General features: G+C 39.8%; 1 protein-coding gene across 1 annotated transcript; it reads right to left on the bottom strand.

Annotated features, from left to right (window-relative positions):
* Positions 1-81,087: 81,087 nt before the first annotated feature.
* On the bottom strand, positions 81,088-208,785 carry SMARCA2 (SWI/SNF related BAF chromatin remodeling complex subunit ATPase 2). Its single transcript, XM_071581487.1, has 34 exons — positions 208,616-208,785; positions 191,985-192,245; positions 185,149-185,272; positions 173,468-173,797; positions 172,488-172,592; positions 170,089-170,338; positions 162,892-163,018; positions 161,445-161,618; positions 161,057-161,230; positions 159,404-159,574; positions 155,595-155,648; positions 153,984-154,114; positions 153,745-153,805; positions 152,273-152,373; positions 151,840-151,987; positions 150,086-150,249; positions 148,570-148,636; positions 147,942-148,052; positions 146,239-146,481; positions 145,835-145,948; positions 143,692-143,799; positions 141,154-141,240; positions 140,228-140,274; positions 138,686-138,852; positions 134,863-135,026; positions 133,880-134,107; positions 130,423-130,500; positions 127,324-127,542; positions 104,050-104,267; positions 92,465-92,570; positions 91,195-91,296; positions 87,741-87,873; positions 86,482-86,624; positions 81,088-85,831 (listed from the first exon to the last, which is right to left on the bottom strand). Exons 2-34 carry the CDS (start codon positions 192,207-192,209, stop codon positions 85,796-85,798), a joined length of 4,710 nt encoding a protein of 1,569 aa, XP_071437588.1. The 5' UTR covers positions 192,210-192,245; positions 208,616-208,785; the 3' UTR covers positions 81,088-85,795.
* Between the last annotated feature and the right edge of the window lie 72,958 nt (positions 208,786-281,743).

The following is a 281,743-nucleotide window of genomic DNA, read 5'->3' as shown; positions in this document are numbered from 1 at the left end:
ATACTTTGTTGCTCTCGAAATTTCATTCCCCCTTTGAACATCTGTGTCGTTGAGGCAAACAGACCTAAGCTCATCTGCTGGGGTCCCACACTCTTTGGCACTGAGGTCCTGCAGTCTGGGACCAGGAGTGAGGTGTCTACACTCCCTGTCCCTGCAAGGGATTGTTCATGAGTAGTGATGCATACTCAGCTTGGAGCTGCACAGAGACAGCAAATATGACCTACTATGCATGGGTATTTGAAATCCTGTCCACCTCTGTTGGACACAGCTTTACTGGATGGCTTATCAGCTTGCACAGCAAAAGAAGGACCAATGCATTTGTCCGAGAATCTTCCAAATGTCATAATTTTCTTTTGTGTAACACACAAGTAGTACAGTTACAACAGGAAATGCCAAGTGGAACTTCACTGTCACTCTACCTCATGTTGATACTAGACAAAACCTGTTGGCGCTCTCTCCTGGCAGCTGGAAGGTGTGGCCATCAGCTAGTATTAAGAACTGTGGTTTTACACCTGTGGAAATGCTGCGGTAAGAGTCAATACCTCTCCAAATTGATTAATATCTTTTTTTCATTCTCTATGGCAGCACACCTGTTCATTCTTAAGCCACCACAGTCACCATCAAGGAGTTACTCTGAAAGATTTTGAGCTACTTCTTTTTCAACATGCATTGTTTAAAACAAGATCTTCTTTGTTTTAGTTTCTGTCTTTTCTTTTGTTGTTCTCTATTTTGTTCCCTGTCACTGAATTGATAGATGTGAAGAATCTTAATATCACAGAGTCACAGAATCAACTAGATTGGAAAAGACCTCTGAGATTGAGTCCAAGTTTTGACCTAGCATCAGCTGTGCATGTTTCTTTTTCAGTCCATGAGCAAATGTTAGACCAGGTTCTGGGTCTCAAGTGCCTCTGATACATCTGTATTTGTAGGTTCTAGTGGAACAAATACACCTACATAGGTAATTATCTTGGGTTTTATTTCTTTTTTCAATTTGCAATCCACTCCACAGTCATCATCAACATCATGGCTAGACTTCGCAAACAAAGATTTGGGAAGGGCTCTACCCACGCTTACTGCAAGCGTGCTGGTGGCTAAAAAGACCGATACGGGATAGGCAAATCTGGTCACAAAAGGCACAGCAGAAAGTCTCCTTAGGCAATATCGGCAAGGAACGGTTCTTTCTGCATTGTCTTTTCTCCTCAAGACTGACTCTCCGTGCATTCTCAAAGGAAGCAGCAGCGTCGTGAATGGTGTGTCTCCATGAATCCTGATTGGAGGCCAGAGTGGACCAGTGGTGGCAGTCAATATGGCCAAGGCTGAGGTGTTGTTTCAGGGAGTCCTTGTATCTTCTCTTGGACTGCACAGGAGTCACTTCCAAACCTGTGTCTGTGTAGAGCATTTTGTAATTTCTGACACAAAAAGAATCAAAATCAAAATGAGAGCCATTATGGCCAATAGAAGTCTGCCCTAGAAGGCAGATAGTGTGCAGGGTAGCAATTAGTTTGACTTTAATGACACTAGGTGTTTTGATAGACTAACACTTTCACACTTGACTTTGCAAGTTCACCTTGCAGAAACCGATAAGGCATTGGAATCCAAATCAGGGGAGTGAATGGGCCATTTGCTGATTTTATAAATCAGAAATCGGGATCTCAGAAATGTCTACACTGCTTTTTGCAGACACCTGCAGAAGTACACTGTGCTTCACATAGAAAAGAAAATTCTAACTAGGGACTGAGAGTCAGCAAAGTTTCTTGAAGTTCAAATAAGTGTTTACGTTCAATTTATTACACTTTGTGTAGTATGGGCTGATGTTTGACTAGTACACTGATCTTAAGTGTGATTTATTGGTTTTTGAAGTAATGGAACACCAACCAAAAAAAATTTGAAAATACAGGTTTAGTGGGATTATTACTTTTCCAGTTTTAATAGTGTCTAACACACTTGTTGCACACAGTTGCTTGCAAATCTATTGACTGAAACCTGTTCTTGTGTCTCTCTACAAATTTAACTAAAGATCCATCCTGGATCCTCATAACAAAGCTTATGAAACAGTCTGAATGTCCCCTGTATCTGGTTCCATACTTTCTAATACATCCCCCTTAGGAATAAGGCCATTTGTGATTGGGTGTGTGACTTTGTGTATGTGAGTGTGTGCGTGTGCATGTGTGTGTGTGTGTGTGTGTGTGTCTGCTTGCGCTACATGCACACCCTCAGAGTATGTTATAGAAGGGCAAAAGGAACCCAAGAGTGATCAGTGTAAATCATGGAATCATAGAATCATAGAATCGATTGGGTTGGAAAAGACCTCCGAGATCATCGAGTCCAACCCTTGATCCAACTCCAGTCCATTTACCAGATCATGGCACTCAGTGCCACGTCCAATCTGCGTTTAAAAATCTCCAGGAATGGTGAATCCACCACCTCGCTGGGCAGCCCATTCCAACGCCTGATTACTCTCTCTGGAAAGAATTTTTTTCTGATATCCAACTTCAATTTCCCCTGGCAGAGCTTAAGCCCATGCCCCCTTGTCCTATTGCTGAGTGCCTGGGAGAAGAGACCAGTCCCCACCTGGCTATAACTTCCTTTCAGGTAGTTCTAGACAGTGATGAGGTCACCTCTGAGCCTCCTCCTCTCCAGGATAAATAACCCCAGCTCCCTCAGCCTCTCCCCATAGGGCTTGTGCTCCAGTCCCTTCACCAGCCTTGTTGCTCTTCTCTGGGCTCTCTCCAGCACCTCAATATCCTTTCTGAACTGAGGGGCCCAGAACTGAACACAGTACTCAAGGTGTGGCCTCACCAACACAGAGTACAGGGGAAGGGTCACTGCCCTGGTCCTGCTGGCCACGCTGTTTTTGATACAGGCCAGGATCCCATTGGCCTTCTTGGCCACCTGGGCACACTGTTGGATCATGTTGAGCTTCCTGTCAATTAGTGCCCCAAGGTCCCTTTCTGCCTGGCTGCTCTCCAGCCACTCTGTGCCCAACCTGTAGTGCTGCAGGGGGTTGTTGTGGCCAAAGTGCAGGACCCAGCACTTGGCCTTATTGAACTTCATCCCATTGGAATCAGCCCATCTCTCAAGTCTATCCAGGTCCCTCTGCAGAGCCCTCCAGCCTTCCAGCAAGTCGACACTCCCTCCCAACTTGGTGTCATCAGCAAATTTGCTGATGATGGACTCAATCCCCTCATCTAAATCATCAATAAAGATGTTAAACAGGACTGGACCCAACACAGACCCCTGGGGAACATCACTGGTGACTGGCTGCCAGCTGGATGCAGCTCCGTTCACCAGCACTCTCTGGGCCCGACCCTCCAGCCAGCTCCTAATCCAGGAGGGGGTACACTTGTCCAAGCCATGGGCTACCAGCTTTTCCAGGAGTATATTATGAGAGACAGTGTCAAAGGCCTTGCTGAAGTCCAGAGAGACCACATCCACAGCCTTCCCCTCATCCACCAGGTGAGTCACCTGATCATAAAAAGAGATCAGGTTGTTGAGACAGGACCTGCCCCTCCATAACCCATGCTGGCTGGGTCTAATCCCTTGTCTATCCTGAAGGTGCTGTGTGATTGCACTCAGGATGAACTGCTCCATAACCCTGCCAGGCACGGAGGTCAGGCTGACAGGCCTGTAGTTGCCAGGGTCCTGCTTGCAGCCCTTTTTGTGGATTGGAGTGACATTGGCCAACCTCCAATCATCTGGGACCTCCCCAGAGAGCCAGGACTGTTGGAAGATGATGGAGAGCGGTTTGGCAAGCTCTTCTGCCAGCTCCCTCATCACCCTGGGATGGATCCTGTCTGGTCCCATAGACTTGTTAGGATCCAGCTGGCTCAGTAAGTCAGTAACTATTTCCTCCTGGAATACAGGAGGGCTATTCAGCTCCCTCTCCCTGTCTACCAGCTCCACAGGCCAGAGTGGGTGAGTGGGATCCTTGGTCCAAGCATTAAATGCTGTCATGATGGACTAGCAGAAAGATGGAGTGAAACAAGCTGATGTGCTTATGGAAGGAGAGACTGGAGCTTGTGTAGAGAGAATAACATGCAAGTTAGAGAGATAAGAAAAGGAAAGGAGATTGTGCACAGATGAATGTCTGTAGGGGTAAGGTTGGTTGCAGGAAACTGAACAGGAAGGAAGAAAGTAAGGTAGGAGGAGCAAGAAAGCTCAGAGAAAATGGAATTCTAATATTTGGAGGAGGTAGTTTTGGAAGAGTGAATGCATTTTGTCATGGTGAAGAATAGAGGAATGTATGTGTTGATATATTTGCCCTGTCAAATGACAAGAGTCCTTCAAGTCTGGGAACACAAGCCAAAACCTGTTACTGGGGAGTTACATGGAAATACTCTTCTGCCAAGAAGTGCTGTTAGTTCCTCACTACATCGTGCTGCTGTGATAAAGATGTGTGATTTTTGCACATAATCATTCAGTAGGTATGCCTCCTATGGTAACAACCCCATTTTGGTGATCCCAAAATAGTTTGCTGGAGGGAGATAGACTTGCTAGGAAAATGTTGTGAACTTCATGGGAGAGGGAAGAGAGAAGGGAAATTATCAAAGTAACTTTCAGACCATGATTTTGGTGCTTACCATAGTCCCCTCTGCAGCGAGAGACTCCCCAAGACCAGTGCTCTTCTCAAGTCACTTTGAAGATGTAAGTGGCCTGTGAACCTTGTACTGGATCTTTGCACACAGGTATAATTTAGCCTTAAGACATTGCTTGTGTTGGAGTGAAGCATGACTATTAAAGTTGGGTTTTGACACAAGAGTGGGGTCTGTTTTCTGACCTAAGCCATCAAGGTAGTCAGGAAGCTAGAGTTGCCAGTGAATATTTGTGTGAAGTTTATCCCTTTGGCCAGGTCTTTGCTTACTTAATGAGATCATTCCTATAGCAAGACAAGGATGTTTCACTTCTCACGAACAACTTCCAAATTTAGAGTGATGCAGGTTAAATATCAAGACAATGCATGTCACTTGCATTCCTGCAAAAGAATAGAAATTATTAAATCATCTTCAGGAAGTCAAAATATAATGAGAAGGCCCAGTTTCTTTTGTACACTGTAACATTGCCATAAAGTGGATTATACAAATCAGTGCCAAAAATATTGGATAATAAGAAGGTAATAGATTTTTCTTTCTGATGTCCTTTATTATCTGTGCTTAAACATGCTCTAAGGCATTCCAGAGGAGATTGCCCCAAAACAGAAAACTGGATCTGATAAGCGAACTTTTGGCCATAAAATATATTAGGATTCATCACTTTCAATAATAGTCCTTTAGAAAAAGTTGGCTACATTAATGGTAACAAAAGTATTAGCAAGAGAAAAACAGGACCTTGAGATTGACCCGGGGTGAAAACTTAAGCTAAAGAAGGAACAGTTCATGTGTGTTGTGCTTACACTTCATGATGTGGCTTTTCTCTTTACACCTGAGGTAAGGTGTAAGCACAGTCCTTCATCAAAACACAGTGAAACTACTGTATTCAAATACATAGGCAGGGGAAGTTGGGCAGCCTAGCACTGAACAGCATAGGATGTGATTTTCATAGTTTGAAACCACTCTGGGAGGTATTTTGCTACTCAAGATATGTTACGTGTGAGCAGCTTGTCAACGATGATTAACATTGTTTGAACTACTTATCATTCAATTTCTCTGTATTCTGAACTGTAAAAATGGTATTACAGGAGATAGATAAATTTCTGACATAATTTAGAAAGTTAAACCAGGATTAGCAAAAACACATTGTGGTCCTTGTGTGCATATTTAGTAAGAGAGATCAACTAAGCCAAATAGCCCACTGATTTTTTTAAGGAAAATTGAGATAAATACTGTGCAGAAAGACCTGCTCTGCTTCAGCTACACTGGTTGATCACTTCACTAGAGAAAACTCTGAACATACTAAAGTGGTAATTCTGTACTGGTACAGCTGGAAAAAATAAAGTATGTCTGGATCTAATTCCTGATGTCTTTGCAGGGTTCTTCAATTTTTCCAGTCAGTGTAAGGGCACCTTAGCATTCATGGGCATCAATCCTGGAATACTTGAGAACACACTGAGTGTTTTCTCATAGAAACAATTTTATTAAGTATTGCTTTTATATATCTTAAATAAATGGACCAATGACAGGTCTATAGACCATTTTAAGTTGATAAAATAAATAGTTTTTGCAAGCTAAAATCAGAAAATCTTACCTGGCCCGGACGAATTTTCTGTAAGATAATGTTGATTATATAATGAGATATGGACAAAATGAAACAACTTTCTATGGCACAATGGTATAGGAAACTGCTCTGAATACAGAATTGCATGACTGAGTTTTCTTCCTAAACTGTGATTTTGCACATTCTTACATGCTAATATTGTCAACACATAAATATTATGATTACAATTACATAAACAGAGAGGATTTGGGGTATCTCTGTACATGACGTTGTATGTGAAGTCCTATGAAAATATCTTTTGATAACTTTGAAAACAAATTTAATTCTCATGTTAAGAAAAAAGCATGCACCTTGACAAGTCTGCAAAAAAATTGTGTTGTTTAGAATAAGCTATACAGAATCTCCATACCTTATATTGAATTTTTTATGTGTGCATAAGGGCAGCAATAGCTTTTGTTCAGATCTTCCAATAGTTGTTATAGCCTCAAGTTGGATATGCTCCCAGATATTGAAAAAAGGATAAGAAACCCATGCCAATGCTTTTGTGCAATATTCATCAGTGTTCCTTCACATTTGCTTTTTTTTATCTACTTACTCATGCAAATACAAGCTAGTTCCTTCCCAGAAGGTTTAATGAGGGCATTGCAAGCTATAGAACTTCAACAGAGCTACAGAGAATCTCCTACATGCACATGCTAATTGAAGTCTGAACTTTTGTGAATTCTAAGTAGAACAAAACAAGAGAAAGATTCTCAGCATTTAATTCTGGCTGTCTCAAAGCAGTGTTCTTGTGTTGGTGCATTGTAGTAAATAACCTAATATGAAGCTATAAATAGAATTCAAATGAAGATAGAGACATCTAACAGCTTGATGGGTCAGCAAATACTCAATTCCCCTTTCAAGTTCCTGGTTATCCTCTGCACCTTAAGCACTGTGATTCTGACACCGCTCAGTTTTTCTCTGGTGATATTTTAATAGCACAAACCAATATAATTTTGTGATATTGAGCTTGTCTATTGAGAGGTTCTCTGGGATACTTATCCTGGAATAACAATATGAGTCAATGTTACAAGTCAGGAGCCCAGAACATCATTTGCAGCCCAAGACAATCTGCGTTTCCAAGCATTTACAGTTAGTAGAGATAGATGATACAGTAGTCATCATCATTGTTTACACAGCAGGGAATCAAGGCAGAGGTTTCAATCAAGTTTAAAAATTTTGGAGTGCCAAAACCAGGCTCTCAAAATTCTTAAGCAAGTAAAAAGTCTTTTTCTTCTCTCCCAGGCACTTTAAGGTTGGTAGCACTACTGAGACAAATCTGTGTGAATATTGTGATAGGAATGTTAAAACTGATGTGAATGGGCATGTGTGGTTCTGGGGGTAGCAGGAGGAACAAGAAGTTGGAGAAAGGCTATACTATTACCATATAGTTGTCCCATGGCACTTAGATTAGCATGTCACTGTGACCCCAGCACCAGTATGTACAGCTTCTCACGGAACACAAAGTAGATGGGCAGCCTTAAAGAAGGAAGACCCTTCATTTAGGTTAGAAGAGAGACACAAGCTATTTAAAGATCATGACAAATGGCAGAAAACATAACAGGAACTATAAGACAACCAAAAAAATACAAATTCCACAGAGGTGGAATGACTGGAGAGATGGACTCTCAGCTTGTAGCGCAAAAGATCAGACCAAAGACTGGCAAATTGTTTCCAAACCAAAGGAATCCAGGGCACAGGAGAAGGACTCAATAGAGAATTTAATACTTTCTCCCTCATATTTCTTGTTATTTTAAGGAGTTCTTGGCAAACACTGAGATCTAAGCACTTCGGTGCCTGACTGCTGGGGAGGCCACTCTGCTATGAATGTCTTGCTGATTGTAAGTAAATGGACGCAAGAGAGTAGAATCAATTCTGTTTCAGTTTTGTTTAAAAAAACCCCTCACCACTGTCCTCGTTAAGGTCTTACCTTGAGATTTATTACTTAGTTGCTGCAGTGTTGTAATACCATTTGTGGTGTAGAAGACCTTGATTTTGACTGTTTGGTAAGTTTGCATGCAATTTTACTAAAAGTCTGATTTTGCCAGAGGTCAGCAGTGAAAACTGGTCTTTCTGGCCATGGACCAATTAGATGTTGGCAAGATTTAGATTCCTGTGTTTTCCAGCAACTCTAGAAAGCCACATGGTTTTTCTAAGTGTTAAGCATTTGAAATTCTGTTGAACCTGGCCAGAAACTTTTGGAGACAATCTGGGAGATGATCATTACTACAAAAGCACCATGTCTAATCTGTCAGGTTTCTTCCACAGCAATCAACTATGAATTTTAAAAAGTTTCATTACCAAAAGGGCTGGAATATATCCCTCTCTTCATCTCCCTGAATAGTACTTTAAAGACAAAATAATTTTTATTGGGATATTTAGCTCCCTAGATTCCAGGCAGCTGTTTGTTCAAGATGGCTTCTTTTAAATTCCTGTGGGGAAATATGGTGCAAGGAAATATGTGGGGAAATGTTGTGACAACTAGTCAACGCTTCAAAGGCATAACTGGGCTTTTAGGGTTTGGAAGTGTTCTGGCTGCTTTCTCCTACAGACAAATGAAATGCTGCATTATTTGCAGGGGAAGGAATAATGTTCCTCTGCAGTTGGGCTAGAAGCAATTTTTGCTGTAATAACCTTTTCCAAGATAATAATAATAATGTATGGAACATAACATCTACAAAAATTACTCCAGTGCTCTTCTTGGGAGTCTACTATGGTAGGTAAACCATAGCACAAAAAGTGTCATTCCAAGAAATAGCATCTTGTCTGTAAAAGAATATCTAGGTAAATGTCTTTTGTTCTCAACTTTACCATCCCCTCCCCACACATCCACTTAGCATTTATATTACGTCTTTTTATGTTCAGCCTAGTTATTTCGGCTCTGACAAAGGCCCTTGGGTGGGCAAGGAATGGTATGACCATGCTCAGATGACCTGTAGTTTCACTCACCCACATTATTTATGCAGTAAAGCAGAACATCTGTGCAAAAACGTAGCCACATGCTTTTCCCATGTTCAGGATACTGTTGAGAGCATGAAAGTATGTAGCTTCAACTCCACCTTTGAAAGTTTGTGGCTGATTTTGGTCCTCCTCAACAATTGATATATTTTCTTTTTGAAAGCATTAGTGAGGTCTTTACCTCAGTTGAAATGCTGCACTATGCACAAGGCTCTTCTGCTCAATCTGGTCCTTTGGAAGCCTCTGTGCACTTACCCATCAGTCCATACTGTGCACTTCTGTGAAGGTCCAATTTGTCTAACCTTGTTGGGAAAAAGTCTGTGATGCTTATAGGGTCCTGACCTGAGAAGACTGATGCCAGGAGAGAAGCAGATACCCTCTCTTGCCTGTCTTAATAATCATAAGGTCAATGCTGTACACAAGGGTAATTTCTAGGATTGCACACACTCTGCTTGCTCTGCTTTATAGGTTGGTTTAGATGATGTAACTCTTGCTTGTTGTTGGTTTTTTGTTTGTTTCATTGGTTGGTTGTTTTGTTTTTGTTTTTGTGGGTTTTTTTTCATTTGTTCGGGTTTTTTGGGTTTGGGGGGTTTTTTGTTTGTTTGGATTGGTTTGCTTTGCTTTGTTTGGGTTTTTTTTTGGTAAAAGATAGTCTTTCATACTTTTTTTCTGGTGCCCAGAACAAAACCCTTTAGTCCAAACAGGATTCATTTGTACATCTATCCACCACTGTCTTTCAGAACAAGCCAGTATTGTTAATGTGTTCCCTTTCCTCAGAAACCACACTAAAATTCACTGGAATTCATTGGTGTCACATTAAGAGCATTCCCCGCACCCCCTTCCCATTATAACTTGTCATACTAAATCTGTTCAGCCTAAGTTTTTCTGACCTGTAAGACTGTAAGTCCCCCATAAGACAGAAGCTTGCATGCTTTCCTGCACAAGAGTTTGGGTGAGGTGGTTTTTTTTAAGATAAGAGAAAGGTACTATGTCCCATACAAATGCTTTGTTTGTCCTGCGGCACTTCTGTTACTTTTAAAATAGCATCTTGGGATCTGAATTCCAAAATCCCCTGCCCTAGGCAAAACCTAGGATTCCTCTTAGAGAGCTGTCTTCTGGTCAGCCTCTTATGGCAAGAGTCAATAGTTCACAGTCATTAGATTGACAGCGAAAACCCAAATACAAGCAAAAGTGTGCAGATATTATAAGAACTCTTATTTTGGATTGGATTCAATATGTATGTAATGAAAGGAGGTAACCTTAAAATCTTCCACTCGCAACTCTGCTGTGGTGACAAAGATATCATGACATTCTGCATTCTTCTTGACATATGTTTTGTCAGATGTATATACCAATACAAAATACAGTAATATACAGGCCTGGAAGGAGAAAGGTGGCTGGAAGGAGAAAGGTTTTCTGGACATGTTGAACATCATGGGAAATGTACATAGTATCTGCCAGCAGAGTAGACCTTAGTGTTTTTACAAATATCTGTGTTCGTAAAAATTAATCTTGTGTTATACACTTTTCTACTCATTATGTAGGTCAGTAGCCCATAATCTTTGTGTGTCTCTGAGGGGGGGACATGCTGAACAATTCAGCGGCTTATCCCTTTCTCCTTAAACACTTAACCTGCCCTTCTACTGCCACTAAAAAAATTGTATCTGTCCTCCATGGTCTAAACCCATCTGTGCTGCTTGATAGCTCATGCAGCATCAAATGTACAGATGATTGATAGTGTCAAGTTTTAACATGTTCTACTTTTTATATCCAGAGCAGAGATCACTCTCAGGGTGATAGGCTGAAGGATAGGCATACCACAAAATCTTGAATTAACAAAGTATAGGATATGGCAAGAGTCTGAGTTTGATTCAATCACCACTTTGAAATATACCATTCCCGTGCAGTGATTTGCAACTAGGAATTACAAGAAGTTATCTCTGATAGACTTTGATAACAATTTTTTTTATTTTTAGTAACACTCAGCAAGACTCTTTTCTCTTTGTCTGCCCTACTGCAAGCAACTGGTTTATTAGATGACTGCCTTATGTCTCCATGAAGTTTTCTATGGATTGGAAAGGAGGAGGATGACCATTCTTTTAGCCTGTGCTTGCTCATTACCCTCCCCTACAGAATGACCTTCACTACAAGAGCACTGGGCAGATGAGCAGTGTCATGTTCACTGCACTGTCCAAATAATAGCTCTAGAAGAGGTTACTTTCAAAAGGGCTTTAAGCATTTAAATAAAAGCAATAAGCAAAATTAATATTTCAAGTCAAGCAGACAAATTGCCTTTCTAGTTCTGTGGTTGTAGTTGGATTATCTCTGAGGCACATAACATGTAAGTGCACAGATCATGTTTTGCTGAAGATTTCCCTACTACACACCCTGATACAAAGGAAGGCATTTTCCTAGTGGCTCTTCCTTGCTTTGAAAGAAGTAATCTAATGTGGCTATGTACTGGGCTAGGACTTCCTGAGCGGAGTGTCAGCTTTGACATTGATTTTGAGTTTTAACAAACCACCATGTGGCCTTGCACACCAAAAGCGGGACGTACTTGTTACTCCTCCTTTTTGTGTTAACCTGCCTGATGGGAATGTTCTGAAACAACAGGAACAGTGGGCTCACTGCTGCATACAGCTTCTAGCCCTGCTGTTGTTTTTTTAGAGAACAGAGCCCAGTATTACACTTCAAATCTAAACCTGGTAATCTTTCTGGTCTTGAAGAGGAATGTGGGCAGTGAAGCTCTTGTCTTGCACTCCTAAAACATCGCAAGGACATGCTGCTGTTTTGTATAAATATAGTAAGGTCCAGTCATGACATTGATGTTGATATTCATGCCACAGATTGCAGGTTTAGTTTTGAAACCTTCTGTTTTAAACCTATGCTGTTGAATGATGTTTTAAAGTGGAACAAATCTGACTTTTGAGGAGTAAAAACCTAACTGCTTTCTTAAATCTTTGGAAATATTTTGATGAAGTCAGATTGAAAAGAAAATACATGACACAGATCGTGAACACTGCTGAGAAGCTGAGAACAAAACTAAATCAGTGCTCTGCTGCTCTTTGCTTCAGGTTTGCATAAATCACTTTCTTAGTGTATTAAACCCAGACAGATGCACTCTGCAAATGCAATGCAAAGCAAAACTCATATTTGGGTCAGTAGCTGCTTTGAAGAGAATGGTCTGAAGGGAAAGAGGTAACCAGACCTGAGACAGTGAAGAAAACAGAGGATACTAGGATTTAATTTCATAGGGAACTTTGAACTGTAACTGACTTCAGAAATGCTGCTAATAGTCGTGACGTTTTCTAAACAGTGTGACTCTTCCTTATCAGAACTTGTTTACGAGGTCTTGTTTACCAGGACATTATTCCCCATAAGGTATGAATTCTTATATTAAAAGACTCATGCTTTGTAACATACAAAATATAAACCACCATAAACAAGTCTATACTTTCTACCCATCTGAGCTTCATTTTACTGTGGCATACACAACTGGCCTGGCTTCAGAGCAAGGTAAAACAAGTAGTGTTTGCATCTAAGGTTGTGGCATGACACCTGAAAACAGAGCAAGAGAAGCAACAGAGTTTCTGCTGTCAAATCTTTGACCTGTTTAAGTTGTTTTCTCTTTCATATCTCAGTCTCTGATGAAGATTTTCTTAGACAAACTACAGGTCAGCTAACCTGAAATAAGAGGGTGATAACGAGGCAGAAGAAACTCAGGTCAGCAGAATGCATCTGCTTTCTGCACATTTGCCTTAGTCTCCTGGGAAATAATATTATTGCATAGCTCAAACCTTGAGGATTTCTTCTTTAAATATTAAATGTCCACATATTAGGACCATAGCAGTTTTCATTCTACAGGCCTCACTCAGTTTTTGCTCTTATAGGTGTCTAGGTATTTTCTAAGTATGTGATTTAATTATCAGTATGTTTTCTTGTTCCCAAACTGGATCCTTTCATTATTTTCTCATGTCAAGATATTCAGTAGCCATAGATTTACTACATTTGATAACAGGATAACTTTTCATAGTAGAATGCCATCTCCTGAGAGATTGCCATCTTAAGAAGTTCTGTATTTTGTTCTCCTGGAGAACCATTCATCCAAGAACAAGCTAAGCTTTGTTTTTGACAATAATTGAGATCAGTGCCTTATGGGTGTGCTAACACAGACATCAAATAATAGAAATTGCATATTAGATGCTTAAAGCAGCATGTGGATGTTGTTTAGCATTTTAATGCAATGTGGTTTCCTAGCAATCAAGCTGCATTTACTAACAGTTTTCAAGTAGCTGAGCATGCTATTTCTAAAAAAAGGTGTCACAAACTAAGAATTGCAGACATATTATATATGAAGAATAACAGGTTTGTTATTGAGATCAAGGGAGCTCGTACCAGGAAGGAGTGAAAAAGCTAGGGAATGAGCTGAAACTTTGAACTGCCTGGGAACATCTGACTGTGAAACTTGTGCCTAGCAATAAGGTTGTAGGGAATTTCTGTATACTAAAGCATAGGATTTGATACACCATCAATCATGCAGTCTCAGTATAACCCCATTTACATCTATGGCATTTGCATTGTTGAACAGTGAGCCAAGAACTTTTTTGTGTGAAGGTTCAGAGTTTTATGACAGAATGAAACAAATCAGTTGTTTCATGTGGATAACATCCCATGCTTCTCGCTATGGCTTGGTTGAGAGATAGGTACCCTAGAACTTTCTTATGTTTAAACTTTAAGAGAAACAGACTTTACACTGAAAAGTGAAATTAGGCTGAACAACTCTGGCATGTAAATCTGACTTGAGTGCTTGGGGATAAGTCTCCTGTATGCTAGTGTCAGTGTCTGTCTTTGCACATTTTACTGGCACTTTGGGAAAAAGGTGCAGATGGACTAATGCCAGATATCACAGAGTAGTTCCTAGAAAAAGCCACATGTCAGTATTCCTGATTTTAAGTTGTGTTAACGCCCAACCTGCTACAGAAATTAGGACTCTGTGTGAGGCAGCTTTGGTGCAAAATATTCCCTGTTGAATGCTCTTGTCTGTCACACTGAGCCATGCATTTGGCATAGGTGTTCTGTCCGAGTTTTTCAGTGATTTCAGTCACACAATTACTTGACACTGTTAGTGTTCTGAAAGAGAGCGTGACATTTGAATTAGTGAATTGAACCTTTGGCAGATGTATACACCAGATTTTGAAATAGTTCTGTACTTGGAAATTATGTAAACTGCTAAATTGTTTACAACTTTTGGTTTATGAAAAGGTGTGCAGTGCAGTTCTAGTGTGGAGGAAAAAGGTACCCACCAGTTACTGGTCAAAGAGGTTTCCCAGGTAGTACCTAAACCTACTCACAACAGTCAGAGTGGAAGTCCTGCCCTCAGCTTAAAGGGAAGCAGAGAACAACTTACAGGAGAATGACTTCAGAAGGTCGCTCATTTTGCTCTTTGTAATATGGAGCTGGAAGGGCTCTTGGTCTTGCTGGTTGGTGGATACTAACTGAATTCTGTAATGAGCAGAAGGTGATGGGTGATTGTTCCCCTTCCTTCAGATGAACTCCTTGAAGTCTATGAATGAAAGATGGGATTTGGCGTTAAATTGTCCTGGACTAAAATCCTACAATCATATGCTCATTTTATAGTCAGCTGGGGTACTTTGGTTCCTCCACTAAGCACAGAAGGTTTTCTGCCTGTACATCAACTCTGACATTTGGAATAACAATTTTATATTATCTTTTGTCCAATAGTTACCAGTCTGGCAAAGATGACACAAAGAAGTTGGCACAACTTTCTGTTGACATAGTCTAGGAGCAACCTGCTAGCACTGTGGATGAGTCCCACTTGGAGGATTGATGTTTGATTTTACAACAATACAGTTTATTTTAATAGAAGTATCTGTTGCTAGTAGGTAAGAAAATACTTCCCAGAACACTGATAATTTAAAATATTGCTTGACCTAGTCTCTCCGCATTTGTTTGGAGGTCTAAATGAGCCTGGGTTTTCAGGAGGGTTTGGGGCAGGGTAGGGGACTATTGCTTTTCCTCTAAGATATTTAATAGTTGCTAATAGAAATTGTCCATCTGACTCCCTCAAGAATTGCAATAAACATGTTGAGTTTGCTACATCATTCCTGAGTGGCTTGTTCCCTTACAACACTATCCTGTACATGAGCAATGTAGAGAAACAAGTTCATTTGAAGACTAATTCAAAGATGAGGTCAAGAGCTTTCCCCTCTTTCTTGTTAAACTTCTGCTTGAAATAGCAGAATTTCTATCATACTTGGAATTTCTGTCATACTTGGAATAGTTGAGTATCAGTACCTTGAACGTGTACTGAAATCTATTGCTACACTTGGAACTACCCCAACTGACTTGTTACTGAGCTTTGCTGTGCAAGAAGAAAAGAGAGAAGTGATTTTAACATAAAGTATCATGGGAAGAAAAAGGTACTCATGGACATTAGTAGTACTCCTGATGTACTTTGAAGCACAATTTCTGAGTCTGAGACAAACCAGAGAGTGAAAGGAATATGAAAGGAGCAAGGCACAGTCATGTCCTGGTAGAAGAACTTGCTCTCATTAATGGATATGACATGTATGCCTTGTAGGTACTACTGTTTCTAAGTTAGACCAAATTAGGCACAAATATTTATGGGGTCATCCTCTTTTCCCCACCATTCATTAGAGTTACAGAATAATGTGAAGTCAGACAATCCCAGAGGACAGATATTTCTCCAAATATTTCAGGCTGTCAAGAACTGGTCTGTTAGATCTTTGAACTGGAAATGATTCTGTAGTGCTCAACTGCTCACCCCAAAGGTGTGTATGGAGGACAAAGCTGCTGCTCCACTCCTATCCAAATGTTTTGCCTAATGGCAACTGAGCTATCTTATGAAAGCTACATGAATTCAAGAAGATCATGATTAGCTCCACAGGAAGAATTACTACAGTACAGCTATGCTTCTATATGTATTAGATTCCAGATGTAATGAACATATTGCCATATTCAGCCTAGTGGAAAATTCATCTTTTAAACAGAGCTGACTGCTTCAAAGATAACAGTATAGGGAAATAACTTCACTGGCTACAAATATGCTTTTTTTGTAGCATTGTAGCCTCAAGGCTGATGTTTTCGATGTCAGATTTTGTTTCCACATCCATCAGAAGTACACTTAATTAGAAATAAATTTTATATACACTATGCCTTGTTCAAGACGGACTATCTTAGAGGTAAGCTCATGTAAAAGTAGTGGACACAGAGAAAAAGAATTTAATGTTTTCCCAGTGTTGGTTTAACTTTGCTTTTTGACTTTCCTAGGAAATTTGTTTTACTTTCATACCAGCTTTCCCTTGTTATAGCTTTGTATTTTATATTTTAATAGATGGAGTTATAGATTAATAAAGTAACTTAGGTTGGAAAAGACCCTTGAGATCATTGAGTTCAGCTATTAACTGTAGGAATCTGAAATCCAGCTTACAGCAAAAAGAGCTAGAAATCTTAAACAGCAAGCCTTAGTCAACAAGGCTGAGAGAAATTCCATCACCAAGAACAGAGGAGGCTTGGTAATGCTCAACTTGAAGATAAGCTGTCTCCTACTTTAACATAAGAAAAGAGTCTAGAATGAATGTTATCAGACTGTGTTGTAATCCTCTGCTGTCTTCCCTCCATAAATTCCTGAAATTACCATAACCCTTCCTACCTATTAGCATGGGTCTCCCTGAAACCTTAAAAAGTGGTCAAGTGTTCAATAAAGTATTCCAGTTTTCTTCCCCATAGCTGGGATCGTGTAGTTTTTTGACCTTCACAAACGGCTGTCCAACATGGGCCAAGAGCCCAGACTTCTAATATTTAGAAGTCCGCAGAGGGAAAAAAAAGAAGTTTTCAGAAGAATGCCGTTGGTGTTTGATAGGAATTGCGCGCTTCCTATCCCGGTGAAGGTGCATGACAGAACTGGGAAGAAAGGACCCCATGCACGGGACGAGTCATGCTCTTGGCCGGACCAGAGGTGAGCTGTCCTGAACGAGGAATAATTATTTAGAAAATAGACTTTGAAACTTAACAAGTGGGAAGCGATGGGGACACAAAAATCTTCTAATCAAAACTATGCTTATTCAATCTTCAAATACCTGCACGGCTCAGTAATAGAAGACCTGCCGTTGCAAAACTTAGTTTTATGGACCCAGCAAAACCACCCCGGGGACTTTTCTTTGCTAAACTTACTCCTGTGGGAAGCTGCTTTCCCTGCGCTGCCGCTACACGCAGCGACACTGTCCGAGGGGGGAGGATGCCCGAACGGCAGCAGCCCCTCTGCGCTGCTGTGACCACAAAGCCCCGGGGCTCCTGCCAGCCGAGACCCCAGGAGGAGTTTGTGGGACCCAGGGGGCAGAGAGTCCGTGAGGCTGAAGTAACTGGAGTAGCCCTAGCGTGCCAAGTGAGAGCGGGACGAGAGCTCCAAAGAGCACTGCCTGCCAGAAGTGCCTCCCCCACCCCGCAGGGAAACACCTGAGCCGAGTGGGGCCGGGACGGCATCTCTGAAAACGGCCAGCGCTGGGTCTGCTTCGGGAGAGATCAGGTCTCCAGCTGTAGCGGAGCCCTGAACAATCAGCGTAACATCCAGGCAGCAGAAGCATCCAGCAGGAGCAATCCCCGCCCGCTGTTCGCACAGCGAGCCTGTAAAGCACCGTGTGCAGACTGCTCCTTCCACGCGGGACAGCCCGACCCCACAACAGCCCTAAAGCCAGCCCCGAGCGAAAGAACGCCTGCCGTCTCCAGCCAAAGACACTCAAAGTAGCCAGAAAAACGCAAAAGTAGAAGGAAAAACTTCCAAAAACACCTGAGCGCCCTCCCCGCAGAGTTTCCGATGAGTCCTAAGACCCTGAAAGTGCCGCAGCTCCTGCATGAGCCGGAAATCAACACCCAATCCCCGCCCGACAGCCGCAGCGCCGACATGGTACACGCTGCTCTCCGGAACACAAAAAACTGACCAAAAAAAGAGAAAAAATAACTTTCTGTCTTACTAACTAAAAAGTTTTTAGTGTTTATCAGTTTAAAACACTGTTTATGCTTTTTTCTCCTGTTTGTTTTATTTTAATAAGTACCTCAAACCTAATACCTAAGCTTAAAAATCACTGATGCAAATAATAACCAGGTTTTATCTCCTTAGCAATAAATATAGGAAAAAAACCGAGACAAAACTGCAAACCTTCTTTTCTAATTCCCAAAAATTAATTCTTTTTCTAAGTGCAATGTTGTTTGTTTTTCTTTCTTAATTTAATGTTCATTGCATTACCAAAGTAGTATTAAGTTTGTTTAAATTGTGTTTTAAAATGTATAAATGCAAACTCTATCATCTATCTCTATTAAGTATATTTGTGCCATTTTCATGTAGTTTTCCTAAGTTTTAACTCATAAAATCTTGTTTCCTTTGTCTTCCCTAACAGCCACATGGTAAGGGAGAAGGGAAGTTTCCAAAATTCCTTTTTAGCCTCAAAGAGACAGTGATAAAATCAACACCTTAATCTGTCTCTTCTGTGTTTAAAGAAGCCACAAGCTTCTGCCACTCTGTTTCTCTTGTAATCTTGCACACTAATTCAGCAAGGCTCAAGTTAATTTTTACTAAAAGTATCACAGTTGCTTTGTTTCACAAATCCTTTTTAATTTCTGCATAACTGAAAAATGTTTTGTCTTTTCTACTTGTTAAAACAAAAATTTTTTCTCAGTAAGTCTTTATACTAATTATCCTTTAACATCTAGTAATGTCTCCAGTTGTTTAACAGCAAGCTTTTACATGAAGCAAAAACTTTCGTCTCAGCTTTGCATTCTTTACTACAACCTCTTATAACAGCATTTGTTAAGAAAAAATGCATTTTTAAAACTAGCAACACAAAGTAGTTTCCTTCAATTCCCAAATGTCTCTTTTTGTTTTGTTTTGTTCCTTTTTTCTAAATCTAATGTCCATTTTTTCCTTTTTCAATTTTACTTTAGTTTTTTGTGCCTATATTAACAAAGACAACTTCCCAAGTTAAAAAACATTTTAAAAAGCATTTGAATTTTGTGAATTTTAGAAATTTTAAATTGCTTTTCATTAATAAGTATATATCTAAAATACTGCCTTTTTAAAATTGCCTCAAGCTTTCCTTTTCTGTTGTTTATTATTCTATAAACTACTTCAATACATGTTAATATGTCTGTAATAATTTCTATTAAGTTGCAATAACCATGCCAAGCTGTTTTTATGTCTAAAATCAGCAAATATCAAATGATGTCTGTCCCATTTGCCAAAAAAAAAAAAAAAAGGAAAAAAAGGGGGATCGAGAGTTACCTCAAATCTATAAAAATGTTTATGAAAAAGTTATGTATTTTTTGAATCTTGAACATGAGAAAAAAGATGTACTTATGTTTTATAAAATTTCTGTTAAAGTTGTTTTCCCATCAAAACAGCAATCCAGAGACCAAAGAAAAGTGGAGCTACACTGAAAATAATAAGAAACAAAAGTGCAAATACTCAAACACAGCAAACTAACATTCCAAAAATCTGTGTGTGTGTGTACAAAAGTATGTATGTGGGCCGGCCCTGAATGTATGAAAATATGTGTGAAAAATATGAGTGTGTGAACTTGTTAAACTGTAACACACCTTACATAATACATAACCAATACTTCATTTACCCCCAGGAAAAAGTCAAAACACACATAGCCCTGAACTAAGAAAAACCATTCATTTGCAGAAATATGTAGCTTCAACTAAACTTATCAAAAAAATGCTAAATATGAACCTTTGCTTTAAAAAAATTGCTTATAGTAATATCATTCAAAATTTTGTCCCTTGCTGTTTTGTTCCTTGTGTTCCTTGTCTGTTTTTCTGTGTCCAGCAAATAATTAACTAGTGTTTCTTGAGTTTTGCTTTGCAACAATAAAATAAAAAAGCCGAAATTGTAGGAATCTGAAATCCAGCTTACAGCAAAAAGAGCTAGAAATCTTAAACAGCAAGCCTTAGTCAACAAGGCTGAGAGAAATCCATCACCAAGAACAGAGGAGGCTTGGTAATGCTCAACTTGAAGATAAGCTGTCTCCTACCTTAACATAAGAAAAGAGTCTAGAAGGAACGTTATCAGATTGTGTTGTAATCCCCTGCTGTCTTCCCTCCATAAATTCCTGAAATTACCATAACCCTTCCTACCTATTAGCATGGGTCTCCCTGAAACCTTAAAAAGTGGTCAAGTGTTCAATAAAGTATTCCAGTTTTCTTCCCCATAGCTGGGATCGTGTAGTTTTTTGACCTTCACAATTAACCCTGCACCACTTAACTATGTCCATATATGTAACATGTCCACATCTTTTAAGTCCCTCCAGGAGTGAAGAATTCCCTGAAGAACCTGTTGCAGTACTTGGCAAATCTTTCAGTGAAGAAATTTTTCCTAATATCCAACCTAAACCTCCTGTGCAACAACTTGAGGATGTTTCCTCTTGTCCTAGTGCTTGCTCCTTGGGAGAAGAGACTGACACTCATGTTGCTACCACCTCCTTTGAAAGAGCAGTGGGGTCCCACCTCAGCCTCCTTTTCTCCAGTCTAAACACCCCCAGCTCCCTCAGCTGCTCCTCATATGAATTGTGCTCCAGACCCTTCACCAGCTCCATTGCCTCTGGACTCACTCCAGCATCATAATGTCTTTCCAGAACTGAACATAGGATTTGAGGTGCAGCCTCACCAGTGCTGAGTACAGAGGGACAATCACTGCCCTGGTCCCACTGGCTACTCTGTTGCTGATACAGGTCAGGGTGCCTTTGGCCTTCTTGGCCACCTGGGCACACTGCTGGCTCATGTTCATGCCACCTGGGCACACTGCTGGCACCTGTTTAACCAGCACCTCCAGGTCCTTTTCTACCAGGCAGCTTTCCAGCAACTCCTCTCCAGCCTGTACTTCTATGTGAGGTTGTTGTGCACAAAGTCCAGGACTTGTCACTTGGTTTTGTTGAACCTCACTCATGCTATTGGCCTTGGCCCATCAATCCAGCCTGTCCAGCCTCTGTAGAGCCTTTCTATCCTGCAGCAGATCAACACCTCTGCGGAGCTTAGTGCTACCTGCAAATGTACAGAGGGTGCCCTCATTCTCCTTGTCCAGATCATTGATAACGATATTAAACAAGCCTGACTCCATTACTAAACACTGGGGAACATCATTGGTGGCCAGCTGCCAGCTGGATGGAACTCCATTCACCACCGCTTTCTGGGCCAAGCCATCCTGACAGTTTTCAACCCAGTGAACAGTGCACCCATGGAAGCCATGAGCAGCCAGTTTCTCCAGGAGAATGCTGTGGGAAACAGTGTCAAATGCTTTACTAAAGTCCAAGCAGAAACATTCATAGTCTTTCTGGGTCACTCTGTCACAGAAAGAGATCCCACCGGTCTCAAGCAGGACCTGCCTTTCACAAACTCCTGCTGGCTGGGCCTGATTCCTTGGTTTTTCCTGTATGTGCTGCATGATGGCCTTTGGGATGATCTCCTCTGTGACCTCCCCTGGCACGGAATTGAGGCTAACAGGCCTCTGTAGTTCACCAGGCACAGAATCATGAAATGGCTTGGGTTGGAAAGGACCTTCAAGATCATCTAGTCCAATCCCCCAGACATGGGCAACAACATCTTCTGCTAGGCCAGGTTGCTCAAAGTCACATTCAACCTGGCCTTGAACACTCACAGGGATGGGGCACCCCTAACTTCACTAGACAACCTGTTGCACTGTCCCACCACCATCACAATAAAGATTTTCTACTAATCTAAATTTACCCTCTTTCAGGTGAAAGCCACTCCCTCATGTCCTATCACTATATGATCTTGTAGGGCCCCTTTAGGCTGAAAGACTGCAGAAAGGTTGCCCTGTTGCCTTCTCCAGGCTGAACAACCCCAACTCTCTCAGCGTTCCTCACAATATAAGTATTCCAGCCCTCTGATTATCCTTGTAGCTCCAGATTCTCCTTCCAGCCCTTCTTGTAGATGAGTGTCACATTTGCCAACCTTCAGTGAACTGGGACCTCTCCAGTTAACCAGAACTATGATGGAAAGGGGCTCAGTGAGCATTTCTGCCAGTTCCCTCAGTAACCTTGGGTAGAGGATGGGGTAACTGGGGTTCTTTCCTTCCCTTATGTGTCACTGTTGGGACTGTTGGTCAGAGTTGGAGTAATAGCTCTGAGCATAGCAGCTGTACCTCATCATACAACACCCCTATAGCAATTAACGAGAACAATTCCATAAAAATAAATTTTGTCAGACTTGGTATTAGCAGCAGCTCAGCAGAGAGCATGATGCTGAATAATTTGTATTTGTGAACCAGGGACCTACTTACCTACAGCTTTTTTCACTTTGTTAGCTGTGTGGCAGGGAACAGTAGTCACTACGTGTCTTACAGCCTGCCAAGTTACCGTTCTGCTACAAGACACTACTTTGCTTCCAAAAGTTTTTCAACGAGTCAAGCAGCAGGCTTTATCTTGTGACTCATGTTGTCAGGTTTGTGCTTGCTTGATCATGAGATTTGCAGACTAACAACAGAGCTATATGTCAGTTGTTCAACATAAAACTGTCCAAGTGACACGAACAAGATGGAGGATTTTGCAATTGCCAGTCTCACTAAAAGTTAAATAACTCATTCCTTCCTCTTCCTTTTTTTGTTTGTTTGATTGGAGTTTTTTGTTGTTTTTGTTTGGTTGGATATTTTAGCAACTGAAAAGAATGTCAAAGAAAGGATATTTCACTTCAGTATAGAACTACTCTGCTATATGACCAGTGTTGCCTCTGTAAAATATTTCTCATTATTAAAATTGAAAGTCTGTAAAAATTAATGTCTAATACTTTAGTTCATTGATGAAAGAAAAATGCAGCAATAATCAGCATTTTTGTTCAAACAAGGTTCATTACAAGTTGAAACACAGTGTTATCTCTTCCTCCAGTAAGAACAAGGACACTAGTTAATGGGTAGTTAAAGCCAATGAAACATCCACCATCCTCAAAGGACAATCACTGATAAATTTTGTGGAGGATTTGTAGTTGTTGTCATATGTCTTTTAATGCAGAGGGATGTCTGTCTGATTCTGCAGGCAGAACTATGTGCAAATGTGGGGCTACATTGAACTTCAACAGGTGCAAGAGATGGCAGGCACTGAAGTCCCAAGGACTTTGTCCGTTAAAGCTAAGAAAACAATAAAATGTTTTGTAAACCTCTTTATATGCATAAGGAACACCATAGAGAAGCAACCTAAAAATCAGAGGATGATTAGCACTTTGAAGAATTAGGCTTGTAATGAAAAAATTCTGTGAATGTTTCCTTATTTCAAGGAGTGTTGTAGGGAAGAAGAGGGAAGAGCAGGAAATTTGAAGAGAATGCAATGCATGTTCTTTTGTCTTGATATTTTAGAAAGCACCGTTTTTCAGATGTTAATACAGATTTTGTTGCTTGTAAAATGCTCTTTCATACGGTTTATGATTTTTGTGATACTGCTTATAAATAACTGATGAAGTAGTTCAAGGAAAAGCACAAATATTACTTAAAAGGATGCTGTCAAAATGTATGTTACCTTTAAGGTTTTTCCTAGCCTTGAATATTTAATGACATACTTTCCCATGTTTCTTCCTTGAAAAATAGCTCTGCCATGCAGCTGAAGAGTTGATTTTTCTAAAAGCAGAGCACGCTAGAATCTCACTTATTGTAGTATATATGTATTTCTGAGGGTTTATGAAACAGTGTGTAAAACATATGCTTGTTGTTTTATTAGATACTGTAAAACAAAGTCCCCATGCTTTGTAAACTGTTCAAATCAGTTTTGAAAATGGTCCGTAGATGATTTGAGTGAGACTTCTACATTCTGAAAGTGTGTCAGTGCTACGCACAGATCTGGAAAATGGGAAGACGTGGAGCCTATTTTTGTAGGATTCAGAAGGACACAGATTTCCCTTTTTCCATACCATTTTTGAATTGCGCCCAAAGCTCAGAACTGCCCCTCCCAGGCAGAGGAGGAATCAATATGAGGGACATTTGGTTCCATGTTTACTTAAGTGAAAACTATATGTCATTCACAATTTTGGAGCACCAGTCTTGAAAGGCACATTAATTACATTTGCTTGCTTCCAGCCATATGTCTTTCAGTCAGCATTCAGTTCAAAACTTCACTTGGCTTTTCATCAGTCTACACAGAGATCTCCTTCTTGCCTCCTTTCTGACCTTTCCATTGCTTTGGATGTATGATCCAACACAAGCTCTTGGTTTTGTATTTATTTGCTATTGCTATTTAGTTCCTAAGGAAACCCTTTAGAACACGTGATTCATTTTGCTTTCAAGCATTGTTATGTGCCAATAACTTATATTCTAAAAGACCTTGATATTTTAAAAGAAATAATTATAACTATTCTAAAATTACATCCAAGCTGCTAATAGTTAAGATAGAAAACTGCAGTAATACTTTCTGCTTTATGAGGTGGTGGCAAGAAAGATGTTCACTGGGTTATGAGACAGTGTGTAGTATTTACATGATGTAGTTTATAACTGAGTTCTTCCAGATCTGTCTCTTTCCTTCAATTTGCTTTGGTCCTGGAATAAATGCACCTTCCTAAATAGTATTTGACATGCTCTGATGTGCTCTGGTTACAGCCATGTAGAGTGAATGGATCTTCTCACTGTAAAAAGCAAAGCTGAAGTGGTAAGATAAGGGAAATGTTGTGCTGTAGAGGCACTGAATACATATTCCTTCAGAGATATTAAGGCCTCTTGCTTTCCAGTAAAGGTCTAGCCTTTTCCAGGGAGATTTGTAGCTAAATATTTTTTTCAAAAAGGTATTTTTACAAGTTGATTTATAAAATAATAAGCCTTGTACAACAGAGCAATTAGGAAAAGTAGATGCAAACTAAGATTTATAGAAGAGAAAAGTATAATTACAAGGTTGGAAAAAGAGGGATACACAAGTTCTTGGTTTAGGTCTATAGATGAGTTTATTTGCCATCATGATTCTTTATGCTGGTGAGACAGCAAATCCTTTACAATGGTTGAGGATGGATTATTATAAATTTCTCATATAGACCTCTTTCCCCAAAAAATTCTTGCACTGTCAGTTTATCAGCAGCTTTACGGAATATATCATAGTGATTGAGTTTTGAGATGTGCTCAGCCTGGCTTGTGACTGGAAGACAATTGAAAGTTTTAAGAGACTTATAAAGATGGAAATCAAATAGCTTTCTCACATGATGTGCCAGTCTTTACAGCAACATTTCAGGGAGAATGTGAGCAGTCTGGAGCTAGAAATGTCTTAGGATCTTCACTGTTATATCATCATAGAACAGCACAAATCTCTGGAAAAGTGTACAGCTTTGGGTGCTTCAGACCAGAATGAGTTGCATTGAAACAATTCAGGCTGGGATCCAAAATCCATGGATGTCAATGGAGAGGTTCTCAATTGTTTTCAATAGCTTTTGAATCAGAGCCTTAAAGCTGGTGTCTTGCTGTCAGACATTAGTTAGGGAGACCATGAAACATAAGGATGTATTTCTCAGAGGATCTAGAGAACACTGGAACTGGTCTATTCCCTGCAGCTATATTGAAGATTATGCCTGATTGGCAAAGCTTTCCAGAAGGTTTAATATTCAGATTAATTTAGTGGTCTGTAGGGAACAAACTGGACTACAAAATATGGAAAGAACGGTGCTGGCACACAGCTTGGATCTGACCAGCCACAAAATATGAAAGACTTTGGTTGTGGGAGTTTGAATGTTAGGTGTTTTACTTGTACAGGTTTGAGTTCAAAAGCTTTTATTGTTATCCTCCCCTGCATGGTTGCCACCCTCCCCGTGTGTTCCCCCCGAGGGTTTGTTCCCAATGAATCCTGCACCAATTAGGTGCAGGGATTGCCTCCTGGGCTGGGACTGCCCTGCCTGGGGGGTGTCCCCCTCCTGGCATTGCCAATGCAGCTCCTGTGGTGGCCGCAGCCACTGTCTAGTGGCAGCAGTTGGCACCAGCCAGGGCAATCCTGCCAGTCTGGGCCAGGATGACCCTGGCTTCAGAATCGTCTCTGCCTTGAGGTGACGATGTAGATTGTGGCACTGCACCCACTGCTCCTGTCAGTTTCCACCTCTGCCCTCACCCCATTGGTTATCTCACCCATCTATCCCCAGTCCCTGAGTTCCTATTGGATTTGATCCTTCTGTTTCCCCTATTGACTATCCGAGTGCTTAGGTCACTTCCCCTTCCAGAGCCCTTACCCAATCCTGTCCAAGTTCCAGCACCTTCTTCTCAGGAGCCTTTAAAACCCTCATGGTTGCGCAATAAATAGTTTTTCACCGTGCAACCCTCTAAGTGAACAGATGCTTCTCTCTCTCACTCCCTGGCTCGGAGAGACCTGCAGGAATCAATTCCTACCCCCCAAGTGGTCCTGCTCAGCACAGGGTAAACACAGAAGCAAACTGTTGTGCAGTATTTATTCATGTTTTTAAATGGATGGCTGTCAATAGTATTTTCTTTTTCTTTGTTTACCTTTCTGATAAATCATTCTAGTGAACAAGTTTGCTAGCTGGAAGGGAGTGCTGATGCAGCAAATCTTAATTTGGTTGCAGTCTTCAGTCTATTAATGGTGAAGTCCTTACAAACTGCGGTTAAAGGTGCAGCTGCAATTGGCACGGTTTTGCACAGCCTGGTTTTGTACTGTCAGCTGTGCTGAGGGATCTATTTGTCCTGCAAGTCACAACACACAGTGTAGCCATTGCATATTGAGCTGTCTCTGTATCCTACTAAATGTAAGGTGGGTGTTGCTTTCTGTAGTGGAGTGGTGACTGTCTGTTATCACTCCCACTTTTGGCAGGCAGCATATGGGAAAAATGTATCACTTTGACATCTACAGGTTGCAGAAAATTTGTATCTGACAGAGAAAATGCACAACAGAAAGTTTTTAATGCAGCACCCAGTAAAGATAGGGAAATAATGAAGATAGATTGGGTACCTAATTTGTTAATGCTTTACTGAGCCTTAGTTTCTTTCAAAGTCGAAACCCTGTAACATGTTGTTTTGAGAGGGTTTTTTTCTCCAAACAATAATGCCAAACAACAATGATCCAGAGGATTGCACTGGTTGTCTGTTGTGAGAGGAAACAAATGCTAAATCTGATCTGTGTTCTGGATTAAGGCTTTGGAGGTCTGGATTCTTTAGTTTTTCATTACTTTTCACAGTGACTTCTAAGAACCTGTTCAGTCTCCACTGCAGTCCTCTGCTGTGAAACAGGAAGAATCTCTGATATTAGGGAGGAATATGAAGATGAATTTGTTACTATCTGCCATGAAAGCGTTTGTATAGGAAACAAACAGATCAAAATAAAGTCATTAAAAAGTTTGCTAGAAAGGGGTTTATTTATACTGCAAGGCCGTTGTTTGCTTAGCAATTGCTGAGAACACAGAAGAGACAGTAACTGTACCCAGGTTCACAGACATTTCTGAAAGTCTAGTTGTAGGAGCCTAAAAGATAAGGGGTTAATGTGTATGTCTCAGACACCAATAGTCAGATATCTGTGGAGGCAACCAAGGATTGTTGGAAATAACAGCCAGGGATTGTTGATAATAACACACTGTGAGAAAGAACAGGATGTGGATGGAGGAGAAGGCCATAGGACAGCACATTTCTGGGGCAAACATATTTGTTCTGGTTCCTGGAGATAAGCACAACACAGTCCAGAAATGAGACTAAGAAGCAGACATAGACTGTAGGGGGTAATCAAGACCACTTAAGACCCCCAAAGCCCTCCCACCCATTTCCAGAAAGGTATAGAAGAACAGACTATGCATGATAACTAATTTGCATAGAGAGTGAGAAACTCATCTGCAGGGTGGGGAAAACCTATATAATAAAAATGTATCCACACAAAGCCAAAGTGCACATGTGCCCCAGGACTCTGGACAGCTGGATCAGTGCTGTAGCCATGACCAGTGATCTCTTTTTCCCCCTTTTTTCCTTTTTTTTCCTCTCTCCTTCTTTAATTCATATCTCCCTTTCTCTTTTTTTTTCATGCTATCCCTTTATCCTAAACCCACTGCCATATGCTTATACTAGGACATCAGGGACTAACATACTCATTTCCCTGTCAAGCTGCATAATTCACTAATAAAACTTTATCAGCTTTTGCACACCCTCTGACTTCTGTCATTCCTTTTGACCACAAGCATCTATGAATCTTGTGTGCTCCCTTTCCCCTAAGGGTGGGATGGCACACCAGGGAAAGAGCTTTTACTCTCAGTAGATAGCTAACAGGTGGCTACAGACTTTGTGGAAACTTGTGATAGTTGAGACTGGTAGTCTGCAATCTTTTGCATTCAGGAAAAGCTGTTCTGAAAGGTCAGTCCTTCTAGTACACCATCTAGACAAACAGGAGAATAAAATAGGTTTATTATACTACGCACAAAATTTCAGTTTTAAAACGTCATCCACTGTGAAGGATGTGATTCTGCATCATCCTCAGGGGTAGCAAGACATGCCAGCAAACAGGATAGAACTGAAGGTATTAACTTTCTACAAGTGTTTGCCCAGGATGGTTCATCCTGCATACTCAACCTAGAAAATTGCAAACTGTATACAAGTGTTAGGTATATATAAATATTTAGTAGAGTAGTCTCCAAGACAAGGCACTATACTTACAAAAGCTGTAAATCAGACAAACTTGAAGAGAGCACAGGTTAGTGCTACTTCTTCTCCAAGCAATAGCAGGATGTCCCCAGCAAGGTACATACATGCTCACCTGGCTGTCTCTTCATGGTATTTCTGGGCACATAAGTGCCTGTGGCAATTTTAGCTGTATTCTTGAATGCCACCTTTCCATTTAGAGCACAAGGTGAAGTAGGATACTGTGACTGAAACTGCAGACAGCAGCTTTCAAATTTTTTTAACAAATGTCTTCTATTGGGAGTGAGGGGCAAAGAGAGGGGGAACTTTGAAGCCAAGCGAATCTCCAAGCCTGAGATCAGGTATTATGTATTACATATCTAGCAATTTGTATTATCAAAATGTGCAGAAAAGATTCTAAAAACTTTCAAATGTCCCATTGGAGTCCTGGGAAGGTTTCATTTTTCTCTTTCCTTTTTTTCCCCCCAATTTCCTGTTAGCTGTTGCAGGTTCTTTCTGAACATATCAGCAGGGAATGAAGGAAAAAGTGGGAAATGTTCCTTTACTCATAGGCAAGAATTGTACAGTTTTATTTCTTTTATTAGAAAAAAAAATCTGAGATGCTTCTCTCATTTTAAATTATCTAGCATAGCTGAATACATTTATGTTCTGATGATGCAATGTATCTGCATTATACATTTTACATTCATATAAACTTTTTTCAGTCCTCTTTGGGGAGTTATAGAAACTCCCCAAAATCACTGCTAACACTAGAAGACAAAGGACCACTGTTTGTCCAGATGAAATACTCACAAGGTATGTCCTGATTTGCATCTTTAGGGCTTTACAACTGCTTTACTTTCTCTTGTGAATTTATTTAAAAAGAAAACTTGAAAGGCTAAAAACAAATACTCCTTATGCTTCCAATAAAACCCACTGTTGTCTTTATAATTGCCAAACACTCAGGATGCATTCTGCATTCTGTTCCATGTGCTCTTTACAGCTTTGTACACACACAGTTGGTGATGCTGAATTAATTCTTCCCTGAACAAAATTTTTTTCTGGATGTGATAGCCTGATGAAGTTCAGTAAAAGGACAATTGCATCTTGCTCTGAAACCATGAACTCCTAGAAAGTGTCCCTGTCTCAGAGGAGATCAGTATGTTCCCAGAAGTTTCTTATGACAAAAAATGTCTCCTGCAATAAGATGTCTGTCTGAATGCTGTAGTTAGTGTTTCATGAAAGGGCTGGAGGTGGGAAAGGCAATTCCACTCTGTGATCTCTGCAAAAATTTGTTTTCTAATCATTTATGGAAGGCCTCATTGATACTGAGCCGTGTTGTCCACATCCTTCCCATGTGCCACAGACCAGAAACCAGGCTCCTACAGCAGCTGAACCCTCTCATTTTGCTGACCACCTCCCTGCACTTCCAGCTGTAAGGAGCACCTTGGTCACCAACATCCCAGTGTAAGACCAGCTCCCCTGCTGGGACTCTGTTTTTCAGAAATCTAGGGCAGCCTTGCCACTTGCTTCAGCTTGACTTCTGTCATACATCCTTAGTTGCTTTGAATTTGCCACTGATAGGCTGCTCACTGTGGCTTTGTTTTTTTGCTGTGTTTAGCTTCTTACTGGTGTCCGTGTCATCACCTCCACAAGGGACACCTGGGCAGCCCCACATTACCCCCACACTGGTAGCACTGGGGAAGCAACACCACAGTGGAGCAGAACAGACCACCCCTGTTTTTCAGAAGAGTTAATGAAGCCCTCTCTACTTGGTTGCAATCCCACACATCTTCCCAGCTCAGGTGGGCTGGTGGCTCTGTGTAAGATTTTCCAGGATATTGGGCTTAACCCTGCTTCCCAGCAAAGCCAGCAGTAAAACATGACTTCAGTACCTGCAGAGCTGAAGCTGCTGTAAAGGGGGTGCAACATGTGAAGCAAGTTCAAAGTGCACAGCAAACTGCCATAAAGAAGCATCCTTCTTTCGTAAACTTAGGATAGATAATAACTTCTACATGAATGGAAGGATATGGGTCAGAAACCTGTGGGAAGTAACCAGTTATCATATGGTAGAAATGCTTTGTAAATATTTTATTTCCTTAATAAGATTAAATCTAATCTGAATTTCCAGGAGAAGAAAAATTTCTTTTTGGCCTTTCTCACCTACCCTATATGGTTTTAAGGGTATCTGTGCCAATATATGCTTATTATAGGCTTTCTCTGTGAAGAGAAGGGCACTAATAAGCCTCCCCACACTCCTTTTCTCACTCAGTTTGTATTGGAATGTTTTGAGTAGCATTGAGCAAAACCAGGTGAAATTTAGCACACCAGCTACTGTCCCCATTCCTAGACCAGCAGAAATAGAAATTGCTCAGCTACATAAATGCAAGCAATGCTCTTACTGTTATACAAACACTAACCTCTCCCATCTTTGTTTCTGAATAAAGAGGACTGGACTCATTGGATAATCCAGCAGATAATGTTTCATGTGTATCAGATGTCTCTGTGAGGTCACTGAGAGAGAGGCAGAGAAAAAACTCTTTCCTTTCATCACTTCTCTGGCATGTTAAACCAACCTTGTCTGGGATTAATTTGAGTTCTAGCTCTGTCTGTGTCTTGTATTAACATCCCCATCAGACCAAGAAACACTTTAATTCAAAAAAGGTTTAGGCTAGTGGTTCTGCATGCTTTAATTGAAACAACTTTAACCAAACACTGATGGGGCATGGGGTGGGCCTCTAACTTTCCAATATGCTAATTATTGCAGAACCCATTTATTACCCTCAGAACTGGCTGCACATCAACAGCATACTCTGCACCATGCAGTAACTACAATACATAGAATTAAACATCGTGGTCTTCTAGCTACTGTCAGTCAGTTGCTGATAAAGTGTATTTTTAAACACTAACTCTTTGCTGCAACTCCTTAACAACAAAAAGGTGTAAAAAATATCCTTCTTTCCTTTTATTCTGAAAGGTGTGTAAAATACAGATTATTATGGCTACAGCAGACTCTTAAACTCTTTGAAGCCACTTTTTTTTGAAAGCCACTTAGTAGCATGGAGTAATAATCATTATCCAGAGAAGTTTTTTTCACCAGTGTCTTGGTGGACCTGGAAATTCCTCCCTACCACAAGGTTTCATTATGCTTTGATAATATCTGTGATCTTGTTTGGGTGTAAGTGCAAAGGTGACAGTGCTTCTGACTTTGACAGTGACTGAACAGTAGAAATTGCTTGTGGGGGAAAAAAAAGACTTTTGTGAATTTGGCTCCACCATTTCTATCCTGGACTAACTTAGAGGTAAATCTTAAGAAGCTTTGAGACTTCCAGTATTAAAAAAAAGAAAATTTGTGGATTAAGCTCTAAAATATTACAGATAAACTAAAGGATATCTGTTTTCAGGTTATTTCTGCTGTAGAGCTACAGTACCATGAGTAAGTGCTGGTGACACACTTGTCTAGAAAAACCTGAAAGAGTACTGGCCTGAAACCTTATCACTGGTGCTGTTGCAAGGTGGCAGTCAGAACTAAACCAGCTGTTAGCCTCTGGCTTGTGCCACAGCTTCAGTGCACCCTGACTGGGAGAAGGGGAAGGCCCAGAGCCAGTAAGATGTAATCCAAGTGAAGCATAAAATGTCAGTGACATGAGTTAATGACACCTAGAAATATGACTGAAAATGAAAACATCAATTTCCTCTTTACACCCAGCATGTTAATTGCCAATGTACACTAGCTTCAAAGACACATTTGAAGGATGACATGACAATGTGTTAAAAATCAATGACATTAGGAGGGAGAGTGCTGGTAGCTGACATAGTAGGGACAACTCCTCCATGTCCCCTCATCCTTCAAAAGCACAAAAAATTCAAGTGACTTTCTAAGTCTTCTGCTACGCAGATTTTCCCAAGGCAATTCAATTCCTATTAATGGCTGTCAGTCCACACCCCAGATGGACAGAGAAACAAAGTAGTGCAGTGGGATGAATTACATGGGTTTTGTAGCTATGAATCTTCTCTTATCTCACCTGACCAGCTTCCTATGCATGTGACAACCCAGCTTGTGGCAAGAAGCTGGGTAGATATGCACTTATTTGAGGCCTTTCAGAGGACTTGATATTAGCTCAGTAAAAGGGACAAGTCCAGGAGAGTGAAGATTCTTGCAACAAGCATTTGACCCATTCGCTTCCACAAAGTGATGCAGTGGATCACAGGTGAGGAAGTTGCCTTCACTTTATGTGGTATTGTAACCCTGGGGCAACTATTTGTAGGTGAGAATGTCGTGGTGTGTGGCTTGGAAATGTCTATGCAAAGCAAGGGCAAGAAGAAACAGTCAAAATACAGCAAGCAAAGGAACTAGAGCTTTGCTGCGTTTGATTGCAGAGAACAGTAGCATAGGCACCAAAAGTACTGCTGTAACAGAATGTGTTTGTTCAGGGTCTCATCATGTGTTGATAGATGTTTAGGAGATAGTTTAGTTTCACAATCACTCAAAAGTCCTCATTGTGTGGGTCATAAAATACTCTAACCCTGCCATCTTGATACCTCTTATCACATATCCTCTGGGAGGTATTAAAATAGAAGACCCCGTCCAGGATTGCATGGCTGCTTTAGTCACATAAACCAAACATTAAATATTCAGATAATATCAGTATTTTTTTCTATTCCTCGCTTAAATCTCATATTTATTTTCTAAGATTATCCAGCCATGGTACAAAAATTCAGGCTAACTGCACTTTTCTTTATACAGAACCATAGAGATGAGCTTGAATTTGTCTGCAGCAGGATTTCATTTAAGATTTAGGTATTAAAAGCTGAAATGTTTGCCCTCCACAAAGTTCAAAACGCAGATGTCATCTTGCCAAACATAGAGAACACATAAGGAAAAATTCACCAACTTTGTAGCCTACATTGTGCTCATCTGTGAGTTTGTTCTATAAAAAATGACTTTTCCAGCTCTTACACAGTGTTGCATCCTGCCTATGTGAGTGACCAATGGGTATGTGTATAGCTATGCCCAGGCACAACTAAAAAGCTGCCTGAGTGTTTATGAAATAGAGAGCAGACCAATGTGGGTGATACTGCAGTGGGTGTCTACTGCAAAGTTCACCTGCTCAGGGGGAAGAAATAGATAGGGGACATGAGGAACACCTTAAAACAAATAGAAGAAGCCTCACATTCAGAGGCCCTGAGACACTAAACTACCCTTATACTTGCTGGTGGGGCAACACAGCAGACCACAAGAAGTCTGAAAGTTTCTGAAGTGTGTCAATAAGAAATTCTTGACACAGGTGATTGAGAAGCCAAGCAGCGAAAATGCTCTATGGAGGCTCATATTTACAAACAAGGAATAACTGGTCAGAGATGGGAGGATTGGGACAGCCTTGCCTGAAGTAACTGTGGTCAGGATCTTGAGAGACAGTAGCAGAGGAAATAGCAGAATTACATTGTGGGAGATGAAGACTGTAAGAAACATTACAAGAAATGGATATATGAAGACAATGACAGAATGGAGATGACCAGGACTTTGAAAGACATTCCTATGAACATTATAGAAGTTTAAATATTGCGTTTTTATTATACAGTTTTCAGTTATATAGGTTTTAATATTGTGATGTTACCACCCTCCACTTTTAAAAATGGCATCCTTGTTGTTGTTTTCCCTTAGTCATTCCCTCCATGTTGTCTTCTTCCCTTGAGATCTTTCCCGTCTTTGCCCAGGTTGTTTGACGGTTGTTCTCTTATTGGTCATTTGTCTCCCTAGTTACACATCCCACCCCTGCTTCTGCCCAATCATACCCATGTTACCTCACAGTTTCCAGCATCTCCCTCACCCAACCCTATAAAAGTCTGTGTTTCCCCTTAATAAATTTGCTTCTTTGCCTCACCTTCAACCTGTGTGGAGTGTGTGTCATTCCTTTTGGTCAGCTACCATCATTACATCCCTGCACTTCTGGAGGGCAGACTGTAACCCCTTTAGATAACTGCTTGGAAAAATTCCTTGAAAGGCAGCCCTGGAGAAAGGAGAGTCCAGAAGGGTTAGTGAATATTTGAGAGTCTTCTCCTCCAAGGTCAAGAATGATCCATGACAACAAGCTGAAACCAAGCAAAGAGGGTAGGAGGCTGCATGCTTGAGCAAGGATCCTTCAGTGAGACACAGACATAAAAAGAAGGTGTACAGGAGGTGGAAGGAGGGGCAGGTGACCCAGGAGGACTATGGAGATGTGGTCTGACTGTGGAAGGATGGATTCAGGAAAGTTAAACCTTATCTGATATTGAATATAGCACAGGATACGAAGGTAAAAAAAGAAAGAATTTTACAGGGGAGTAAAGGGCATCCCAGGCCAAATGTGACTATATGGACTAGGGATCTGATGGCAAAGAATAAAAAAAAAAGGCGAAATTGCTCTGTGCCTTCTTTCTCTCAGTCTTCAGGACTCCAAGTTTCCTGAGATCAAGGGGACAGCCCAGGGCACTGCCCCCCTTGATGGAGGACAGTCAAGTTGGGAAGCACTAAAGAAGCTGGACTTACACAAATCTGTGGGTCCTGATGGGATGTAGAATGCTGAGAGAGAAGCCTGATTTTGTTGTCTGTGGAGTCTCCATCAATGAAGGAATGCAAAGCTTTGCTGAATACAGTTCTGAGCAACCTGCTTGACCTTACTCTGCTTTATGCAGGGAGGGTGGGCTAGATGTCCTCTCTAATATTATTCTCCAGCCTTTCCAGTTCTCATCTTTTTGTCTCTTTGGCCAGGGATGGAATTGTGAACTTTTGGGTGTCCCACAGCACATGGTTTGCCTGACCTGGCTCCTCAGATGTCACCTCATGTAACTGCCATGACAGCCAATGTCCTGGCTGTTTGGGGTAAAGGGAGAGGGAAACATGTGTTTCTTTCCATTCAGGTAGTAGACCTCAAGTAATATAAAGCCAGCAATGACAGAGTTAACCAAGATTGTGAAAGTGGGTTTTTCTGAGCCTGGACTAGTTTTCATCTTGAAAACATACTGTAGTTCTGGGGAGAGTTTTTCATTATTGGACAGGATCCAGCATCTCATCATCTATGCTACAGTTTGCTCAAATGCAGGCACCTTATGAAGAAATAGCAGCCACATCTGTGTCAGCTACACTTATCCCATCTGCGTTTTATTTACCAACTTGGAAAGTAAATCCTAGTCATCACACAAAACTGTTTAATAAGGATTAGTGCAAATAGTTTGGCATTGACAAAACATACATGCAAAAGCTTTTCCTTCTCAATGAGCCACTGAAAAATTACATTTCCAGTGGATTAATTACAGTTAAAAGCTTTCATCATTTATTCCAAGCTATTAAAGTACCTGCAAGCTTCATTCAAGTAGTTCTGTGCCTCTCTTGCCCAAGTAATGTTTACAGCAGGCTGTTAAAAAAACACTACGATATGGTGGCCTGAAACAGCATGGGTCTGGATGCCCCCACTTTGCCGTTGATCAGATCAGTGTTGATACTGACAACAGATGAAGGTATGAGGCTGGTGTGGATGTGTGAAGTGAGAAGGAATAGCAAACAGGAGATGCAGGGGTACAGAAAATACAGATCCATGACAAATTTCTATTATAATGGAGACCTGTACCAGGCACCACCAGAAAAAACATCATGCAATACTGCTTATAAAGCTACCAGGCTCTGTGATCTTGTTACGCTGTTAGCCTAAGCACACATAACCTCAATTGTTTTGGAGAAACCTTTCATTTCTGTTTTAGTTCTGTGAGTACTACCCATTTGTTCCCATGCCAACATTGGTTAGACGATTTCTTCTCCCCCTTTCTTTTTGTTCAGATCTCCTCCTTCTTTCTTAAGAAAACAAAGGTTTTACTGTACTAAGCAAGTCAAAGTAACTCATATCCCTTCTTCCTAATAATTTTGCCAATCCTGTCCTATACCTTTTTCAGTTAAGGTAAATCTTTCTGTGTACAGTGTTCTGGGTAAATTTATCCAGTGCCTTGTATAATGACAATTCTATGTTCTTATCTCTACTGAAATTGATTAGTATGTCAGAGTTTTTGATCTTCCCCAATACAGAGAAGTGTCTTTGGCACTAATGCACAGCATGTTCAGTTCTTACTCACTGGGTCCTACATGGAGTACATCTGGAAGCTCTTTTAAAAGGATTCTAGTATTGCTGTCTCTGTTCTACAAAGACAATTCAGATGATGAAATAACTTGCCCAAGCCCACACAGCAGACTGATAGACAAAATTAAGTGAAGACTATATGTGTGCCTTGACCAACAGTTGCTTTGTTCTCTAGACCACAGATTGCAAAGAGAGATCAGATGGACCTTTTTCATCTAATGGATAGAAAAAATAAAGTTAAATATTACAATTTAGGAGAGTGGAAAACCTTCCTGCTGATAAGAAAGTGATCACTATATGAAATTCTGTTGACAGTATATTCTTAACACTTTTGAAAAAACCCCAGGAAACATGCCAAAGAACAGCATTGCTTTGTACTTCCATGGGGTTTTTCATCTTTGGCAGGTCAGAAATAATTTCCAGCTAGCAAGTAGCTGTATTATGGGCTCAAGTAATATTTCCTAGCTCTGGTTCTGCAAGAGTAAAATTTTTTACTTTATCTAATGTAACTAGCAATAGCTGTTTACATGGCTTTTTGTTAAGTATTCAAATGAGTATTTGGAAAATTTTAGTCAAAGTCACTGGAAACTGGAAGCCTCTTACTTTGGGACCTCTGTCTCAGACAACTGTCCTCCACTAGATTTCCTAAAATGTTGCCATTGTCACCTTTCTCTGAGACAAAGAGAGAGCCTCTGGAGAAGTAGATATCACAGACGTTTTATTGCTTGAAGCAAGATCTGGAAAAATAACCTTCACTGAGTTTAGATCTTACAACAAGTTTCTAAACATGCCATCTTGAATAAAGAAACACAATGCTGTTGAGTTTGGGAGGTATTCCTGAAAATTTCCCAGTTCAGTGCCCTGTTCAAGGCAGGTCAGACACAGCAGCTTACTGAGAACCAAGTAAGGTTTGAATATCTCCAAGGGTGATGACTCCACAACCTCTCTGGGGAACATGTTCCATTGTTTGATGACACACCCATTCAACTTGTGCAATATCTTGACAACTTAAAACAGGTTGGCAAAAAAATTTGTTTTACTAATAAATGATTGGTTAATAAATTAAATACCTAGAAATAATATCTTTACTTGTGGATGTAGTATTCAGTGGATGTAGTATTCAGTGGATGTAGGCTTCAGCAAAGCCTTTGACACTGTCTCCTACAGCATCCTCCTGTAGAAATACTGGCTGTTTGTGAATTGGGTAGGTGGACTCTTCAATGGGTAAAAAACTGTCTGTATGGCCAGGCCTAGAAAGTTGTGGTGAACAGAGCTAAACGTGTTGGTAGTTGATGACCAGTGGTGTTCTGCAGGGCTCAGTTTTGAGGCTGGTCCTCCTTAACATCTGTATTGATGATCTGGGCGTGACAATCAAGTGCATCCTCAGTAAATTTGCAGACAACACCAAGCTGCATGGGAGCATTGCTCAGCTCATGTGCAGGCAGGCTCTGCAGAGAGACCTGGATTGACTGGATCAGTGGGTGAAGGCCAGTGGTATGAGATTCAACCAGGCCAAGTGCCAGGTCCTGCACTTGGGTCAAAACAACCCCAGGCAGTGCCACAGGCTGGGGGAGGAGTGCTTATCAGAAAGGGACTTGGGGGTGCTGGTTGACAGCTGGCTCAATATGAGCCAGCAGTGTGCCCAGGTGGCCAAGAAGGCCAATGGCATCCTGGCCAGTATCCGCAGTTGTGTGGCCAGCAGCAACCAGGGCAGCAATTGGCCCCCCGTACTCAGCACTGGTGAGGCCACATCTCAAGAATTGTGTCCAGTTTTGGGCCCTGCACCTTAAAAAGACACCAAGATCCTACAGTGTGTCCAGCGAAGGGCAACAAGGCTTGTGAAAGGTCTAGAAAACACATCTTATGAGGGACAGCTCAGGGTAGACATCATGTCTCTCTACAACTATGAGAAAGGAGGTTGTAGTGAGCTGGGGGACAGTCTCTTCTACTGTGCCTGCAGTGAGAGGTTGAAAGGAAATGGCCCTAAGATGACAGGGAAGATTCAGCTTAAATATTAGAAAATTTTTTTCAGTGTTGGTGCAGTCAGGTATTGGAATAGTTTGCCCAGGAAGGTGGTGGAGTCACCATTCCTGGAAGTGTTAAGAGGCATCTGGATCTGGCACTGGATGATGGTTTAGTGGTGTAGGGTTGAGTGCTGGGTGGAGAGTTGGACTGGATTATCTTGGAGGTTTCTTCCAACCTTGAAAATTCTATGACTTGATGTTTAACTGTTCTAGTGCAGAAGAAACTAAATGGCAGGCAGTGAACAAAGAACAGATGAAAGGTAAAGGTGACCTCTGTTAAGTCTTTACTATTCAAGGCTGGTATGGAAATAAAAGAAAATGGTGCTTCCTGTAAAACCTTGCAATGGAAAGGAGTGGCTTGTTTATCTGCCTTAACTAGTTCCCTGTTTAGGTGTTCAGGCTGAAGCTGGGAAATGCTTCAGAATTTCGTTTTACATGTAATATCTCATGAGAATATAACTCAACTGAAACTATGCTAAAGTGTGTCCATTCTCTCCCTATTTATTGTGCTTTCAGACAACTCATGGCATGCATTACACAATTTATATGGAATTGGGAAATGCGTGGAAATCAAAACATGGAACCGTTTTTCAGGATTTCTGAAAATTAGAACTAGCTACAGTCTACAATATATACAGTCAAGAAAATGGTATTTCTTGACACTGTCTAGGTTCTGCATGTGTGAAGCTTCAAATCTGTGCTGTCTTTGTCTCCGGGACAGTTATCCTATTACAAAGCTCTTAAGAGTCCTTCATGACTTGGTTTCTCTGACCCAGAAATTTATCAGTGGTGTCAGAGCTGAGAAAAACGTGCATTTCATACACGCTGTTAACACATTATTCAAGTTCTGTAAGATTCATCCAGGCTTAGCATCCAGGCTCTGACATAATAACTTCCATAGCCAAGAATGCAACTGAAAACAGCCAGGCAGCTGCAATCACTAACCTGAATTTTCCCTATAGCCTGACAGGAGCTCTGTGCTCCAGCCCTCCTAGCTCATAGCTTCTACACAGCAATGAGACTTACTGTTGTGAAGCATTGACAGTTTTCAATAAAACACTTTCCACCTCTTTCTGTGGGAGAGGGATAACTTAAATGCTTCAGTGCAAGTACACCCGTCTATTGACATTTAATATGACCTTAGTTATGTACATGTTTCAGCAAGAAGAGTTTAAAGGTCAGGGATATCAGCAAGCATGATTCAGTAAGCATATGGGAACATCCTTACATTTTATAACACAGGAAATCCAGAATTTTCCCTTCTGGAATAAGGACATGTGTGTCAGTTTCTTGAAGAAATTTTGAGACAGAAGTGAAGTTTAATAGCTAAGAGGTTTTAGAACCAAGAAGTTCCAATACAGTTTTGATACAAACTCTGCATCTGGAGAAGTATCTTACTTCTCTATGAAAATCAAACAGAAATATTTCATAAATTTTAGTACTTATTCACACTGCATCCAATTTAAATGGCAGAATTGTACAGGAACAGATAGAGCCTTAACAGATAAAGTCTATTTAATGCCAAATAACACTGGTTGCTGGAAACTGGAGTTGAATTCGATGCAGTTGGACTCCAGGTGGACTCCAGGATCCCTATGGATCTCTTCCAACTCAAGATATTCTATGATTCTAAATGCAAAACTAAGGGAAGGAAATTTCGTTGTAGAACAATTACATTCAGGAAATGAAACACAACACAGAGATGGTTTTGCAAAGCTACTTTCCTTGGTTTGTACTTTAAACAGCTCTGCCCTTGTTTCTAGGTGATTTGGATCCAAGCCTTTGGAAAAAGTTTTCCTAGAACATGGAATTTCCTCTTCAAGTTCATTGGAGCTGAAATCCAGCACACAAGAATTAGCATTTTGGCTTTGTTTTCTCCAGTTTTGATTTCAAACTAGATGACTAAGCTGAAAAGGAATGAAAATTTTCAGAACTCTTAACGTTAACTTCACATGCAGATAATATGTGGAATGTTTGAGACTGTCCAGTTCACTTTTGCAAAGTCAGGTGTTTTCATGTAGGGATACATCAACTTGAGCAGATGATCTTGTTTTTGTCTTGACTAAACCATTTTTGTGAATAACAGATGCTTTTGTGAAATGTAATCAAGTAAAATGCTTTGTGAATTAAAATCTTCTGACACACTTGTCTGGCCACATTGCACATCTTGTGCTGTTCTCCGTGATTGCAGAGGATCTTTGCACTTTTAGCCAAAGTCAGCTAGTTGGGCTGTGCAAGTCAACTTTGAGTGAGCTTTTCTGCTAGTTAGTATTTAATTATAACCTCCATCATGTCAGTCTTTCAAAGAAGTATGGTTATCCCATCTTTACAGAGAGATGGAGTTCTATAAACTAAAATTATGTTTCAGGTTTTTTCCATCAAAGCTTTCATCAATAGATAATAAAAAAGAAAAAAAAAATACAGGCATAGTGTGTGCAGCTCTAGTGCTCAAGGTGTTCTTGATCCCAGTAATCCTGCTTGCACTATTTGACAGTTGTATTTGTGCTCCCAATAAAGCATAAGATCCTTTAATCCTTTTGGTACTTGTCTTTTCAGACACAGTAATAAAAAGTTGATGAAATATTTTCAATATACAAGAAATATAGAATATATTAAGACACTTCTATAACACTGCTTGTCTGAGCATAAGTACATTCTACATAACTTTATGTTACAAGATGGTTTTAGCAACTTACTCAGATTTTAATGGAACTTACCCAGACTTTGTTATATCAATCATTATTTTTCCAACTGATTTTCAATGTCTTGCAGTCCAATTTAGTCTTCTTGTTTTTCTGTATTCCATACAGCTTAGGTAGAGCAGCGCCTGTAATATTTCAAGTTGGATATCCACACCAAACTGGGACATGCTAATTTTCCCTACTTTTTCTAGGTTGGAAGAATTTCAGGACAAAAATACTGGTTTATTTTAGGTGTAACTGAACTATTAGAGGTAAGGCAGCAGTTACACTTCAGTCATGATTAAACATATCTGTGAGGTAAACAATGAAATGAAATAGTGATGTTTGTGCTAGTAAAGTACTGTTGCAGTTGTCACTTGTCTCATGACTCCTGGATGCCAGTCCAATAGGCTGTGCAAAAATTCTGCAAATGATGCTTTTGCTCTCCTTCACACTTGGATTTTTCCAGGACTCAGCCAAATCCACATCCAACCTACCTGGTGCTTCACCAGGGTTAGACTGAGTGACTTCCAGACATAATTCTGAGTATTAGCTCATAGAGGAAAACTATCAGAACACACTGTCTGTGGATGAAGATTTTCTGTTTGTTAGTTACTACTCCTCAGAATGGATAGCACTGATTATTTAGGTTAGCTATTGCATGGAGTATGAAAAGGTTGTCTACTCTGGCTTTGTGCTTTGAAACTGCTCCCTTGAGCAAAATGAGCACATAGCAGCAGTATGTTGGAGACGTGTTTAAGCATGGTCTGCCTCAAAACATGAGGCAAGTTATGTTCACTGTGATCATAAAGACATAGACAAAAAATTTATAGGCTATTCAGGAAGTGCCTGAGCACACCACTGTAACAGGAATCTAACAAAGATGATAAAGAAGGATTAAAGTAACGCATTCTGTATTATTGTCTGTTCACTGGGCGTTGCTTGCAACTCAGCACTACACGGATATTCTGAACTACTGGAGAGAAAAAAACAAAACCAAACCACCTGTGCAGAAGAAGGTGTGTTCTTCCAAATGTTCAGACAATCATTAAAAAGGAATGATTCAGACTGCAGAGAAAGAAGAAGTATGGGCTAATTGTATAACATGTGAAGACATGGAGGAGAATGCCTTTCAGACAAGTACTAATGCAAACAAAGATCATGCAGAGTAAGTCTACAGATCAGAGAGCCTCAACTTACACATTGTAATACTGGGACTCGGAAGAAGTGAGTAATAAGTTCTATCAACTACACTTTAAAAGAAAAATTATCAACAGTAGGAAAAGGGTGAGGTTTTCTTTAGAGCAACTAAGATGCATTAATAAAGTGTGGAGAGTAAGCTGCAAGTTAGTTCTAAATCAACCTTTTTTTGCAGAGTCTGTAAAGCCAAATTTTTGTTGCTTAGTGATGGTGTGTCACCTTGGTAAAGATAGAAGATAGTTTACAATGTCCTATTCACTGTAGCCTTACTTTCAGTGGCCACACATATTATTTACTTGATAGATACCTTGTGGCTGCCACAGATTAGCAATGAAATGTCTCGCATAATGTCTTAATGAGGCCTCTGCATCAATAAAGACTATGTGATGCAACTTCTCCTAAAGTTATCAGATAGAGGTTAATTATAATTTATAGCTTAACATATCCTGGAATATTTTCCTTTCCTATTGTATCTTCATGCTTCTGCATTTGTTTGTTGTACATTAACCTTCCTGAAGGCAGTGACAAAGTTACTACACATTCTGTCTATGTTTATCCTAGCTTGCAAAATGAAAGAGTGATGGAAGTGTAGTAGAAAACTCATTCAAGACTGTATTCTTTTCCACATCTTTGAGATCTTGCCATCTGCAATTGGAAAGAGCTGGACAGCTATGGAAGACTTTTCATATGGATAAATCCAGGCCAAATTTTTCAGTAGACCAATACCTGAAATAACTTTGTCAATGTAATAAAAGGATTATCTACCCCAAATTATTTTGATTTTTTGTGCAGAAATCAGGGACCTTGACTATTTTTCTAGGCCCCCCCTAACTACTTTGAAATAAGACATTAACTTGCAGAGTTATTTAATAGTTTAAATATTCTTAACCCCAGTGTAATTTGATATTAATCCATCATTACACTTTTGATTTTTTCAGTTTTGTTCCACAGAAAACTCACCTTGACATTTTGAACACAGTTGTAGTGATATTCCCAATACTTTTCTGCTCTGTGAAAAAATCCTGAGAAGAAAGCACTAGACTAGCATGGGAAAAACATGTTCTAATGAAATTCTTCAGAAAAAGCAGCACGTCCACCTCTAAAAAACTATTTTTGTGGTTCTTAGCACTGTCAGTTACACATATCCATTAGTATGGGTCTAACTCCTGTTTTCAAGATGTCTCTACTCTCCAGAGGGAATTTATAACCTCTAAATATGGCAATAGATCTAGGCCTTATTACTGAAAGACAGGTATGCTCAGGAGGAATTCAGAAGATCTGAATAAATGCTTGGAGTGGTAAACCACGGAATCAGTCAAAGGCTAACAACATGCACAGGAACTGCTGTAGATTTTAGACAATTAACACCTGCTGAATTTGATGAAGGTTATATGACTTGATGCATTTGATATTAGAGAGTGGCAGCAGAAAATTTATTACTATGCCATCTCTAAGAAGCATCAGACCAGTGGCTTTATAAGAGGTTAAAATATATTTCCTCTAAGTAATATTGAGAAGCAAAGACACAGAAAACAGAAGAATCACCCAAAGGGCTTGGGAGACCTTTCTCATGATGGCTCCTTCTCCAAAGGTACTGTGGCTGTTTGCACAGGTCCTGACAGGTTCAGCCCCTACAGCAGTTCTGTTGTGTGCTGACCTTTTAACTGCACTTGCCTTTAATATCTCCACTGCTTAAGTGAACAGGAATAGGATATTAGACATAGCTTTATGTGAAATGCTTGTGCTTATTTCACTGACTAAGTTATTGATTAGTATGGACTGAATGCTTTCTGTCAGAAAAAGAGAGAATATGATACGTTGATCCTCTGTGTGCATGAAATCTAAATATTTGACTGGTAGCATGTGTGAGACTTATGTTGCATGTTACTCCCTTCTAAATATAGAGGCATTCCATTATTGTCACAGTTCTCAGCTAGAGATCAAGTTTAGTCATTTTGCTATAATTTCATTAGCTTCCATAAACATTTCGTTCATATTTTCTAATATTTCCCGTACAACACTTTGGTCTGAGCATCCATTTAAGTCAGATGTACAATGTATGTCCTTCATTGTCTAGTTAATAACTAGGGTCATAGGTAGAGTACTGTCTTATTTTATCATTACTTTTGGTAATTGAAAGAAAAAGTGAAAAATCTGACTATGATCAGTGAGTTCCTCTGTGAGAAGAAAAAATTGTCTTACATGTTAATAGTCATCATTTTAAAAAATAATCTACTCCTGCTGAGAGGTAACTGAATAAACCAGCAGAATAAAATAGCGTCAAAAGAAGAACAGTTCCTTCTAGTTTGATTTTACCAGATTTTGCTTCACTCAAGAGGCACAATTTTGTTGCCCTGAATGTTTTGCATTGTATTTCCAGCCAGAGATTCATGAAGTGAAAAAAGAAAAAAAGTTTAGCATCTCCTGCCTGTATACATTATCATGTGTATTCATGTAGTTAAGCAAGAATATGCAGTTGGAATTTATAACCCACTAACAAGTAAATATTCGAATTATAACAAAGAACTAATCTTACAAAGGGGGCAAAGGGAAGAGAGGACATACGGGAGGACTACTGGGTAGGATGAGATTCAAAAAGCTTGATTCATCAGTTTCTATACTCTGTTGTAAAGCAAGTCTGCTGCCAAGTTTTGGTCAACAGTCATTAAAACAACCTCCCAGAGTGTTCTGTTGCTAATGTTTAAGTATGTTTAAGTCAATACTCTCAGATTCATGTAGGTTATCCATGAGATACAGACAGTAGAAAGGAAGGACTTCATTGTGCAGCCATGGGACTGGGATGCAAGAGTGCTGAATCCCCTTCCCTGATCTTACCCAGGTGCACTGAAAGTCCCCTGCAGAACAGATGGGATTAGACTGCAGCTCAGCTATGTGCTTAGTTTAACTCTTGACTGCTGAAGGTTCTGTGTATGGTTTTTAATAGTCAGTAAGAAAAGAAAAAAACAAGGAATAAACAGACATTTGGTCCCAGTGAGCCAATTTAGAAAAAGGTAAGGGATTAATATGTATGTCTAACATGATAGCCACATAGCTGTGGAGACAATCAAACATTGTTGGTAACAGACTGTGAGAGAAAACAGGATGTGGCTGGAGAAGGAGCCATGTGGAGGTAGGACAGCACTTTGCTGGTGCAAATGTCCTTGTTCTGGTTCCTGGAGATAAGCACGAAGTTGTACAGTGCAGATGCAGCAATGAGGCCAAGAAGTGGGGATGGACTGTAGGGAACGATCAAGACTACTCAAGACCCTCAAAGCCCTCCCACGCATTTCCAGAAAGCTCCAGAAGAATGGACTATGTGTGATAACTAATTGGCATTAGAGTGTAAGAAACTTATCAGCAACTTAAACACAAAAAGGGATCCCACAAAGCCTACGCAGTATCCCCAGGGGCCTGGACATCCCATCAGCTGGATCAATATTGGAACTGGGATTGCTGATCTCTTCTTTCCTTCTTTCTGTAATAAAAATTACACCTTTGAAAGTCACCTGCATAGTGCTGCCTCCTATGATGCTGCCTTGAATTCAGGTAGCTGTGGGTCCTGCCTCAAACATAGAGCCTAATTAGGAGGTTTTACCCTAAGGCAACAAGTATAAATGTTTTGGCAAGAACAGACTGGACTTTTATTTATTAATATAGAGTTATGAAGCAATATTTAAAAGCCACATGATAAAAACAAGAAGCTTGGGACATTTGAATTTGTCAGGGGTTCTCAATAAAGGTGTTTTTCACTAAATGCTGTCAGAACTGGCCAAGACCATAGACTAGTCTATGTGTGCTTCACTTCTTTAGGTAGACTAGGACAACTTTCTCTATTTCATAATGCAGTTTGTAGCTAGATTTTTTGAATCAAATTTAGTGAGTTGCTTTAGGGTAACACTTCTGATTCAGTCATTATTTCCATCCAGTTAAACAAATTCTCAAATTGAATCTGTTTAATTCGAACTCTTCCTTGTTTCTGGGAAAAAAAAAACCCACACATGCAAAACCAAACATACAAACAACAAATCAAAAACCAAACTCAACACTGCCTCAGTCAAACACCTCTCTTAGAAGAGAGCAATTTGCTTGGCAAACTTCACTTGTTGCATTTCTACCAACATAGTTTCCAAATGACTAACGTTGCAGCTTTAGGAAATAGACTGGAAGGGCGAGGGCATCTCAAAGCCAATCAGCTGTACTAAGCACTGTTGCTGAATTGATTTTCATCCTGACATACATTAAAGCCATGTAGTGCAGAGCAAATTCTTCCCTGGTGTCAAGGTTCATCCCTTCAGATGCTCCCTTGAAGTTTTCAGTAGACTTGCATGGAAGAGAATAAAGACTTGGGCATTGCCTCTGTCCTTGTGGTGCGGTTCTGATGGGTGCATATTTTTCTGCCTCCCTTATATCCCCTCTTCCACATGAATATAATGGCCTGATCCTAAGCAGGCCAAAAAATAATTTTAAACTCTTGCAAGATTTCAGTAGAACAGTGACACAACAGCAAGTGGTTAAGAATACCAATTCCTTCAACATTTCATTTATAATAGGGAAGAGAAAACAAGCAGGAGGAGAGATCAGCATAACAATGGAAGATTTTGGCTTCCAGCAAGTATGTCATGTTCAATTTCCAAGCATCTATCAACAATATTGAGAAAAACGAATTGCTCCTTTTTTTTCCTGCTTTCCATCATCCATCCTTTGTTACTGCTTTTTCAAACATAAATTCAATGGATTGTTAGCATGAATTAGTGTGTTAGTGTTTATTGTTCAACAAAACATCCTTGTCATCCAAGATCTACATAGCTTCCTGGGAATTGAAGAGCTTGTTAAGATACAAGATGTTTATCTGCATCATCATTAGAAGATGCTATTCAACATGGGGCCCATCTAACAAAGGACAAAACAAAAGGAAAAAATCCCTATATCTAGAACAAGCAACGTTCAAGTTGCTGCTGGCATCAATGAGTCAGAGAAGTTTTGTTCTCTGAGCATGCTGCAATTAATTTTGCTTTGCAAACTAGAGATTAGCACAGGTGCCACGTACTTTATCCTCATGCATAGTCCTCAAAGCTATGAAGTGAATATAACAGACTAAATTGAGAATAAGTCCCAAGACTGGCTGAATTCTAGTGTATTTGTCCACAGGCATTTTTCCAAAACCCTTAATAATTTAGGTGACTGTAGTACTTCCTCTGTCCAAAGCATGGCAGAACACATCATGACAAGCAGGACTGATCTGCCTTTTCCCTTCATTGCATTACACCCTGAACATGCAGGCTTCACTGCTTATTGCAGATACAGACAGTATATTCTAAGGAAAACACTGACTTCATCCAAAATAGTCTTTGACAAGTAGATTTTAGTGTTCTCAAATATTAAGCAAAACACAAGGTTACTGATGGTGTTTAAAAGGATTTGTGCCAATTTAAATGAACCAGAAAATCAGTGTGAAGCAGACTTCACCTCTCCCTCCCAAGGCATGAAGACTAGTCAACTGCAATAGGAATTGTTCTTGGAGGAGAGCTAATTGCTTGGTGTTGAAAGGATTTCTCTACCTTTTTTATTTCCAGGAGAATCCATTCCAATCTGTGAGTTCCAGCCCAAGAAATGGAATGGTTGTCCTTTAGTGCTTGCTGAAAGCAAAGAAATGCTAAGCTTATCCATACTTTATCAGCTTGTGCCAAGAGCTGGAAATTTCTTGACTGTATAATTCATCTGCACAAAGGCAAATCAGACTCCTACACAACACAGCTGCATCAAATTGGCAGGCTGTGTTTTTCCCTCCTCCTTTACTCATAATGCTGATAACAGTGTTCTCAGGGTCTAGCAAACTTGTACCAAACCCACGCACACTCACTAATATCAAGTCAGCTTCCACGACTTCAACAGCCAGGAAGGTTGGGGAACCTCTGTTTGGAACTGGACACAACTATACACAAAGCCAGCAGCACCCTGAAACCATGTAGTGATGTGCTTATGTCAGTGATCAATTTAATGCTGATGTCTGAGTAGATGTTTCTAAGCACTTAACTCAGAAATTACCCTTTAGTTTTTATTATAAAAAATGGGACAGAAAAGCACATATTTTGCATGCAAAGTAAATACACACCTGACCTTTGTTGAAGTAATGGTTAAACTGTAATTTATATATCACAACCCCTCTTCCTGCTAACTGCAAGAGATGCAAGAACAGAGTATCAGGCTCATTAAAACATAGTTGTGTTTTCATCTTATGGGGTTTTTTAAGTAATTCTAGTGCTTAGACTTATCAGACAGACTAAACATGAGGGCTCACTGAGATTAATCCCTGAAAAAAAAATAGTCATTTTCTCTTTCCAAGGACAACTACTCAGTGGTTCTGGAGCAAAGGTGGTTTGGCGTGGGAAACTGAGCTATACTTCATCTGAGTGCTGAGTTGGTGTCCTAGAGGCAATAGAAACCCTCTAGCATGCTGCTAAGTTGCACTTGTAGGTGAAACATTTCACACAAGCCAGTATCAATTTACAGGGCACTGCAATAGGGCCCTTTTGAATGACAGCCTCTCCCGTCCACCTTAGCAGGCTGTAAGAAAGCTCTTGTTTTGTGAACTCTTAATGGGAACCAGACGTTCATTTCAGCCACTGGTACCGTGTCCCCATTCTCCAGTCATGTCTTGTTCCAGACTGCTGAAACAGTCATATTTCACTAATAGCAATAAAGCAGAATGGAATGAAGGCTTCTGAAAGAGATTAGGCCATAGGAAAAAATGTGAAATTAAACAGACCTAATACTTAGAGGGAAACTGATAAATATTCACTCAGTTCTGTCTGTGCAATAATGCAGTGCAATGGATTTATTGCACGGCAGGCTTGCTATTTGTTTTCCCTCTCTTCCCAGCATGGGGGATTTTAAGTTAAACAGTTTTATACATACCCAAATTCACTTGTGTATCCCAAACTGGCTGTTTGCCAACTTCATTGGTATTTCAGGTTCACAACATCTTAATCTAGAGTCATTACAGTAACTCAGAGGGAGTCTGAATGTAGGAACAGACCCTTTCCTGAAGAGTTGTCTATGAGGTTTTAATATAAAAGACACCCATGTTAATTGGAAAATTTACCTGAAGTGGCAATATGGATGCAAGAGCTAACCTTGTTTACATGAGCCATTAAAAATGCAGAGAAGTGTTCCGCATTTTCACTCAGTCTCAGAGCAATGCGCAACCCAGCATGAATCAGTTTCAGGATTATTTGCCAAGGATGTTCATGATATTATACATTTTGTTTTCCTGAAAATTTAGCTCATTTTCTACACAGTGGTAAAACTGAGATTTTCAGACAAAGCATTTGACTGTACATGGGTTAAAATCTCACAAGAAGTTCTGCCAAGCCAGAGTGGAAGGAATCATCTGTTTGATAGTGTAAGAAAAGTCCAAGAACAAAGGCTCTCGTTTCCCCAGTCTTTCCTGAGTCCAGTTTCTTAAAGTGGAGATTATGTATTTTTTGTCCTGGAAACGTATTTGTATGCATTTTTATTTAACATCTTGTTTCATAGAAATTTATTATGGAATAGGAAAACCTCATGAGTTAATCCATGACCTCAATGTACTTGTTCCAATAGATATGATGGAGCTGTTAATGTTTATACAGAGTGACGTGATTTTCCATATTCAGCCCTGTCTCTCCAGGCTGACATGGATATACACGCCAACACTAACTATTCAACTCCTTTTGCTTTTGGTTTCAAGCCAAGATGAAACATCTTGAGGAATCCTATACCTTCTTAATAAAAACTCTCATCATTTCAAACCTTAGTTGTCTGAGGGGAGCTGGATTATGAACAGTCATTCAGTGCAGAATAAACCAGAATAGTGAGAACAGTAGTAGGCTGTGGACAGAAAGCAGAGGAGGTATGCACATCAGGAAGGTTAATGTGAGATTGAAGTGATATCAATCTACTCTGTTTTCTGGCTGAAACAGGAAGTGTGATATACAGTTGAAGCAAGGGGTGCATATCCAGCATTAATGGCATAACATTGTTTCCTCCAGTTACAGGCAACTGTCTCATGAAGTAAATATAGCAGAAAAGCAGAAAAGTTGCAGGAGGCAAATTTATTATTTGCAGTAACCACAAAGACAACCAGAATCCATGTTTGACTTTGTTTCTTCAGGCTTCTACTTTCTTCATTTGCATCAGATCTTTGTGTCCTTCCAGTCTGGCATTTCAAGCTAAGGCTTTGTTCTGGAAGACAGTGGGTCAGATAGAGAAAAATCTCAAGCTGTATAAAATCAAGTACAGTGTCTCTGTTTCTGATGAAGCATTAACCAAATAATGCTTTCAAGGGAGCACTGAAGGCCAAATATCTTCTAGCTTCTAGATCAGTCAAGTACTAAAGAAAGAGCAACAGAAAGAACAGGATTGCTGTAGAGATGGAAACAATAAGGTGGTTATTGGCCTTTCAGAAATACAGGCATGAAAGACAGAGGAAAGACACAAGGGAGTTGCATACAGCGCAATTAATGTTTTATAAATGGCCTTTCTCCCTGTCCCCACTGCCTGACCTCCAGCTGTATACACCACAGATTTCTTCACTACCACTGAACAAAATGCTGGATAGAGGCCAAGGTGGACACATTTCTTGTTTTGTTACAGGGGGTAAGTGCCAGCTTAAGTGCTTTGCAAGCCAAGAGGAGAACAGCTGCCTGTAGAAGGATAAGACAAGAGGAGATTGTCTGGGCCATGAGCTCTGCTTTGTACCCATAGGCAACACGGCACAGGGCCATGAAAAATGGCAATGGGGTGGGATTCCCATGGGGCACCCAGAGGGCAGCGCTGCTGTTAGCAGCCTTTCTTTGCATGTTCAGCATAAAGGGCATGCCTGGAATAAAGGAAACTAGACAGCAGATCTCTTCACCTGGCTTCTGCAGAGACCTTGGTGCCCACAGCTGCTCATGTCAGGGGAGCAGCTCACAGCCCAGGTGCTCTTGGGAGGCACACTGCTGCTCTCAATGCCAACACTGGGGAGATGAGCAGCACTGGTTAATACCTTCTTCTCTTCTAGCTCTAGGTGATTAAAGCTCTGATGAGCCTGTGATCCAAAAGGTGCTCTCAAACAGCTCCTGTGCAGCCTCCTGACCCTTTCTTTCTCCCATCACTAATGGCAGGGCATCCACCACCCACAAGAGAGCCAAATCCTTCTGCTTGGGAAAACCTGGGGACTCCGTAGACTCTGTAGATCTGCACCACCAGCAGAAGGTTTCACATAGACCTAGGCCTACATGTTTAAAACACTGTCTTTTCCTTGACCTTGCTTATCTTTCAGAGGTTCATCTGAATTGATTTTTGGTATCAGAAATGGGAGAATTTTTCCTTTGTTATGAGATGACAAAAAGCAGATAGACTTGCTTCTTTCCTTCTTCCTTGTTTTTAGATATAATTTGATTTGGTCCACATGATGAGTCTTTCTGAGGTAGGAAGCAGGAACTGAAAACACATTTCCCAAATTATTACATCAGAATATATTTATTAGTACAGGGCTCTTTCATATTATTTTGTCAGCCTTCTCTTACATTAATAGATGAATGATCAGCACAATAGTATTGCAGACCCAGCTGGTTTCTCATGTCCTTAGATTTTACTCTCAGATGCAACATAGATAAATTCACAAAAGCATCTAACTTGCAGACACATTGTGTACATGCATGTGCAAACTTCTTTGCAAATCCACCACCAGGGGAGAAAAGTGGGGTCAGAGAAGGCATGAATTATGTTGGCTTCTAAATTAGTAAAATCTCATAGCCTAAAGGATGCAAATGACAGCATCGGTAAAAACCCACCCAAAGGTAAGCTTAAAATATTTGCATCTGGAGAGTTCTCTTAAATTGCATCATGGCAAACAAGAATAAATTAGTTGGATGAAGAATAACACATTTGGTTTTGTACTGCATGCTGAGACAGTGGTTAGAAGGAGGGAATCTCATTTCCTGCCTATGTCCTGTGTTGGGAGGTATAGTCTGTTACTTTTACTGTAAAACTGTGGGAGGCATTTTCTTTTTAATCAGTTAACTGCCATATTGATGGTTGTTTACTTGATAGTAGAGCAATTTTGACAAACAGCTGTAATTTGCACAAGAAAACTAGTGTGTATAGATGTTAGGCAAATGAGGATTGGTCAGAAGATGAACAATATTAGAAGTATGTATATACTTACATATCTCTGCAAAATATGATTATTTGTTTCTATACATGCATATATTTTTGGTGCTATATACACACTTAAACCTTTACCTGAAGTGGGTTTCATTTTTGCTTTGAAAAGCTTTTATTTTTTTCCTCCTCATCAGAGAAAAATCAGTTATACACTCAAATGGGATATCAGGTGACTACTGGACTTGGAGTATCATCAATTAATTAAGTTAGACAAAGTGAATCACTTACATACTTTTTTCAATGAACTGAAAATATCTCTTTATCAATTCAGTAATTGATGATGCAAAACTGACCAACATGTTAGGCATTGCAATGGCTCTGCAGACTCTTTAAGGAAATAAAACTTGTTCCTTTTAAAATTTGGAAAGGAAAGTTTCACTGAAATAGTATTTTCTGATAGATAGATCACAATAGTTTGTTGATTTATTATAGAGACAGCCTCAGACTGTGATCTTCTTTGTTTTGTAGGATTTTTAAATTAATGCTCTGGTGATGATGAACAATGTGACCTAGTCTTTAATATTGTTTGCTTTTATACAGAGGGTCAGATTTTTAAGTATTTCACATTCACAGACAGAGGTAATATAATTAAAACCAAAAACATATCATCAGCATATTTTGAATATATTTATGGTTATATGGTTTCACAGTTTCACTTTTTAATGTTTATTTTCTTTTCCTTTTTATTTTTAAATAATATGTTTAGTACAGATGTTATGAATACATACAGTCTGTTGAAGTACCGATACCTGTATAAAGTAGATTTCCTCAACAAATTCGTTTCAGGGGAGATGACAGGTCAAAACCCATATACCTGTCTCACTCAACAATTTTGACCAGAGGCTGAAAACATAGAGATATTTTTGTGAGGAAATAAAGAGGAGTCAGCATCTGAACTCCCATAGAAGAGTTCCTCCTGGCTTTCACAAAAGGGTCACAGAGAAATAATTGTTAGCATTTTCCAACCTGATAGCTTCAGTGGGGGAACATATCACTGTTATTTCAAAGCTGAGAAAATCAGAACACAGAAAAGTCAACATGATTCTTCCAAGGACAGATAATGAGTCAGAGGTAGACCAACAGAGTGTTATTGTTCAGATTTCTGAGCCAGGGTCACAAATACTGGGTGCATTGACTCCCTTGCCAGTACCAGATGAGGAACATTTCTAACTATTTACCAGTTGTGGAATTTTTATTTGCACTTCTGATAAAAGCCTGAAGACTGGGAGTCAGACTCAGACATCTCAATACCCAAGGGGACTTAAATGTGAGTGAATTAAAGCACTGTTTACGCTGAGACAAGAGTACAAAAATGCAGAAATTCAGCTCTGTGCATTTAGTCAGATTTGTAACAAAACCGTGGTGCCATGGAAGTAACAGGCTTCCTATAGAGGTGGCAGTTTTACTGAGGTGTTATGAAGATAGTTGGGAATTTAGATGCTGCAAACAGAACTTAAGCAGAGCTTGAGTCCTTAAATCCTTTGTGAAATTCAGCCCCTGAATCTCCATCTGTACTTCTCTTTCTCTGTAATTAACTTATGCATTCATCTCTTCTGATTTGAATAGCAACCTAACAGCAAAAGGTCTAGTTCCACTCATAAAATTCTTGTCTATCTGGCTCCAGTAATCTCATCTAAAAAAGGAGTTGGTTGGAGTGGCAGCCTATACACTCTCCAGTGCTCTAATAACAAAGATTTTTCCCTCTGCACAAGATGTTGAGTTGCTGAGATGGTGGCTTGGCAAGTTGACTTGCACTTGTGCACAGTGCAGCCAATAATCTACTACAGAACGTTATTTCTGTCACTTAGATGTACCTGTTTTGTTTGTCACTTCCAATCTTTGATACACCTTTCCCTCCCGCTTTGATACACCTCACCCCCTACCCCCACCCCGGTTTTAAATTGACTGAAAAAGAAATTACCAAATACTCAAGCATTATTTATTTTATGGTGCTGGTAACTTAGGCACCATATACACCCCCTTGTGAAAGAATTAAGCTTGCTACACTAATAAGGCTTTGAATGTATCTTGGATGGTTGCATTTACTTTTCACATCAGCCAAGCTTAGTAAACTGTAGATTGTTATGGAGTAATGCGCATGCAAAGTGCTCATGTGCTTGGCTCTGTGAATTCATGCCAGAATGAAAATTGGTCATTTCAAACAAAACACTGAATAGTATTATATATTAATTAATTGGCTCTGGCAGTTCCAGTGCAAGGAGAAACTTCATCCAACCACTGTGTTGACACTTCAGTTTTACAGCATTATAAAGACTGCAGTTCAATGCCTGCCTTACACCCAGTCTTGTCAGATCTCAGAAGCCAAGCAGGGTCAGTCCCAGTTTGTACTTGGATGGGAGACCTCCTGGCAATGCCGAGGGCTGTAGGTTCTAGTCCTGAGGACTTCCCTGTCACTGTCCAAGCTCGCTCGGCTGTGGCAGGTGAACCTCAGGAGGTAAAGGGTGGGGTCAGTTCTGCGCATGCTGTGCCTCACCTAAAAAATCCACTGTGCAGGCTGGAAGGGCACACCCACGTGGGGAGAGGCCTGCCCAAATCTGTGTTCGCAAAGCCCAGCTATGACGATTATGAAAGTGTGCTGGCATTTTGGTGGGGTGCTGAAGGGTCATGTAGCTGGATTTTGCATATGTGTTTTAAGCTGTCTTTTTTATTGTCATACTGTTACCAGCATATAAGGTCAGTACTGAGACATTTAGGAGCAATTATAATGCCATAAATCTCATTCATTGAAAGAAACTTTTTTTTTTTGTCCTTCAGACATAGAGAAGTAACTCATGAAATGTAGCTTTTGACAATTTTTCTAGCATAACTGTAAATGCATGGTTTCATCTCTGGCATTTTTTTCCATTTACTTGTCCATGTGTCTGCCTGTCCATGTGGGGCTACTCTGGTATTTCCTGTAAGTGAAAGTTTTGCAGTTGTACTTGCAATTCTCTGGTCAAGCAAACACAGCAAGTGGGTCAGGTTTTTCAGGAGATGCACAGAGGAGCCAGAAAGCAGGCAACTGTGAAGTACCACAAGCTTGTAATTCCAGGGTTGAACTTGTTTGTTTCCAGACATATTGCAGGTTTTCCACATCACGTTCTTATCAGCTTTATTGTGGCTTAAGTAGGAAGCTGCATATCAATGCAGATGGAAGGAATGTATCTACAGACAAGAGAGGGTTACTTAGCGAGGTAAGGGAGTATCCTTGCTGCTGACTGTTGTGAAGTGTTTTCAGTGAATGACCTTGGATTTTCTCCCTCTTGGAAACCATGGCAACCAGCATTTGTTCTTGTAAAATAATTTCTTGTCTCACAGTGAGTGATTATATGCCTTCTCCAAACTCTGAGGTAAAATCTCTCCATGAAGAATAAAAAAAAATTACTAAAGAGCAAGCCTGAGTTGATTGTGCTGAGTCCTTATATCCTAAAAAATGCACTACAGCATGGTTATCTATTGCCAGATGAACAAGCCAATAAGTAGCTGCTGGATTATTGTCCATTTCTGTTACTAGGTTAACATAATTAAGTCTGAAATAAATACAGACATCTTTGGTGAATGCCCATTTGTTTCCCTAATTAGTGACTGACAATCATCAAGTAAAAACGTTCTAAGATTATACTGAGGCTTTTGTCCAGAAATTTGGCAATCATTCAGACAGTCATTTCCCTGTTCTTGGACATATTTTAGAGTAATAAAGGCCATTTCCAAGTTAGCTGTTTTCCAGATAATCAGTCCCTGCAATTCTGACTGTAGCTCCTTATGTATGTTGTGATTCATTTGTGCAAAACCTCCCATTTCCTGGGCATATGAGGGAAGAGAAATGTCTCTCATACATTCATACAACTTGAAAACGTCTGTCAAAAACCCCATAAACAAACACAAAGTAAAAAAAAAACTCCAAACAACCAAAATCTACTTAAAAAGAAAAAGCTGTGGTAGCAGCTGAGCTTGTCTTTGCACCACGCCATGCATCACTTGTGGCTCCTCATTGGAGAAAAAACATGCAAAAAAAGGCAAAAACCTCCACACCTGCTTTGGGCTCCTCTCTGAGGTATCTGGCATTTCATTTCAGATGCAGGCAAGTTGCTAAGGCATTCAACTGTGCACTACCCATCACAGCTTTGTAGCTGATTCCTTTCATCTAGAAATGAAATGCAGATGCTGAAAACTGCGTATTTTAAGACTGGGTCCTAAGAAAACAAAGCCTAAGGAGGAACCAACTGTTTCTGCCTGTGAATAATCCCTCTTCTGCAGTAACTTTTGGCCTTCTGGCAAAATTCAAACACATCTGAGGGAGAACAGAGAAATCTCAAGGACACTGATGCTGTTACAAGCATGTTGAGCACTGGAAGCTGTGTGGGAAACAGACACAAGTTTTTCCTGTTTCCCCTGCTGCTTGAGCTCCATCCAATGGCTGTGTGTATCCCAGGAAGTCAAAGGTGACAACCCCCAGTTTGCTCCTGAGGACCCTGCAACTGTCTCCCCTGGCCCCACAGGGAAGGCCACAAGTGCAAGTCTAGGATCTTCTGCCCACTGCAAGAGATGAGAGAAGACCCTGGGGACATGGATCCAGACGCTGTTGCAGTGGCCCTTGGGAACATTTCATTTCAACTGCCTCTCCTTGAAGCCTGTGAGTTTCACTAAGAAACCTTACCCAGAAACAGGTTTACATGCTCATTCACTACCTGCAGTTCCACCATCTCAGCAGCCCCCACAGCACCTACTCTAAGGGCTGCCCTGGGATCTGGAATGGCACAACCACTGAAGAGGCAAGCAGGCAAGACCATCCCCCTGTCAGCACAAGGGAGGACCCTTCCCAGCCATTTGACTCCATCACATCTTTTTTGGCTCTTGCCCTGGGGCTTGGGCACCCTCTCTTGGAGCTCCAGTCTCTGCTTACATCCCTCATTACCTGCACACCAGCCAGAGGTGTGCAAATGCTGAGAGCAAGATTAACACACACTGTAATATACCCACAGCTAATGTGGGTACCATGGTATACCAAATGGCTAATATAATTTGTTGCTTTCCTTTATCAGAGAATAACCTCTCTACAATAGACATAATTATAATTAATGACATTATTAGCTACAACTAACTGCCAGACTTCAAAACAGGCAACACAACTCCTATTTCATCCCATTGCTCTCCTCCTGCTGCTCTGCTTTTCACAGTGACTTTGCCTTGCAGCTTTAAATCACTGTGCAAGGTTATGCAGCTATGCAAGGACTCCCCATCAGCCCACTAACATCCTCCAAGGAAAATGCAGCAAAAGCTCATTTTAGGAGGAGCTCTGACAGGCACTGTGATTGGAAGAGGGCAAGTTACAGTGAAACCTACATGTGAGTTAAAGGCACTGCTGTCAAAACCGTGACAGCAGTGAGGCCACAAGCTGAAGGAGTGTATGGGCTGCTTGAGGAGGTTTACTGCAGCCTGTGCTGGAGAAGCAGCCCAGTGCAGAGCTCTGTGGTGGGAGAAAATGTTGCTCTCTGAGGACTCAGATTGATGTATGTGCTTTGGACCCCAACGGGGACCATCACAGTCCCTCCTTTAACAGCATCTATTTTTTTCCAGGGAACATGATTGCACTGATAGATGCACATAGACTTGGAGTGCATACCATCCCAGCCTGAAAGCCTTGGAGCTCAGAGGTGGGGGCTTTCCCCAGGCCCAGCCAATGCACTTTGCAGAGGGTTGCAGTGATACTGCAGCCAGACCTGCAGGAGCCCCTCTTAGATCCCCAGCCTTCCTGGGCCACAATGCGGAGTGCCTAGGTGACTGTGCTGAAAAGAAATCATTAGCAGACCTGTGTATTGGCTCACAGATTAACTCTGCATCCTTTTCCAGCCAGTGACTATGAAGTGAGGGCTGAGATCTGAAAGCATTGCACACCGTTAGACATACATCTGTCATTAAAATCAATCCTTTGCACTCCATTTGCAATTATCTGCCACTGGGACAAAAAGAAAGAAAAGAGAGGATGAGAGGAAGGGGAGAATGAATCCAAAAACTTTCCAGATTCATATTGTGACTCCATGTCATTTATTAATTATGTCCTAGGAGGACATTCAGATTATTTTAGTTCGGTTTCAGTTCAAAATGCCTAAACAAGAAAAGGGAGGATTTACTAATCAGGGAGGAAAAATCAATGTTCTTGTTTTCTATAATACTGCTGGACTCAGGTACAAAACTCAAGTCAGGTTCTAGACAAGCACATTTTTCATTAGATTAAAAAAACCACCAATCAAACAGATAACTATATTCTGTTATTTTAAACTTAGGTATTCTGTTTTATTTTGAGCCTTAGCCTGGCTGAGGAACTCAGTACTTTTCCTGCAGCATGAACTGTTAAGTGCCAGAAAATTAATAGTTGCATAAATAAACAAATCAACACCTGAAATTCTCCTGCGATTGCTCCATTCTTGGTATTGCCACTTTCAGAATCCAAAAGCTCAAAGACAAGCTGGCACCTGTGATATGTGGGAGAGTTGTCACAAATGTATGTTGGGAGAGAAAGAAGTTTTAAAACAAAACCAGTACATTGTGAAAAAAGGGTTAAATTCATGAAGCAGATAGTTAAATGGTCCTGTGGGTGTTCCCATTTTTATTCCTGTTTAGCGTGTCAGTCACATAAAAGGTTGAGCAACTGTTGGTGTTAGAAAATTACACCAAATGAAAAAATCCTATCACAAAGCAATTACTGACCACAGAGGAATCACAAAAAAAATCACAAACCAAAGAGGTGGTTCCTATTTTTGATCCTGCTCCTCAGTGGTTTCTTATGGAGGTACAAGAGAGTGAACAGGATGAATAACTTGCCCTATATCTTCATTTACTCCCAGAGCTCATCTACAAGGGGATACAGCAATATACATTTCTGAGGGACAGAAAAAAAGATATTTGAAAATGCACTGAGATAAATAGCATAGCAAACTGAGATGAGGTCCAGACAGGGAGAGAGGAGGGGTATGTTGTAAAATGGCAGCTGATGGTAGCACATTTCCACAGGCTAGGACAACAAGGATGATGAATGGGGAGATGTGGCCACTGGAGGCTGGATGACAACCCTGTAGTGGAGTTCAGGAGAGGAGGAAGTCTGAGTAGTTGGATTTGCTGGATGAGTACTGCAATTGCTTATCCTTAGTGTGGTAACCAGTCCCACCATTTCATTCTTCACTTGATCACTTATTCTTAGCAATTAAATGTAAACCTGAATATTTTTCTTTTGTACCAAGTAAGCTTTGCATTCCAAATAATCCAAAGCGTTTGATTTTGCAGCCCATATAACTAAAGCAGAGGAAACAGCACTAAGCTCAAGGGTGAGCAGAACAGCAGAGAGGCAAGGTCTTACTTCTTTCCAACCAGTGAGACCAGTTTCTTGTTTCGAGGCAGGGGTTTTGCAGGGACAGTAAAACTGTTCTCCCCTGCAAGTCCTCTCACCTTGTGTGGCACCTTTAGTTATGTATCAAGCAGCAGCATGTGAGTGGTTAGGACACTAGTCATAGAAATAGAGCATGAAGGTTTGTGTTCCAGCTCCACTAATACCTCAGTGATGTTACCACAGAATTTCTGTAGCAGTCTCCTGTATCAAGGGAAGATGCTGAGCCTCAGTCTTACATTCCCTAGGCAAGTGCAGAATTTGAAATGGAAAGGTGTTTCATTGGTGATTTGACTGTTGCCAACCATCCTCTCCCCTTATGCAAACAGTATTGCAATGTGCAAAAATACATTATTCAATGAAATAAACTTTTTCTCAAATCCAATGCCTCAGGGGAATAGCTTTCACAACACAGTTATTTCAACAGCTATAGCAGCAGACAGTGGAGAAAGCTGTGAAACTAAAATGGAGGGGAATATACTCTGTTTCTAAGCAGTCTAAGAGAAGCCATGCAATAGGAAAGAACCAAAAATACAGAAGGACAATGAGTATGACAGCCACATCTGTATCGGGCTGCATTCTGGGGAAGAGGGTGAGAGAATGGAGATGCCATGGCAAAAGCTGTCTGTGAAAACAGTAAAGCAAGTAGGGAGCCAGCTTCATTTACACGCTATGTTACTAACTGCTTGTGACCAGCAGAGCTTCGCGATGCACAAATGCCTGGAATAATTAGGTCAGTCATGTCTAGATGCAGAGACAGCTAGATCAGACTTGGCTGTGATGTAGCTTTCCCCAGGAAACCATGGCTGTCACAAAACCAGAGTTCAGGAGGTGAGTTTAAAAATCTGCATCTAAGGGGGTATCAAAACTACCCTTTGTCAAAAACTGAATGTGCTACAGAAGCTGCCTGAACCTAAGTAACTCCTGCTGCTCCCTGCAGATTGCTTGCATAAGCAGGTCTTTGACTTCAGAGGCTAGTGAGAGTAAACAGGGGAGATCATGCATATTCCATACCCATCCTGTTTAAACATAAACTGAATTGTCTGTGAAGCAGGACATGTAAGGTCCATGCAACATAGTATGTGTTCAAACTGAAGCTCACACTCACGTATTTATCTGGGTAGCTAAGGACTGTGGGATGGCAGCCTGAATGCTAAGTAGCTTCACCATCTCCACAGTGTCAAAACATCAGCTTATGTTCCAAGAGGATTCTTTGATTAAGGTAATTAACACTATTCTGCTTTATTTATGAGGCAATAGGTATGCCAGGCCTGAATTCTCACTGGTTCCTGCAGACATGAAAAAGGGAAAGGGCTCTCCTGGCAGCTGAGCTACTCCAGCAGGAAGGCAGCTGGTGCAGGTGGACAGGCTTCCTGCCTCACTGCCTGGGGGTCTGCTGTCACATGAGAATCACTGCAGGAGCTCAGCCTTGCAGAGGTCAGTTCTTCAGCATCAATGAGAATCCTGCTGCTAGTGGAAGGGGATGGAGTGTTTTTGTAGAGATTTCAAAACCTAACAGTGGCAATTTGCATTACAGTCTCATCACTAGGTCTCAGACAGTCCCATCAGTATCCTCACACCAGAAAAAAAGACTAGCAGTAACACATTTTGGTTTTGCTGTTCACTTTTTTTTTTTTAACAAAGCAACCTTGCTAACAAAAACTGGGGAAATTGATTTGATTTCACTTGGTTTTGTTTTGATTAGGAGTTTTGCAGGTTCCCATGACAACTGATGCCGTGAATGACCCTTCCCCCCAAAAACAGGACTTCGAGCCACCTTAGTGTAGGGTAAGATAAAAAGTAAAGGTCCTTTAATAACACAGGGCCTACAGCCCACAGGAATACAGGATGACATGCATGTGTCTTAGTTCTTGTTTCCATGGCTTTTATAATAAGATTCCTCCAATCATTGCTTTACACATTTCTCAGTCCAACCCCAGTCCCACCCCTGGTCCAACCCCCTGGAATTGGGTCTGGGGTCGTCAGGACCCTCTGTCTTCATCAGCTCTTCTTCCTCAGGCACACAAAGGTCTCTTGGAGTTCATCTAATTCTGGCTTTTGGGTCACTCTGACCTATGTTTATGTTTCATTCTGTAGGCCTTCTGATATCCTTCAGCTCTTTACCTTGGAAAGGAGTCTAAACAAGATTAATTAACTAAAGGAATTTGAGCTCCCTGTTCTGGGACAGGGGTAGTGATAGAAAGGCATTAAACTTAGACTGTTAGAAATATTAACCCTCTAAAAATCTACAACTACCGTGTTCCTAAAATCTACAAAATGTGAAAATCAGAACAAAAACCCTTTCGGCATCACAGCTAACAAAAAGTTTCCCTAGGTGTAAGCCATGGTCCCAGGAGAAGTAAGTTCTTGAAGTAGGCTCCATTCTTTTTTTTTTTGAACTGTATATCCACTGAAGCAACTCTTCTTCCTTCTTCCAAGAGTGTTAGAGGCCATACCATTTATTTTTCATCTGATTTAAATTGAAATACAAAGAGACCAGCCAGTTGCAGTAGTGCAACACTACAGTACAGGTGAAATTTAAATTAAATTTGGCAGAAAAAATAAAATTTTTCCATACAGGCATTTAGAGTTTTTTATACCTACAGATAGTATTGCCTCTAGTCTTTGATAGGAATTATTCTGAAGATATCTTAGTGGTACAGAATTGTGCTGATATCTAAAATTTTTAGATTTTACCTTCAATTGCTGGTCTTCAGCATTTTAAACATTCTCTACAGATTGCTGTAATTTCTTTCTTGACTTTCACAATAATATCAGCAAAGAACTTAGACCCAAATACAGGGGCTGGTACAACACATGGAAATAGATCAGTAAAAAGGCATAGAAAATAACTCACAAAACAACAGTTATTGAAAAAAATATTAGTTGATTACATAAGGTACTCAGCAACTTCCTGCATTCAATCAGTAATTTAGAAAGAAAACGAATTAAATTTTTTAAACCATTTAACTATTTTAATGTAGATTATGCTTATTATAGACTCCATGGGATCTGTAATGTCATAAGACCTTCTAGCAGTTATCAGTCATGGTAGCTAAGACTGTTACCATGCCAAGGGCATTACATTATAAAGTGACCCTGGTCAGCCAGCAAAAATAGTACCTTATGAGAGAGTTGTGATAAAGATTAAACTTCTGTGTCATAACTCACAACATAATTCCACCACCTCAAGGAACAAAACATGACAGAAGTTGACAGAAATATACCATATTTATGGACAATAACTGAAGCAGAGTATCAGATGACATTCTGCCAGGGACCATATGACAAACTGGGCTGAAAAAACTGGGCTGACAAATGACAAACCCTGTTAGTTAGAAGCAATGGTTCCAGAATCCATCGATCTTATCTTAAAGGCAGTACATACCATATGCCTATGTGTCCCCCATCCCATTCTTCCTTCAGGAAAAGCCTCCCTTTCTTTCCTCTTATCATAGTTAGATGTTTCCTGGGATAAATCCTGTGACTTGCAAAAGCTCCTTACAAAGCTTGCCGTCTGATGTTGAAGAAAGACAGCCTACCTGCAGGCTTTAGCAATTCAGGGTTTGTTTTGTTTTTTTCTTTTTAAGTCCTTGTTCCTGCATTTTGGACATCCTCATCTGTAACAGTTATCTTTTCTACTGAAATGCCATTTGTGTTATGGGCCAGGATCAGCAGGTCTCAGAGTCACCCAAATGCGATATTTTTTGGGACTGAGAGCCACTAAGTCCTTGGGGACACCAGAGTGAACACTAGACAGACAGATGGACAGAAGACCAGGAGAGAGAGTGCAAGAGGAGGCTGGACTGAAGTGCAGGATCAGTGGAACAGCTTCTTGGCTCGAGAAAGAAGGGTTTATCTGCCTATTTTAGCTTCACTTTACATTAGCTGATTGCACATTGAAGTTTTGGGAACAGTTCTCAGCCCATCTATACTAGCTAGCGATTAGACCACAGAACTGGTTGCCCTGAAGAACTGAATTACCTGGGCTTTGTTTGCAGGCTGTACCCAACTCAACCTAGGGATTCTCTCGTTGTCTTTCCCCTTTCATGCAGTCCCACCCTGTATTTAAATGTCTCCAACTAATTAGCTGAGTACCTGTTCCTGGAAAGGGGAACTCTGAGAGCTCTAACAGCAACTGGAGAGGTTGTTTGCCAAGGTGGGGGCGTTGCCAAGCTTGCATCACTTTAACATTTTCAGGCAATCTAGCCTAATAGGACTGACAGAATATAAAGACCACTTGCCCTTGATTTGCTCTGCTGTCAGAACATGAGTGTACAAGGCATCTGTTTGTGACATTATCTTAGAAGTAGGATGGAGTTACACACACCAGCTTTAGGTGTTTAGGAGAACTGCTCTAAAGTCCCCATGCCATTTTCAGTGTTTTTTCTTCTGGAGACTCCCTTGGGAAGAGCAGTGTCTCTAAGCCCGCTCATAGACAGGCATCCCAGAAGCAGTATCTTGACTTCAAAGAAAAACTTCATTTATATTTCGGAAGGTAGAACAGGATCCTCAAATAGTGCAACTCTCTTTGTCATAATAGCAATTAGCACATAAATCACGGCTTTGCTCATATATGACTCTTTAACTTCTTAGAATTGCTGTGAGAAAATCATGGGATGGATCAGTTTGCTTATTTTGGACTTACAGTAAGAGAAGCAAAATTGAGAGTTAATTCTTTGTGAAAGATGGCAGTATCTCAGAATCTGTCTGTGAAAGACATCTTGTAAATATTTTTGCTTAGATTGCAGTATTGAAACATCTGCATGTGAGATGTTTGAAGTTAGAACTCACAGTATTTTCAATGTTTTTCTCATTTAATTATTCATTCTGTATCAGTAGGTATTAGCACTGTCTTGCCAGGAAATATAAATCAACAAAAGTATCACACATCATCCACACAGCAACCTCTTCAAAGAAACATACACACCTAAAGGGGTCATCTTATCAGTATGTATAAACATCTGGGGCAGCCAGCTCCAGGTGGCCCAGCCTGAGCAGAGGACTGGACCAGATGACCTCTAGAGGACCCTTCCAGCTTCTGCCATTCTGTGGCACTATGAAAAGCTGCATTGCTTTCAAGAAAATTAATTCTGCCTTAAGAAAAGCATAGAGCTAGTTACTTGTAAGGACACAATTCTTACTTGTCTGTAGTACAGCATATCTCCCATATCTCCCAGCCTGTGTTCTCATCGAGAGACTATTGTGCCAGAATGATTCTTTGGAAGTCATTGGGTTTGCACCTATTGCATAAGTAGAGGATGTAGGCCAGGATCTTTTCATGCATTATCAAACAATGCTATAAAGGATGGATGTGAAATCAAACCAGAAAGTGGATATGCGTCATTTTCTCTGCTTAGAGACATGCATATTATGTAACCCACCTTCTATTCATACATGCACTGCACAGACTGGAGGACAGAACAAGTCTTACTTCATCACCACTTTCATCTTAAATTTCATCTTCCATGGGAGTCCATTGCTTTTTCCTTTGAAATCAAAGTTCAAATTATCACTAAGCTTAATGGGAACAGGTCTGGTCTACCTGTCTCAGTCTGAGAAGTGAGTTTAACACTAAACAGATGAAATTAAGTCCAAACATTGTCCAAGTCTTTTCTGTACTCAACATTTTGTTGTGCATGTCTGTGGACGTAATCAGGGAGAATTTTAATATAACTAGCTGTTAACACCCAATAGTCATTCTCTGTTGTTACATTAGTAAAAAAGGAAAGGCACAATTATTTGCAATGCATAAAACATGAGACCTTCAACAATGCTGTGTTTTGTTAATCTTCATTTCTTCACAGTTTTTTTAGTACAATTTAATAATTTTTCTGAGGGGCATTAGTACCATTACACTTTCTTCCCCTTCTTGCCTCCATGCATCAGAAGGGAAAGATGTAGTTTTCAACTGGTATAGATGCATCAGCAGATCAATTTTTCTAAAGGCAGAATCACTAGATGTTTACACTGGATATGTGCTAACACAAGCAGAGGTTTTAATCAATGAGATTATGCTATAGAAACAGAGAAAACAACAGCCTGATTGACTGGCAAACAACTAAGGACTATTGCGCAGCTATGCCAAACTCTAGCTGTGTTAGCGTGAATTAAAGTCTTGGGTATAACTTGTTCTGACAAGAGATGAGGCAGTGTGTGTCTGTGAGGCTGTTAGATTACCAGCATTGCTCAGCAGGGTTCAGCAGAACGGTACTCCAAGAGTGAATCCAGCCTAGTGCTTTCAGATCATACACATTTACCTTGGAATAGTGTTGCTTGAATTTTCATTCAAAACGGAATTTACAAGTTCACTGACATGGGATTCCTTTTTACTTATTTTATGAAGGTAAAAGTAACATTGCTACAATTAGTGCAAAGGTTAAATGTCAGAATCAACTACATAGAAATGGTGGGTTCTTTAGTTCTTCCTCTCTCCTGGTGAAGAATGGATTTTTTTTTTCTGAAAGTGTTGCTTTCATTAGAGACAAATTGCAGGACTCCATACAGAGTAGCTGTTCAAAACTATAGGGTGTGCATCAAGCAAGAACTCACCATAAGTGATGTAATAATGCCTTCTGAGGTTAGGATTTAATAAAAGCAGGCAACAAAATCCAGTTGTATTACACTGCACAGGATGAAATCCCTTTGAAGTGACATTTCCCCTGAATTTAAAAAAACCCAAACCAAACCAAAAACCAAACACACCTCCCCCCCCCAAAAAAAAGCCCAAATCCAAACCCAAAGCCACAATAAAAAAAAAAAAACCAAACACCAAAAAGCCCCACCACATCTCAAACCTAGAATGAATACTGTTTTGTGCATCTGATCAACAAAACAAAAGATTCCAAGAAGATGTGGTGTCTAAGATGACCATGACTCAAATGCAGTGTATAAGATAAATTTTCAAGAAAGGAAGGAGTCTAGGAGACAAAGCTGTAAATAAAGATACACATTGGGCAATCACTTTCATTTTGTTCATTTTACAACCTCTCCACCAATGTCCCTGCAACAACATGTAGCTTTCTAATCCTGGAACACTGTGCTCCTGATCCTTCCTTATTAGACTATCATCAGCAGCACAAAGACAACATCACTCATGTCAGATGGGACTGAGGCTTCTCAGGCAGCACACACAGAAGAGATCCTTTATTTCTTTAACTTGCAGCCTGAGGAACAGAATGTATCCTTATTAAAAGCCTACTTCACAGAAAATGGTTGTCCTTCATACTGTGTAACATGGTCATGCTCTCAGATATTTACTGAACTTCACTTCTTTCGTAGCTGTGGTCCTCTGTCTGCCAAGTGTCTTCTATACCACTGCATTGCAGAAGAGGAGAAAAAGAGCTGCATGGAAAATATTTTCCTGGGTCATCCTATGATTTTTTGTCTGTTTTGGAGTCTTCAAGTTAGTCTAAGCAGAAATGATGTCAGCTAAGGCCAAAGTGTCATCTCAGGACTAGCTTAGAGAAACAGAGAAGTGTATCAGTTTTCTTGTCCTACTTAAGTTGCCTGGATGTGTCACAAAGATAAATGCATTCACCAGAATTAACTTACTTCATTAATTGGACTGAAACCGCCTACAAAGTCAAAACATTTCAAGTTATCATCTTCTTCCTTTGATAGGTGTTCTTCAACCTGAAAACAGGTGAGAGAAGGATAAGTGCCAGTTATCTGGGACTTTGGTACCTACAAGGAACTTGTTTCTGCCATTTCACAAAGGCAACATCATGCAAAAAACACAAACACCTGAAAACATCTTGTAATACATAGTTTCCAGGCAAAGGCTGCTAGTTTGCTGATGCCTCTGTTTCCCATATTACAACTTGGAGCAGCTGTGGTATAACTTCCCAAAGTGTGAGGTACCTGCAGCTCTCAGAGCACTATCAGCATTTGTGCCTTTGGTGTTGCTCATTGCTAAGTCAGAAATGCCAGTGTTACCTGGGCATTCTTATGAAAGTCCTATACTCATTGAGATTTGTCAGAAATACCTAACCTTTCTGGGCTTTTGAACAGACCAAATTTTCAAAAGAAAACACAGAAAGTGTTCCTCTGCATCCTTAGATGCATACAAAGCTAACACCTCAGAAATCCACTGAAAATCAAAATTTGAACTTGAAAATACTAGTCTTTTTATATTCTTCTATTATAGCTCACCTGATTATCTATCTTTTTTTAACTCCCACCCAGGCACTCATCTTTTATATTCCAAGCAGACAACACAGCCACAGTGATGGCACAGTCTATAAAAAATATTTGATTTTGCTCACTGTAGCTCAAGACAGATACAGAAGTAACACAAGAACAAAAAGACTGATATAGCACTGGGGTGTTAGGCAAAATTTCCTTCAAAGGAGAAAGTCAGTAGCTCAAGAATCAAGGGAAAAACATGTGAGGTTTTGGCTCAAAGAAGTCACTATAGTAATTCTCTTTAGGCAGGATTTCACCCAAGATGAACAGAAGGGAAACACAGAAAGGTAAAATAAGAGTGGTAAGTCTGGGAAAAGCTCTTTCTTTAATTTGCCTTTGTAATAGTAGAACATAGACAAATGGAAAAGTGAAGTATTTCATATTTATATCAGGAAATGGTTTCATGCAGGTAACAAACCCATATGGAACCCACTGACACAAATTAAAAATTAAATCAATAATTTAGGATGATTATGGAAGGACTGGATAACAGATATTGGCAACACGACATCCTGCTACAGAAGGCTGTCAAAGAGTAATTACTATCCAAAAAATCATTGTGCCATCATCATGAGAATGACAAAAATAATAAAAGACTTCTCTTTTGTGCTGAGTTCTTAGTGACAGCTTTTCTTGCCTGTTCTTCTAATATATCTAACACTAGATTCTGTCAGAAACATAGCCAGAAGCAGGACAGGTCCTAGTCTAGCTGTTTGTGACTGGTTTAGCAGTTTTTACTCATGTTTATGCCCTTCTTTGTTTGGCAGGGATAGTGACCAAGTAGAAAAGGAGGAGGTGGTCAAAGGTGAGGAACATTTCCTCAGCTCTTACAGTAAAATTCACCTCAGTTGCCGAACGCAGTCCACTTATAAGAGGTGTCACTTGGTGGCACTCAGCTCTATTATGCTTCTTCCTAAAAATAAAGCAGATTTGTTGTAGTGGTGGGTGTCAGAAGACAGTGACAACAGCACCTCCTTTATCTTCTCATTTTCCTCTTGATGTCTCAATAACATGTCCATATCAAATGTTTAAAAGAAAGTCATCTTCTACCAACCAGCATATTTATTCCTTCAGAAATGCTAATAGAGACTCAGCACCAGAAAAAGAAACAGAAAGAGGGCAGCAGTGCTGTACTTTCATCTACTACAGCAAGGAGCTGTCAGTGCTAATATAAAAATTACCCAACAGACCTCCAAATTTATGCTACATTAACATTTCTCGAATCTTTTATATACAGCAGGAACCTAGTTTGTCTATGGCCATTGCTCTCAGTAACTTTTTGCACTCTTCCTTGCCTGTAGTATATTCATATACCAAGCCAGTCGCCTCGCTGTGGAAGGATATCAGGTTGGTCAGGCATGTTTTCCCCTTTGTTAGTCCATACTGACTACTTGCAGTCTTCTTCTTGTTCCAGAAATGGTTTCCAGGGTTAGCAGTTCTCAGGTACTGAGGTGAGACTTCACAGGCTGCAGCTCCTCAGATTCCCCTTCCTCTTCTTGGAGACAGGAGAGACCCTTGCTTCCTTCCAGTCCTCAGGATCTCTCTCACTCATAGCTCTCTCCTCCACACCTTTTAGAAATGATTGCAGGCAACCCATAATGACATAGGTCAGCATCCCCAGTACTTGTGGGTCGATTGTATCAGGCCCATGGATGCCTGATATTTATATTTATGTTCATTTATATACTCCATAACATGCTCATCCTCCACTGGGGAGCAAATGTACTTTGCCCTGGACGTTTCCACTGGCCCCTGAGATTACTGAGGGCAAGTCATACCACTAAACAGAATGGCGAAGAAGACATTGAGTACTTCTGTGTCCTTTTACACAAGGCTCACTGCTCACTTCAGCACTGGGGCCATGTTTTCTCATGTCTTTCTTTTGATGCCAATATCCTTGTGGAAACCTTTCATGTTGCTGTTCAGATGTGTTGCCATATTCATGTCCAGATGAGCTTTGGCTTTCCTGAATACATCCTTCCACAGTCAGTATCTCTATAGTCTTCCTGGGCCACCTGTCTCTCCTTCCACCTCCTGTATCCCTCCTTTTTATGTCTCTATCTGGCTGGGAGCTTCTTGCTCAACTGTGCAGCCTCCTGCCATCTTTATTTGGTTTCTACTTGTTGGCATGGACCATTCTTGAGCTTGAAGGACATGACCGTTGAAGGTCCACTATCTTTCCTGGACTCCTCCTCTCCCCACAGCCATATCCCATAGAATTCTTCCAAGCAGAACTCTGAACAGGAGAGATTTTGGTCTCCAGAAGGCCAAGATGGTTCTTCTGCTTGCCCTCCTCCATCCTCTCAGGATCCTAATCTCCACCATCTCATGGTCCCTGCAGCCAAGTTTGTCTCTAATCTTCACATCCCTGACCAAGTCCTCCTGGTTTCTAAGTTATCAGGTCCAACTAAGCACCTCTTCTTCATGTCTTCCTGATCACCTCTGTTGGGAAGCTGCTGCCTATTCTTGCATTGAAAATGTCTTTAACATCGAGTTGACTACTGCAAAATCACAGTAGATGAACAGTTTCATTGGGAAAGAATAGCCTGTTACTTCACAGACACAGGCTCATGCCAGCATCCCTGCTGTTGCTGTGACACAGTTATGCTGTTCTGAAAAAAGCCCTTGTGTTCTTCCGCACAAACCACTGCTCTCTGTCGGCTTCCTCTGTTAGTTGCATTTATTGCCATCCAAGCTCTTCACTGGCTGCAGGATGACATTCAGTCATCCATTTTTCTTTTAAGTCAATCTATTCACATCAATCTTGTAACACTCATGACAGCTACAACCTCTTTGAACCTTCTGAACCTCTTTGCATCTGTGTTGCAAACAACAGCTCTAGGATTTATTTGGCTTAACTTTGCCACAGAGAGAGTATAGGGTTCTCTTGAGATCACATTCCACAGTGAACTCAGCATTTTTATTAAATCTGACTGCAAACTAGAAGGAACAATAGATTTAATAAAAATGGATTACAGTCACAGAGTAGTTAGAAGAATCGAGGCATCCATATGGCACATGGATTGGACTCTGGGACAGAGGCACCTCTGCATACGGGACATGACATCAAATCAGTCTGATACTCTGACACAGGTGCTAAATTTTAGTTTTATTTTTTTCAACTGACCAAAAATGCTACTTCACTTAAGGATGAAATTCCCTTAACTGTTATCTCTCCTCCAGTTTGCATGGCCTCATCATCAGAAAAGTGCAGCCACTGCCTTAGAGAAAGCCTTATCAGACACAGAAACCAGAAGCTCAACAGGATACTGTAGGTTACTGAACCGTCATATGCAATTCTAGTGGGAATGCAATTCTTTTTAAACTGAATTGAATAGGTACAAAAAAAGCTGGGTGAAGCACCAGGAAGGAAGTATGGTCTGGATACCCCTGTAGTTTAATTCTTTAATTGCTAAAAAAACGTTCTTTCAGACACTGCCAGTTCCTCTATATGGCAAAGAAAGAAAATCGTAAGATCTGTGCTAAGAATGAAAATGCCTAAACACGAGGATATGGCAAAAGCAAGGCTGTCTGATAATTTGCTTCACTAGAGGTATAATTCCCTCTTACAGGAGCAACAAGAGGCCTGTATGCAACAATGCTTTTCAATGGGTCACAGTCTGGTGGTGATGTTTAGCGTATGCTCCAGGGACTTAGCACTAAGCCTGCTTGACCCTAGGCTGTGATGCTGGCCAAAGATGCCAAACTAAACGAGTTAACTCCCAAAGTCACTTCCTGGGAAACTGCAAGAGGAGGACAGAACAGGAGAAATGGTAGCCTGCAAAAAAGCATAAGGGGAACAAAGGCAGGGAGAAAGACACCCACATAGACCCTGAGATTAGCTCAGTTGGTTAAAACTTGGTTGCATAATGCCAAGGTCATGGGTTCAATCCCCTATGTGGGCTGTTGACTTAAGAGTTGGACTCGATGATCCTTGTGGGTCCCTTCCAACTCTGAATAGTCTGTGATCTGTGATATATAGTGCCTGACTAAACAATTCAGCTGAACTCACACAAAAGGTAAAACCAAGCCCTTTAACCAAACGAGCAGAAAAACAGTGAAAATTCAGGACTATCATGGCTCCTAGCAGAACAAAGTTGTATGGACTTATTTCCTAATTAGTTTATAAATACAGCTGTAGGCATAAATATTCAAGAAAACCAACTTTATACAGAAGAAAACTTACAGACCTTCTAGAAGGTCTGTAGTTGGCACTAAGGGCAAAAACACTGCCACAAACAAAGCACTTTATTTCAATGACTTGCTGCAGGCAGAAAAGAAAAAGGAAGCAGCAGATCTACTTCGTTCCCGACTCTAGGTCAATTGGACAGGAAGGAACTTCTTTCAGGCTGAATAGGCTCTTCGAAGATCTGAATGTCAGCTAACTTTATTATGCCAACTAATTAAGACACAGGCAGAATGAAGCTCCTACTGTGTTCAGCAGGATCCCACAACAGGATTTAACAGACTGTACCAAGTCACATGGGGTGAGACTACAGAGCTTGTGGTGACGCTGGTGCAGGTTGCCTGTCCTGGGCAGGGATGTCCTCAGGGATTTATCTTCATACAACCTTTAGAGAACGTGAACAGAAAAAGCAGCAGAAGAAAAAGACTGTCTTTCTTTTTCTTGTCTGAGATGTCAGATTTCTGTACCATTAAAAGGTTCAAAAGATTTGAAGGTTGCAGTGGTCAGCTTTGCTGTGCTGTTCCTTGGTCAACCACTAGCTGGAATTCTGTCATGGAAGGAGTATTTCAGCTTGTTTTGGCCTGCAAGTAATGAAAGAAATAATTTGTAATTCGTTTGCTGTTACAGTAAGGTGGCCTTGAGTTGATATAGTGAAGTGTCTGAGTTTCTTGGAAATGAAGTCCAGATTTGCATTCTTTATGCTACATGTTAAAAAGAACAAGTCTGCATCAATGAGAAATCATGGACCACTGAAGTTTGGGTTAAGAAACAAATATATTTCACAGGCTGACTTGTGCATTATAGTTACTGTTGCTGTCTTGCCAGCTAGTGAAAAAGAAGATGGCAACTAGAAAACCTTTTCCTTCCAGACTTGAGGACAAGCAACAAGAGAGGAGAGAGAAAGTAGCCAGGAACAGCCCAGGACCAAGACAAGTTGAAAAGTTTGCCATCAAGAGCCCCCAAATTTGATTTCTATCCATATACTGACCCTGGGGACTTCTGCACTTTCTTGCTGATCAGTGTTTTGATACTTCTGGCTTTTGCTCTCAGATAAAGGTTCATTTCCCTGGAAACAGATACTTTATTCATGAAAATAAGGAAGTAGGCTCCAAAAACTCATGTTTAAAGAAAACCCAGATCTTTGTGCATGTTGAACAGCAATTTTCATCTACACAGTCCATTTGCCCGGAGAGATATAAAATTTTGGATTGTGGTAATCCGTCAGTTGGTTCTTACAGCTGCCACCCAGAGAACCGTTTGTTTCAAAAAGACTTGTTTTGGAGATTTCAAATTATGACTTAACTTCTACCATCAATATGTTCCTGTTGCATTAGTTTACAATGAGAAAAAAATAAATTAAAAAGTACATGGTCATTAATCAAATGCAATTGTCATGCAGTAGTCCTTATTTCGTACAATCTTCTTTTCAGTTTGCTAATGTTTTGTGTTGTAGTTACATACCAAAATCTGGGCTGTGGTATAATTATACTCCATTGCTATGTATGAGCTTAAATTTAGGATCATCTCTGTCATAACCCAAGAAGCTGATGGATTACTTATGGAAATATAATTGCAAAGCATATTGCTCCCACTGAAACAAAAAGTCTAAGTACTTACATGCCTAAAGGGTTTTTGTTTGTTTATTTGCTTGCTTATTTGGTAATGTTTGCATTTTTATATAGTTCAGAGAGTCCCATCAGGCTTGAGATATACCAGTGCTGTACAGGGATTCTTGGAGAAAGGTTTTGTCTTCCTTGGTCTATTAAAGTTTAGAGAAGAAATAGATGCATTGTTTTTAGCAGAATGGCACCCTGGAACAAGCTTAGACAGTGTGGTTGATGAGCTGAGCCTGCCACTGTTTTAACTTTTAGTCAGCCTTGAAGTGCTAAGGCAGTTGGGCAAGATGATTGTTGTAGGTGGCTTCCAGCTGAAATTATTCTATTCTATTCTATTCTATTCTATTCTATTCTATTCTATTCTATTCTATTCTATTCTATTCTATTCATTTCATTTCATTTCATTTCATTCCAGTCCAGTCCAGTCTAGTCTAGTCTATTGAAAACAATTAAACATAAGGAAAACATTGAAGCTAAAAACTGAGCAAGCCAGCTTTTTCATTACTTTTTTCAACTTCCAATTAAGTTCTTCTAAAGCAAAAGGTAAATTTCTTTCCTATCATCTAGTGATGTCACCGGTCTCTTAATTTGAATATCCCAATGGTCACTATATAAATGTTTCTGGCAGTTCTGCTGTAACTCTTTTATTTTGTTGGTTTGGTGGTTTGTTGTTTTTTTTTTGTTTTTTTTTTTTTTTTTTGGTTTGGGGGTTTGGATTTTTTGTCATATTTTTTTCTTTTTTTTCTTTCCCAGCATGTATATCAAAGAATAAGGTGCATTTATTTTCCAATGAAAACCACAGTATTTTGTGTTGTGTCAGAGTATCTACAGTTGTGGCAGCAAAGGATTTCTGGCCATGTAGGAAAGCCTGACATATTGAACCAGCATCATGCTACAACTGCCTTCTGATGACTTGAAAGGAAAGGAAGTCAATGAGAAGAATTGGTCAAAATTTTGGGGTCTGCAATAGTTTGAGGAAGCCTGAGAAGGGAAATTAAATTGCATGCCATTTAGTATAAACAGAGAGAAGGAAAGGATGTAAATCTGTAATCGGGTTTATACATGCATGTAAATATTGCTCTTTCATATGTATTTTTAATATCTTTCAGTGAAGATTCTAAGAGTTTGGTTTTTCTAGTGTTTCTTATATGAATTATTACTTCTTCCCCATTTCTCTATCTTTGAAACACTCACCTTCCAGCCTTGGGGTGATTTGGACAGGAGTTTTGGGATCCAGTGAAACTGCTGAAGCACATCAGCTAGCAAGAGCACACTGCTCTTCTTGGGACAGCATATGTCCCAAGCACAAACTAAACTTTAACCCTCACTATAGGCAGTTTTCTTATGAGTCCACAAATGACACAGAAGAAAGGACCATATATATAATATAAGCTTCTCTTTCAGTTAGCTGTAATTCACTTCTCTTCCACATCAGGATTTCAGTGACTACTAGGCTAAGGGACAGTTTGTTGAGGTGTTTGCCCATGAGCACTATAAGTCTTGATCTGCAGATTCAGAGGCTTAATAAAAAATTGCAAGCTAGAGCAAGAGAGAAAAGGGTACAAGAACGTTTCTATTACTTTAATACATAATACCATTTATTCTTTATCATGGAAACCCATCACACGAGAGGAACATGAATTTCAGACAAAATCTCAGTGTGCTTGACTTCCCTTTCTTTTCACTGGAGCATTAAAACCAGTCTGCTGTCCACGCACTATATATTGGTTGGTAAATCCTATCATTGCTGGTACTCCCAAAATATTTCCTGTTTTGATGCTGAAGTCTAGACTCTGCTTATGCCACACAGCTATTCACATGAAAGTGCTTAATTTCAGTTCAGGCTGGAGGAAATAAAAGTTAAGCTTGGATTTATTCATTTGCTTGCTGGTTTACATTAGATACTGACAGCATAACTCAAATTCCCATTGGACAGGTATCCTGAGTGCAAAGTTGACAGTGATTGAGATGCTCTAGACATCTAAAAAGATCCATGACTGAAGAAAGATATTCCTTTAGCCTATAACTGGTTTTTCCATTCAGCTTTGGAAATGTTTTCATGGGTACCTGATCATTTACAGGCAAAAGATGAAAATTGAGCTGTGTATCTCCTACAATAAATGTTTTGCTGGCAATTTGCAATAACTTATGCTAACATTTAATAGTTACATAAATAGGACCAGGGATTTCATTAATTCTCCCTGCCTGTCTCCTAGCCTGAGTCTCCCTGGCAGAGGCTGCTTGACCTGTCAGTTTGAGGTCAGTTGCTGAAGAAAGCAGATTTCTCTGAGCTCTCCTCCCCTCTCTTCCCTGCAGCAATGAGAAAGCTCCTGGCTAGAAAATAGAAACACCATGTGGCCAGAGCTGGCCTTCAGAGGCTCCAAAGACTAACACTGTTCCTCATAGCCCTCTGAAGGTATGTCAGCAAGGCCTGTCATCAGGCTGAAATTAATTTTTGTGTAACAGAGCAAGAGATGCTTCACTAGAGATGTCAAAAATTACTTTCTCGGTCATAAAAATAGGTATATTTTAAACTTCCCACTCATTCCTCACCGAGTTTTGTTTTCCTGTAGAAGTCTCCCAAGATTTGCCCTTAGGAAAGTCAATTTGTCCTTGCTAAAATCTTAAAGGCAAAATTCAGTCCCCTGCAAAGAGTGATCTCTTAATACATACTTGATGGGTTGCTCCTTTTGATACAATTGAGTCCAGTGCAAACCTTGACACAGACTACTGGGTGTACAGGCTATCAGAAGACAGCTGGTACATTTATGTGAAACAGAATACTTTTAGGCAAAATTAGAGGGAAAAATAGGCCCCACTAGTGAACATGCAAAAAGATAACACATGCATGACCTTCCTGGAAACATTTACACCAGCAATGAGTGCAGCCTTCACAGAAGAGTATTTTCTGTATCTCAATGTAATACAAAGGTTTAAAAAAGCGTACTGAAATTCATGTTTATCTTTACAGCATTTTTCAAGATTGAATGCTGTAGTCAAGTCAAATAGTGACATCACATGGCATACTGTTAGACCTTGTGCTCACTCAGACAGGGCTATCATTTGATGGATCCCAGTGCTTATTATCAAAGTATACCATTAGACTAAGGTGGGGGCTGGAGGTTGAGAAAGCTGACAGGTGTTTAGGAGGCACGATGTGCTGGAGACAGTCTCCTGCCAAGTTCTCAGAGGACCTTTTGCTTTCCTTTTCAGCAGCAAAGTTCAAAGTTATCTTATATGAACAATTTCTTGTTTAGAAAAGATAACTGAGTGAATTCCATATAATAAGTATTTTTCTGAGTTTGAAATTATCTATTCATGAAGCTGCCAGTCTCTGGCACTGTATTTGATCACCCTGTGTCCAGACAGAAAGAATTCTGGGATGAGTTAAAAATATGTCACTGTGCAAGCTCATTTAATTTAAAAATAACTAGAGATTTTTTTTTCTCAGTGACTCCAAAGGCTGAACAGCCCCAGGTCAACCACTTGATGGGCTTAAGGGCAGGTGAGGTGGCTGGAGGTGAGAGACACACCATATACAAAGTGTAGATGATGCCTTTGTTAATTTGTGGGATTAGTGTCTGTGATTCATCTTACCTACCTGCCATTACCCTGATGGATCCTGTAGAGTTACATTAAAGGAGACTACAGCAACAGAAATAGTGACAGTCTTCTCCAGGGAGTATGCCGTGAACCCATGGAAAGTGGTGAGGAGCAATGTCTCTCAGGTATGAACTTTCAATAGAACTTGGCACAGTTGGAAAGGCAGAGAGTGACAGCCCCAGACAGAGTTAGAATAACAGAATAACTGCATGGCACCTCATAAGAAAACATGTATCACTTGAGTGCTTGTGAAGAAATAACTCAAAGCTTCTTCCCTTAACCTAGAGGGTCTTAAATGGGCTGGGTCTTCAGTGGGCTGAATCTGGTGTTTACATTCTGGGAAAAGGGAGGAGGCTTTGAAGTCTGGAGACAGAGATAGTAATAGCTGTATCATTTTTTTTCCCTGTAAATAGGTATAATCAACTGGCCAGATACAAGACAAGCTTTCTTTTGTGTTTTTCTGTTGGTTGGTTGAATCTGTCCGTCTTTGATGTACAGACCCTGCTACACAGCATCTATGCATCTTCCAGATTCCCTAGTAATGAAAAAAAGTATTAACAGAATCATAGAATCATGAAGATTATAAAAGATCTCAAAGATGCATCGAGTGAAACCTTCGACCAAACTTGTCAACTAGACCACAAAACTAGACTACAAAACTATCATTATTTCTTTGAACACTTCTGGGAATGGTGGCTGTGGGCACCCTCCCAGTGCCTGACTATCCTTTCTGTACTGGGAATGCTTTCTGATCTCCAGCCTAAACCTCCACTGATGGAGCTTCAGGCTATGCCCTACTGTTCTGTCATTAGTTGTCTTGGTACAATCTCCTTGCAGATGTAGAGAGGGATTAAGGTCTCTTCTGTGCAACCTCTTGTCCAGGATAACCAACCTAAGCTCCCTCTGCTACTCTTCTAAAGACTTGTGCTTCAGACCCTTCATCAGCTCTGCTGCCCTTCTCTGGTCATGCTCCAGGAAGTCAATGTCTTTCTTGGAGTGAAGGACCCAAAACTGAACACAAGATTCAAAGTGTGGCCTCAGCAGTGCTGAGTACAGGAGGATGATCACTCACTGCCCTGGTGATGCTGGCCACACTATTTCTGGTACAGGCCAGGATGCCCCTCGTGTTCTTGGCCACCTGGGGACACTGCTGGCTCATGTTCCTGCTGACCAGCATGCCTAAGTCCTTTTCTGCTGGGCAGCTTTCCAGCCACTCCTCCCCGTCTGTAGCCCTGCCTGGGGTTGTTGTGAACCAAGTGCAGGACCTGACACTTAGTCTTGTTGAATGTCTTATCACTGGTTTTGTCCCATTGATCCAGCCTGTCCAGGTCACTCTGCAGAACCTTCCTACCCTCCAGCACATCAATACTCCCACTCAACCTGGTGTCCACTGTAAACTGGCTGAGAGTGCCTTCAATCCCCTTGTCCAGGTAATTGATGAAGATACTAAACAGAACTGACCCCAGTACTTAGCACTGCAGAACTGCTAGATGTAACTCCATTCACCATCACCCTCTGGGCCAGGCCATCCAGTTATTCTTTACCCAGCAAAGAGTGTGCCTGTCCAAGCCATGTGCTGCCAGCTCCTCCTGCAGAATGCCATGGGACACATTATCAAAGGCTTTAAATTCAGGTAGAAAACATCTTCAGCCTTTTTCTCATCCACTAGGTGGGCCACCTGGTCATGGAAGGGGATCAGGCTGGTGAAGCAGGACCTGCCTTTCACTAACCCATGCTGGCTGAGCCTGATCCCTTGGTTGTCCTGTACATGCTGTGTGACTGCACACAAGATGATCTGCTTCATAACACGCTCTCCAGCACCAAGGTCAAGCTGACAAGCCTGTAGTTTTCTGGACCCTTCTTCAGACCCTTCTTGAAGATGGGTGTCACACTGGCCAACGTCTGGGGTAAATGATTTTCCCATAATCACTCAAGATGACCATGGTTTAAATCTTTTCTATCACAACAGCAACAGTAGAAGGATGGCATGAAGAAACACCACAGGAAGTTAAATTCTGTGATGCAGCAACGGAAATTGGTCTAACAAGCTTTTCTAAAAAGTAAAACCTTGTTTTGATAAGATTGCCCTGTATGCCGTTGAAATCAATTGTAAAGTTTTAAATACCTAATTACTGCTTGTAAGTGCTTAAGTGCAGTGACATGGAACACTTACCATTTTTGTGCATCTGCAGAACGTTAAGCATGCTCAGCTTCACTGCTTTCTTTCTTGACCTTAAGAACTGCTCAAAGACAGTTCAAGACATGCAGCACTGACATGTCCCTATGGTTACAGCAGCAGACAACAGCACTAATAGCAACATAGTATCCTGATCTCAGAAAGAGAAGTCCTAAATGAACGGTCAGACAATGCCTTTTTCCTTCTTCTCTATTTCATTTTAGAAGAACAAAGGAAATGGAAGTAATGCTGCAAAATTAAGCAGTAAATTCTTTTGAGTCTGTAAGGCATCCAAGTACATACAAAATATATTGAAGTGGAAGGTGATGAACAGAAACCATGTTGGAAGCCCAAAGGGAGAATGCACATAATTAGATACTACTAAAGTAAAGTGGAATATAAACTGTAACACAAATAACATGAGCAGATATAAATTCACCTCTACCAGAAACCATGTCTGTTTCAGAGAAATATTTGGCATATAAATAATTCTCTTTCATTTTCAGTGAATTCAAGTCTTAGAATTGGGGTCCTCTCTTGATTTTTATCTCTATCTCTTTATATGAGAAAAGCCTCTGTGAAGATGGCATTTACAGGCAGCACATGATGCAATACATAACTTAAAACTGTCAATCTCATGAAAAATGGTAAATGTAATGAAACATTGGTACATATCTCCGCAGCAATGGATTGTGCATGAAAACATGACACTGAATACCAAGCCCACACAAAGCCAGGAACCAGGAACTCAAGCTAGAAGTTGTCATGAAAACAGTCCTTGTCTTGTGTGTCAATACAAGTCTTCTGGTCCCTTTGAAAATGTAAGAACTTCATGCTGCAGTTTGTTTTGATTCAGCCTCTTTGACAGCAACTTGTCATATGTGGGAAGATATCAGAAGCATCCTCTAATTGGATAACAATTTTGTTTTTACTCTGTCTGCTGTGGTCATGAAAATAAGAAAGAAGTAAAATACCATACAGGTTGAAATACAAGCTCTTTATTACAAAGGCAAGGAAATAGAATTGTCTTTTACCACATAACAGCATCAGATCAAGGCAGAGACTTCACTATGTTCTTTAGCACACCCATACCTGGGTGAACACAAAGCAAAAAATATGGTAAATACCGCCATATTCACAACCCTCACGAGTAAAGCTAACAGACAAGGACTAGTGTCTGGAAAGCAGGTGTGACTTCCACATGAGAAAGAAGTAGAAATACACCTGCACCAATCTGTGCTCATTTGAGCTCTTGGTTGTTAAGCAGAAATAAGAGTGATGCACCAACTTCCAGTTAAGTTTTGCTTAAGATCACATTTAAATAATCAGCTTTCCTCACAAAACAAGCAGGCTGCATCTGGATAATCCTTCATGGCATTTACTTCCTGCACAAACATGGCCCTCAGTTTTCAAATACTTAATACATATGACTACACAGTCCCAAAGTTCTGTACCCACTGTGAATGGGATGTATAGTTTCAATAGCACAGCAAGATTAGGGGTGAGAAACTCCCAACATGATATAAAGTTCTATTGCAAAGGAGTCAAAATTGTCTATCATTCACCTCTTTACCTACCCTGAACATTCTTCCCCTGCTTCCTTAAGGTCTATACACCCATATAAATTATTTTTGCTAGCCCCTTTGGGGAATCCACATAACATGATTTACAGTTATTTTTCAGCTTACAGTTCAAGTCCCTATTCAAAAACTGCAGGAATTTAAAAGTATTTCACAGGATTTTCACATGAGCAGAAGGCAAAACAAGAGACCAACCTAAAAATTCCTTTATAAAAACAAATATTGATTTTAACATGTTTTATCATGTTTTCTAGACTAGATAATGTGTTCAGTAAATCCGATTGTCCAAACATTAATGAAAAAGTTACCATAGGTTGGGCATTATTAATGAAGCCATTAATGCTTTGGTAGTTGACAGGACTGAGCATGTACCAACAACTCCGTAATTAAACAAAACTTTGAGGCTTACCACTGCCTCAGCTGTGCCTTTAACTCAGTGTGGACAGAAACTGTGGCAGTATTTGCTTTCTACAATCACTGAATTGCCAGCTTTATTCATGAGCTAAGGGAGTGAGAAATACTTTGCACTGAGCACCAGACACATTTAAGGAGAAAGCCACTTATATTAATAAGTAAAAGGGTCTGCATTTTCTTTGTTTCTTTCAGAAGGTGAGGGGAAAAGAAATATTACTAGCATCCGAAATGCTTAAAAGCTGTCAAATATTATCCATCTGGCTGACTTATACTCTGCTGACTTCCCAGGAGAAACAGATGCATCAGGAAAACCTCTTGCTATTTACATCACTTTGCTTGTCTTCCTCAGTGCCCAAGCTACACAGTTTCCAATTTTCCTATACAAATTTTTGACATCAAGGTAGGAAATGAGCTGCTTTCCCTCAATATGGATTGTCGCATTGTGTTTTCATATGGGTATTGTCCAAAAGGTATTTCAACTGTTTTGCATGTCACTTTGTACTAGAAAGGGAATTCTGTAAAAGACAAAGTGTTTCCATCTTTAACATAGATTTGTATATAACTGAAGTAAAGATTTTCTCCTCTTTTTTGTCAAAAATTTGGAGGGTTACATACAACAATTTTCCCAGTACCTTTTTTTTCACATAGTGTTGTGCGGAGATTATCAGAAAAACAACTCATCTTGAAAAATGCAGTAAATTCATACAGAAAAACAGCAAAATAATAATTAAAATATTACTCCAGGTAGAAATTAATCCGAATCCTAAGCAAAATAACAGGACCAACTGCAGCGGAGGCAAAGGTATGATTTACAGACATAAATCTGCTTTATTCTAATGTTAAAAAATAATGGCAGGGGGTTTTTTTGAAACTCAGAGGAGAAATTGAAAATATTTTTACATTCCTCAAACACAAAAAAACAAACTGCAGCTAAGAATTCAAATTTATTTCTTCATGCAAACTGGTATGCTCATATGACTTACAGTTAGTGACCAAAATCAAAGCTACTTTCCATTTTAACAGGTATGTTGGGTCTTCTTAGTTACTTTTTATTCTCCAGCTAAACACTCATCTGTAAATAATGTGTTCTTGGAAAACAAATCAAACTGGGTCACTGCAAAGTCATCTGGGATTCTGGGGATGTGATCCTGTGCCCCTTACATCCAAGTTGCCAGTTTAAATCCATTCTAGGCTAGCAGTGATTGGAGCCTACTGCCAGATGTTTTTTGTCATGCTTAATAGGTTGAGAGACTTCAGTTCATTTTGCAGCGAAAAAATAACATTTCTATACAGTCTCATGGAAGTGTCACTGAAATCAGAATGGCCCCTTCAAACCAAACTATCCCATAAAACAGAATCACAGAATGGCTGAGTTTGGCAGGCACCTCTGGAGATCATCTGGTCCAATCTCCCTGCTCAAGTAGGGACACCTACAGTCAGTTGCTCAGTACCACAATCCAGACGGCTTTTATGTATCTCCAAGGGAGGCTTCACAAGCCCTCCAGGCTGAGTCACTCTCATAAAAAAATACTTCCTGATGTTCAGGGGGAACTGCCTGTGTTTCAATGTGTGCCTTTGGTCCTGTCTTGAAGAGAGCCTGGCTCTGCCTTCCTTACACCACCCTCCCTTTCCTGATACTAATTCACATCAACAAGATGCCTCAGAGCCTACTCTTCTTCATGCCGAAGAGTTCCAGCTCTCTCAGGCTCCCTGTGTATGTCCTTTATCTTAGTGGCCCTTTGCTGGACTAGCTCTAGTATGTCCATGTCTCTCTTGTACTGGGGAGCCTACCCCTGGACAAAGCATGTCAGACACATCTCACCAGGGCTGAGGACAGGGCAACGATCACCTCCCTGGACTTGTTGGCAACACTTCTAATGCAGTCCAGGATACTGCTAACCTTCTTTGCCAAAATGACACATTGTTGGCTCATGTTCAACTTGGTGTCCACTCCACCAGGACCACCAAGTCTTGTTCTGCAAAGCTGCTTCAGACACTGGTCTCATCAATGTGAGCCTCTGAGATCAGTGGCACCCCTGTGAAATATAGGGTCTTCCATTCAGATGGGGCATACAGTAGGCATATGATGTTTGAAACTGCCAAAACTAAGTGAAGTTGACTTATCCCAGTGAAGGGCTAATATACAAAAATGGACACCAGAAAACTTACTGATCATTTTCCAGCTGAGCTACAAAAATCTGACGCAGTTAACATACTGCAAGGCAGTAGGAAGAGATTTGCTGTAGAAACACTCTGAGAACCATGCAGTTCATAAAAGAAATGTTCTGTTTGCAAATAGCCTGCTAGACTCGTACATTTTTTATACTATATATATTCAAATATAAGAAGTTTTGATTTTCCAGAGCAGAAACATTAACTGCAAATATGTAGTTCAAATGTTCACACTATCACCTTATTGCATTACTACTCTGATACCTCAAGATAATACTTTAAATGAAAGGACCTATAGGTGAGCTGACTGCCTGCATAACTAATTGTATTCATGCCTACAAACTTATATGAAGACAAACTTCCTGAAAGAAAAAGTTTATTTTATTGCTTTATCATTTAAATTGTAATTAAGTAACCAACTATGCTATTACTTCAAGGTATTAATTTACTATTTCAGTTTTATTATTCTTATTTTAATAGGTATTGTGTAAGTTCTATAGTACTTGAACTTTACATGCAGGAAGGACCACAGACGATCTCTCTACAGGAGACACTCCTGCTCTCTTGTTCCTACTATAAAAAGATTCTCATGGAACTCATAATGCAAGGCCACATCTATTGAGCTAAATTATCTCTTTATTAGGAAAGCACCAACACCACATTTTTCAAAATTACTGGAATTTTATTTGCCTCAGGCTTATGACTTGCAACCAAAGACATTGTGCAAAGAAAGCAAAGATTAAGTACACTTTAGGGAAAAGGTGATAATCCACATTGGTAACATAGAAGATCAGTCTGATGAAAGAAGCGCCATACATTACACTATATAGATTGCAATATTCAAGAGCATTTTTTAACCCAAATTTTTTAATAGAGGAAAAACAAAGTTAAGCAGTTTACAGTAGACATAAATCTGATACAATTCAAAGAGCATTTTTCTGAAGATCATCAAGCATAAAGTGGAAAAAGGTATATGGGACAAGGTGGATGAAGGCTAACTATTGAACATTTATAAGCTATTAAACAAAGTTGCATATATGAACCACAGTGTAAAAAACTAATACAGAACAAATAAAAAATTTGAAAACTGCCTGATGAAAAATAAAATAACCAGTGGCTTTTAACGACTTCTCCTGGTTATCAATGCTACAAAAGACTTTTTTGTCTTTCTGAGGCCACTGAAAAACACCCTATCAAATGATAAAACCAGGCACAATCAAATCATTACTAAGTCAAAACCAGCCTATAGAAATAGACTGTTATCCCCATATTCCATCAAAAGTTTTTTTTTTTGTTGTTTTTTTGTGGCCCATTTGGTCACAATATGTTACATATTCTTTTTTTTTACACCATGATATCATATGTTTGTCTGGCACTATCCTAAAGCTAATTTTTAGAGAATGAGAATACAGAAACAACCCAATGTCTATTTGACAAAAAGATTTCACTGGGTGTAAAATAGGAGAAAAGAGAAGAGAAGGGGAAGGGGTCAGTTCTGCCAAGAAAATAAACCCTATGGATCACTCATCATCACTTCCGCTTGCTTCCGACTGGTCCTAGAGGTAAGAGACACAAGACAAGTCAGAAATTTTTTCCAGCTATTCTGTGGAATTTGTAAAAGAAGGGAAAAAAAAGCAAGTACAGGGAAGAAAAATGACATTTAAACTGACAAATCAAGACAGCCTTAAGAAAGCTACTATTTTATCTAATATTTCTCTTTCAGCTAATTGCTGTAGACTTCTTTAGAGATGGAAAGACAGAGTCAGGAAACACCAGCTCCTTCTATCCAGACATTTAAAAACAACTGGTATGACATGTATTTTCATTTGTTACAACAGCAGAAGCACCCACCAAAAAAAAAAAAAAGAAAAGAAGAAGAAAAAAATAGAGGGGGGAAAATAATGCTAAAAGCTTTTCATCTGTGGACAACAGCGAACAGATCATGAGACTTAAAGGTTCAATGGATGCAGTAACAGCTCGAAGAAATAAGCTCCAAACTTCTTAGACTTCTTGTCTTCCAGCACCTGGGACCAGATCTCACAAACATACCCAGATACAGTTAACACCCACTCAGTTCTCTCAAGATGAACATTACAGACTAAACATGTGCCTAAGCATGAATAGTTGAGAATTCTGACAGCAAGGAGGAGAGGTCAGAGATGCAATCACTGCAACCACTTCCACAGTCTCACTGAACAAAACTTACATTTTCATCTTGATCCTCATCACTATCATCATCACTCACGACAGGCTTGGCTTTTGCCCGGCTTTGCCTCTTCTTGCCTTTTCCTTTCTCCCGACTTTTTTCATCCTTCTTATTTAACTTGATTTTGACTTTCACTGATTTTGCTGCAAAAAGTTTAACAGCATACATTAATGTAACTTTCACTTATCACCTTTTAAATGTTGTCTCTATTCACAGAGATTCACCTGTGGTAGCAGATATTCCCCTCTGACCTTATTTGGACCATCAAACAATGAAGCAGAGGTATTTGCTTTTAATTCTCTATTTCTTGATAGTTCTAACAATAATTTGTATTAAACTACAAAGACTAACTTTAAGTTGACCATATGAATTTCCTTTCCATTCTCAGAACACACAGTGTCTACAGGTAGTATTATGTCCTGTGAGAAGATACACATCTGAAAATATTTGCTTTCTAGTCGACAGAAATGTTTAACCTCTATACAAACAGACTTTTTTTTAAAATTTTAAACTACAGAAGTGGTATGTGGAGGTGACTGGCAAATTTAGAGCTGACACCCTTGTAAGGACCTGTTAAATTTCTGATTCCAGAATATCCACTCGTTTCCAAATAAGCTACTAAAGTTGCATGCTTTGCACACCCGTGTTACACACTTGGAAGAGTAGCTCAGTGTGAAGTACTACAGCTCCTGTAACCAGAGAAAAAGTAGCTGGAGAGTTTGAGTCAATGTACTGGACAGCACAAAGTGAAATTAAGGGATCCCTCCTTTTCCACTTCATCATGTTTCCAAGTCGGCAGGGCCTGAATGAGTGTTCCCAAACAATCGGAGCTTCACTTCGTGGTTGTCACACTGAAGATTATTTTCAGCATCACGTGGTTCTTAACCAGGTGATGAACTTGCTAAGTCACATCATGCCTGAAGGTTGACCACTCATGGATGAAGATTGTCTTTAGCCTTTCCAGGGACTTCTATTTACAAATACCATGAACAGGACCTGAAGGCTTTATAAAGTCTACAAAGCACTTCTGTGATTTGTTTCTGCCTTAAAATAGTTTACTGTACTCTTAAGAAGTACAGCGAGAACATGGAGCCGCAAGACTTACACTGAATGTTAACACATAAAGCAGTAAACTTAGAAAGAAATAACTTCCATCAATGGAAAATAGAACCTTGCAATCAGTCTCCATGCAGAAACAGGAAAACCTTCCCTTCCACCCCCAGATATACTTTCTTTTCAGTGTTTAGCAGGAGACTCACATTCTGACTCTGATTCTTCTTCTTCGTCGTCTTCTTCATCATCATTGCTTTCATCCTCGCTCTCCTCTTCTTTGGCTATCTTCTGTCGTGCACTTTTGAACACAGAATGAAGAACAATGGAATCTTCATAGATCTAAAGTAGGGATACAAATCTATGTCAGAACAATAAAAGTCAAGCAGTATCAAAGATTCATAGCATACACCTTAATTTCCAGTGCAAACCTACAGAGTATATGACTTTTTGAATACTGGCTAAAAATACTTGTTTTATGAATTGTACAAGAAATGCCAAAATTAATTCTTCATTCTCTAAATGAAGAAATATGCCAATAGTGAGCTGCAAAGAAACAACTCTTACAATGTATTACATCTAAATGTCCAGTTAGAGCGTTTTTTCTATTTCTATTACCACAGGAACTATTGTGCATTTTCATTAGATCAGAACAGCCTTGAAAAGCTGCCAAAGGAACAGACTTCAGCAGTAAGCACCTTAATTAAAAAGGGGTTATAGTCTAGAAATACAGTTGATAAGGACAAATGGCTAACTATCATTTAATTATCTTTAGCTTTATCCTGAAATCCAAAGTGGCTACCAGGAAAATAATTTATCCCAGTTCATTCCTTCTTTCCTCTCAGATCTAAAAAGTCTGGGAAAAAAACTCAGGGCTTGTGCTAAACTTAATATGTGTTCTCAAACATTCTGTAGCTTTTGAAGTATCTTTGGTACACCAGATTTTCTCTTTAACCTCAAGTATGAGGGACTCTCAAGAACATGATAACTTCTGTCAGCTTGCAACACATTTCTCAGATTAACACAGCAAAAACCTTGCTGTCTTACTCAGTATCTGGTTCTTTGTAATTACCTAAAAAAATGCTCTTGTGCAGTTTGTTTCAAAAAATGTCAGAAGCAAAGCATTGGACAATTCGGCACTAAACAATTAAAAATAGTTAACTGAAGAGTACAGAGTCACAGATTGCATTTAGTTTTATCATCGTCAGCATCATCATCATCATCACCAACGACTTTGGTTGTCATACTACTCTGGCTAAAGGAAACACTTTCTTGTACAGAAGGACACGGGGTATTTTTGATAAAGAAAATGGAAGGATTTTTGTCTGCCATTACACAATCGGTATGCTAAACCTGATAAAATTGCTCTAATCTTTTCTAAGTTCCATAAACCGAATTAGAAAAAGTTTGTTCAGAATACTCTACATGAAATATGCAATTCCTATTTTTTCACCTGATTGCCAAGTCCTTTTACAGAAAAACTGCCTCTTACCGTGGATTGTTCCCCTTTCTGTAAGTACTGCTGTGCTTTTTGTTATGAGATGTTTGACTGTCCCTGATCATAGTAGAATTTATATATATATATATATATAAATAAAAAAGTCATAAATGCTTTGAAAAGGCTGTTCTCCCACTGTTTTATGACATTAGTGAGCTGTGAGACCCCAGAGCTTCCTTTCTCTAAGTCAAATAATAACTGACTTTCTCTTATACCTATTCTTTTCAAGTCGTCTATTGATAGAAGCCCCCAAGTTCCTCCTGAGAACCATTTATTTTTCATATGCATAAGCCTAGAGTATTCAGTTGTTCATAGGAATGGCTCTTTCAACTAACCTGCTTTTTCTCAGACAAAATACTTTTCCAGGAATAAAAGGAACTAAAGACGTGCACAACACTGTATATTTTAAATGCCAGTCAGTACATATTTAGGGCATCAGTATGACCCAGACTTTGAAACAGAATTTCCAATTAAATTAAACAGGTTTAAAAATTATTTTAACCTTCTTAGATTTTTTTCTAATATTCATATCTCTTTTGATACACAAAAAAACCTGGTGCTGCTTCATGAAAAGCTGTGCAAATGTTATTACTTTGATGAAAATCCATTCCAACAGGTTTCAAAACATCAAGCAACAATGACAAGTAGAACTTCCTTCAAAAAGGGAGAAGCAATGACAACAGAATTTCATGAGTAAATGAGAATGTTCATGATAAATCCTCTGTTTCAAGAGACACAAAGTATTTTTAATTCTGTACAAATCTCTATTTCATTCAACCATTACAACACGGAAAACTTTTCAAAATACTGAGGCTGCATTGAGGACAAGAGCCTTAACACACACAGTCATTCTATCCCTGAAAAACCCTCCTAAGATTCCATCTCAGATGGAACTGCTTTGCTTTAAGGAAAAGCAACCTGCAGCATTTCAAGAGAACACTTGCAGTCACTGTGTGCTTAACCAACTACTTCAATTAGCCCTTTGGTTTTGAGCGCATACACAGATAATCCGGTTTGCTGAAGTGAACTGGTATGTCGGAGCAAAGACCTGAACTACTACAAAGAACACAAGGTGGCAAGGTAGCCCTGAAAACTGGAGGATTACTGCAGAAGTGTCCAGTAACTCAGGTGAAATCAAAATGATTGCTGTGAGAACCTCATAAAAAAACCACCCCAAACACTAAAGCAAGATCTTAGCTACATGTTTGTTATTTGGGCTTCATGCCATAAAAGGTGTAGGTCTGCGAATTAGTGTCGGTTCACAGGGATGGAAAAACAATACTGTAACACTCTAATACATGCTAGGCTTTTTCCAAGCAGAGTAGCAATATCTACCAACAGTTCTGTCTACTTAGGATTATTCTTGTCAATTTTATCACCTTTGCCTAATAAGGGACCAGTTCCCTATCAGTCACTCTGATGAAAATAATTTCATTATTTTCCCCATTTCATACTGATTTTTCTTTACCTCTTCTTACCTCTTCTCTCAACTTTTACCATTTTCTGCAGTCTAAGCCATACTTTTTCCTATTAACTTTCCTTCACTTTTCCCCTCCATCTGTTATAATTAGATATTTATAGCTGTTTTACTGCTATAAGACTGATCTCTGAGACTTACCTGGGATTTATTATTACTGCCTTTTAAAACAGCCACCAACCTTTCAATAATGAAGAAGTTGGAAATACCAGAGGGTTCAGAGGGTATAAAGCTTCATACACACATTTTTACTGCTTGACAAACCTTGAATTTATACTTTCCATCAGCAGAACTGAAGAGTTCACTATGAAGCATTTCCTCAACATCCTGTGCTAAGCGGCAGTTACATCTGCTCCTTCTGTGATCCACTGTGGAAAAACTAAGCTGATGTACTACTGCACACACACTGCCTTTTATCATACAGTCAAATAGTCTTATTGCAGCTTTAAAGCACACACAGATGAGAAAAAGTCTCATCTCACAATTAAAGTAAAAACCAATTTTTCTGCTTACACACACTGCAGCTGTGTCCAGTGAATTCTGGATGATTCTAAAAATGTGGTCATTTTTCTCTACTCAAAATAAGAATTAAAACACAGGGTTTACATACACAAATAATAATCAACAAGCACTGAAAACATTAGATAGGGGAAATCTGTATGTTTAACAGAAATTAATTTATTCAGACCTGTGATCCCTCCAAGTTGAATGTCTGAGCATTTTGACACAGCAATGTAACATCTTTCTCCAAGTCTCCAAGACTCCGGTACTTATGGTTGCGAATTCTTTCCTGTTGCATTTATTGAGGAAATGAAGTAAAGCATTGATGAGCAATAGTGCAGAAAGAAAAGCACCAGACAGGACACTGAGTTAATATTTAATTCAACACATGAAAAACTTTCTTTTTAAAAGTTTTACCTAAGCATCAAGACAGGTATCTGTTTAAAACAAATACATCAGGGTAAAGAACACAAATGAAGCAACTTCTATGTGAATTGGAAGGGTTAAAAGCAAGAGAAATGGAGCTCTTTTGGTAAAAGAAGTTCCAGGTTCTTCTTTCTAGCAAAGAAACAAAATAACTTTTGACACAAATGGAAGTTATAGAGTTATGACATCATCCAACATGCAACAAGCTGCCTAAACCTCATCTACCAAAAAGTGTTTGGGTCTGACCTGGCTGTTTCCAGATATGATCCTAAGGTGTAGAGGGGACGCCATGTGACGAGCAGTTGAGGTCACTTGGCTTGTTCAGTCTGGAGAGGAGGAAACTGAGGGGAGACCTCACTGCAGTCTTCAGGATCATTATGAGGGAAAGTGGAAGGGCAGGCACTGATCTCTTCTCTGTGACCAGTGATACAATCCAAGGGAAGGGCAAGAAGTTATTTCAGGGAAGCCTTAGATTGGATCCAGAGGGTGGTTGGGCATTGGAACAGGCTCTCCAGGAAAAGCGGCCACAGCACCAAACCTGGCAGAGTTCAAGAAGCATTTGGACAATGCTCTCAGGCACTGGTGTGATTCTTGGGCATGATTCTGTGCAGAGCCAGGAGCTGGACCCCATGATCCTTGGGGCCCTTTTTAGGTATCCAACTCAGGATACCTAAAATTCTGTGATGACTATATTCCCCTATATTCTGCTAAAAACACTACATCTTTTCACATACTCAGTGTTTTACCAAGTTTGTCGACAGATTCACTATCAGTTCTTTGCAAAAAAGGCACTGAGATGTCATCTCTGAGAGTTTCATTCGTGTCATGCTGTTACAATTTGATTTGACTATGAAATTACAGCGATACACTGCAATATGAACTAAACAAAATTCCAAACAAGGTGTGCAACAATGTTTAAAATCTAAGTCACAAATACAGGTTGTCATTTTAAAGAGGACTTTATGCTCACCCTCATTATTTGTATAACAACAACAAATGGAGAAATCTCCACTTCCAAAAGCGGTTCTTACCTTTATCTTTTTGAAGTCCACTGGTTTCCTAATCAATTCATAATACTCTGGTAACTCTTTCCTTGATGGGAGCTGAATGAAGACTTCACTTAGCTGCCGTCCCGAACTGTTGAGAAAACAAACCATAATGAAAAGAATTACTTTAACTTTCTCACAAAACACAAAAGCACACACATAATCTAATAAAGAAAATAAAAAAAAAAATCACTATTTTTTCTTTCAAATTATTAGAAACTGAACTCTTTTAAATTTGGTACAGATAATTAATTTACGACTGTTGTCCTAACATACCATCATCATTAGAGATCATTATATATAAAAGGATTTTGTGGAAGTAGGATCAGGATTTGCATCTGAATTCCACAGTTGTTTCTGAGTACACTCTTATCCTTTCCTTGGTTTTGTTCAGTAATTTTTAGCAAATGTCTCTTCTGTCACTCTTCAGTTTATCTTCTTTTTGATCACTTTATAGTTGGTTTTGTAGTTCCTCATCATAGCAAACCATTTATTCATACTGATTTCCATTATACTATATGTTGATTGCTGTTAGACTAACTAGATGTTACAACAAAAGATGTTACAACAAAAAAGAAATTATTAACGTCTATTAATTACTGTTGGGACTTTGGGAAGATCATTGCAACTATATTGAAAATCACTTACTGCTATTTGCACTATTTTAGCCATCTGAATTAAAGTGATAGGTTATCTATAAAACTTTCATACTGTAGGAACACTGCCTATCACTTACAGGTATTCAGAATTTCTAAGATTCCCGTATGTCCCATCCCATCACTTATCCTTTCTTAATAGCTATTTTACACTTTCAAATTAAGGGTTAAGCTGGGCAAGAAGGCTGCCAAGTACTGGTCTCCACCTGAATGTCTCTCTTCCAGTCACACTCGAGTGGTGTAGGATCTTATCAGACAACATTAAACTAAAACTGAATTCAACGTTAACTGAAGCACTTCTGCAGTGGAAGATAAGGATGACAAAAATCAGGTAACAGCTCTGCCCTTTATGGAAGTAGTGAACGCTCACTATACCTTATGCATTATTTAATGCCTGAAATAACACCAGGATTTGAGAAGGTACTGTTTTTCTGATGAACCTTACAGACTAATGAAAAAGTATGAACAGATTTTCCTCATTTCCTAACTAGCTGGTGCAAGGATTATTTTATTGTTCTCAGTTTAGTCCGGGGACAATGGTGCTCCTTGAATGAGAAAGAACACTGTAAAGGTAATCGCAGATTCCTAATTAATATTGTTCTACCAACATCCTGGGCACTGACTAGCAGCTGGAGTATTTTTTCATTCAATGCAGATGGAGAAATCAAAAGCCTCTGTCTCATCCTGGTAACTTCTCTGACTTGCAGCAGCAGAAGCCACTCGCCTTGCCTGCTCAGCAGTAACTCCTTGATCCCAGCAAGTTTACAGCACATGCCTGAGGGCACTCCTGGGTGTGCTGCTGCACGGTGGGACAAGGAGGTGGGGGTATGGTGCATCCCTGCCAGGGAAGATGATGGTTAAGTCTATCTATACCCCAAAGGGCTCTTGGGATAGATACACCAAGAGGCCACTGGCACCTAAGTGGTATGTACTGGCAATTTCACCCAACAGATCTAATTTATTTGGGAAGACCCTGTTACCGAAACAGAGGACAACTGTCATGCCAACTCTTACTGTTTCTCTCCTGCCAGCAAATAATTATGAAATTCTGGCCACTAAATCTGCCATATCCTTTGGTACAGACTCACCAACTCATTACTTACATACTTGCCCTGTCAAAGTGTTTATACTATGGATTCAAAGGCACTGTCCATGACCTGCGTGAGCAACATCATGCTGCATGACAGAACGTGTCTTCATAGCAGACTGCCCTCAGAAAGTGAAACTGGAAGGAATGCATTAAGTACATGCTACACAACTGGCTAAATTAACATGAGTTTCTATTTCTTTGCAAATTGAGGACTTCCCCAAAAATTAATAGAGGGAAGCATTGAGCAGTCACAGCTGCAACTCAGATACATTAAATTTGTTCTGAACATATACAACACTAAGAAAACCAGAAATCAGATTTCTGGTGCCCAAATGTTATCTTAAAATTTAAGTTTCTATTCTCCATTTCTCCATTTGTAAAATGAGAATAAACTGCTGTGAAAGAAGTTCTCTATCTGCAAAACATTCAGACTCCTTACGATCATTAAAAAAAAGCCCAGGGGAATTCAGCTGTTCATTAGGTGATCAGTGCACATCTTATATATGCAAGGCACTGATCCTGAGAAAAAGCAAAGCAAAGCAGTATCCTTTTGCACCATTCCACGGCACAATGTAACTTGCCTTTCTGCACCTTTGCACAGTTTGAATGGGGATTAGGTATGCAGAAGGACTGAATTATCACTGCTGAGTTTAATTTCAGCAGCTTTAACAGAAACATCTACTTGAGTAAAATTACTGAACCCCTGAAGCTGGTGTTTCTTCAGCTGTGCTTCAGAGTCCAACACCAGTCAGAATGACTTCAGCATAAAGGAAACAGATATTAATAAATCAATTATGACCAAATTTTAAAAGATGTTTAGCATATTTGACCTATTGCAAGAGCTCCTGTGATTATAGCTTTTTATGTCATGGCTGCATTTTTTTCTCTTTTTACATACACACTATGACCTTTATACTGTATTTTATTTAAAAAATATAACTAATGAACTATTAAACAGCAGTATTTTTTGGTACAAAACCAGCCAACTCTGATTTGTCCACACATTTAACTAAACTAAGAATGTCATAGAAAACCTTCCAGCTTTTGCTCAATATAATTAATTACTGAGAAGCTCTTAAGACCATTAAGGGCATGAAATACACAACATTCTAGGCAGAGGACTAGAGCCTGATTTTGTCTACTCAGATCAATAACAGCTTATTCTGTTCTATCATTTTTATAGAACCTACTTATCACATCATCACAAAGAAACACTATCTGTCTTACACTCCCTTTGTATATGTGAATCCACATTATAAAAAAATGTGATCTTTTCTAATGTAATCTCAAATTGCTGTGTTGTGGATACAGCAGGAGAAAACTGGTAATTATTAATGCAACTGTTTTTAATCCTTGTCCCCACTTATGTAATTAGAGAATAATAACCACAACAACCACCACAAAAAATCATGCGCAGTAAAAGATCACTTATGGTTGCCTAGCAACTAGCAGGCTACGTGCTGAAAGCAAGAAGGACCAGAATAAATTAAAAGACCTGACTCTGAAAGAACTGTGACAGTTCACTGCTTCTGCATTAGCTCAACATGCTAGCCCTATTTGTGCTCACATTAAAAACACTTGCATGCTATTCAAGTTAAAAAATCATTAGGAAATACGGCTCATTTAAAAACCATTTTTGGTTAGAAAAATATTTGTGCCCAATGTTTCAGATTTTCTCTCATTTTTGTCAAACTGCTCACAAGGTGCATAGAAGCATATAATTCCACCTGTTTAGTCAGTATTGTCTTCAGTGAAATGAAATGCAGGAACCTTATTTGTACAAGTCATTTTTGTATTTGTTTACCCAGGCAGCATTTGGCCAGAAAAAAGCTGCCACACACCTATCAGAAGTATTACTATGGTCAACAGTCTTTCTCCTTTGAATTCATATGGAGAGACAACTATGAAGCTGAAACTGCAACACGTTCTCATATTTTTGGCAAATTTCAAACTTTTAACAAATACCCACATTCAGTTTAGGGCGGGTAGAATGAGGAGTTCTACACCCTTGCCCGAGTCAGAGTGTTCACAACCAGAACCATGGCTTGAAAACTACAACTTTCAATCTAATGCAGCTCACAAGAATGTTATTTAATAAAAAACGAGTGTGAGGGAGGAGAATTAGAAGAGTGGACATAGTAAGGTGGTTCCTTTCTATTTCAAAACTTCCAGCACTAATCCAGCTATGTAGGAAGATGATTGATATTCATTAATGGTTAAGTGTTTAATGGTTCCTTTTTGGAATTGATTGCAGTAATACATGGTGGACCTGTCCCCATCATTGAAATGCAAGTGGATGAAAACAGTAAAAAATATAATTCCTGGGTCTGACATATAGCTATGTACTCCATAACTTGGGCTTGCCTATAAATAAGAATTATTTACTTTGTGTGTGTTGAATGCTCAAGAGTACCAGTTGACATAATTAATTACTAGTCAGATTAGCAATTATATTACTCTTCATTTTACAACAGTTAAAAACTGGCAACTTGAGAAAACAGATGAAAACAGCCTGAATAAAATCCATTTTACATACACAGAAAATGCTCTCACCCCGAGCTATGTCATCAAAATTAGAGTACTATGGACACAAACCTAAACATGCTGGCTTTAATGATGCAGGGATCCAAATGCTACGCACCACAGCCAGGGACAGTCTCTTGCCAAGAAGGAAAAAGCACAACAGCTTAACAACTCTATTAAAATGCCGTCAGGGGCTACCTGATACTGGGAGAAGGCTTTGAGAAGTTAACCAGTACACCATGGAAATCCTTACTTTAAATCTATGAACAGAGCAAACAGCAAGCAGAGCACAAATGCAAATCACAGTATGGAACAGAGCTATCAGCATTCTAGGACTCTTGAATTCAACTAGCAGCAGCATCTGAGTTGCGCAGAGATAGGAAACACCAATCTCTTAAGCAATGCAGAAGGAAACAGTGGGTTTGTAAGCAAGCTGGACAATTACAAGCTATGAATCACAGACTCATAGAATCGTTTAGGTTGAAAAAGACCTCTAATATCATTCAGTCCAACCACTAATCCAGCACTGCCATGTCTATTACTAAACTGTTTCATTAAGAGCCACATCCACACACCTTCTCAACACTTTGGGGGTGGTGACTCCACCACTCTCCTGGGCAGCCTGTTCCAGTGCCAGAGCACCCTTCCAAAGAAGTTCTTCCCAACATCCAATCTAAACCTCCCCTGGGGCAACCTGAGGCCATTGCTGCCTGTCCAGTTACTTGTTACCACTAAGAGCCTGACCCCACCTTGCAATCACCTCCTTTCAGGCCAGTTTTGGAAAGCAATAACGTGCTGCCTTCAGCCTCCTTTTCTCCATGCTGAACAACTCCTGCTCCCTCAGCTGCTCCTCATCAGATCTGTGCTCCAGACCCTTCAACAGCTCCATTGCCTTCCTCAGAATATGCTCCAGCACCTCAGTATCTTTCTGTGAGTGAGGGGCCCAAAGCTCAACACAGGATTTGAGGTATGGCCTCAGCAGTGCTGAGTACAGGAGGGCACTCACTTTCCTAGTCCTGCTAGAATGAAGTATCATTAATTTTCTCCACTTAATTTTAACAATGAGGAAAAGAAAGCTACACTTACAACTTGTCTTCCTCTGAAAGAAAACAAAAAGAACAACCTTTGAAAGAGGAAAGAGATTGTTTAGGAGACTAAGCCCATATATGCCTAATACAAAATCAGTACCTGGGCCTCAAATGTGGCATAAAAATTCCTTATTCTGAAAGAAAATGTATCTCCTGTAAAATTGACCCCACTTTCAAAAAGCTAAAGCATTTTAACGGGATATACAAACTACTTTTTGTGTGCCAAACTGATTTGGTGACCTCACGCAACAGGACAAGAGGAAACAGGCAGAAACTGATGCACAGAAAATTCCACCTAAACATGAGGAAGAACTTCTTCACTGGGTGGGTGACAGAGCACTGGAACAGGTTCCTCAGAGAGGTTGTGGAGTCTCCTTCACTGGAGATACTCCAGAACCATTTGGATGCAATTCTATGCCATGTGCTCTGGGATGACTCTTCTTGAGCAGGGAGGTTGGACCAGATGACCCACTGTGGTCCCTTCCAACCTGACCCATTCTGTGATTTTGCTTTCTGAAAATGTAACACACATACTACGTGATTCTATGATATTCTATGATATTAATTTCTATGGGCATTCCTTATTTTAGAGGGAAGGAAAGACAGATTAAAAGCAGGAGAAATGGAAAAATGCGTGACAATAATGCTAGACTGAAGCATTTCGACTTGCCCTCCTCTAAACAGGTGTTTACATGGCAAGAGTAGAACAAGGTAGAGGGCTGTAAAAGCACCTAAATCTTAGTTTAAGAAATAATTGCCACAAAATCTCAGATTAATATGTATTATTGCAAATGGAGTCTGCAAAGTTGTTGCACATACTTAATTTTGGAGAATCAGGATGAATGTGTAACTGGAAAGGTGTTTTCAGGACCTTGAATCTAGGGTCTTGATATTATAAATAATCATATACGTTTTATAATCAAGGATCAAAGGCAAATCTACCTAGTTATTTCTGTTCCACTACTTCATACAGAAAGGTTCCACCTTAATTAATAATTTTTATGAATTAATGAATGCTTATATATGCTCATATAACCTTGTAACCACAATCCTGTATTTTTAGATGTTTCTACACTCTTCCTGTGTTTATGTTTCCCGTTTTCCCCTTTTTCCCAGTGGCTTTATTGAAAGCAATCATCTTCCCCTCTCAAGACTGTGCTGTGTTTGGATAAACAAACCAAGCTATTTCCTCTTGAAAGGCTCTCCCGTGCTACTTATCATTGAAATAATTATTTACACTTGTCTCAGTGTAAAATAATCTTTCTAGAATGGAGTAACAATCAAGTACTATGTATAGCAACTCAAAAGCATTAACAGTGTCACATATAATGACACACTCACATAATGAGTATTTCCACATCCACACAAGGAATAATGTCTGGGTGAGGCTTCCATTTCCTTATGGCTGCACAGTATTGATAGATTCTAGTTGGCTTTGATCAATAATCTCTCTGCCCAGGTAATTCTTTTTCTGTCAGTTCCACTTGAACTGACACTTGAACCAAAAGAAAAGCTTCCTATATTCAGTCTGTAAGTATCATATAATGCTCTCTGACGTAGCGTATTTCGTGTCAATTATTTTACTCCAGACTTAACTGTGTCCAGTCTGCCACGAGTATCATGACAATCCTGATATTTTTACCATTTTAGATTTTTGCTAGAATGCTTCTCATTTTTAATACATATCATAAATATATAGTGATCTATGCCAACGTTAATTCTTCAAGAACTTTTGTGGCAGTTTCTAGTTTAACAGTTTCTAGTTTAACAGTGCCTTCAGTTACATATTTTTGTTTGTTTTCACTCAGATTAGCGAGTTCACTTATTTGTATTGATGCTGAACGAGGTTTTATTCTATTTTTTACATTTTGTAGATTTGAGGAACACAGTAGTTGTAGATTTTTAGAGGGTTAATATTTCTAACAGTTTAATGCCTTTCTATCACTACCCCTGTCCCAGAACAGGGAGCTTAAATTCCTTTAGTTAATTAATCTTGTTTAGACTCCTTTCCAAGGTAGAGCTGAAGGATATCAGAAGGCCTACAGAATGAAACACAAACACAGGTCAGAGTGACCCAGAAGTCAGAACTGGATGAACTCCAAGGGACCTCTGTGTGCCTGAGGAAGAGGAGCTGATGAAGACAGAGGGGCTTGACAACCCCAGACCCAATTCCAGGGGTGGGACTGGGGCTGGACTGAGAAATGTGTAAAGCAATGATTGGAGGGATCTTATTATAAAAGCCATGGAAACAAGAACTGAAGGGCACATGCATGTCATCCTGTATTCCTGTGGGCTGTAGGCCTGTGGTATTAAAGGACCTTTACCTTTTATCTTACCCTACACTAACGCGGCTCGGAGTTCTGCTTTGGGGGGGGAGGGGTCACTCACGAAATCAATCTCCTCTTTCTTTCATATTAGCTTATAATTTTCCTGTGGTACCCTAAAAATGCTTTACCAAGATCACAGAATTATAGAATGCTTTAGGTTGGAAGAGACCTTTGAAGATAAACTACTTCAACCTTCCTGGTGTGCATGGGGAGGGACATCCTTTACTTGATCAGATGACTGGAAGTCAGAGGACTCTGATCATATTTGCTCCCTCACTTTTGCTTCATACAGACTTATTTTAGCATTTTAAACTATTATAGGCAAAATGTAAACTAATTCAGGTTTACCTGTGATGGCAAAGCAATGCGGAAGAGTCCAAAAGGATCTCCATTTGTAATACTGCGCTGTATCTACAGCTGGCAATACGTTTTATGGTTTGATATTGAAAGCTGAGTAATAAGAGCACAGGTACACTTTAAAAAGTGACTTCAAAAGTGATTTTTACTTAACAATTTGGAGCACATACCCCACAGCTCTTCACACTGAGGTATCCCTACCTGTTTACAATTAACGAAGACAAAAGTAAGATAAAGAAATTCCTATCAACATGAAGAAAAGCTTGAAACACATCACCCAGTACTGGAATCCAAAGCAATACAAACTATAAGAGGCAAATATTGTCAACTTGACAAGCACCTTAACAACTCTCACACCAAAGACATCTAAGCAGTCCAAGCTGAACATTTTCACAGTACCTTGCACTTCTGTACTTTCTTTTTTTAAACTATTATATGGGACACACCCCAGGTATTCTAATTTCAGGAAACTAATGGTGGCCAGTCAAATCAAATCACTGTTTCCTTCAGCGTGTTCCTAGCTCTTCAGAAAGATCCAAAGAAAATCAGCTTTTATTGTCAATGTAATGTTTCATTAAAATCGATACAATGGCAATAAAAGGAAATAGGTGAGTTGCTATAGTGTACTGCAAAGAGAAAAATCTAAATAAAAAGGTTGATATTCCACTGAGGAAATGACAGAGATAAACAGTAAACTGACCTCAATGCTATCTTCCACTCTTGCATGGAGTTTTTTAACAGAAGTTTACAAATAACTGGGTAACTACCTCTGAATTTCCTTTTCAGAAAATCATATGCTGCATTTTTCCACACTGAACGTTTACCTCTAATGTTGCTAGTATGTCTGTTTAAACTTGTTTTAACCTTTACATAATGTGTAATTCAAACTTCAATTTATACTAGAGATTATGGTTTGTATTTTTGTAACCTTCAGCCCTCCTTGACATAGACAACCCAGCCTATTTTGCTGTATGGTTTTTAAATAAGGAAGGAAAGGATGGTACTTGTTCCCAGCTGCCCACAACAGAAGTTGAGTACAACACATCAAGAAAGCACTGGAGAATCCTTCCCTGCATCAACACTACAGTGTTGCCACAGAAAAGCAACCAACTAGTACTTCAGATTTCTGTGTGCACCACAGATTTTTTTTTTTAAAGAAATGTTTTAATAAGAGCAGAGAAGTGGTTCTGTATTTACAAGGAACTCTTCTCAAAAGCCAGGGAAAACATGGGCTAAAGCATGCAGAGACAGTTTAGAGTAACACATTCTTTTGACATTTTTGCATGCTGCCCTTTAAACTACAACAAAACTCACTAGAGATTGTAGAATTGGTTTTGACAAATTAACTCAGGACAAAATCAGTAAGATTTTTGGATGGGTATCACTGGACCACCTTTTGGGACACAATTAGTTCTCCATAGTCTGGATCAGCCCTCTGGACTTATCATGAAGAAAAGATGAAACCATCTATTAGCACTGAAACTTTTAGCTAAAGACAAAGATGATTTCAAGCATTCAAATACTAAATACAAGAAAAACCATTTTTTCCCCAGATGAAGTTCATGACCTACTTTTCTTCCAATTAACTGTCCCTCTGTACTTGCCCCAATTGCTTTCCACACACAAAAGCCCAGAGCTGAACAAACATGAACCCTCCACAAACCTGAAGGGTTCCAATGCCTAAAACCCACTTAATTCTAAAGCTGCAAATCCTGAAAGGAGTAACTGAACTCTAAAGCAAAGTTAGCCCCAAAGATGTTAGGACTTTAAAGTTTCCTGATGCCTAAATATGCAGTTCTGTTCTGTTCCAAATTTCATAGGATTGAGTGGTTTGATGTTGACTCCCCAAAAAATCAGAATGCAGAAACTTGGAACTCCTCTGTATGGCTCAAAGCACTGAACACCTCAGTTTAACAAGCATTTTAATTCCCTACAGAATAGAGCTTCATACAGTTTTTAAACTGGGAACCAATTTGTCTTGCATAAATGTGGGCTCCTGGGAGAGGGAATGTATGCCTTGTAACTATATAATAGCTCAGTGGTTTATTTTTTTGACAGAAATCAAAGAAGAACTTCCTGGGGCAGAAACATCAGGCAAAAATTTTTAACTTCCCCAGTAACTAGTTACTATTGGTAGCTCTCCCCTACTAGAGGCTACCAGAAGTAACTCTGCCTGCTACTTTGAAAGTGAGAAGCAGGCCTGGTTTCCAATCAGAAGTGCTTGGCTTCAGGAGAAGGTTCAAGGCCAAGGATTCAAAATGCAGAGATGCTTCCCTGCAGCCCTGACTGGAACACCTGAACTCAAACACTTCTCCTGTCTCAGGTATTATGTTAGCTGAAAGTCACAGCCAGCTAAATACAGAGACTGTAGTCAGTTTCCTGCTCATCATGTTTGTTGCTGTGAATGCTGTTCTGATGCAATAAACTTTACCATGCATGATACAGAGAGCCTGAATATCACTGTTCATTTTAACAGTTATGGCCAAAAAAGTCATGCATCACAGCAGTGTGTGTTTTGCCAAGTACCACACAAGTTACCATTGCATAGGTAGAGCCAGAAAAGCAGCTGCAAAAAAGAGCCAAGCATAAGTTGCTATTTAAAGTCACAGACTGCAAGTTGCTTACAGCCAAAAAATACGTTGTTACACCCATGCAGGTGACATAATGCAAATACTCTCTGGCCTTCTCTGAATGCATTTAATATTAATTTAGTTTATGATAGGTGTTTATGTGGCTTAAGTAATTCAATGTACAACAAAGAAGGGATAAGTACACAAGAAGGTTTTACTGAGTTTTGGCAGACAGAAGCTGAGTTAAAATGCAACTTTCTCAATCACGTCTGATTCAAAGACGTTATGAACTCATTCTTAATTTCTTGCCCATGAAACACAGATGATTTTCGGTTTGAAAACTTGCAAAAGTCTTCAGATGACATTCCAGATTAGAAGGAATATTTTTTGTGAGGTCCAGCTATCTAGGATTATTTTATGTTGAAAATAGCAATTTCTTGACAAACAGCATCTGTCTCTGCTGTGGACAATATATTATGCTCAGTATTTCTGTGATTTTTCCTTTGGCAGCTCTCTGACATTCATGATATGAGCCCTATATATTCTGGGCAGTCTTTCAGGTCATGGTGAGATCCATGTAAACTTGCATTAATAAATCTGTAGCTGTACCTTCGAAAAGATTAATCTCATGCATGCTTCCCCACTACACTGAAGGAAAATCCTGCTCAAGCTATATGTTCTAAAGTACATCCCCTGAGGAGAATGACTTTATTCAGAAGCAGGAGCTCTATGCTTGCTTTTTGTAATTGTGTTTCAACAACTGTCTGTCTATCAGATGGGTCTTTAAAAAAGTCTCCCCAAGTGTGAGATCAGGAACAGGCCCTAAGGGGAATTACTTTTCATAAAAGATGTGTCATCAAGACTTTCTAAAGACTGAAAAATATGCAGCTGTTGTAAAATATAGAGAGGGATAGAGGGAGAGAGGACATGCAATAGAGAGAGACTGTCTCCAAGCTCACCTATCTTTGTAGTTTATCACAGTATCAATGATAGCATTCATTTGTTTTGTCAGTTTGGGTGGGTTGGGCGACAACTTCTCTGCAGGAGGTCTGCCTCTTCTTTTCTTTGCTTTCTCTCCATCCTCCTTCCCAGAATCTTTATCCACATTTCTTCTTCTCTTCCGCTTTTTAAGTCGAACTTCCTCTTCCATTTCTTCCAAATTGCCGTCTTCAATTGCCTGACAACCATAGATGCAAAAAGTATGATTTTTAAATAAAAGAGATATTGCAAAGGGAAGTAACAACCTGTATTTTAAAACTACAACAATAAAAAGCAATGCAACTCCATAGGATGCTAAAATTCAACTCAAAATATTCAGTTTATTTATAAACTGCCACACAGAAGTACAACACCAAACTGAGTTACTTGCAATCAAAGAGACACTAACAATCCCACTATCCTCTAAGTAGATGACCTGTTTATCTGAACCTTGAATTCCGCACCAAATCACAGACAATGTGGTATTGTCTCGGTAAGTGTACAACAAACACTAATTTTTTCATATCAGTGCTAGTGCTGGGTTACATAGTTCCATGCCAAACAGACTTTGATATCAGATATTTCAAACAGGATAATCTAATTTGTGCTCAAGTCCCACAGCAAGTTCACACACAGTTCTTAGTGCACACAAACAACACAGAGATGCCTTATGCAGTAACAACTTCTCTTCCAAATATTTTCATCAACTTTTAAATCACCTAAGTGTTAACACCATCTGTAAGATGTATCATTTCCCTTCTAAAATAGTAACCATGAGTTAAGCAGAAGCACTGACAGATCAGTGTTTTACTGTAGAAAGCACTCATAACAGAGGACGAAAAAAGCCCCACCCCAAAAACCAGACCTCACACACAGTCACAGACAATGAACACTAGTTTCAATTACCTGGATGTACGCTTTTAACCAGACACAGCGGCAATACGCAGAGGGATAAAAAAATTGCTACAAAGAAACCAAACTAGGAACAAAGGAAACCTGTTCACACACACTATCAGGTCCATGTTATAAAGCAAGAAAAAGCTGAACTTTTCTTGATTTGAGAAAGCCAACAAAAGAAAAGAAATAAAAATACCAGGTCATAAGAGAACCGAAATTAAAAATTAAAAAAAAAAAAAAAATCTTAAACCCAAGGTTTTCTGATTAATGCTTTCTCAGAACATAACTGATGTTGATATTAGTTGCTTTTGGCTCTCAATATTGCCTTGAGTATATGCAAATGCTAATCAATCCTTTCTTGCAGCTGAAAGAGCTCTAATCCTAAGGCAATTGCCTTCATTTCTCCACAGCACCAAACATGGCTAATATTTATGATCATGTGAGCATAACAATCAATATTAAAGAGTGATTACAGCCCAGACGTAATTTTTCTGAATTGTGTACAACCTCTCTTCAAAAACGTTTTGTGAACAAAACCTGATGCACAACACAAAACAACCTGGCATGGTAAAAATACCAGTGGGATTTTAAAATCTGTTTCATATGCATCCTCTGATGTGCAAATCCACAGAACTAACACAAACGCAGAATCCTGAGAGACAGCCTGAAACTAGGCCTTAATAATCAAAAGACAATTTACATCATGCTTCCACAGCATTCAGATAACCAATATGAAGGAGGCTCGAGATGTAATGAGTTAGGAAGAAAAGATAAGGAAAAAACCCCCCTGCACACAAATTCATTAATATTCATCTCGCTAAAGCAGGACATGCGCTATAAACCACTGAGGCTAACAAAGATTAAGAAAAGGAAATGTCTCTGCATCTCTTGGAAGCTAGAAAAGCTAATAATAAATACAGCATGCAAGGCTGTCAACAGTTAATGTCATTGCTCTCCTCAAGCACTCAGTTGTACATTGAAACACGGAGAACACCGACTTCTGATGTGCTACACACCTACACATGCCTGTGATGCACTTCTACTGAATCTTCAAGACGGCAACGAAAAAGGATATTTACCTTACCACTATCAGCAGGCCGGCTATCGGAAATCACAGTTAGTGGGGATAAAATTAACAAGCCAGCAAAGCAGCGAGCTGCTAGTCTCTTCATCAGCTGATCAGGAAAAAAAAGAGAGCTGGGGAAAGGCTATGTTTTCATATACAAGTGATTTTATTTTACTGAAAATTTAATACTGAAAGGATTGTGGATACTGAAATCTGCTGTTTCATTCTACCTATTACAAGGCCTGAAGCCTTCCTCCTTCAGCATTCTTTAATATTGACAACTACTTGTCATATTTCCCCCCTTATTATTCTAGGCATTCAAGTTAGATTTTTAGCTGTGCAGTTACTGATTCTTGTTAGCATTTTAATAATCACAGCACAATTAGAAAATTTCATGTATGATTTTAAAACTGAAATAGGTTGCACACATTTTAAAGATGCATTTATTACAGAAAATACATTGCTATTACTTCACAGTGAACAGATCAGGTTTTGGTTATTGAAACTGATGAAAAAATCTGTTCTGACTTAGAAGAAATTAAAAAGAAACCCTAAACCAAACCAAGTTATCATTCTGTTAACTTTAGTGGCATTTTGTTGTCTTTAAGAAAAAAAGTGTTTGCTTAACTACAATATATTTATATTTTTGCTTGCTTGACAGCTTTTCTACCACAAAAAAAAAAATCACAGTGGTCCTGTCCTTGCAGAGTTTACTAACATCTTGTTTTAGAATTCTGCTTAAAATTCTTAATTAGAGCAAGCAATATTTTTGAAAATAAATATTCACAAAAAGACAAAAGTGAAAACCTTTTTTTTAATATTACATATACAAATGTAGTAAAGACAAATGATAAAAATAAAACCAAGTAAACTAACTTATACTCTGCACTCTTAAAATTTGTAACTAGCAGGTAGCAAATGAATTCTTAGCAAACTACACATCTGCAAACAAATGTTAAACTTTCTACTGAACCAGCAATCCATCTAAATTTATACTAAGCTTTCAAGACTTCTACACATGAATGTCAACTTCTAGTTTTCCTTAAACTTTAGTGACCCCCCTTGAAAATGAGTGTGACAATACCAGCAGTACAAAAATGTTGCTATTATTACTCTTAACATTAGTTGTCAAGTGGTAAATTTGTATTTTGTATATAAACAATAATATTTCAAACCAAAGCTATATGATTTATTCTGCCTCAAAAGATGATTTAAAACCGTAACACATAAATCAATTATCAGCAGGTAGATCAATGACCTGTACGTATGTCTGCACACAGGATCCAAGCATGTGTGTTTCAGCAACAAATACCTCATCTGACTGAGCTCTTTGTTAGACAAGCTCACGATTCTAGGGCTTGAGTGCTACACCAAAAAGAATGCCCTTCCAAACCTTTTTAAGTATAATAATGATAGAAATCTCTGGCACAAATCTCCAGTTCCTGACAGATGGGCTGTGCAAGAATGCAAAATAACACAGACATCTCCCATGCTCAAATGCCTCTGGATTAGTGAGGTGAACAGTAAGAGAGTCAAGGAAAATTGTACACAAATGAAAATTTAAAACTTTCCTTCCATTTGGAAAACTGGACAAAACAGTACAAAAAGTCTGGGCACCTCATTTTTTTGAACGCAAGCTATAAAAATTTAATGTAAAATTTTGCAAGTTGTCATGAAAGGCAAATAAGCCTTGGTGGAAGTATGAGGACCCCACATTAAGTTTTATACTGACAAAATGTTCCTGTTTTTCTGACTTTTATTACTGTAACCCAGGCCATGTGAATGAAACAATTTCAGTCCTAAAGAGGTAAGAGCACGCTGGCTTCTAAGGGCAACAGAACTTCAAGAAAGAGCACAGTGATCACAGATTAAAGAAATCAAACTGTCTTCCTCCAAAAAGGAGCCCCCAGTTCCCAAGCACAAAAATGTATTTTTCAGGAGGCAAGTACAAGTTACTTCTGAGATGATAGTCTGCCTTCTTATTGCTGCTTGCAATTATATTTTCCCTTTCATGAGGAAAAAAGCTCTTTTGAGATGAAAATATTCTGGGTGGACGTGGATACAACTACATGAGAACCACAGAAACATAATAAAGATAAAATACAAACTTTTGTTTCTCTGTTTGAAGGACAGGACAATATAGATGTATTCTTAACTTCTTCTGCAGAGCATGACAGAGCATGATGACTAAATACCTTTTCAGTTCAGAATTAGACTCAAGTAAGCACTAAGAGCTACAGCTCTGGGTTTTGTTTCACCATTAACTTTTGCAAGTCAGAAATCATGTAGACTTTATATTAGTTTTAAAATAATTTTACAGGAATCAGGTAACTCAAGTGCTGTCACTGAGTGAATTGATGGAGGTGCTCATCATAAAGTCAATTTTGGTGTCTAAGGTCTGTGTCATTTAGATGACATAATACGTAATTATTTTTCCTTTGATTGGAGACAATTATAGTATGGTTATGAGAAAGCTGAGAAATAGTGAAAGCTATCGCTACTACTTATAGTCAAAGAAACTGGACAGACAAAACAGAAGTGGTAGGGAGCCATGTAGTAAGTCTGCTTGATGCTGTTCAGATAACATGGGAAATGGGCACAGGACATGAGATCTCTTCCTGTGTCCCTCCCCAATAGTATCTTAATGAAATCATAGAATCATAGAATCAATTGGGTTGAAAAAGACTTCCAAGATCATCGAGTCCAACCCTTGGTACAACTCCAGTCCATTTACTAGATCATGGCACTCAGTGCCACGTCCAATCTGCGTTTAAAAATCTCCAGGAATGGTGAATCCATCACCTCTCTGGGCAGCCCATTCCAATGCCTGATTACTCTCTCTGGAAAGAATTTTTTTCTGATATCCAACTTCAATTTCCCCTGGCAGAGCTTAAGCCCGTGCCCCCTTGTCCTATTGCTGAGTGCCTGTGAGAAGAGACCAACCCCCACCTGGCTAGAACTTCCCTTCAGGTAGTTCTAGACAGTGATGAGGTCACCTCTGAGCCTCCTCTTCTCCAAGCTAAACAACCCCAGCTCCTTCAGCCTCTCCCCATAGGGCTTGTGCTCCAGTCCCTTCACCAGCCTTGTTGCTCTTCTCTGGACTCGCTCCAGCACCTCAATATCCTTTCTGAACTGAGGGGCCCAGAACTGAACACAGTACTCAAGGTGTGGCCTCACCAATGCAGAATACAGGGGAAGGATCACTTCCCTGGTCCTGCTGGCCATGCTATTTTTGATACAGGCCAGGACCCCATTGGCCTTCTTGGCCACCTGGGCACACTGTTGGATCATGTTGAGCTTCCTGTCAATTAGTGCCCCAAGGTCCCTTTCTGCCTGGCTGCTCTCCAGCCACTCTGTGCCCAGCCTGTAGCGCTGCAGGGGGGTGTTGTGGCCAAAGTGCAGGACCCGGCACTTGGCCTTAATGAACTTCATCCCATTGGAATCAGCCCATCTCTCAAGTCTATCCAGATCCCTCTGCAGAGCCCTCCTGCCTTCCAGCAGGTCGACACTTCCTCCCAGCTTGGTGTCATCAGCAAATTTGCTGATGATGGACTCAATCCCCTCATCTAAGTCATCAATAAAGATGTTAAACACGACTGGACCCAACACAGACCCCTGGGGAACACCACTAGTGACCGGCCGCCAGCTGGATGCAGCTCCGTTCACCAGCACTCTCTGGGCCCGACCCTCCAGCCAGCTCTTAATCCAGGAGAGGGTACACTTGTCCAGGCCATGGGCTACCAGCTTTTCCAGGAGTATATTATGGGAGACAGTGTCAAAGGCCATGCTGAAGCCCAGACAGACCACGTCCACAGCCTTCCCCTCATCCACCAGGTGGGTCACTTGATCGTAAAAAGAGATCAGGTTGGTCAGACAGGACCTGCCCCTCCTAAACCCATGCTGGCTGGGTCTAATCCCTTGTCCACCCTGAAGGTGGTGTGTGACTGCACTCAGGATGAACTGCTCCATATCCCTGCCAGGCACCATCCCCTAAGCCACCTATTGGTAAGCTGGGCTTTCCTAAACCTCTCCTCATTCATCCCGGCTAGCACAGAACTGAGGCAATTACAACCTGTGCTCCTGTTCCATGAAGTGATCGGGTCAGTGCCTTAAAATCTTTTTTAAGTACTCTGGTACTCCTTTTATTAATGTCATCACTTCCAACCTGGAACATTCAGAGAACTTGCCCCTTCCCTTCAAACATCAGTGCCCTGTGCCTTTCCAACTTGCAAAGTCGGAAGAGAGCTACTGTAACTCACATTATCACGTGAAGAGATTTGCTAGCATGCTAATTAAACTCAATGTTTTTATAGAAAGCATATAAAACATAGGTGAACAGGGAAAAAAATCACCTTCCCAGGTCCCTGAACATAAATACTAAACCAATTATGCAAAGTTTCTGAAAGAGTAGTTTCTTGTCTGGGAACAAGAAATAACTGGGCACTGTCCTGACTACTGGTCGAAAGGCACTAAGCTTAAAGGTTGTTAAGCACTTAAAACTTAGAAACATGTCAGTAGTGCATTAATGAACAACACATGACTGCTTTGAAAAATGAAGTTTTCATGTACCACATTAGAAGAGTAGAAAAAAGTAAAAGAACCCTATGGGCAGCTAATAATAAACATCCTTCTTTTCCCCTCCCTCTTGCTCTGTTTGAAACCCCACCACTCTTCATTTTACATTTGTTCTCAGCTTAAATCTGGCAACCAAGGAAGACTTCAACTTTCCATCCTGAAGTTCACCTTCTTAAAAAGATCTCCTAAAAATTCACTTCCCTTGTTTATTTTTTTGCCACTAACATTCCTGTGTCTGGGTCTACTTGTAATTTCCACACATTAGAATTACACTTAATAGCAAGAAAGAACTTTCTCTATAGCAGCTCTGGAAATAACTTTCAGTAATACAAGTATGTGACGGTTATTGTGGGTTTTGCGATGCCATTGATAATGTTTAGCTGCATGACTGTATTTAATTGATGACAAACCTCCTCCCCCCAAGAAACCAGCACAAAACACACTCTACAGGCAAGCACACCAAACTTAAGTTTCAATACAGAACTCAAGCTAGTTTACCACAGACTTAACAACAGAAAACTACTAACCAGAAACAACAACCTAAAACACAAATCTAGAACCAAACCTAGAATCAGGGTTATCACCCCACAATGGTCTTCTCAGATAAGCTGAACTTTCACCAGTTATGGAAACCGAGTCTTCAGCCATGTGTTCACTGATCAGGGTCTACATCTTCACATCACTGAAATTTGCATCTTTTTAAGAAGCAGGAGAATATAGATTGCCTTCTGGTTTCCATTTGAACATTATTAATAGTTGCTTAATCATTTGCACTGAAACCCCAGTATATTTAACTAGACATTAAGGAGAATAAGAATGCAAATTGTAAATAGGTTTTTCTTGCATTTTGATTTAACGACTGATGCCAAAAAGACCTGATAGAACCACGCCAGAATGCAAGTTAATGTTAGAAACAGAATTAGGGTTTTGCTGAAGCTACCTTTCGAGGGGGGTGGGGGATCTTGGACAGGCAGGCGAATCGGGCCAGACTGCGAGTCCCCAGTTCCGAGCCAACAGGAATGAGGGCAGGGACCTTTCGGGCGGGAAAGGGTAAAAAAAGTTGGGTTTTTTTTTTTTTGTTCTGGGTCTGTCTCTTGGGCAGAAAGAGACAGACCCGGTTCGGCCGAATCTGTTAAATAAGAGTTTAGTTTTGCTTTGACGACTTTGTCCCCTCTAAATTCTATTGGTAAATGTGAGCATTTCTCACAATTTGAGGGCGTTCGTCCGGGATTTCTCGACCTCTGGCCCTGAGAGGTGGGACATCAAAGACCGGGGAGGTACACCCTGCACCATGTCTTGGTGTCCTGCCCCGTGGGGACTGCAGGAAGGACTCGGACCGGGGACTCTCAAAACAAAAACAGGGAAGGAGAAGAGAAAGCAAGCAAGCAAATGGTTATTAAGTTTACCGTGGCAGCTGATAATACTCACGCACGAGACCCAGGTAGGAACAGAGGCTGGTAAGTACTGCTTGGGGCAGCTGGGAGTAGGGCGGGAGAAGTCCTGCAGGGAAACTGAGTCATGGGAGTCTCAGGGGTTGAGGGGTGGGAGTCAGAGAACTCCACCCCGGGCGTATATCCCAAGAGCCCGGAGGGGATAATGCCCAGGTTCTAAGGCGAGGTGGTGTGTGTTGCGCTCAGGGGAAGGATCTAGGAAAAAGATCCTAGTTTGTATGTTTCAAATTAGACCTGACTCATTATTTACTGGCCAAATTATGGGGCATTTCTTGATTGGCGGAATGTGTGTGTGAGAGGCAGAAATTGGTCAAGGTGAGGGAAACAGAAAAAAGGAGAAATTGGACCCTTTGAACTATTTACCCCCTCCCCATGGACCAGATGGGGAACTGTAAGAGGGGTTTCCTTTAAAAATAGTTCTGGGGTGGCGGGGTGTTGGCGGCAGTGGCCGTGGCTGCCTCCCCGGGCTGCGCTGCGCTCGGGGCCAGCGCTGGAGGCGGCGCCCCGCGGGTGTCGGGCACTGTGGACAGCGCGGGCCCCTCGGCGCCCACAGGGGGCTCTGAGGGCTGTGCCAGGCGGGCTGAGGCGCCGCTCCCATGCTAGGGGAGGCCCCGAACCGTGCCCGCTCCCGGCGCCCCGGAAGGGCACTCCGTCGAGTGTGGGGCCAGGCAGGGAACAGGCGGCAGATGTGCTAAAGCCAAGCCGGTAGCGGCGGTCTCTCCGTTCCCCCGGCTATGGACGGGAAGACGCCTCATTCCGAGCGAGTGCTGGAATTGTGCAGAAGAAAGTGCCTGGGGAACGTGTGCGTGCGTGTGTGTGTGTAAAGCGTTCTCTGTTCAGAAGGGAGCTGTGAGTCGTTTACAAGGATGTTGGGGTTTTGGTGAACTGGAGAGAGGAGTGCCTGGGTAAATACAGAAATTCTTCGTATTTTTGTGGATAACTGTGAGTATGGTGAAAACAAAGTTTCAGCAAAAGAAAGTAGAATAAACGGATGGTAAAAACTTTTTTGTAAAATCTGACATTGCAAACAGATTGCTGTTCGGTGTTGCAAAAAAAAGTGGTTTTTGCTTGGCAACTGAAGTGAAGGGCCTAGATGTTGTTGCTTCAAACTTGATTGCCCTGGCCATTGCTTGTGGCTGTGGCTTGGGTGGAAATGTAATTGTTTTTGTCTTCGGACTACAGAGGGTTAGTAGTTCAAAGCAAAAGCGTTTAAAAAGCATTTGAGGATAAGCAACAGAGAGATAAGCTGTCTTTTCCAAAGGAGATACGGTCTTTAGAGGTCACATAATAGAACCTAATGGTTGTACCCTGAATTCATTGTTTTAGCTCGAGGGCTTCAGTGCCAGTGGCTCAGTCTTTTACAAGTAGAGAAGGGTGGAACCTTCCAACTATACAAAAGCCTGAGTAAGTCTTTGAGGCTGAAGGGGAAGGTGTAGTGTCCTGGTCAGAGTAAGTGGAGGAAGTTAACACACAAGGGAGCCAGATCACCCTCCCTCTGAACTTCCTGCTCACTGTTTGCTGAGATCATGTCTGCTTTGTTGTTTTACAAATCATTTTACATCCTTGTATTACTAATAACCTGGAATGTTTTGAGTTTTTCTCCATAGCATGAGATGCCGAATGCATGCCTGGACGAGAAATAAGAAATCTCAACAGAGTAAAACACTAAAAGTGAGCGCGTCGCCTTTTTGGTGTTTCAGTTTCTAGCACATTTGTGGTAGTCATTTTCTGATTGATTGCTTCATTTTACCTTGCACAGTTGTTGGGACAAAAGCAGTGTCCATCAACCCGGGAAATTCATACCAATAAAGTGCAACAAAGCATTTAAGCCAGTCCTGTTCCTGCTGAACCCAGAATGGGTCTCAACACTCCGTGAATGCCTGTAATTGATTTCAGAATAGGACTAGTGATGCACTTTTTCTGCCTCGTAGAGTGGGCGGAAACGTTCAGTCTTTTCCATGTGGTGTCCAGTTGCATCTGGGCAGGTTAAGATGTCTCTGCAAGTGTCTCAAACTAAAAGATCTTTGGGATGTTGTGGTTTTTTTGCCCAATATGTACAATGTACAGTGTGTTTCAAACAGTATGCACCTTTGATATAATGTAATCTATTTTATATGATTTGGGCAAAATCCTTCACAGCTGGCCAAGGGGTTGGGCATTGTGACTTGTGTTGTCTGAAATTATTAAAATGCAGCACCACTGAGGCGTGCTTGAAAAATTTCCTGTAATGATTCTAAAGTAAATGGCTGCAGAGCATATTGGACCTCACTGTCCCTGCAATTAAGAGCACTTCTGCTGCTCCCACCAGGATTTGTACCAGTTCGCAGAGAGCATTAGTGAGATTGTGCTTGGTGTGTTGGGAGTTACATCAGGGTAGGTCATGAAATCACTGACAAACTGTTGATGTGACTCCAACTGTGTTTGGAGCTCAGAGGGCATCCAGACTGGTGGAGGTGTCTGTCCTGCCAGGGCTTGTGGACCTGTCAAAGCCAAGAAGACCAGCCAGTGCCTACAGCTGGGAGGAGGTGAGACAAAAAAGACCACTGGGGGGAAGAGTTATCCTTGTATATGTTTGTGTTTTTCAATTAGAGTTCTCTTACCATCAACACAGACCAAACACTCTCCAGCAGACCAAGCAAACTGGGGCAAAGCAATATAGAGTTATGCTCTGAAAAGGGTGCTTTGTCATTTACATGACTTGGGATAAATTAATGGTTGAGTTTCTTTCAAAAAGCCATGGCTATCTGTGCACAATAATTAGTGTAATTGAAAATGTCATAGGGATTTTCTGTACATATGCATTTCTAGTTCCTGAGTGACCAATGATGCAATACTTGAAGAACATGTGAGTTTACTGTGTGTAGCGTAAGGAGCGGTGATGATGCACTGACATGGTAGACTCAGCTCCATCAGCAGGCTAAAGATGATGGCTCACTGTGCCTGCTCCACTCAGCTGTGTGCTTTTGAAGATGTGTGCCATGTTCACTAGGATTTGCCAAAGCAGAAGGCTTCTGACACATTCAGTGCACTGTCAGACTGTCGTGTCCCTTACCCTTCCCTTAAGTACAGAGTTTTGTTTTGTGTTTGGGGGGAGGAAGGTGGGTTTTTTAAGCAAAACAAGAATTGAACCTTTATGCTGTACCATTACTCTAGGTCAGTTTCCTCATCACTGTGTTTAAGCTCAGACTAAAGCCTGTGCAGAGGGTACCACCTACAAGCTAATAACTAAACACCTGCCCAAGAGTGGGGCTTAGATATTTAATACATTGAGCCAGTGACTCTTTTGGGGTTATGCTGCGAGTGTAGGTTCACCAGCATCAGTAAAAGTTGCACAATCTGGACCTTCCTGTAGCATAATAGTGTGAGTGAAGAATGCAGAAGCTGGCAAAATAACAACCTTAGAGTCAGTTTAATTTCTCCATGTTTTCAAACAGTTTATGTATCTGCACAGCAGTATTAGTGTAATGTCCGCCCAAATCTCTAGTCAGTCTTTCTGAGTAAGTGACTCTTGGGTGTGGCTTAACAAGTCCATCTGTTCATTATATTGGAGTGGAAAGAAGTTTCCATTTTTAAATAAAATCAATAAAGTTTAAGAATATCAACATTTTAAAATGAAAGTCTTCAACAAGTTTTTAAATGAAAGTGTTCGAGAAGTTTTGAAATGAAAGTGTTCGAGAAAAATATGTTAAAAAAATATAATAGCTTGCTTAGTTTTAAAGAAAATGCCTGTAGCTGTGCAGGAGACTCACGGCAAAGGCAGTATTCCATGGAGAGACACAGCCAGGGCAGACTGTTAGTGCTGCCTGAGCCACAGAGCTGTGTCAATGATCCAAGAGTGTCTGCCATGCCATTCTTAGCTGCACCAAGGGTACACAGGAAGACTAGTCGCAAAGTGTGACCTGCCTTCCTGCAGAAAAAAAAAATCTAGGGCTGTGGTTTGGGGAACTACATAAAACGGGGAGACAATTTAAAAAATGAAACAAATATTTGAACATTGCCTCTTCAAAGCTAACTAAACTATTTTTACTCTGTGCAGACTGTCATACAGCACTAGGAGCTTTACCCCAGGGGACAGTTCTCTCATAAGGGGCAGGAAGGCAGGTCACACTTTGTCCCCTCTAAATTCAAGGAAAATCAATTGCATGAACACATTAACTTTTCTTTTCTGATGGGTGCCAGGGGGAGGTGAGGGAAATTATTTTCTTGTGATTTCCTAAATTCCTTTAACAAGTTTGAATTTAGGTGACAGCATAACACTACTGTGTCCTACAGCAGGAGATGTTCTTTTCTTTATTGCCTTGGCATCTGAGAGTTTAGAAGGAAAATAATATCAGGTGTGTCACAGCTTAGTTTGTAGTGAGGGTTTCACTTTCAGATCTTCATTCTTGGATCTCAAATCTTTTCCTGGAAGAATATATAATTCTATTGCCTTATGAAATTATTTTTCTTCCATTTTTAATCATTTTCTACAATTGATTAATTAATTTAGAACTTAGGAACAATTTTTAAGACAATTTAGTTGTATTTCTGGTTAAAACTACATTCTACTCAGGCTTACAGAAAATGCTACGGAATAGGAGGAAACAGGCAGTATTCAACAATAAAGGCCAGATCCAAACCCACGGAAAACCAGGAACTTTTCTGCATTCCAGGAATTTACTGTGTCCCAGTCAAGTAAGACATTGTTTATTTCGCACATGAGATTGTGCATATAAAGACCAATCAGAAACGTGCCTACATCTGACCACTAATGGGTAATTACATAAAATGACTTCTCATCTGAGACATGTGTTTCCTGTTGCTGTTTATGTTGTATTTCACAAAATACTGTTACTATTACAGGTTTTTGAGTAATTCTGAGCATGTTTATTTCTCTCTTTTCCCCTGACATTGCCTTTGATTTTTTTTACCATGATATTCTTCTGCTGTGGAGTAAGGTAGGAAATTTTTACTTTTTAATGTCAACTCCTGGCAGCCTAACAGTGTGGCTGATGTTTTGCAGCTCATAATGGCTAACAACTAAAGACAGACTTCTCATGTTTGATTTTATTCTTTATGAAAAAAATAACAAAATTCAATTCTAAAGAATAGGAAATATAGTATTTTTAAAACTTACTAAAAAAAAAAAAATCCAGGGCCTAGCCCTTCTTGATTCACAGAACTTTGTCTCTCTTTTCTTCTGTATATATATGGCCAAACTTTGCGAACGCAGATTTGGGAAGGGCTCTCCCTGCGTGGGTGTGCAGTGGATTTTTCAGGTGAGGCTCAGTGTGCACAGAACTGGTCCCACCGTGTCAGTCCTGAGGTCCATCTGCCACGGCCGAGCGAGCGTGGACAGTGACAGGGAAGTCCTCGGGACTGTCACAGCCCCCGGTACTAACCGGGGCTGACTCTGCTGAGCATCCCAGATCTGACAGGATGGGATGGCAGGGAGGCATTTACTGCCAGGAGACGGTCTCGACTGAGACTCGAACTCATGACCTTGTGATCCAGAGTCTGGAGTGCTCACCACTACATCACGGGACCGCCCTCTCTTCTTTTCTTCTAAGACCATGCTAATTAAATCAGAAAAATACCTGATATAAACACAGGGCTTTTATACCCTCATCAGACCAGCTCTTTGCAAAGAAACCACAGTCTTGCCTCTTTCCAGGACATTTACTTACAGTGAATATTGCAAATATCTGCAGCAAAGGGCATTTTTTCTATGGTAAAAATAAAAATGACAATTCTAAGCACTGAAAAAAGGTAAGTAGACATGACAAGCTCTTGTTCTGGGACATACTCAGGGAGAGTAACAACATCCTGCAACATACAGCAGGATACCATACCTTATAGAATGTTTCTTATAAAGAACAAGATGCTTTATTTTTTCTACTATGGAAAGAGCATGTCTCAGGACTGAAACGCAAAGGGATGATTAGCAGATTTCCAGTGTGAAATCATTCACTTTGAGCCACATCTATGACCTTAGAATAAGTGAATTATCTGGCTCTCAACTAAACAGACATTCAGTAGTGCCTTCTAACTGCCCAAGAAAGCAGCAGAAGTTTGGATTCTTTTTGAAAAGACAAATAGACTAAGAAAAGACTTCTATTTTTTTACAGGTGAGCATAAATTTTATGTGTGCCCTGAAACAGTACTGCTCCTAATGATGCAACATGAGAAGTTTATAGTACAAAGCTTAAGGTGGCATCTTTATGCATGTTGAAGTAAACTCAGCTCCCTCCAACAGTTGTTCCATTAAGTATTTTCTCCTGTATGTTCTGCTCTCCTATATTTAAGTAAACCCACACATTCTTAAACCGCCTTTTTTATTACAAGTTTAAAATTTGGAACATAACTAAATGGGAGCAAAATTGAGAAAATAAAACAGATACAGTATCTTGCAAAAAATAAATATAATTGGGGAAAAAATGAACAGCTTTCTGAAACTACTATAGTTTAATTATTTTTCAGTAGATGCTCATAGATCTCTTGTATCTACTTTAATCACAGAAAACAGCTTAAGGATTTTTCCAATAGCACAGAAAATTTGGTTTAGAGATTTATTATTGTTAATGTAGGTACTCTGAGGCCAACTACAAATGGGAAACACATAAAAAGGTATAAGAAAAATAATGTGCTAAGAGATGAGAATATTCACTTGCCATGCAGAGGCGAAAATAAACAGTAGTAGGTAGTCCTTTATAACAATTCCAATGTCATTTTTTTAATAATTTAGAAGAATTTGGAGGAAGATTGCGTGAAATGAAATGAAATCAAACTTTGGATAACTTGCTGAGAAAATCTCAGTTACCCTTTAACATGCATATCACAGCCTAAAAGTAAAAATCTAACATGAACAGTTATGTCTAGAATGTCTTTTTAGACTTCTGGGATAAATTGCAATGCAAATCACAATCTGACAAGCAAAAACTATTACCTAAGCAAACACTATCCAAACAATACAAAAAAGATTCCTGAAAAGCCAATGAGAGTTAAGATGACATGAAGTTTCCCAACAAAATAATTTATAGTACAGTACTAGTATTAGCATTAGCATAGTTGTGTATACGAAAAATGAAGTAAAGCTGTAAGCAGCAACGAAGTTCTGAGCTTGACATCCAGCTGAAAATGCTTTATTACACTGTCAGAGGCAACTGAAAGGGATACTTGATGGGTACCCTTGAAACCGTAATTTGTAACACTCTAAACATGACAATTTCTGAGCACAAGACAAAATTACGTGGTTGTGCGTACAGGAAAGATTTAGTAAGATTTTTTTTTCAAGATTTTTACTCTTAGAGTAAGGAAGTATGCTATTGTACTCATCAAGCAGGGTATGTCAGGAGGATCAGGAAACTAACTGCCATTCATGACATGCAGTTCAGGCTGAATAAGTTTTGAGAAATTCAGTCTGAAACTTTCCTATTCTTCCCTATTTGCTATGTTAGTACTTCCACACTTGTTCACATACAAGAGACAAATCGGTATCTTTAAGTTGTGTGTTTCTATAGAAGGAGCAGAGCCCTGCATGCATGTACCAATCCATCAGAAGAATTACTTCTTCCTGTCATGCCTGTTGCATGAAAACCAGAAGTGAACCTTTCCACCACTTGCTCAGGTCTGCCTTTAGAAGATGGCCTTCTAAAATAAAGGTCTCCCAGTTTGCCTCTGATGACAAGGCAAAATACTTTCAGAGAGAACAAATATTTCAGCCACAATTTACACCTGGAAGGGTATAAGTAACTTCCTACCCTTGTTGCAAATGCAATATTTAATTTATTTCACATATATATATATATATATATGTGTATGTACGTACGTACGTATGTATGTGTGTAGATAAAGATATAACTGTAAACAGATCAGAGCAAACTACTCCCCCAGCACCAAAAGTAAAAACAAAAGAGAACAACTCCCAAACGGTAGATTCCTCTTGGAGCACTTATATTTATGGAGAGTGTCACACCTCGGCTAGCTTCGAGGTGAAGTCTGTCTTTTCCCAGCAAGGCAGAGACAAGGAGTGGACTCTCACTCACTCTCTCACTCTCTCTCCCTCACTGTTGATAGTCCCCAGGAATCTCCTTGCAGTTTAAGTCGGTCCCCAGGAAAGAAAAACAAAAGTCTGCAGCGTGTCTCGAAGCAGCCGTGAATCTCCTCTCTCTGTCTCTCTTTCTGAAGCTCAGGGTGCCCAGAGATGGAGGCGGAAAAGCAAAGAGCAGAGCCAGAAAAAGAGCTCTCACCAGCAAACAGTGGCTCTTTTTTCCGCCACTGCCCAAAGAAAAGCCCCAAAAGTCAAGCCAGCACACAGGGAAAAACCTCTCCTCACTCCCAGGTGTGCCGGGGTTCCGTTTTCTCACCTCTATCCCACCATTCAGCTGGAATCTGAAAGTCATTGCCATCTTTTGTCCTCAGTCCTGACACTCAAAGGACTAAACTTTTGTGTTGGTAGGGTGAGAAAAGTTCTCCAAGGGACTCCTCCCAACACCACTTTCCTGTGTTTGAACCTTTAACAGCATGTCAGAGAAGCAATGCAGTGGACCTAAGTATTAAAATGTTTGCTGTTTGTCATTCCATAGCCATATGCCCCTAGCAAGAATAATGTTTTATACTTTTAAGGCAGACTTCTTTTCTTGTAAATTATTTGTAAATTATTTAATAGCTGGTTTTGTTTTAGAATCACAGAACATCCTGAGTTGAAAGAGACCCACAAGGATCACTGTCTCCAACTCCTGGTCCTGCACAAGACACCCAAGAGTTACACCATGTGCCTGAGTACTGTCCAAATGCTTCCTGGACTCAGGCTTGGTGCTGTGACCACTTCCCTGGGGAGTCTGTTGCAGTGGCAACCACTCTGTGTGTGAAGAACCTCTTCCTAATACCCAACCTAAACCATCCCTGATGTAACTTCAGGTCATTTCCTCAGGTTCTGTCCCTGGTCACCACAGAGAAGAGATCACTGCCTGCCCCTCCTCTTCGCCTCCTCAGGAAGCTGCAGGCTGCGATGAGGTCTGCCCTCACTCTCCTCCAAGCAGCTGATTTGAATTTTGACTTTTCACATGAACAGTATTTCTGGCATCTTAACCACAGGATTCGTTTTTTTTCAGGCAAAATTTTGCATTCAAACCAGTAGTAATACAAAAAATACTGAAAGCAAAAGATTTACCTCACAGCTTCCAGGCTATATAAACTTATGGTGTCATAAAATACAGCTATTTCAAAGAAAATGAAGTTTATTTTAGTCTAATACTAACAATACTCCTCACATTTTTAAAAAAATACAGAAAGGCACTTATATGTCATTACTATTCCAATTTCTCTAGGGGGAAACAGATGCACATTTCCAGTTGAAATTACATCAGTATTTGTTATGTTACTTTACAAGTAACATTGTATAGTCAAAATCACAGACTGAAAAAGAATAATATGAAAGTATGGCTATGTACCTTGCAAAAAAGTTAGATTTTAAACACTAAAAATTACTTTATGGAGAATATCTCTGAAATATTGAAGAAGGATTTCGAAGTACTTTTTCAGTCTCCAAACTACTACTCTCAATTCTGATTTTGCATTCTGAGAAGATCACCTAGAGTGTAAATCAGGCTTTTTTTTCTTCATATACTAACAAAGCCATCTTGTCAAAATAGAGAACCAAAGACATCAAGCAGATGCATTTAAATTCCCTTCATCCATGAAAAGCCAAAAAAATCCCTTTCATCTAAATTGCTTCATAGTTTTAATTTCACTGGAACTTAAAACTACCTATTTTTTTCAATAAGTAGATTCTGAATTGAATGAAAAGTACATGAAAGATACATAGTAATATGCAGAACATAATGACTTGGTTCAGTGAGGCCTAAAGTCACGTCCAACTTTCTTGTGTGTGTGTGTGTGTGTGTGTGTGTGTGTGTGTGTGTGTGTGGTTCGGCTTCGCGAACTAAGATTTGGGAAGGGCTGTCCCCACGTGGGTGTGCCCTTCCAGCCTGCGCAGTGGATTTTAGGTGAGGCTCAGCGTGCGCAGAACTGGCCCCACCGTTTAAGTCCTGAGGTTCATCTGCCACGGCCGAGTGAGCTTGGACAGTGCCAGTGAAGTCCTCAGGACTAGAACCTACAGCACCCGGCATTTCCCACGAGGTCTCCCATCCAAGTACTAATCCGGGGCTGACCCTGCTTAGCTTCCGGGATCGGATGTCAGGGAGGCATTTAACTGCCCTCCCAACTTTCTAATCCTTAAAAAAAAAATTTAAAAAATCAGCTTCTACATGCATAAAACTTAACAGCCTCAAACTGCACACTAGAAAATAGTACCTGGACTATTCTGATCATCGCTGGTCACAGAACAGACAACACTCTGGGATGGTGGACTTTTTAAGCCTCCAGTCACAGACTTGTTTCCCCATACAGCTTAACAAATTCAACGGATCTGCAATTCAACACTACAAAGCAGAGTTTAGATCAGAATGCAACTTCAGATGTCCTGGGCTAGTCACTTTACCTGACTGTTAAACAGCTTTAGCAGCAAGTCAGGAAACTCCAATTGTAACCAAAAATGGTGTAAGGATTAATGAAGAGAGAAAACCAGGAGTGCAGGGGTATTACATGAGCCACATCCATCAACTATGTATTGGGTAAAAAGTTAATTTTTTATCCTCAGAATTTCAGCCTTCAATATAGACAGAAACAGTTTTAGAATCTAATGCTAATTTTTCATTCAGCTATTTCAGTATCTTAATGAAGACTACTGTAAAATCAAATTCCACCATCACAGTTTACAAAACCATGTCTTAGAATATCTTCCTAGTATTGATTCTGAAGTTGTATACATAAAAGTGAAGCTCTCTGAAAAGACACAAATCTTCCTGAAAAACTTTTAGTAATTTCATCTAAGTTGTAGCAACAAGTTGGCCCATCTTTACTATCTCTATGGTCAAAACTAACCTAACAGACCATTAGAGTCCGTATAGAGTGTGTATAAAATCAAAAACTTCTATAAAGTTCCATCTGACAAGAAAACATTTGAAAACACACCTAACAATTTTCTGCTAGGTAGTTTGATTTATTATGCAACATAACCCTAGTTAGTAAACATAGAAATAATTTATGTAACGATTATGTTAAACACTATTCACCAGATATTCTGTATGTGTGAAAGCCACCACTGGTTTTCTTTAACTAAGATGGACTAATTACAAACCAAATATCTGAATTTCACTTACAATTTTTAGATCAGCAAAACAAGCATTACTTTTCCATGTCTGCATGAAGTAAATGAGATACTGCTAATTTTGTACTCAGATATGTTTCCCTGGACAAAAAGCAAAGCTATTTCAAATTAGCTATACAATTACAGACTAAAACTTTATTTATGTCATCTACCCAGCAATTAAGTTGAATGAGAAGCTGAAACCAGATTCAACTGTCTTGGGGATCTTGTAACTGATCAAAAAAATTGTTTAGTTCTTGAAGCCTGTCCTAAGCAATAGAGTTCTTAGCAGATGACCCTCTAGAAAATAATATGGCAGGGGATCCAGCAAAGTATTTTGCAGTTCTGTTTGGAGTGGTGCAGATTCTGTCCCTGAAATTCTTCCAGAATATAAATGCTTTGTAGAATCAGAGCAAACTCCTCCTTCCAGAATTTTTTTTTTTAGGGAAATACAGTTGTCATGCCAACACTTAGAGAACAGCAGGCTGCAGCGACAGCTAGTGATGAGGCCTGTTTTTGTCTCAGAACATTCCTGGGAGACTGGCAGTGCATTACAGGCTGTTCAGGGCAGCAGCATAATGTCACTAAATGTCACTGTCTGTGATCATAGATTTGGCTTCTGTAGTTATTTAGTCCCTTGCTTCCAAACTCAGGTACTTGACCTCCCAGCATGAAGGGAGCTGACATACTTGGTCAGTACACATGCAAGCATGAGGTGTATGGCAGATGCTATGGGGAACTACACTCTTCAGTGTTAGTTATATCAGCAGGTTGTTCAGGATCTAATGAAAAGGAGCAGGTAACTATCTCCACAGTAAGAGCTGTGGCTGCTCAATGAGGCAAAACTCCCTGGAAAAGATCTGGTCAGCTCCGCAAGACACAAATGAGGACTAGATACTGACACTATGAAACTGACTTACTGGTCAGAAATGCAAAGTTTTACTTAGAAATCCCTGTGAGAAGATAGTTATAAAACTGTTACAGCAGTCACAGCAGGAGAAAAAAACAAGGGGCATCCCTTGCGGCTGGTAAATAAATCTCCCTCTGTAATACTGCAATAAAAATAGACATACCTTTGGAGACTGGCATGACACAGGACATGGTTAAAAGGGTATCTTATGCATAAAAGTATCACTCAATTCAGAACTCACTACTTCTACTTATTTCAATTTTTATTTTCAACTTTATCAGTGGTAGTAATGTAACTAGTTCACTGCATCCAAGTGAACGTGAAACACTTCACAGTTTTCATCCAATATGCATGACACTGTTACAGGTTACAGTGGCAAAAGCACAGGATACAAGTGCTGATAAACTATATACCACAATGTTTTTCATGTTTATATTAGTAAAATATTCCCTTGAATATGTTGTAGACAATTATTATGTTTTCTAGAGGTGTCATTACAGAATTATCAAACACTTTCTCAAAGAAGACATGAAAGTGATTCTGCTGAGAGACCAATTGCTGTGACAAAGACTGTTTTACACATATGGAAAAGATAATGAAAAAAACTCAGAAAAATTTTCTTACATTTCACTACCTACCCCAACCAGGAGCTTTATACTGAACATGCGTAAGCAGTTTTATGCTATAAATGAAAGGAGTCTAAAAAGTGTTAGTAGTTCCTACTCTTGCATTTGTTTCTGCACACCCTTAAGCGCACCTGTTTTAAATTATGTATAGTGACTGCAATGCACTGTGAAGCAATCTAGCTTAAGTTAACTTAGCTAATTTGAAAACGTGCTTAACAACTCAATAGAGAGAAGGGAGAATAATTTCTCTCAAAAGAATAACAAGCCATGGTGAAAAAGTGTATCTACCACATTGACTAGCAATGCTTCTAACTTGGCCTCATGAAACAGTATCAGAAGCAATCAAGAAAAACAACTGTTATCAAGTATGTGAAGACCTGATAAGAAATTGTTTTCACAGTAGTCCTTGAGGAGTCTTCATCAAATGGTCCAGCATTTTCAGTATTTTTAGTGTCTTTAGAAAGAAGGTATGACTTAAATCTCAAAAGAATACCAAGCTGACCAGAAATTCACCTAAGAACAGGCTTAAAATTCAGAGTAATTTCGGTGAAGAAAACTTGGGGATCATTCAACGAGGACACATGCTAAATCCTCTTACCAGGAAGAAAAGATTGACTACATGAAACATGATTTTGAAAAGCTGGCAAGGAAATAGATCCACAGAGAAGGATGAAGTTCTTACACTGCATCAAAATTTAACATGAAGCAATACCTTTCACATTAAGAAAATGAAATACTGGATTATGAGGTGTAACTATCATAGAACTTATGCAAAACAACTTCTCCCTACTCAAATGAGGCTGCATCTGGAATTCTGATGTCTAGCTTTTGACCAAACTTACAGAAAGACTTCAGTCACACGCAGAAAAACTAGGGGAAATCAGTGAAAACAATCAAGAGATCTAGAAAACAGGAACTATGGGGAAAGAATGTACAAGCAGTCCTTGTTAATCTTAGGAATCTACTAAAAAGGGAGACAACTCTTCTATGACACAAAATGTTAAAAACCCCCACATTAATAACCTGTTCTGCAGGAGCAGTTACTTGGACAAGAACCAATTAAGAAAATTCAGGTAAAATATAAGAGAAAGCCAAACAGTTATAAACACTTCCCTGTGGAGTTCTAAATTCACTGCTCAGGAATGTCTAGAAGAACAGGTCAGAAAAACGTCTATCATAAATGACCCAGAACTAGATGCTTCAGCAGTAGGAAGAGGGATGATTTCTTTTAGGGCTGCCGTTTTTACAATAAAGGACTTAACACAAATATTAGAGCCAAATTAAGACACAGAACATGAAAGCCAAAGCAAACTTCTATGTTGCTACAGCTAAGAGTATCCATCATTAAAAAGAATTAGCTTAAAATGAACTTGAGTAGATGTACACTGTAAGCATGACACAGAAATATACTGTAAGTACTTCCACTGTAGGATAAGGTGAATGTTCAAGAACCCAAAATGCAGATTATGTTTCTAGGTTTTTCTTCTCCACAGACTAATTGAAAAGGTCAAGCATCAAACTCCTGTAGTTTCAGAGACTTGCTTAAATTTTCAGCTGATGTATAATTCAAAGATTTTCTCCCTCAGGCAGCACAGTCTGGATTAGCCACTATCACAGTATTACACAATGCAGTCCCACAAACACTGTGTTTGAAACTAAGTAGGTTGAGAGTGTTACCCATCTTTAGTAAATTATACACAAAGACTACATTGTATATTCATGTTGGTATTGGCTGTAATTCTACAATAAAACTTACGCTGTCAAATGACATAGCTTAGTTTTGCTCTTAAAATGCTTCATCTGTAAGTTTTGGAAATTATAATGTTACTGAATTTCCTGGTTCTGGACAGACCTTCCAACAATCAATCCTTACCACGCTCCTTACCATATTTACTCCCAGTCTGAAGAGACACATGCATTTCACTCATGAGCATTTCACATTCACAAAACAGCAAGAATCCTCAACATTTTGTATGAGTTAACTTTAAAATACTTGCTTTCAGGTCTTAAGTACTTAAACCATTTCTCAAGTGTTTTGATCCCAGTGGAGCCAAAAAATGCTCAAGACTTGCAAATGAAATAGTCTGAGAGAAAGAAAACTTATGTGAAAGTTTCCAAATTCTAAAAAAGGTTACATTCAGGTATGTAAAAACATAGTAAGCTTCTGCAACACAGAAAGTTGTAATATATACAGTCTTCTCTACCAGGTAAGAATTCTTCATGTATCTGAAAGATGACACTTATGAAAGTGTCTGAAGATGTAAGAAATATGTCAAGATCTATGGCAACAGAATAGTTCCAACTGAATGCTACCATAGTCCTGATTCAGCACTTACAAACAGTGATGTAAGTTTCTGCAGTGAGGTTCAAAACCTTTTTATGCCTTCAACATGTCACCAAAAGCTGAAAAATAAGGATATTTCAGCCCTAATCACTATATTATGTTCTTGCTACTGCAGTCTTCAAAAAAACCCCAAACCACCACAAATGAGTAACTTTCAAATATAAAAACCCAACCAATCTACCAAAAGGCATGGCCTACCCGCAGCCACTGTTTCTCTGTGAGAGCATCACTGTAGTCCACATCCCTGCGTTGACGGGATCCTCTTCCAAATATTTTCTCTTCTTCTTCTTCACATGTAAGCCTTTCAACTTCAGCATCATCCTTAATAATCCAGGATGGCAATTCATCCTCCTCCATCAAGCGTGGCTTACGCTTAGGGTTTCTGGCATCCTCCCTGCGACGGTCCATGTCCATACGCTGCAATGGCAGTTGGGAAATGGTAACAGTTTTAAGGGCAATAATTGAAGTATCACGTAAATGCTTAGCTATCTAATGATACTTGAACTTTAAACCAAGTCCTTCACAGTATCATGCCCTTTCATGATACTCCAAACCACTTCTAAACTGCAACTACAAAAAGAAGAGGCTAAACACGATCATTAATTCTCAGTCATACTGTCTAACCCATAACTAGCTTTCACTGATATAACTAAGACAACTAAGCAGCCAGATGACAAAAAGCAGATCACAAGAACACTGCTGTGTTCTGTTAATTAAACAACAACTCCTTATTTGCACAGGTCTGTGTATTTCTGTATGTGATCTGCAAATACTAATCATTCCCTCATAATGTCCCCATAAGGTGTTATTATTATGTAACTAAAAAGAATAACTGCAAACACACCAGTTTTGTGACTCTGAATATCAGAAGAAGAAAATTTAAAATTGGTATTAGAAAACAAGAATCAAAAGAGAATTAATTAATTCAGAGAAAAGTTTGCCCATGCAGTGCCAGAAAGCCAACATGCTTAAATCTGAATTTTTCCTGATCATACTGCTGTACCAGACAAAAATCCAAACACAAAAATATCAGATAAGTTTAAGTGAAATGTCAAGAACATTAGAAGGTAACATTAAGACTATCAGTTGAAATTTAAATAATCATACAAATTAATTTCGAATGTGGTAAAAAACTTAACTCAGAAAACATATTTGGATACTGAGGATACATTCCCATGACCTACTGTAGACTCATCAGTGAGGTGCTTTATAATTCTCTCAGGGAAGCCTTCACCTCTCTCTACTGACTGTATGCTGACCCAGCTTCCTATGGTCCTGTGAATCCCCACTGCATTTTCTGAAGTGCCCAAATCAGGTAATATGAATAGCTGTTTCAAATAGGCTTTTTGTAGAGTCATACAGTACTTAACACTCATTAATTAGTTGCTAAGCAGAGAAAACAAACAGATGGTCACTAAGCATTTAATTTTCGTATTTGAAAAAATAACAAATAGACTGACATCAGAATTGGCTGTAGCATTGTAACAGGTTACTGCTTTGGCCAGAACACCTTCATAAAAAGTGTATTCAACTGTGTGCAAACCCCTTCCTGTGTGCAGGATGCTGCACTTAACACAGGAGGCCAACTAGACATAGCATCCTTTTACAGCCCTAGCCAAGACATGGACACACATGAATTCAGAGTGATTATCTCGGAGGCAGCAGAGGTACCACTAAGGTAGGGAGAATAAAACCTACCTTTGTGCTCTTTATCTGACTACACAAGACCTGAAATATTGATAAAAAGACACACAGCCTTGACAGCCCAACTTTCCTCTCAAATTTTTCTTTTATAATTAGTTTACCAAAATGAAAGTGTTTTTTTAATTAATGATTAAAATTATTTCATAGCCATTAATATTTAACTTCATTCTTCCTGTCTTACTGTTTTCAAACTCTGGATTTCAAAGCATGTTAGTTTTCCCTTTTCAAATTTTTACTACCTACAACCAGATCCAGCTCTTTACTGTCCCTTAAAAACTTCCATGTCAATTAAAATGCAACACATAAATTCAGCCCACACAATGCTAAAAGCTGTCTTTACACTAGGCACCTCAACTCTTTTATGTTAATATCCTTCAAATTTAATACTAAAAGATGAAGTTGTAGAAATGCCTGCTAATAGACAAATTCGTCATCTACTTTCTATCCATAGATTAGTTCTTTCCTTCTGGGTCTGAAGAAGCAGAAATACTCAGAAGCTCTTCTACTTCCGGCAGCAAATCCACTTTCACAGAATTCAGGGTATGTTCAGTCAGTACCTCAGATGGAAATTTAAGCTGGATATCAGAAAAAAATTCTTTACAGAGAGAGTAATCAGGCATTGGAATGGGCTGCCCAGAGAGGTGGTGGATTCACCATCCCTAGAGATTTTTAAACGCAGATTGGACGTGGCACTGAGTGCCATGATCAGGTAAATGGACTGGAGTTGGACCAAGGGTTGGACTGGATGATCTTGGAAGTCTTTTCCAACCCAATAGATTCTATGTTTCTATGATTCTATGAATTATTTCTTTAGAGCTTTGGATTAAATAGCCACCTCTTGGTTTCTGTCATGTAAATCTCTTTACACCCAAATCACTGATGGGAAGTTTAAAAAGACAGGAGTTTGTAAGCACACATTTTCTGTGCAGCCTGGCTTTACAGATTTCGGTTCTTCTGAGGTAACATTTAATGAAGCAAGAGCCATGCCTAACACAGACATGTTAATAATTTTTCCATCAGTGCCGTAGTAGCAACAAAAAGAGAAGTACTAACAAAAATGAGTGGCTCACATTTGAACTACTGTCACTGGCTCATTTTGGTAACTGTTCAACAGCTGTAGCAGGAGGAGATGCAGCCAACTGGGCCCTTAACAAAACCACCATCAAAGCCCAGCTAACTCGCCAAGAAAACAACATGGTAAATGTACTAATTTACTATCTTGTTATGTTCATGTACTTGTCTTTGATACCATCAAAGCCCAAAAGGAGGAAGAAATATTGAATAGCAGAAGTATGCTGTAGAATCAGTAAGCCAAACTGTGACTATTACTTTTGCACTATGAATTTCTCAGGTTGTGTCAGATTCTTCCTCCAGACTGTCACTGTTCCACTGTACTGACAGCAAGGATCTCTGAAGTCTTTCTGTCACGTGAGGAACTGTGCGTTTAAGCAGACTACACTTATTTCCTCAGATAAACAATGCAAGTAAATAAAGCCTATTGCTTCAATGAAGTTTTCCAAAATTTGAATGACAAAAGGTTAAGACCTTAGTTAAAAACACTAGATAATCTACTTATGATCATATCATCCTTACCATGAAGAGATCAAACTCCTCCTCACGTCGAGCAATCATCTGATTCAGAGTCTCATCATCAGGCACTTCATCCTCCTCCTGGTTACAAAGATGGATAAAATTATTACAAAGAAGTTACATGCAACTTGAAGGAACAGCCTCCACCAGGTCAGTGCTTCACTGACTCTCCCTCTCTGACAACATGTGTGGAACACTCAAAAGTGAAACCAAACATTTAAAATGTTCAGCTATTAGAAGTAAGACAAAACAGGCATAATTAGGGAGACAACTGGAACTTATTACCACTGTCATAATTCAAGAATGAGGAAATGAACAAATACACAACCAGCAAAATTTGAGTTGTAGTTTTCCTGCGTCAGGAGTACAGTTAGTACTTTGGTTAAAATATATCTCCAAATATACCATTCTACATTTTGAGGTCTTTTCTGTCAAAGCAAGGAGAACAAAAAAGCCATGATTAAATGAAAAAAATTAAACATGTCTTTATACTGGAAAATAACCCTGCTGAATTCCTTTCTCTTGACCATTGCCAGCTTGCAAATTGAGATGTGAAAATTTTACTTCAGACAAAATCAATTCTTTCATAAGGACTGAAACAGATACTGGAAAAACAATTTACAACTGTAGCATTCAATGAAAACTGTTAACGCTGAACAGTTATCATACCCATTTTAACACAATCAGAGTCCGCAACTTCAATTTCCTTCCCTGATTTACTGCAAAAGCTCAGACAACACATCACTCGAAACAATAAAACTACAGAGTGAATCCTTCACAGGGTTTTCTGGACCTGTTATTACAGTATGCTAGAGGCCTATAACTCTTCAGGAAAACTCATGTTTTGAACCCAGTGTAATAGGATTATAGAATGCATATATTCTGTAACATATAACACCCCAAGCTTTTTTGGTGTAGCTTTTTTTTAACTCGAAATAAAGAGAAAAGGCCTTGATACATCCACACATCTTATCCTGCCTTCAGAGGCAGGACTTCTAAACCTCAGAAAAAAAACCCCAGTTCTTACTGGTACAATTCTCCAGGAACACCTTTACACCTTAATGAACATATAATTTCACATGAACAAAGTGACAGAAGGCTAGTTGTTTTTACTTATAGTCACTGCTCCTTCAACATTCAAGAAAAGAAAATCACAGGGTTACATGCAGAGATAAAAAAGATTCTTTCATGAATGTGACCATCATGAAAGTCTGACACACTTCCTATCATTTCAGAGTAACTGTTGACCTGAAAAAAATCAGTGATCGCACAGTGGAAGCTGTGTCTGCACTATCTGCAGTTAGTCTGAATAATTCTGTTGCCAACTAGTTTGGCTTGGAAGAAAAACTGTAAATAAACACCAGTGCTAGCAAAAAATACTCCATGAACAAGTTACTTTAACCATTTGTGATACACTACGGTTATTCTAACAAATCTTTCTAAATACACAGCAATTATCTCTTTGCTTTATCTAGTACTGATGAAAGAAAAATCAGAGCAAAAAGAAGAGGAAAGGAGAAAGAAAAGTAAGGTGAGTTTTGATGCTAAAGTCACAAAAACTACTAAGGAGGTACACATAGAACATAGTGCTCTACATAAAAGAATGACAACTATAAAGCATGCTTAGCATGAGAATATTTAACTAGGTGATCAGTAAACCATCTCTTTACTAGACGTGCTAGTACTTATTTGCAAGTCAAAGTTGTTCTAATATGGTGGATATTACCGTTGATATTTTAACTTTTAACTGTAAAGATTTACTTTTTTCTTGTCAATCTCCCATGATACTCGAACTTTTGCTTTCAGTGCTGCTGCAGTGAAGCAGCAATGTGCAGGATGGTGCAAATTCAATCCCTCTTAGTCCCTCAAAAGCTTCGGTGTTTGGGCAAGTTTTGCATAGTCTTTTTTTCACAAAGAAGTATTGCTTGAAAACTTCAGTCTTGCTGTTAGGAGCCAGACTTCAATGCTTTCTTTGAAGACTGATGCTGGACTATGACACACAAACCTTGCTTAAATCTGCTTGCATCAGAATGGCAGACCAAGTGCATCTAAACAACACACAAGAGGCAGACTGTTCTGAATTCATCTATGAAATAAGGCATGTCGAGTAGATCCTGAGCTACAGCCCTGATTTCTGAAACATTTAGAGAAATATTTTCTAGGGTTTTGGAAACATAACAAATTTGCATCAATTAAAAGAAAAATCCACAGGCTTACTGAAAATTTCTGATGATTTCAAGTTAATCTATCTACTCATATAGATAGCATTAGCTGCTTTAGAACTACAGTTCTACTTAAACAAGAATGGTACATACGTATAATTCTGCTTCGGCATTGACACCATGAATAAAAGACAATAACTGATAAAACCATTCATAACTCTTCTCTAATTTCTGTGAAAAGTATTTAAATACAAAATTCCATTCAAATGATATACTACATTTTCTAAATGCCCGAGACACAGTTTAGACAAGAGGATTAAAGATTAAAGAAGTAAACTCCTCAGTCTTCAAAACTTTACACCATGTAATAAAGGATACAAGAAACAAAGCTATAGCCTCTTCTTTCTTTCAGTATGTGCCACATTCAGACATACAAGGCATACACAGAGGCAAAATCAGTCTCAAAGTCTCTCTGTCTTTAACTAGCACAAAGTATTTTCAAGTTGAGCAAAAGTCACCATAGAACAGATTTTTTGTGTGCGTGACCAGTATAATTGATACATTCAGGTACTCTCTCCCAATACAGCTTGCGACCAAATGCTGTATTTTGTTCAAATTAAGGGAAGAGTCTGCAGTGACAGGCAAAAGAATAGGCCCACCATTCCACACTCACAGTTCCATAGAATAATACAGGGACACAGAGTCAGTAGTTCTGTAACCTCACTTCCCATTACTACAAGAAAAGATTTGACAGCTCTTTTTAAACAGCTAATTGTTTCTTGAAGGGAAGTGGTGATGGGAAGTCCAGGCTGGACACAGCACCAGAAAGAAACAGTTACTTTGCTGGATTGCCCTAATCCCAAAGCACATCAGAGCAGATCTTAACTCCCTCCCAGGTCCCAAAGGAAGCATAATAAGCATGGTCTTTCATGACTGAACCTATGTAGTGCTAGCTGCTTAGCATGTCTGAAAATCAAATTACCTACTTTAACATAAAAATGGGATTTAGGAACTGATTTATAAACTGTTTTGGAAAAAATATTTTTTAATGCAATTACTTGGCAAAATTATAAAAGGTGGAATGAGTTACAATGCCTAATTCTACACTAAGTTTTAATCATAACCATTACAGTACAACTTATTACTGTCAACATAAAAAAAAATTAAGGTATTTCTTTGACTGAATGGTAAGAATATGATGACATTTCTAATTTCAAAGGAAATTACGAAAAAAAGAACACTGTACTTTCTGAAAAATCGTCTTCCTAATTACTTCTAAATACCTCTAAATACCTTACCTCATTTTCCTCTTCATGCTCCAGTATAGCCTGTAGGAAGGCTCTCCTCTCATGGCTTGAAGATTTCTGATCAAACATTCCTGCCTGAATAACTTTTTGATCTACATTCAGCTTATACTTTGCAGCAGCAAGTATCTTCTCTTCCACACTGTTCACAGTGCAGAGTCGCAAGACTCGAACTTCATTCTGCTGACCAATTCGGTGAGCTCTGTCTTGGGCCTGCAAGTCCTATTAGGCAAAGAACACAGAGAGTGAGAAAGAGTGAGTGAGTAAAACTCTTATTTAGTCTCTCTTTGCTTACTTTTACATCTGGCCACTGACTATCAGGTGATTTGCATAGGTATGCAAAATAGCTGCAAACACACACATAGCTGTGCACTTCCAGAGATATCTCACTTATGTTCTTATAAACAAAAGGAAAAAAGAAAGGTGGCAAGGCCATACTTCAGTTATGTCTTTTGGCTTTTTAAAATAAACCAGAGTGGTTTGATACCCTTTTTTCTTGGTCATTCATCCTCAGTACTAACCACCACACCAACTGTCTAAGTCCAGTCTCTCAGGCCAAGACTACTGCACTCACATGGTCACCAATTACACGAGATAGGCAGCATTCAGCACAGCCCTTACTGAAGTACTGCAAACTACCTATCAAAGACTCAAAACGCAAAGTTAGTTAGTATGTCCTAAGGATTAAAGAATGATTACAGTTACACAAAGGAAAAAGGTTTATAACACTCTTAGCTCTGAGAGTACCCTCAGACTCAGATAAAATATATACAAAGACACAGAATTAGTTCACTGATTCAAACCAAAACATTTCCTTGTGGCAGTTGGCTTCACCAGTTCCCCTCAGAGCAGCATTTTATGACTTACTTGGATTTTTTTCCTTTCATCCCAGGTTATATCCCCTATTTAAAGAAGCAACCCAAAAACCCATCATGAATTCTTTGCATATTTCATGAAGATAAGAAAATAAAAATAACCTGATGAGGATTCCAGTCACTATCAAAGATAATAACAGTGTCAGCAGCCTGGAGATTTAAGCCTAGCCCTCCAGCCCTTGTACTCAGCAAGAAGATAAAGTACTGTGATCCAGGTTCATTGAACTTCTTCAACAGAGCAGCTCGATCCTCTGATTTTGTTGTGCCTGAAAAGAAAAAAATAAGAATATTCTATAACAAGGATGTGAACTGAAATAATATAAATACAATGTCAGCTGCTAAAAGTACATGTGGAAGGATAATTTTAGCACACTGCTCTTTGACACCCCTGCCACATTTTCCTTCACACAGAATAAACACTGGCCACCAATGTTTTTGTCAACTGCCTATCACACCTAAGAGATGGACTTCACATATCTCCTTAAAAGTATTTGACATTTCAAAAGTAGATCTCAAAATGTTGGCTAACATTGTTATGCCATTTTACAACTCATATAAATTTCAACTGAAGTTACTATACACAAACAGAAGAGAGCTCTAGTTTTGATTAATGCCTTCTGGCTGTAATAGCACTAAATATTTTTAAAAGCTACTTACATAGAGATTTATCAAAATGTCACTGTTTGCCTTCAGAGTCATAATTAATACCAAAGGATGGAAAAGTCTTAAAATGTCCTATCTTGAGGGTGATGTATGTACAGAAGTTGAAGCTTTTCCTATTATCATGGTGAGCTGACCCCAGCTGGCTCTCTGATACATTCTCCTACTCCCCCACCTCAACAGTACATGTGGAGAAAATAAGACAGAAAAGCTCCTCTGTTGAGATAAAGGCAACTTAATAAAAGTGAAATATGCATAAACCAGCAAGGCAAGAAGAGGAATTTATTTACTACTTCTCATCAGCAGCCAGATGCTCATCCACTTCCTGGAAAGCAGGGTCTCAGCACCATAACGACTAACTGGGAAGGCAAATGCTGTAGCAAGGACTATCCCTGCATACACTTTCTTTCCTTCAGTTTTTACTGCTGTTGACATCCATTTTGTCAGTTTGGGTCAGCAGTCTTATCTGGGTCCCAGGTCACTCTCAGCAGACCAGCCTTGGAGTGGAGGGGTACTTTGGAGGGAAAGCCTTGACACTGTGCAAGCACTGCTCAGCAACAGACAAAACACTGGAGAGTTATCAACTCTGCTGAACCAGAAATGCAAAACACAGCACTACATGGACTGCCAGGAGGAAAGTTAACTCTATCCCAGCTAGAGCCACCACAGCCAAACTGCTGGCCCACTGCAGATCCACTGTGTCTCTTAACTGGGTAAGGTACCCACACCAACTAGGTAGAAAACACTCTGTGAGAAGACAGCTGGATAAAATCTACATACAGATCGTGTTCCAGTGTGGAAGGTGTATGTCATTACAAAACTAGAAAAGACGAAAAAGGGTTCATATAACTTAATGAACTACCTGAAAAACCTGAAAAGCTAAGGAGGTGTATTTACTATACCACATCTTGCCATAAACATTCTGACATGAAAAAGAATTCTTTTAAAAATACATGATGTAAGGTAATTTAAAACATGTAAAATGTAATATAATTCATCTTTCTTGAAGGGATGCATTAAAACACCTGCAGGCCAAAGTCAAAAGGGCTTTGTTAGCATGCTAGTAAGTTCTTAGGACAGTTTTGACAAAGACATTCTGTGGCACAGTGAAACAGCTCATTTGTGTCTCCTTTTCATAATTGCATTTTTTTTTATTTGAGGATAACAGCATTTCAAGTTCATGTTGATTAACTCTTGTAAAGGATGAGAATACTTCTCAGCATCATTTTTCTGAGTAAAAGCATGAGGCAAGGAGCCAATTTAAAATTATGTAAAAATAGTCAAAAGGATCTTGAAGTCTCACATAACTGTTCTTTATATTTATGTTAAGTAATTGCTTTTCGCTTAAAAAAGTATTCTGATAAATGCTGCTGCCCTATATAATACCACAATGTGAGATAAAAAAACAGGTAAAAAGAATCACTGTTTAAGAAGGTCAGTATGAGGAAGGTCAGTATGAGGCAGAGATCACCAACATGAAAAAAGACCAAAATGGAAACTTCTTTCAAACAGGTTTAAGATTCAGGTGGAATACCCTATTTTTAGTTTTTGTTTCACAGCATTGCAGAAGCAATCACGTTGGAAAAGACCTCTGAGATCATCAAGTCCAACCTTTAACCAAACACCACCACCATGTCAACTAGACCATGGCACTAAGTACCACGTCCAGCCTTTTCTTACACAACTCCAGTTGACTCCACCTCCCTGGGCAGTCTGTTCCATCCATTCCAAAGTTAAATCATCCCTCCTGTGAAGAAATTCCTCCTAATGTCCAACCTAAAGTTTCCCTTGCGCAGCTTAAAACTACATCCTCCCATCCTGTCCCTAGCTGCCTGGGATAACAGGCCAACCCTCCATCTTGCTACAACCTCCTTTCAGGTCACTGTAGAGAGTAATAAGGCTACCATCTGAGCCTTCTGTTCTCCAGGCTAAACAACCTCAACTCCCTCTGTCACTTTTCATATGACTCTCTAGACCCTTCACCAGCTCCACTGCCCTTTTCTGGACATGCTCCAGCACCTTGATGTCCCTCCTCAACTGCGGGCACCAGAACTGGACACAGTACTCAAGGTGTGGCCTTACCAGTGCTGAGGGGAGAGGGACAATCACTGCCCTGGTTCTGCAGGACACACTTTGTTACAGGCCAGGATGCCACTGGCCTTCCTGGCCTCCTGGGCACACTGCTGGCTCATGTTCAGTCAACTGTTAACCAGCACCCCCAGGTCCCTTTCCATCAGGCAGCTTTCCAGCCACTCTGCCCCGAACCCCTGGTGCCATCTGGGGTTGTTGTGATCCAAGTGCAGGACCTGGCACTTAGTCTTGTTGAATCTGATACCACTGGCCTTGTCCCATTGCCCCAGCTTGTCTAAATCCCTCTGAGTAGCCTTCCTATCCTCCAGCAGACCAACATTCCCACCCAACTTGGTGTCATCCATGAATTTACTGAGGGTATACTTGATCCCCTTATTCACATAATCAATAAACATACTGAACAGTCAATAAAGATATGGAACTGAACAAGGATATTGAACAATACTCCACAATGTTTTGAAATCATCTTTTGCTTCAAAGGTAGTAAACTATCTACATATGAAGGAATTGAAGCTTCTGATTTTCCTGTGAAACTCAGATAAAAAGCTACAGGTACTGCTTTACCCATCCCTGAAATTCAGCCTGTGGAGAATAGGAGTTGGAACTGTAAACAGCTAGAAATCAATTAATTCCACTGGAAAGCAGACATAACATTGGCATTACCATCTCTTATCATGAGAGTATCTTCAGGCAACTTAGATAGTGATGACTGATTGGGACCCTGGATTTTAAACCCTTTGTGAAAAAGAGATAAGCCCCTAAGTATCAACTTTCTACATAATCTGCATTCCATGAACACACTTGAGTGTTCATCAAAACAATCCCTCAATCAAATTGTCTGCAGATTAAACAGACAAAAGAAAACACTGGCAGAGCCAGGGAAAATAACTCTATCAACAGAGAAAGATGTGTATCTTGCTGAGTACCTTGTCTGGAAGAATAAGGAAAATTCCAGTAAATTGCAGCGTAAAGGTCTACTGCCATATTTGCATGATAAATACCCTTGCAGATTTATAAAGTAATTTTCTGAACCTGTTTACACTTTGGTATATTCACATCACAGCACTGGTGTGCTAGGAAGACACCATAAAGACAAGCCAGGGTGGCCATCCCCAAGCAAATGAAGATGCTACCTCCTATCTTGCTATTTATCCATTTTTTCCATTTAGCTTACCATCCAGACGCAGGTAAAGGAAATTTCGGAAAGCAAAGTAGTCTTCCATGATGGTCATTAGTGATGTCATTTGACAGAAAAGAAGCACACGATGGTTAGTAGCTCGTAACTTTGGCAGAATACGATCGAGGAGCTCAAACTTCCCTGATGCCCGATAAAGTTCAGCTCTGTTGAGAGAAGTAACACAGTTAATGCCCAAACAAGCCCATATTTAGAAGTTTGTAGTCAGTATCATATCAGAGTATAACAAAGAGATTTACTTAATGTAAACAAGACCTTAATAGAATTTTCAAAAAAAATCCTCATGTTAAAATAAAAAAAAACCCCACACATGTGATTTCCTGATTTTTCTTCCATTACAAGAACTGTGCACTTTCAACCACACAGAATGCCTTCCTTTACGAAACTTCATTATTTTTCATTATTTATCAAAACAGACATTATTTCTCACCTAGATAAGCATTTTATCAGTTAGTACATTCACCTCCTAGTTTTGTTGTTCACTGGCATTGAAATCAACTTTTAATTGCAACTGCAGTTTCAAGTTGTATTCATCAGGCACATGTTGGAAACCCCATTTCCACTTAACTATTACGCACACAGAAGTGTAATGTTGCAAACTGAACTAATATACAAAGAAAGTAGAAGAAGTCTGACAGACAATATACTCTTTAGCTATGTAAGCTTAATAGTCCTGAACAGTGTTTACTTGTTTTGATTAGCTACTCATATGCTAAGGACTCCTAGCACTGAATCAATCCATAACTGAGAAAATGAATAAAAGTAAACAGGATGTCTAAATCAACATCACAGTGATAAATTTAATGCAATTTTTTTCTAACCTTGAGTCTGTACTGTCAAAATACAATGTATCATTAGCAATGGTACAAAGTCGAGAAGATACAGAGCTTTCTGACATACATACATATGTAATCAGCAAAAGATTAAATTGTTTAGGAGACAAGTATTCTGCTATACAAGCTAAGGAAACAAACAGTCTTATACACTAGTTAAGGAAAAAAAAAGAAATGTCATTAACACCTGAACAGGAAGCAAGTCAGGTGGATAGTACAAACCTTTTGTTTAGAAACCATCCATTAACTCAACAGTTGCACAAAATCTCAAGTAAAAAAAAGTAAATGTATTTCACTTTAGATTATGCTCCAATCAAATTTGGAGTAAAGATTGTAAAGAGGGAAAAGCAGAAGGCCAAAGTAACAAGGAGAAGAAAATCCCAACTGATACCTCTGAAGAGTCATTCCAATTAATTTCAGCTAGTAGGTAAGCTATTTCAAAACATGGGGGAAGGAAGACATCAGTTTACAGCCTTTTCTGTCTGCCATCCCGAAGGAGATGGAAGTTCATGAAAGGATACTGTAAGACTTCTAGTACTATTATGTTTTGCTTTATGTACGTGCCCTGTGCCTCATCTGCCTTTCTGTAAGTTTGCTTGCGTTTGCTATCACATATTTTCCAGAAAAACAAGGTGATTGTTGGATTCAACACAACACTATAAACAGGAGGAAAAAGTGAAAGAGTTACCCGTTGATGACACCATTCGAGTAGCCTAAATGTTCAGCAAAGGATTCCTGCAGAGTTCAAAGCAGTAAACATATTACAAACTACACAGGAGTCAAAAATTATGCATTCTTATAGAAATTAAATTAAATATATGAGTGTTGGGGTTTGAGTTCAATCATGACTGCATTCTTGGAAACTACCTTGTAGCACCAGTCCTCTGCTTCATGTTTTCCCATACTACTATTTGCAATTCATCATTTGTAGAAGTAACTTCTGCAGCACACATTTTATCAGATTGCAAATACAGTAGAACCCTAATTAATTTATACTAATTACTAGAAGATCCATTTGCAAATTACTCAATTTAATTAACCAGCATACAAGAAAAAAAAGAGCAAAAACTACAAGAGAACAAAGGGTGAAAACATCACAGTAGGAACTTCATTCATAAATGTAGCTAAACTCCAGATATTTATTAATAGGGCCTGTATGTACTTTAGGCCCTATTGAGAAATGCTATATAGATGATGCACTTTTTCTGAAAAAACAAGGTGGATGGAACAGGACAACTTTAGTTGACATTGTAAAAGATGACCAGTCTTATGAAGATTCTACACGTGACATTTTCAACTAGTGTCTATACATTACAAATTTGGTCTATGTGGAGAACAAGTTGCTTTGGAATACCTTAAATTAACAAAAAAACCCTTCACTTTCTTAAGACAGTGTTCCATAAGAGTAAATGCTTTAAAACTAGGCTTTGGAATACCAATAAAAAGCCAGCAGTTGTTGACTGTAATGACTGTTTTATTTCAAATGGGTCCTTTCTGCTATAAATTATGTGGACAGAGATGTTCCCCATCACACACATAAGCTTTGACAGTAGTTTTCTGTTATGTTAGCCATCTGAATAAAGCACCTTTCCAAATCAAACCTGTCAGTCTTACCTCAATGTGCTGAAACATATATGGGTGATTGCATATCTTTCTCAATTGCATGATAGTGTTCATAAGAGTTTTCGCCCCACCTTTTCCCTACAGGTACAAACAATGCAAAATGAATTATTAATTTATTAGCTTATGAATAAAACCTTTGAAGGTATTTTTATCCCAAACCCAAATGCTGCATCACTAATAAAAAAACCCCAAACAAGCAAAACTCCCCCAAAACAAAAAAACACCCTCACCTCCCCCAAAATGGTTTAAAAAAAACCAAAACAAAACCAAGACAACAGAAGCCTAGAAGATACTGTGCAGCTGTCTTTAACGTATAAATCCACCTGCTGTAAGGATGCTCTGCAATGAAAAAGGAAGACCTGGATGTAATCCATAAAGTGGATTATGTTTCTTTCTGCAGTATTCATGGTGGGAAGCAGAGCACCTACTGTCTGGTTTATTTTTACTGTTTACTCAGAGACCACACAAACTGGTCTGAACCCTCTAATAGGAAACAACTCTTAACTGGATGCTTTTCAACTCCACAGTATCTTCTCCAGTCTGTTAACTCAACATAATGGCTTTCTCATTCCAGGTCATGTAAAACACCGGGCCACTGGTGCTAAAAAGCGAAACTTCATGAGTCATCCTATTACTTATTCAAGTATATTCTCACCTTCTTGTTTAATGAAGTATATTCTCAAAACTTTCACTATAGTTAATCTTTTTGTAGAACGATGACACACATTAGACAGTAGCCAGTTGTGCTAGACCAAAGTGTATGCTTAAAACTAATTGCAACGTGAATAAAAGTTTGAGAACACTGTATCATACTAACGTTGCCAAAAACTTGATGTTTTCAAATTCCATTTTGCCTTCTTGCAATTTTATAAAAATGTAATTATAGTGACAGCAATATTCCAAGATTACTATATGAGTAATTCAGATTAATGTTAAAAATCTCAGCTGAAACAATTTAGCAATTTCAATTGTAAAATTCCAGGGAATTACAGCACTTGATCATAACATATATTATTAATATTCTAGCCTTTCCTGGAAAGAACACTGAAATCACAACTTTTCTCTACAGCAGAGATTATCCTTTGGATGGGGTTACTCCACACATTTAAACCTTGGTTTTGTTCTTTTCAAAATCCTCTCAAATATGCTCCAAAATGAAGTCCAAATTTCCCAGAGCTTTCCATCTTAATGAATCCTCTCTAATCTCATCTGGATCCAGGCCAGAGCTGCAGAAAGACAGGATTTTTACCTAATGCAGTGGCTGTTTGGTCATTGAAGCCAAGTGTACCTAACAACCATCTCCCTCTACTGACAACAGGTAGCAGGGATAATGGAGTTTGATGACACACTTGAAAAATGAAAAATTTAAGAGAGGGTGGCAAGAGGAAGAAAAATTTTAAACCCTTGGGGAGAGAGGAAGGAGACGGAAGTGTTCAGAAGACAACAAAGGCATTTTGAACTCATTGAGCACAAAGTTGAGTGGAGAAGCAGGTAGGACAAAATCTTCTAAGTAGTTGAAATAAAGAAACCAGAAAGGAAGGAACTATGAGTGCACTATACAAAATAAAATTTCTAGGACAAAATTAAAGACATCAAACTGCAGAATTATATTAAAAATAAAACTAAGGAACATAAATTAATGTCTGAAAGGTATTCAAACTATGAGAATGAGTGTCAATGTTCAATGAAAAGAACCAGCTTCATAAGGAGTTTAACTAAGCATCAGCAAAGAAAACAATTTGACTAGACAAAACTAGGAGGGTATAGTCAGATGCTAAGTAGAAAAAGTCATCCACTTACCAGTGAAACCTGAAAAAGGACTATGGAAAGACTGTACCTGATAATTGCATTACATCAGCAATATACACACAGGAGGGTGCAAACCTGAACTGTTACACACCAGATGTTCTGCAGTGCCCGTTCAAGGTATTTCACATTTACTACAATATTTCACATTTTTTATAATGTGGGAAGTTCATGAATGGCAACTTCTTTACCCTGCATTGACTAGATCAAGACCCATGGTGGCACTATCAACATTTACCAACATATGATGTAAATCTGACTATATGACACTGAATCTTACCATTCTCTCCAAATATCTTTGTTATCAACAGATCCTGTAAATATGAATGTAAGGGTACAGCCCTAGCTGGCTCAAACAAGACTTAAGTAATTTCTCTGAAAGACATGCTGAATAACCTTCTGCAGCCATCGCTGCCACAATCACAATTATTCAGGTACATTATTGAATTAAACTTGACAAAAGGAAACGTTTTTTCTTAAACATTCCCTGTTTGCAGAAAGGCACAGCAACTACAGTGAACACAAGTAATATCTTCTCCTTGTGAATAGAAAGTATAAGCTGCAGTCTTGTAACTGAAAAGCATGCCTGATAGAGATTTCTTTTCCCATGAGACATCTCTGCAGTAAGAGCCTACGTATTGATTTTATAAAATAGAAATCATACTGCTAACATATTTAATCATATTACATTATTTCCTACATATTTTAGTCTTTCTTTTGTACCTTCTTGTCTTTTTCCGAACCATCTGTGAGGAGGATTCCCTTGGCCTGCATGTGGCGGTACAGGATCTTCTGAAGAGCTGACATATCACATTTGATCACATATTCCACCTAGTGTAGAAAAAAATGAAAAAAAAGAAAAAAAAAGGCAAAAAAAAAGGCAAAAGCAACCATAAACACACTAACATAATAACATCCATAGGCTCTAACTGCAGGTTTTTGTAAGTCTAAAACACAAAACAAACTACTAATGTTTTATCTGTACCCCAACATCACCTAGAACTTCTGTAACCAGCAATCCAACTGCAAGTACAGCAACGAACACCTACAATGACTATTTGTGAGTCACAACTACTGTGAAACAGCTGGATCCTAAGAATGTAACTGAAGGACTACCAAACATACTCTTTCCCATTCTCTACTTTTATAAATTTAAAAAATAATTTAAAATTAATTTCGGTTTATGTTTAACATGCAATTAAGAAAGTATTTTGTGTGGACTTTGTTGTGTCTTGTTAAGCATCATAAATACACCATCAGTGTGTATCTAGCAAATATGCATCCCTCAGTGTCTAAGTAGCATAATGCTTACCTAGGTTGTAATACAAATATGCCATTTTATCAAATCCAATAAAACAGAAGGAATTAATTAAGTACTGTATGACCTCTATATTCAGACTGACTTGCTCTTCAGGTTTGTAAAACTATATTTATTGAAATAGTTTTTAACTGCCCACTGGATTTAAACACAATAATATGAAGACTTCATAACCCACCTTAACTAATTTCTTTCTATATTGCTCAATTTTCAGATTACAGTCACTATGCTTTTAGTAATTTATGTCAAAGAAAGAAAGTCACATAATAAAGCCACCAATGGCTAGAAATTTTTCAAGTTGTGATTAAAAGACAAAGCATAAGCTTCCTAATATTTAATAAATGAATGGAAAGAAAATTATCAGGTTGTTTTCTTCTCAGAAAGACAAGAGTATGAACTTCTTAAAGAGAAGTGACTTTCTTCAATGGATTCTTTACCAAGATTTGTAAGATCAAATGAATCTCACTAACAGGCTTCAGTCTGCAAGTTCAGTCCTCATGGTGGGATGAACTGCTTTTTTCAAGACAATGAAAACAAAAAGAAATGTGGCACTCTTGAGTACCAGTGTGTATGCAACTTGAAAATTCCTCCTTCTCAGTGCCTATTCATGGATTTATCATTTACAGGGGCTTGACTTCAGTATTATGTTCAAACACAAGCATGTTTCATTCTCAAATAAATGCTTCTGAGGAACAGAAAGTCACAACAGTAAGAGCATTCCCAACATTATAAAGAGGAAAAAAAAGTTTAAAATGCCTTTGCTTTGTGTATTGCCCATAAGCATCTGTACAGAGTTCTTCATTCATTTAGTCAGTGTTATTCAGCACATAACATAGCTTATATATTTCATTTTGGTATGGTTTTAATTCAGTTGACCTTAGCACTGGATTTTCTTTAGCACACTTTCAAATTTAATTTTTCATTTAGTTACTGTTGTTATTTTGGGAAGAATGATGTAGAATTGTAGAGAAGGACATGGTAGGACAAGATGAATTGAACAGAAATAAAAACAATAACCTTGAAATCAGAAGATAACTTTATGTTCTGAATTAAAAAGCTGCTAGTTAAAAAAAATTGTGCAACTTCAACAAGACAATTCACACAACTTCTGGAATGATAATGCAGGACCAAATTCTGCCTGCTTCATAAAGTCCAGTAGTCCTTTAAGAATTTCAGTGAACGAGCTAAGAGAACAAAGGGGTAACCAGTGCAAAGAGGATGGGACAAGACAGAGTCTTATCCTCAGTGTGTTGCTGACTCACTTACAAACTGAAACTGGACTCTATGGAAAGAGGTTGCATATCATACAATGACGACAGCAAAGAGAATTAAAGCTGTAAGACTGGTGAGGAATCCTGAGAATTCAGACACTTAGGTATTCAGGCTTCCTCAGTGGGCAGTTTTCTTTGCAGAGTCACTAACAAACAAACCTCAGCGATAACAAGTGCTACAAAAATCCTCCTCTGAAAAATAAATCTGAAGAGGGAACATTATTTACTGCTTACAAAGGAATATTAAACCCCTTCCAAAAGTCCTCTGATTGCAAACCTTTTCTGGCAGCTGAGATTCAACCTCTTTCTTCAATCTTCTCAGCAAGAAGGGCCGAAGTACTTTATGGAGACGACGGATGATCAGAATAGTTTCTTCTTCATTTAAGTCCACCTACAGAAGTTTAGAAAAGTCACTACAAAGTAACTCAGTATATTAGGTAATGTCTTCTCTCACATAAAAGGTTAAGTATATGCAATAATTATTTGCATGTTACAACCAAACTGACTCTGAACCCGAATATACACCGACATTAAAATTTTCTGGTATTATAAAACAGGTGACCTTTAGTTATCTTAACTCGCTAAATACCAGTGAGAGATTTCAAACATTAATCCTAAAGCTTCTTTCTGTTTTATCAAAGTGGATTGTTTCTGAACTTTTAAAAAAATTTGCCACAGTACCCTTTCTCCAGTCATGGCAAATGGAGCGTTGAACCACTGTTCAAAGGTGCTACAGCTCTTGAAAATGGTTGGGAGAAGGAAATTCAGAAGAGCCCAAAGTTCAGGCAATTTGTTCTGTAACGGAGTCCCAGTCAGCAATATTCGCCTAGGGGCCACGTAGTGAGTATTCAAGACCTGAGTCAGCTTGCAGTGATGGTTTTTCATTCGATGGCCCTCATCTACTATCATGTATTTCCAGCGAATCTGAAAAAAAAGAAGAAAATTTAGTAAAGTTACAGCATGTCAGACTTTGTCAAATTCCTCCCAACAGGTACAGAACAAAAATATTTCAAGTTTGAAACATTAATCACTCTTAAGTGTGAGGAAAGCCCAATCAAGCTCTATACAAATACCAGTGTCCTTACAAGCAGCAAAAATAGAGCCAAACACTAGGTATGTTCAATCTGGTGTTCAATTCTGACTGGAAAGGCAGCAGCAAATAGCAGAATATTTCAATTTCTGGAAAGATATTAAAATGACTGTTTCTTCAAGACCAGAATATGGTTCACAGTGGAAGAAAGAGACCACATAAACTCAAAGTAAATCTGCTGCAAACAAGACTCTCGAAAGGAGTCAAAAGCATTTTTGAACAAAGTATGCTCACAACAGCAACCCTGAACTTTCCTTTTTTTATCTAATCCTACATTTTCACTTGAGAACAAAGCAGCACAATTACAATCATCTCAGTTACTACATTTTCAACTGAAGTCTCTATTTCTTAACATGAAAGTTCAAATGCAGTCACAGCAGTTATTGAAAGATGTTGCTCAAGCTCTCCCTTACCACCTGTACTGCAACATGGGCAGCCAACCCAAGTGTCACACTGACCATAAGATTAGGAAAGCCTCAGTTTGTACTTTTGTAGTGCTACCTAATTCTGTTTCTCAGAACAGGTTGAGTGGCTGACCTTCACATCTTTCAGCAAGGGTGGGAAAAACTAGAGGAAAAGAAACACTGCAGTCTCAAGCTGTTTTCAAGCAATCTGAATTATGGTAAGAAAATAAACTACCTTCGTATTAGAGAGAGGACAAATAAGTAATCTAAATATGCAGTATGTAATAGACAGAAATGAAAGTCAAAGTCAACAAAAAAGGGACAGGAGTACCATATGCTTTCTCTGCATAGTAAAAAAAACCCTTAGTCTCCTTTGTGTGCACATGAAACAGCCTCACAGAACAGCAGTCTTCAGATTAAATCACTACACTTGAGGCATACCTATGGACAGTCAGTGAGTGATAGCAAAGTCATGATACAGGTAACTATTTAGTCATGTGGGGAAAAGTGAGCATATAGCTGGAAAGACTCTCGTACGAGCAAGCTTCAGGTCAGAAACAGTGGAAAAAATCTAAAGTAAATTGCTGCAGATCAGGACTAAATTATATTATGTAGAGGTGAGAAAAATCAAATTCTTCCAAGGACAGATAGGTACAGCACTGACAAAGCAATTAGTCACCCAGCCATATTCAGGAAAATCCTTGTGTTTACACAGGGAAGATCTGTGACTGAGAATTTCAATCATAAACTGAGGAACAGAAAAATACATAAAAGGTTTAACCTTTTACTGAAGGATAGAACACTGCCCTGTAAACCAAAAATATGTTTTGTGGTATGCACCATCTGAAGGTGTCTTAGTCTTGCTATAAAGAGATGATAGTCACTATTACCTTAGCAAGGATATGCTTGTCCTTTATTATGTACTCATAAGTAGTTAAAAGAACATTAAATTTTCCACTCCGAAGCTGAGGAACAAGTGAGCGGCGCATGGCAGGTGTACCCTAAAAGAGAGAGAGAAGTTAGTAATTAATCTTTATTCTAATAAAGAAAATACATTGTTTTTATGAACTAGCAGTATGAGTAATGCCATGAACTTGTAATCCCACATTTCTGTAAATAATGCACTGATACATTCCAGACTTCTTCAGAGTGCTTTCCCTAAAGAGTTGCTAGACTGCAAAGCTCTTTATGGGGGCCATGCAAAATGTGTAGCCAGTGGTCTAGCTTCCTTACAAATTGTTTGGGCATATCACTACTACAGCGGGCAAGTAAGAAAGTATTCAGTTATGTATAAAATGTGAAGTAGTTACCATTTGTATTAATCTCACCATAAGCCTTGCAATGTGAAAACAATTTTATTCTGGACTTTTTACTGTGTACAGTCATCATCATCCACTGCTTCACAGCTTATTACAGTCTTCTTAGCATGAGTAACTCTTACACTTAGTACCCTGTGTACGTGACAGAATCTTATGAGCAAACAGCTTAAATGCATGCAGAGACAGAGGTAAATCAAACCTTGTATGATATCTTCACCACAGAAGGAGCCCATTTGTCAAACTCATACGTCCAATTGGATAAAGTCCTATTGCAGAGATTACAAAGAAAAAGTAACATTTCATCATTTGCAGGTCAAACTTTACATACTTTTTCAAGTGGTTTCCAGCTTTTCAAAACATTTTATGCAATCCAAAAGCACAAATCACAGCACATTTTAAAAAATGCACCTTATATGCTCTAATAAAATACAAGCATCTCAGAGGAAAGTAAGCAGAAGTGTGAAACAGTCTTTGAGATTATACTCAGAGGCCTCTTTGAAAACAGTAATTTTACATGCACCTTTATATTTTGGAAAACAGTAAGGAAAAGAAGAGTAACTGTACAAGAAAATAGATTTTTAAGTAATTTTATACTACTTAATATTGAAAAAAACCCATGAGACAACAGCAAAAAACAACCTTGAGTTTTTTCAGCTGCTTTTTTTTTCCCCTTCTTATTGGACTTGTGATGGCAGCATTACTAGCTATTTAGAAAGGGCAGAGAAAGGCAGCATTTAAGATGCATACAAGTAAGAAATTTCAGCCTCTCTCTTCTAGAAATATAACAAAAACCATTACAGAGTATTTAAGAGAAATCTGATATATAGACTGAGCTTACATGAAAATTGACATTGGTAACACTCTTTATTTTTAACTTTGCTTTACTTTATAGATCTTCTCTCAGATGTTTCTTTTCACACTAGAGCTCATAATTGATATTCATACAATTAGCAATGCTGTGGCATTTATCTTAGTCAGTTACTACTGCAGCACAGCTGGAAGGTAGGACACCTCAAAAGAAACCAAAAGATGACCACAACTCAAATTTACCCCAATCCTACAACAAATCTGCATGCTCAGCACAACTGATTGACAGATGGGCTAATGAAAAGGCCAGGGAGCTTCTGCACATCAATCAAGTGACTTACACACAAAAAAAGGCAAACAACTCCTCAATGTACTACATCAGTTTTACAATGCCAGAAATTTTTTAATTCAAATCACTAAAACCCACACTTCATCTCTGGAGAATGGAAGATGCATTAAAAGTAATGTATAAAACAAGCAGCATCTTGGAAAGCTAAGGGAAAGCCAATGAGAGGCAGCACATAAACAATCATGATTTGGACACCTGACAGAAGTGTGAACAACACTCATCAAGGCTACATATACCCAGGGTTAGTTATACAGTACTTAAAAGATCATCCAACCTCATTAAAGCATGCTTACATGGTATCAGAAGAGGCACCAGCTGTTTAAAGAATTAACAGATTTTTAGAGTTGAAAGAGTAATGGAAAATTGCGTGCATGGAGAGAAAAAACAGCCCCCTCTTGTGGCTTAAGAATGAATTACTGTACATTCACTACTCAAGTTTGCCGAAATTAATAGTATCAAATGCTTTATCAGCTTTCTGGTCTTGTCAGTGTGTTGCATTCCAAACGAATCACTCTGCAATGTTTAGGATGTTAATGCTGGAAATAGATCTGTTACTTACGACAAGGGAACAATGATGAGATATGGGCCATTGAGTCTTTTGTGCTCCATCAGGTAAGTAATAAGTGCAATAGTCTGGATTGTCTTTCCTAGTCCCATTTCATCTGCTAAAATTCCATTCAGGTTGTTATTATATAGTGAAACCATCCATTCCAGTCCCTGGAGCTGAAATGAAGAATAATAGTTTCAGTTTTTTAAAACCCACACAAATAATGAACATCAACAGTACAGAACCAATGTTCTGATGTCTCTGTCTACTTACATGTTGCAGTCCCTTTAGTAACACTATATGCACCTGTCTATCTTTATATGGAAATCATCACTCCTGTTTAGCAGAGTATGTAAGACGAAGTTGGATTTCAAACAGGCAGGTTTTAGTACTGCACACAAAGTAACTGAGGGACTCAAATAAACGGCTAATTAAACACCACTCCAAGAGTTTGTACTTCCATTTCAACTGTCAAATGCTAAAACTTTCTGTGTATATTTCATGCCATTTGCCTGTGTCAATTAAAATCTTTCAAAGCCATCAAATCTGTGCAAAACATTTAAGCCCCTGCCAACTGCATCACTGGTATGCGAAAGCTCTCATAGCAAATGTCCATGTAACTGTCTGGTGTCCAAACCTCCACATGTCAGAGAAGACCAGCTACATCCAAATATGCCTTGTGTATAAAATTCCAGTGCTGGAGGGAAGCCAGAGCACTGCAGCTTAGCAATGTCAACGTGAAAGAATTTCACACTTCAAGCAGTACTGCTAGAAAGCACCACTCCCTTGTCAGACAAAATTCCACATACATGTATCTCATTACTGGATGTGTGAATTAAGTTTCTGCTTCTAATATCCAGACTTTTAGTGTGTCTCAGGCATGGAGAGAGCAGGAAATTAGGCAGCCTGAGAAAGTTCAGAGGGAAAACTCTACACGTCTGAAGTAACGTTCTGTTGTCCCTGTGAGACAGTATCCAAAGTAATGTTGCCAATTCACTGGCTTTACCTACATGTGGGGCGATTTATGTATTAAACCACTAAGAGCTGATCAGAATTTGTACTGCCACTGTATGCCCAAGTTACAAAGAAGCTTCGGAATTTGGATAGGAAAGCTGTCTTGTCTGTGTCGTTATTCTTTATTTTATGTTGATATAGAAATAATGTTCTGACTAGAAAAATGATGCAGGTTCTTGGAGTTTCCTAGAAAGTTGTACAATAGCAGAACTGTTGAAAAAATATATCAGGGACATTTGAATCTAGCTTATGTCAGGACACAGAAGCTCCTAGTTACTAAATTCAGTGAAAGCCTGTAAAGAACATGTGATGCCAACCTCCATAGTTAACTATTTTTCTTATTTCTAAATTGTACTTATCACTGTGCTGTGAAGTATTAGGATCTTAATTAAAAATAAAATCCTAAACTTTTAAATACTGGAAGAAGGAAATGAAACAGTATTAAACAGAAATTAAACCACAAATTAAAACAGTAAGAACTGAAAATACAGTTCAATGAGAACAGCAAAACCAAGTATTATTCATGTGCAATGAAAGAAAGGTACAGGTATAGGCACAAAGTTGGTATTATTCTTAAGGCAGTATGTATGGAACACTATCTGTGATAGGTAACTGCATTGCTTTGTCTGTTTTAACCTACTAGAGATATTGTAAATCTTAACAACTTTTGAGTTTGCCACTTGAAATACCACACTGAAATGTTGAACTTAATTCCAAGTTTTAAGTATTTTAATGGTTTACTGACTTCTCACCTGATAATGTTTTAGTGTGCCATTAATAAGAAGTGAAGACTGCTTTTCCACCCTTTCTGTGATTGCGTGAGCAACAGTGTAGTAGGACTGAGACCCTCTAGCACTATATTGCATGCTATATTCATCATCCACGTCTTGTTTGGCTGTCCTGGAAAGCAGAAAAAGAACTCTGGTAAATATGTTTTTGACCCCAACTTATAAGTATGTATGTCAAAACAAACAGTTCAAGTTCTCAACTGTGGTGAGTACACCAAAGAGTGCAATATCTTTTATTAAACAGTACACAATTAAATGATAGTGTTTCTTCTTCTGTAGATATTCCTGCCAGAGAAGGTCCCACAACTCACTGTAATCTAGACAAAACTACTCTTCAGAAACACCACTGTAAGAAATTACAATTCCTAAGAAAAACCAGCACTTAAGGAACACTCACTCAATGATTTGCTTTGCATCTTTCTCAGAAACTTCCTCGCTGTTAGGATCCAGGAGTATCTTCTCATCTGCTTCTAATCTGCTTGACTCTTCCTCCTCATCCTACAGAATACAGAAAAAGAAGAGAGATGCTCGAAAGTGCAACATGTTCATCAGTCACTTTCAACTGGCATTCACATACCAGTAGCTTTCACTGGTCAATGCCTTATGACACACACCTGAATCACACAGTTTCAACTTACACCTATTCTGTACACAAAATTGCACTGCAGCATAGCAAGGTGACTTGTTTTTTTACATATGTTAACCAAGCGAAAGTCATGATACCTTGCAACAGAAACTATTTCCCTTTAATGATCTTACTTTCAAAAGGCTTTCTCTACCTACCATGTTCATGGGAGGATTCTACTATCATGCTTATTTTTATATCATATTCTAGATGGACGATAAATTAATAAAGCTTGAAAAAATGCCAAGAGCTACTGTTTTAGGCTTCCAGTTTCTTTGTATCCCCAGTTAATTTTGCTCTTTTTAAGATAACGTGGTTTTGGCTACAGCTGCAACACCTTAAAACCTCACTAATGAATTGAGACTCTAAAATCTGATGGGATCAGGCCATCCTCTCCTATCTTGACAGTCATCTAGAATTACATTCACAGAAATTAGCCCTACAAAGGCAGACACTGTAACATCACACAGTCCAGTCCATTTCAGTGGTCATTTGGTCTAGTATTGTGAAGACAGACAACCTTAGGAGAACTGAATTCTATAGCTAGTTCTGTTACTACGCTACTGACTGAACATGGTCCTTTCTCTACTCTTCACTTCTCTAATCCTTTAGAAAGTACTTACCTGAAAATGCTATGCAAGTATCAGTATTCACTATTCATAGTACCTAATATTATGATCCTGAAAGGCTGGATCTTTTAGTGTGTTAAAGATTATTTTTAGACTTTTTCTAATAATAGTACTTAAATCACCATTAAAATATCAAATCAAATCAACTTACCCTGAACAGTCTGAATGTACATCTTTGGCATAATCCCTAGCATTTTAATAAACATAATATATAAATAATAACCGTGTTATTCAGAATCGCCTATAAAGCCTCCAGTGCATAAACTTTAAAGATGCTGACTTTATTCAGCACAAATCCACAATGCATCTTTTCTAGAATGTATATTTAAAATAGGAACCTTCTTAATTCTCCGGTTTATGACTATTAATAGTCAGAGTAAAATATTACTCTTCTTAACTAAGATGACCAGTTAGCCATTTAGAGCATACATGAAGAACATCTGCTATGAATGGAGAATCACAAAAACACCTAATTTTCCTGTTTGTATTAGTCTTGAAGTACTTACACATCTGCTATCACTTCCTCTCCTTTACGAAAAAGGTGAAAATAGCACATGAAAAAAGTGTTTGTTTTTACTGTATTACTGGTCACAGTCTTTTTCTTAAGATACACACCTCCTCCTCATATTCAGAGCCACTTTCGTCTTCACTGTCTGATCTGGGAGCAACTTCATACCTGTACAAAGATGACAGAAAGATTATGAATTACAGTTAACAAGAGGAGTGATCGCTTCAATACACCTCCTACTCAGCTTTTATAAAATAAAGAATAGGTACACAAGAAGAAAGTGTAACATGGAAAGTATCAATACAAATAGAAAAAGAAAAACCTATTTGGTATGTTAACTACTTACCCAGGGTTCATTTCCAGCCAAGCATCCAGCTGACTTGCTTTTGGTGCTTCTGGTCCAAGCAGAACTTTGCCTGTTTCAGTGTGAGTCACTTTGACTGGAAGGTCACTCATCTGACTGCTCTCATCTATGGGCTAAAAATTCAAATGAAATTTTATACCAGAAGGTAACTGAAAGTGATCCTTGTCTTACATAACAAAAAGAACTAACAGCAGTTTTGAAATTCCAGTTCTGAACCACCAGCAAAGTTTTGTTACCAAAAGCCACACCTTTGCACCTGACTACCACGGAAACATCGAGTCACCCTGTTTCAGTGTGTAACCCATTCTATGTGACAGTCACAAATACCAAGCAGTATTCCAAGTAAATTAGCATGAAAAGCATAGAAAAGAATACATGATGGTTTTTTGCAAACCAAGACACAAAGCAATTAATCTTGTTATACATACCAATGGACATTTGTAACAAAAAACACACAGTGACTTTATGGCTTTTTAATTTAACTGAGAAACAAGGATGTAAAAATTTAGTTAACTTTTTAATTAGAGGCCTATTTTAAAGATTCACTGTCCTAGCTTACTCAACTAAGCTGATGAAGCACCTGCAAGAACAAAATCTTTTACTTATTCTGGTGCTCTACGAAACCAGAATAGTATAATTATTTTTTTGGTTATTTCTTTGGCCTATTTAATCACAAAATTTTTACTTTAAGACCTTTTTAATACTGCTTCTACTGAAGAATTTTTTCCCAAATACATATACTCATAAGTAAGAAAAAATAATTCTGAACAGTTATAGATACACTGACTGACACAGTACAAAACTTAGGCCATTTTCATAAACACTCAAGTTTCAGGAATGTTAAGTCCATTTTCCTTCTGAAGCCATAAGTATATTGAAATATTTTGCTGTAACTCTAACTACATCAGAAGTATCACTTTGGAGTACAATAAAAACTAGAAGGAAAACAATAAATACAACTCCTAAGTCTATAGAAAAATTTAATTAAATAGAAAAATTGCACTAACAGAACAGCGCTTAATGAGGCAGGATATGCTATGCTACTGAATTAAAAATATTATTCAAAGAATGACACAAAAATTACTAATTTCCATTTGCTTCTGAGGAAGAAAGCACTTTGAGATGTCTTAATCCATCATAATATGATACTCTGTCCTGTGACTGAAAGGTAATTATATGCGCCGTCAGCAACATATTTTTAAAAAGATGAGTTCATGAGTATGAGCTCATATGAGGAAGTGGATTGCCTATACATAGACTGAAAGAAAACTACTTACTTTTAAGCATATTGCAAAACAGAGACAGACTTCAGCATACTCAGTGATAGATTCAATGTATTTTTTCTCTTAGTTTTCAGCTTTCAGAATAAAAAAAGGCTAACATAAATGTAATCTAGGTAATCTTTACTCCTGGTTATAAACAACAGCTTATATAACATTTGTGATCATGATTTTAAGTTACAGCAATGACACACAGAAAAATCACTGGAAAGTTTTTGTTTGTTTGTGGGGGTTTGTTTGTTTTTTTATTTGGTTGTTTTTATAACAAAACCCCCCAACATCAACAAGAAAAAACCCACTGTAAAATTCATACCTCTCCGTCAGGACCAAGACCAGATGCCACTCCTTCTGCATTTTCTTCAGCTTTCTATGACAAATGAAGACATGAAAAATATCATGGTCAGTTTACAGGTACAGAGAATACTTTCTATGATGTAATCATTCTGGATCACGAATATGTTTCACTCATTTCTGAACATCTTGGGATTCATGTCATTTACAGATACAGATAAAGATAGGCACAGAGTTACTACCACATATAAACCATTTACTCATATTAAGAGGGTACCTCTGCACACCTCTAGTCAGTGTTATGAACCGGCATGTAAGAAGTAGCTGGCTCACTGCATTTTTGGTTCAGACTGAAAGGTCAGTTGCTTGTAGAGTGCTCTAATGCAAATAAAACAGGTTTTTATTTTCACGTGACTAACTATTAATTTCCTCTAAACTGTTTTAATCTCTGTTTTGAAGGTGTCAGCAAGTACAGATTGCAAATTCATGCAGGGCACTATTACCTTGGATATCTACTTCTTTTTTTTGTTTGACAACTAAAGAGAAAGAATATTTTGGGAGTTCTTTGCACTATATTCTAATGATCAGGAGACCACATTTACTCAAATTACAAAAAAAAGTACCCTGCAATTCTTCACTGAGTAACCAAGACTTTTTTCACCCTTGAGAAATACACAGTATATTCCTCAAAGCCCGTCCTCATTTACCCAAATGAAAAACATCAGAATAGCACGAGGAAATGGAAGACGTAGTCTACTTCTTCATTCAAACAATTCTGGTAAAGAAAGGACACTATACAGCTTCTGCTTATGTCACAGAGCTGAGTTCACAGCTTCACTGAAATATATTATTTTGGATACCAATGTAAACAGATCAGACTAACAAAAAGAACAGATCTCTTAACTTGTGTTTTAGAGATAAACAGCTTCCAAGTATTGCTAACATGTATGATAAATGTAGATAATCCCATTATTTTTTTAATATTTGAGGAATAGCTGGACTTCTGAGTATTGAGATAATCCATAATATCTGCTTCAGATCAAGTCTTGAGCCCTTTTCTTTGCCATTAAAGTCTGTCATCCAAGGCATGAACTTGAAATGAATGTGCAGCAGCAAGTATCATCAATTCCACATTTAAAACGTAGCCTTCACACTTTAAGACACATGCCTAATTATTTTTATTTCCTACTCTTTCACTACTATTACTAAAATGGAAACATGACTAGGCATGATTCTAGTCTAAAATCTTTAAGATGTTTATGAAGTGTAATATACTTTAATATACAAGAAAGGCTTATTAACACTTCAGTGGGCTACACAAATGGCATTGGTTCTGCTGATCAACACAATAGCTGATACTCAGCAAGAACAACAACAATATGAGCTTCAAGGCTGCTTGCTTCAACATTTCTAGGCAGCAGGTACACACCTGCTGACAAAGAAAGGCACTGTACCAGAATTGAAGGGTTTAAATAAACAGGGGCAGGTTAAGTTATAAAAGCATATATCTGGCCTTGGATGAACACACTACATTCACTGACAATAGTTTTTCCATGGGCAAACAAGGGCAGGGGTCCACCCTTTTGCAGATGACACTAACCTCTAATATATAGAGTGTTAGATCTCAGCTACAGGCAATGGAGAAGAACCTTACAACTCAAATCACAAAAAAGCAGTAAGCATCAGTGCTGTTCACTGTGCCATACTCAGAACCTGTACAATCTATAGTTAAAAAGCATTTGGGAAAGCAGAAGTATATGTTACAAAGAAGATAAATGGAGATAAGGACAGATATATTGCATTTTTATTTTGGACTATGCAAACATATCTTTAATGTTGACAATTTAATCCTTTACAAGGAAACCCCAATTTTACAGAAGTAGGAAGGTACATTGTCTTCATTCTCTGCATAAGGACAGGACAAACTACTACTGGTAGAGGTGAAAGCTGCATAGCAAGTTGAACTGGCCTACCAGATGAAAATTTGGTATGATGTACTTTTTTCTAATCCAGGACTACAACAGGAAGCTGGGGACAGAAAACGCAAATAGAGGAATGTGAAAGAAGTAAAGGGGGAAAATCCATCACAAAAATCCCAGAAACTCTACCCCAGAGAGAGAATGGACTAATCTCAAATTTTATTCTAGTTAAGAATGTAGGGTTCACTTGGATATTCTATAATGTGAGTCTGGCAAAGATCAGAAGTATTTCTTTACCATCTACTTTCTCATTGCCGTATCTAGGAGGAAATCATAAGAAACCTCTTTTCTCGTTTCTCTGTACATACAAAACACTAACTATAGGTGTTAGTAGACTAAACTCCTACATGGATTACAAAACATAAATGCCTAAGGATTACAAGTGTATGACTTGGAAAAAAGGCACAGTGGCCACTAACTTTAATGAGTTCTGCAGCCATGCAGTGAAAAATTCATAGAATTCTAAATTAAAATAAAGGCTGGTCTTTGTATGAACTCTTCCATCCTTCACAGATGAGCAGAAGGTCTGGAAAGAAGGTAATTACAAACAAAAAGCTGCAAGTGATCAAGACAGAGCAGGGATTTTTAATTTTTTTGTTATTTTCCTTTAGGTTTTGTGTTTTACAAACACTGAATATATATGGGGCATATTTCCTTTCAACTTCAGTGACAGAAACTGTGTCTTTATTGACATGACCTATATATACTTCTGCTCTACTGACATAGAAGGAGAAGCATTATCACAAATACAGATTGTTAAAGAACTTATTATTTTTCATTAGAGCAGTGCATTTATTCTGCATGCTGTCTCATTAATGACTATCTCCACTGTACACTCAGTACATTAAATCAGGCCTGTTCTTACTGGTAGTAGAGGTCAAGAACCCTATTTAAATTACATTTTAACTTTGTAGACAAGGTATTGTTCCCATGTCAAAAACACACACTCCAGAAAAAGTATAGAGGTTTTTAAAAGGGCAGGAGAAAACATGAACTTCTTTTTTAGGCCATTAATATCCAAAATCCAAATTTTTTATACTCTGGTATTTACTAGGATATTTAGAGTGCAGCTAGTAAACCCTGTAAACATGATCTTTATATTTCTATTGACAATTAGTAGCAACTCAGGCATGGACATGGATTATAAACATTCTGCAAGAGATGAAAGGTACTCTGAGGACACAAAAAATGCCAAATTGTTCCTTAATGGCTGTTTTACACACAGAATTTTTTTTTAAATTGCACTGATAAGTTCCAACAAGTCTCTATCACAGAGTAAAACATTTTTTATGAAGAAAGATAGTTTTGAAGATTCAGTTAAAGGTTAAAAATGCACAATAAACAACACTACTGTCAAATCACACATTTACTATAATAAACCTACCCAAGTTCTTTCTCTGTATTCATTTCCAATGGTCCTACAAAATGGACTGAGCTAAGTGTTGAATGTGGAAGTCTGAAGTAGTTGCCCTGCATGAAATAGCTACATAAACCAAACTCTTCCCATCTTCCTCACAGGAAGACACATTGGACCCTTTCTGGGTAACTTACATGTCTGTCCCAATTTTACCTGTAGAAAGCTTATGAGCAAATATTACAAGGAAATTGGTGTTAACTGCTCAGAAGTTTATATTCCTGTCTCCTGTTCACCCTTCTTTTCAGTTAATGACAACACATACATATTTTAATGGACAGAGACACAAATTCCCTCAGATTTTAGAATTTGGCAGTGTAGACGATTTTAGGCACTCTGGTTGGTTTGTATATGACAACTGGGCATCACTACATTTATTAACATTAAAATGGGATTTGAAGAAGAAATGGCTTGGAAATATCAGCTGTAATTACTTGCCTTCTTTCTTCTCCTTCGCTTCTTCTTCTCCTTGGCTGCTTGTGCCTGTTTATGCTCCCATACCAGGTTAGTCAAGTTAGCCACATACTCATCTGTCTGCTGCAACAGGTAGGCCAGACGTCTATCCTTCTTTTGATCAATCAGTTTACGGTAGCCTTCTTCATCTTCAGCCTAGCAATACAAAGTAGACATGGTTATGTATCTACTTTTATAAATTAGCTGTGACATAATCACCGTGTCTAATCACAGAAAATTAAGGAGGATTTGTGGAATGAATTCAAGGTTCCTGAAAAGATGAAAGTGTTTCAGGAGAAAGCACTGATTATCTGGAAGCACTCGTATCCTGTGCCATTTCTGGATATTCAAATCTACTTCTACTTTTCAGCAGTGGACATCTTTATTACTTACCATACTGCATGTTTGATATGACATAAACTCAACCTTATAATGTACAAAAATATTTCTACAATATCAATATTTTATTTAAAATCAAGTATTTTTTGCTAATAATTAACATTTTGATGAGCTAGGTTAGACAAACTGCTGGTGATTATCTCAAATTATAAAAAAGCTCTATAGATCTGATTACTATTACTATTTTCTTATGCAAGTTCTTAATTTACATTTTACACAAACTTTTATTTCTAAGTTTTTATCATTTTTATATTTAGTTATCTCTAAATTTCATTTTGAGATTTTTAAAACCAAACTGTTCAGTCCATATTCATGGTGGGAAGAAATTATGGACAGGGAGTAGTATTTCACATTACACCTGCACCCCTATTAGACACTTACTGCTTTTTGCCAGCAAGTTATAAAGTAAGCTTCTCATTTTCCTTTCCAATCTATGTAGGTAAAGTGTTCATAAAATGTTAAAACAGAGCTAACCAATGTCTTGAAGAAATTCTTCCAAACCCAGTAGCTACTGTACATATTGATCTGTCTCAACTTTAAATTCCAGAATTATTTTAACTCCTGAAATGTAGGCAGTCCCCTGACTGGCTCCCCAGTGTTCTGCAAAGACATGATTACATAGAAACCCATTTTACTCTGTCCAGTGATACAACTGATATGGTGCAGGTATAAGGGAGAGAAAACTGTGAAATAGAAATGGCCCTGAAGCATTAATGGGTAGAAATGACTGGTATTCATTCTCAAATACATGCATTACTGCTGTTGGTTAGGTATTTTCACATATGGAACACCATTTCAGTTATTATTGTGGAGTAATGCCATGAACAAATTAATCACATGAAATCTTCAAAGCTATAAACCTCAAAATAAAACAGAGTCCAGTACTTGTACAATGGACCAATACCCTTGCAATACAGCGTTATTATATGAAGTTAATGAGGTTAAGTTGATGTCATTCAGAAGTGGCTGTGCTAAATTTCTGTGTCAGTAAAAAACACCAATTGTTTCTATACAAAAACCTTTAAGAAGAACAAACTCCAGGTTAAATGGAACAACATCACATTCACTACCATGAACAGAAACATACAAGCTGAACCACAGCAGTTTTGGATTTATACTTTTTGCATTACAGAGCACTTTGCAACAGAAACACATGGGTGTGGTTGAAACTGTATAAGGATATCAAAAGGATGCAGTATGTAATTTTAACTACAATAATCATATTCTTCTACTCCTTACCATTAGTCTCCTCATTCTTTCTTTCTCAATTCTCTCAGTTTCTTTTTTCTGCTCACGTTCAGTGTTGGCATGCCAAGTTGCCACAGCTTTAGAAAGTTTCTGAATTTTCCCAGCGACTGACCGGTGGTACTCTTTAAAATCTTTAGCATGCTGCAATATGCTATTCAGGTATTCCTAGAAGGAGAAACAAGTTAGAGTAGGCACTTCAACATGATTTGAAATCAGGAATACTGATGTCCTAATCTCATAATTTTCCAATTACTTATCGCATCACTTTGAAGTTTTTAATCAGAAAAACTCTAAGGGTAAATAAAGTATCAGAAAGGGAAGACCCGCATAGCAAAGCAAGGTGCATTTCTATCATGGGGCAAACAGTAACTTTTAATACCTGGTGCTTCTGCCTCCGCTTCCTCTCTTGTTCTATCTTCTGCTGTTTCTCAAGCTTTTCTGTCATACGTGCCTCCCTCAAAGTCTGGCGCTTGCTTCGTTTGTACGCTTTGGAGTTCAGTGCTGTCTCCAGAGTTGTGTCACGACGCATGCAGGCTACTACCTCTTGTCTTAGCTACCAATGGGAGGGAAAAAAAACCCAGACAAAAATAGAATAATTTTTAATAAAACACTGTTATGGCAAAGGAAAACAATAATAGTCCAAAATACATCCCAGCCTCCTCTCCCCTTTTCCTTACAGTTCTGAAAAGATATAGCACTTATACAGTTGAGAAACCAACTCCTGTTTCCCCAAACAAATCTTAAGCCTCCACAGAACGGCAAAAGTGCTAATAACGCTTAATCATTATTTCTTCCCACTTTACAAGATGCTGGAAGCAACTGTCCTGCTGCAATGAAAAGGGCCAGCTAAGAAATTACAGCATCAAAGTAAAACACAGATGAACCAGATACATAACACCTTTTCTAGTGCTGGACCTGAACATAGCTGACAACTTGTTTTATTGCCAGCTGCACAGCAGACAGGTAGGAGAGGTAAATGTTAACAGCTTGGAACACACTGCCACAGTCCCAGCAGTGGAGCACATAGCACCTGCTGCTTTTCATCTGACCTCTGACAAAACTTCATTACAAAGGAGTGCCAAGCGTACAAGGAAGGAAAACTTGGACATCATGGTATAACTATTGCCAAGGCTTCTGTCAGGAAGTATTTTGCTTAACCTGTCAAATTGCATTTGTTCTTCCAAACGAGCTGTAAAAGCCAAAAGCAAGAGGCCCGTAAGAGTCTGGCAGTGTGACTTCTATTCTGAAATTTATTTGTTGATACACACACTCAACATCCAATTTAAATCTCATGTGTGATCTTGTTATGCTTGATTTGCAAAGTCTGTACCACAGTGGAAATCATGATAACAGATCACAGAGAAATACCACACACAGCACCAACATAAAACTCTTCCTAAAACAAGGAGACTCATTGCAAACAGAAGTATGCCCAGAAAGAGGTGTCCAAGGAGATCTGTGCTGAAAATCGGCTTGTAGCCTGTCCAGCACTTGTCTTTGTGCCAATGCCGCTTTCATTTAGAAAGAGACAGTTCTATGATTACATTTTATACTGGAAAATAAATCAATGCTCCCTGCAGGTCTGTGACTCTGTGTGATTCTGTGATAAAACAGGAAGCAAAAAGAACACTTGCACATTTTTATGAACAAAACAAAATAAAATGTAACATAATATTCCTGTGACTTCTTTGTTGCTAAGTTTGCTTTCCTGCAAAGTCTGCTCAGGCTGAGCACTGCTGCAAAATCTCTTTCCAATTTACTCTTTGCTACACAAACACATTTGATTGTGACTGTTATGAAAATATTCCTCAAGTAAAAGGCATTACCTGGCGCTGGAAATTCAGTAACCTAAGTGCCTTCAACTCCACTGTAGCTTTGGTTCGCAGATCAGGGGGCAAGGAACCAGGCAAGTTCTCCAGTTCCTGGATTCTGTGTGCAATGCGAGCCTGGAGCCTAAGCAAATAGAAAATTGTATAAGACACCAGGAAAAATCTGTAAGTTCTTACTAAAATTTTACAGTAAAAATTATATAGTAAAAATAGACAATTTATCTCAAGACGATTATATGTCTGAACTAAAAAGGCTTTTGCAGAGGTGACACTGGGTATCCTTTACCACTTAGAAAATAAATTGTCTAATAATGAAAATGTCCCTTGGCTCTTCTTTTCATTTTGACCAAAACTAGGCATGTGAATAGAAACTTGAGAACTTTATTTTACACATACCATTCAGAATTCTGCTTTCAAGCTTCTTGAATAGTATTATTTTATGCAGTGTAGTCAGTGATGACACAGACAGCACTTCCCCTAATATCTGGAATTCTACTTTATTATTGACAAATGCAAAGTTTGTTAGCATTCCCAGGTACATAACTGGTACATTAAAAATCAAATTCTATTACACTTTTCCTTTACAAGCTCCTTTTACATTCATTTGCAATTCCAGGGAGAGAGAAAGAGAGAGTAATGGATAAGCCAGACAGAACTTGGGTTTTTTTCTATTTTAGTATTACCAGAAGAATACTGAAGTTCCTGGAAAAACAGAAAGGATGTAACACTGCATTACTGCAGGAGAGTAAGTTGGTGTCTTCGGGAGAACAAAAAACTGAAGCAGAATTAGGTAAGTAATGTTTATCATACAGACTGAAAAGTGAATCAGGAAGAGTTAGTTCCTAATTAAAGAAAGTTCAATTAAAAGCTGCAAATACTTGTCCAAATACAGAGAAATTAATTACTCTTGAAGGGGAAGTCTTCATTCAGGAAATGACACTGCATTACTTTGTTATTTCCAGCATATGTACGGCACTAAAAAAAGCTCACATTTTGTACAACTTCATCTGTCACTGGGCATTCCAGTCAGTACAGAGATTTTAGTGTACCTAAGGATGCAAAGTCTTGAGAATTAAGTGGTTTCTTGGAGATTAAATGAACCTGCTCAGTATATTCTGTGATACTGACTCTGTATCACATAAAAGCGGTCAAGATGAAAGAAGAGAATGCTGTTCTAAATCACTGATGTGTGCTCTACCTGTCGCTTATCCACACATGGATGCAATCACACATCACAATGATTATTTATGACCCTTTTTCAATTCTCAAACAGCTGTAATTCTTCTTCTGAAACTATCACCTACAAAACAGTTACAGCCAAGTTGCAGTTTCCCCGATTTTAATGAAACCTTAGGGGAGCAGTCACCACCATTCCAAACTTCTCTTCTGAGTTGTGAACTTAGTAAAGCAACAGAATGCCAAACATATTTTCAAATTCTTTTTCCATTCTTGTTAGCACTGAGTGTTCCTGCTTGTACTATACATGAGGATGAGGACAAAAAAGTTAATTTAGGTTTTTCCTAACATACCTTACAGTTTTAGATAGCCAACTCTAAGTCACTTCCAAACAAACATGAAGTGAAATGTCGACTTTTTATTTCTGTCAGAATCTGTTTGTTACTTTAACTCTAGGCATAAAATATGTTAAAGTGCCTGCTGACATAGAAAGTTTACACAGTAGAGATTCAAGTTATTGCTGAAGTTGGGATGGGCTGTACATTTAACAAAAATCCAAATATACATGTTTCTTTGAGATATAACTAAACACGATCAAAGAGTGTGCTTATTATGTCCCATCATCACACTGTGCAGTCCAGTCCACCTCCATAAAAAACACTCTTCAGACTGATAATAATTTGGTTTTTCTCAATTTGAATTTATAAAAAAGCTCATCCGAGATATAGGCACATGAAATTTTATTATTAAATTATAAGGCAGATTAGTATTTTCAGGGTAACTTTTCCTTTAACTATTTTCCCTCCTATGTTGAAATGGTCTGCACTGAGCTACAAACAATGACACTTCTATGATATTGTGGGTGTTTACCATCCTTATGTAACCCAGACAAGAGAAGAAATAGGAACAAAAACCCAGTATTTCTAAGTCACTAGAGATACTACCTCAGAAAACCCTTATTGAAAATCCTGTCAGTTCTCTATTAAAAAGAAGTCCTGAACAATAAAGTTTAAATATAATGACAATCTGTGGAGCACATATGGAAGAATAATGAAAAATGGGGGTGATCGCAACAACTACTTGAGGTGCTTCTCACCACACACACCTTTCAGTCTTTGAAGAGAATGACTGCAGTTTGTTGGACTGGTTGCTATCTTCATGAATAATGCTAATTGCTATTAGGTAAAGAGAATCCCAAGAAAAACGTTTCTTCGATGTTTCTTACAATCATTTCCAGGATATAACTTCACTGTTTAAAGGATGTAATTAATTAATCTTTGCAGTTCAGCAATTTATCCTTGACCTGCATGAAGCAGCCAGTGAATCTACAGAGAGATCTCTTTTGCAAAACAAGTGATGCAGACCTTTTCTTCATTACCTAGGGTCAACAGCAGAGGTTACAGTTCTACATTAAAAGCTGTCTGGAATGGATGCCTTGCAATAAAGCCAGGCAGATATTCAGACAGATTAAAAAGCAGCACTTCATTCTGAAGAAAATGTTAAGTAGAGTTTTATTAAAGTGTGTGTATCTGGTTCGCTTGGTCAGGTGTTGGTAGTGGGGGATTACAGGGGTGGCTTCTCTGAGGAAATGCCAGAAGTTTCCCTCACCTCCGGTCGAGCCAATACCAGGCAGCTCCAAGATGGATGTTTCACTGGTGAAGCACCAGTGGGCCAATCAGAAATAATAGCAATGCCTCTGGGATAACATATTTATTTGGTTTGAGCTGGCAAAATGACAACTGCCTAAAACAGAGTGTCAGTCTCCCTCTCCCTCCCGCTGAGAAAAGGGAGAAAAGAAAAAAACTGGAAACTCAAAACAGGTTTAAACTAATTATATGTATTTATACAGAAAATAGAAATTTAAAAGAAAACTACAATGTAACAAACACTTGCACAAGTTAGATATAACAACTATTTTCCATCACTCTGAATCTATAAACCAAAAGACACCTAGCAAGGAAAAGAAAAAAAAGACTAACAATAAAATGTTCACTTCCTCGAATTAAAACAGAATGTGATGCAGTGGCGGCAGCAGCAAGGCCCACCTCAGCAGGACAACAGCAGGGTGTCCCATCTCTACTGCAGACATGATGCTAACTGAACTAAGCCACTCTTACATCAACTTTTATATTTTGAGATGATGTCGGAATATGGTATGGAATACCATTAGCCAGTAGTAGTCAGCTGTCAGCTAGCCCAGCTCAGCTGATAGTCTCAGGTCTACTCTGAAATCGAAACCCTAAATTTAGGCCTACACCTAGCTAAACTCATAAGGAACAAGTTATTCAGCAGGCTGTCCCACTGCAGCCTCTGGAGGATCACAGGGGCACAGAGATCCACCTGCAGCCCATGGAAGTGTCCCATGCTTGAGTCGGTGGATGCCCAAAAGAGGGCTGTGACCTCACGGGAAACCTGTGCTGGAGCAAGCTCCTGGCAGGGACCTGCAGACCTGGGGGAAGAGGAGCTCCCACTGCAGAAGGTTTCCTAGTAGGGCTTGTGACCTCCAGGGACCCCACACTGGAGCAGGCTATGCCTGAACGACATGGAACTCCATGGAAGAGCGATCCACATTGCAGCAGTTCCTGGAGAACTGTGGGATGGACTCACATTGGGAAACTAAATGGAGAACTGCTGTCCATGGAAGTGACTCCACATTGGGGAAGGACTCCTCTCCTCGAGTCGTGGCAGAAACAACCTGTGATGAATTGACCAAAACCCTCATTTCCCGGTGGAGGGGAGGAGGAAGAGCTTGGGAAGGAGAGAGGAGTGGGAGGAAGGTGCTTTTAAGATTTATTTTACTTCTCATTATCCTGCTCTGATTTTTTTAGCAATAAATTCAATTAATATCTCAAATTTGAATATGTTTTGCCTATGATGGTACTTGCTGAGTGATCCCTTCCAGTCCTCATCTCATCCCATGAACTTTTGTTACACTTTCTCTCCCCTGTCCAGCTGGAAAAGTAGTGACAGAGCTGCTTTGGTGGGTGTCTGGTGTCCCGCCAGGGTCAACCAAATAGAGCATGGTATGAATATTTTTGTTCAGGCCAGATTTCAAGGAATACAATTTTAACAGCTCTCCACATAAGATCATTTAAGCTTCTTATAAGAATTTAAAGTATCTATGCTTCTTTTTATCATTCTTCAGTCACAGAGAGTTAAACAACAACTATCATACAATCTCATCTCAAAACAACATGCGCTGCAAACAGCTTCTCAGGACAACTACGTGAATCTGATAGCAACATTAACCCTCCATTTTCTGTCTCTTTGTTAAATATATGTTGGAACTATTTTTACAGTCGAACCAAGACTTTTCACGCAGAAAGGTCAGCCTGCTGACGTTTCATTAGATTCAAAGCTTTTTCAGACTCCACAGTTATGTCAATAGCTGCATTACTGCCTCTCCATCTGTACTGGTCTATTTAACATGCTGCTAATTAATAGAAACTTCTAAGTAGTTCTAAGTGCCTATTTGATGAATTGTTTGATGAAACAAATCACACAACCTCCTAGTAAGAACAAAAGGAAAACCAAATTGCTATCACTTGAAAAAAAATCAAACGCAATTTTGGAAAATTACAAAAATTTAGCAAAAACTAAAATATTTCACATTTACAGTATTTTTCTGTGTGTAAAACATAGTCTACTACATAAATCGTGTACAAGACCCCTTATGAAACAAAAATGTATATGCAGTAGCATCATCCTCCCACAAAAATCTGCTGTTAAGCACTAGGGAGGTGTGCATAAAGCAAGAGAAATGGCTACAGACATCAGCCATTAACATTTTATCACATAGCCCATAAGTTTGCACTAAATTACTGTAACTTCAGCAATGCACTTCACACTCTTAGTCCAGAAACACCATGTTTCAAGGTTGGTGACGGTTTAACCCTGGTCAGCAACGAAGCACCACCAGACAACTCACTCACTCTTCCCCTATACCCAGTGCAATGGGGAATGGGGGAAGAATCAGAAGGGTAAAAGGAAGAAAGAAACTTGTCGGTTGAGATAAAAATAGTTTAATAATTTCAAAGAAGCAAGGATTTCTAAATTGTGAGGAAAAGAGAGGAAAAAAAGTAACAAAAAGGAAGTAAATTCCAAGACATATGATGCAAATCAAAACAATTATTCACTACTAACTGAGCACTGCAGTTAAATGCCTCCCTGATACCCGATCTCGTCAGATCTCGGAAGTTGAGCAGGGTCAGCCCTGGATGGGAGACCTCCTGGCAATACCAGGGGCTGTAGGTTCTAGTCCTGAGGACTTCACTGTGAGTTCTCAAGAGCTAATACTTTCATAAAGCTTTCACTAACCTCACTGGTTTCAGGACACTAATGTTTATACTGGCTTTTTTCTACTCCCTTTTTATTAAGAAATTGTGAATGCATCATGTTTCTGTACTAAACTTGCCTATATTAAACCTAAATCTAGCACCATTCTAAGCTGATAAACTGCTTTTTTCAAAGTTTTGCCTGATGTTAAAGTTTTAAAGAATAAAAAGATGTCCAAGTATTCTACTCATTCTGGTATTCAAAGCAAAACCAAATACCAGTATTGTTCAACATCAAATCAAAGCTTGGATCTTTATCTATGTGCTAGCATAAAAAAGTAAAATTCAGAACTCTTCTGCTGCAGAATATCTATTAAACTTCCATCTCACTCAGCCAAGCTCAGTGTATTTAGAACCTTAGATATGCTATATCTGCAACCGGTTCTCTAAATTAGTAAAAGCATGACCATTATTTTCTGTCACTCCTATCTCTCCTCCATTGATACTCATTCTAAGACATAATAGTTGGGCACAAATAGTGCAACAGAGCAGGGCTGGAAAGACAGGAGGAGGAACAATTTCAGGTTGTATTACACTGGCCAGATGATTCCTTGTTGAAGTTAGTACTACAATTTTTCAGTTAGAGCAACTGTGAGACCTTATAATGCTGTGTTCTATAAGCTTTCTGAAAAAGATGCTAGAAAATAGGGATTGCTGAAACAGTTATGGCAATTCAGTCCTAGGGTATAAGGGTAAGACTGACAGAATGATGACAACACGCTGATTATCTAAGCATTATCTAAAGCAAAATATAAGTGCTTTCCTGGAATCAAGGCCTGAATTCTGTATGGCACCACACTCTAAAACACTTAATGGTGTTTCACCTTCATAAAGCAAAAGCCACTAAACCAGTCTTCTGTGAGGTCACCATTCCTCTCAGTTACCTTTGCCTACAAACTCATTGTTAAGATGCAAGTTGCACCATCAGCCCAAAACAAGTAAATTTCCTAAGTGCAATTATTTCCCTCTGACTGATGATCATCAGGAACATAGTTCAGGTGCAGGTAAAAATCCTTCTGCCCAGCAGATTGTCAGGGTCAGCCATTTAAGATGCTTCTTGATGGGAAGAGGGAAGAAGTCTTAACACCAAACTATTCTTTATACTTTCCAGTATACTTCACCATCTAACTAGTTCACTCAGGAGGCAAAGTTTAAGAAACTTGTTTTCTGGTAACCCTTTCTTTTTAATCTTGCCTGTCCTTTATTACTATTTCCTCTACTCTTTGGTTGCCAGTCTACCACATCCTCACTAATAAAATCTGGTTTTGCTGCAGCCACTTAGCTCATCAGCCTTTTGAACCACAATGTTCTAACTTCCCTTTAGTTTATAATACTGAAAACTTTCTGCACTAAATTGATTTCTCTACAGACTACAAAGATGCTGATTTTCTAACTTTCAGTGTTTGCATCACCCAAATAATACTAACCCAGCAGAGCCCCTGAGCCTGTTTTAAACTTCCCTGGTTTGCAATGATACTGTCAGCACACTTTACTAGTTCATAACCTGAGGAAGAATTAAATCATTATTTGGTTTGATATTTGTGTACTTCTCTGTGACACAGCCTCTCTTTGAAAACTCAGTTTACACTATTGGCACTGCAGTAGTTGATTCCAAGGAGTTTCAGTTGAGGATGTGAAAAACAAGAACCTGCACATGCATTTTAATCCTGTTACTTGCTTTTACCTATATTCACGTTCTTGGAGTATTTCAACAGGATCCAATCCTTGTGGCTTCTGGATAGGGCTGATGCGATTCTGCTTTTGCTGCAGCTGGACAATGGGAGAAGGTTGTCCAGGTGATGGCTGTGGTACAGAGGGCCCAGGCATGGTGGCAGCAGGCTGGGCGGCTGGTGGGGCAGGAGAAGGCCTCCCACTAGGAGCTGGTGCTGGAAGCTTTTGTTGTGCATTGGAGATGCTCATATCTGGGGCTTGGCCTGAAACATTAATAGTACTGATTCATAACATGAGATATGGAAAGCAGTCAAGAAATCTCAATGTTTTCTGAAGACAGAACATGAAGGTAAGGTAAACATTCAGTACCACTAGAAAAAGCATACTGAGATACACTACATTTTGTTTTTAAAATAGACATACTAAAATGCAAGGATATCACACACTGCAGTAAGTTGTCCAAAGAAAAACAACACATTTGAAACTTTACAATGAATGTCATTTCTTTTGCTATTCCTGCAAACTTTCAACTCTAGTGTTAGAAGAAATGAAATAGCTATGGAACTGACTTCCTGCAAATGTAGGGCCTCATTCTGGCCCTTGTTCAATATCCTTGTGCCACTCAGACAAAAGCAACTATAACAACCACCAGACAACAGGCAGAAGTAGGTCTGACTTTAGAGCTCTATCAGAACTTGATAACCATATCAAACTTTCTACAATTGTATTTAGAACTACCTGTCAGATATAAATAGCTGATGCTTTTTTATGAACTCCTATTAACTGTATTTATTTCAAATACCAGGAATTCAATTACAATAATCGTCTTGAAAAGTAACACCTCAGTTAACATGAAAAGAGTACCTGTCATTCATAGACACTAAGGGTCACAGATTTCAGTATGCCCATGGATTCAGATGCTAACAAATTCACTAATAACAGACACTGCTAGGATAAAAATGTCACTTAATTTTTCTGAGAAGTCACTTAATTCTAGGGAAAAAAAACTACGAAGTACGGCTCAATCTTACAAACGACCTGAATTCAAACCCAACACATCCTGTAATCTACATGAAAAGATTCCATCAGCAATCATCACTTGCCATTCAAACATCTACATCAAACTCCAGAAAAAGAACTCCAGCACAAGCTATAGGTTCTGTATTTAGTGACACTGCACATCAGCTTATAAAAAAATATGAAAAAAAGAAAACCCACCAAAAATCTCTGTGCAGTGTCAGTTTTCAGAGAATCATGCAAGTTGAATGTGTCAGAAATGACAAATGAATTTGAAGACACAAGTGCAGTCTTTAAAAATATGTCAAATAAAACATCCAAAAAGATATAGCAAGGACAAACAAATTTTTTTTCATTACAAACAGTAATGAAAAAAGACAAACAGCTTGTAGTTAAACACATTATTATGACATACTGGATTATTATTTATCAACTACTCATCTAACAATTCTGTGTATCTGCCAGCAATTTTTAGCAGCAGCAGTTGAGCAAGAAGGCCCCGTTCCTGGTAAACTCATATATACAACCTCTCCAGAAACAGTTATCTTCTTTTTATTGTTCTACTCAAATTTTAAGTATTTACTGGGACTACTCAAAGAAAAGCAGTTCTAATTCTGATGACATGCTACTACTTCATTTTCCTTCTGTGTTGCTCTAAATAAACGACTAATGACAGAGCCTTTGTTATGATGTTAACTATCACAGAGTCACCACTGATCCCAGACAATCGTACAAGCAACAAAACATACATATGTACCATAAAAGAAGTCTGTAATATTCCCAAGTCTGCACTACCATGCTTCTTTTTAAATATCTCTAAAGAAACCTTCACAACTTCAAACAATACATATTACTACGATTTCTAATTCTTTTTAATTTTAATTCTGCTATTCTGCTTTTAAACAATGACATCAGCCTGTAAACCCAAATCCGAATGATTTGGTTCAAAATCTGATTATCACACAGAGGGAGAAAAAGTACACTGCTCATTTGATCTCAAAGACTACACTGATCATTCAAAGCTATTTGATTACAAAATAAGTAAACAAACAACAACAACAAAAAGAAAGCAGCTTAATTCTACCATGATTTGAAAACTTTTATTTACAGTAGCAAAGACTACAGGTAAAAGACAAGCATGATCAGAAAATTACTTATTTAGTAGGTTTTATGAGTGTCCCGCAGGCAGCTTACATATTTCATTGTGATTGCAAAAAGGTGCTTCGTGTTCAATCTGCCTACAAATTGCAGTAATTTCATGTGGATCATTCACAGATGAATAAAAGTTTAGAACTTCTTGATTAAAATCTAAGATACAGTAAAGGTTACACTATTTTTCTCCATGTCATTTTACCTTTTATTTTTTCTTTCCCCTGCACCTTTCTCCCACCATACCTTCAGTCCAAGTTTTAGGGGTAATGGCAGCAGTTGTATGTCCAGGAATCCCTGGAGCAGGCCCTGGTCCAGCTGCAGCACCACTTATTCCATGTAATCCAATACCTGCAATTTGACAAAGGAAAAAACCATTTGTGAAGACACAAAGCATTTCCAAGTACTCAAAAATCATTCTTCTTTCTAGCATGATAGTCTGTTCAGGCAAGTAGTTCCTTTCTTCATGAAATAAGGATAAGTAGCTTTTATTGTGAAAAAATATACATAATGAAGCATATTACAAGCTTGTTTTACGAAATAAATCCTATTTTTTTGGTAGCAAAGCCATATCCACCAAAATGAACAGTGAAATTATTAAAATGATTATTTAAAAGAAAGTGGTATTATCTTAACCCTCAGTTTCTAAGGCAAACTCACTAATGGAAGTGTTCAGAAACTAAGAGGTGCAGGGTGCTTAATCTAACAGTTTTCTTAGGACCAAAATGTGCTTGCTTGTCACACTGTAACACCTATGAACACTAGGAGAAAAAAATTCACACTTTCCTTTCCTTCTGTCTTTCACTTGACAGTGTATTATATATAGTTTGTTTTACTTTCAACAATCTAAATAATCAAGTCAACTTACTCCAGACTACTTTATGTACTTTTCTACATAGCGACAGGAGTCTGAAAATTTACTCTAAGAAAAACAGTGAAATTGCTATCAGTAAAGTACAATTAACATTCAAAACCTGGCAAGCATAATCAGGACAGAAACAGTACTGCACAGTGAAATAACTTCTATTTCAGTTTTGACAATACCCTATTAATAATAGATGTGTTTTATGTGCTTGTCCAAGCTTAAAATCAAGGGCCATTCTGTTCACTTTGATGCCAGAATACAGTCTCAAATTATAACCCTGCACAGCACCCATTTCTTAATCTACCACAGGCAGAACTTCAAGCATTACCTGAGCAAAGACTCTTACCAAGCATTCACTTACCAGACTGTCTGTTGAAGGCACTGGGAGGCTGTTGCTGTTGAATGCCTGGAAGGGTCCTCTTGCCCTGAACTGCAAGCTGGAGGTTTTCTGGTAAAGGCTGACCTCTAGCCAACATTTTGTATGCTAGAATCTGAGCCCGCAGCTGATGCAGCTGGGCCGGGCTGAAAGGGGAAGGCCCTCTGTTAGGCTGATTCATAACTTGTGGGTCTCCTGGTATAATGGGTCCTGGCTGACTGGGAGTCATCTGAGGCGGTGTTGGACCTCCTCCAGACATTGGACTGGACACATGCTCTGGTGCTCCTAGTGGTGATGGGTGAGGAGACATATAACCTAGAACAGGCAGAAGAATCACAAACTTACCTTTCTGTTAGTTAAATCTCAATTCCATCATATTTCTTTAACAGTATACAGAGCATAAAAATGTCTCTCCCAAGTCAGGATAGTTGTAGCATTTTCTGCAATGACGAAATGCAATATGAAATTCCCTGGGATATCAAGATAGTTTTCAGAGCTATTCTTTGAGAAGAACTACAGTTATTTAGTCCAGTATTTCCTAAAAATAACGATTACCTTCACATGTGGAGTAAGACAAATAAAAGTATGAAATACAATACAGAACCCTGAGGAGATGGTACTGTTTACTAGAATGCTGGACAAATGTTTCCTTGTGGAACACACACAGTGAAGTCTGCCTAGTTTACAGCTTAATATTCTAAGTTTATTTTAATGCATACACACTGAGGACTATCTGCATATTCACTTCTACAGGCACTCTTTGCCAAAACTTACCAACATACGAAAATAGAAACAAATGGCATTTGCTTTCTATACAATTGATCTTAAATTTATAAAGAGTAAAGGTTGGAGTCAGACAAGAATGTTCAATACCTTTTGCTATCTGGGTGCTCAACAATTTGGGACACCTACTGCAAGCAAAAAAACCATCCTCTGAAGAAGCTACTAGAAACTACGTTACTCTATAAAGTTCGAGAAAAGCAATCATAGTTCTGAAATATTAGTGTTTGAAAATGCAGTGGGTTTAATATTGAATTTTAGTTACACTTATTATGCCTTTGCTTGAGCTTCACAATGCATAGCAGATAGCGACTTTGGTGCCTTTTGTTCACCAAGAGTGAAAAAAGAGTGAAAAAAGAGTGAAAAAATATTTACCCACTTCCACTGATACTGTGGAACACGAATAATGCTCTTCAGAACTAGAAAAGCCCCCTCAATTTTTTTTTTTAAAACCTAGAAATCTTAGGACTCATTTCCATATTCCATAGTAGTAAGCCATGGATCAGAGAACTCCACAGTTTATACCACATTCTGTGACACCAATCTACTCTTCCCTCACTATTCCTTGTCACTTTCAATTTCATCTATATGTGGTCCAGATCACAGAAGGAAGAAATTTTGCTCTCTCTTTAGCTTGGATGCAGGAAGGGTTTTTGATTTTTTGATTTTCACATTTTATAGATTTTAGGAATACAGTAGCTGTAGCAGCAAAGGCAAATTGAGTGTGTTAATATTTCCAACAGCTTAAGTTCAATGTTTATCTACTGTAACCCCTATCCCATATCAATGGCTCAAATTCTTTTAGCTGTTTAGACTCTTTTCAAGGCAGAGGGCTGAAGAATATCAAAAGGCTTGCCACAAGAGACATAAACAGGGCAGAGTGGCTGAGAAGTCAGAACAGTGGAAGAACTTAGTAAGTCCAAGGAAAAGGAAGATGAGGAACAAGGGGTCCAGGCAACCCCTAGCCTCAAATCAGAGGGGCTGGGACTGTGGCAGGACAAGGGTGAACTGGGAGACGCGTAAAATAATGATGGGCTAGACCGTATTATGAAAAACATGGAAATTAGTTTGGACACGTGTACATCCATGTATTCCTGGACAAGCCTAGCTCATTAAAGCCACTGCCTACTTATCTCCTACAAAATTGCCTTGGAGTTTTTTTTCACACAACACTTCTTTGTTCTTACTGAGCCTTCAGTAAAGGCAACACAGGTAAAACCTCAAAGCACTCCAACTTTTCTGGGATGACAGCAGCTGTAAGTCACTAGCTTAAGCAGAGAGATGGGAGTGCCAGAGAATTGAAATTTGTGCTAACAGATGCTGAGGTCTGGGGGATTAAAATGTAACAAAGTAAAGGTTGTAAATGTATGACATAAAAGACAGATTATTTCAGTTCTCCTAAAAAAGGAAAATGAGACAGAAGTACAAGAGGAAGAAAATGGGTTTGTGATGGCAAAGACCAGAAAAGACAGAGTTCAATCTAAAGAAAATGGTGACAGGAAGGGAAGAAGATTGTGGTGAGAGTAAGAAAAATTACACAGTTCAGAGAAAAAGGAGGAAGTGAGGGGAGGAGTTCAATGAAAAGGAAACGACCTTACGAAGTTATAATTACTTAAGCTACTTACTAGCTCAATATAAAAATTGGTTTATACATCCTTTGGTGGTGGTAAAAGGTATGACAAATAACTGTAAGTTTATTCCATTTATTCATCTCCTTCCACTAACCTACTTCTGTCTCTAAATTTTTTAAGAAAACAGGGGAAGCTACAGATCCCTCTTGCTGAGCATACTGCTTTTAAAAAATGGCTATGCAACAATAAAACTGAAAACATGGAGTTGCATTACTATTTTATACTACAAAATGGCATTTATTGCAACATCTGCCTGTGATTACATTTCCAAATCTCAGGATTTACTTTAAATGGCACCTAATTCAAACTACCTTGTTTTCTAAATTGCATTTCAAAGAATGGTCTATCTCCCTCCTCAAGTTATATTGTCCAAGTTATAAATTCCTTAATCACGGATAGACTTCAGACCCAGAAATCTGAAATCCATCTGCACTACAGAAATTTAGAACAGTAGTGTAAGATACTGAGTACTTATTCTCAGTCCTCACAGTTTGAGGCACAAGTCTGTGATTGTTTTGCAAAGAGGCGTTTTCAGAACTTTTTTGAGCTTTCTAGATATATCTTTATTACTTACACTCTCTCTTTCTCAAAGTCCTCTGCTTTAGGGAACTAGGCTTGACAAGAGGAAGAACGAAAAAAAATTTCCACAAAATATATCAGAACCTTCTAAACTTCTTTAAAGGTGTTACAATGTGGCATTTACAGAATGTAAATTTTGTGATGCTGTATTGAAAATTTTCCTTTACATTTGGAAAACTTTCATAAGACAGTGTGACAATATACACCACCACACGCCTGTCCTAATGAAGTGTTTATCCTACTTGCTTTTTCCCTATCTTGTCACACATATTGTAACACAGCTAAGCACGCACACATGAAGATCCACTAAAATTGAGTTTAACCATCATATACCATAAATGAAAAAAATAAAGACACGGTCCATTAGAATGTTTAATGTACAAAGACAGATTTTTGAACTTTGTAAGCATGCCTTCATCTGCTATGAAGGCTTTCAAATGCATTTTTCTATAGCACACATGCATTTCCACAGTAAGTATTCAGCAAGTTTTTTTAATACCCAACTAATTGTTAACTGCTGATCTGTCAAGCACCCCTTCTTCTACACCTTCCACTGGCATTCTCTTTTCTATTTTGCATAAACAATTCTGTTTAATTTAACCTTCAGAAAGGAAGATGGCAAGAGCACTGAATGATAATGTGCAGAACACTCTCAACAGAAGAAATCTATATGCTTGCAAAAGACAATACATAACCTATAGTTCTGAAAAATATTGAAAGTAAAAGTTATGCAAAAAGAGGAAAAGGTGGCCCAACAGTCCAACCTGTCATTTAAAGCTGTATCAGGTTTCTCCAGAAACAGGTTTCTCTTGTCTAACTGAATTTGGAAAACCTCCAATGACAGTGTTTATTTATCACTCTCAAGCTGAATTTCCTTTCCTTTAAGTCCCGTAAGAATTTCACTCACATAATTTGTGACTGTTACTTTTCTGCTTTTGCTATGCACCTCTGAGGACAGTCTGGTCTGACTTCTCATAATCCTTCAATGGCTACATCAAGGGGCTACATCAGAAATTCATTTCAAATTTTCAGGAGTAAAAAACCCAATGTCTTCTTAGCTGTATGCATAATCAGGAATATAATCACTCTTTTCATCCCACCTTGGTATCAACTTGTTCAATAGAACATTGAACATGCTATCATAGGATATCATAAACAATACATATACTTCACAGTATTAACACTGGAAGAAATCCTAGTTCTAACACATCACCAAACCCAAGTACTTTTGGAGGAAAGACTGCAAAGTTTCTACTCTAACTGCTTTCTGTCTCCACGTCCCAGTCACAGCAGCCGGGACCAGTTTATCACTGTGTAGGTGTAACTAATCACTAATGTGATTTCTGATGAACTGCTAATAATGGGTAATTTGCAGCAGCTGCCCAGGGCACACCTGACATCTCAGGCTACAAGTTCAGTGTTAAGAGAACCCTGGGAGACAAGGCAGTGTTTGTTTTCACATCAATGTGTGATAACTCCCCTCCAGGGATGTATTAGCATCTTCACACCCAGTCTGATGGGTCATGTCTGCTAATGGGCCATTAGGGACTGCCTAATAGGCAGCTGCAACAACCTAGACCATCACCATGATCATGAAGATATTTTGGGAGGGCTCTACCCACATGAGTGTACCCTTCAAGCCTGTGCAGTGGATTTTTCAGCTGAGGCACAGCCTGCGCAGAACTGGCCATCAAAGCCTCCAAAAATTATCCCATGATTCACAGAGTTAAATCACCCACAAACCCTCCGCCCTGGCAGGAGCTACTGGGCATTCCCACCTGAACCTGAGCACACATAATCCTCGTGTTTTGGGACTTCTGATACCACTTCATCATATCCAGAGGAGGACCAGAACCTCGACAGGACTATGACTGTCACTCTCAACCACACTGTGACCATCATCCTCACCAACAGGTTTGCCTTTCCTTTTACTTTATACACAGGGGACCGTGTGTAAGCACAGGGGCTAATGAACACTTCTGTCCACGCCCCAGGATACTGGGTTATACATCTGGTTTTGTGGGTTAAAACCAATTTTTCTCTGTACCATTGTATGTATTGTAATCTTCTTAAGTAAATTGTAACTCTGACTTCTAATCTCTCTTGAGTCAGGTTCTTTTATCCTGCCAGTTTACCTTTAAACCAGCACACTTTAGTGAACAAAAACAAGTAACATCTTGATCTTACCCTTTTATAGTTAGAAGAACCAGAAAGCTAATAATTGAGACCTTTTTCTCTGCTATAATGAGGGAGAAAATAATACATCTGAATGAATTCTAGACCCTGGTAATGAGTGTGACACTGAAAGAGTAAAGGTTACAGCAGTCCACGGGAATGTTCAACATAGGTTTTTGACTCTCCACTAAAAATATGACCAAAATAATGAAAATGTCTGAGGATCATGCATGTTCACATCTTTATACTAAAACCATTAGCAAGAATGGGACTCTAAGAGAATCTGTGGATTAGGAAGATACAGATAGAAGAAATACAGCTGTGTAACTCATTTAAACAATACAGTTGTGTAACTCATTTAAACAATCACTTAAATCATCAACTCACGTTGAAAAACAAAAAAGGACTAAGTACATCTCCACAACGCACAGCAGGAAAACATAACACCTTGGAACACAGTGGAAAATATATCCATATTGCACCAAGGCTACAAACTTTATTAAGGCAAGCAAAGTATAACATCTCCCTGTCAGTAATGTGGCCAGGGTTAACATCAGTTCTTGTGAAACTCTGAACAAACAGGTCACTTGCGTGCAAGTAGTTTAAAATTAGGACTGTAGAAATAAAACTGTTGAGATGTATTACACTGGCAGGCAGATGAATAAGGTGACAGATCTCATCTCTAAAAGGCTGAAAGAATTCAGAAAAGGAAGCGCAACTGATTTAGCAAGGACAATGAACATTGCCTGTGTAGTAGCTGTATCTTAGTGAACTCTGTAAGTTAAATCGTGTGTCTTTTTAAGAAGTTCAACACACGCTGCATGATAATTGAAAATAAATACAGATCAAGTATCACAATAATTTAATTTAATTTGTTCCAAGTCCTGGAAAAATACATAAATTATTAACATCAGTCCACTTATATATTTTATAATTGTAATATAGATGTTTTATATAAATATTTGGCTTCTCTTTACAACTTCTCTTCAGTCCTCTTACAAAGACAAATCTAACCATAATTTTAGTCTTTTGTGTAAAAGTTTAACACCTTAACAACTTACAGTAATTTTCATACTGCTCATATAAATACTGTAAATTTCACCACAGTTGATTTGCAGAGGCTGAAAGTAGTTTCTAACGTAATTCCAATTCAGTTAAGTGAAGTAAGCTTACTATTTAAACAGCTAAATATGAAGTAGGAGTGATGGATTTTCCTTTCATTTAACCTATTAGCATCAAAAGAAAGGTATTAAGACTAAACAGGGCCATCACTGTATGTAAGTTGAAGAAAAGAAAATCTGTCACCAAAAATAGTCAGGCATGTTACCCTTTCTCCAATTTGGCTTTACGAGTGGAAAGGAGTAACTGCTAAGGTGAAAGATATCAGTTCATGGTATTTTCCCCATCAATTAATGTCGGACTCCTGAAAATCATCCTATTGATACATTTTTACTGCACACTGCAATCTGTCAGAGCTACTAACACGTTCTTTCTGCACGAGTTGCATCTCAGTGCCAATAAAAAAATAAATCTAGGAACTAAATAATTAAGTTGCATACCTTAACTTAGTAATTATCATTTAAAAAAAGCAAAAATCTGAGAACAGTAACTGCCATTCAAACACTGCAAAGGCACTTGAGCAAAATGACAAAACTCTTAAGAGATTTAGCTTTGAAGTGTTTCTGATTTTATCATTCATCTCGCCTCAAAAAAAAGTGTTGTCTTAACACAGATTGTAATAATCATTACATCCAAAATTCTGTATCATCCTTGTTCATTCACAACTCCATGCTTGATTTACATAAATACTGCCTACCATCACATGTGCAGTTTGCCAATTTGTTTCTAATTTATTCACCCACATTTGTAAGCACATATTATATAGAGAAATTTGGTTTTTACTTGAGACAATTTTTTGCAAGACTTTCTTCTTTAAAAAAATACTACAAAAAGACTGCTATTGGAACACTTGACATTTAAATGAAATCTCATTTTGAGACCACTTCCAACTGTAAACTGCATACAAAAGGACAACAGCCTATGCATTTATCACAACTGTTCCACTCAAATCTCTTAAGAATGGAAGACTTCCATGAAAATTATCCATCTTCACATTCTTTCCAGGGTTTCCTACAGCACCTTACCAGTTCTCACTATCTTGGAGCCTTGGACGATTTCTGTCAAGAAGGGACCGTTACAGCCACGACAGTCTACCTAACTTGTCTAAAGCAGACCAAATACTCTCAGCCTGCAAACAACTTCCTTCCTTGGTCTATCAAACAGATGAGAAAGACATTCAGTGTTGACTTAAACATTCACAAATACCTGGGTCATCTTTGTCCTAAAAGTTAATTATCTTCATTAAGTAAGATACAGATATTTAATACAGTATGAATTCACCCAACTTAAATTTGCAGGAAGCAAACTACACTGCCTCCCCCCACTCCATACACATTTTTTCCTCCTTAAAGATAAATAGCTCCATCTATTGCAAGCCTTTCTACCATCTGGGAATGTGTGATACTAATCAAGTCCTCTTTTAATTCTCTCTCAGAAAGAATAGAAAATGGAGTTCAACATTCTTCAGGCGAAACAAAAAAACCCAATCAACTTCCAGCTGGAGTTCATAATCTGCTATTTAACTACCTTGAAATATACAGTGTATTATATTGATTTTACTTAGTAATATCTTTCTTTCAAATCAAAATGCCATACAGTAACAAGCCAAGTACCTTTTATAGCTCTAACAGGCAGACAAGGTTGTGTCTATCCTTACAGCTACTAGCTTTTAACAACGAATGGAGAAGCCCACTCATGGGCCAGGATGCTTCTTCCTGACAGCTGTGCAAATACTGTACTGCACTAAGTACTGTGTATCACATCTGTCTACTTTTTAATGAGTCAATTTAGTTTATGATCTCCACAAAAATAATAATACATTTGTTTGATTAGTATATAAAAATAGTATTTATGTAAATATATAAATATTTTATAAAATATTACATTTCTGTAATATATTAAAAAAGAGTAAATTTGTCAAAATAAAGGCTGACTTCACACAATTCAGAAAGACTTCGACAAGCTCAAGATTTGTGAACTTACTGGGATAAGTACCAAACAAGTGCAAGGTCCTGCACAAGAGTTGATGCAATTGCAAGTATCAATGAGGGCTGGGGGATGCAGAGATTGAGAGCAGCCCCGCCAAAACCAACTTGGGGGTGCTGGTGCACAAGAAGTTTGACAAGACCTGGCAATGTGCGCATGTGGCCTGTAAAGAAAACCACATCTTGGGCTGCATTAAAGCAGTGCAGCCAGCAGGCTGAGGGAGGGGATTCTGTCTCTCTGCTCTGGTGAGACCCCCATCTGGAGTACAACGTCCAGCTCTGGAACCCTCAGCACAGGAAAGATGGATCTGTGGGAGTAGGTCCAGAGGAGGGCCATGAAGATGATCAGAGCTCTAGAGCATCTCTCCTATGCAGAAAGGCTGAGTGTGTTGGAGGTTGTTCAGCCTAGACAAGAGAAGGTTCCAGGGAGACCTTATTGTGACCTTCTACTGCTTAAAGGGGCTTATAAGAAAGATGGAAGGAGACTTTTAAAAAGGACCTGCAGTGACAGTGGGAATTGTTTTACACAATAAATTCAGTCTAGATAAAAGAAAACCCCTTTTTTTATGAGGGTGGTGAAACCCCAGCCCATTCCTGGAAACATTCAAGGTCAGTTTGAGTGGGGCTCTGAACAACCTGACCTAGCTGCAAATGTACCTGCTCAGTGCAAGGCAGTAGGACTACATGACTTTTAAAGGTCCCCTTCCACCTAAACCACATTATGTTTCTGTGATTTTAACATAAAACTATTCTTGATGGCCTGAGTTACAGACAATGTAATACAGAATTAAAAGACAACATTTACTTAATTTTACCTAGAACAATATTTAACTGATAAATAGCCATTTTGCTTACGCTTCCAAACCAATGGATAAAGTTTAGAGTGATCCATTTTCTGGGATTTTGAACTTCTTCAGACACTTTCCCCAAAATGCCCCCCAAAAATACTAATTAGTGCATATTTATCTACTTCAACTTGAGACCTACACACAATATGCCATGAAAAAACAGACCTAGAACTAATATATAATTTCTATTTGACATTCATATTGTTAAAAATTGTACATAACTGTGTACTGCAAGCTCATCTATCAGATATTTGTAAGGAAGTGAACTTTATGATAAGTCTTGTTTTTTAACAATGTACCATACACATCTGAAGATATTACCAGAATTTGAAGAGTTACTGGGCATCTTTCCATGGACTCTCAAAGAACTGATAGACCTTTTGCCATGAGTGTGGGCATGGGTAAACTCACTCTCTTTTACCATGTGGCATATTTCTACAAAATCTGTAAAAACACAAGTGTCCTATACAACTCTTATGTTGTAGGAAATCAGACTGAACGTATCAAGTAGGTTGAAAGTCCTGGTTTTCTATCTTGGATCTGTAAACTAATGGGTAAAAAGTATGAATTTAGTGTAGTGGATCTGGCTGAGCTGGAATTTATTTTCCCATAGTAGCCCTTGCAGTGTTGTGCTCTGCACTGGCAGCTAAAGAAGTGTTGATAAAAAGCCTACATTTTGACTACTGCTCAGTGCAAGCGCTGTAACATTTCTTTTTCAGTCACGAGCGAGATCCAAGAGGTGACATAGGTAGGGCAGCTGTCCTACACTGACCAAGGGGATATTCCATACCATATGACATCAACCCAGATATAAACTGAGGCAAGGAGCTGGAAGGGAGGCACTCACTGTCTCATGATGGCTGCTTGCTGACAACTGTTGTGACTGCTGGAGCTCTGCTTCTCCAAGGGGTGGCTAACCATTGCTGCTCGTGGAAGGTGGAGATTGACTGCTACCTTCTGTTTTGTGCATGTGCCCACTGCTTTAGTTTTCCTTCTTTTTGCATAAACTGCCTATATTTTAACCCACTGTTAGTGTTATTTTCTTTTCCCTCCCTCTCACCGTACTCTCTCGGCTATTCGTCTGGGAAGGGGAGGGGTGGAGCAGCTGAGTGTGCACCTGGCATTCAGCCAAGGTGAACCCACAACAGTTAGCCAGTGGGAGTTTGCCCAACAGGTATTAGAACAGTCTCGAGTGTGACCACCATTTTTGTGGAAAAGGTAATTGTGTAAGAATAAAATCATGGAGACTGAGAAACAAAACAAGCTAAAACATTCCTCTATAATTCAAAAAAATAATTTGAAATACTAGGATGTGTAGGGGTTTTTCGACCATTTCTTTTAAAAGTCTGCTCCACATCAGAACTCCAGTAATGTCTATAGTTTGGTTAATGCTATAGTCTGGTTAATAACATACACCAAAAAGAGAGTAGGGATCTGTAGTCCTTAGCCTGACAAAGCTGCTACAAATACAATCACCTTTGAAATGCTCTGTTCATTTCATCAAATGCAGAAGTGTCCCTAAATGTAAAATACTTCTCTCAGATGATTACACTTGCATCTTATTGAAATCAATGGGAAAATTTTACCTGATGAAGAATTTGTCTCTGCAAAATCAGTTCTATTTTACTTAACTGACATTGAAAAGTTAAATGGAAAAAAATTACTTCTGGATTATCAAGGTCCCAGACTGGGATTCACCGGACAAATCACAGTCTAGTGCCTCAGTCACATTCCACTGAAAAGTGACAAAGCAGTTGGGGTTCAATCATTTTGCTGACCTGTAGCTGGTTCTTCCCTTGCAACATTTTTCCTATCCTGTGTAGTAAAGATGTAAATATATCAAACAAGGACCACCTCTTAAAACGTCTGTATAGTGTGTCACACCAAGAGTAATTTCATTTGGGATTCTTCAGGTGATGCTGTAGTTAATTAACCATGCAATATACAAAGCCTTATCTGCTGAACTTATTAATACCAACAGGTATTTTAAATTACATCTCCAACATACCAAGCTGCTCATTTTATGTTGCAGGCTACAGGACACAAAGAAGGCATGTAGCAATGTGTTTAAAAGTTTCCATTTTCTGGCATAAAAAACATTGGAAAGAACTTTGATCAGCACTTGACCAAACATTACAGGTATTAAAAAACTTTCTCCAGGCTTGTTTGGGTTCTTCTTCTCTCTTATAACTTCTTCACCAAAGGATTAAAATAAATCATATTCTAATGCATTTACCTTTACAATACCCACATAAGATAGGAAATGACTAGGTGGGTTGTTGGGGTTTTTTAAGAGATATAAACTAAAATCTGTCATAGATTTAGTTCAATTACTTTCCCCAGCCACAGACTTGAACCTCAGTTTTTTTTCACTACATGGCTGATGGAGACTCCAGAAAGCAAAGGGATTCAGTTATTCTCCTTGCCCTGTTCAGTCTTTCCAAACATAACTGAAAGGAAATAATCGGAATGTGTTAACATGGAACTACAGCCTCTTTGAAAAGCAAAGGGGCCCCAAAAATCACACAGCATGTGCAGCATGGATAAACCTTGGCTATGCTGGTCCATTGGACTCTGAGGTGGGCCCATTCCAGGATGAGGAGGTCGCATACTCTTCATGGAGCCACAATGAACATCTTCAACCATTCCTTTTTCGTGCAAGCCATCAATAGACTGTGAAAACAAAAGAAGTATTTACACAGAGATAGTATACAGATTCACCATAAAAATCCAAACGAACTTTAACTCAAAATCTAAACAAATACATGAAGAATAAAAACTTCTCTTAGCAGTCATTGAAAATAAAAACAATGGGAACCTTTCCCTGGGGAAGAACAGAACACCATTAAACTGCTTGTCCTGTTTCTATTTTGCCTTTTTTTTTCCTCCCCTTCTTATGAACTGTTCGGCAAATACAAACACACGAATGGTATTGGGCTCCTATTACAAAGCAGTGTAATGCACACTAACTTATGCAAGTACAGCCTGTGGCTTGGCTTCAGTTATTTTTAGCACAAACTTTGCCCTTTCAGGCATTGCTCTAGAGTAATGTCTCAAACACAGTTTCTCTTCAAAAACACTGCAAGAGGTAATCTCTTCTTTGCCAGCAAAAAAAAGGATAGGCAGTCAAGGAAGGGAAAATAATACTTGTGCTCCCTACAGATCCCATCACCTCATTCACTCCTCAAGAACTACAATTCCCATGGTACTTGAAATGCAGAAAAGGTCGAAGTGCCCAAGTGGTCAAAGTGCTGAAATCACGTTGGGCACTAAAAAAGGCTTCACAACAGAAACTGACGGAATCTGTAAGTGCAAATACGAGAAAAGTAACATCAGAAGGAAGATGTCTTAAGAAAATAGTGACGTTTTATCTGAAAGCAAAAATTACATCATACCGCTAAGTAGGGAAGAGATTAGGCTCATTAACTGCTAACTTAGAGCTCTGCAAGGCTTTGTTTAGGAAGGAACAGACTGGCAACGCTTACTTGGCTTCTCTCTACAGAAGTACTCAGCTCTGCGCCTCTCTAACACATCCACAAATGCACACTAAATACTGCTCTTGCAAACCCTAATGTGAATGGAGATCTTGCTGTCTGTTTCATATAAATCCACACCTACGGATTGAGAATTCTTTATGAAAAGAGAGTTAAGATAACTTACTCCAGTGGAAAACACAGGGCTTACTAAATAAGTATACAAGAAGCTACGTCAACTCAGAAGAAAAAAAGGTATTCAGTTTCTTATTTTTGAGTAATTTGTTTCATGTGACTCAATTTAAACAGAACTAAACAAAGGTTGTCCTTTCTACAAAGTAAAAAGTGATTCTAAATTTCAATTTGTCAATGCTTTATAAAAGTTTTCGACTTTCCATTGCAATGACCAGATTTGACTGAAAGTACCTTTAAGCACACAGAATTCTTTTTGTTGTTTACCAACATTTTTGAAGTAATTCAACTGTCATTTTTCTGTATCAGAACTACAGGTTAAAACAAGGAAAGTTACAAAAAAGAAGTAAAATGGATTTTTCACGTGTCATTATTCAGTTGTCATGACAGTAAAAAATATTTTTTAAAAGACCTTGTATCAGAAAAAACCCCACTACTCAATAAGCTATTTTTGATTACAAGAACTAGGGATACAGAGTAGAAATGCAGAGACTGATGACTGACACATTAAAAATAGCTCCACTTTGCTGACCAAGTAAATCCCAATGCCCTTTCCTGTGGCATGAAGATCCCACCCATCTCACCCCCCATCTTTGCCCCTACTTACAAAGATAACCAACACAGAAGAGAATACGCAGTTCACCTTCTGCCTGCACCAGCTGAGTACTACAGACAGGTAACACCAGTAAATCTGGATACATTTTGTCATAGTATGTGTCCAGGACTAAATCTTTAGGGCCATCAAGAGGAGAAGGAGACTGTGTAGGAAATTTTATGTGATTTCCAGAACAGATTTGCTCTAGCTGTACAATTTGTGGTGTAATTGCAGGGATGAGTTTCACTGCACTGACAGGTGGCAGCCATGAAACCTCTGTGAATCCAGGCAGCTCTGATGGCACTAAGACGGACACAGCATGTGTACATTAGAATTACGAGCATACTGTTTATGTACACAACTTTCATGACAATCTCCTTTACTGAGGGCAGGCTAATGACCTGGTGCTAACAAAGAGCAGCAGTGAAGAGAAAAACACGGGGCCTTTCATAAAGAGGACATAAAAAAAACCCACACAGAAACAGAGAGGTAAAGACATGACCATATAAGAAAACATCAGCTTAAGGAGTGCTTCTATGGAAAGAATTAATCAAAACAACAAGTTTTTGTAAGGTACCCACACAAAAACAACTGTAGCAAATTGAAATGTTTCAAGTCTAACGGAAGGGAAACTAAATATAGTAAGAAAGGGGTTTGCTCCTGTGCACTTATAAAAATTATGCTGTGAAAAAAATGAAAACTAATTTCATTATAACCCATTTATCAATTTCCTAGTAAGCATGCAAAATACAAAGATAGCATAAACTTCACTGAAGCAAAAATTAATTTTCATGATCACACTATTGCTAGCAAATGCAGAGACAGGCATTTCCAAGAACGTATTTCATTTAAAGGCACATCTACTGACTATGGAAAAAACTTCAAACATTCAGCAGAGGATAGCAGTGGACTACAAAAGCTGAAAACCAGTTATTTTCTGTAACTTTCTGAATCACTATACAGTTATAAAGTTAGATGATAACTTCAAATCTATGCAACAGGTTAAATATCCCAGAAGGAATCTTACACACAGTGTAATTTCTGTGAATTCTTCAGTCTTCTTTAAATGATTAAAGCTACCTTCCAGAAAGCAACCTATACTACCAAAAAAGTACTACCAGGACACTGGGGTACTTTTTTATTTTATACTATTAATATGACAGAAGGGAAACAGGAAGTTGAGACATACTCAACTTTGAGAAGACATTACTGTTTTGATTGGTCCCTCTAAGTAAGGACAAGCACTGAACCACTCAGATATATAAACAGTGCTTCTAGGAAACAGAATTAGGGACGAACTTCAACTGTATGCAAGCACACACCTACATATGTGGCAGATTTACATAATGCCTAATGCACATGGAACATTTTGCCTACAGTGCTTTTACTCTGAATTTAGTAATAAAGATCTTCTCACAGGGAGTACTGCATCACAGTTTGACCTGTATTGTATTGTATGGCCAAACTTTGCAAACGCAGATTTGGGAAGGGCTGTCCCCACGTGGGTGTGCCCTTCCAGCCTGCACAGTGGATTTTTTAGGTGAGGCACAGCGTGTGCAGAACTGGCCCCACCGTTTAACTCCTGAGGTCCATCTGCCACGGCCGAGCGAGCTTGAATGGTGACAGGGAAGTCCTCGGGACTGTCACAGCCCCAGGTACTAACTGGGGCTGACCCTGCTGAGCATTCGAGATCTGATGGGATGGGATGACAGGGAGGCACTGAACTGCCAGGGGACGGTGGTCCATACTGAGACTCAAAACTCATGACCTTGGGATTCAGAGTCCAGAGTGCTCTCCATTACACCACGGGACCACCCCCACAGTTTGACCTATTTCCAGGGAAACTTTCAGATCACAGTGTCTCTTTTTTTTTGTTTCTATCCACCTTCTTAAAATGCAACTAACCAAAAAAAAACAGCCTTAAAATCAAAAACTCAGATTGAGAACCAAACTATGTTTTTCCTAGATCACACATCTTCTAAACCAAAAAATTACATAGATCAAACACCAATGTGTTGTCATGTAACTGCCACATAACTACACAGCATGACTGAAGCATCACTGATGGACCACCAGTCTGACTGTGGCTGTACTTGCACAGCAGGGAATCAGGCAACAACTCTGTTATCTCTTACAAATCACTAAATCACCATTTAACATGAGTTCTCTTGATTTTTTCAAGGTTGGCATCAATATTTCCTTTGTTTTTTAATTAATGAAGACACATTAAAAAAAATCAAACCAACATGCCTGCTGGTAAAAAGGTGCTATACTTCTAGGACCATGACAGAATTTTTATGATTATCTGAATGTCTAATATGCATAAATCTATTAGCCAATATACAAGAAATGAGGAAGACAACTAAAATATTTAGAAAAAAAACTACTATTTTTGTTAAGAACTTTTTATCTCCCTCACTTTTCCTCTTGTTCTTCAAAACCATTAACATTATCCATGACAACATAGTAAGTCTTCTGTAGTTAGTAATCATTTACAGTACACCCCATAAAAATTCATAAAAGAAGTGATTATGCACCAGGTTATAATTAACTGGAAGATAAAATAAACCAAGAGTTCACAACATGATATCCACCCTTCAAGTGAGAACCCAGCAACTTAAAAAGCTATATTGTTGTCATACTAAGAGTGTTAAGCAGTTAAAATCATGTGGCCCAGCTATTTCATAAGAGCATTCAGAAGGCTGTATTAGAGAATTATAAAATGGCTCAGGTTGGAAGGGACCTCAGACATCATCTAGTTTCAACCGTCCTTCCATGGACAGGGATGCCTTTCCCTAGATGAAGATGCTCAGAGCCCAGTCCAGCCTGACTTTGTACACTTCCAGGATGAAGCAGCTCTGGGCAACCCATTCCAGTGCCTCAGCACTCTCATAGTGAATAATTTCTTCCTATTATCTAATCTAAACCTACTCTTTCAGTTTTAAATTATTCCCCTTTGCCCTGTCACTATAAAAAAAAGAAGAGTCCCCCTTTGTAAAAAGTTCCCCTCCATCTTCCTTGTAAGCTCCCCTCAGGATCTGGAAAGTCACAATGACATCACTTCAAAGACTTCTCCAACCTAAACAAAATTAGTTCTCTCAACCTTTCCTCATAGGAGAAGTGCTACACTGCCCTAATCATCCTGGTGGCCTCCTCTGGACTCAATTCACCAGGTCTGTGTCCTTCCTGTCCTGGGATCCCAGAGCTGGATACAGCACTCCAGGTGAGGTCCAATGCAAGCAGAGCAGAAGGGCATAATCCTCCTCCCCGTCCTGTTGCCCACACAGCTTTTGACACAGCTGGCTTTCTCCTAATTTTTATTGTATTTCACTAGAAAAAGCATGTTATATAATGACTTGCAAGTCAAACAGGTTTATATAGCACTGAGCAGAAAGAAAACGTTTATTTGGTCAAACTGCAGGTGGCTGACCAGTTTTATAATTACATTGAACAACACTCACACAATATGTGCAAAATTGTCTCAAAGCACCCTTCGCCAGTATTTCTTAAACAGAGCCTTCCATTTAACAATACACTGTTTCTGGGGTTGCACAGGAAAACAGCTCTGAAAACCCGCCTAGACTGAAAAATCAACATGTATTTTATTTCATTTTTTTTTCTTTTTTTCACCCCTATCACCTCAACAGACCCATTTTCTAGCTTAGTCATACACACATGCTGGAACCTTTGAAACTGCAACCTAGAGGACAGATAGACTGTTCCTACTAAAATAAAAACTTGTGAAGTTACAGTCTGTTCCATTGTCAGAATCAAGAAAGGAAAAGGAAGAGTAATTTACTATTGCTACACTTTGAATTAGCTATCCACACTCTCCATGGAGCATTTTTCAAAACATTTCACTAACATCCCAATGGGAAAATTTCTACCTCTGGCTCACAGAACTTTGTGAGATGCTTTCTGAAGTCTCTGGAAGAACCTTGTGGGATGACATTTGTTGGTTTGTTCCTAATTATAACATAGGATTTAAAAGCTGATATAATAGGATGTATCAGTTAAAAACATGATGTCTGGGACATTCAACCATTTTACGTGAAATTCCTGGTGCCACCCTCTTCTTCTACAGGTACAGAATCTCTCAAAAATAGAAAGAAATGAAAAAAATGAAGGGTGTAAGAATCCTGGCTATGATGTTTGGGGACAGAGTTCTGGAATACTGGGCCGTAGCTGACCCCAAAAGGGAGGCAATGCCAATCGCAAATGTCTGGCTAATAGCTACATCACATGTTCCAAGATTCAAACAAAAAAGTTACTGCATGTACTGACCTCTCAGAGATGACAAGAGTTCAGTACAAATGGGCAACTGGATGATGGCATCCTTCACTTTAGCTCTCTTTGTGCTATTAGAAATATTACACAGTTCACATAAAAGACACCAGTATCATGTCCCTACTGACTGGATATTGTTTAAATATATGAAACTGATCCATATGTGAAAACGTCAGCATGAATAAGATGCCAGTTCATGAGGAAAATTAATGACAGTCTAAGCACACTTTAAGTACATAACCACCACCAAAGTCTTGTTATTCACATGTTTTACATGACACAGTTTCATATTCCTTTGTAAGATGGAGTCTTTATAAAAATAACTTGAAAACCACCTTTTTCAACCACATTTGCAGTACGGTAGAACAAACAAATGTGTAAGAACAAACCCTTTAAGAAATGCGAGTACCAGTTTTTTCTTCAAAAAAAAATCCCAGTACTATTTCAGGCAAAACCAAAAACTATCCCAGACATGATACATCCAAACAGACAAGAAGGAAAAAGAAAAAAAAGTGCTTAGAATGCTCTGCCCTAAAGTTTTACCACTGTAGTTCATTTTTCTCCCTAGTAATGTCTACCTTATTGAGAAATACAGGTTACAAATGAAGATTTGCAAATTACTAACTCTATAGTTCAAAGTAGTCTACTAAGAACAAGGAAACTGTGTTTTATCTGATATATGAATGTTTAGTAGTAAAGACAGAAGTAGGAGTGAAACTGAAGTTTTGCAGGTAATACATGATATGTAATAGCAGTTATGCAGGTCCAAAAGTAGTAAGCAGTTTTTTCATCAGTGTAGAGAAGTTTAGGGAAATAAGGTTCACTTGTAAGCTATTACCTTATGCATTTGATGCATGCCTTCCTGTGGATAATCGGTAGGCCCCATTGCTGGCATTGGATGCGGAACACTTGGTGGACCAGGACTTGGCCCCATCATGCTGTGAACGGAGCCAGGAGATGGCCCTGGTCCTGGGCTAGGTCCTAGAATCGGTCCAGGTGACGGTCCTGGTCCAGGGGAAGGACCAGGATGAGGCATGGCGCCAGGGTCTGTAGGCGTGGACATCTATTTTCTGTCTCCTTTTCAATTAGCAGAATAGCTCTAATAACAAAAAACAGAACAAAACAAAAACAAAACCACAGTTTCTATGTGATATTATGAGCATTGAAAAAAATTTAATTAAATCTTCTGGCAATTGTTACGCACACAGACATGCACATACATGCAAGCTGTCATCAGCAGAACACACTTAAATGACCCTTAATGCTGCCCTTTAGCTCCACCATCCTTCTAAAAGCCTACTTGAAGGATAAGGATCCTGATAGTTCTGCCTGTTTCTGGATGTCTGTACATTACTCACAGAACAAAACAACTGGTTTGCAATGAGAAACAGCTACCAGGAACAACAGCAGTCGGACTCGCTTGCTATCATCAGACTTGTCATGCAGGGTCAAGCACAGCACTACTAAATGAAGGAAAGAGAGCTGGGCACTTCTGTAACCTATGTGTTCAAAAATCCCTCTCGAAACAGCTATGACTGCCTTGAAATTCACACTTAAAAAAATTCATGGCAGTGCAGCCAAACAGACATTAAAAGGGTTATTAAGTCTACATTGACTTTTTTTCATTTGCTCGAGAGCACCAAGACCCAGATAGAGCCAGTATTGCCAGTGGCACATTTAAATGTGGCCTAACAATGCCCAACTGCCCCTCACCCATGGATCGCAGAAAGCAGGGCTGGAGTCAGGGAAACTGCAGGAGAGCACCAACACCCACATGGTACTGGCAGCTTGCCCTAGAACGGCTGACTGTGAGTGCAGCCAGCGAGGATGGCAGCTGCTCCCATCTTTCATAAGGGGCCCGGAGGTGGTGACAGCAATCAGGGCATGCTGGTAGGGCTCCTCCGACCACCTGGGAGCTGCCAACAGAGGCAGCAAACAGACCCAGTTTGTGGAAAAGAGTTGGTGAAGAAGAACACAATCCTACTATGCTCCCACAGGTATGGTTTTGACATGCCACAGAGTTCATTGCTCTAGAGTTGCTGGATTCACTGCACCAGCTGTCCTGGAAGCCTCCAGTCAGTCACACCTTGTCACGGTAGACATAGCTCTCCTGGACTCAGGCTGACTTTTCACAAAGGCTGGGGCTGACAACCATTCCTTTCACAGATGTTGCTGTTGCCAATGAGCAGTGCCACCAGGTTATGAGCCACACGAAGTGAACAGGCTATGCAGTATTTATGAGAATGAGGAAGAGATTGACAGGCTGTTCTCAGAGCTACTAAAGTCTCAGGAGTCTCAAAACTCCATTGAAGTGAGGATGCAGGCAGACTCAGAATCCTGTGAAGCAGTAAGCCAGAGGTCTCTTGAACATCAATGCCAGAAGCTGGCCACTGCCCATACCAGGAGGAAGGCTCTTCCTCCTGAAAACTTGAAGATGAAAAATAGGACTGATACCTTTTACAACAGGCATGAGGACCTGGAACTCTAACGACAGTCAACTGATGAGGCAAAGGCCCTTCTGCAATGGAGGACCCACCTGGGGCAAGAGAGCCTACCCCTCACATCACAAATGGCTGCATTAAGAAAAAAAGAAGAGCAGCTGTTCTAGATGACTTTCCTCTAAGAGGAATGGAGGGACTGCTATGCAGACCAGACTCAAATCACACTGAAATCTGCTGCCTCCCAGAGGCTCCAAAGCTGGTGTCATCAGCAGAATTTGATATTTTTTTATGATGGCATGGTCTCTACAGCATCAATACAGTCCACTCACACCTGAAGAGATGCAACTTACTCAGAGGGGGGAAAAAGGGTTTTAGCATGCAAGCTAGCAGGGCTCACTGATAGCACTCTAAACTAGACTGGAAGGGAAGATAAAATCAGGTTTGCCAGTGATAAGCAGTGGAATGGCATGCCAAAACTTGAGGAACTGAGTACTCAATCTGCTTCATGAGGTGTTGGATACAATGAACCACAAATGAAATGTTTCTATACCAACACACGCAGCATGAAGAACAAGCAAGAGGAAGCTTTGGCCCAGGCCCAGAGATATGACTCACTGCATAAGCCAAACCTGATGGGATGAGGCCTGTGACTGGTGGGTGATAGCCATGATGGATGGTTTCGGGCTCCTCAAGAGATATGGGCAGGGCAGGTGAAGGGGAGGAGTAGCACTGTTTGTAATGCAGGGGCTGCAACGTATGGAGCTTACAGCTAGCTGGCAATGGCACACTTGAGAGCCTCTGGCTAAGTAAGGGACAAACAAATAATGCAGATGTCATTGCAGGAGGCTACTGTAGAATACCTAGCCACAACAATGAAACTAATTCTTCAGAGAACTAAGGGACACCTCCTTATGGGTTACTTCAGCTTGCCAGATGTTAACTGGCGATACCACATAACTAGCACAAACAGGTCCAGAAAATTCCTAAAACATCTGGATGCTACTTCACAGTTCAGGTACTAAGGGAGCTGATTAGGTAACACGCTCTCCTTGATTTGATGCTTGCTAACAGACAGGGTCTTGTCAGTGACATGGTGACTGGTGGCCTTCTTGGGCACAGTGACCACAAAGCAATCAAGTTTAAAATCTCTGCTGACAGGAGAAAAAGTGCCTGCAAAACTTCAACCCTGGACATGAGGAGAGCAGACTTCAGGCTGCTCAGGGCACTAGGGATAAGGTCCCCTGAGAAAACACTTTTGAAGGTGCTGGAGTCCATCAGTGCTGGTCATTTCTTAAGCACCACCTCCTAATGGCACAGGAACAGGCAATTCCTAAATGTCAGAAGTCAAGCAGGTGAGGCTGAAAGCTGACTCGGCTGAGTAGGGATCTTCTTTGGAAGGCAGAGGCAAAAAAGGGAGGTGTATGCTCAGTGGAAGCAAGACCAGGTGATGTGGAAGGAATACAGAGAGGCTGTTTGCCACTGTAGAGAGAAAATTTATGTGGCTGAAGCCCAATAGGAGGTGAAATTGGCCAGAACTGAGGGGGAGAATAAAAAGAGGTTTTGGAAATATGTTAATGCAAAAGGCAGTGTAGAAATAACATCGACCTGTTACAGGATGAGGAAGGCTCACATCATAAACAGGGACAGAGGCACGGCAGGAGTGTTTCATGCTTTCTTTGCCTTTGTCCTCAACACCAATAACAGACTAAGGGGGTGTCTCTGTGCCCTGAGCTGGAGGACCATGGCTGTGGGAATGATAAACTAGCAGCTGACCCTGAAATTGTGAGGGATCTGTGCTCCAGCTGGATGCCGACAAATCTCTGAGGGCTGATAGGATTCACTGGAGAATACTCAAAGAGCTGACAGATATCATCACGAGACCTCTCTCAATGCTTTTTGAACAGTTTTGGGAATCTGGAGAGGTCCCAGCTGACTGGAAGCTGGCTCACATCCCAGTTTTCCAGAAGGGCAAGAAGGATGATCCTAGAAACCACAGGCCTGTCAGTCTCACTTCAGTGACTGGTAAAATTATGGAGAGTATTTCTGGAGGTATTGAAAAGCCTGAAAGACAATGTAGTCACTGGTCAGAGCCTGCACAGCTTCATGAGGGAAAAGTCCTGCTTGTCAAACCGAACTTCCTTTTCTGATCACCGATCTAGCTGATCAAGTGAAACCAGGTGATGTAACCTTTTTTGATTTTAGTAAAGCTTTTGATACTGTGTCTAACAGTATCCTTCTGGTCAAGACGGCCAGCAGCTGGATAAACACATCCTGAGATGCGTGAGCAATTGGCTCACAGGTCAGACAGAAAGGGTTGCAGTAAATGGGGTGACATCTGACTGGTGACCAGTCACTAGAGGGTTCCACACGGCTTCATCTCAGGCCCTGTGCTTTTCAACACAGAATTACAGAATGCTTTAGGTTGGATGGGACCTTTAAGACCAGCTGTTTGCAACGCCCCTGCCACAGGCAGGCACACCTTCCACTGAATCATTGTTCAGGGCCCCATCCAATCTGACCTTGAACATTTCCAGGGATGGAGCTACACAGCTTCTCTGGGCAACCTGTCCCAGTGCTTTACCACCTTCATGTAAAGAATTTCTTCCTAACAGCTAATCTAAACATGACCTCTTTCAGTTTAAAACCATTACCCCTTGTCCATATAAAATGTCATTCTCTCTTCTTTTTATAAGTTCCCTTAAGGTAATGGAAGGCTACAATGAGGTGTCCCCAAAACCTCCTCTTACTCATGCCAAACAAGCACTGCTCTTTCAGTCTGTCTTCACAGGAGAAGTGCTCTATCCATTGCTCCTCAACTTCATGTCCCTCTTCTGGACCTGCTCCAACAGGTTCATATGTCTCCGGCGCTGAGGACTCCAGGCCTGGACACAGCACTCCAAGTGGAGTCTCAGGAGAGCAAAGTAGACAGGGGGAAATCACCTCAACTATAGGTAAGAGGAAAAAGAGAAGGGTTGTTGTAATTGGTGACTCCCTTCTGAGGGGAACTGAGGGCCCTCTATGTCAGCCAGACCCATCCCACAGGGAAGTTTGCTGCCTTCCTGGGGCCAGGGTGAGGGATATTACCAAAAGACTTCATAAGCTTATTCAACCCTCAGACTATTACCCGCTGTTGGTTGTCCAGGTTGGAAGTGATGACATCAATAAAAGGAGTACCAGAGTAATTAAAAAAAGATTTCAAGGCACTGACCCGATCTCTTCATGGGACAGGAGCACAGGTAGTAATTGCCTCAGTTCCTGTGCTAGCTGGGATGAATGAGGAGAGGTTTAGGAAAGCCCAGCTTACCAATAGGTGGCTTAGGGGATGGTGCTATCGTCAAAATTTTGGGTTTTTTGATCATGGGGCAAACTCCATGTTGCCTGGTCTCGTCAAATCGGATGGGCTTCATTTATCTAGGAAGGGCAAAAGAACTGTAGCCCCTAAGTTGGTAGGGTTGGTTAGGAGGGCTTTAAACTAGGTTTGAAGGGGGAAGGGACGGCAACTGGGCTCTCCAGAGATAAGCCTAAGGGTGTAGAGCCCGAGTTGAGAATGAAATCAATGGACCAGCTGAAGTGCATGTACACCAATGCACGCAGTATGGGAAACAAACAAGAGGAGCTGGAAGCCACAGTGCAGCAGGAAAACTATGACATAGTTGCTGTCACAGAAACGTGGTGGGATGACTCACATGACTGGAGTGCTGCTATGGGGGGCTACAAGCTCTTCAGAAAGGACAGACAGGGAAGGAGAGGTGGAGGGGTGGCTTTATACGTTAGAGAGTCTCTTGACTCTGTTGAAGTTGAGGTCAGCAGTGACAAGGTTGAGTGCCTGTGGGCCAGAATCAGGGGCAAGGCCAACAAGGCTGACACCCTTGTGGGTGTCTGTTACAGACCACCCAACCAGGATGATGAAGGAGATGAATTGTTCTACAAGCAGCTGGAGGATGTCTCAAAATCTCCAGCCCTTGTTCTTGTGGGTGACTTTAACCTGCCAGATATCTGCTGGGAGCTTCATACTGCAGAGAAGAGGCAGTCAAGGAGGTTCCTGGAGTGTATAGAGGACAATTTCCTTCATCAACTGGTAAATGAACCTACCAGGGGTAAGGCCCTGCTAGACCTACTGTTTACAAACAGAGAGGGGCTGGTAGATGATGTAGTGGTTGGAGGCTGCCTGGGGCATAGTGACCATGAAATAATAGAATTTTCAGTCCTCAGGGATGTAACGAGAGCCACCATTAAAACCTCTACTTTGGACTTCCAGAGAGCAGATTTTGGCCTATTCAAAAAACTGATTCAGAGCATATCCTGGGAAACAACCCTTAAAGGCAAGGGGGTCCAGGAGGGATGGACATGTTTTAAGAAGGAAATTTTGAGTGCACAGCAACAGGCTGTCCCAGTGTGCCGAAAGGCAGCCGGAGGGGAAGACGGCCAGCTTGGTTAAATAGGGAGATTCTGAAAGAAATCAGGGATTAAAAGAAAGTTTACAGACTATGGAAAAAAGGGCTGGCTACTTATGAAGAATTTACAGATAGAGCTAGGTCATGCAGGAAAAAAACTAGGGAAAGAAAACTGGAATTTGAAGTTATTTTGGCTATTTCATTTAGGGATAACAAAAAGTCCTTTTATAAATACATTAATAACAAAAGGAGGGGCAAGGAAAACCTCCATTCTCTGTTGGACTTGAAGGGAAATATAGTTAAAGAAGATGAGGACAAGGCTGAGGTACTTAACACCTACTTTGCCTCAGTTTTTAGCAGTAAGCCAGGTGGCCCTCAAGATAACTGGCCTCTGGAGCTGGTGGACAGGGAGAGGGAGCTGAATAGCCCTCCTGTATTCCAGGAGGAAATAGTTACTGACTTACTGAGCCAGCTGGATCCTAACAAGTCTATGGGACCAGACGGGATCCATCCCAGGGTGATGAAGGAGCTGGCAGAAGACCTTGCCAAACCGCTCTCCATCATCTTCCAAGAGTCCTGGCTCTCTGGGGAGGTCCCAGATGATTGGAGGTTGGCCAATGTCACCCCAATCCACAACAAGGGCTGCAAGCAGGACCCTGCCAACTACAGGCCTGTCAGCCTGACCTCCGTGCCTGGCAGGGTTATGGAGCAGTTCATCCTGAGTGCAATCACACAGCACCTTCAGGGTGGACAAGGGATTAGACCCAGCCAGCATGGGTTTAGGAGGGGCAGGTCCTGTCTGACCAACCTGATCTCTTTTTACGATCAAGTGACCCACCTGGTGGATGAGGGGAAGGCTGTGGGTGTGGTCGATCTGGACTTCAGCAAGGCCTTTGACACTGTCTCCCATAATATACTCCTGGAAAAGCTGGTAGCCCATGGCCTGGACAAGTGTACCCTCTCCTGGATTAGGAGCTGGCTGGAGGGTCGGGCCCAGAGAGTGCTGGTGAACGGAGCCGCATCCAGCTGGCAGCCAGTCACCAGTGGTGTTCCCCAGGGGTCTGTGTTGGGTCCAGTCCTGTTTAACATCTTTATTGATGACTTAGATGAGGGGATTGAGTCCATCATCAGCAAATTTGCTGATGACACCAAGTTGGGAGGGAGTGTCAACCTGCTGGAAGGCTGGAGGGCTCTGCAGAGGGATCTGGATAGACTTGAGAGATGGGCTGATTCCAATGGGATGAAGTTCAGTAAGGCCAAGTGCCAGGTCCTGCACTTTGGCCACAACAACCCCCTGCAGCGCTACAGGCTGGGCACAGAGTGGCTGGAGAGCAGCCAGGCAGAAAGGGACCTTGGGGCACTAATTGACAGGAAGCTCAACATGAGCCAACAGTGTGCCCAGGTGGCCAAGAAGGCCAATGGGATCCTGACCTGTATCAAAAATAGCATGGCCAGCAGGACCAGGGAAGTGATCCTTCCCCTGTACTCTGTGTTGGTGAGGCCACACCTTGAGTACTGTGTTCAGTTCTGGGCCCCTCAGTTCAGAAAGGATATTGAGGTGCTGGAGCGAGTCCAGAGAAGAGCAACAAGGCTGGTGAAGGGACTGGAGCACAAGCCCTATGGGGAGAGGCTGAAGGAGTTGGGGTTGTTTAGCCTGGAGAAGAGGAGGCTCAGAGGTGACCTCATCACTGTCTAGAACTACCTGAAAGGAAGTTCTAGCCAGGTGGGGGCTGGTCTCTTCTCCCAGGCACTCAGCAATAGGACAAGGGGGCACAGGCCTAAGCTCTGCCAGGGGAAATTTAAGTTGGATATCAGAAAAAAATTCTTTCCAGAGAGAGTAATCAGGCATTGGAATGGGCTGCCCAGCGAGGTGGTGGATTCACCATCCCTAGAGACTTTTAAATGCAGATTGGACGTGGCACTGAGTGCCATGATCTGGTAAATGGACTGGAGTTGGACCAAGGGTTGGACTCGATGATCTTGGAGGTCTTTTCCAACCCAATCGATTCTATGACTCTATGATACTGGCCACATTTCTTTTGATGCACCATAGGATGTGGTTGGCTTTCTGGGCTCCAAGACCCACTGTTGTCTCAGGTTCATTAACGACTTGGCTGCAGGACTTCAAGGGATACTAAGTAAGTTTTTACATTATAAAAAACTGGGAGGAACTGTTGATTCTCAATGGCAGAGAGACACTAGAACGAATTAGGGGGCTGGGTAATCACCTACCATATGAAGTTCAACAAGGGGCAGTGCTGAATTCTGCACCTGGGATGTGGTAACCCAGATTGTAAGGACAACGGGGAATGAGATGTTGGAAAGCAGTGCCACAGAAAGGCACCTGGGGGTCCTTACCGATGGCAGGTTAAATATGAGTCAGCAGTGCCCTGGCAGCCAGGAGGGCCAGCCGTGTCCTGGGGGGCATCAGGCAAAGCATTACTAGCCAGTCAAGGGAACAGATTGTCCCGCTTTGCTCTGCACTGTGGCCGCCTCAAGTCCCATGTGCAGTTTTGGGTGACACCATATAAGAAAGACACTAAGCTCTGAGAGAGTGTTCAAAGGAGGGCAATGAAGATGGTGAATTCAGGGCCTTGAGGGGAAGCCGTGTGAGGAGTGACTGAGGACACCTGGTCTGTTCATCCTAGAGAAGAGGAGACTGAGGGGAGACCTCATAGACTCATTGCAGTCGATAACCTCCTTGTGAGGGGAAGAGGAAAGGCAGGTATCAAACTCTTTTCTTCAGGGAACAGTGACAAGACACAATGGAGGTTCGATGTTGGATATCCAGAAAAGGGTCCTTCACCCAGAGGGTGGCTCGGCACTGAAACAGGCTCTCCAGGGAAGTGGTCACAGCACCAAGCCTGACAGAATTCAATGAGCATTTGGACAACACATTCAGGCACATAATATGATTCTTGGGGCTGTCCTGTACTGGACTTCAATGATCCTTGTGTGGTGACTTCCAATTTTAAGATACTCCCTGATTCTGTGATTCTGTGACTTGGTACCTTGAGATCCTGTTTTACTGGAAGGTAAATGACAGAGCTGTCTAGGAAGCTTCTTTGTTTAAAACACTCCAGCAGTCACTAATTTGTTCCCTACAACTCCACAACTCTACCAAAAAAGCAATCTAGTCATCAAATGCCAACAACTCCAAATACCACACCACAGCTTCCTCTAAGAAGCTTACTGTTTGACTATATAAAGGACAACACACATTTCCACAGAACAAATAGTTCCTACATCAGTCAATCATTACTATACATTGCAAAATCTAACACTGACACTCTCACAGCTGAGCTGTTCTGCACCTTACAGCCCAAATTCAATCCATGTAGCAAGGCACATACTTAGCCTCACCACGACCATCCAACGTACACAGAACCACAACACAATTACAAAACTACTATCAGTATGTTGTATCCCAAAATACCTTATTTCATAAATGACATCTACCTATACCTATGCATTAAAATGGGTATCAAAATCTACTCCTCTGTTCACCTCTATTTCAAATTCAACTTGCAGTTTTCACAAAAACTAACTGGCTCCAGTTGCAGCTCCACTAGTTATACCGCTGTTTATATTTACATTAAACATGTTCTGTATGCAAATTTGAAAAAATTAGAATTCTTTTTAATGGAATAGTAAGTGCCCAAATTGTAAAAAACAGTAACTACCAGAGGAGAATGTTGCACCATTTACACCAGATCAAGTTCCTTCACCCTCTTTCTTTGAGAGAAGATAAATTCACACCATCTCACACAATTGTGAATTGTCTTAAACAGATTTGTACTCAGAGATTTTGTGTGTCAAAAAACACACTTACATGAAAAAAAAGGTAATTTAGAAGATCTGTATCAGGGGAACATAAAATATGGGAAAATACTACTTCATTGCATGGAAATACAGAGGCAAAGTATTTTTTCCTGGCATTAGTAGTACACAAAATTAAAAAATAGCCACTGCCCTAACCAAAACATGTTATACATGGCCTTCCCAACTAAGGATCTGTTCTCATAATGGATCTGTTAAAAAGCTTATGATTTAACACGTTTCAAAGATAGCTTAGTTCGTATTTATTAAGTCTGAGATTCTATTAAAAAAACCATAGAAATTAGGCACCCTGCTCTCATTAAAATTTGGAAAAGGTCCTTTGGAAAATTCCATTTGGAAAATTCCTCTAGGCCCTTACCGAAGTCTCATTAAAGTCAAAACAAAAATCTACAAAAAGACAGCAGGTGCAACAGTGGTGAGGATCCATGCAGATAGCATTGGCATTAGTTTGGCTAAATGCTGGTGCCTGCAATGTAAAAAGAATTACAAAGCCAACTCCTTCCCAAAGCCAGTGCTGACCTACTTGTTTGGACTGCTTTTCAATGCGTAGTGCCTGCTAGAACTACAGAGTGAGGGGGAAGAAGGCAAGAAAAAAAAGTAAATGTTGCCAACAGATTACAAAGACGATAGCAAAAATAAATTCCATCTCATTGTTCCAACTGACAAGGTGGCTGGCCCTGATTCTCAAATGCATTACATGCTGTTTAATTGTTTCTCAAGTGTCTAATCTTACCATTTCCTCAAAGCCTCACGAGAGTACTGTTATTCATATCACTGCAAATAGGACGTACAAGCCTTTATCACTTCCTAGTTTTATTTAAATCAACATCACCAAGTCTCTTTTGTGAAAAATCCCAAATGGGAACTACTAGCAGCTGAATTATCTGTGGTGAATCACAGGGCTCTTCTTGTGGCCGCAGAGAATTTCTCCACCTCTGCTGAACACAACCAGAGTTGAGACAGGGAAGGGAAAAAACCATCTATCAGCTGTCAAGGTAACTTTAGCCAGATTCAAATACAAAGTGCCACAAAACCAAGAGCTGGAGCCTTAGGGTCTCTGCTCAACTATTTCCAGATCAAATGGTTTAGTACAGTCAATATCTACACTGCAAAGAATTTGAAAGAATAATCCCTAAGCATAAATATTTCTGCACTACCATTTCATATGCATCTTGAAAGTTTTGTAGATGTCACTAATGAAATGTACAACAGGATCTCCATGCGTTCAGTGTTTCTGTTACATATAGTTTGGTAAAAACCTGCTACAAACCCAAGGGTAACAAAGGCAGGGATTTTTTTGGCTTGAGGAAACTATGCAATATTAGCAGATCCCAAACTAAAACACAGCAGGTAACAAACCATTTGCATTACTTTGGAATTCAAGACCAGCTGTACACCCAAACAGATCCAGGGATTACAGACTGCTCTGACAGGGCACACACAGAGTCTAAGAACAGATGGAGCAGTAAGTATTTATAATTCTTCTAGCTAGTTCCCTTCACCATCTAATATAACTTCTGCCGTTCCTCTCAACCTAAATGGAACTTCAGCCAGGACATTTTGGCCAGATCCCCTGTCTTGGATAGGTAGTGGAAAATAAGGAAACTGTACCACTGAGATCAGGATGAAAAAGAAATGTGGACCCACATAGCAGCTACATGAAAAACTGACTGTTACTTTGCCTTCATGGAAAAATAGTTACAGTCTACTTCTCCCCACACATGTACAACTGATCATGATTCACATGTGACTTTAAAAAGGTATTGTACTTGTGATACACTACAAGCTAAAGGAGTTATCCTTATTACAATACGACAGAAAACATGAAAATACACAGTCAGCGATTCTATTACTTGCTTAATCTGCTAACCACAATCAAATTAATACATTCAAAGTAAAAGTGCTGATTAGCAATGACAGCAGCTTATCATCATTACATAATTTATCACACTTGGAAGGAAACTTTTATTACTTTGTGTTTTGTATTGTACAACCTCACAGGACACTCTGCATTAACTTTTACCATCTTTTGACTATTGTGATCTGATCAATGATTCAATCAATAAACAGGTACACATACATGAAGCAACAAAAAAGGTGTGAGACGAGTGAAGTCTTCAGCCTACATATACCAACGTTATTCAGTTCACATAAGTGAAGCCAAACACATAAGCTGCTGAGATCTTCCCTTTGAATACTCATGTAACTTCACTGTAACTTGAAAATCTTCTCAACTGAATTTGTAGTCTAAACTACAAACCACAGAATCACTTAACCAGACACTTAGACCCAAAAATCCCTCTACACACTGCTTTAGCTGCTTGTCTAGCTGTCTATCAAAACCTGCCACATACATCTCAGCAGGGCTGGCAAAATGAGTGGTGTGCTGGAAATTTCATTGTGGAATCATGTAGTTTCACATGCCAGAGGCACTTTACTTCAGCATGATAGTCTAATACTCCCCACCTTCAAATATTCTTGTAGAAATTCCTACTCCTATCATAGAGCTGTTTCAGCTTTTCACAAAGCTCAGGTTTTCTCAATTATTCTAACTTACAGCCTACCCTCTTAAAAAAAATTAAATCAGCATGAAGAAATAACTGCCTAACATCGGGGAGTTGAATATACTCCAGACTGTCAAAAGGTGCCATCACAAATCAGAGTTCACTCAAGTTTGGCTAAGCTACACTGCTAGACTTTACAGTGAAGGCACTACAGCACAGACATGATCCTCTCTGATGGTTTTGCTGCAGAAGACAGTAGCCTTCAGGAAAAGAGAGCAGACAGATGCACTCAGAACTCCAGTTGCCATCAGACAATACCCAAGGTCAAGCCCATGTTTCCTACATATGTAGATTCCACTGTAAGTTTCAGGCACAGAAAACTGATATGATACAAGACACCAGGTTAAGTCATAGGTTAAGTTTTCATGCCATGAGCTTTACTACAGGTATTAATCACAGTTATAGAACACTGCCTCCTCATTCAATTCTAAAAAACCAAAGCCATAATGAGAGGCAGGTAGAAGAAAAGGAATGTATCATGTTCCTGACAGGCTCTGTCTTTACTTAACGAGGGAAAAAGAGGAGGAAGATATGAGATTGCTTTAAATACAAGTTACTTACAGTAAAATATCAAGGAAAATATGAAAAATGTGTAATTTCTGTAACAACAAACTTATTTTTATTGATATTTTCTCAAAGGCCCCACCTCTAAACAATGCACCTTGGCAATCAAACCCTGAACTGATGCATTCTCTGCCAAGTGGAGACAAACAGGAAAACGTCTATGCCTGAGAAGTAATGACTTTACAAGTCTCAGAAACTAAGAAAACGATTTTCAGTATTAGTCTTCTTATTCTGATATATTACAAACTACCCAAAGCTGTGTTTAAAAAAGCCTTACTTCTTTCCCTTATTCACTCTTCCTTATTTTATCTGGCAAATCAGGCATGAGCCTTCTCTGCTGCCAGTTTTATGGCAGGTGATCTTTATGCCATAATATTGTGTTTATGACTCTATTAGAGGATCAAAAATTTAAAAGCTAATCACATACACTTCAAAAGGGATGGTGGTGCAGAAAACACTCTTTACACATAGAGAACTTCAACTGCAGCAGAAAACACACAAATATAACAAGCATTTTTATAAGTAATTTGCAAAAATGTTCTCAGTCATACAAATACTGAAAAGTCTCCTTCTCCAAAGGACCACTATTACTAATTAGGATCATGAAAACCAGAGGTAAAATAGGCATTTTTTTAAGTTGCCACTGCGCACATTTTGACTTTAACTTCAAAAGTCCAACAAAAACTGAGAAAATACACCTGCAGATAGTAATTTCAAACAGGCCTTTGTCAAGAATATATTTAATATAAGTATGTTAGCTGGAGGACGTTTACTCTTGTCAATTTTCAAGCCTCGGGTGTTGGTGAAAGCATTTTTCAAACCTGATAAGAAACGCTCACAGATCACTTCAGAAATGAACAGCAGAAAAGATCTAAGACTACTTTGAACATACTCTTCTGGCACATGTTCTATGAAACACCACAGAAATACCAGTCCTAAAGCTAAGACATAACTCATGAGAGAGAGACTGTATTTCACGAAGCTTGACCCTCATCTCTGGCAAGTCCACATATGCTGTATTATACTCTTTAATTTTTAAATGCTCATTATTCATACAATCTTTTTGCTTTCTATTACTGATACCTATGGACATTAAAACCTGCCTTGAGACAACCCTATCCTTCTGGTACACAACTTTTGTTTTCCTTAGAATAACAAAAGGACAAAAGAAACAAAGTCAAAGACAGTAACAAGGCAATTAGGTTCCCAAAGTGAAAGTGTGCCTGTATTTGCACAACAATAGTAACTTACACAGAAGAGTTCGCCCCACCCCAAACATGTAACTTGGCATACTATCAAAGGAATTAAACTCCGGTACTGAGTTTATGGTCTGAGTCTTAGGGGCAGTGGTTAAAACCAAGTAACCCTTCAGAAAGCTAAACAGAAAAGAATGCAAGCGGAACAATGCCGTGTCACAGATCCCTGATCGGTTTTTTCTGTGCTGAATGCACGCATGATACTTAAAACGGTAAAAAAATCCAAACAACCGAAAAACCAACAACAACCCTGTATCTTCAATTCTTCAGCTGGTTGTTTACTTACATAGTCACATTTAAATGTTCATAAAAATATATCCTAAAAAGAGTACTGTTAACGTAAAGCTTGCTAAGTCGGAATATCAAACATAAGCAGCAGATACCAAGAAAAAAACAAATTCGGGGTGACCTGTGTAGTCATGCAGACAGTTAACCACTCCCTTTACTTGACCACAGCGCACGCTTGAGGGACAAAAAACAGCCAAACAAAACAATCGGTTAACTCTAACTTCATATCGAGTTTAGAAGAGCTGTAACTTTTCCAGCCGCGCGCAGTTTGTTGTTCCACTATCATAAATTTAAGGGGGGGCGGAGGGAGGAGACACCATAAGAAACTCCATTTCTCGGCGCACCGCGGGCACACCGAGGCGCCGCGGCGGAGGACCCGCGACCCGGGAGCGCCAAGGCGAGGGCGGCCGCTGCCCCCGGCCCTCCGTTCCCCCGTGCGCGGCCGCTCCGCTCCGCGCTCGGCGCTGCAGCGGGGGCGGCGCGCAGGCCGCGGCGCCGGGCAGCTCTCGCCGCCCCCGCACTGGCGCCGGGGCGGGCACGCACAACGAGCAGGGCCCTGTTTCCCTCTACGGCGTTTCTGGAAAGTTTTCTACTCGACCGACACGCTTGTAAAACGGCCCCACCTGGAGACGCAGCCCCGCTATCGCCCTCCCCCGCCCCTCCCCGAAGCACTGGCGGCGCGGCTGCGGCGGTGCCCGAGCACGGCCCCGAACCTCTGCGGCGGCAGGCGGGCCAGCAGCCGGGTCATGCCTCAGGGCTGGGCTGGGCCCGTCTGCCCGCCTCTCCTTCTCTCCGCCACCATGTCACGCCGACCAAACATGTCTGTGCGCCTGTCTGTGGCGGCGGTGACTTCCTGATCCGCCGCCGCTCGCACAGGCGGAGGGACGGGAAAGGCCACCCACCCGCCGCCGCCTCCCCGCTCTGCCCCGCAGCGGCCCGGGGACGGGCTGTGCTGCCCACCAGCCCTGCCCGGCAGCGGCTGCAGCAGCGCCCCGCCGCCCTCCCCCGCCTCTGCCAGGGCACACAACTTTTCCAGGTGCCAACAACCGCCGTCCCCTCTCCGACACAGGCGCGGGCGGTCCGCGGGTACCTGAGCGCCCACGCGCGTGTCCATCCTCGCTCCCGCCCGGCCCGGTTGAAAAAAATAAATTTCCGCGCACACCGGAAATAAAACGCTATTTTGCTTGGCAGGCCATTCCAAAATTGTAGCGCATGTTTTGTGCTACTCCGCTGGGGGGGGGGGGGGGGGGGGGGGAAGAGGGCGGGATTTGTGCAGGGAAAACGGGAAGGGGACGACGACACGCACAAGCTATTTTGGGAAGAAAACCGCGACACCTTTACAGCAAGGGTGACTGCACGGTTAAAAACAAGAGACAAAAGCAACAGGAGCCGCAGTCCGCCGGCCGAAGTCCCAGCCCCCGCTTCTTCCCCCTCCCCGGTGTGTGCAATGCTTGTGACAGGCAGGCAGGGAGACGATCGGGATCATGGCCTTCCTGGCCCTACCGGGGAACGCCGCTACTCTCCTGGCAGGCGAGACTGCTGCCGCTCGCACCACCTTCCTCCCGCCCATGCCTCCCCACTTCCCCTTCCCCGCCTGGGTCTGCGCCAGCGTGTGCCACGGCGGAGAAACCAGTCCGCCACGCCGCGACGCGCTCCGCCGCCTCCGGACACCGTGAACTTCATCCTGCGACCCCCGGCAGCGGCGCCCACGGCCCGTCCGTGTGGGCTGTCGCTCCCCACGGATCTCTCTCCCGTGGCCGCGTCGCCCGCAACCCGTGACACGCTCGCTGGGCGGCAGGACCGCGGGTGCCGCTGACTCACGAGTCAGCCACCGGCGACGCCGCGGGGGTTCTGTCGCTCCCACCCCGGAGATCCGCATCATGATTATTCCAGAATAATACCGGATCAAAACTTTCTTCTCTCCACCCACCGGGGGATATAAATAGTCGAGAGGGCCGGGCGCCACGATAGGGAGAGGAAGCAGGTGGCACAGTGGCGCCCGGGACCGGCGGGGCCGTGCGCGGGGAAGGAAAGGGAAGGGAAAGGATGAAGAGAGGGAAGGTGGGCACGGTGCGAGCCAGCGCGGCCGCTGACAATAAACAACCGTGTAAGTTGTATTTACCTTCCGCCAGGGCGAAGCGCCCTGCTGGGTGTAGCTTCTCTTCCCCCTCGGTGAGCAACCCGAGTCCGGAACCGGAGAGAGGGACTAGATTACGAACATGACTTCATTGGTGACAGCCATTCCCTCCTCTTCCTAAACTCCTACCCCCTCCTCCGGCCCCGCTGCGCGGACTCCACTGCTCAGGAAGCGGCGTTTCCATTGGTCCGCAGGCCGCGGAGTGCCCGCCCCTCTGCGCGGAGAGGGCGGTTCCATTGGCCCTGGCGAGCTGTCGCTCAGCCGAGCGCCGGTGGGGGGGGCGGTCTGTGCCGCTGCGCCCCGCGGGGTGCGCTGTGGGTGCGGGCGAGACGCCGTGCTGTGCTGCGGGTGCCTCTGTTGTGCCCCCGCGCCCCTCCCCAGCTCACGTTTGTTGGGGAGGCAGCAGCGTCTTCCTTGCGGAGCCGCCGGCAAGGCGTGGGGCGGTACTCGCGGGAGTAGTTGGGGAAGAGGTGGAGAAGGTGCCGGAGCTGCGCCGCGCCCCTGCCCCGCTGGACGGGAGGGACAGAGCCAGGCTGGCGGGCGGAGGGGTGGGGGGGTGTCGCCTGTAACTGGCTGTTGAGGGGGGTGGGGGTGGTGGGGGAGTTGTGTACGTGTGCAGAGTATCCCCTTGCTCTTAAAAAAAAACTAGGAAGAAAAAAACAAGACCCCGTTCCCTCTCTCCTGTAGCAGTGGATGCTGCCGTGGACAAGAGAAGGCTGCCGAGAGCGTTCCAGCCGAACCGGCCTGCCCTGCGAGCAGCGGCTGCATCGGGGGCTGCTCCGCAGACCCGCCCGGGGCAGGGCTGGGGGCGGCTGCCGGAGTGTCGGCAGGGACCGCAGAGCCGAGCGAGAGCAGAGGTGGATCTGTCGTTTCTTAGGGATAGGGAGTGTAAATAGTGCAGTTGTGTTTGTTCCGTCTTCCTTGCTTATGTCCGCGTAGCTTTTTGCGGTTAGTTTGGAAGTACACTTTGCAGCTCCGCATGCTGGTGGCGGGGGCTTTTTTTATTGTGTTTTTGACGGGTGGGGGTGGGTTTTGTTGGTTTCGTTTGGTTTTTGGTTGTTTGGGGTTTTTTGTTTTGTGTTGTAGATCTACCTGTTTTTGCAGGGGTTGCAGAGTTCTCATGTTTGCACGTGCTACCTGTTCGTGTAACAGGGGACTAAGTACTTCATTAAAGTAGTGGGCCTGCCAGTATCAGGGATTCTTTTGTTGAACAGCAGTTTTAGAAACAAAAAAAGTACAGCCTCCTTACCATAATGTAGTTATATTTTTTTAAGATCTTGTCGTGTGGGAGGTATTTGCCATTCTGAAGTTAATGTATATCTCTTGCTGTAAATTTCACTTTGTATTACGGAGTAATAATGTTCATAGGACTTTCAGTATTAAAATCAGTAGCTACTGCAGATGCTCAGGTGACCGAGTTTAACGTGAAGTTCCTCTGGTATGGCCGAGTGAACTAATTACGGACCTGACGCAGTGCTGGAAGCACCAAATGCACCATGTGGTCTTTAAGTGACAGCTATTGTTTATGCTGCATTACCTTGGAGTGCTTTTTAAGGTTCGAATAGGAGCAGTAATCACCAAATTAAAATGCTGGCAGTACAGTGCAAGTTACCTCTGTTTCTGTAGTTTTGCAACTTAATCGTTTATCTTACTTGTTATATAAGTTAAATTACAGAACTGCCTAAAGATAAATATGTGAGAGTCAATGCTAACTGTACAGCACTAAGCATCAATAAAATAAAAAAGGCTGTATTTTCAGTTCAGCTTTGTCTGTGAAAAATATTTACTTGGGAACAAAATCAAAGAAATTGAAACATCCTAATCTGTGTATACAAAATAGCCTATGCCATTGTGTAAATCTTTTGATCCCCGTGTAATTTATAGCTTTGGGTTTAGTTTTGTCTTAAGCTATGAGTTGCAAACCAGTGTCTAGGAGATAAAAGAACGTAGTTAACATTCTTGGAAAATTATGCTAATGAAAATGAAAGGGGTAAAGAGGTCTTTTTTTTCTCTCTCTCCTTTTGTTGTTTTGTTTTGTTTTGTTTTTTTACTTAATACTCTACAGAAACTCTCATTGGGCAGTCATTTGGGTTTCTGGTTTGTTTTTCCTCCTCCATTCCCCAGAGTAAATTTGAGGACTGTTTGCCTCTTTTGTCTGCAGAAGAGAAAGATTAAGTAGTGGAGGGGAAGCTTCCTTTTAAGATGGCTGAACTGCTTTTTGGACTCAGCAGCACTCAACCCATTCTAAACCAGGTCAAGACATTCTTTTTGATAGAAAGCACACAGAGAAGAAAAATGAAACAAAGTTAATCTTGCAGGCAAAATAAATGAAAAAAATGTTTGCTTGACTTTGGGATAAATGGACTTATATTTAGTTAATGATTGTGTTTGGGAAAGGTTGTAGCATCTGATTCATTTGGGGAGAACATGAACATATTTGTTGCTACTGTCAATCCAAAGGCTTTTTATTTTTGTGTTTTGATAACGTGCCATTTAATCTCATGATAACCTGTATTGAGGGGATGGAAACGTTATTCTTTGTTGAGGGTTGCATGTTTGACCGACGTGAAAATCTTAATTGGTAGGATCAATAAGGCTTCCCTGTATAAGATTTGAGTAGCTGAAGCTTCAGGCATAGTGAGTATATAAATATGATAAATGTTCATATGCTAAAGAACAAGTTTGTTTTCTCCTATTTGTCTGCTTAGCTAAAAGAAAAAGATGTGGGGCCTGAACTTAAATTAATACTTCATATGTTGCCAGCAACATTAAAATGGCATGTAAAGTTCTCAAACTAGATAAGCTGTATAAGAAACGGTACCACTTTGACTAGGTATATATGACGATGTGTAGCTAAAGCTTGTTTATGTGAGGAATCATACCAATGTAATTAAGTCTGTTTAGTAATTGATGTAACAATGGAACTCTTACTGGCACCTATACCAAAAGAAGGTCATCACCATCAAGGAGTTGCAGATGATTACAGCAACCTCACCATTACCACCTTGAAACCCCTGCTGTAACAGCCTGTGATGCTATTTCTGTATTTGCTACCGTCTGTCAGAGGTTGCAGCCACTGCAACAGAGATGGCAGAAAAGAGTGTTTTTTCGTATCTCGGCCAATTCCTAGCAGAAGTCCATCTGTTTTACCTTAGGTGGCCAGTGAGTAAGGGTTTAAGCTGTACTATTTCAAGAAGATGGCTTTCTGCTCATGTTTCTGTATAAATAACAAAACAGAACAAAAGTATTTTTTTCATGTGTCCATGGAAGTCATAAAGGAGCAAACTTGCCACCCACAAGTCCGTGGGCTCTGGTAGGATACACCCATGAATGCTGAGGGAACTGGTGGACATGATTGTTGGGCCAGTCTTGGGTCTTTGAAAAGTCATGGCAGCTAGGAGAGGTGCCAGAATAGTGGATGAAAGCAAATGGCATCCCAGTTTTCAAAGAGGGCAAGAAGGAGGACCAAGGGAGCTACAGGCCAGTCAGCCTCACCTCAATCTGTGGACACGTGATGAAGTGTCTCATCCTGGAGACCATCTCTATACATGTGATAGACAAGGTGATGAAGAGTAGTCAGCATTGATTTGTTAATGGGAAATCATGCTTAACCAATCTGTGATGAGACAACTACCTGGGTGGATGAGGGAAGGGCAGTGGGATGTTATCTACCTGGACTTAAGAAAGGCTTTGGATGCTGTCTCCTGTGATACCCTGACAGGCACGTTCAGGAAATGTGGACTGGATGAGTGGACAGTGAGATGGATTGAGAACTGACTGAATGGGAGATCCCAGAGGATTATAATCAGTGGCACAGGGTCTAGTTGGAGGCCTGTCACTAGTGGGGTCTCCCAAGGGTCAATACTTTTATTTTTATCTTACTCATCAGTGACTTGGATTAAGGGACAGAAGCCTGCTCAGCGATTTTGCTGACAACACAAAGGTGGAGGAGTGTCTGGTACCCCAGAGGGCTGTGCTGTCATTCAGAAGTACCTCAGCAGGTTGGAGAGATGGGCAGAGAAGCACAGTCTGAAATTAACAAAGGCAAATGCAGCTTCCTGCACTGGGGAAGAACAACCCCAGGTACCAGTACAGGCTGTGGCTGACCTGCTGGAAAGCAGCTTTGCAGAGAAAGACCTGGAGATCCTTGATGACAACAAACTGTCCATGAGCCAATGGTGTGCCATGGGGGCCAAGAAAGCCAATGGTATCCTGAGGTGCACTAGGAATAACATTGCCAGCAGGTTGAGGGAGATGATCCTGTCCATCTGCTCAGCCTGGTGAGGCCTCATCTGGAGTGTTGTGCCTAGTTCTGGGCTCCTGAGTAGAAATGAGGCATGAAGCTCCTTGAGTGGGTCCAGTGGAGAGTGACAAAGATGATGATGATGGAGCTGGAGCACCCCAGTTATGCAGAAAGGCTGAGAGAGCTGGGCCTATTCAGCCTGGAGAAGAAAAAGACTGAGAGGGGATCACTCAGTGTGTATAAATACCTGATAGGTGGATGTCAAGGGGATGGAGCCAGGCTCTTCTTGGTGATGGTGAGCATTAGGACTAGAAACAACACATGAATGGGAGGAACAACACTGGAAGTTACACATGAATGGAAGGAAGAACTTTATTGACTGAGCACTGGAACAGGTTGCCCAGAGCAGTTGTGGAGTCTCCTTCTCTGAAGATACTCAAAAGCGATCTGGACAAAATCATTAGTACCATGCCCCAGGGAATCCTGCTTGAGGAAGGAGGTTGGACTAGGTGACCTCCAGTGGTTTTCTCTTGACCTGTCTGGGAATGATGCTTTTCCTGAAGTGAATCCTAGAGGGAAGGTTGCTCTTTGCCCATCTGTTGTTCTGCAGTATGTAATCATAGGAGTGTCCCATACTCCACTGAAGAGGTATGTCTCAGCCTGTTATGATCAACAACAAAGTAATCGTTAAAGCTGCTTAGAGTTACTCCTTTTCTTATGGAAGAGTTAATGAAGTAAAACTTATGTTCTAATTCACCTTTTATGAATTTGCTTGGTACTGAATGCACTTTTCCCTCAGCCTTTTTTTTCTGGAGACATACATGTTCATCTCTCTGCCTTCACAGGTTTGAAAAATAGCGCCTGTTTCAAAGTAGCTTCACTTGCTCTAAGATCTCAAGGTGTTTCTGTGAGTGTGATGTTGTAAAAATAATACTCAACTGAGATCATCTTAAAGGCTAAATAGAGGGGAATAACCATCTATCTCCTTGGTTAGAAGAATCTTTCTTAATACATTCCAGAATAAAGTCTGTATATGAGAAGGGGGTGTTGACTTGCAGTGATAATATGTTGCTGTTCCCATTTGTTTTGTGGGCTATAAAGTTCTAGAGTTTGGATTGGTGTCCTTTTTTTATGGGATAGGAGAAGTACTCAGGGGTGTTGATCTCTTTCTTGCTTTGTTTTTTTCAGGCTGCCATTATTTTATTCAAGCAGATAATCCCAGTTTTGTGTGTGTATTTTTATGACAGTATCACTGTACACTTTATTTTATTGACTTTTAATGTTTTCTGAACTTCTTTCCAATTTCTGAACATCATTTTCAGTTTCAAACCTCTCTTCTAAGGTGTTCACCAAATCCCAGTAGCTTTTTGCCAGCTGCAGATTTTGTGAATGTACTCGTTACTGGAGAAATTTAAAAAAAAGAGAGCAATGCACAGAATGGATTTCTCTGGTACTCTGATGTGTGCTCAGTTATTAGACTTTCTTTTATGGGTGCTAGCCTGTTCTGGTTCTAGCATCCTGTTATTGTCATGTGTGTCTTTGGTAAGATAATTTGTTTTCTAGTTCTGGCTATTCCTGGCCTGTTAAACTGACTGCAGGAAGTGGTCGAGCAACTTTTGTTCAGTAAAGCAAACCCAGAATTCTGAATTGAACCATAAAGTTCCTAGATAATCAATTTTGCTGTTTTTCCTGTGTTTAATAGTGCTCCTACTGCAAATGTGAATTGATCCATCTTTAAACAGTCTCTGAGTTTGCCTCAGAGTACAAGACACAGGTAAAATCTATGGTGATTAACTTATTCTGGTGTTTCTTATTAAAATGCTGATAATTGCAGGGCAGAGGTGGAATACATAAGAAAAACTGTCAGTGTAGAATTTGGATCCAATAAGCAGCAAAGATTGCGAATGTACTAAATTGGGAAAAATGTTTTTGCTGTATGATTATGATAACTGTGGTGATTCAATTTAGTCAGAGGGATAAAGCCAGTAGAGATGATAATGGTTTGTTTTCTTTTTTTCTTCTAATAACACTCTAGCCAAGCCACTATGCAAAGAATGACATATATTAAATATATATAATATATATTCCAGTTTGCAGTATGCTGTTGGATTAGAAATCTGTTGAGGCAGTGAATGTTGGGGGCCTTTGGAAAGCATGATTTGCTTTGAAAATTCTGTATAAATCAGTTGTATACCAAGGTAATCTTAGGACTTTTCTGTATATCAGGCATGGCACTCACAAAGACACAAAATCCTGGACTCTCAGATTAGTGGAATTTGCCATAGCTTGCTTTTTTGTTCTCCATGCACTTTTCTTTCCTCTAATCCAATCTGAGTTTTGTTCCTCTGCTTTTGCTCATTGCAAAGATTGTTTATCTTTGCACTTTGCTCCTTCTTCCTTTCTATGGTTACTGAATTTTTTTATTTGCATTGTGTTTTCTTCCAGAATATTTTTTCCTTTTCAGTCGTTACTCATAGTGAGTACAAGGTGGACTTATACTACCTAAGAAATATTTGTTTGTGTAAGCTGCTGCTCACCATTTATACAAAGTCTGAGAGCCACTTACCAGTACTTTCTTGTCTACTTGAAATACGGACTTGGTTTTGCCCAGATATAAGCATGTTTAAGACAGTGGGATTGAAATAAGACTGAATTTGGCATAAATCTTCTGACTGCTGCTAACATGACTTACATCTGTCCTGGATGTCCAATTTTCCCTCATACTTAAATTCATTGTATGAATTTTATGTCCTGGCAACAAGTAAAAAAATGAAATACCATGGGCAAAAAAGGAAACTGTCATTCTCTGAAGAGAAATTTTCTTTTTTCTGTTTTCACAGTATTTTTCTGGGTTACTGCTGCCTCTTTCCTTTGTGCTTGGGTTTTAGGATACAACATTGTGAATCCACAAGCAAAGCACAGGCTATATCAGTATAATAATTTTTTTTTTAATTCTTGAGCAGTAGAATATATATTTTCAACTTCTCAGTTGTGGTATCTGTTTTCACATAATTGAATACAATTAGAACATACTGGTAAGTTTTATAAATCAATCAAACAAAAATAGCAGAATAGGTTGATGTTCTCTCCTACATAAAGGTGGAACATTTGAGACAAGTCCATGAACTTCTCATTAGTCTTCTTATTTCACAAATGTATTTTATCAAAATTCAACCCAATGAGTATAATGATAAGGGAAAACAAAACAGTAAAATGTTCAGGGAAATGGGCTATTAAGAGAGGATTGTTTCAGTATTTTGTTAAATATATTTTCAGTGTACAAGGGCAGTTCTTTTGTGTTCTATAACACAGTTTTCCCAGATGAGTGACCACTACCTGCTCAGTTACACAATGTGATCAAAAGTACTAAAGGCAAATAGCAGACCTGGGATGAGTAACTTTTTCTAGAGGCTATTAAACATCTGGATTGGGACCATCTCTGCTGCTATTCAACTTGCAGAATAATGGCAAGATCCTGCCTTCAGGTTGTTCTTTTCATGCTGTTATAGGTAAGTAGAACTCTGGATATATTTTATTTTCTATTTATACTTATTCCTTACTAAATCATATGCATGAACATGACATATGGCTGCTTGAGAAGAAATGTATGTAATTTAAGATAAGGAGTTTTGATTTCAGCTAGTATATACTGGCCTTGTCAATGTGCAAACTTTTCCTAATTTAGTGTTCACTCTGATTAGGGCATAAGAATAATTTGCCTTTTTTGGCTTTAGACAATTGATCTTGAAGCCAAAATAAATCATTCATCATGGGATGGTGTACAGGACAGGCCTAGATTCAGTAATGCCAGTGGAAGAAGTACATGTCAGCTGTCATTTGCACTGCTGTTCACTATAGTTACTGCTTCCAGTGATCTGCTGACACAGCAATTCACATGACTGCAATTCAAAAGAGAAGTTCAGATAAAGCAGGATAATTTTGGCCATTGAGGTAAATTGAGGGATGCTTGTGGATGAGTGGCTGGACATGATCCTCCAATTTTCACTTGCAGCCCAGAAGGCAGACTATCTCTTGTGCTGCATCAAAAACAACATGACCAGCATGTTGAGGGAGGGAATTCTGCCCCTCTACTCTGCCTTTGTGAGACCCACCTGAAGCACTGCATGCAGCTCTGGGGTGCCCAGCACAGGAAGGACATTGACTTGGAGCAAGTCCAGAGAAGGCCACCAAGATGATTAGGGATCTATTGCACCTCTTCTTTGAGGAAAGGCTGAGAGAATTGGTATTCTTCAGCCTGGAAAAGAGAAGACTCTGTGATGCTCTAGTTGCAGTCTTTCAGTACCTTAAGGGGGCCTACAAGAAAGATGTAGAGAGACTTTTTACAAGGACATACAGTGACAGGACAAGGGGGAATGGTTTAAAACTGAGAGTAGTTTAGATATTAGGAAAAAGTTCTGCACTGTGAGGGTGGTGAGGCACAGGAAGAAGAGAAGTTGTTGATAACCCATCCCTGGAAATGTGTAATGCCAGGTGGGATGAGGCTCTGCCAAACTGGTCTAGTGAAAGATGGCTTTGCCCATGGCAAGGGGTTGGAACGAGATGATCTTTAAGGCTCTTTTCAGCCTAGGCAATTCTATGGCATGAGCCAACCCATCAGATTTTTCCAAAGTAATGCTGCTAAAGGCTGTGTTTTTGACATTACAGGAAAATTCATTCTTCACAAGAGATGTGTTGATGGTTGAAGGTAAAATTTAATCCAACAAAACAGCTGATTCCAGAAAGAGTCATCGAGCCATAAAGAGGAAATCATACAAGGGATTGATAATACAGTAAAATAATCATAAATTCACATCATCTAGCTTATTCAGGAACATTTCTATGGTAATAAGATCTTTCAGAAACCCTAATGAGTTGTTCAGCCCTTTGGTGTGTTTTGTGTTCATTGTTGCACTGACTTTGCCTGCTAGATATCTGATGAATAGGGGCTTTTTGGCCTTTGCCATCTTGTTTAGTGACCTGTACATGTTAAACTTAACAACACTTATGAAATGTTTTAAAACGTGATGTGTTAGTCTACCTGACTTATGTTTGTGAGTTAACTCACCATCAACTTCCCGGCAGGTTCAGGATGGAATAGTGATAGTGATACTGTTAAGTTTATCTTGTGCAAAAATGGTAAGTTAGATAGCTAAGAGGTAGTTAACCTCTGATAAATAAAGTTTTCAGAACAACTGTAGCTACATACTGTCTTCGTACTTTGGAAAATCTGGATTTTTCTTTTTTTTTTATAGTTTCCAAAATGTAGGTATAAGAGCAGAAAAAACCCTGTCAGTAGATGAAATTGTGCGGCTCAGCCCAGTCTGTTTTTCCCAGATTTGCCAGAGGATCCCAGAGAAAAATTACTAAGCTCTTCAAGGTTCTACTAATCTGAAATAGCACTCCTCCAACTGTTGTTCTGACAAAGATTTTGGTAGATTGAAATAAAGTATTTTGATGGAATACTACCCCATGGGTAGGCTTCCTCTCCTGTAAACCATGCTCACAATCCATTATATAGCGCCAGAAGAAGATGTTCCTGGAATTGGCCTATTAGGTTCTTAAATGTTTGTGGAGATAAACTATTGGGCCAAAGTTTGACAGTGCAGTTCCAGTTTAACATGTGATTCCCGAGGTGTGCACGAGGCACTGCCTCTTAAGTCAAAACCACAGAATGGTGATTTTTCCTGTGGAGGTTTGTGGATGTCTGATGATGTGGAGATTTTGTTTCTGCTCACTTCACAAAGTCACCCTGCACCTTTTTTGAAGAGAAAATGTAGCCTGCTGGAGAGGTTGTACATCATGATGGCTAGGACATTCAATTGTCTAGGCTGGCTGGTCTTTGTGTTAGTGATGTCTTTTAACTACTGCAGCAGTTTGCTACAATGCTTATGAGTCAGAGCGCTTTGTCTCTTTCCATGCATTCTTTAATACTCAAGATGAAATATAGTATGTGTTAGAGACCATTATCATATTCAAAACATTTTGTTCTCCACCTAATTTATTTTTTTCTAAGTCTGAAAGCCTCTAACTGTCTCAAACATTGATTTATCTCACCTCATGGTTTTTCCCCCCCTCCAGGACAGAGACTGATCAGAATTATATTTTAATGAAAAGCTGTGAATAGGGTTAAAAACTTGATTTTTTTTTCACACTTTTTGTGACTAAATTAGCAGAACTGGATACTCCTTTTAAACAGTATAAAAATTACTGATTTCTGATAGGAAGATACTCAGAGCAGTTAAGTTCTGTGTAACAGGCTTCCATCAATGGTTTTCAAATACTTCTGTTATTAACTGTCAAGAAACAGAAATTATTTCCCTCCTTCCACTTTCTATAAATTGTATAAAATATACACAGTTAACCAGCCTTTCTTGATTCTGAAACTTTACCTCTTACTAAAAATATTTAGGACTTTTCTGCAAAATTAGTGAAGACTTTTCCCCCTAGAAAATATGTATAAAGTTACCTGCTAAGACTAATAACAAAATAAAACAAAAAAAACAGTCAGGTCAATTCCTGCAGAAGGTGGGGGAATCTGGGAAGAAGTTGGCATAATTTCTTTTCTGAAATAGTTGGAGAGGGTATCATAAAGAGTCTTAAATGACCTCAGAGTACTTGAAAAATATTAATATAACATAATGAGGAGAAAGAGGCCGCTGAGTCTTAATATACTAGTATGTGGAGGAAAGTAGTTAAGTTCAGTACCTCAGAATTAATTTGTTCAGGATAAGAGATGAAAGAAAGTAAACAATCTGGCAACTGTGGGTTTGTGCTGGAGAAGTATTTATCTAACAGAGAATTTAACTCCAGTGCACTTGCTTATTCCAGTAAATATAAAGACATGCAGTTAAATGGATCATTAGAAGCTTTTGAAAACAGAGTGATTCCACTCCAGAGAAGCTAATGAGCTAGGTAAACTTACACTCCTTAGTTCTGATTTTTTTTCCTTCTATAATTTATTGACTCTTTGTATTTACCTCCTGTTTAGCTGGACAAATGGATTTTTCCAAGGCTGTCAGGGGTAGAATCACCTGCTTCACTATTGCCTTTATCCATTCTAATGTGCACTAATGATAACATTAAGGACTGTGAGTGTGCACCTTTTGCCTCTCGCTGCCATCTACCTCCTCACTGGGCCCAGTACTATGAGCAGATCACCAAGCAAAGGAAGCTGTTGGTCTGGGTGCTTGTGGAAGCCACTAAGATTTTTATGAAAAGTTACACCTGGGTATAAGTGTGTGTTGATGTTTAGGTTTATGCATGTTACTGTGTGTGGTATGCAGACTGGTAAGCAGCCCAGATGCATGATTGTATTAAAGTTGTTCAGGAGCCTCTCAAAACCCACAAAGAACATGTGTGTTCTACTGGTGAACTTTGGAACCTCTGCTAAGGCTGGATGCATTAAGAATAATTAACAAGGAAGAAAACAAATTTGTGAGCATGTAGATGCAAACAATCTGAGATAGAAGCATAGTAAGACAATCATCCCTCAAGTAACCAAATAAATTCACATTTAAAAGATAACTGGAAACCACTACCAGACTGCTGTGTAGGAGAACCCCAAGAACAGTGAAACAAATATTACCTGTTACAAAAAAATATGTTAATATAGCCCTACATGTAAGAGATGTAATGACAAAAAAAAAAGCAAGCTGTAACAATTTAACTGGAGACACAGTTGTGTAAGGCCAGAAACAGGTATGAAAGACCTGTAAATCTCTAGCAAAAGTACTCATTATGCTGCACCTCTGCAGACAAATAGTTATTTTGTTTGTAACTGGAAAAGAGTGGGGCATTACTGATAATTAATAAATTGGGATTTATTGTCATAACCTTACCTTGTTTGGGGAGGAGTGATAATACTTCCTGCAATAGGGAAATTGTTTTGAAGTAATGATTAGAGTTGTATCTCTGTTCCCTCTTTCAGCTCTTCCCGCATCCTTCCTGCTACAGTCAGCAACTGCCCTGCCTGTTAGTGAGGACTTGAAAGGGGCTAAGCATGCCACTTCTGTCACAGAGCAGAACAGACAGAAGAAGGAAAGGACTTGGTACTTCTGTTGCTCCTGTTTGTTTCTGCTGCTGCCTTATATCTCTCTAACTCTTTCCTCAGAAGCTGAGGTGTTATGCAAGTGGGAAGTAAAACCAACTCTTCAAGTTGTATAGGTTGCTGAAGCAGCGGGTTATTGCTGTCTTATGCCAGATAAAGCAAGAAGTCTGCTGTTCCAAGTTGCTGTCTACTTTGCCTGGGCCAAAAGCTAGTTTTTTTCACTTCGTGACTCTGAACAGGTTGCATGTTAGAACTTAGGAGAGAGCAAAATTTAGAGTAATCTAAATAGCAACTGCACAGCCATGTCTGTTTCTGAAGCCACTAACATGAAGGATTTTCCTAATGAGTCCTTGAGAGCAAAGGTGTGACACAAATCCTTGCACAGGGCAGATCCAAACTGGAAGCTTAACCCTAAATGTGCTAAGCAGCATGTTCAATTCCGAAACCGTTGCAAAAGTTAGATAGAAACTGCACACTTAAAAACTAATTGACCAGTTGGACAGACTTCTAGCTATTCATGTTGCCTGGCAAGTTGGGCTGTAAAACCTGGGTTTGTCACAACATGAAAATTTTGGAATAGAGGAATTGGACTATATGCATGAGTAGAGACAATAGCAGAAAGTTGTCATTCCAGCGCAGTTGTCAAAAACTCATGGACTGCTGAAGAACAATCTAAATATAGTGGAGACAGTGAATCTCACTGCTGTATAGTCAGCATCCACTTAGGATAATATTCACAGGGTGTGATACTGTATTCCTGTGCCAAATCTAGAGATGAAGCTCTGTTATCAGCATCTTTAATATATTCCTTGCTATTCCTTGCTCCCTGTACTGTCACACTTGAAACAAGAAAAATTTTGGCCATTTTGAAGAATGAAGAATCCCAGTAAAGAATGTTGTTCCTTCTAAATACTGATTTTCTTTCACGTACCTAATTCCTGTGAGTTTGGTTTTGATTCTTTATTTTTATGGGTTTGTTTTGGTTTTTGGGTTTTTCTGTTTTTAAATCTGCATTGGTGCATGAAACTGGATAGCTTACTTCTGCATTCCTGGCTGGTATGCATGGTCACAAGAAAAATGTCATTTGTTTATTTGAGGGAGAGGCTGAGGAAAGATAGTGAGGACCAGAGGATGTACAAGAGAAGGTTTGAATGAGAGAAAGCCATGATGGCAATAAGAAACAAGCCAAGGTAAAACTAGCTGATGGCAAAAAACTCAGGCCAAGGAAAGTGAAATGGAAGTTCATGCAGCTGGTAGGAAGCACATTTGACTGAGCCAGTTGTTTTGCCTCCTCATGGCTGCTGCAGATTTTCCTGGTAGTTGGTATATAACTTCAAACTAATTTCCATGCATTATTTCATCTGATAGATGTTTTTGGAACATCCTGTGTAAATGACTTCACACAGAAGCATTTATGATTGCAACTGGTTAGAGGGTGATATCAGGGTTAAAGTAGACTTTGTAGAGATTGAAAAGAAGTAACTAACATGCTACCCTGGCTCATGTACACTATTATTTTCTGTTACAGTTAAAGCAGTGTAATACTAATTTAAGAAACAAGTACCTTAATGCTGTTGAACTTGTGGAGAGGCTGAGTTGAGCAATAAAGTCTGCCTTCAGACATCTCAAATTTCAGTCATTACAAAAGTGCTTTTTTCCAGGCAAGGGTTTTTCAACATGTGGGTGGATTACATTGTTGTGTAATTTTTCTCCAGAAACAGTGGCTTTTAGCAGGCACCAGTGAGTAGAAAATATGTTGTGAAAAGGACTGTGATAGTTAGCACAAGCCATAAGCCATACAATAGACCAGTACAACCCACAAATCAGTTAGGAATGAAGGTCTGTAGCTGTACTGGTGTTTATATCTAGTAGTCAGGCTTTGACAGAGACCCTCAGGTAATTCAAAGCACTGATTTCAGGAATTGGCAAAGATATTAGTGCAGATGGGAATTGAAATGTCATGGGTGGAACCTTTCCTCCTTTTTTTCTGAAAGTACACGTGTGTGATCTGGCTTTGTCTTTCTTTGGAAATAATTTATTTTTAACTCTGGTATCGGTGGATTGCTGCCAAAGCATTATGGAACTATACTGCACATAGCTACCATGTTTTTCTTGTCCTTAGAAATACTGCTTTCAATTCTTTTGTACCTTGGCTCACTCAACTGCATTGTATGCTAGACTGAATAAACTCTACCAATACTCCTGTTCAGATCCTAACACTGGCCCTCTTATTATGTACTCCTGACATACGGATATGTGTTGACACATGATGGTAGAATTTCTAACTCAGCATGGCATGGTGATGAGTTTTCTCCCCCAGTGTTTTCTTATGTGTGCAATTGTATTGTGGAGAATAATATTCTTGTGTTGCAAATGTAATCTGGCCAAGCACCTAAATTCTTGCAAGATAGATAATCCCCACGATGAATGCACAAAGACAGCATGTGATTTCCCTGAATGAAAGAAAAAACTGGTGGCAGAGATATGGACAGCACACAGAGGTCAACTCTTTATCCAGTGATCTAACTGGCAGCAATGCTGAATTTGTATTGATATGGTGAATTTCCCCTTGCAGCTCAATAAATTACATTAATTACTTGATGAGAGGAAAAGTTATATTTTGAAGGCATTCTGTAAAATTCTGTCAACAAGAATTTTGACAAGTAGTTTTAAAAACCTGTGAGTTTAAATTTTATTTCTGTTTAGTAAAAATTTTTTAGAAAACAAGCCTTCCAAGAATAGATAGTGAAAATAAATAGTGACTTATCCTTGTAACAATTTGCTGAGTCACTTCATGGGGTCCAAATGTTTGTAGGAGGATGCACTTTGATTTCAAATACAAGCAGGGCTTTGTAAACATGTTCAAATCACTGTACATGTAGTGGCTTTTTTTGTGCCTAGAACCTACTCCAGATGGGTTATATATAAGTGGAATACAAATCTCATGCTACATTTACATTATTATGCAATTACTGTCTTCAAGGGGTGGTCCCGTGATGTAATGGTGAGCACTCCAGACTCTGATCACAAGGTCGTGAGTTTGAGTCTCAGTGGAGACCGTACCAGGCAGTTAAATGCCTCCCTGCCATCCGATCCCGTCAGATCTTGGATGCTCAGCAGGGTCAGCCTGGGTTAGGACCAGGTGCTGTAGACAGTCCTGAGGACTTCACTGTCACCGTCCAAGCTCGCTCGGCAGATGGACCTTGGGGCCAGTTCTGCGCATGCTGTGCCTCACCTAAAAAATCCACTGCGCAGGCTCGAAGGGTACACCCCCACGTGGGGAAAGCCCTTCCCAAATCTTCGTTCGTGAAGTTTGGCCATACATACATACTGTCTTCAAAGGTTTGTTAAAATAATTAGCAGTTTTCTTTCTAGTCCCATAGAAGTTCCGCCATCCATCTGATCATTAACAAAGACATTTTGGTGCTGTCTCCAAAAAGCACATTACCAATCAGCGGCAGTATTAGTCTGTGCTAATTTGCTGTGTGGCTTGATTGCTCACTGAGCAAGCCTGCAACTATGTTCAGTTCCAGAAGAGCCGTTATTAGGGGCTTTGTGCGGTTTATTTTTCCCAGTTGCTACAGCTCAACATGACTAGCAATCCACTGTCTTCAAGATCCACTACCCCTAATTATTTTTTGGCCAAATTTAATACTGAAAAGGGGGGACAAAGAAGTGACTGAGTCACTTCTATTGTGTGCCAACAAGTTGCTTCTTTGCTGATTAGCCACCTGCTTTTGATCTGGATTGTATCCAGACCTGCTTTAGCTGGCCAGGGACTGGGAATGTGAGCTGTAGTCAAGGATACCTGCAAAGCACTGAAGGCTGCAGTGAAGCATCTTTGAAGAGTAGCACAGGGAAGAGCAAACTAGAGGGAAGGCAAGGGAAAAATAGAGGCAAGGAGCCAATTTCTGATCTCAGCATCACTGATGCAACCAATATGAATTTTGTCCACAGAGTGTTAAGGAAATGAGAACAGAAACAGGTCAGAGAGTAAGGTGACAGACTAGAACAGGGAGGGGATAATCAATCATGTCTCAACTGTAATCTTAATGACTACTCTGCTTTAACACTTGTAATGACTTTTACTCATTTAAGAGCATAAAATTAATAAAATCTTTCCAACAGACCACTTGTCTTTCCTAGCAGCTCCGGCAGAGATTTTTAGTGGTGGTACACCCATCCGCAGATCTATTTGAAAAGCAACCTGCACAGTTCCAATGAAGAGGGAAAGGTTTAAGTCTCCTTATGTTTCAAGTGAAATCCTATGGTAGCAAACATCCTTAAGATCTTCTTTCTTGTAATGTTTCCAAGGTTGTTTAATTTGCTGGTACTCTAAAGCAAGGTGAATACCAACAATTTTCAATTATTCTGTAGAACATGTTCTTCTAAAAAAATTGCAACAAACTCACAAAAAAATTATCTTCCTGAAGTATTTTCTTTTGAAAATGGTCATGAGTTGGAACTCTATTGATGACTCAAAATAGACAAAAATAAATGTTAAGGTTGCTGCAAGAATGTTTTTTTTCAGTTGTTTCACTGGACTATCTGCTCTGAAAGTACTTTTTCTTCTAAAATAAGGAACAAAAAATAGGTGTGAAGAACCCCTCATCTGCTGCCAGGTATATTTGTTTGTAATGATTCCATTTTAACTTCTCTCATTTTTTGAAGATTTGTCCCTGTGAAGTTTTTTTGAGGAGATTGATGTGCAGTCATAAAACTTAGGCAGAGCATACAGCCAGTTTCTTTACCTGAGTTCCACTAAGGCAACTGTTGCTCAGTATTGCAGCATACATTGCAGTTAATTACTGTCTTTCACTAAAGAGAAATAAGGCTTTGAACTTCTTTGCCCACTTGAATAGCTGTATGATTTTTGAAAATGCTGTGTTGGAGAAGTCCAGCCGAACTGATAGAGGGGAGGCGTTGTCTCATATTTCTATTTGCAGGAGGCCTGATCTAGGAATGTGTTATGTTGGTTTTCTGACTGTTGCATTAGAAAGTACAATAGTTTTTTTCTGGATTATTTTTGTAAGTGTGAATTTTTAGGAGGTTGTCTTTGGCTTGAAGCTGACAAACTTTGTCAAGTTTGAAAAATAACCTCTCACCAAAAAAAAAAAACCAACCCCCCCCAGAAAAAAACCCATCCAAAACAAACAAAAAAACCCCAACAAACAAACAAAACACCTCCAAAAAACCCCAAAGAAAATTCTACTTCCGATTTGTGACAGACATAACTAAAACAAATACTGCATATTAAAACATAGACATACCCCTGCCCCTAGAAATAGGACTCTTACCTGAGGGTTAATGCTTTACATTAATAAGATATTTGACATTCTCATTTCTAGATCTTTCTGTTGAAGTTTGAATTGTTTTGTCACAAATGATACCAACCACCCAAATTTGCAAGTGGTAGCAGTCTTACAGCCTCAGATGAGCCCACATGGGACTACTGCCATGGTCCTCATATGTCAGTAGGATTGCCTGCAGTGTGTAACAGTCATCATGTTTACACATTTCCATCTTGGAGCCCAAATGAAGCAGGTGTATAATTAGGAAATTAACTCATTTGGATGAGCTTTTTAAAAATCCATCTAAATATATAACATATGACACACAGACACCAGTTTTAGTACTGCTGAATGAGCTCATTTTCTCCTCCTAAACTGGAAGAAGCTTCAGTAGGGATAGATATTTATTAAGAAAAGTCGTAAGGAAGTCAACAGGATTGTATCATTCACTGTAGTGGAAGTCAAATCATGTTATTCAGCAAACAGGTATAAAATTAGGAAGTATCTGTAGATTTTTGCAACTCAGTTCTGAAGGGGAAGAAATTTTAGAATGTGAGGTGTCTTGCTGTTAATAAGTTTACAAAATATCTTAATGCTAGAATTCTGGAAAAAACAAGTATGTGATTGTGCTTTGCTTTTCTCAATTGTACTTAGATTTCTTTGGTAGAAATAGATTTTGTTTCCCTTAAGAACAGCTGGAGCTGAGTTATGCTCATATGTTTCTAGTAAAATTTGTCTAAGAACTCACACAAGTACAATAATTAGGGACAGAAATTTCCACTAAGCTGCTAGTATAAATCCTAGTATGCCATAAATAGAGACAAGTCAACTTCTTACTGTGACAGCTTCTCTACTGATCCACTGATGAAGGAGCTCCCCGCAGTGATCCTCCTTGGAAGAGTAATCTGCTGTTTGTTGTATGCTCACTATGATAACGTGAGTGAAACCCAGGATGTGATTATAAAAGTTCCCTCCCTTTAAGTTTGTTTGACTTTTCTTTATCATGTCTTAAACCCTGGGATGCATCTCATCGGATCCCATAGAACTTGTGGCTATTCAACTTCACCAAGTTGATGCCTAAGGATCCTGAACCTCTTCTTTGCTTATAGTGTGAAGGACTTCATTCCCCCCACACCCACTCAGAGGATCAGGAACTTCAGGAAGTGAGAAGTCTGACTGCTAGAGAAGATAGAGGCAAAGAACTCATAGAGTACTGCAGCCTTCCAGCTGCCACCAGTGCACCCTTCTCACTTACCAAGGGGAAACAACTTTCCTTGGCTTTTCTGATCTATGTACTTATAGAATCCCTTCTTGTTATTCTTCATGTCCCTTGAAAAGTCCTGTTCCAACTTTGCCTTGGCCCTCCTTACCCCATCCCTACACATTCAAACTGTATCCCTGTACTCTCCCCAGGTCACCTGCTCCCACTGGTTGTCCATTACTTTCTTACTCCTCAGTTTGAAGAGCAGATCCTTGCTCAGTCATGCTGGTTTCTAGCCTGTCTTGCTCAATTTCCTGCACACCAGGACAGAGAACTCTTCTGCTCTAAGAGAAGTTACCTTAAGGAGTTGCCAGCTCTGGTTAAGCCCCTTGTCCTTAAGGAAAGTTATCCAAGGGATCGCTTCACTAACTCCTTAAACAGCTAGAATTTTCCTCTTAAAAAGTTCAGGGTCTTGACCTTGCTCCTTGCCAGGTCAAACCTCTTTGAGTTTACAAACTCAACCAGTGTGGTTGTTACAGCCCAGGCTGCCTCCTGTCTTAAATCCTTTGATAAGGCTATCCGCATTGGTGAGCACCAGGTTCAGTAATGCCTTACCTCTGGTTGGTTTGTCTGACACCTGAACCAGGAGGTTTTCTACATGCTCCAGAAGTCTCCTGGTTTGCTTGTAGCCAGCTGTATTGCTTTCCCAGCATACGTCTGCGTGGCCGAAGTCCTCCATCAGGATGAGAGCTTGTGATCCTGATGCTTCCTGTATCTGAAGTAAAATTCCTCAATGACAGCAATTCACAGTCTACCCCTTCCTTAACATGAGCGCAACACCCCCACCCCTCCTTCCCAGCCTGTGTCTTCTGAAAAACTTGTAACTCTCAATTGCAGTACATCAGTTGTGTCAGTCATCCCACCATGTTTCTGTGACAGCAATGCTATCATAGTTTTCTAATTGCACCGTGGTTTTCAACTCCTCTTGCTTGCTACCCATGCTGCATGAGAATTGGTGTAGAGGCGCTTCATCTGATGCTTCTTCATCTTTTGTGATGAGCCCTCTTTAATTCCTGTGGGATGATTTACAGGTATTCTACCGTTCTCTAAAGTGCTGTTGTTTCCTGGTTTCTTACTAACACCTAGTAGAGTATCCTTTTTTTCTGCCAGATCTAGTTTAAAGCTCTGCTAGTATGTCCAGTCAGCTAATTTCCTGGAATAAGTGAATGGTTCACTGCCAAGGCTTCCTTAAGTATAGCACAGAGATTTAGGAGTGTTTATAAGATGTATTCCTAATTCTGCAGAACCATGAAAGCCAGAGCAGGAAAAACGATCTAGAAAGAAAAGAAGGAATATTGTGCTAATAGGTCCCATTCTTTTTTTGTGAGAACTGTTGAATGGTGACCCTGTGCTCCACCATACACAGTGCCTAAGTAAGTACCTAAGGCCAACTTCGTAGTAATGATAATCTTGGTCAACATTTTGAAAAGTGCAAACTATTAGTCATAGAAATATGAGGCCTAATCTTACAATCTTTCTCACAGTTTTCTTGCCTAGAGTAACAGTATGTTACTCACCAGAGTAAATGGAATCATAGAATGGTTTTGTTAGAAAGGACCTTAAAAATTCCTCTATTCCAAACTTGCTGCCATGGGCAGGGACAGTTTTTCACTAGACCTGATTGCTCAGAGCTTCATTCAGCCTGCTCTTGACCACTCACAGGGATGGCACATCCACAATGTCTCTGGGCAACCCGTTCCAGTGCCTCACCACCCTCATAGTAAAGCATTTCTTCTTAATAACTAATAATCCAATCTCTTTCAGTTTAAAGCCATCCACTCTTGCCCTATCACTAGATACCCTTCTAAGAAGTCCCAATTCAGCTTTCTTGTAGGCCCCCACTTAGGTATGGAAGGCCGCAGTAAGGTCTCTGCAGAGCCTTCTCTTCTAGAGGCTGAACAACTCCAGTTCACTCCATCTCCATAGGAGTGGTGTTCATCCCTCTGATCATCTTTGTGGCCCTCCTCTGGACCTGCTTCAACAGGCCTATATCCTTATGTTGTAGCTTCAGTTACCTTGTCTATAATATTTCCATCAATGGTCTATTCATAGATGCTGACAAATTCAAATGTCTTATTTCACCTTCTTCAGTCACAAGGGAGATACTTGAACTTAAAAGCACAGTTTCTTTAGAAGTTCTTGGAGCAGATTCAAAGCTGACCAGAACTCAGATGTTCCCATTTTTGTTGATTGTTTAAGTTTTCCCTCCTGCAGAGTGATTTAAATTGAACTGCCAAACAGAGTAAGTGAAAATAGGCAGACTTTCATCTTATTTCTGTTGTTTATAACAGATTGGGTGGTGCCTGGAGGAACATGCATGTATAAACAAGCTCTAAGGTAAAATATTGGCAAGTTTGCAAGTGCTGAAAATTGAGCATGCATCATGCTGAAATGCTTCCTCAACAGAGAAAAACAATCCTTGTAGATGTTTGTCTCAGAGATGTTACACAAGATGTCTAGGGTTTTTGAAAGAAGTGATACAGATGTCAGACTTGTTAAGCTTTCTTTAAAGACTAACTTGTACCCAGTGAAAATGAAATTAAATAAACCAACTTCCACTGGCAATAGGAAAAATATGTTCATTAGTTTGATTAGTAGAATTGTATTAGCTAAATTTCAATTAAACTTAGCTCTTTTTCCTTCCCTAGAAGTTCTTTACCACTATTGGAATGATTTTTTCCCACAGTCCTCAGATTTACAAAAGGTTCTTTTTCTTGTGATGCAGAAAAGTAAGAATTTTCTTCATGTACTGTTTAACTGTTTCTGTTGCAAATCTTCCTTTCAGAAAGTATATTCTCCTTATAGTGTTTCTCTGATAGTGGAACATAGTATAACTCTGTGTGGTACACCTTGTTTTGTATGCTGAGCAGGTACTCAGCCATAATTTAAATTTTGTTGCATTGTAAAATTTCACTCACATGTTGGGATAAATATGATATTAAATAGCATTTTTTGCCCTTTCTCTCTAGTTTTTCAAAAATGAACTGGTATTGCCCTTGTTTTGCAGGTTAGCAGTCAGGACAGAATAGCTAAGTCACATAAGTTAACATGGAAGAGTATAGGCACCTAGAAACTTAATGAAAGCATTCAACCCATGAGGGCAACAGAACCATAGGCACTGAGGCTGGTGGACACTTCTAGCAGAGTCAAGTACAAGAAGTTGCTCCGGGCTGCATCCAGTTGATTTGGATATCTCCAAGGACAGAGACTACCATCCTCTCTGGACAACCTGTTCTTGTGTTGGATCATTCTCATTGTAATTTTTTTTTTCTCATGGTTAAATGGAATGTCTTATTTTGATCTGTGTTCACTGCCTCTTCTCCCTTCATTGGATATACTGAGAAGAATCTGAAGTTTCTTTATTCTATCCTACTATACATTTATGCACATTTTTAAGACTCTTCTGAGCCTTCTCTTCTCCAGGTGAAACACCTCCAGCTCTCTCAGCCTCTCTGTGAAAGATGCTCCAGTCCCTTTATTGCATCTATGGCCTATCATTGGACTCACTCCAGGATGTTCATTGTAGACTAGACCTGAACCCATGTGCATCACCAGTGCTGAGCAGAGAGAAAGGATCTCATCACATGACCTACTGTCAAAGCTCTTCCTAATGCAACCTCAGATATCTCTGGCATTTTTTTCCACAAGGATGCACTTCCGGTCCATGGTCAACACATAGACCACTCAGACCTCTGGCACATTTTCTGACAAGCTGCTCTGCAGCCATTAACCCCCCTGTGTGTAGCCTCCCTGTGTGGTGTACTCGTGTATTCCAGTTTATATGTAGACCTGTTCATGCACGTGAGTCCTCATCATGAGGTACTCTAAGTTTGTATCCATGCTTAGGCTGCAACTGGCTTGACAGATCTGAGGACTCTGCTTTCCAGGTCATGCCTGAGCCTGTTCAGAGGTTCTTTGGTAAGTTATACTTTGCGTACATCTCCAAAGCAATCCAGTGTTGTGCTAGTGTTTATATCATGCACCTGAATGTATACTGCTGCCAATGAATCACCCGAAAGAGAGTGGCTGTGATCATTTTCATTCTTAGACACAGCTGGCAGTCCAGGTAACATTAACATTCTGTTTTCTTTTTTTACGACAAGATGCTCAGCAAACAAGGAACCAAGCTTCTTGATTCTCAGCAATTTCAGGAAGTGAAAATTCACAGCTTACAGAGAAGCCAAGTACAAATTAACTCATTTTATTTTCAGACCAGTGAATACATGCTGTTGAACAGCCCTGGCATGGTAGTACTTTTAGAGCCCCACTAGGCTGTTCGTAGCCCTGCAGCAACAAGCTGGTTTTCCAGAGGTGCTCAGATACCATGGCAACTGTCTTTTTGTAAATACACAGAAACCCCGGACCCTGAGCCATCACATTGCCCAGAGTTACTGAGGCTTCCAGTAAACTTCAGAGATTGCATTAAGCCTGATAATACTAACTGCAACTCCAATGACTTCAAAGGCATTTGTTCAGTAACTGAGGTTACTATTTCAGCAACAGTGAAGTAATTCCCATCAAGTACACATTACTTAGAGAGAAGCGTCGGGGTAGAACTTAACCAAACAAGTTAAACCTTGTTGTATTTGTCAAAGCTATGATCAGTGAACTGAAGACAGGAAAACAATCTAGTTTTGTGGTTTTATTAAGACATAAAAGTTGGAAATGGCTACACTATGGGAAATACCTATAGAAAGCTTCCATTAGAAACAGAAGATCCTGTCCAGGGAAGCAGTACTAGGCAATATTAGAAATACTCATTTCAAACAAGTTACATCTGTTCATTGCAAAAGCAATTTGTCTTTCAGTCACAGCACAGAGAGAGAGAGGCATTTGACTTTGTTTAGAAAATGTAATGTGATAACAGGAGAAAACAAGGGGAGTGCCAAAGAGCAACCTGAAAGAATTCATGTGTTTGCCAGGTAGGCCAGAGTTGGATCATATTCCATGGGGCAGTTACTGATCTGAAGCATTTGTTCTAGGTCTGACTGGGGTGGAGGTCATTTTCACCATTAACAGTTCCTGCGGTGCTGATAACATTTCAGGTACTGCTGAATACTGTGTGCATAGCATCAAAGCTGCTTAGTCTCTTCCCTCCATGAATAGATTGGAGGGGACTCAACCAGGCAGAGGACTCAAACTGACCAATTAGACTTTCCATGCAGTACAGTGTCATGTTCAACAGTGAAACAGAGGGAAGGGTGAAAAGTAGGTTAGCCATCTTTTGCTTGGGAGCCAGTGGAGTATGAGTCAAGCATGACAGGTGGTTGGTTGCCTCTGTGTCACTTTGCTTTGTTTTGTTTCCATATTTCTTCCACTTCTCCATTGCCAGTTAAACTGTTTTTACCTTGACCCATGAGTATTGTTGGATTTGCTCTTTGTTTTTATCTTTCCCCATAAAACTGGGTGTGGTGGTGGGGAAGCAAGTATCTATGCGGTGATTACCTACGTACTGGGGTTAACCTACAACAGTGTTTTAGTGTAACTCATTGAAACACTAGTTTTCAGGACAGCTTTTTAGGTGAGTGTTTAGAACCCATGAACTAATGGAACTGAAGTTTTTTGTGGAACAAAGTTTTGTACTGTAAAGTCCATCGAAGCAAGGAGCATTGAACAGCCAGAGAAATTCCTCACATTTTCTGGAGGGCACAGCGTGGAGTGAGGCAGGACCGCTGAATCACTCCAGTCCTTGCCTTGTCTTCTTTGTCTTTCATAGTAAATGGTGGTGACTGATGAGACAGCCTTTAAACTGCAACCACCTTGACAAGGCATCTATCAATAAGCATGAGGACTGCTAATAACACTTTGCTTGCTTGTTTCAAAACATTGTGTTCTTGTCAACCTACAAGTTTTACTGCCTATGTGAATTTCATGTTTCATGGAAGAGCTGCATTCCTTTCTTCTAAGAGAAAGATGGAAATATGAGGAAAGCTGTAAAACCATGATTTTGAATATCAAATACCAAAAGTATTTTCTCAGTTTAGCTGCAAAAAAAAAATTCACACAGGGAAATGCCATGCCCATAAAAAGCTGGTTAGAGAGTAGAAAATGTCATTTATACGGTGTTCACACCCCAAGGAACTGATTCTCCAATAAGGAAGGACTCTAGTGTGCTTTCCTTGCAGCCAGTGCATCTCTGCTCTTCATGATCCTACACTTGCTAAGGATCAAATATGGGGTGCACAGATATAACAGCAAACATATTACATGGTGTTTGGCTGGGATGGAGGGATGGAGTTCATTTTCTTCCACATAGTACTATGTTTTGGATTTGTGACTAAAGCAGTGGTGTACTTGCACAGCATTGGGGCTTTCTCTTTTCTCAACTCTCCCTCACCAAGAAGTACATTGGGGGAACATGAGGCAATACAACCATGAGAGGTGACCCAAACTGACCAAAGGGATATGTCATGTCATAGAATGTCATGGGTGGGGAAGATTTGGGTGTTTTTGAAGGTAGACATTGCTTGAAGGCTGTGTATGAGTACCAGTGTGCTCGTGGGAGATGAGTGGCTTCTTTGCATTGCTTGCTTTTGTTTTATTCTTGTTTTATTGTTGGTTTATTTTGCTTTCTCATTCATTCCCTTTAAAAATATTTTTACCTCTAACCCTGAATTTTCTTTCTTTTGTTCTTTCTATTCTCTCCTTGTCTGACCCTGGGGGGAGTGACACAGTGACTGTGTGAGGCTGACATGCTGACAAGAGTTAATCCAGAACCTGACAGGCAGAACTGACACAAGCTGATTTTCACTCATATACATATATTTACTAATGGCAAAAGTATTTGTTGAGTAAGCCCCCAAAACAGGAAAGAGGTGTTAAGGCTTCCAAGAGGGAAAATGGCACAGAGAAGTCCTATAACAGTCAAAAAAAGTAATTTTGTGACAACCGGCAAGTTACAGTTTGTTTATCTATAGAATTGCTTTTATACAGACGCTTCCTGATGACTTTGCATGTAGCCATCAGTACTGGTTTCACTCTTGTCTCCCCAACAATGAGTCTCATTTGAAAGCTTATCTATTGGATTGTAACTAGTATCTTTGTAATGATAGCATTTTTGACAACTGTATGTCTAAAGGACTCGGATCTTAAAAGGCACTAAGACATTTGTGTGAATTTTTTTCTACCTCCTGGACAGAAGAACCATGTATCAATAACAATGGACAAAACTGACTTGGCCTTAAATAAAAGATTTTCATAATAATTCAATAGAAATCTTGAATACTGAACTTTAGCAAATACTGGAATGTATCTGTATATTTTCAGTTCAATAGAGAAACCAGGAATATCTAGATTGCAATACTGCTATAATATAGCATTGTATAATAAACATTTCCAAGTAACCACTAAGATTAGTGTTACACAGCCACTAATACCTTACCTTGGGTGCACTGTTACAGCAAATACTAAGTATTTCCTACTTGGGAAGGCTGAGATATCACCTTAACCTCTTTCTACTTGAATAATATGCTCTAGCCAATATTTTGTCAAGGTTACATTTGAATGCAGATAACAGTGACATATATATGTCAGTAAATAAACATTTCAATAGTATTAAGAGGTAGAATATGAATAGTTTACCAAAGTCTATCAATACTAAGCACGGGAAAGATCTCTTTGGAGCAGCAGACACAGATCCATTAATATCAGTGGTTACTTTCATAGGTGAATTAAGGTTACCTGGACACTTATCAGACAGTATTAGATATAATCTTGGGACTGTTAAATAACTGTAAATGAATTATAGCATAAACCAGTGGTGCAGCATGAGTTTTTGATTGAATTCAAGATCAGAATATGCAAAAGCGATCAGAACCAAGCTGGATGTTGTTCTGCAGATCCTGCTCTGGTTTTAATCACAGGTTCAGAACTGAACTTTAATTCCAAACTTATGATATAGTTTTATGTCCTAATTTATGAAGATAAAAATGATCCATGGTCTCTAACCTGAAAGATGCATCTCATTCTGGGCCATCCTGTGTCAGTGGAGCTCAACTGACAGACTTAAGTTCAATCTACTCCAATTCATAAGATGTGGAGATATTGACAAAGACTTCTCAACTTTGGTCTTGTTTCCCTGTCACTGTGACCTGTAAATCTGTAAAGTCACATTTTCCTGATTACTTTCTTACTCTTTCTGTCCCCTCCCACTCAGTTGCAACATATGATGCTTTTGCCAGTCACTCTTCATAAAACAACTTGAGCTAGAAATCAATGCTGATATAAAAACTTGTAAGAGCAGCTTCAAATCCTCTCTGTTGAAAGCAAATCTATTTTCTTCTAATGAAGGCATACCTGCTTACAGAAGTGATGGATGTGGCACTGTGTAAAGACATAAGCATGTGTTTAACTGTATGTCCTTAAATTCCCAAACACTCTCATACTTAAAATGTGTGTTCGTATGAGCTGAGCATTCTATCACTAATTTGAACAACTGTGAAGAAAGCTGCTAAACTGAGGGTGGAATAGGAGCTGAGATGGCAATAATTATAAGGGTATCTTCTTATAAACTATGTATTTTTACCCTTGCTGTACCTTGTAAATACCATGACAGAAGAGAACATGCCTTTCCAGACTATTTACTTATTTGTTTATTTGGGGGATTAATGAAAAATATATGGAGAATTGGAATGGAAATATTTTTCATGGTTTTTAGGTATTTCAGTTGATGTTTATGGACAAAGTTACCCTGTTGACAGAGCTAAGAGTATACGGAAGTCCAGTGAAGGAATATGAATCACCAGGAAAAGGGATCAGTGTCTGTCAGGTTTCTTCAGGGTTTCCAAGCAATATTGTGTACTTGTGACCATTGTACCATCATGAAGAAGGTGCTACCTCCTCCCTTCAGGGGTAGCACTACTGAAAGATGAAATACATTTGTTCTCATCATTGCTCCGGATGTAACTGAAGAATAACTGGTTTCAGGCACTGAAGTCCGTGACCAAAAAGCATGTAGTATCATACAGTTTGAGCTAAATTACATCCATGCTATGAATTAAGAATAGACTGCATTTTGCTTTCTGTGAGACATGCTCGACAAATGCATTTCTCTTGTAAGACAGTACAAAGACACGATATTAGACTGATCTCCATAATACTTGAAGGAAAAAAATGTGAACCTGCACCATTTATTAGCTTAGGTGAGCTGTTTCCTTTCTATGATTTGGAACATGCTCATATCACGGACCAGTCCACATAAGGCTGTGCAAAGCTTTAGTCTTTAGAAAACGCTCTGAGTGTTTTGGAAGTCTTGAGTTTTTGCCAGGTTGACCAAGAGCATTGTCTCTGAAAACAGAATGTATGCTGTGAGTCAGCTCACTCGTGCCTGCTGTCCAGCCTGTGTATCTCCTTCCAGTGTGGGCAAAGCCCATTCCCTCCATCTGCACACATTCTTCCCATCCTCTGCATTTGAATGTTACCTGGCCAATGCCTTGTGATTTTTGTTTTAATCACTGATTCTTCCTGTTAGTCATTATTGCATCATACATTGGGAAATGTCAATAGGATTGGAAGTGTGAATAATAAGACACTTTTTATTTTGTATTGTAATAATATTTTCTGATGGTATCCTTTCTATTACATATTACCTAGAGTGTTTTGCCATTCCAGTGTATTCCTTGCATTTCAAAATGTCATGTGCTGGATCAGACATGGCTCTGACTGTATGAAAAATACCATTGTCACATTTCTTCTGTATTTACACCACCCACTGGGTGTTGAATTAACTCTGCGATGGTAGATTTTCTATTAGCATGCTTACGCTTGAGAATTTATTGCACTCCTGCTTTGAGTTTTATGGCAATTCATGAAGAACAGAATGGATTAATTTTATCATATTCACAATGAGGAAGGAAAATACAAGTGCCTGGATGCTGAACATTATTACGAATCAAGTGATACATAATACTTTGTTTTGTTATGAGTTATCCCCAAAATACAAGTTGCAGTACACATAACAAATGAAAACTTAAACTGTCCAAAGATAAAAGCGTAGGTAGCACTACATTCACCAACAAAGAACTGATGAAACACTAACATGTTAAACATTGGAATGAATGTTTTTTCTGCATTTGAGAAATCTGTGATAAGCTTGCTTCCTATTTCCATTCTGTCTTAATTTTCTGCAACCTGGATTGCCTCTGGTATCATTATATTTCAATTTTTTTCTACTGTTGTGTCCATGGCCTTGCTAATCTATCATTTTATTTGGCATGATATTTCAGATGTTAGATATAGGCTGTGATATTTGTCTAGGCTATCAGAATAAATGCGTTTGGAAGAGTCACTCAGAATACTTTGGTGATGACTCTGTCCACCTCTTGAAGAGCAACCTTATGGAACTACCTTTTGTCTGATTTAATTGTTCCTTTCATTCTTCCATCTATCAACAGTTGTTACAGAAATGTAAAAAAATCACATGTATGACACACACAGAGCACTCCTCAGCTGCTGGACAAAGAATACTTTCTCCCTTCAGATAAATTGTGATAAAACTGTGGCAACTTCTGTTAAAGAAGGTGAGTTACTACACAATAGAATTCATGTAAAAGATTTTGTCTTAGTCATGGAGGTTTCACAGAACTGTTGAAATTGAAATTATTCAGCCAGTAAAGGACTTGCAGATGAAATTGTAAGTCTTATAGGCTGTCATTAAGCTGAGTACCATAGAATAAGAGAAAAAGCAATTATTTCATTACTGAAATGCGTAGATATAACTGTCAAATTTTTTTCAGACTGAACCAAGAATTATGCTTGTATTGATTGCAGGCTGTGATTCAACAGGAGAAGCCCAATGTAGAAATAGCCTGTAACTTCCCATTAAGGGGAGATTAAATTTCACTGGCCATTAATTAATTGATACAAATTTTTTATACAAGAAAATAAAGCTCAGGGTGATAGCTGCTCCATCTTTCTGCAGGGCAAGCTGATTCATAGAAATCATTCACACAGGACTAAACAAATAAATTGTACAAAGCAATCTTTGTTGTTGATATCTTCTATGAAGCCTGTTAATGCCTACTCTGGTCAAAGGAAAAATAAGATAGGTCATTGAAGAAAAATAAAATACATAGAAATAGTGTGACTAACATATAATGATTTGCCAAACTTGGGAAAAACATGATTAACAATACTCAATGAATGCTGTAAGCTTACCACAGGCACTGATGGATGGACATGAGCTTGCCTGTGAAGATTGAATATGAAATAACCATTCCAAATACAACCTAAACCATGAAAGTGGAGCTAGAGGCTTGGGCCAAACTACCTCTTAAGAATAGGGTATCCCAAATGAACAATGCAGCCATAAATGAACGAATAACACTGGGGAGGTTCAGATTAGACAGGAAAATAAAATGTACAGTGATGACATTTTCATGATCTCACATTTTATGGACCTCCAGCACTATTTTTTTATTTATATGCTTGGTGAGTTTTAATGCAAAAGGATGGAATCTGGTGGAAAATAATAAAGATGGTATTAACATGTGACTCCTTCTGTGTAAGAGAGGAGGGGGTATTAATCAGACCTCCACAATAACTGCTAACAGCCAAGAATACTCATAACGACACAGACCTTTCTGTGCAACACCAGGGGCGCATTGAAATGACCAGGCAGTCCACAGCACACAGGTGCTCCTATGCATATAAGAATGTATAATGTGCTTGAGAACAGGAAGAACACATTGTAAATTCACCTTGCTAACAAGCAGAAGTATCACCTTAGACAAAGTTCAAATACTTCTGAACTTTGAATAGAGACTCTGGTTTCTGTTCTGATAGACAGCAAAATACACATACTGTGAACCATATTCCATCTTCTGCTCATTCAAAAGTTTTCTTGTTTATTCATTTATTCCTGACAAAGATAAAATTTCAGATAAAAGCTTCCATTCTACTTTGATGAGAAGCCATTCAAGGCAGTTATTCCTCTGATGAAGAAACATGACATTACTAGTCATTATTTCCTTTCCCTTAGTCTGCCGTTGTCTTATACAACGTATAGGAAGCACAAGGAAAAAATAATAGAAAAAAAAGATAGTGATACTGATGTTCTGCTGTGCCAAAGAGAGAAAACAGAGAGGAAGAGGCTGTTTAGACAATCCCCATTATAACTCTAATAATATGTCAGAATAAGGGGGCATATGTCTGTTACTAGTGGACAATTAGACTAACCGGAATGAGGTTTTTCCTTTCTATCTAGGGTATGTACTGTGGGATTTTAATATTGAAAATTTACTGGTTTTGTAGCATCTAAGTTTTTAAAAGTAAACTCATCTGATAAACCAGGTAAACATGTTCTAATGCAACATCAATTAAGTTGATTTTCATATGAATAGAAGACCAGCTTACATATCTGAAATAAACCATGAGAAATCCAGACTGCTGCACTCAAGTAGAGGAGACATATACTGAGGCAGAATGAAAAAGCCAGAGGATTAACTCCTACAGTTTATTTCTCTTCTTCTCCCCATATTTGCTCATAATACGCCACAAATAAAATCTTAGGTAAAGAGCACAAATGCAATTTTGAAAAGCAAAAAAAAAGCTTCGGATGTCATAGATGAAGTTGTCATTGAAAGCAAAGAAATAGGTCATTGAGGACATTACCACATTGATGCTGGCTGAATTATACACTCTTGAAAGCCTTTCCACACCTTTAAAGAGACACAAAAGTCAGTGTAATAGGAAATGGAGATACACATTTTTGAAACAATGACCAGACTGAGGTCTGGATTCCCTAAAGCGTTAGGCTGACACCACTCCTCAGGACTGCCTGGTCCATGGCCATGCTTGCCCTTGAAGAATTCTTTTATTCATAAGGCTTTGTAAGGCCACAGAAAGGCAGTACTTACAAACTGAAACTTTATTAAGCTGCTGCAGCCCAAGTAGTTATCAGACCATATGCTATGAAAAAGACATCACATAGCAATTGTACTGACTGAACTGTTTTTGTAGGAAAATCGTAGTCCTAACTAAATCAAAGATATTGAAAAGCTAAAGGTGTGTAAGCTAAGGATTACTTGCATCAGTAGAATTTATGGATGGGAGGGCTAATAAAATGACCTTTAACCAACCATCCCATTCCTTCCCCATGGACAGCTCAGCTGTGTGTAAAACTGCTACTGAATCACCAGCAGTTACAGTCCAATTATTTTGAGGTAGAATGACAACCTTTTATTTCCAAGAGAAATTGAAATGAACTATGGTGTTTCTGAAGCAACATAAGCCTCTGTGTGGCAAAGGTTCAGTACACTCAATACTTTTTCCAATATGCATCAAACAGCTTTTGGGTCACAGGTTAAAGGCTAGTTATGTCCTGATACCCAGAAACAATCTCTTTTTCTCTATGTTTCTCTAACTGTTCGGGTAGAAACCCCAATATCAACACCCTGGAATAATTGGCACCGGTCACATTGTTGATTTTTGCAAGGTGATACTACAATCCTCAGGGGAGGTGATAAAGGGAATGATTTACATTCAGCTAAACCCTTGGTTCTGCCAGTCTGGAGCTTCACAATATTTTCCCAACATTATAGCAGGGCCATGTGTGAAACTTCCTCAAATTTGACAGCTTTGTAGGTCCTAAAATTGCATGGGCTGATATGGGCTTTATGTCTCTCTTCCTACCACTCCTAAGGTGTGACTGAGTACGCTAGAGAAGGTGGTGAAGTGGAAGTGAAACAAAGAGGCTTTTCTCCAGCTAAGGTTTTTAACAGAAGTAGGCTTTGCTGTGTGAAAGACTTGGCTGCAATAGGAGTTGATTCAAGTTTTTTCATTGTGCTCTTGCCTCCTTATGATACTGCTATTTATTTGTAGAAGTAGCTGGAAGAAGGGGTCTTTCAACCTTTACTGTCATAATGTAAGTCTGAATGCTGGATGAACAGAGCTGTTGGGAAGGGATCAATCTGCCAACAGCCAGAAGTCAATTCTGGGGTATAAACTGCAAAAATGCAATCAATCCCTCATAACCTAAATCCTTCAAATATACAGGCAAAATGTCATAATAGGCTACCCATAGTGCCAGAGCACAGGTTGCAGTGGCCATCAGCCAAGTTAAACAGCACATTAAGGGGCTCCAGCCTTGCAGACCAACCAGCTTACTGCAAGTGCCACATCTACTGCAAAGTCTGTCAATCAGGGTCACTACATTCCCAAAAGATCATGGATCATGTGAAATGGACACAGTGGGAAGCTAACACATAACTGTCAGCATGTTACCTAGATAATGCCTACACAGGTGCCCATCAGACCTCGGTGCAATGAATCTAGCTGAACACAAATTTGGAGCTCAGCACCAATGCCAGTTCTTGGTACTCAGAATAAGCCTGTTGTGGGTCCTACTGCCTATGGCCTTGAAGGAGAACCTGAAGTTTAATTTCCTGTTACATCATTCTGCCTAGCCTTGTTTGTTCTCTGCTCTCAGTGATTGATCTGCTCTGATCATCAGCACATTTGAAATATAGAGGAACTGTACTCCAGACGTCTGCTTTCTGCACTGTCAGTGGTCTAGTGACATTTTTGTTATCTAACTGGACTAATGAGGCAAAGCAGAGCAAGCAAGGAGCATGATGGAGGATGATGGGTGGCATTGCATAGGAAAGGCTTGTCCTGGTTCCAGAAACTTACCAGACCTCATTATGCTCTCTAGAAGGCTCTGCCCCAGCATCTCTGGGATTTATGCCTTCCCACTCTGATGAGTCAGAAGAAGGCTATTCGCGCAGTAAGAGTAGACCTGCATGTTGAGACAGCAAAGTAATTTAAAAGATGTTTTTAAAGGAGAGACAAAGCACTGGATGTTGTTGACGGACAAAACTGAGCAGGATCTTTCACTCAGGAATTGGTGTGAAGACATGTCTAAGCCAAAGGTTGTGAGGAAACGGCCTTCTTTTTAGGTATGGGTGCAATTTGGAATTTTTATAAACTTCATGAAAGGAAAATCAGGGCAACACAAAGCTATTTTTCCTACTTAGCAGCTGGAAGTAAGGTAAATTTATCCACCTCATTGTGGTCTCCTCTGAGCAACAGTGTCCCACAAAGAGAAAAGGTAAATAAGTTATCTAGCACAGCATGGCATGGTTGAAATGATCTCAGTTTTGTCTTGTGCACCTGGAAGAACAACCTTTTTGGTACAAGGCAGATGTAATTCAGTCTTTGTGCTGACTCACTCCTGGGAATCAGCTGAGGAAGAACTGTAAAATATGATGAACTATTTATTAATGATTGAGATTTTTATGCATGTATCTCTGTGTGTGCATATGGACAACTCTAGCTCAGTGGGACTGAGAAACTAGGGTGGACTGCACTTAGAGCAAAAGTGAGTACTTACTTGCTAGGCCACCAGTCATTTTTCTTCTCTTTCTCCCGCTTTTCATTCTTCCAAATACTCCCAGTATAGCATTTCTGCCCATTTCCAAGTGCTCAAATATAGATTAAACCACCTACCTTCCCAGCCTGCCCCCACCATTTGTTCCATTGCGGTGAGAAGTTACAATGTCTATTATATCTCTGTGTAAGATGAACCCCAAAGCAAGCACTTTATCCTCTCTCATGTAATCATCATAAAGGAGAAAATGAAATTTACAAAAACAAAAAGCATACTGTAAAGAGCTTCAGGGAACTGCATGTCTATTTTGACTTTGATGTATACTATGTTTAAAAAAAAAGCTGAGAAGAGGATGGGGTGGGGAGAGGAAAAAGATGCATTGAGTGACTTACAGCAGATTTCCTCTCTATTGCTTAGCTCTTTAGATAGTAGAAGGAAGGAAATAATCTCTCCTTGTTGCCTGGAGTGAGAGTATTCTGAAGAGACATTGTAAGAACTTCATTTAGGACCATAGATGGTTTCACATTCCTACTTGCACCTTAATAAAGTAAACATCACTTCAAAGTTTGCAGTGAGGCTATGATGGCTTTTAAAATGTTGGTAGGATCAGCTGATAAATACTTTGTTTCCTGAGATGATTTAGAACAGTCAGCTGGCCCAGAAGTAAGGAGGGAGCTGGGATTTATTGTGTGTACTTATTCAGGCGCTGTTAGTTTCTGAGATGTCTACTGCTGTTTATTTCCTAGGAGAGCAGTTTCACTCCGAAGGGTCAAGGGCAGTTGAATGTATTAATGTCCTTATATCCCTCTGTTGTTGTTTACTAAGACATTTAAGCACACACTGCACTATATTCAATAAGCAGAGCCCTATGTCTTGCTTCTAGTGGCAATTGAATCCTCCCTACCTACTTTCATCATTTGGTTGCATCCTCAAAATAAGAACTCCTTTTCTTTAACAATTTTTCTAAACCAACTCTGTCTCTCCGTGCTCTTCTCTGCCACCTCCTATTTGCACTTACAACTACAATCAGTGTCATCTGTGCCTGCCATCTGCTTCTGGAATATTATGAAGCTGTAATCCTAGGACATTTTGAAATTTATTCATACAAATCAAAGATGTTCAGTTGCTGTCAGGGGTGGATTTAGAGCTTAGAAAAGCAGAGAATTCCTGGCAGAGGCTTTCAGAAACAGCAGAACGCTGCAGAAGGTTTCCCTGCCTGGTTTGGTCATCCCACCTGGCTCCTGACCTCCAGCATTTCTGCATTCTCAGGTCTGGCTTCAGCTGAGATGATCTAACTGTGCCAGATTGTTTGCAGTTTAGTGGTAAATGTGAATCAGGGTGGGGGCAAGGCCAAAGTAATTTTTCACTTTTGACCCTATTTATGCCTAGTCTTGAGAAGTGTATAACCACAACAGTAACCTCTGTCTTGCTTCTTTTACAAATAGACTGTAAAAGCTCAGTATATTTTTTCTATTCGTGTGTTTTGTGGTAGGGGCTACTTTATTATAAAGTCTAAGAAGTGCCTATATTATTGGCCTCTAGATGCTGCTCTAATTAATGGTAGTAGTAATATTGGATGGTGAACAATCCGTATCTTCCCATATGAATTGCAGATGCTAAGAGTTACTCCTGCACTGCTCGGTTTATACTCTCAGCTTCCAGATTAACAGAAGAGGTTGTGATAATCTATGTTTGCATTATAAGGTGGTGTGGACTGCCTCTACTGCTGTCAGAGAGGTTCTACAACATGAAACAGTTGGTGCCAAGGACCCACAAACATAATATGCACATTTCAGCCTGGTGGGGTTTTTGCTTTGGACTTGCCCTGGTCCCATAGGATTGATTTGGGGCAGGAGTGCTTTAGGTGCAGTCTTGGTATGCAACTTCTAATTTGCCTTCATTCAAGGGAAGACTGATCTACGTTCTGTGATGTAAACCAGGGTAGGGGTGATGGAGAACTGCACAGTTCTTATAAACAAAGGGCTGATGTTTGCAGTATGCTCCACTGACTTAGAAACTATTTAAAATCAGTTTTCAAATTTTTAATTTCTCGTAGTTCAATACATTTGGTGGATTAATGTGCCTTTTAAACTGTCTCTGCTAGGTCTCTCAGTTTCCAAAAGCTCCTTCAGAGTGTTCAGTGCTTTTATGGATGTCCCTAAATGAAATCATCATTATATAGGTGTGGTAGTTTTGCCCAGGCCTCAAATTAGCAGGCTCAGAAAATCTACATAGATTAGGAGAGACAGATATCACCTGACTTAAGCAACCAAAGAAATATTTCGTACCAGATGATGCAAACCTGAGATGTGAATACAGGAGTAGGAGGTGTTCTCTCAGTTGCCATCAAGTCTGCAGTGGAAGCAGAACCTGCTGCTGTTGCCCTGCTGTGCTGGGCCTTGCTCCTGCCGCTGCTACATCATATTTTGTTTTAGTTTCAGGGAAGTAGAAACATTTTATTGTTATGCTCTCTCTTTTGCCTTGCTGGGTGTCTTTTAAAGAGTATTTTATGAATCTAGAGTAATGAAATCTGTTTTCAGTGGGAAGTAAAAAATTGCTGTTATATCTAACTCATGTAAATGTATGTTATATTGTAGTTTCCTTTAATTTTCTCATTTCTGTATAAATATTTATATAGTTAGTTTAAGTTTAACCCATTTTGAGGGTTTTTTTTTCCTTTCTCCTTTTTCTCAGCAGGAAGGGGAGAGAAGCTTTGACTCTGTATTGGACAGTTGGCATTTTCCAGCTCAACCCAAGAGAATGGGAAAGGCAATGGAAACGAAAAAACAGCTGTTGCATATTTCTGCAAAAAGAAACCAATCCCTCAATGGATTTCTGTTTCCCTCAAGACCTGTTGAGAGCTGGAGATCCAGCCTGAATGTAATATGCCTATGGTCTTAGTGAAAAAAATGCACACTGCCTGTGTTGCCCACAGCAGCTAAGCTGTTGCAGGCTCAGCTAGTAGCTGGATGCAAACCAGTTCAGGGTCCTGGAGGCTGTAGACACAAGCCAAAGAATTGTGGTCAAATGCATGACAGCTATTAGACCACAGAAACCAAATGAGTAGAAAAGCCCCACTTGGATCTGTTGTTGCTGCTGAGTTGATGTGTGGGAATACAGAAGTTGACCTACTGATTAGCAGTGGCAGTACAGCAGCTGAAGGACTGCAAAACAGGATACTTTAATCCCAGAGGTTTTATTTTTTTAATTTAGAGAGAGGTCTTCAAAACATACAGAGGAGCTAAATGTGACACACAGTGAAAACAGAAGCAGTGTTTCCCAGGGATCAGAATTAGCATGAATAGCTTCCTGTAATCGTCTCCCTATCCCCTGGCTGGTACCACAGCACTTGCTAGAATCCCCTCACAGGTGGGAAAACTGGTGAAGGTATACTTTAATTTGAATTTAAAAACCCTGAGAAGGACATCTGGAGAGGGAAGGGTAGTCATCTGGTACACTGGCTTCACAAAGCATGTGGTTGATACCATGTCAATGAAGGCTGACAATGACACAAATGAAAGGGCAGACATGAAAAGGATCAATAAAGACAATATTAATGAGGGGGAAATGCCAGAGAAAAGGGCCATAGTGTATTACTATGCTTGATGAAAACCCTGAACCTTTGTCTCATGGTGGCAGCTTTTCATCTTTCCTTTCAGGCTGTGTGGAGTGGCAGCAGAGATGTAGAAACGGAAAAGGAAATGGTGGTTGTGGGCAACCAGGTAGGAAGGCACTGAGTTCTTGAATCATGCTTCTGTGGAGAGACTATTGTGGGTGTACCAAAGTGAGACATGCAGTGGTACCTACCAAAAACTTATTTCAGTGCTAATGAGTGATTCAGACCCCAGGAAAGCACAGGTTTATTTGTAATTCTTGTTCAAATAATCTCACAAAAGGACTCTATCAATTAAATGAACAGAAGATTATTTCAGGTGGAGGTCAAAGGGGTGCAAGCATTTCTACTATGTACAAAATGCAACAGAACAACTGAAACTTACTGGGGCAAGTTGAAGCAACCTTCAGCTCCTTGCTCCATCCCACAGCTCCTGTATAAACATGCTGATGTGCATGTCTTGGGATGGGATGACAAGCCCTGTTAGCTATTATGCTGCTTTTACTGAGAGAAGCAGAAAAATCTTAATAACTCAGACAAGAGGCCTCATCATGTTCATCACGGAGCTTGCAAGTTCTTGCTCAGGGTCATAACAAGTAGGTGTGACAAAATGGGTTGGAGCTAAAGCCCTGGAACTGTATCCCTGTGCCTGCATTATCACTGCTTTAGTGGGGACCTGGCACAACCTCCTGATAGCGTATAGTGGTGGTAAGCAAGGTCAGCGTTCACAGCCTAGGGATAGAGAGGGTAGGTTTGATCCCAGTACAGGACACTGGAAAGGAACTGATTCTTGGGAAGCAGAAGTTCAAAGTAGGACGAAACCATTTTCTTCTTGCCTAAACTAGCCATACATAGACTTGTCTAGATTTGAATATGGGTGGGGTGCTTCTAGAAAGTATTCAGCAAGACAATTTTAAAACAGCTTGACTCCTGGCTACTCAAAGTTTCACATTTGTGTTCATTGTACATTCTTAGCTGCAAACTCTGTCAGGTAAAATCCCAGAGTATGTTAGTATATTAGGGTATATTACACCAATATCCTGTAAACTCTGAATCAGCCTGTTTCACACAGCTTCTGCCCTCATGTATTTTATCTCATACCTGCCTTTGAAATGAAAAAGTTCACTGAAGTAATTATTGCTGCATTAATAAGAAATACTCTAGAAGTATTTTTTTGTGCAGCTTGCAGCAAAACAGGTGCAGATGCATGGACTATGCATAAGTTACAGAAACTGCAGATTTTAAAAAAGTCGTTTCTTCAAATCCAGCCCAGTATTCCTAGCAGGACTGAAAGCAGGATTGACTTCTGACTGCTTAGATTCAGTGCTCCCAGGACAGTCCTGAAGAGGCACGTATTTAGGGGAACTCAACACCTAGTTTCCTAAATTCCTAGATCTGATTTTAAGTGTGCATTAGCAAAATTAAGATAGCCCAGTCTTACAAGTGCTGCTGTCAAAGCTCAGAGAAGAACAGCATGTGGAGTCATAAAATAGCAAATGGCAACATTAATTTGGAAACAAATAAAAGACAGAAATTTTTACTTGAATTTTCTTTGTTTTAAAGTCACAGAGTGACAAATAGCATGGTTATAGAAATAATAGGATTTTTCAAGGTGCTTCTCATTAGGAGATTCTGATCAAGGCTTACTGTTTGTCCTCTGTATCCAAATGATAAATATTTTGCCTTTTACAAAATAATTATTTTATAACCCAAGGGTGAATACCTGCAGCTAAACTTGTGCTTCAGCACACTCTTCTGACATGAAAAGTACTCATGAATCATAATCTAAATTGCAATTTCATATCCTCTTAGAAACCACTCTAACAGAAGCATAGCAAGTCATTGAGGTAGCTGGCAGAGCAAAGCCTGTCAGTACTACACTGCAGACACTTAACCTGTTTTCCCTTCCTCCATCTGCTGCATCAGTTTGGGGTTGGGTAGGCATTATGCAAAACAATGGCTGCTATTATTTCAGAAATATGTATAATTCCCCTTTTGCTTGCAGCCTTCTCTAGCCCATCCTGTTGTATCAAGATTTTGACATCAGACACATAAGTACTTTACTGAATCTGAGGGAAAGAGAGCTAAAATATAGCAGGAGCCATGGTTTGACAGGAACATGGTAGAAAATGAGATGACCAAAGACAGATGGTCCATTAAATTCTTGTCCTTTACAAGGATGGGGAATATCATTCACAGAGTAAAAACCATGGCCTTGGGCCACCCTCACAGCTGGGAAACCTGAGCAGGAGAAGAGTGCTGCACGTTTTTCTAGGTCAGACACAGAGGGTTTCCCAAACAGAGTCTGGCACCACTCAACCTGGAGGACCTCCCAGGATTGTGCTCACTTTCCCCTCTGTAGGCAGAGCAGAGCAGTGGAGCAGGGTGTTGAAGCATCACTGGGGTCAGGCTTGGTTCAGTGGGGATTGCAGGCAACAGCAAAGCTTCAGAGAAGCTGTGTTGTGCCAGGTTAGTGAAGCATTGCTGAAGTTATTTAAGGTTACTGCTTCTATGCTCCGGTGTAAGGCACAAACACAAAATGTTTCAGTGCAAGAGGTGCATGATGCCCATATGCCCTTCCTGTGGGAATTATTCCTCTGAAGTCACTGTGGATTTTGAGTGTCACTACCATCTTTTTCCCCCCAGTGCCAGCCTCCAAATCTCCCCAAATGTCTGTGCCCAGATAACACATTCAATGCAGCTACTTGATGATAAAGATTGATAGTTGAAGTTCACTTCGACACAACACTACAATAATGGAGATGGGAGATGAAAAGGTCAGTGGCAACAGCAGAGAAAGTTCAAGGCTTTCTCTGAGTCAGAGAGTTTTCCTTTTTAGAAGTAAAATTGGGACATGGGACAAACAAGGACAAAATGAAAGTATCCCTGTGTGTCTTGTTTTTCATTTTCTCTTAGGCTTAAACTTGTCCTGTATTGGAGCCCAAACTCCTATTGAAGACATCAGTTTCGAGTCTGTAGGGTTATTTGTTTGGTGTTTTTGGCTTTTTAAGTCTTATGTTTCTCCCTTTTGATTCTTTCTCCCCTCTAACTTCAGTAATATTTTCAAGCTTTTGTCTTCTTTGTTCCTCTTTTATCTTTTCCTCTCCTGTCTCTCCAAGCACCTTTAGCAGCACTTGTCTGCTCAGTGCAATATTCTGCAAAATTAGTAGATCTTTTTGATGACCAGTGCTCAAGCTTTGGAAAGACTTATTCTTTTCTTTTTTCTTTCTTTCATTTTCTTTCTTGCAACAATTTACTGCCTGCAAAACGGACTGGGAAGTGGGAGAGAGACTCTCCTTCCTTCAAAGAACACAGTGCCACTGTACTTGGAAGTGGTTTTCCTTGTCTTCTGCAGCTAATGCAATTTCCCTTCCTAGTTAAGATGAATCTCTTTTTCTGTTTCCCAGTGAATGAGGCATCTCTGTGGGGGTTATTTGCAATCAGGTACTTTATCATACCCTGTCTCAGGTAACGGGCTTGATTTTCATGCTCCTTATGATTGCTCATCACCTGGTAAAGGGCTGCTTTTGGGACTCTCCAGTTTCCCTGGCTGGTATGAAAGGGAGTTTGGCACAAGTGAGAATAAACACCAATATTGTCATTACCTGCTGTTCAAAATGACTTATTATTTACTTTTCTTTGTGATATTGGTACTATCAGTGATATGAGAGAAGGGGGATGTTCTTGCCACCAGAAACAATGCACATTGGCTTGGAGGATTTCAGACTTATTCACATTTTTGCCTATTAGGTAGTTCATAATGCCCATTAAGTAATACAGCTTGAGCCCAGTTTTCAGCTCCAAAGCATTAAAAAAAAAATCTTCCCTTTTAAAGATTGCTGGGGGATTAATTCACTTTAGGATTAATTTTTATTTGTATATCACAGATGGCCCAACCACAGAATCTTCACAATTAATTAACCCAGATACCTCAATTGCAAGAACTACCTTTTTCAGGTGTGCTCATTTTCTTCTCCTTGAATATGTTCCCTTGTAGGATGTTCATGAGAAGAACTTCTGCATGGCCTAATCTTTGTCTAGTTCAGAGATGGATAAAGCACAGTTATCACTAAGCACTACAAAGAAGATACAATTCCACGTGCTGAGTTTCTGTGGAGCATAATTTTGCTTTAAAAACAATAGCTACTTTATTTTTCAGTGGTTTGCCCTGAACAAAAATTACAGAGAAAACATCTGTTTTTCTTCTTTAATTTATAAGACATTTATTCTAATCTGTACTCAAAAATAAATAGGTCTTAAAAGTTTCAAAAAGCTGACTTTTTATGTTCCTTCCATTGTTCCTTTTTCAGTCAAAATTTTCCCTTTGAATTACTTGCACATTAGTCATATACACAACACTGGCACTTCTTGACCTCATACTTTCATAATGACTGTTATAATTTGCTTCTGTCATTCATTTTTATTGATGGAATGGCATATACCTCCATTAGATGACCTTTTAAATCCCTTTTTTTATGAAGGAAACAAAATCAGATGTCAAGTCTGAGTAGGTTTTCTCTGTTTTAAAATCTTCCTGCAAAAGTATTGGTATGTCAACCCAAAGGCCAGAAGGAGCATAAGTTAGCAGTTACATGTGACCTTCTTGGTGTCACAGTTTTCAGTGAGTGTATCTACACCAAGGCACTACATTGCACAATGACGAAGATTGCCAACCTTTGTTCTGGTAAACTGCCAGGTCTCAAACGTGTTCCACTTGCAATGAGTTCTGTTTTCACAGAGGGTCTTCTGGAGTCTGCAAAGCAGTGTGGCAGATACAAAAATGTTTTAGTAGTTCAATTATGCATTCAGCAAATCTCATAATAATGGGATATTTTATTTAATCTTATATTGTTCTTATTTTTAATAAGATGCAGACTATTAACTTCAGATACTAGAATTCTGGTTGTACGTACCTGTCTATTGATTCTTCAAGCTGTCAGCAAACTTTGACAGACTTGGTGATTCTTGTACTGTTCACCTTTCCATTTTCACCTCTGAAACCATGAGCTTAGAGACTTTGTGTTAGAAAGGATAAGACAGATGTTGAAACAATTCTGCAGAAGTGGGTAGCTGACAGGAGTTTCTACAGTGGGAGTAAATTTCCAGGTATCAGTTACATACACACACATGCCATATATATATATGAATTTGCTGCAAGAGCTCCCTGACACATTTAAAATTGTGGTATGATATAATATTTCCACGCTTTGTCTGTTTACTGAAACATTATTGCACATTTTGCTCTAGGTGATAAAAGCAGTATTTTACTTCCTTCAACTTCTTTTCTTTTTCCTAATCTTTCTACACTGTGATTCCTTTGGCTTCTATTTGCAAGTTCAATCTTTTAAGTTGCCCTGTATAATGAAACTGATTTCAAATTACCTACCATCTTCCATTTGCCAGTGTGGCTACCTCATTATTCTTCTCCTTTTTCCCATGATCATCCTTCTTGTTTTCCATCCTGCTATTCTGTATGTAAAAGTAAAGATCCCTCCTTCGCTGCTCCAAAACTTTAAGGGAGTAGAGTTTTGCCTGCTATTTCATCTTTACTGTATTGGTGAAAGCTATTCTATTGATTGAAATGATAATAAAGGTAAAAGAACTAGAGAAAGATGCCTGAGGTCAAGTAATAGTGCAGACATGATTTTTTTCTCCATCCTTCACTACTCTTTCTTCCTTTGACATGTGCATATAAATAATAAATATTATGCTACACAGGTAGGGCCCACTGGTAGCATCCTAGGGATAAAATTCCCATAGAATTCCGTGCCCTTCATTTATTTCCTGAGGACACCAGCTACTCATTAATATAAATAGTAAGCACGGTCTCTGTTTGTGGAGAGGAATGTCTGGGGACTTTTTGCAGGGGAATCAGAAAGGCACAAATGAGAAATGAGTGAACTGTCTTTCTGTTTCCTTTACACAGTGTGTTTGCCCAGCTGTGCCCTGCTTTGCTGCTGACTGCCCCTGGGGACAACAATCCATGCAAGCCTGGATGTTTCTGATGGATGGTGTCCCTTTGGAGGCTGTAGTTGAAAAACTGTGGCTGCCCTTGTCAGGGTGCACTCCTCCAGCACTCAGCTCAGGTATCATGCACTCTGCCCCCAGTATCTTGTCCCAATTGCACAGGTTTTGAGAGTTGAGTAGTTTCTGAATTCAACACCAACAGGCAACACACATATTTAAAAATTGCTGTAGAGGTGGTTATGATCCTCTTTTCTGAACTTTCAGCTAGTTTGGGCTTAGAAGTTGCATCACATGCTGCCTACGTTTAGTATACAACTCAATTTAAGTGCAATATTTTCCTCGCCATGGCATAAGAAAGGGGTTTGGAGAAGAAAGAGAAGAGAGGATGACTGTCTTCCTCCACTTCTTTACTACAAATTTTCATTTGTATACAAATCTATTGCTATATATAGTTTGCACATGAGAACAAAGATTAGGAATATAATAAAACTTGTAAATAAATTCCTTTTGATGTGTACCAAGCTTGGGACTCTTAGGTGATGTTACCACTACAAATGATACATCCATAAACAAGTGGTTGAGGTAAAATCTTACATGACTTTTGTCATTTTAATATTTTCTGACAAGAACTTCATACATCTGCTCTTACCAACACTGTAGACTGGCTGTGGGGAAAGCTTTTGCTTTATTATGGCTTCTGACATCCCAGTAAGAAGTATACTTTATCCATAGTTTTGTAAAAGTGGAATGTATGTAGTAAGTGTTGAAGAGTGGTCCTTCGTTTCCCTCTTCCCCTGGCTCCCCAGAAAAAGTTTAAGTTGTAAAGTACATAGTGCATTCTGTCTAGTTCTCCTTTTCTAACTTCAGCTTTTGGCAGTTCACACAAGCTGTGTCTTTTCCCTGCAAGTACCAAAGTTTGGCTGTGTGTACACTGCATTTCTCCACTTAACAGGCAACACCAGTGTTCACTTGGAAGTGGCATTAGTGTCGTAAAGCTGATTGCATTTGAAACAAAACTTCTGTATTGATGCCATAATGACTGACGTAAAGGCCATGTTCTATCATGTATTGAATTACTTCAGGAACTGACAGCTGCCAAGAAATACGTGACCCAAAGCTGATTTTTTATTAGTTGTAAGTGTCCAACCAGACAGCCATTACATCAAGTATGAAATAATGTAATTCCCTTTTCTGTAACTTGAAAAGTTAGAAGCTGAGCTGCCCATTGCCATGGATACAGCAGCCTGCTTGCAGACTGCATGGGGCACATCCTGAGGCACTGGCCGTGAGATGAATGGTCCCACCATCCTCTGCCAGCTGCATCTCACTTGTCTGGGAGGTAGTGAGCACTGAAAATGTGCTTTTACCTCCTGCTTTCAATGTTTTTGCTCCTTCAGATGCAAATGGTGCTTTTCAAGGAGCAGAAGGAAAGTCCTCACACTTATCCTGACCCTGGGTGAAACAGTCCTGATTTGAACCACATTTGGGGTTAAGTTTAGAACAAATTGAAACCACCGCCCACAACAAGAAATATCACCATTAAATTCAAGTAGAATCTAAATTTCATGGGGAGCAATATGGGATCCTTGAAATCAGCTGCTGTTATGTTCAGGGGCTTTTTTTGAATTTCCTGCTTTTAAAGCAAACTAGTTTGCTCTGCCGAGATAACTTCCTAGGCTTCAGGATACATTCCCCTTGATGCTATATGGTTAAGATGTTCTTTGTCCTGATTCACATGATTCCTGGATAGGAGAACACACTGTTTCAATATTATTGTCTAGACAAGAGCATTCTTTAAAGGAGAGACTGAAGAAAAGGGAATGTAAGAAAGCTGGAGAGGGACTTTTTACAAGGGCATGTAGTGATAGAATAAAGAGGAATGGTTTTAAACTGAAAGAGGGTAGATGCAGAGTAGGTATTAGGAAGAGGGTGGGGGTGGTAAGGCACTAGGACAGGGTGCCCAGAGATGATGTGGATGCTGCATTCCTGGAAGTGTTCACAGCCATGCTAGGTAGGGCCCTGAGCAACCTAGTCTGGTAGAAGGTGCCACTGCCCATGGCAGAGGGATTGGAGCTAGGTGTTCTTTAAGACTATTTCCAACCCAAACCATTCTGTGATTTTATGAAATCAGGCCACTGGCACTGGGCTGTGCACAGGGCTTGTTTGGTACACAAACCAATGGCTGGAATGTAGACAGAGGCCCAGAACAGCACACAGGTAAGAGTGAAATTTTTCACAGATTTTCTGCACATATAGCAAGTAAGCAGAAACTATTTAAGAAGTTCAGGCAGCCTGCTTGAAGCTGGCCATAAAATCAAACACTTTTGCATCACCAAAATACATGCCCATTACACAGAGTCAACATTTTTCATTAACAGCCCTCTCAAAATGCCTCAGTGATAAACATTTGAAAAATGCATCATGTTCAAGTGTAGAGAATTTTATGGTTATACAGACTTCTGATTCAATAAACTATATGGGTTTTTTCTGAGTTTCTCCTTTTTCCTAAGAAATAACAGAGATATTAGCATGTTGCTTGAACTTAGCTAAAGAAAAAACAGACACCCTCTCCTGCAAAACACCCAAAGAAACTTCCATTTCTCCTAAAAGCATTTAACGTTTCTGACATTTTCACCATGTCAGAGACACTGCATGCAAATACCTGTTCTGTCATTCAGTCAGTGAGGCAAAATCTGAAACCAATCTCTTCCCTGGAATAATTGCTCAACAAACAAGGATGTGTGTAATCTATTTTTATTATTAATACTTCAGTTAAGACTCAGGCACCATATTTCACTTCTTATAATGAGTGCAGTTTAACAATGGATGTGTGGAGTTTGCAGTCTATAACACCACTGACAGCTGCAGAATTCCTGCCACATGCACCAGAATTGGATTAAATATAAGTACATTTCACAGGGCAGTAACAGAGTATAAAGAGATAAATTAGCAATGTATGCCTACTTTGTTGTATATGCACAAACCTCATTCTCCCTGTTAATTCAGCACACGGACATATTTGTTACCACTTTTTTAATCCATGAAGCCATTTTATTGCTGGTATTTTGCATCTTAGTTAGGTAAAGAGAAATTGTTGTCTGTGAGGTCTGCTGTGGAGATTGCTCTTGTGTATCTCTAGTAACAATGATTTTGTAATATTATTCCTAATATCTTCATATGATTTGAAATGAAGACCCTAGATTATGTGCATCACCCTCTCATTCATTTACACTATAGGGGTGGGGGATTATAATTTCTATAAGAGGAGTGACTTGGCTGATTCCTGGATGCATGGTTTTATTTGGTGCCAGCTATATCCTGAGAAGACCAAACAGGAACAGAGAGGACATTAAGTAAATCTCTCTACCTACTGACTAGATTACGTTCTGGTTTTGATACATTGGTGGAAAATACTTTCCTGTTTCAAACAAAGATTAATTCCCAATTGCCTCAGTCCTCATGAGGATGTTTTAGCAGCTGGTTAAGAACAGTCTTAACAAAATTTAAAGGAAGCTTTCAAGTTGCAGACCTGCCATCACCCATCCTCCTTACTGTGTGCTGCTCATGTCGTGTTCAATAGCTTTCTCCACTAGCAGCTTGCAAGCTGAAGTGGCATGCAGGCTCTGCCACCTTTCTTGTCCCACGTGCAGTCCTCTGAGAGCAGAAGGTGCCATATGCAGTCCATTGGTGGATGTGTGCACTGTAGATGCAGTGCTGAACATGGATTGGTAGAAAGAACTGTGTCTCTGAGAGTTTTCAGATGGCAATATTTTTTTTTTCCATGCACAAAACCCCAGCTGGAAAAGCAAAATGAGGGGGACAAGCAAAATTTCGTTATCAGCTCCCTCAAGGATGGGAGTGGTAAATCTTTGCAGGATAAAGAAATTAATTTTTACATCTTTTGTTCCATGGCTTGCCCTCAGGAAAGGAGGTTTTCTCCCTCTTAGTCCTCATTCTTGCATCTATCCCAGTGGAATCTGTAGAGGAGGCTTTGAGGTCCCATATGCAAATATCTACTGGGTACTACCTAAGTACAGAAAGGCATGGAGAAGAACCATGAAACCAGTGTTTGTGTCTGAGAGGTTTCTGCCCCTAACTTTGAGGCCGGCTTTCATGTCGCATTGCCATGTTTCTTCATACCACATGCAGCAAATCTCTGTATTTCCATCTTCAGAAATGGACCTCTTGCTGTAACAGTAAGTTGCACAAAACTAAATGCATATTTTGAACTTTATGGATCTGTGCTTAAGATACGTGAAACTCCAGTCTTGTGAAAATGTTAAAGACGAATCCTCTGAAAACCCAAACAACCACTGAGTGATCACAAGATTATTCTTCTCTCACTGTAGGGAAATCTGTGTAATCTCCCATAATGGTCTGTTCACTAACTAAACACCCTGGTCCAGTCACTGTGAAGAAGCAGGTGTGCAGAGCCAGAAACAACAGTGGGAAAGAATGCACAGCAGGGAGCACATTCCTCCCCCTATCCCAAAGATACTGAAGAAACAGGAGGGGAAATCTCCTCCAAATTGGAACCAAGCCACCCACAGCAAAGTTTCACCAGAAAGGGGCTATTAACAATGCCCAGTATTAGAGCCCAGCTTGTGATCTATGCCAGACTTCTGTTAGAATTCATTCACAAAAAAGATATTTAGCAGGACTATATCAAGGATATATTGAAGAGACAGGAAATGTAGCGTTTCATACAGACAGGACTCAATTTTTGAAGTATTAGGTTTGGCTCCTGGCAGTGGACACAGTACAGATCCCAAAAAGACACTCAGACACCACCTGCCTTGTAGAAGGTGCAGACTGTCTTTATTGCCACCCAGACAGAGGAAAAGGAAGAGAGACATCCTCTCCTGCACTTGAGCTTTTGGTTACAGACACAACATTTGAAGGCAGTTTGGTCTTTAACAGGGAAAGAAGAGTGCATAATTCATTATGAAGTTTATCCAACAAAAGGCTCTTTTCCCTGGCAGCAATCAATGTTGGTCCTCCCTCTCTTATTTTTGTCACTTCCCCCACCCTCCGCCCCCCCTTCAAAACCCATTCAGGACTCAGACAGAAGAAGCAAAACAAGATGGGATTTCCCTCACTTATCCTGCCACACCGCTAAAATGATTTTATCACATAATAGCCAATCTAAATAGGGTTCAGTGCAGTGCAAATCATACTTTGCATGCAAATGAGAAGTCAGTGTTACCACAGGAATGAAGTCTGTTGAGTTACAGGGTGAGGAGAAGCTGGCTGCTCTCTTCTGAACAGACCTGAGTGGTGCAGCAAGAGTTTCACAGATTCAGGAGGAATATTTCTCCTGTTTTTGCCAAACACTTAGCTTTAACTTTACTGCCCAGAAGCAGACATATTTCAGATGCAGGAAGCCAATAGGAAGTTAGCAGCGGGGAGATTTGTCCTCTACCCAAACGGTCAAGTGGTTCAGACTAGCCTCACACCTTTTATATGAAAGCAGAATTACCTGCATACTCTCCAACTGGCATTGGGTCTCTATTTACCATATCTCCTCAGCGTCACTACAACAGTAAATGACTCCTTGCCCATACAAAGACCAGGGTTTCATAGGCAGACAGATTTAGACTCCTACCTGCTACATTGTGTTGGCCCTTTGGATTCAGACTGCTGAAAACACTCAACCGCTTCTTTATATGGATTTTACTCTATGCCCTAAAGCCACATCATAATCATGTAGCTAACACTGCTGCTGCCTTCATGTTCCCGTGCTGCAGGCAAGAGCATCCAAATGCATTAATGTACCACACAGCACCAATCACCATTTCCCAGCAGTGCACAGCTGACATGGATGTTGGAGGTATTCGGTCTGGACACTTCTCTCATTCCCATGAGAGCATCACAGCATACTGTCCAAACAGCTCACTTGTTAACTGGCAGCCACCCATGCTAAATAACTAGGTGCAGCCTTATGCAAAACTTGTTATATGCTACTCTGCGTGTGTTTGAAATCCCCTCTCATTTTTATCACTAACTCTTAATAACTGTTTGCTGATTCCTGAAAGCTGATGGTATGCCCAACTGTGTTTGTGAAACACAGGGATAGCAATTTGATATAATATTGTCCCCATCTTGACTATCTATGCTTTGTGCACCCTTATCTGAGAGGCTTCAACACTTCATCCCGTCTGTTTCTCCTGCTGCTCCATGTCAATATTGTCTGTTTATTCTACAGGGAACATACAAGCTTTATTTGCACAACAGTGAGTACAACAAGGCCTCACATTTGTCTGAGGTTTTTGGTGGTCAGAGTTCCTCTTGCAGATGAGCCTTGAATTTTAGTGTTATTTTGGACTTAGGCTGAAAGATACACACACTCATTCAGGCTAGAATTCAAAGGCAACAAATAGCAAAGTGACACATAGCTACTTCTGCCTTTTGGCATGTAAGCAAAGGAATTAGCAGGCTGTAACCACAGAGGCATACAGAGCCTGGAACAGACTGGCAGGCACTGACGTTTGTGTCAGCTGAAAAAGAAAGCAACAACAAAAAAATGTAGAACACAGAACAATAGTACTTCAGAAAGTTTTCTCTTGGAAACAAAAAAATCTCAACTAGTTGTAGAACATATCATCAGAGGAGATTTCCAAAGAACAGAAGAACCAATTTTAAAGTGCTCAGCATGGCCAGTCAGGGCCAGGTTTTCAGTTGAGCTGAGCTCCCATAGAGGCAGCTAAACAAGAGCCAGATTTTTAAAATCACTCAGTATCCAGCTGTTTCCATTGTAAAAATTCTGTCACAGTTTTTTAACAGAGCTCAGCACCACCCCAACGTGGTGTGTTATTTCAGGAGCTTGCCCTAAGGGACTTCACATGTGGGGCCATTGCTTCATTGCCTACCTGTCAGAGAGTCTGTTCACCTCCATTTCTGTCTTCTTCCACTCTTTCTGAGCCCTGATGTGGTCTGAATAATCTGAACTATCAAATAACTGTTTTGGGTATTGTATAGAGAGGGAATGTAAAAAGAAATGCACCACACAGACAGTGGCACAATAAGCCTTACAGTTACACCAATTTACCATGCGTTTTTGAGCTGCAAGAGCCAAAATTATGCTTTGACCTGCCAATCATGCTGACTCATGTCAAATTATGTCATCTTCCAAATGTGTGATTTTGGAAGTCTCAATCTATTTTCACATGCAGATGAAGCTGAAAGTTTCTTTCTCCTGAAGTCTGCAGAAAAGCCAAAAAACCAGCAGATGCCAGATGCCATGATTCAGGAAAGATTGTGTGACAGGTGATGTAAAATATTATCTGGTTATCAACACTTGTAGAAACTACAGTTCTCCTTCATCAGCATGTCAGCATGAAGCTTTCTGGGGGCAGGAGTAACTCTTTGCTATGGGAAACCAGCCTCAGGGGTCCTAAACCACACCCAGGTCCTGTACTCTCTCTTAAACTTTCTGATAGCTTGTAGGAAGTGCTCAATATACAGTCAACATGGGGAAGGGTGCCTACTGTCTTACGTGGTTGTTGTGTGTGCAGAGGAGTGCAATTCAGAACATGGAATGAATCACAGAAATTTCCAGAATAAGGTGGTCTTTCAGAAGAACAAAACTTTTATTTTGGTTGTTCTTGTTGGCATTTGGTTTTGTTTGTTTATGGGCTTTTTTTTTTAAAGGGGAATTGTTCTTTTATGTGAAGATCCAGGAGGTGAAAAAGAAGGGGCAGAAAGCAGAGCTGGATAAAAAAACAGCCCACCACAGTCTCAGACCATGCACTCTTAGGCATGGTTAGCTGAAGACACTTTTCATCTGTCAGAACTAGTTTAAAATTTCTCTTGCTCAAACCAAACTCACTCAAACAAGAAAAGGCTTGAAAAACTAGTGAATTTCAATTTTTGTAAAAAAGTTTCTGTTGTTCATTTCCCTATTGGAGAAGGATGTATCTCCCCCTTTGAAGCTTTCTCCTTTGTCATTCTTTCTTTGAATTTCCTCCATCCTCCTTGCTGTGTGACTGTGTTACATGCAGCCATTTGGTAAGAATTGAGAGAGATATTGGCAGTTTGGGAGCTTTCCTGCTTATGTATGCAAAGAACATAATTGCTATGTGCATCATCTGTTGTAATTTTGTTGTAGTTTTGGAATGTTAAAGGAAAAATTCTCTCCCTGCCACTAATTCCCCATGCCATTAGTTAACAAAAGAAGTGGTCAACTCTTACCAATTCCTCCTTCATCGTTTTGGGTGGGGGGTGGACTGTGGGAAGGTGTGGCAAGGAATGGGTTTGCACTGTCTCTTTTGGTTTTGGGGACATCCACAGCTCTGGCTGAACCCTGCAGTGGCATGTGTTGCTGTCGGAGAGAAGCCATTCTCCTGCTCATGGCTGCTGCTGTTGAGTAAGCTGGTTTTTTTCTTGCCACTGCTGTTCTCCTGATTCGGCATTGTGGGTCTGGTCACCACCCTGGCTTCACCGTTACCCGCAGCGTCGTGACCCACCCACTCCACCACAGCAGCGACTCAAGATGAGAGAGAGAGAGAGAGAGAGAGAGAGACGAGTCACAGCTGCTTTCGGGACATGCTACAGACTTTTCCTTCCTGGGAACTATCACAATCACTCCACTCCCAGCTTTTCCTTCTTCATTTGGGACCAAGGACAAGGAGAGAGAGAGAGAGTTCATGTGAGTGCTCACCCCTTGTCTCTGCCTCGCTGGGAAAAGACAGAATTCACCTCACAGCCAGCCAAGGTGTGACACTGACACTGTCCATAAATATAAGTGCTCCAGGAGGAACCTATTTTTTGCGAGTTGTTCTCTTTTGTTTTTACTTTTGGTGCTGGGGGAGTAGTTTGCTCTGGTTTGTTTATATATGGATATCCATATCTACATATATATGTATATATATAGTAGTTAAGAACAGTTATCCTTCTTATATCCATTTTCTTATTAAAGTTCCTTTTTCCTAAATTTAATAAGTGATGTGATTATTGTGGAGGAATCCTCTCCTCTGCTTTTTTGTAAACATTTTGGTTTTTCCCTCAAACTAAGACAAATTTATATATCCACACATAGCATAGATCAGGGCAGTCTTCACTAATGGATGCTGTTGCCTTTTATTCTTCTCTGCTTTTCTGGGCAGGAATGTATTGCGTCTCTGGGACGTCATTGTGCCAAAGGCTGAACGAAAGCCCTAAAAAGTGATCTCTGTTCCAAATAGCTTACACTCTCAATACAGCTGCAGAAAACCAGGGTGTGAAGCAGTATTTCTACAACTCTGCTTCTTCACATACAAGCTTGAAATGACAAATAATTTAGGGAGGTCTAAACACAGGGTTACAAAAGCCCTCTGCACTCACAGACCCACCAAGCAGGAGCTGTGTTGCTCCCAAACATTATCTAAGCAAGAGGCAACAATGGACCAGTCAGTGAATACTAGTCTGCAAAACAAAAATAACAGCTATGTAATAATAAAAGGAAAAAAGTATTAAAATAAAAAAGAAAACTAGAGAGAATATCAGAGGGATTTCCAGCTGGCCTTCACATCAATTGTGTTGACTCCCACTGTCAAAGCAACTGGACTTCTCATGATCTTGTGCAGCAGAAACCAAGCCAACATGATCTTTAAAAACTTCAGATGTAGGTCAGACAGAACCCTTACCTGAAAGTGGAGACTGCACAGCCATGTTAAGGGACATCAGAAACCAGCCTTGTGCTTCATGATGACAGAGAAGGGGGCCTGTCACTTTATCAAGTTGCACTTCTTGCATAAGATTCCCCAGTTACCCTTCAGGGTCCTCAGCAATAGAAACCTGTGCTAGGTTGAGCTGGCAAAATGCCAACTGCCCAACACAGAGAGAGAATCCATGCTAGTTGGGCCATTGGCATTTTGCCAGCTCAACCCAAGACAACACCAGGGGAAAAGGAGGGAGGGGGAAAAAAGTAACCAAAGAGGGGAAAAAGCCCCAAAACCTGAAATGGCAAGTTTCTTATTTTTATACGAAAGAGAGACAATTGAAATCAGAATATGATATAACACATATCTATACAAATGTGGAAAAATCAACAACAACAACAACAACAACAAGCACTGAGTCACCCACCCAAACAACACAGACGTCCATCACCTCAGCCCACAAAAACACCCCAACAGACTCCCTCAAAGGACACCCAGCAAGAGAGGAGAAAAACCAGTGACAAAAAAGTGTTTGCTTCCTGAACTAAACAGCTGTGAAGTGGTGGCAAGGCCCAACGCTACCGGCATGGTGATAACATGTTCACTCTGTGTCGGCCATGCGGGGGACTGGCTAAAGTCCCTCCTACACCTATTCTTATGCTTGCTGTGACGTCAGATGGTATGAAATATCTCTTTGGTTGCTTAAGTCAGGTGATGCTTGTCCCCTCTAATCCACATCACACTCTCTGGGCTCGCTAAACTGAGGCCTAGCTAAAACTAAACCAAAACTACCACAAAACCTCACTGTTGAAAGACTTTTTTCAATCTGTGGCAGACTGCATAGATGTTTATAGCAGGATCCTTTACTCATTGGATTCTGACCATGTTGTCTCAGGGAATGACTTGGACCTTCATCTCTTCTGTTGCCTGGAATGTTGTATCTCTCTTTAAGCAAGGATTCAGAAGAGAAAATTTCCCCTCAGACAGTGATCTTTAAAACATCAATGTATCTTTTGCAAACACAAGGAGGACCCATGAGCCTCCATCACTGTTGGAATGCCAGTTTCCTACCAACCGAGCTCTTCTGCTTGGTGCAGCAGTGATGCCTCAGAGAGTTTTTTATTTTTTCTGATTTTCTAATTTTTATAGATTTTAGAAGTAATTGTAATTGTAGTGAAAATGCAGACTTCAATGTGTTAGTATGAAGTTCAACATGCCAACATCTACCCCATATCAATAGCTCAAATTCCAGTAGTTATTTAGTCTTGTTTTCAAGGTAGAAAGCTGAAGAATATCAGAAGGCCTGCAGTGTGAGACATAAACATAAGCCAGCAACCTTGGGGTCTAAAAACACTGGAAAAACTCCAAGGGCCCTATGTATGCTGAGGAAGATGAAGATGAGGAACAGAGGGTCCCAAATCTCCCCCAGACTCAATTTCTGATGAGATGTGCCGGAGGAGGAAAGGGGCTGGACTGAGGGATGTGTAAAATGGGGATTGGATGGACAATATTATAAAAACCATGGAAATCAGTGTTTGAACAGGTGCGTCAATATGTATCCCTGTAGGTCCTAGGCCTGGCATTAAAGGACTTTCACTTTTTATCTTATCCCACACTGACTTGGCTTGGAGTCCTGTTTTCTGGGTTCTCTCAAGGCATCAGCAGGAAGCTTACACTGTTGGATACTACTTTGCGTGCAACAGCACAACAGCAGAAGAAGTGGGGGAACTGGGGGTTTTCAGGGAGCACTGGGCACCTTCCACATATGTGCTTTGAGGTGATGCTTTGCATGCGCATGCAAAGTGCTTCCTTTTCTCCGTCTGTATATTGGGGTTGTGTCCCCAGGCAGAGCCGTAACCACTAGAGGGCATTTGAAGGACATCAGATCAATGCGTAGCAGGTGTCTGGCCACCTGATGAGGCAGTCTTGCCAGTGAGTTCCACTGTGCCAAGTTATGGTGTGCAGCAAGAAGTCTTATCCCAGTGCCTTTCTCATTCTGTCTTTCTGCAGTTGCCCCTGGGTGCTCTGAATTAATGATTTGCAGAAAACATGGAATAGGTTGTTCTCATGGTGTATCTGGATCTACTGCTGCAAATGGGCAGTAGCTTAGGTGAAGAAATGCTGCTAAACAGACCACTGAATAACTACATTTCATTTGATTGCACTCTTCAAAACAGCTATGCATGTAGGTACCAGATAAAGCTTTGTTCATCAGTTCTAGTCAGTCCCTGTGACCCCCTCATTTAGTTTTTCTTGACACTGAGTCAAATGTCCACATTTTTCCTACCTTTGTACATCTGCTCTGTCTTAATGTGAGAAGTTTGCATTAAGGAATTCTGTGTTTGTATGTCTGGCAGCTGCACAAGATGTGTTGGAGAAAAAGGATAGGCAGGACAAGGGTGAACTTCCACTTGCTGTGTGGACCAAGAAATATGAGCATGACAGTGCCACAGTTGGTACTTGTCTATTGTTAGGCACTTTTTTTGTAGTCTGAGAAATGATCAAGTGCCACCTCAGTTATTTTCACATCAAATTGCTTGGTAAAACTTCACATTCTCAGCAGTGTCCTTCTGAAGAGGAGCAGGATTCTTGCAGAATTGATGCAGGAAACCTAAAGCTTTCCATAGACTTGAGAGACAGGACACCAAGCCAGCGTTGAGTAAGACAGGTCAGACCCTACAAAAGTAAAAAGGGAAACAGCGTATCTATGCCTCAGACACCCTCAGTTTGGGTCACTTGCATTTATGGTGGGGATTGGGAGCCCTTTGGGTCCAGATCCAGAGACTCAATCACTATTACTGACACAGCAGCACAAAACCATCCTTCATCACCATATGCCAGAATGCAGCTGGTGTGGGCATGTAGCACCTGTCTGCTCTTGGAAGCAATCCTGCTGGACATGTGATCTAGCATTGGTGCTCTTGTGCTTCTCACTGGTTGCCACACCACCCTTCAGCTTTCAGGAGATTGGTTTGATCATATCAAACTTTTTGGTCAAGTGAGGCACTTTTATACACAGTTACCCTTTAAGTCTCAACAATGCTTCAGGAAGCAGTACAGGAATTATTTTTATGTCAGTGGTAGGGACAAGATGTGTTTCCTAGGACACAGTAGCAGACGTGGGTAGAGATCAAGAACCTTGCTAATGTGATTCTGAGTCCAGCATCCAGCTTTTTACAAAACAAGTCAGCTTTTACAGGTGTGGAGCTTCCTGGCTCCACTTGTGAATTAAGACCTGGCAAATCAAAAACTAAGGTAATTTGTAAATTTTTCTCTTAAAAAGAGGTTTAGAAAATACACTTGTACTGGTAATTGTGAGTGATAGAATTTTTCTGAAGGAAAACAAATTATGGCACCAGAATGAAAACTCACATTCCCAGGATTCTGAAAGCAACTTGTATTGACTGTTTCTTATTTTAGTCTGTTGGGGATTTGAGAGGGCTGATTTGAGGCAGCAGCAATAGGGAAAATTCTCTTCTTGTATTCTCTTTCTCTTTTACAAGACTGTCACACAACAGGTTTCCTCAAAGTCATCACGACAAATGCAGATTACATTCATAACACAGCAGATTGTTGCTGCAAATCTTAACTGGTATATTTTCTAATACTAATTTCAAGGAGGCCATAGACACTATTGCTGATCAATAAATCATAGCTTTTATTCTTTTCCTCCCATGGCATGAAGTGCAGCAGAAAGCACTTGAGTTACATAGTTAGAACTCCCTGCTGCTGCTTGTTTCAGGATAGCTTTGTTAGTTTAGGCTACTCTGTTGATGCACAGGTGTGAGAAGAGCAGCTTGGTCCCCCAATCCTGCCTATCACAAGTACTTAGTATTTCTTTGGACTGCTATGCAAATTCCAGAATCCACCCCTGAAAGTCATCTGATCCAGACCCCACACAAAACAGGAAAATTGCAAGGATACTGCAGCCTGAAAGAACAGGTTGGCTGAGATGCCAGTTCACATACAACAGGTCTCAGCCACAAAGACAGGATGTGAGCTTCACAAATCACATTTCATCAGTGACTTTACCAGTTGTCAAGGTGGCACAAGTACTGGATCTTGAAGTGAGTTGAAAGTAGGTGTGGAACCCTAAAATACCATGTTTGTGGAATCTTGGTTTCTGACATGTAAGTCTTACTCTGGTAACATAATGGGGACAGGACTGCCCTGTTCTGGTGAAGTCAGTGTGAAGAGGTTAATTTTGCAACATCAGAGAGGAAAGGAACAAAGTTAGAAACAGACCTTCAGTGATAGGTGCAAAGAAATATTATATTTGAAAGGTATAATTTTTTCTGTTATATTAGTATAATTGTGGGAAGAGCTGGGACATAGAACTTTCAAACAAAAACAGTGGAAGATTAGGTTCTTCAGGACTAGGTTTTATATATCAAATTTCAGTGTTCTGCATTAATTGAATAAGTTATCATTATTACAGTGCAGTTATGGCAACATGAAGCTACTGGATGTGTGGCAATTATAATCCTTATCATTATATCAGGTTTACATCAGGAGGCAGAAATGTTGAAGGTTAAAATTGGTCAGACAGTACATACAAAATAAGCATACTGAACATTGTCTTCTGAATAAACACATACAAGTTTGAGTAATTTCTTAAGATACCCAAAGCATCTTGCTGTGCCGAGAGGGTCGTTCTCCTCATTGTATAAAACAGGATTCAGTGATGGGCTCATATCACAGTATGTGTCAATATTTGTGTGAGATTTTTTTTCTAATGCTTTTACTAAAATTAGTTGAGATGCCTCTATGTGGATATATCACAATTTAAAAAAATAAGCAAAAATGGACATTCTTTTATTTTTTTAGGTTGGGTGGTAACATCTGCTGTCATAAGCCTTCACACAGCCTGCTGTAAGAAAGGGCTACTTTTTGTGCAGTCAAGGGTCTCTCAGGAGACACATTTTGGTGAGTGAGGAGTGTGCCCCAAGAAGGCACACAAGCATGAAGCAGCTACTGACTTTGATGGGCTTTCTGTCATTACTGTCCTAATCCTACCTCTTACACTGGTACTTGGAGTGGGTAAGCAACAATGTGGGAATTTTTATGCCTCTCAAAATGAGAATTAATTATAAAAAATAATATTTTTAGTTGGGCAGTGGGACAAGGTCTGAATTGCGCCTTGGCCACCACCACAGTTTTTCAGTATTTAATCACAAGGATCTTTCTGTGAAGGGTAAATTACATGTGGAGTAGCTTACTGAGAAGAGAACTGTTTTTCTGTAACTCACTCATAGAGACAAGTAATACCTAATAACATTAATTTAGCAGATTCTAGTGTAGCTGGCCAAGGAAAGTATTTGTCTTCTGCTGGACACCTTTTGTTGCACTCTGCAAACACAAGTTACTAGAATGACCTCAGCAGTTCTTTAGCTTTTATTCAAAGTCACTGAGATGTTTATGATTCAGTTTCCTCCCCAACACAACAATAAATACCTACATAGCAAAGGCCTGTAAATCTGCCATTCAAACAGCAAAAACAACAACATGCCAATCCAATAAATGACTCCCTCTCAGTGTTTTTATTATACCAAGAGTGCTTTTTCTGTGTTCCATCCAAGAAAGCCATCCTGCAAAGTTTACTTTATAATAAATGAGGGAGGTCTAGCAGACAGATGGGTAGCAGATCAGAGGAAAGATAATGTCACTAAACCAGGGTAAAAAAAAAAGCATAATTATTGTTGAACATGTTCTTAAATCTTGAGTTACCCAATGATTCTGCCACATTCATTTTCCTACACACAGATTATAATTTTTGAAGGTGGCCTTTCATAGCTGTATGCATTAATACATGGATATTTAGCAGTGCTGTGCATGGTTAGCTATTCTTTCCTTTGCTCTTAGTAAGAAAATTAATTATTTTGCTGTACTTTTTGGTGCTGACCCACTAGCAAGGGACATTTAACGAACAGATGGTTGAAGCAAATTCTGTGTGGATAAATCATGAATTTATATATGTCTACGAAGTATATTTCAACATTTTATGAACAAAGCAATCTGTCATAATGCAAGCTGAAGAAAAGACTGCTTTCACCGGTAGTATGCTCATTACAATTTGTTCAGCATCAAAGTATGTGATAAAATAGAGAAAAAAACCAATGTTGTAATGTCTTTCTCTCAATGTCAAAGCAGTAATATTGCTCTGATTTATAAATGTAGCACAAAGATGAAGTGAAAAATAATTTTGTTTCACTATTTCTACTTTGCTTTTCAGAGTCAGAGTAGAGGTGATCTATGTTTGTTTCCCTATGCAGAGTTTCAGTATTTCCTTACCACTTAGGCACAAGGCTAAAACACCTGCAAACAAAAAAACAACCAAAAAAAACGAGCAAAACCCCCCACCAAAACAAAACAAAAAATCAACCAAGGAACCAAACAAAAGGGCCAGAAATCAAAAGCTACAAATGTTTTATGTCCTTACAGACTTGATTGTCTTCCATATCTCTGGGCTTAGGTTGTTGCACAGACATCCATGCATTTTCCACCTTCAGAATAATTGCCATTTTCAATTGTGGCACAAAGTTATATAAATAGTTTTTTTACCTACTTCAGGAAAAATACAAGGAGGAAGAGGAGGAAACAACCAGGATGATTTTAATTGTTTGTTGGGTTTCTCTGCATAGATGGCTGGATTTTTAAAAACTGAAGCACGTGCTTCAGTAGGTAGGTTTCAAACTTGATGCCAGGATGGGAATAAAAATGGTGGGACAGGGAAATGAAGAAGAGGCCAGAGCCACTCTTCTTGAATAGAAGGATGCTGAAAAACATCCAAGGGGGCAGATGAGCAGAGAAGGCAGATGTGATCCTCAGTACAAGAGGGAACAGCAGGAGTCTTGAAAACAAGACAAACAATTCAACCCCTCCTGCACAGAAAATAGTGTTAAAAGTAACAATCAGCTGAGGAAGTTGAAATCTACAGATCCTGAAACAGGCTTCAGTGTTGGAAGTGTGAGAAGGGGGAAAAAGAAGAGGGGAAAAGTCTCAAAAACATGGAAACCTGAAGAGCTGCAGGAAGACATAAGGAAGAGCTCAGTGCTGCCTGTTCTTCTGCGGAGCAGTAGCAAGGGCTCAACAGATTTGTGCCTCTGCACAAGGAGAAGGTCATAGCAGCGCAGAGTGCAGCTCACTAAAAAGAGGACTTTCTGTAAGATAAGGAAAGAGACACATAGCAGAGTGGTTTAGCACCAGCTATGCTTATGAGTTTTTTAATGGGGTTTTTCCGTGTGTTGTATAAACAAACCTGATTTTGAACAGAATATTGTCCTTCCACTGCTTTCCCATGTAGCTGATGTTCTGTCAGTATCTGCAGCCCTAAAATACAAGACCATATTGTAAGAATGCTGCAGCCCAGTACATTTCAGGGACAGCAGGTAGAACATCACTTTGACAATTGTGAGGCCCCTACAAAAATAGGATCAAAAGCTCTTCAAAAAGAGATGGTCTGGCTGCTCCTTATTAATATTTTTAGTATATTTTGTCAAGAAACTGTAAAATCAAAAAGTAACCTACAAAGCACAAGGTCCGAGGAACAATGATAATCCAAGGGTGACAGCATTTTTTCCAGCTTCCAATTGTTGATAACAGCATTGTAATAATAGTGCTTTGCAGGAGGCTGTGCTCCTTCATAATGCACTGTGAGAGAATAAGGGAAAATGAAAGGACATAGAGCTGGTGCCCAGCTTCCTCTCTAGCAGGACCTGGCCCTAGGGAGAGGCAATGCTGCCCAAGACAAGAACAAGGACCATCTCCATATTCCTGATTGCAGATTAAAAGATTGGCTTTAAAGAAAAATAAAAAATGGCAGCTTTTAAAAAGTCTGCATCCCAGCTGTTTGAAAATATCCTAACAAAGTAACAGCTTGCTCCTGTTTATTTAATCTCTGCCTCTTATAAACTTTAGCACTCTGCTATGACACAGGACTTAGCAAACTATTTCTGCAGGCCTGATTTAAGCATTATCTGTGGAATCATTACCTCAGATGTCTATCTCAGGTACCTGGAAAACCTTAAGAGATCTTTATGGGAGGGAGCTGTGATTAGCTGACACACCAAGGATACAATTACACATCTATTGCAGAAGCAGAGCTGAAACCCCATAACAAGCTGTAAATTTTTGCATTTCTTTAACTACAGATGACTGGAGAGTCCAGTAACCCTACCAAGGTGTTAGCCACCAGGCACTGTATTCAGTGTGCTATGTGTCTGTTTCCCACAGCCTTGCATTACAGAACATATCAGGACAGGGGTTTCTTCGGGTGTAGTGGTAGAGTTCTGTCTGTCAAGGACAATAGTGAGAGAGTAAAATGCAGTATCTTTGGAGCAGTATCATTTCATGGAATTACTGCCTTGCTTACCTACCCTTGCTGAATAGCCAGCATGCTATAAGAAATGAGAAGTGGGGTAGGGCTGGCACAGAACAAGCATGGATCTGCCCTCTGAGACTACCCTGGCCAGTTACATTGTAGGAGCACAGGACTGCAGGCAGAGGAGGCTATAGCAGCCTCAGTCAGGTGGGCAGTCTGAGCCATGGGAGGTGAGTTTTGTGGAGTCCTCAGTGCTCTTTATGGAACTTTTAGTCAGCAGCCCAGGAATGCACTTTTCAGGAAATGAGTAAGGCTGTATGTATGCTTTCCCTGAGGATCTTGGAAAGAGGACATGAATTCTGGTGATGGTACCAGAATTTAGCTGCCTATTCCAGACCAAGATAGGCAAGAATTTTTTCAGATAGTTATGCTGATCCTCAACATTGTCTTACTGAAACTTGGGTAAAATCCTGCTGTCCTATTAACACTAAACCAAAATAGACCTCAGGATCTAATTTGAGGAATTTATTTTCTCGTATAACAACAGAAGACAGTAAGTGTGATTCTGCTCTAAGAACCTGAAAAATATTTGTAAAGTACATCCACACAAGAAATTTCCTCTGGAGCCTTCATTTCCTGGATGCAGTAGGCCTGCCACATTTTCGCTGATCCATTGTTCAGCTTCAGGAAACAAAACAGATCTCAGTCCCTCTGCTGAAGTTTGCTCTGCTTGTATCATAACTCATCATATATTCCTAACTGCAGTGTCTTGGATATTCACTGCATCCTTGTTAAACAGGAGAGAATGCATAAATCTTCCTGTGCTTAATTTTACATGTCGTATTATTTTTGGAGCATTTATAAATTCTGGACTTTGTGAGCATTTATGCTGAATTTTGAGGCAGTTTCAGTCTCAGTGACTTGCTTGTTGAAGTTACAACACTGAGTTTCCATTGTGAACAATACCCACAGTGACTGTGTGAAAACTGGAAAACTTAAGGCATAAACTTTCTCACCAAGCAACATTCACCTTTCTGTAGAGAGTAGGCCTGTACATCAACATCTGCTGGAATCCCTGCTCTTGACCATAAGCTCTATGAACTGACTCCAGCTCTCCAGCCCACAGACAAAGCTGAGGAGTGTACGACGGTCACATGATCACTTCCTCAGCAGACACATGGTCTGCTGTTTCCAAGTGTGTCTTTACCTCTACCTTGACCTCACCTGGTATTTGCAGACTCAAAATGGTGCACCAAGAGACGGAATCTATCTAATCTGCATGTACCATGGGCTGTGTCTCCAACACCAACCACTGCACTTCAGTATGTCAAGCTGAGGGCAGCTGCAGCAGGCAAGAATAGGGTCAAACCCTCCTGAATTTTAGATTGGCTGCAAGACAGCCAGTCCTGCCCAATGCAAAAGTACAACCCTTCCCTCAGGTCTGGAGAACAAGCCTTCACCTTGCCTTATCTAACCTTGACAAATTCTCTCAATTATGTATCCTCATATAAATTCCTGCTGGAGAGAGGCAGTTGACTTCAATTACTGAAACAACGTGATTCTGATAGAGCCATACTTGAAACCAAGTTTTAAAAAAATTATTTCAAAAATCTTGTTCTGTTCTTCCTGGGGAGCAGAAACTCCCACATAACCTGAAGGACATCACAGTAAACAGAGAACAAATGTTGGAAATAACCTCCTTTTTTCTTAGATATGCTAACAAAAGGCAATTGCTCCACAGTTCCCTTAGTACCTGTGTTACATATTGTACTGTGAAACAATCCACTTAGATTTTACTCCTCATCTGTCAGTAGCTAATGTCCTTTTAATAAGGTAATGAACCACTCATTTAAGATTTGGTGTTTAAAGATATCCCCAGCCATGCTCAAGACAAACCAGAACAAAACAATCTTTAGGGGAGAAAAATTTTTACCAGCATGCATGTTCCATGTGTTAACAAAATTCTCCTAGCAAGAAAATATGTTGACCATGATGACAGATTGACTTTCTCAAATGGACAGTGAGGCTTGGTTAGGATGTACAAGTTCAAGGGAAAAGGAATGAGGGGGATGCTTCAGAGCTCTGCTACTTACTTCAAGCCTTGAAATAATTCTCCTCTCATCCTCCTTTTCCTCCTCTTCCCAGAGCAACCTCATAACTCCAGGTTTAATACTAAGTGAAATTTTTCTCCTGTGTAGAACTCCAGGAAAAGGGTCATGGTTGAAAATGACCCTTTCATTACTTGTGAACTGAAACAGCTGGGGAATGTTTTGAGAAAGGACATCTCAAGTTTAAAAAGTAGGAAATGGTCTTTTGCCAGGTCTCTTCACCTGCTGTTGAGCCCTACATCTCTTCCATTGTGCACACAGAAATATCTGGTCTCCTTGCCTCTCTGCTACTGCTTCTTTCTGTGCAGTTGTATAGGGGTCACTACGCTAAAATCTACAGCTGTCCTCAATCTTTCCTTGCATATTCATTTGTCACACTGACTGTTTTCCACTTGATGAGTCTCTTGGCAGCAGGAGTGTCTCTGTGAGAGTAAGTATTTGAACATCTGGCCTAAACCAGCCATTTGTGAATCTAGCTGAGAGAAAGCTATTAATGAGCTACTAAATCTAGCTCCTGGTCTGAGCAGCCCTTGAGAAAAAAAGCTCTGTCATAGGACTGTACTCTGAAGTCTGAGATGCACAAGTACCCACAGCATAGATAATCCCATGGTTATCAACCTCTGCTTCAGCCTGCCCTGGGAGAGCCAATCCATGACTGTAAAAGTTACAGAAGTGTCAGCCAAGGGAAAGAACATCCCTGAGGTCCAGATCTTAGCAGTGCTGAGCATTCATCTCCCTTTGAACTGAAGTTCTATTAAAAGTGTTGCATAATTTTATTCAAAACAGCAGTCACAGAAAGGCTATGGTACTGCAGCCATGAAGCAGATATACTTACACAAAGAATGGGACAGGGGAAAAGATAAATCTGTTATTTTTACCTGAAAGCCATAGCCCATCTCCTGGATAGGTCACCTGGGAAATGGTCTGATACCCTATCTCTGTAGAACTGTTGAGAGACCTTGTGCTTATATAGAATTATAGAATCAATTACATTGGAAAAGACCTCTAGTCTGGGGCAGGGGGATCATCTAGTCCCACTGTTAATACTGTATTTTTCAGTTTAATGTGAGCAAAGTGTAAGTCACATCACAAATTCCTTTAATGCCTTTTTAGTAGGAGCTTTTGACTCTTCCCTTCTCCTTTCTCAGCTATTAATGGTTTTGTGATATGTTGGCAACTTTCAGCAGTGCAATCTCATATCCGAACTCTTGAATCCAAAGATTGTACCTCTGACAAATAGTACTACAGCACCAAACTCGCATGCCAACTGGGTTTCTTCCTGTGCAACAAATTATTGAGAGCAGGACGGGAGATCAGGGCTGTCAGGTGGAGTCTGTTTACTATGTCCTTGTGCTTCCCTGCAGCCACAGGTGCACTTCATCAGACATGGAAGCCCTTGGGATTGTGCTAGAGTGTTTTCATAGGCAAACTGATAGCACTGAACTTCAGCCTGTTATTTACAAGCTTTCCATAAAATGTGACTATGGTAGGTTGACCCTGGCTGGATGACAGTTGCCCACTAAGGGGCTCGATCACTGCCCTCCTCAGTAGAATAGTGGAGGGAAAAAACATAAGATGTAAAACAACTCATAGATCAAGATAAAACAGTTAACTAAAGCAAAAGCGAAAGGGTGCTCACTCACGCAAAGGAAGAAAACTCCAAAGATTTTATTCTCTACTTCCCATCAGCAGTGGGCCACTTCCCAGGATGCAAGGCACATATAGAAGCTGTTCTGGAAGGCAAACACTGTAAATAACCAATGCCCACCCTTCCTTCTCCTTTACTTAGCTTCTGTATCTGAGCTGAGATTGTGGTACAGTTTGGGTCAACTGTCCTAGTTATGTCATCTCCCAAGATTTTGCTCACCTCCAGCCTGCTGGTGGGAGGGTGGAATGATGGAGAGACAGCACTGTTCCTGTACCAGCACTGCTCAGCAGGAGCCAAAACACTGGTGCATTATCAACACCTTTCTAGCTACCAATGCAAAGCACAGCTCTTTGAGGGCCCTTAGGGGAAAATGTACTTCATCTCAGCTGGATCCAACACAGTGTCATAGACAATAATGCTTGTATTAAAGCCCTGCTGGGCACATATCTTTGTCATGTGTCCTTTCTCAGCTGAGGAAGTGTGCATGAGCAAACATCCTCTCCCTGTGGGGATAAAATCAGTGGCTAATATGCCTACCTGGGTCTTAGAGGTTTCTTGAACTGAAAAAATAACAAAATGCAATAAGAATTTGCAAAGCAAACTCAAATGAAAGTGAGTTTTTCTTCATCTTTCAGAAGGAATTGGATTTTCAAGTGTGCTACATTTAAAGCCACATAGTTTCTTTAGAACTATGGGCTGAAAATTCTGGTAATTTAACTAAGCGAATTAACTATTTTGTTTGTCACATTTGAATTAATAACCGAGACCTTTTCATTCTCAGAGAAATGTTCAATATGAAAATGCCTTATGGGAATACAAATAGCCCACACAACTTACTTGGCAATGATAAACAAATGAGTATTTGCACAGGTGTAATTAAGCATAGAAGAGACAAACCTCTGTGCAAATGTGATTTACAGCCAAATTCACCTGCCTTGAAAACCCATGTTACATTGCATGTTGTTACATTAACAAACTAGTTGTATTACCAGGCCTGCAGAATGGTGTAAATTAGCTGATAATTTTAAAGTTTTAAGGTGTAATTGGTTTAAAGTTTGTTAATGTCAATGCTGGGACAGGACACTGTGTGGGGAGTAATGTCTTATTGCAAGAACTAGAAGTCTGTCTTCCCAAACACAAATATACAGCACTGCAAGTCAGAAATTATTCAAGTAGAGGGTGGTTTCTACCTTCATGATAGTGTGTCTTTTCCAAACAGCACATCAATAGATAAAGAATATTCTTTCCTTTGAATAATTTGTACTTGCAATGCAGAAGTAAAGACAAAACACTATTTGGGACATCAGTAAGATGTTAGGAAATGTCGTGTAGGATGTGGGACTCATCATAAATTTCTAAGTAAGCCTAATTCTGATATTGCTAATGTCAAAACCTCAATCTCTACAATCAGAGGTGTAGTTCCAGCTAGATGTCTTGCAACTCAAGAAGCTTACTGCATTTTATCACAGGAACAGGCTACTCCAGTTTTTACTCCTCCCTTACATCAGCAAATCTGAACTCAACAGCTTTCAGGAGTTAGAGAAAGCTATTAAAGAGTTTAATCATTACTTGAGAGATTTTCTGTCTTCCTTATAATTAATACATACTCAAGAAGTTTAACAACCAGCAGATGTCTCTGCAAGCACTGTTCAGGAATGTACACATGAGGAAATTCTGGGGGGAAGAGTTTAATGAGTGGGTGTTTCACTTGAAGATTTGCTTCCAAAAATGTCAAACCTACATAGAAAATTCCAGAAAAGCAGAGACTGCCAGCATTATCACAGCACTGTCTAGAAAGGAATCAGCCTTTTATTTGGTTTTACAAAAAGCAACATGAACACTTAAGAACTCTGTCTTCAGAGTGGTTAATCAAGAATAGTAAGTTTCTAAATTTCGTGTCTTTGCCTGTATTTTTCAAGCCAATTTTATTCCCCAAAGGGTCAAGATTGTCTGTGCTGACCCTGGATTTGACCTGTGTATGTGTGTCTTCTCCTTCCAGAGGTGGGAATGATTGTCACAAACATCCCCTGCTGTGGTCCAACACAAAGCAGGCAGCTTCAGGCTTTCCTTTGCTAATGTATACAGAACAATATGTGAAAAAAATAGTATTCACCTTACCAAGAAGACACTTTGCTGTGCATGAGACTTCCTCCACTGGGAGAGGATTTGCTGGAAAATGAGAAGTAATAGTTATGAGTCACATTTAATGCACTGATAAGTGGTAAGCACTTAAATGCTATGACTATAAGAGCAACAGAAGCTATCTGATAATGAAGCATATATTTTCTATCACTGTGAATGATTTGTAAATCCAATGAGCTGCTGACTTGTAGCCTAAGGTCTCCTGGTAGTATAATTTTTATTGAACCCTGATGATATTAAATCCACCTGGCAGGTAGATTTGTGTAGTGTCAGGTTTGTACAGAGGCAGTCCCTCTTGCCACAAGTTTTTTCCTGGACAGTTGGCTTTTGGCATGGGACATCTGAGGAAAACCCTTCAGATAGGACAGCAGGAAGACAGAAACACTTTGAAGCATTTTTTGCTCTTCCTGAACTCTGAGTGTCCCAATAACAAGTGTAACTTCCAGCTGGCTTTAATGGAACCTGCTTACAGACTACTGTAAAATAGGCACCTCTTACCTCCTCTCACAGGTGACATGAAACAGAGATTGAATGTGCAGAGAGTCTGTTGGATGTGAATGCAGTTGTGGCATCTCTCTTATGCTACATCATGAGTGCTATGGGTGGTAGGGAGCACAAGCTGGGGTTGCACGCTGAGAATAAAAGCCCTTGCTCTGCCTGCTGTATCTGCTTACCTGTTAGACCATATGCAAGGTACAGCCCTTGTTTTAGCAGTGATCTCTGGTAGAAACACCTACATGCATACACATGCTACTTTATGGGAGGAAAATATTAATGTGTAAATCACTTCTCTTGATTCAGTTCTCAGATTACACTATATGTGTATGGCCATAGTTTATCTTCTCCCAGTCTTCCGATTATTAAAATTCAAGAACCCCATTTCATTCAGGTAACACAGTAGGAAAATCCTAGTGGCCTTCTGGTTCTTGGCTTAAGAAACATAACAACTATGATCCTTTATTTCCTTCCAAGTAAGATGGTGACTCATTCAATTTGTGGGGAAAAAAATCCAGATGGAGGTAGACATCTTTATTATATGACATATATTTGTGTGAAAGGTTTTTAATTTTCCTTTTCTTTAATTTCCATGAATGACGTTTTTTCTTTGCATTTGTTTTAAATAAATAGATTAGCAAGATTTATATGTATATATGTTGTACCACTATTTTATGAAAGTCTGCAGTTTATACCTGTGATACATGATGATGTTGCCACAGGAAAAGTAGCTAGTATTGTTACAGACTTTCATCTTAATTATGAAAATTTTTAATTTAAATATAGGGCTGAGCATTCAAAATACAGTTCTAGGCCATCTGTTATTTTTCCATCTGGGCTCATTTGCAAAGTACTCTCTTTTCCCCTGCTAAACACTATTTATAATCTTTCTTGGAAAAAATATGACTAATCTATGGCACACAAAGGATAGCTATTTGCATGCAGCTTTTAATAGAAGTGGCTATATGATTCAAACTAGTAACAAAATATATTTATTTTGTTTTGCATGCAGGTGTAAAAGCTCATATGACTTCTGAACACACAACAAAAAGATTTTCCTATCACACTGCTTTTAACTACCAAAAAGTGAAAAACCTCAAGACGTCTGATTTCATGGTAAATTTACAAATGAGAATGAACAGTTAGCATTTGGAAGTCACTGACCTGGATTTTTTCAGTGATTCTGAAGTAGCTTATATTTCTGTCTTGCTCAGTCTGAAATGTTCCCAGAGGCCTGAATTCTGAAGATGAGCACTCAATTCATTGTAAAGTAACTTGAGCTGCCTATCCCAAAATCAGTGTTATCACTAGTTATCTGCTCCAAACCCATATTTCCCAGATCTGTAGAAGTGTGGATAATGAGTCTGGCTGTACCTCGAAGCAGCAGCTGCAGGGAGCCCACTGGAAGCTCCCTGGAAGATGTATGCATGGGATTTATTGATTTCTTACTACCCTCCAAGACCACCTGTGGGTCACTACCAGCGTAATCCAGGACATGGACAATGGGCTGCTGTGAGTTATGTTCTATTTTCTCTCCACTCAGCACCAGAGGGTAGTGCAGGCCTCATTCCCTGGTGGCTATGCCCTAATCACTCTTTTACACCTTTAAGTCAGGTATCATGAAGTACCTTCTCAGGTCCTCCTTGATAGCCCTAACACCTCACCTTTGGCCAATCTCTGTTTGGCAATTTCCAGAGTGGAAAGAAGGAAGGGGCTTATTTCAAGGGTTCCATGATTTGAAGGGCAACTATTCAATAGTGTCATAGTTTCCTCTTACTCTTCTCTTCATTTTTTAGTGAACAGGAAAATATCTTCAGACGCACCTACTTGTTTTAATTCTCTATAAAAAGGCAAAGGCTGATTTCTACTGACTAACTTGTATGAATAGTCCTGAAGAAGGTGTTTGCAGCATCATTTGGAGCCTTTTTTTTTTGGAGTGGGAGGAGGGGGTGAGCAAAACTAGAACAACTGTGTTCTAGAAAACACATTTTAAAAAGGGCTGGAATAAGTCACTGGGCTCCTTGCCACTGCTTCTTCAGGCTGTCTCAAAACAACTCATTGCTCTTGCCTGGCTGTCTTCCTGCCATCCCTGTGGCAGGATGTTTTAAGTTTTCTGCAACAAAAGCTGTCTTTTTTTTTCCTCTGAATTTTCAGTAGTATGCTTAAATGCATAAATTGTTGCAAGATGAAACTGCCAGGTGCCCTTACAATGCAGCCCTCCCCATTGCCCCAAATCTGAAAAAAATGTGAACCCTGAATACTAATTGTGAAATGGACCACACTTAAAACGTTGCAGCAGCCTATATTCAGAATTCCTACTCTAGCACCAGCAAGACCTGAAAACTATTCAGCAAACCAGTTTTTATGTTATGCTAGTAAGAGTGAAGTGACACCCCAAAATACCAACCATCTTTTTAATGTCTTCCTGTCAAAGATGAAAAAGTTGCCTTATCTCAGAATATTGCATACATTTAAAGTTAAATAGAAAATCAGATAAAACTGAAAATTGATGCAGGAGGTACAAAAGACAGATAACATACTGAGTTTAAATTACTATATTACAAACATTCATATCTATTTACTGTCAACCCATTGAATTTCTCTCTCTGCCCCCACCATGCCACTTCAATTTCAATTCTTTCAATAATGTATGACAACCACAGAATGCAGTTTGAAAGCAATCTTCCCTCATAAATAATGACTCTCTGAATCTATTACAGGTAATCTAAACGATCCAAGTGATCTAGTGATCCAAGCTTAGTGGTAAAGAACACAGGCACTTAATGTGATTTTCCTTTAAAAATTAAAGACAGCAGATTTTGACAGGCGCTTTTTAAAAAACACCACAATGGTATGTGTAACTGAAATTTTTCACAGTTATGGTGACCAGCAATGTTCAGCCCTGTACATACAGGTAAGAACCTGCAAGCTTGCATATTTTAAGTCTTCCTGTAAAAATCAAGACCAAGTCTGTTCTTACTTTCTTGTGTTCTCCTATAGGATGTTTTCACATTCATCTTAGCCATTTTATAGTATTTCAATATACAAAAACAATGGTAGGTTTGAGCTCACATGTAGACCTGGCAGAGGTTTCTCTGGCATTTAGGGGTTTGTATTGCTGGGGAGCAAAGAATTTTTATCCATCAGAGTACAAGGAAGAATTGTGAAGATTGTCTAAATCTGTTGTTAGTATCCTTAATAATTAAGAAGTATCCCATGATTGCCATTACTGCTGAACAATGCTACTTCATCATCATGAGTTATATCAAAGAAAACACCACATGGCACAATCTAGGCACAATCTAGAATTGCTTTGTCATTTTCCTTCTTAGGAATCACAAAAGCTAACAATGATTACTTAATTTGTCTTGGAGAAAGGCACACTAAAATTAAGTGGCAGCATCCTCTTCACTCCTTTAGGCAAGATCTCTGCTACTTTGGTCAGTGGCATGTGTGTAATAGGATGTGGGACCAAGTGAGGCATTTAATCTCTTAGAGAGCCTCATCAAAGGTATCTAACTTCATATGTGCCTCCATAGGCATATCATAATGCTGCATGCCCCTGGGTATGAGTCTTCTGAAGACTTTGGTTAGCATTTTCTCTCCAGAAGAATTTAGCTAGGAACTGACAGCTGTTTTGATGAGACATTTCATTTAAAAAGTCCCTCTCATGTGTTGCCTATCATGAACAGCCAAAATGCTGCAGCTGTTGGAAAGCCTCATGTGCAAGACTGGATAGTGAACCCAGGGCAATCACCATAATGAAATACTGCTCCTGGATCTCATCGTAACCATGAGCGAATACCAGGTAATGCTGTCATCAAGAAACCAAAGCTTGCCATGTTCAGCTACTGTCATGTCACCTCAGAGGGTGTGATACAGGTATGTTTTGCAACCTCAAGTTTTTGTGGTGCAAGGCAAAAAAGAGCAATCATTTCTACTAGCAAAAGAAAAAAAATCATATTAATAACATGGTTCAGAGAACCCAATCATTCATTGCTATCCTGGACAGTTACACCTACAAAGTTCAATTCAATGCTATGAATTTATGGCTTATTTTCAATGGAGTTGATGCAGTGATCAGTCAGTCCTCATGTGGTTGATAGCATACATAAACAAACAAAACTTTGTACTTCCAAAACATCAGTACAGTTTTAAGGGATTCTGTGTCCTTGAAAGTTCATTTTGCAGAAGAAAGGGAACCAGCACCATAAAGCCTGGGTTTGATTTTTAAAAAAACCTATGAATTATTAGTTTGTATGTTCTAGAAAGGAAGGAGTGCATTTTATACAGGTTATTCCCAAGAGGGACAAATATGCCCTGCCCTCCCTTCTGGTTAATATGATGTAGATACATGTTATTCCTTGAACAGGAGTCCTCACAAGAATTGCACAAGTGTGCCTCTTCAGGGATGGCCACAGCACTCCTGCTTTGCTTCCCAAAAGCTGTGCTTTTCCAAGAACCATTTGATTATACACATCAAGTTGGGGAAGTCAGACCTGGCATTTATTGTTTATAGAGTCAGGTTGCTGCTCAGTACAGACAGCTCTGAGCTTCACAACCTCTTGTGGGTTTTGTTCTGTTTTCAATAATGGTTGGAGCAAATCCAGTTATCCTGCAGAAGTTACCCAGAGTTATGCCAGCACAGGGGAACCAGAGAAAGACCACATCTATCCTAATGAACTTGGCCAGTTTGAGAAAGGAATAAAGATGTGTTTCATACAGCTGAGTGCATGGAGAGTATGTCTCAGATAACTGTTTGAATTGCCACACAAAGATAACTTGCTCCTCAATATAAGTATGTTAATGTTTTTTACTGTACCATCCTTCTCCTTATTATTGTTATTGGACAGAACTGTGCACCCAGAGAACTCTAATAGGACTTGTAGAGATGAGATGAGTCTGTTGAGTGACTGCATTTTTGAGAACACAGAATCTCCTTGGAAACAGACACATGCATTGGTGGGAAGTCACTTTCCCAGTGCGCAACCTCATTAAAGCAGGGAGTAACACTA

Source organism: Pithys albifrons, chromosome Z (assembly GCF_047495875.1).
Source record: "Pithys albifrons albifrons isolate INPA30051 chromosome Z, PitAlb_v1, whole genome shotgun sequence".
In the NCBI taxonomy this organism is placed as follows: domain Eukaryota; kingdom Metazoa; phylum Chordata; class Aves; order Passeriformes; family Thamnophilidae; genus Pithys; species Pithys albifrons.
This window is presented reverse-complemented; position numbering and strand designations above follow the sequence as displayed.

What these genes read in the sequence shown, in the direction of transcription:
- SMARCA2 (XM_071581487.1), bottom strand. Translation starts at nt 192,209, where the DNA reads ATGTCCACGCCTACAGACCCTGGCGCCATGCCTCATCCTGGTCCTTCC. An exon ending in TGGTGAAGATATCATACAAG is followed by an intron (nt 148,053 to 148,569) that starts GTTTGATTTACC and finishes TCTCTCTTTTAG; the next exon opens with GGTACACCTGCCATGCGCCG. An exon ending in GTGACTGGAATCCTCATCAG is followed by an intron (nt 134,108 to 134,862) that starts GTTATTTTTATT and finishes TTTGCCTAATAG; the next exon opens with GACTTGCAGGCCCAAGACAG.